This window comes from Eptesicus fuscus, chromosome 13 (genome assembly GCF_027574615.1).
Source record: "Eptesicus fuscus isolate TK198812 chromosome 13, DD_ASM_mEF_20220401, whole genome shotgun sequence".
In the NCBI taxonomy this organism is placed as follows: domain Eukaryota; kingdom Metazoa; phylum Chordata; class Mammalia; order Chiroptera; family Vespertilionidae; genus Eptesicus; species Eptesicus fuscus.
The window spans coordinates 57795831-58084188 of NC_072485.1; the positions used below are offsets into that span (position 1 = coordinate 57795831).

At 38.4% G+C, this 288358-nt stretch overlaps 4 protein-coding genes across 4 annotated transcripts; 1 reads left to right on the forward strand and 3 right to left on the reverse strand.

The window, feature by feature from the left end:
• Positions 1 to 32181: 32181 nt before the first annotated feature.
• On the reverse strand, positions 32182 to 33397 carry FANCF (FA complementation group F). Its single transcript, XM_008149040.3, has one exon. The coding sequence runs from the start codon at positions 33382 to 33384 to the stop codon at positions 32302 to 32304; it is 1083 nt and encodes a 360-aa protein (XP_008147262.2). The 5' UTR covers positions 33385 to 33397; the 3' UTR covers positions 32182 to 32301.
• Positions 33398 to 57123: 23726 nt separating this feature from the next.
• On the forward strand, positions 57124 to 180170 carry GAS2 (growth arrest specific 2). Its single transcript, XM_054725734.1, has 9 exons — positions 57124 to 57228; positions 64931 to 65095; positions 75719 to 75840; positions 104206 to 104347; positions 116137 to 116200; positions 126058 to 126199; positions 134897 to 135004; positions 148618 to 148671; positions 178997 to 180170. The coding sequence occupies exons 2-9, from the start codon at positions 64951 to 64953 to the stop codon at positions 179213 to 179215; spliced, it is 996 nt and encodes a 331-aa protein (XP_054581709.1). The 5' UTR covers positions 57124 to 57228; positions 64931 to 64950; the 3' UTR covers positions 179216 to 180170.
• Positions 180171 to 187083: 6913 nt separating this feature from the next.
• Positions 187084 to 193330, reverse strand: SVIP (small VCP interacting protein). Its single transcript, XM_028156725.2, has 4 exons — positions 193144 to 193330; positions 191080 to 191130; positions 190462 to 190575; positions 187084 to 187246 (listed from the first exon to the last, which is right to left on the reverse strand). Exons 1-4 carry the CDS (start codon positions 193195 to 193197, stop codon positions 187232 to 187234), a joined length of 234 nt encoding a protein of 77 aa, XP_028012526.1. The 5' UTR covers positions 193198 to 193330; the 3' UTR covers positions 187084 to 187231.
• A 5979-nt stretch (positions 193331 to 199309) lies between these two features.
• On the reverse strand, positions 199310 to 203214 carry CCDC179 (coiled-coil domain containing 179). The gene is made up of 4 exons (XM_028156799.2): positions 203111 to 203214; positions 201476 to 201520; positions 200284 to 200388; positions 199310 to 199496 (listed from the first exon to the last, which is right to left on the reverse strand). The coding sequence occupies exons 1-4, from the start codon at positions 203153 to 203155 to the stop codon at positions 199488 to 199490; spliced, it is 204 nt and encodes a 67-aa protein (XP_028012600.1). The 5' UTR covers positions 203156 to 203214; the 3' UTR covers positions 199310 to 199487.
• Between the last annotated feature and the right edge of the window lie 85144 nt (positions 203215 to 288358).

The window sequence follows — 288358 nt, forward strand, 5'->3', positions numbered from 1 at the left end:
GAAACAATTGAAGCAAGTTAAAACATACACTATCTTGGCCATACCAGAATAGTTTGCAGTTGAAAAATGTGGGTCCCAATGATAGAAAAGAAAAATATTCAAGATCCTTCTCTCAGCAGTAACATTTAGCCTTCCTTCCTCCTAGTCTTCTCTTATAAGCAAGGCCATGGTGTCTCCTCCTCACTCCTGCATAACCCAGCACACCCATGGTCATCTTTTTTTTTTTTAAATAATATATTTTTATTTATTTCAGAGAGGAAGAGAGAGGGAGAGAGAGAAACATGAATGATGAGAGAGAATCATTGATCAGCTGCCTCCTGCACACCCCTTATTGGGGATTGAGCCCACAATCTTGGCATGTGTCCTTGACTGGAATCGAACCTGGGACCCTTCAGTCCACAGGCCAATGCTCTATCAACTGAGCTAAACCAGTTAGGGCCCATGGTTCTCTTGATTCCCACCTCATCATGACCACTCCTCTTATTCCGATGCACCAAATACTCATTCTGTTTAGGTCACTCCTTTCTGCTATAAGCACACTGGTGCTTATGTTAACCTTGCTCCTTCTGGTGGAGGCCACACAGTAAATCCTCAGAAAATGAGTAATGAGCAAATGCATGTACTGCTTTTGGAGTCAGAAATGCACATGTTATTTTTAAACAAACATTCATTCAGCTTGTGAATCTTGAAAAAGCAATTGCTAAAGAGTTTGCAACCAAACTGGAATATGCAGTGTGTGTGTGTGTGTGTGTGTGTGTGTGTGTGTGTGTGTGTATGTATATCTGACTGATTTTTCTGTATCTAAAAAAAATATTGCATCATTAACTTGAAACAAGCTGTTCTAGCCTGGCCAGTGTGACTCAGTGGTTGAGTGTCAACCTAGGAACCAGGAGGTCACGGTTCGATTCCTGGTCAGGGCACAAACCAGGTTGTGGCCTCGAACCCCAGTAGGGGGGGTTATGCAGGAGGCAGCCGATCTATAATTCTCTCTCATCATTGATGCTTCTCTCTCTTTCTCCCTCTCCCTTCCTCTCTGAAATCAATAAAAACACATTAAAAACAAAAACAAAACCACCACTACCACCACCAACAATACAGCTGCTCCAGTAAGATACAATGACATCCCATTCCAAGGGCTTGGAGACACATATGGCCTCTCAATGCTAAAAGCCTGGGGGGTTGTCCTCTCAGTATCAAGTTTCTGTGTAAACTGCCCACCATGTAGGAAGGATTACTTTATTTAAAATAGCATACCAAACAATAGGCAGATAAATAAATGTTCTTACCTTGTCTCATTTCTGACATTTAAAATCCTAGTTATTCTCTAGGCTTCATGTCAAAATATGCCTTTCCTTATGGGCTTCCTAATTTCTAAATATATTGCTTATCATGGTTAAACCTGAATTACAGTAATGCTTTCTCTCCCACTAAATTTTAAGTTCACCCAAGGCAGACAAGTCCTACATTTACCTCTCATCTTTGTATCTCTCGGTTTAGCACAACGCCCAGTCATAGTGCCTAATAAAGATGGAAGTATTGAGAGTCAAACAAGAACCAGCCCATTGTTTTTTCCAGTCTATGGAGGAACTCAAGGAGTGGGATATGTCCTTGACAGCAGGTTCCTGCAGTTTCTGCTTAGAATATGTCAGGCTAATAGGTCAATTTCTGTATCCACAATTTCTCCACTGATCATAATATTGCTGCAACTGATAAGTGACTTACATACATTTATCAAATCATCAGAATGTATAATTTAAATATTATAATTTTTTAAATGTATATATTTTTATGGATTTCAGAAAGGAAGGGAAAGGGAGAGAGGGAAACATCATTGATGTGAGAGAATCATCAATTGGCTTCCTCCTGCACACCCCCACTGGGGATCAATGCCACAACCTGGGGATGTACCCTTGACCAGAATAATCAAACCTGGGACCCTTCAGTCCACAGGCCGACGCTCTATCCACTGAGCCAAACTGATTAGGGCTAAGTCTTATAATTTTAGTTGTCAATTGTATCTTAATAAGGCTGGAAAAAAATTAAAGTAAAAAAATGCTAGTTTTCAAAAGAAAAAAATCTTTGGCTTTATTCACGAAAGATAGTATTTATCTTCTGACTCTTGCCTAATGTTCCTCTGGAGAAGCAACATGATCTTATAAGCCTAGAGTAAAGCTAAAGTGATATGTGAATAACAATGCAAAATAATAATTATAATAAAAGGTCAGGTATATATACGTTGTTTTACAATTTCAAATATAATTCATCTCTATTTTTCAGCATAACCCTTTAAACCTCTTTTGTTTATTTAAATAAATATTTGAGGCCTCATTCTGTTAGATGATGTATCAAGTACTGGAAATAATAAGAATGAAGCAGAAAGAAAAATGTCAAACCACACAATTTATGACTCAGTTGAAGGAACATTAATTAACCCTTTGGGTTAATGAACAAATGAGGAAACTCAGAGATAAACAACTTGCCCAAAACCTGACTAGCAGGACTGGTTTGAGACCAGGTTGATCCAAATGCAAAATCTAAGCTCTTAAAAAAATTACTATAATAGCTGAACTCTCAAGACCTAGTATATACCCTTCTCAGTTTCTTACTGCACAAGCAATATGTAATTTTTAGATAGAATACTGAAATATACATTTTATGATTCTCATAATTCTCAGAATATGAGTGGAATGATGGTCTGTTTTATAAATTAACTTTAAGGATATTATGATTACATAGTATGGATAACTTTGAACAAATGTTAAGAATACATTTTTTCTTCAAAATTCAATTCAGATTGTTAAGATAATCTGGCTTTATAAAAATCAGCAATAGTTTAGATTTCAAAGTAACAGCATTTTGATTAATCAGATTTTCTTCCTACTTTCTACTTTTCTAAGAAATTAGCTATTTGACCTGTTAGTTGCCCTTTTTCTGAGGTATGATAAAAAATTACTTTTATGGAAGTCTACAAATCATAAGGTACTTTAAATGGCAGTTGGTGTTTAGATTGATAACATTCAGCACTATAAAATTGCCTTCACCAAAGATTCAATGATACCTTCACACTTACTAAGGTAACCCTCAATCAAAAAGGAAATCCACCCAATGAAAACACCTCATAACCTGAAATGTGCAACTATTCTGTTGGAAATTTAATAAAGGATGAGTAATAATAAGGACAAACTGTGGAGATGGATAGGCAGAGAAAGTTGTGGACATGGAACCCAAGCTCAAACAGTAGAGAATCATTACTGGGTAAGATGGAATGTTCATTGCTTTGGCCAGAAACATTGTGCAGGAAAAATAATCATTGTTATGAGAAAAGTATAACCCTTGGAGAGAATTTTCCAAGGGCTTATGCCAAGGCCTATAATGTTACTATTATTTTCTATGTAAACATATGTTCTGTAAAATGGACCTACTGTGATTTGATACGAAGGCCTGATTCATTAGCAGTATCCAATAAATAGCAGCTGTGACACAAACCCTCACCAAGGATCTAGTCATAAGGCACATTTTACTTGCAACATTGGCTCTAACCAGAAGTGTCAAGTTATTAGGTTTGAGATTTTATAGACTGGCTTTAGTCGATTCAATATAGCCAAGGGATATCAGTTGGTATTAGAACACCCTTATGGAATTTTCCACTGAAGCCTAACTGAGGATAGTCCCGGAAACTACATATTATAATTCATGTGTATGAGGGTGTGTATGAAAAGCTTTTACAGAGAAAATGAGAGCACTTGGCTAAGGATGTGTTAATTCATTCGTTCAAGGAATATGTATTGAGTGACATGTGCCAGACCTTGTTCTAGGCCCCAGCGAGGCAAACGGGGAACAAGAGAGACAAAGCATCTGTCACTATAGAGATAATATTCTACTGGAAGGCATTATGTGATATACAACTAAAACAATAAATGAATAAGGTGATTTCTGACAGTGGTGATATATATGAAAAAAATAAAACAGAATGATGTAATAGAAAGTAACTGGTCAGTGTGTGGGTAGCTAAATTCCGGAAGAACCCACTGAAGTGCTAAGATCTACCTGTCAGGAGCAAGATATGCAAAAAGTTGGGTGCATACATTACGATTACTTCCTTTTGATCCACCTGTAGTTTTGTGTTGACCTTTTACTTTTTTTTTTTTCATGAAACCATGGATGATTCTCTATATCTGAATCTTAAAACCTCACAACACTTGAATATGGTCATCCTTTCTAATTCTCCCTCTTAATACATTGGTGTACCCCCGTAGCAACATTCCATACCTTGTGAACCACCTCAAAGAATCGAGGGCTCCTAGAATCTTCTGGCTAGTGTAGGTCTTACAGTGTGCCTACTTGGTTCTGTGAGTTGATAATGTTTAAATTATATCCTTTTGGGAGTAGGATATTTTTGCCTTAGCACTACACTAAGCTTCTAGTGAATATAAAATTGTGGCAAATACCACATAGGTTCTCCAAAAGGTTGGGGAATGACAGATTGACGTGTAGAGCTAGAAGAGCACTTTAATTTTTCAAATAGTGGGACATTAATGCCAGTTTACCTCAGGGAAACCAAATAGACTGAAAATCCATTGTTTTACATTCTTACTCTGCAGAATCTGCATATGGTACAAAGAAATTTTAATCAAAGGCAAATCAAACCTTAATGGGAAAATTATGACATAAATACTGGTATGAAGGGTTCAATTTAGGTATTCACAGCTACACTGTGTATTTCAGAAATGTGGAGTAGGGGTGTTAGCCAAACAGTCTAATATTGTGTCTTCTTATGTGAGAAAACAGATTCAGGGCTCAGATTTGCATTTTAAAATATTACCCGATTTACCCAACCTTGCCAGTCATTAACATAGTTGAAATTTCTGCTCAAATAGTTATTAGAGAAATCATTAAATCATGAAAAATTAAAAGATGTTCCCACATGCCCAGAACTCATCATGAAAAGTATAATGAATACAATATATTTTCATTAATCATTCATATGCTTTTCTATAATGATGGAAGTAGTAGTATACTTAGAAATTGAAACATTATTTCCTATTTCTGGTTTCTATAATTTCATCACTAGCATTTCCTGTAGCTTTCATTTTGGTAAAGTTCCTATGATATTTATTTTTGCAAGGTATTTGAACTTAAACTTAATGCTTTGACATTTTAATATCCCTTATAGTAAATGAATTAAGAAAGCAATATATGTGTAAATATAATTTTTAATCATCAAAACATTTTTGTTTTGTAGCAGGATTCCCTAAGATGAGAGTGGACCATGTCTTATTCTCTATATTGACTCAACATATTTTCTAGACTTCTTTTATTGTCCTTTCCTATACACAGAATCTGTAAAGGTGAAAATTAAATTTCCCAGGCTTGAAGCTAAGGTTCCAGACATGATATTGGTTCTGTCAAGCAGGTGAATTCTGAGGAAAGAATAAAGACCTGAGGCATACATTTTACAGGTGCACATCAGCAGGTAGAGCGTGGATCTAAACCCACCCTTCCCTGCAGGTTCCTCCTGATCTCCATATCACTGCTAAGAAAGGATTTCCTGGATTGGATTATGGATGAGGTAGTGGTACCAGAGCCAGTAGTTGGAATAATGATTTCCTGTTTCCTCAGTTTCCTTACTGTGGGAGAGAGGCAGTTCCCAGAGAAAGCTAGTCTTGTAGTTTCTTACAGGCGTCTTTCCTAGGGAACCAAGGCTGGCGCTTGCTCCTGTAGCCTTCTAGTGATTTTTATAAGCACCTAACAGGCTGTTTCAACTGTCTTTCTGCTCAGAGACCAGGTAGGGGTAACTTTTATTTGGACTAAGATAAAAGATGGAAGCTCTGTTTAGATCTCAAATCTAAGCTGATTTTCCAACTGAAAGTTATCAGAATGCTACTTTGAATAATACTGGGCCCTTGACATGTTGATAAAAAAGCAACACTTATTCTGCTATTGTTTGAATGTGGAGCTTTCTCTGGAACTTCTTGGGTCATGGGCATGCCATAATCAATTACTTGTGAGTTCTTAGTGATCTGATAATCAAAAACATCATCCTGCGTCCTAGACTGAAGAGTGGTAGAGGTTCTTTTCATTACTCTTCTGTTAATCCTGTAGCTTTATGGACATCTTGCAACCCAAGCCTTGAAATTATAAAATGGAAAGAAATAGTCTAGCTTCATCCAAATTAAATATTCACACTTATGATAATATTTGCATGAATCCTTGACCTACTTAGGTAAAGATAGTTTTAAAACTGTCAGGCATTCTACTTAAACCACAAGGGAGTTAGTAAAAGCAAGTACAGAAATAACTAGGACTCCATCGCTTTTTAAAAAAAATGTTTTATTGAGTTCTTAATGTTATTCTCCTTTTATTTATTTATTTTCAAAAATATATTGTATTGATTTCAGAGAGGAAGAGAAGGAGAGAGATAGAAACATCAATGATGAGAGAGAATCCTTGATCGGCTGCCTCTTGCATGCCCTGCACTGGGGATCAAGCCCTCAACCTGGGCATGTGCCCTGACCGGGAATTGAACCATGACCCCTGGTTCATAGGTGGACACTCAACCACTGAGCCACACCAGCTAGGCAATGTTATTCCCCCTTTAAAGTGATATTGAGTTTCCATTTTAAGAGGGTATAATAAGGTAAAAGCAACATCCCCCTGTTTTAACTATGGTACATACCTGATCAGCCACATATATTTTATTAATTGTAAACAAATGCTAAAATGCTAAAGTCCTTTATAACATGAATAATTTTGGTCTAAGAACCAAGGTCATATATACAATTCATTAGCTATTTTAAAATATGTTATAGATAGGTAGATACGTAGGTAGATAGACAGTCAGAGGCTAAGTAAAGCTAAATCTCAAGCCTAACCTTGGCAAGTTAGATTCCTTCAACCCCCTGCAGAATTGATAACAAATGCAGGAAGCCCAGGATTGTGAGGTAGATTTGAGTAAGAAGGTAAGACTAATGAAATCAGGCTTAAACTTTTCTAGACACACTGACTCCATAGTTTACGGTGATTTGCACACTGACAGTCTCTGGCTGAGAATCTTGATCTATTTCATTGGTTGACTCATTTGAATCCCAACTCAGCTATAAACACCTTAAAAGCAGGAATCCATTTTACCACTTACCAAATACAAAGCTTGCCCACAGTAACATTTCTGTGAAAGTTTGTGGAGTAAATTAACTATTTGTCAGTTGGATTTCCATCGAGGTTGATGACATCAAGAGTTCTAGCCAAGTGCTTCTCAAACAAATGTGAATGTGATTACCTGAGGATTTTGTTAAAATTCAGATTGCTATTAAAGAGATCTAGGGTGGGGCCCAAGATGTTGCACTTCTAATAAGCTCTCAGGTGATTTAGATGCTGCTGTTCCTCAGATCATACTTTCATAAATAAGAGTCTATCTCACTCCTATGAGTCTTATTTCTGTGAGACAATAAAACATAAGTTAGGCCCGGCCATGGTGGCTCAGTGTTTGAGTGTAGACCTGTGAACCAGGAGGTCACAGTTCAATTCCATGGTCAGGGCACATGCCTGGGTTGCAGGCTTAATCCCCAGTGTGGGGCATGCAGGAGGCAGCCAATCAATGATTCTCTCTTATCACTGATGTTTCTCTCTCTCTCTTCCCTCTACCTTCCTCTCTAAAATCATTAAAAATATATGTATATTCTTAAAAGACATAAGTTCAAATTCTATTCCTGTACTTACAAATTTAGTAAATGTAGGACAATTATTAATATATCTGTGCCTTATTTCTTCATATGTAAAACTTTGATAACAGAATTAATATTTTATATGGGTATCATAACATGTAAATGAAATAATATATGAACATATTTAGCAAAATACTTGGCATATGGCAAGCACTCAATAAATGGTAGCTATTCAGTCTCGTGATTTTCCCTACTGACTATGCCTGAGGTTATATTCTCAAAAACACTCTTAGTAGGCTAAGTGAGATTAATATGAAGCCTAATCTTGCCATGTTTGATTTCCCCAATTCACTGCAGGAATTGATAGCAAATGCAAGAGGCCCAGGGTTGTGAGGAAGATACCAGTGAAAAGCCAAGACTGATGAAAAGGAGACTTAGGGGCACTGGGTAGTAATGTGGGGCTAATTACTGAAAAAAGGCAGAGCTTTTATAGTAAATAAGAAAAAGGCTAAATAAGAATAGATAGAGAGCCAATCTGTTTAATGGGGAAAGTGAAACATGCGCAAAATATAAAAATGGCATTCAAAATGCTTCTATTTGTCATATCTTAGGTCAGGTTACCCACAAGAAAGATTTTGAGATGGATTCATGTTAAGTGATGTAGTAAGGAGATGTTCTAGGAAAACCAGTCAGAAGAGTGTGGGAAGCTGACTAAGAAAAGAAGGGAAAGTCCTACAAATATGGGCTGGCTCTCCAGCAAAGCCTCACAGAGGGAAACAGCCTGATCTCCAGGGAATTCCTGGAGTGTAAATTCTCCTTAAAGATGTCCTGATTTGAAGAGAGAGAACTGGAGTTTTATTCATTGCTTTCAAGCTACCCCAGAGAAATGGGAGAGACATAACTTTAAATCCCCACACATTTCTAATTTCCTACAGTGCTGGTAAAGCAGGCCCCAGTGCCTGAAAGCAATCTATAATAATAAAAGGGTAATATGCTAATTAGACTGGACATCTTCCGGACGTCATTCTGGACATCCTTCCTTATGAAGCCAGGGCCAGAGGGAAGCCAGCCCAGGTCCCGGGTGCCTGTGGGTGGCCGGAGGAGGAGGGAAGCAGCCTGGGTCCCGGGTGCCTGCCAGCAGCCAGAGAAGGGAAGCCCAGGTCCCAGGTGCCAGAGGGAAGCTGGTGCTGGCAGCCGGGGGAAGGAAGGCCTACTCTTGCATGAATTTTCATGCATTGGGCCTATAGTCTCTCTATATAAAAGGCTAATATGAAAAGTGTGCCCTTGGGAGTGCAACTAGGAGACTGGGAGTTCGATTGCTCACTATGACTTGTGCTGACCACTAAGGGGTGGAGCGGAACATGGCGGGCAACCAGTGGCAGTGGTGGGGGCACTGAGGGAGCGAGGGAAGGAGGAGGCGGGGGGGTAGGGAACCTGATCGGTCCTGATCACTGGGCAGGCCTAGGGACCCTACCTGTGCATGAATTTCATGAACTGCGCCTCTAGTCCTATATAATAAAAGCCTAATATGCAAATCGACCAAACAGACTGACTGGTCGATGGGTGAGCGGGGCCAGTGAGTGGGAGGCACCAGGCCAGCCAAGGCAGGTGCCAGTGGGCAGAGGAAGGAGATGGCAATTGGGGGGCAGCAGCAACTGGCAGCGGCATTGGGGTGATGGGGGCGGGACCAGCCACTTGCCAGCCAGTGCCATCCCCTAATCAGCCCACTGGTTGCCTCCCACAGAAGGACGACAGACTGTGGCTTAAACTCTCAGTCAGACATCCCCCAAAGGCTCCCAAACTGCAAGAGGGTGCAGGCTGGGCTGAGCGCCTCCGCGCCCTCACCCCCCCCCCCCCCTGCTTGTGCACGAATTTTCATGCACCAGGTCTCTAGTTTTCCAATAAAGAGCCAGAGGTCTTAGAGGTTTGAAACCAAACCATACATAAAGGAGGGAGAGAACACAAAAATGGTAGATGCCAGACTACTAAATATTACATTACAAAGGTAACTTCATTGTTTACACCTTCCCAGGACAACTGCTGACAATGAAAGTAGTTATTTATCTATGAGTTTTTTTCAATGCCTACAGCTTCTTATTGTGTGACATTAAACAGAAATGACAATGTTTTTGAAAGTCAGGGTGACTTTGCAACATGAGTTTTTGTTTTGTTAGACTTTTTGTTTTAATATTTTTAAATTACTCTTCAATATTAGAACCAGTGAAAGTAAGCTGAGGGAAGTGTTAATAAGGATATATATAACTATATATAAATTGAAATGAAAAATATATACAGTGGGTGGGCAAAAGTAGATTTATAGTTCATGTGGAAATAAAATAATCCTATCTAATAAAAGAGTAATATGCAAATTAACATCACTCTGCTACACCCACAAGCCACGCCCACCAGCCAATCAGGTTCAAGTATGCAAATTAACCCAACCAAGATAGCTGTGGCCAATGAGTGAGCAGGAGACTTGGGTTTCCCTGGCAATGGAGGAAGCCAATCTTTCCGCATACCCTGGCAGGCCCAGGCCTCCAATTAAGCCTACAAAGTTTCTATTATAGAAGATAAATAAATCCCAGATACCTGGGCCTCTGGGGGTCACCGGGGTGGGGGGGGGGGTTGGCCAGCCTGCAAACCACCACAGGCCCCTTCACCCAGGCCATCCCATGCCCCAAGGGAACCCCCACCCTGATCCGGGACACCCTTAAGGGCAAACCAGCTGGCCCCCACTCGTGCACCAAGCCTCTATCCTATCTAATGATCCTGTATAATAAAAGAGTAATATGCAAATTGACCATCATTCCAACACACAAGATGACTGTCCCCATGTGGACACAAGATGGCCACCACAAGATAGCCAGCAGGGGAGGGCAGATGGGAGGGACCAGACCTGCAAGGGAGGGCAGTTGTGGGTGATCAGGCCAGCAGGGGACGGCAGTTGGCAGGGACCAGGCCTGCAACAGAGGGCAGTAGGGGCAATCAAGCCTGCAGGGGAGGGCAGTTAGGGGTGACCAGGCCAGCAGAGGAGGGAAGTTGGGGGCAACTGGGCCTGCAGGGAAGGGCAGTGGGGGGAACCCAGGCCTGCACGGAAGGACAGTTAGGGGTGACAAGGCTGGCAGGAGAGGGCAGGTAGGGGTGACCAGGCCTGCAGGGGAGGGCAGTTAGGGGTGACCAGGCCAGCAGAGGAGGGAAGTTGGGGGCAACTGGGCCTGCAGGGAAGGGCAGTGGGGGAAACCCAGGCCTGCACGGAAGGACAGTTAGGGGTGACAAGGCTGGCAGGAGAGGGCAGGTAGGGGTGACCAGGCCTGCAGGGGAGGGCAGTTAGGAGCAATCAGGCTGGCAGGGGAGCAGTTAGGCACCAATCAGGCTGGCAGGGGAGTGATTAGGGGGTGATCAGACTGGCAGGCAGTAGCGGTTAGGGGCAATCAGGAAGGCAGGCAGGTGAGCAGTTGGGAGCCAGCAGTCCTGGATTGTGAGAGGGATGTCCAACTGCCCGTTTAGGCCTGACCCTACAGTTGGACATCCCTCGAGGGGTCCCAGATTGGAGAGGCTGCAGGCTGGGCTGAGGGACATCCCCCCCCCCCAGTGCACAAATTTTGTGCACCGGGCCTCTAGTAAATAGTAATACAAGAATCAACTATCTTGCATACTCACAATTGTCAACTTACTTTTGCCAACTTCCTGTGTATATTACATATAGAAATTTGGGTGAAAATTAGTTATATCCAAGCTGCTTAAAAACTAGTGTGGTCATTCAGAGAGAAGAATATCTGCAAATGACATGCTGCAATTAAACAAAGCATTGTACCAAACATATGGTTAACCTATAGGACTTTATTGCTTGCCACTTTGCATTTCCACTTTTGAAATGAAGATACCATTATGACAAATACAGAGTTGAATTAGTGATATAAAAATTATGTCCAAAATAGCTATGCGAATTTAAATTTCATAACCTGACTGGCAGAAACTTCCAGGCTGAATATAGAAGTATCTAAGGGTAAAAATAAGAAGAAATGGCTTGTTAATTCCAAGACCCATATTTCACACTGCACACAAACTGAATCTGAGGTGAAAAACTAAAAATACTTGAATATATATTTTTGTGCTTAAAAATGCTGAAATTGGAAGAAATGAGAAAATGGCCTTTTCCCAAGGACAAGAAATATAGAATATTTTCCCCTAAAATGTTAAGAGTTCAGTTAGATAGGATAAGCTTTAGATTAACCCTCAAATAGCTGCAGCTTAAACTAGCAAACACAGTATGTGTGTGTAATGTGTGTGCATGTATATAATTTATATATTTTGTGTATGTACATATATAAAATCATAACTCTCAAATAAAATATATACAATAAGATAAAATATAAATTATAATAAATGACTGGCAGAAGTAACTGTCCCTTATTTAGGATCCTTTCAATGCTTCAGAAATGAAAAGTATTTCAAAAGAGCAACAAAATCTATAAAGAACTTAGAAAAAAAACTTAGTGTTCAAGACCTCTGAAGAATAAATTAAATAACATAACATAAATGATTAAAAAACACAAAAGCCAATCAAATTTCTGAGTAAAAAGAGTTACAATTTTCCCAGATGGGAAGACTCAAAAATCATAGACATATGAGCCCCAAATTAAGTTAATTAAATATAAATTCAATATAATCCAATGAGAAAGCCATTATATTTTGGGGTAGAATTTGGTGTAGTAATTCTAAAGTTTACCTGAAGTAGAAAATCTGGTAGAATAACAACTTTTGGGGAAAAATAATACAAAAATAATCCTATCTTACAGAAATTAAAAGAGTGGTTTAGTGGGGGAAAAATAGATCAAGCAAACAGAATAGAGAGTCTAGAAGCATTTTCATGAAAAATTTAGCATAGAAAAGTTAACATTGCAAATCAGTGGGGAAAATATACACTACTTAATAAGTGGTGTTATGATAATGGGATCTCCATTTGTATTCACTAAAGGCAAAAATAAATTTCAGATGGAATACAGATCAACTTTAAATGAATTAAATGTAAACAAAAATATACATATAAAAAACAAAAACCATAAAATTTTAAGAGAAAATGGAGGAAGATAGTTTTGATAATATTAAGGTAGGGGAAGTTGTTTTAAGTAAGCAAATTAGAAACTAAAGAAAAAGCAGAATTAGCTTTTAAACACTTAAAACATCATTGTGACTAATGATGCTGTAAAAACAGTTAAAATATAAAGACCAATTTAGAGAGAAAGTATTTGGAATACTTTTAATACATGAAATAATAAAATATCAAATGCATAGGAGGCTAGAAAAAGGTAAGATAAAAAATAGGGGTAGTCTGGCCAATGTAGCACAGTAGTTTAGCGTTGACCTGTGAACCAAGAGGTCATAATTCTGATTCCGGTCAGGGCACATCCCTGCAATGTGGGCTTGATCCCCAGTGCAGGGTGTGCAGGAGGCAATTGATCAAAGAGTCTCTCTCATCATTGGTATTTCTATCTCTATCTTCCTCTCCCTTCTTCTCTAAGATCAATAAAAATATATTTTTAAAAGTAGGGGTAAAGTGTAAACATTTCACCAAATGAGAAATACCAATAGCCAATTACCATATAAAAATTCTCAATGACACTGATAATCAGGAAAATATATTTTAAATTGAGAAGCTAGCCTGTAAGATAAGAATATATTCATATGTAATTTGGTAGGGCAAATTGCATACTTTTTATTTAATATTTGAATAGATAATATATTCCTATGTGTCAAAATGCACAAGTACAAAATGCTATGTAATAGTCTTCTCACCCAGTTCCCTGCCAATGGTTTACTTCTTACATGCAATTACTTTACTTTATCTTCTATGTAGTTTTACAAAAATGTATTTACAGGCAAATACACAATGCTTTGCACTTTGATTTTACACAAACACACAGATAGCTTTCTCCTTATTTTTTACAGTGTTCCATTGTATAGACATGACATAATTGATGGATATATAGTTTGATGACAATGCTACAATAAAAAAACTATATATATATATATATGTTGCATCACATAGATTTGATATATGCAGGGTAAATTTCTGGAGTAGAATTGCTGAATAAAAGTATATTTGTTCTTTTACAAATGAGTAAAGACTTTTGAGAAGGAATTTTGAAGATTGTATTAAAATTTTAAATAGTTATTTCTTGGAACAAAATAACTCTCCTGCAAAGTACTTTTAACATTTAAAAAATGATGTCTCTAAAAGGATACATATTGCAGTATTTTAATAGCAATAAACTGGAGCTCTAAATGTCTTTTCTTTTGGAATGATTATAGTATATATAATGGTCTATCCATATTACTGAACTAGAGGCCCGGTGCATGAAATTCATGCATGGGGGGGGGTGTCCCTCAGCCTCCTCTGCACCCTCTCCAATCTGGGACCCCTCAAGGGATCTCTGACTGCCATTTTAGGCCTGATCCCGGTAGGATTGGGCCTAAATGGGCAGTCGGACATCCCTCTCACAATCCAGGACTGCTGGCTCCCAACTGCTCACCTGCCTGCCTTCCTGATTGCCCCTAACCGCTTCTGCCTACCAGCCTGATCACCCCCTAACCACTCCCCTGCCAGCCTGATTGATGCCTAACTGCTCCCCTGCCAGCCCAATTGCCCCTAACTGCCCTCCCCTGCTGGCCTGGTCACCCCTAACTGCTCTCCCCTGCCAGCCTTGTCACCCCTAACTGCCAGCCTGGTTACCCCTAACTGCCCTCCCCTGCCAGCCTGGTCACCCCTAACTGCCCTCCCCTGCCAGCCTATTCACCCCTAACTGCTTTCCCCTGCTGGTCTGGTCCCCCCCCCCCCCATCCCTACTGCCCTCCCCTTCAGGCCTGGTCACCTCTAACTGCCCTGTCCTGCAGGCCTGGTCCCCCCTAACTGCCCTCCCCTGCAGGCCTGGTCCCCCTCAACTGCTCTCCCCTGCAGGCCTGGGTTCCCCCCTCCAACTGCCTTTCCCTGCAGGCTTGATCACCCCCAACTGCCCTCCCTTGCAGGCCTGGTCCCTCCCAACTGCCTTCCCCTGCTGGCCTGATCACTCACAACTGCCCTCCCTTGCAGGTCTAGTCCCTCGCAACTGCCCTCCCATGCTGGCCATCTTGTGGCAGCCATCTTGTGTCCACATGGGGGCATCCGTCTTTGACCACATGGGGGCAGCCATCTTGTGTGTTGGAGTGACAGTCAATTTTCATATTACTCTTGTATTAGATAGGATAGAGGCTGGTGCGTCGGTCGGGGCTGGCTGGTTTGCCCTGAAGGGTGTCCCAGATCAGGGTGAGGGTTCCCTTGGGGTGTGGGGTGGCCTGGGTGAGGGGCCTGTGGTGGTTTGCAGGCTGGCCATGCCCCCAGGTGACCCAAGCATAGGCTGGAAGCAGGTATCTGGGATTTATTTATCTTCTATAATTGAATCTTTGTAGGCTTGAGTGGAGGCCAGGGCAGACCAGGGTGGCCGGAAACTTGGCTTCCTCCATTGCCAGGGGCAACCCAAGCCTCTGGCTGGCTCCAGCTCTGTGGCTGTGGCCATCTTTGTTGGGATTTATTCACTTCTATAATTGAAACTTTGTAGCCTTGAGCGGAGGCCAGGGAAGGCCAGGGCGGGGGAAGCTTGGCTTCCTCCATTACTGGGGGCAACCCAAGTCTCCTGCTTGCTCCAGCTCTGTGGCCGCCGCCATCTTGGTTAGGTTAATTTGCATACTTGCTCCTGATTGGCTGGTGGGCGTGGCTTGTGGGTATAGCGGAGGTACGGTCAATTTGCATGTTTCTCTTTTATTAGATAGGATAACATATGGCTATTAAAAGGAATGAATTAGGTCCATATAAACAAAGATGGAAAAATCTCCAAGATATATATAATTAAATGAAAAAAAACAAGTGACTGAACAATATGTGACATAAGATTTATGCTATTTTTAAAAATATCTTTCCAATCTGAAAGGATACACACCAAACTGTTAAAAGTGATCTTTTGTCAAAAATGGAAGGATGGGTGTAGGTGATAGGGGCAATGTGAAGGGGAATTTTACTATTTTTGCTGTATGTCTGGATTTATATTATTTTTTAAATAATAAAATATTAGGAACACCTCACCATGAAAGTCAGCCTCTAAAATTTCTTGTGTGGATGCACTCTAAGATCCAAAGGTAGAGAGTGCAGATTGCAACAGATAAAAGTGTGTGTCAATAAGGATGACAAGCAAGGACAGCATAAGCAGAATCGTAGAGTACCTTTGCTGGTATATATGGTATTTCCATTACAAACGTGCCTTTTCAGTTAAAAGTAATAAATCTAATTTTAAACTAAAAAACAAAGTAAGCATAGCCACAATCTTTGCAATTTCTAAGTGATAAAATGTGATAACTTTGGCAAAATATATAAAATGCATTTTATACAAAAAGGAAAATGTGGAACTAATGTAAATAAATCATGTTTTATAAGTTATTGGAAACTGACTACTTTATATGAATCTACCATATGAGCTATAATTACACCTTATAAACATGAAAAATAACTAAACCAGCAGGAGGGCTTTCTTTCCCTCAATAAAAGAACCATATGTCAGGTAAAAGGAAAATGATCACATCCACCAATGTTGTTTCTGAACCTCTGTTCCTGCTTAGGAACAGTACATAGCTGAACAATACCATCCATCCTATATAATAAAAGCCTAATATGCTAACTGTCTGGTCGTCTGTTCAACCAATCAAAGCATAATATGCTAATGATATGCTAAGGCTGCTCAACTGCTCGCTATGATGTGCACTGACCACCAGGGGGCAGGCAGTCAACCAGTCACTATGACGTACACTGACCACCAGGGGGCAGACGCTCAAACCAGTAGGTTATCTTGCTGCTGAGGTCCAGCCCATCGGGACTGAGTAGGTTGGGCTGGACATGCCCTGGAGCCCTCCTGCAGTCCTTCCCCAGCTGGCCAACCTCCTGCATCCCTCCCAGGCCCCAATCGTGCACTGGTTGGGTCCCTCAGCCTGGCCTGAGCCCTCTCACAATCTGGGACCCCTTAGAGAATGTCGGAGAGCCAGTTTTGGCCTGATCCCACAGGCCAGGCTGAGGGACCCCACTGGTGCAGGAATTCGTGCACCGGGCCTCTAGTTTTACATAATGACTTAGAGTAATCTTTACTTATAATATGAATCAGTAGGGCAGTTAAGTAGGCAGACATTCTGTTACTGATTCAATAATATGACAATCTACAGACAGAAATGTTCTTAGTGAAAAGTTACATGCAGCCCATGATAAATACCTAGTATACATGCCCCTAATCTCTCATCCCTGTGGAATCTGCAGAAGTTAATTAGCAAATACTGAGCTCCAAGGAAGTCTCAGAATCCTCAGTTTAGTACTTCAGGCAGCAGTCATTATCAATCAAAAAGAGTTATGGCCAATCTAGTTAAAAGTCCAACAATTCAGTTTTCCACTTGAATCTTTCCATTAAGATGCTTGTTGTAGGTAGAGATATTTGATTCTGCTGTTGAATTATTTTGATAATTTTGATATTTATGAGAATAAGGGAATCAGATTCAATGGGGAAATTCCATTGTAATTCTCACATAATTTTTTGTTCTTACACCTACTGTACTACAAGTTAAATAGAATAGTAACAATTCAGTAAGTCACCCAATAATGTTTTTAGTACTCTACATTAAAAAAAAAAACTTATTAGTTTTAAGTTAATTGTTTTTTTAAAAAGATATTTTTGTTTTATACTTTCAAAGCCAGAGAGATATAGTTTTCTCATTATATTGAAACTAGTCATTAGTAAATAGTTATCAGGTAAGATCATCTGCTTCCCAAGGCTCTTGACAGTGCAACATCATTTGCAGATAACTCACTACAAAAAGCATAGTTTAACATGAGGTGTCAGCTTATTCTGGCTTTTATTTCACTCAGTTTTTAAGTCCCTTTTCTTTCTCTTTTCATTTACTCTTATCATAGTATTTGTGCTTGCTTTTTCTTTATTATCAATAGTTCTAGTTAGAAAAAAAGTTGACAAATATTTCAATGCATTTAATTACTTACTTATATACTAACAAATATGTTAATAAGTAGAACTTTAAGAAAAGGAATACATTTAAAAAGTAAAGCCCTACTTGATATAAACTAAACACTTAGGTAACGCTATATAACTTAGGATCTTGATTCCATTTCTTTTTTTAAATTTAAATTCTTTATTGTTTTTTCCCCATTGACCTCTCCTCGACCGCTCCCACCCTCTAGAATATGCCCTCACCTTCCTACTGTCTGTGTCCATTGGTTATGCTCATATGCATGCATACAAGTCCTTTGGTTGATCTCTTACCCTACCCCCCACCCCTCGCCTTCCCAATTAGTTGGGATGGTCTGTTCAATGCTTCTGGCTCTATTTTTGTTGATCAGTTTATGTTGTTCATTATATTCTATAAATTAGTGAGATCATGTGATATTTATATTTCTCCAACTAGCTTATTCTGCTTAGCATAGTGCTCTCCAGGTCCATCCATGCTGTTGTAAATGGTAAGAGTTCCTTCTTTTTTAGAGCAGCGTAGTATTCCATTGTGTAGATGTATCACCGTTTTTTAATCCACTCATCTGCTGATAGGCACTTAGGCTGTTTCCAGAGCTTAGCTATTGTAAATTGTGCTGCTATGAACATAGGGGTGCATATATCCTTTCTGAATGATGTTTCTAATTTCCTGAGATATATTCCTAGAAGTGGGATTACTAGATCAAATGGGAGTTCCATTTTTAATTTTTTGAGGAAACTGCATACTGTTCTCCACAGTGGCTGCACCAGTTTGCATTCCCACCAGCAGTGCATGAGAGGGTTCCTTTTTCTCCGAATCCTGGCCAGCACTTGTCCTTTGTCAATTTGTTGATGATAGTCATTCTGACAGGTGTGAGATAGTACCTCATTGTCATTTTGATTTGCATCTCTCAGTGATTAGTGACTTTGAGCATGCTTTCATATGTCTCTTGGCCTTCTGTATGTCCTCTTTTGAAAAGTATCTACTTAGATCCTTTGCCCATTTTTTGATTGGACTGTTTATCTTCCTTTTGTTAAGTTAAATGAGTTCCCTATAAATTTTGGAGATTAAGCCCTTATTGGAGATAATATTGGTATATATGTTCTCCCAGGCAGTGGGCTTTCTTGTTGTTTTGTTGATGGTTTCTTTTGCTGTGCAGAGCTTTTTATTTTGATGTAGTCCCATTTGTTTATTTTCTCCTTAGTTTCCATTGTTCGAGGAGCTGTATTGATAAAGATTGCTAGGACATATGTCTGATATTTTGCTGCCTATGAATTCTTCTAAGATTTTTATGGTTTCCTGTCTTACGTTTAAGTGCTTTATCCATTTCGAGTTTATTTTTGTGTATGGTGTAAGTTAGTGGTCTAGTTTCATTTTTTAGAATTATTTTATTAAATTTTTTAACCATCTTAGTTTTAAGCTTCATAGTTGTGAGTGGATAAAATTGCTTTTTATAACTTTTTGTAACAAGCAACTCTAAATTTCATAATTTTCTATTCCATTATTGGAATTTAGGGTAAGTTAAGTATTAACGTAGCTTTTATAAGTGAGCAAGTGTCAAACTGTACAATGAAAGTGTTTATCTTATACATTTGCTCATTTCTTATTATGACCAGCGCCTTATCTAGTTGGAGTCATGGTAAGGTGCTAAGTGACTGAATGAAGAACTAAATGTATGAATGACAAAATAAATAAAGAATACTTGGTTCTTTACATAAATAGATGCTATGTATTGAAATAGATATCAGCATTTAATTTAAAGAATGATTAAGTATAGATATTATGCACTGGTTTGTAAAATGTATTATGTGTTACTATACGTACTTATAATGAAGTCATACCTCTCATTCTGTGTTGCCAACACAGACACTCGGCATCTTAGAAAATCTCAACTGTTTTAGTAGTGAAATAAATACTACTAATAAACTTAATTATAAAGAAGTCTAAACAGTGCTAACTGTATTTCCTTGATTTAGAGTCACATGTTCGCCATGTTTAATGTGGTGGAAAACCTTTAAATAAATGGCTTCATGTAATACTGGAAATAGAGTAGTTGTAGAACCTGTCTCTCACTTATAATACTTCACATGCTCTTCTTTAGCCACCTCTTTATTCTAGGAACATGATGATGTAGCCAGAGTTATACGTAAACAACACTCACACTCAACATTGAATCATAGTGATGAACGGGCTGCATGTCTTCACCAAAGAGCCGTTTCAGCCCTTAAATTATGAAAAGAGTTGACAGGTGACACATATCTCTGGAAATTTGGTACCAAAAAGTTTTCTCAAATTATACACTCTGTGTTATTCATATAGACTCAGTAGAAATATATCATCTCTCACATAATTGTTGTTTTTTCCTAGAAAAAAATATTAACCAGAGAAATTACTCAAAAGCAAAATAAGTGTAGAATAGAAAAACAAGTTCAAAGATTAGAACATATAGTCCAAATATTATGTTTGATGTATTTTAATATCACACTTGTTTCAACTTAAGTTTTATTTATATTGCTAAAATGACTTGGTAATCTTTTCCAAACTGATGGCTACATTAGGAGCACAATGAAACCAATGCAGTGGAAATTCACTGCCACTAATTTAAATGAAAATGTTATAAAAGGTAAAGCATGAAAGAGAAGAGATAAAGCAAAGAACTTATATGCATAGCCCATGGACAAGGGCAATAGGGTAGTGAAGACCTGGGGGAGGGGGTAGAGACTGAGAGGAAGGGGGTAAAGGGGAGGAAATGGGGGATGTCTGAAATACTATCAACAATAAAAACTATATATTTTAAAGAAGATAATACATCAGTCTACAAAAATGTGTTTCATATAGGATATTTACCATGGTAAAATAAAATCACAGCAGTTTAATTAATAAATGTATATATTCATCAAGGAACTGAAAAATCAGTCATTATGTCTCCTGCAAATAGCCTAGGGGCATGTTATATGATTCAATTACTATTGAGTTAATATATGTATTATATTATGCATATGTTAAAATTACCTTTGTCATTACAAAGCATCTCATCATCACAAAAGTTCTATTGCTCAGCTCTGGTCTAGAGAATTGAAATAAAATCAGCTTTAAGAACTAGAAGGGAAGCCCGGGTGCCATACCCCAACAGGTGGCCGGGGCCGCCGGGAGAGGGGAGGCGAACCCCCGGAGGTGAAGTGAGCCAGGCCGAGCATGTGAGCCGAGTGGCTCCTTGGCGTCGCCTGCCCGTGCCCCCCAGCCAGACGCCCGTCAGTGGCCCTGCCACACCAGCCTCCAGCCCCCGGCCAGGGCTGCTCGGCTGTCATCAGCCAGGGGCGCGGGCAGGCCCGGCAGCGGTGGCGGCATGAAAGTGACCGTGTGTTTCGGAAGGACCCGTGTCGTCGTCAGGCAGTGCGGAGACGGCCACATGCAAGTTCTCAGCCTCATCCAGCCAGCAGTGACCCGCTACCGCAAGGCCATCGCCAAGGATCCAAGCTACTGCATTCAGGTGCGTCGACTGGAACATGGAGATGGAGGAAGAGTGAGTCAGGAACATGGGTGAGTCAGGAACATGGGACTTGCCATACTGAATCAGACCATTGGTCTACCAGTTCCTGTAACCGGTGTCCTGCCTCCAATCCCTGATGCTTCAGAGGAAGGTGAAAAACTAAACTAAAATACAAACCAAACCCCCCCAAAAAAATTCACCTAGTAACCTTTGGAAATGCTGTGTATTTGGGTTGAAGATTCCTTAATTTTCATTATAGTCTGTTGCCCTGATTTTGTTAGCTATGGATTCATTAGTCTGCTTACTTTTGCATTGTTGTTGGCATTGTCTTCCCTTCCCTCTGCTAGAGGACTTTTAAAACTCTAGATGCTTCCCCCAAGGTAGTAACTTCCCTCCCAGCTCTGTGCTTAGTGATATACTGTGCATGGGGTGACAGACTCTCTACGTTGGATGATAGGCCAATTGATGTTGAATGATTAGACATTTTCTTAAGACAATATTTTTACATATTGTACTGGAATCTAAGGATCCCATATAGTTTTACCCTGAGAAATACATGTATTTAATGTTATTTATTTTTATTTTTGAAAATCTGAGAATTCCTCAGTCTTTGTCAGCCCCTATGTCAATATCATTGGCCTTAAAACAGAAATTTGCTTTAAGTTAGTTCGCCTTAAAGTTAGAAATCCTGCAAAAGATGTTACCTTACAACAAAACAACAAAACAGGGTACCAAATCCTATCTAATAAAGAGGGATTATGCTAATTGGCCCTCACCCCATCACAAAGATGGTGGTGCCCACAGCCAATAAGGAGGGAATACGTTAATTGACTGCCCCACCCTCAAAGATGGCAGTGCCCACAGTCAATAAGGAGGGATATGCTAATTGACTGCCCCACCCTCAGAGATGGCAGCGCCCACAGCCACAAGATGGCGACGCCCAGTCCCCTCCACCCTGCCAGGGCAGCAGGCGTACAGCAAGTCTGAGCCCACCCCCAGGTGGGCCCGGCTGCTCTGCGTGCCTGCCTCCAGAGTCCTCCAGTCCCCTCAAGCGCCCCAGCTGTCCAGGGCCAGCCTGAGGTGCAGGCAGGCCTTGGATGGTGGCTTCCCAGTCGCCCAGGGCCGCCCGAGGCTCAGGTAACCAGGGCTGACTGAGGCTTGCGCTGCTGGCAGTGGCAGCAGCAGAGGTGTGATGGGGCATCACCTTCCTCTGATCACCAGGTCACCTCCCACCCCTGAGGGCTCCCGGGCTGTGAGAGGAGGCAGGCCAGGCTGAGGGACCCCCCTCCAGTGCATGAATTTTCATGCACTGGGCCTCTAGTATATTAGAGCACTGAATTTCTATTCATCTCTACCAATACCAATAGAATTTATTGATTTGCATAGTATCTAGGTACATGGAAATTTCTCAGATCTTGCTTAGTAAATGCTTGTCTTCTATGCTTTTAGATTAACTATTAGACACTAGTTGATGTGATGGTATTTACTTCATGATCAATTATGATTCAATTAGAACTTGGTATTGAAATTCCAGCTGACTACATTAAGAAATGATTTATTTTATGCAATCAGGTGAATTTTCATGTAAAATATTTTTCACATAAGCCTGACTCTAGACCAGAATGAGCTTTGAGACTTTCTGACTCATATCTATGGGAACATATCCTAGGAAAGAAGCTACTAAAAAATAGATTTAAAAAGGTAGAATTGTTAGAAATGGAAGGATGTCAGATGTCATCAGCCACACTTTCCAAATAACAACTAAAGGAATGAAATCCCAAGATCCCATGGTGATTTTTATTTTGTTTTTACTTATTTTCTGGGGAATACTGAGATCACACAATTTGTGATATTCATTCTTTATTCCCATAAATTTTAAGTACTCACATCTTTAAGCAAAAAGCATTAGACAGTCTCTAAAATCTATTCCATTTTGGCAACCACTGTGATCTAAAAATCAAAGAAGTTAATATTTTAAAACAATGTTAGAAACCAAGTAGTCCAACCTCCTTATGTTCTGTTCAAGGAATTATGGACCAAAGAAATTAAGTGACAAGTCTGAAGCTGCAAAGTTACTCTGCTTCTGAACCAAAATGACCATGTATATTTTTGTGAGTCATGAGTACCACATTACTCAAACCTGTTCCATCTCCTTAGCTTTTGATGGGGTCAGCCATATTTTCGACCAAAGGAAAGATGTCTCCAAATGTCATTCATATTGGCTGACTTTCCACTATTGTGCATTTTAAAAGAGTCATCCTGGACTTTCATCACAAAGACATCTACAGTGAGCCTGCATAGGATTTCTTTATTTTAAAAGCCTTAAAAATACTTTACACATTGTTAGACCGTCCTAACTAATTAATAATAACAGTACTAGGCATAGCTAATTTAACCAACATATTCATTTCATAAAGTTACAAGCTGACATTTGGGACCATTGAACCTTAAATTTTTTCCAATGTTTTAATCTGAAGAATTTTTCTATCTAAAGTAAAACCGAAATCTGTTGTATCCACTTCAGAATTTAATCTTAGTTAGCTTTTATTTTCACACATTTGTGGTGAGTTTAAAAAAAATAATTATGTTAATATTATTTCATCTTGTTAGAAATTCAATATAGAAAAATGAAACATTAATATTTCATTGTGAGTCAATCACTGGAAAAAATGTTCCTCATTTCATCTGTTTTTAATATCATGTATGGCATTTCCTTCTATGCAAATGTGCCAATGAATAAATGTTTAGTAAACAAAACAAAACAAAACAAAAGAACTAGAAGGTATTTTTTCTGAAGTTCTAGTCTTACATATAAATAATTTAAGAGCTTCCTCTTAATCTCCTAAATATTTCACTGAGAGGCAGCCAATAAGTAATGTCTCCTGTACCTTTCTGACGGATGTGATTATTTTTCTGTTTCTTTAGGGCATGTCATGCTTTCTCTTCACTGTGGTACTATGTCACCAATTCTCAAGGTTTAATCACTCTTTTACACTCAGATATTTTACTGTGATTTAAAATCTGATTTTTCAACTTGGTTAATGTACAGTAATTACTTTTCATCATTACATGCTGCCAAATAACAGAAACCTGATAAGGTTTACTGATACTTGATGGTCCTCCTATGAGAAAATAATATATAGTATATTCAGTGCTAATTTCCCAATAATTAACATGAAGTTTTCCTGCCAAGGCCTGAAAAATCCTTCCGGTTTTATGAGTTCTCTCTTTCCAAAGACTCCCTCCTTCTAACCTTTTAAAATGAAAAACAATTTCTAGCAAAATAAATAATTAATAAATAATGACCAAAAAGTTCAGTTGTCAATTAAGTATAATTGTTTAAAAGAAACATACATGAGGCTAATCTGATCTATTTATTTGTAGCAGATTCACTTTTTCTACCTTGGCATCTGAAAATTCCTCCTTTGATTCTTGAAGCGCAGTAACTTAATCAGTACATACTACTTGATTGTTTCCTGATTTTTCCAGGAAAAAATCAGCCTTTTCATTCTTTAGGTTTATATTTTTCTTATTTCAGAAGTTTTTCTTTTCTATTATATCTGTGAATATTTTTATTCATTCTCTTTTTGGGGATTGTCTCCTCCAAGGACATCAAATACCTGAATGACCTTGGACAAGTGTTTTCACCTGCCAAACTTCCATTTCCTTATTTATAACATGAGGATAATGCTACTTATTTTGCAATGTTGATTATTAAATAAAATAATGTAAGTAAAAAGCTTAACAAAGAATCTGGCAAATAGTAAATGTTTAATAAATGTTAATCTCTCTCCCTCAGGCCCTATCCTTGATATTTGATATTTGATCACCCATGATATTTGATCAGGTTCTTCATCCCCCATTTTTTTTTTTTTTTTTTTTTATGCCTAAATCCTTAGTCTGCCTTTAGCAAGAATCTTGTAAGGCCAGTTTAGCAAGAATCCCCCTGTCTTCTGGCTCCTCTTAGTAATTTTCCAGCTACTTCCCTCTCTGCTAGTTGGCAATAAATCCCCACTGGTCTTTGTTGTACTTAGAGTTTAGCCCAATCTCTCTTTTCTATTATAATTCCCGTATTACAAAAGTCATGAATAAAGTATTCCTTATCATTTAAACAAGTACCAGAATATTGTTTTCAATAACAGTCACAATGGTAAGATAAATAAAACTTAAAAATACATTTTTAAAAAAGCAAATCTATACTTGCTTTCCTATTGTTCCTAAAAGGTACAGTACAAGTCCTCTTTGTTGTTTTTTTCCTAACTCCATCCTACTATGATATTATAATATTTTGATCCCCAATATTCCTTTTGGCCTCATTCACTCCCTCCACCAGTGAATAAGTGCCACATATTTCCCTGGGGAGAGGGAAGATACAACTTAGAACAGTGATATCAAATAGGATCCTAAACACATTTTTCAAAAACTTTTACTGTGGTTGTTTGTTTTTGAATTCTGAAAACCTAGCTCTGCATATTAAGAGTACATGCCTGGAGGACTCAGACCACAGGATTATATAATAATGAGAGAAAGTTATATGATGACATTTTATTACAAGTCTTTCCAAAGAAAAGAGATTAAAATTATTTTCTGGGATAGCATAGAAGTTTGGAGAGGATTTGGAAGACAGAGTAAGAGAGTTTAGATGTGAATGTGAAAGTCTGCTTTCAATTTTGCCTCCTCTCCTAGTCAAAACCCTAGAGAAAGCATAGAAAACTCTTGATGATTTGGCTAAACAAAAGCAAAGGGGACTTGGGAGCTTTGCAACCCTTGGTCTGGAACTCTGGAGACAGAATTGAGACAGAGGGGACCCACACCATCATTAGGCATGGCAGGTCCCCAAAGATTAAGGGCTTCAGGTTAATCCTCTTCCCTTGAGTTTTAGTTACCTTCCACAGGATATTGACAAGGTGTGAAATTACTTACATGCCTGAGAATTAAGAGCATGTATACCTAATGACATGGCTGTGGGGATGTCTGAGAAAGAAGGGGTATCGGCTGGGGAATGGACAGCCTAAACTGCTGTCCGGATGGAGATGTGACTACTAGTACTTCTCATGACATCAGTACTGCCAAGGGGCAGCTGAGGTGTGGACATATTCATCAAGAAGGGATCATGAAGTTTTCTACCCACTATTTATGCCAAAAGAACAGATAATGTCTATCAGTAGAAGAGTATTTACAGATCAGAGATCCTTCTCTGGAGGATGCTAGGATGGCATAAAAAGCCCTCCTGACCTGGTAACACCTACAAAATACAAAAACAGAACGGGGAGTACTTATCCAAAGAAGACTGAGATTTAATCCACAGACATTTTATTATCTTAAACTGGCAAAGTCAAATTTTCTCCCATCAGCCTGAGAGCTAAGTTCAGTAAGAAATGAAAATTGTAGTGCTCAACATGTAATGATATAATGTGAAATTTTAAACTGGCTACACTACCATGACATTTACTCAAGAAATAAAACTTCATAGTTTCCATTAAGACGCTTATTTAATTATGGGAAAATAATAGTAAATCACCTCAGAAAGTTGTTATGAAGAGTGAATGTTTATAGTACATGCAAAAAACCTAAAAAAGTATTAGCTATTTTATTATAATTACTGATTATATCTAGGATCATGTTGATTTTTGATATAGCAAGTTGCTTTATACTATAAGGTACTGCATAGGATAGCATGAGTCAACATAATATTTGGTATCATTTACCCTTTTTGAGAATCTAATGATCATCCCTATAAAAGTGAACAATGAATAAAACATTTTGCATATAATTTCACAGATTCATCTTTTGAGCTCTAAAGGTTGATAGACCCTATGCTGAAAGTACCTGCTCTTCTATACATTTGCAAATATATCTACTGCTAAGGCACTAAACCTTCAAGGAGCTAGATTTTTTTCTCTCACTTTTGATAGAAAATATAAATTCATTCCTTCAAAATATTTTCTTAGAGAATGAGAAAAGACAATAAACAGACATTAACACTGAAATGACACAATGTTGGCATTATCTAGTAAGGATTTTAAAGCAACTGTCATATCAATAATTCATTGAGCAATTACAAGCACTTAAAACCAATAAAAATGAAAGTCTCAATAAAGAAATAAATGATATAAAGAAAAAAATGAACTGTAAACTTTAGAATCAAATAATAACAGATATAAAAATTCAATGGAAAAACTCAATAACAGAATGGAGAGGACAGAGGCAGGAATCAATGAAGTCAAAGATGGAATGATAGAAATTATCCAACATGAACAAAAGAGAAAATATAGTAAGGAAAAAAATATGAACAGAAACTCAGTGACTTCTTGGTATAAAACAGCATAGTTAACTCGTGTCATTGGACTATAGGAAAGAAAGAAGAAAGTGAGTGGGGCTGAAAAATATTCTAAGAAATAATGGCTGAAATATTTCCAAATTTGGCCAAAGACATAGCCTATAGATTCAAGAAGCTGATCAAATCCAAAATGGGATAAACCTAAGGAAATCTACACCAACATAATCAAAGTTCTGAAAACTATAGACAAAGAAATAAAAAACTTAAAGAAGAGAGAAATGAAATTTTACCTATAGGGAAAAGCCTACTCAAATGACATATTTGTCATCATAAACCATCGATGCCAGAAGGAAATGTCACATTTTAAAATGCTGAATAAAAAAACAACAACACATACCAGCCCTAAATTCTTTATCTACCTTTATTCTTCTTCAGGATTTGAAGGGAAAATCAAGACATTCTCAGATGAAGGAAATTTAGGAGAATGTCACACCCTAACGAATGACTAAAAGAAGTTCTTGAATATTCGTGGTATTACTTGTTTTACTAAAGGAAGATATAATTATGATTATCCCAAATGTATAAATGAGAACATGGAAGCTTAAAATAATGATAACAGTTTATCAAAGGTTGTCAGTGAACAAGGTTTTTAATTTATTTCTCCCTTTCTGTCTCTTCAGTTATACTTCAGTACCCCCACCATTTAAAAAAATCAGTTTTTTAAATCTTTAACTCTTAAATGTAGTTATGTCTTTTAATTGTAATATTGTAATAGTAAGTGTAATATCACATTCACAGAACTAGACTATAAAAATGGGTATAATACATTTAACAAATTGCAGAAACCATATTCTCCAAATATCCTGCCTTAGCTAAGGTTTATAATAACAAGCAGTGAAATCATTTTGAATCTACTGGGGCCAATTTACTGGTGCAATGCACAAGGTCCAGTGCTTCCAGCTATAATTAGAAAATGGCGCCTGCTCTCCATTAGTTTTGGTTACTATAATAATTCCATATGCAACCCATGCCTGCTGACTAGTGAACTAGATCGTGTATCTTCTATAAATTGCTCTTGTTAGTCACTTGTAATTTATTTTATGTTTCCAACAACAGTTTCAAACCAGCAGTGTCAGGAACACATGTTTTTATGCTTAATGAAAAAACAGACTAGAGAATGCGCGCCTCCAACCTCATCCTCACTCCTGGCTATTAATGTTTATGTAGAATACTAAATATTTTTGAAAATTATCAAAGATTACACAAGTGGATTTTTAAAAAAACAAGGCAGAAAACATACATCCTTTCTGCCAAGAATATTTATTACAAAATTATGAAATCTCATCTCTAAAAGAGACTATAAAATAATTTGTAACCTGCATTGTTTTGCTATTCTTTATTTTGATAGTCAGTTTGTTAGTGTATATTATTTGAAATTTGGTATAAACATCCATTGTGGATTTTAATTCAGTTAATATTCTTAAGGTGTGTAATATGCCTTAGAATAGCAAAGAATTTTTACCAATTTTGTCCTTGGGCACATCTATCGTCAGTGACCGTTAACAGTATGCTATTTTCTTATTCTATTTTGGCATATTGTCAATCCTCATAAATATATGCATTGCCTCAAACAGAATATCTTACCAAATAAGTATTGATAATGTGTCAGATGCATGGTATAACATGAATATTTCAATAGCTATCTCATAGAGATTTATACAATTATGGAGGGTGAAATATCCAATATTGAGCTACACAAATATCTATGCCTCACATATTGCTTTTCAGATATAGTTTCTTTTAAGAAATAAAAAAATTGGTTCATAACATAAAAATATGTTAAATAACTTGGTTTTTAAACTTTTTAGTGCATTATAGTCTGACATATTAGTAGGTGATCAATGCTTATTAAATAAAGAAATGAGTAAAAATTTGCAACACAAAAACTGAAGAGTTAGATATAAAATGAGCCTTTGTAGTGATTAACATACAATTTTTTAGAAGTTTTAGAATAAAAATATTTTAAATAGCAATGAGTAAAACCAAATTTCATATAAATCCCTAATATTGAGAGTATCAGACTTCATTCACAGCATAATACTATTTGTAGAATATATGTACATATAAAATATAAACTGATTATTCACATTTTATATCCCTATGCTTATACTTCTGAATTTCTACATATACAAATTTTTAAGATTAAATCCTGATCATTCATGAGATAAAACAATAAAATCACAATAGACTTTAAAACACCAAAGTTCTTTTGAACTCAAACATTTATCCCAATATTAAGAGTAATGAAGCTTCAAGAGACAGTTGTATACACATTAATTACTGTAATCATTCAAGCTACTTTCCCTTAGGGCCACCATATTTCTAAGCCAAAAGGGCATTCTTAGCCCACTATGGCAATTAGTATCTGATAAATGATGCTACTGCCACACTTCTAATATAGTGATTGATCATTTCCAATTAATTCCTGAGAGAAATCAATGATTCCTTCCTGAAGCATTTACATTAACTAATCTATGTTAATACGAATATATCCATAATTTGCTAGGGAATATGGACCATTCTATTTATAACTGGTTACTATTTTAGAGTTTTGGTATACTGTTTCAGAGCTCAAAAATATATATAAAAGCTATAAAGATCAAGTAAAATTGGGCAGTTTAACCACAGCAAGTAATCTTTGCATTGGTAAATGTTGATCAAATTCAAATTCAACAAAGAAGTGTTGAAAAATTTGTCAAATTGTTTGTAGCTTAGAAATGTTACCATATATTGGGGACCCTACTTTTGTATGGATTTATCTCCTTGTATCTACTACTAAAATGACTTGCATTTTTAAAGCTATAACTCTAAGGGTGTTGTAATCAAATGTTTCCTCCACTCTTATTCCTTTTGTTTGCTCCATTTCTAGTGTGAGGGCCTTGGATGTTCAAGCAGCACAAACAGTCTTGTCCTCGCTGAGCTTATACTCTAATGAAAAAGACGGACACACATCAACAACACTAAATGAGATACAATTAATAGGAAAATGGGTGGTCTGAAGGAAAACAACAGAGTGTGATGTATTTAGATAGAGGCATTATAGTGAGAAGTGAAATTAAAGTGAGCAGTGAAGGACCTGGGTGATAACATTCTTGGCTGAAGGAATAATGAAAGTAAAGGTTCTGAGAAAAGAGAACTGAAAGAAGTCCTGTATTTTGGAGTCTATAGAAATTGGCTTAGTATGGAATTCCTTATCACTAAAAACAAACAGAAGGTGAATTATGTGGGTATATTAGTGTAGATAGACGTGGTAGTAAACATCTGCTTAAGTTCTCTTCCAATTACTTCAAATTTCTCAGTGAATGTGGGAGTCCACTACTTGAGCTGTTAGGTGGAGACAGATTGTAGAGATGCAGTCAAGAAAGTATAGAAACCAGCTAACTGCAGTGATCTGGCAGAGATATGATGGATGAATGACCATATAAATTATCAGTCAAACCAGGAAACTTTAGAGAATAAAAGGGGACACTTGCATTAATTATGCCAGGAAAACAGGCATAACTCAAATCTGTCCTGAGCAAGCAATAATTTATGGTCATCCTAGCCTATGCTAGGGGGATGAGCAAAAATAGAGATAAGGAAAAATATATTGATTGAAGGAATGTGAGGGTTAGAGAAGAGGAAATATTTGAAGATAATTCCCAGTTTCTGTCTATTTATTGAGAAACACATGGGAATAAGCAGGCTTATACGTGGGGATATAGATTTGTTTTGGGTATGTTATGTTGATTGGCTTGTGAGAGATGTATATAGCGATATTGGTCATGAAGCTCTGATGAGAACTCTGGGCTGGAGATATAAATTGTGCACATAAGTAGTATTTAAATGGATGGGAACCAGACTATTAAATTCTGCAAAATCCCAGGAAAGGTTGATTAGGGGAGAAGTTAGCCAGAAAATCAAATTGAGAAAAAGTAGCTAGAAACATAAGAGGAAACCAGGATAAAGTAGTATCACGTAGGTTTTGAGATTAGAATTTCAAGCCTAGTTTCAATAAAAGGGAGGGGCCAAAATGTCTAAAGTTGCAGAAAAGTCTAGTAGTTTGATACAAGAAAAATGTTCCTTTGCATTTGGCATCATGGAAATAATTGTGACCTTGACAAGAGTTATTTCATAAGAGCATTGAGGACAGAAATTAGATGTGAGTTACCATGTCTGACAACACGTTGGTTAAAGCAAACTCTTCATTACTGGGAGTTCAAAAACTGTTTTTTTCTTTGAAAACTACGTTTTTTTTTATTTTTACTTGAGGATATGTTTTGTTTTTAATGCCTTTTTTTTTAGAGAGAGAGAAAGAGAGAAGAAGGGAGAAACATTGATGTTCCCCATACTGACAGGGAGCAAACCTGCAGCCTAAGTATGTGCCCTGATCTGGAATGGAACCTGCAACCTTTTGGTATACTTGACGGCCTTCAACCAACTGAGCCACAGGCCATGGCGAAGTAGTAGCTTTTCAGCATTCTTAGAAATGGTCCTTCTAAAATACAAACTATTGTTAACTGCATGGCTTTAAATAGGATATTTCCAACGTCATCTCCTCTATCCAGAAAATCCCTGGTACCACAAACTAATCTTCATGTATTATAATTACACCTATTATAAATTAGTACCTAAAATGTATTTTGGACACATGAATGTATAAATTTGGTGGCAACACTGAAATTTTAATTTTGTAAGCCATATATTTAATCAATAGAGAATGTTGCCCACATAGAACTGGGCTTGGGCCGAGACGTAGAACTTGTCTTTTCCCAAATGCAACATCATGCACCACTCCCAAGAGCTAACAGCAGGTCTGTCCAGATGCTAAGGCCAGGGACTTCAAAACCTCCATCCTGTGCCTTGCAAGTCTCCAGGGCACGCAGAACTTCGTCTTTCAGAGGCGAAGGGGCCTGACAAAGGCTTTGCAACCTGCTGAACAACTCCTCCCAGGGCCCATCTCGGGCCTCAGCTCCAACCCAAATGCCCTTCTGAAGATCGTAGTGCAGCTGTCGACCCCAGTCCGTCAGCTGACCCAGGTAGGCCGGGAAAAGCTCTGGATGGCGACCCACCACCGAAGTTAAAAGCCCGGCTGGGAGGCTGTGGCAAAAAGCAGCCATGGTGTCTGACTTCCCCAGAAGCCACTGAACCAGCTCGTGACGCCCCTCCTCTCCCGGGGTTTTGGGGCTATTCAGTTCCAACTCCTTTTGGGGGGGTCGGAGGGGCGACGAAGGCAGCAACAGTGCGGCCGCTATCACCCCCAGGAAGTTGTTCTGGGGCAAGCGCTCCCACAGGCCGCTGAGCAATCTGCGGGGGCCCTCCGCTGCGGCCTCGCCCACCTCCTGCAGACGCCGCAGCAGCAGCTCGGCCTGAGTCTTGATCAGTGGGTCCTCCTGAGCGGCCGAGTTCTCTCCGAAACCGCTGGAGCGCAGCAGGTGGACGGCGGCCCGGCGGCGGGCGAGGAGGGCCAGGCGGTTTTGGAGAGTCTCCTCCTTGGCGTCCCGGTCGCCGGGGCCGGGGCAGAGCTGCTGCAGCAGGCAGCGAAAGGCGGCATCCCCGAGGGCCCGGTTCCCTAGGAGGCGCTGAGACAGCAGGAGGTCGCAGCGCCCCAAGGCCCGGAAGCTCGTCAACCCGGGGAAGGTGGCGGCCCCAGAGCCGTCCTCCCGCCTCCACTGGTCTTGCAGCCGCCGCTCCAGGGCCCGGCGGATGCCGGCATGACGGCCAAAGCGCCTGTAGACGTGGCGCATGTAGCGAGCCCACTGCAGGGCCCTGCGCACGGTCGCGGCGTCCCAGCTGCGGACGTGGGTGGTGCGGGAGACGGCCAGCACCTCTGAGAAGCGCTCCAGCTGCTGCGAGAGGGACTCCATGGCGGCGCGCGAGGGCCCGACTTCCGTTTTCACCCTGGAGACAGCGACTCCCTGCGAGCTGATTGGCGTGTCTGTGGAACTGATACGCCTCCCTACAACGCTATTGGGCCAAGACGCTGTCAATCTGACAACTCCACTTTAATCCGGGTACTTTGAGGCATTTAAACTGGAGAAACTGCGAGGGGGTTTTACTTTGGCCTTTGAACTCTTAGGGGAGGGAGAGCAAGTGCAGGGCATCCTAGCGAGAATTCCAAGAGCCACGTGAGAGATGCTCATTTAATACAAATGTTATTAAGTGAAAATTTTAGATCAATTCACCCTAGTGAAAATGTACTGACTCCCACTAATTAATGCCAGGCATTATGCAAAAGTCTGGACCGTGACATTGTTCTTTCATTATTAAAACAAGACCAGGTTAATTGAAACGAAAAGTAAAATAAGGTATTTTGAGAGTGAGACCACAGTCACATAACTTCTGTTATAGTCTATTGTTATAACTGTTCTGTTTTATTATTAGTTATTGTTAATCTCTTACTGTGCTTAATGTATAAATTAAACTTTTTTATAGGTACTTGTGTATAGGAAAAAACAAAAAAACATATATAGGAATCATACTATTTGTGTTTGCAGCATCCACTGGGGCGTCTTGAACACATCCCACTCAGATAAGGGGGACGAGGACATGAATGTAGTATAGTGTGCACTATGAATACCAGTACCAGCCTCCCACTTCTTGATTATGATTTCTAAATTCCTGGGTTACAATAAATTAGGAGAGAGAATGCAAGAGCAAATGTCAGGAGATTTTGTTAAAATCTGACATTAATCAAACCATGGGAATTAAGCATCATGAATAACTAAGGATTAGATAAAGGTGCTTTCACGAAGTGCCAACCTCATCGGGTTCTGGTGAAGATTAAATTAGATAATAGGTGTAAAATGCCATTCTTGATATCATAGTTTTCTTTTAATATTCATTCTTCCACCACCTCACCCTCTTTGCATAATAACGATGCAATTCTGGATACTGATTCCAGTCAGCTCAAGGGAGTAAGGCCTGATAATTGTGAGTCAATCATTTTAAACTATCCCTCCTCTTAATTCAATAAAATAATTTAGGAAACCAGTCTTAAATCTATCTATGTGTAGCATTTTTTCATAACAAAATTTTTCCAGAAGTGCCCAGGTGAATCAGTTCCAATCGATTAGGGCTTAGTAAGCAATCAGAGGAAGTAAGACATAGGGTTTTTTATTTCTCTGTTCTCTGCTAAGGCATCAGTAGGTATTCCAGCTTCTTCCTCAAAACTTCTAAGAGGCCTGCCTGAGCTTCTGATAGCACGTATTGCTCCCTGCAGCCCTAGAATATTCCTGCTGTTGCTAAGTCCTGGATGCCCTGGCATACCTTGTAGATTCCCTTAATGCTGGCCCATCCCTATGAATACTGCTCTGTTAAATTTTCTAAATCCTTACTGACTGTGCTTGTTTCCCACCATGACCTTGATTGAAACAATTCTCTGAGTTTTCAACCATTCTTATAATCAATATAAGCCTGAAAGTCATAATATTAGCAATCATTATGTATTTTGGGAATGTTGAGTAGTCAAGGGCTGTGATTACCAAATACTAGCATTGTCATACACTTCTGTCAAATGTTACTGATACGTAAAAAAATATATGACAGAACAAAGTAAATTTTTTTTCATAAATGTAATTAAATAAAAGGAAACCACATTTATAAAGTAATGGTGCCCAGCAAGTGTGGCTCAGTGGTTGAGTGTCATACCATGAGCTAAAAGGTCACTGGTTTGATTCCCAGTCAGGGTACATGTCCCAGTTGCTGGTTCAATCACCAGTAGGGGGCGTGTAGGAGGCAGCCAATCAACAATGTTTCTTTCTCATTGATGTATCTCTCTATTTCTCTCCATTCCTCTCTCTCTAAAAATCAATAACATATTTTAAAAAAATAAAGTAATGGTGATATTAAGTGGTCATTTTGTGTTCTTAACTTGGAAAAAAAATTTGAAATTATTTTAAACACCTACTTTAGAATATGTATGTCTGTAGAAATATAGATAGATGATAAGTCAGTGAAATTCATAATTCTGAAAATCTCCTGTTTAGTGTGGGAAATGGTAGAAGTGTTTGTAGATGGACCCAGCTTGTGAAGACTTTGGAATACTGCACTAAGGAATAGGTCTGTGTTGAATTGGCATTCAGATACTATTGATAATTTTGGAGTACAAGAATGACATGATCATATCTGTTATAAAGCAATGTAGAAAATTGGTTGTAGCCAGCTGAGATGGAGGTCCACTAGAAAAATATTGCAATAGTCCAGGTGCACAAAATGACAGTTTTACTAAGAAAGTGGCAGAGAAAATAAGGAGGGATGGGAGAGAGTCATGCTAAGATTTGAAAATTCCTTCTGAAGAAGAATCTATAGACCTTAATGGAGAGGAGATGCAAAATAATTCTGCAAATTGTAATTTAATTAATTGGGAAAAGTCTCTTTCCTTTTGGAATGGAACAAGAGATTGATATTGATTTTGACTAATGCCAGTAATTGGAAAAGAGAATAAAAAACTCATAGCAAAGCATGGCTCAATGGAAATTCTTATAAACTAGTTTTTTGTTTTTTTTTAATCCTCACGCTCTTTAGGATATCCTGGATTAGCATATTATATAATAGAACACATACTTAGTTAATACTATGTATGGTAACTCCAGAAGACATAATGATTACATGAGAGTTGAGTTATTAAAAATGCAATTGAATTATGTAAAAGGAATAATTTAAACAGGAATATCTCCCCTACCTTAAATAATATCCAATTCAACTTCCAGAACCTGAGTATTTAATTTGATATCTCTTAGATTGCTAATATTCAGAAACCACTTAAATACTTGAATTAATCCCACTGGGAGAAGTTCTGCTGACTGAGTTTTATCATTTATATAATTTCCCACTGCATAGATACCTGTTTTGAAAAAGTTATCTATATATATAAAAGGCTAATATGCAAAGTGTCCCCTTGGGAATTTAACCTGGAGACTGGGAGTTCGATCGCTCGCTATGATGTGCACTGACCACCAGGGCACAGTGCGGAATCAAGGAAGGCCCTGGTGGCAGCCAGAAGGCCCCAATTGGCCCTGATTGCCAACCAGGCTTAGTAACCCTACCCGTGCATGAATTTCACGCACTGGGCCTCTAGTCTCTACATAAGAAACAATGATGACAGCTATACTGACATAAATTGAATAAATAATATACACTTTTGAGACTACATGTCAATACACAGATTATACACCCTCCTCCGTAAATATGTGTATATTTGCATAGAAGTAAATGGAATGATATTCCTAAGAAAGTACTTGAACTAAATAATTGAATTACGTTTAAGATTTAGTTTTTCTTTTGCATTTATTTTTTTCTAATGTCCAAACCAGAAAGAAAGAAAAAAATCAGGATCTCTTTTCTTTCAAATTAGAAGTTTGATTTCATGGAGGAGAGCTCTGAGATCTGTAATAACGTCTGGATGCCCTTATTTTTATCCCACAGTTATCAGTATATTGCTATATAAGAACCTGCCAGCAAAGGCTTTTTTTTCTGGTTCAATAACGTTTTAAATGTCTGTTGTTCCCATTTTCAAGTCTCCAAAACTTTTATGTGAATTCTTTCAGCACATTTTTTTCATTATGTCCCGACTTTCTTTTTTTTCTGGATGGCTGAAGTTTCCAGACATATAACCAGAAATGTCCTAAGAGAATTAATATATAAAAAACTAAAGCTAAGGACATGGAAAGCAAAGAAAAATATCATGTAAAATACATATATATACCTGTAAATTCATTTTAAGTTTTCCTTTAAAAGATAATACATGAACCTAATTTTCTTTATTAATATTCTCTCACTGAGTAGCAAATATGGTGGAAAGGTACCAAGAAATTTGTTTTTTAATAACTCCCAGATCCAATATGAGTTCTTAGATTGGGCTAGTCTGTTAATATCATTAATGTCAAGGACTGTTATTGCCAAAGATTTCTAGCATTTCAAAATAAACTGGCTGAAATAAGCCAAACAAGTGATTAAAACAAAATTCACAATATCACAGAGACATTTTATTTGAATGTAAAAAATATTTTTGGTAATGTTTTTTTATTAGTCAGTTACCAAATTTTAAGTATAAAGAAAGGCTCTAAGGGAATAATCCATCAAATTTAAAGGGCACACTTCATTTAAGTGGAGAGGAGTGTTTGAAGCAAAAGTGCCAGAATCTAATATTTCTTTTCCCTTTATTGTTCTGAGTGGATGAATGACTTATAATTTTCTAACAGTTTGCATAACTTTAACAGATCTAAATGGGTAAAAGCTCCTATTTCTTGTTATTTTAGAATAGGGCATGTCTTCACCTTTCCCTTAGTTTATACACTGAGTGGCCAGATTATTATGATCTCTGAACGCATAATAATCTGACCACTCAGTGTATATCCTATATAATAAAAGGCTTATATGCAAATTGTCCCCTTGACCAGGAGTTCGACCAGCAGGCAGGCCGGCCAACTGCCCATGTCCCCTCCCCCTGGACAGGCTGGCCAGACCCCACCCATGCACGAATTCATGCACCGGGCCTCCAAAAAAAAATATATATATATATATCTTGCATTCAGAGATCATAATAATCTGGCCACTCAGTATATAATTTTAGTATGCATCTGCTTTATTGATGCTCTGCAGAGAGGAGGAGATATATACATAGAGCAACATCTCTGTTACCAGGATGTTGGTAGTACCTGGATCCATTTGAAGACTTTTCAGTATTCCATGGCCCATGTTAGAAAATGCCAAGAGTTCAGAACAAGACAAAATTACTGAGGGAGCTGTAGTGATAAAAATAAAGGCAAGAATTAAAAAGAATTATGTAGCTGATTACATTTGACTATATAGTGGAGGAAATATTGAGACATTTTTAAGAGAAATATTTTCCAAAATAATAATGTTATTGAAATATGACAAAATTAAGGATTGCAATCAACAACATAATTTTAAGCAAATAATTGCAAATTTCATAGTAAATATTTTTGTGAAAATTATAATTTTTAAAGTGTAATATTATTAACTTTTTCTAGTTCAAATAAAGTTTCTTTTCTGGGTATCCTTGGTTATAAAAAATATTCATGTTATTTTATTCATTTAGTGGGAAAAAAACAATTTGATGTTCTTATTCTCTGCCCAACCATGAGACTATCACTTAATAACTACAATTCTGTGTAACAAGAAATTATTAAAGTGAACACCATGTTCTTTAGCTCTTCAATGGAATTATGTTAATTAGTTTGTTTACAGGTTTTAGTAAAAAGAAAAAAAATTGCTTAATTTTAACAGGAAGACTGCATATCTCTACAGTGTGGCTTAAGATCAATTTACCTTTTATTGCCTATACCAGCTGCAAAATTTTCCCTTATTCTTCCCTACTTTAGAGAGCCTAGGGGATACTAAATGTAGCTCTCATATCCTAGCAGTCCAAGTATTTTCAACTTTAAATCTATGTGTTTTACATTTTGTAGTCTCATTACGCATATGGTTGAAGAACATAAGCTATGAATATTAATCTGATGTCCAAGTGGTAGGAAATTGGAAGGACTTCCAGCATAGCATTAAAAGGAACCGGCAATTGAAACCGCCAGAAGAAAAATCTATTTTGAGGAAGATGTGTGTTTTGGAAACAGAATTAATAAGACATTTGACTATGTTAAATTGTTTGTGTATGGTATGTCTTTTAGAAGGTAATTCAGAAATAAAAAACCTATTTCATATACCAACCATGGTAGATGGCTTAGTTAGGTAGTATTTGCACACTGCCAGGTTTGCTTCCTAATTCTAAAATGTCTTCCCTCCCTCCCTCCCTCCCTTCCTCCCTCCCTCCCTTCCTCCCTTCCTCCCTCCCTCCTTCCTTCCTTCCTTCCTTCCTTCCTTCCTTCCTTCCTTCCTTCCTTCCTTCCTTCCTTCCTTCCTTCCTTCCTTCCTTCCAGCTTTGAAGAATACAAAGCACTCAGAAAAGGGAGCTAATATTATTTGTGTAGTGTAGGAGCTCAAAAGTAGTCAGAAATATATACAGGCTTTATTTTTATGATGCTTCCCTAAAAGAACGCACCTTACCTTTCATTTGACTAGTCTTATTTTTATCCCAGGAAAAAAATCTGTTGTTTCCTTTCTCATCTATTTTGTGCCTCATGTTTCTTAGGCTTGGAACCATTTTCTTCACTTTCATTTCACATGAAACACTTCCTTCTATGCTACACATCAAATCCTACCTCTTTTATGAGTCTTTTCTGATAACACCAGCAGAAAGTAATCTGTTTCACTTTCAGGTTTCCTGTAACACCTGTGGTTGCATTGTTAATTTGTCACTTACTATTTACTGCCTTTTATGACAAGTTAGTTCCTTTTATGACCCAAATGTCTAATGACATGAGCCTACTGAATTAATCACCATGCCAGGCATATTGCTACCAGGAGAATTCAATACACCAGGTTCACTGTGCAGGGTCCCTTCTCCACAAAAAGGGCAGGAACACACAGCCCAATTACATTTTCAAATGGATATGTTTATCTTGGCTCCACCCTAACCTTTCTTAATGGAAAGACTGTGTCTTAATGGTATTTTTAATGTACACAATGCTTTCTGCAGTACCTTACAGGATGTAGGAATGCAAGGTATTGGAGGAGAAAGAATATGTCCTTTCTTAGATGGTGAGACTTTTTTTCATTAGTCTTTCAGCTCCTAAAGGGGAGAGTCTAACTAAGTCTTTGTATCCTTGGTTCCTAGCATAATCACTGATACATGATTGGTGTTCACCAAATTGGAGCTCAACAAAATTTTTGAATCAATCAATACCAGTGTTTGTTATAAAGTTGTTATGAGGACTCAAGGAAATCATGTTTGCAAGGCACTTAGCACAGTTACTAGCACATCATCTACATACAATTGATACTAGAGGGTTCTTTTCCTCCTATCATTGAAGTGTGTGTGTGTGAGAACTGGTAGACAGAGTAATGAAAAGGGTATTCTAGCTTTGAGGACTGGAAAGATGAAAAATATGAGGTGGGCAAGATGCATTTGGAAAGTATTTATCTCTTCAACTAATACTTTTTTGAACCCATATTATGTGCCATGTTATGTTCTAGGGATATAGGAATGAATAAAGTAGAGTCTGTATTAGCAAGACCCAGTCTAAGAGAAAAGAAAACTCCAAATAGTCCATAGTCAGAGGATTGCGATACTGGGTATGGCCATTTTAAACATGGCCTTAGAAATGTTGAACACTCCTCCCATTGAAAACATGGATTTGTGACCGATTTGACCAATAATACACAGTGAAGGGATGCTGTGTGACTCCTGAGGCTAGATCCTAAAACAGCAGGCAGCTTCCACCCAGTTCTCTTGGACAGCTTGCTGTCAGAACATTCCTCTAACAACACTTCCTCTAGGAATCTGGCCACCAAGCTGTGAGAAGGCCAGTTCACCTGGGGAAACCTTCAGTCATCCAAGCCCAGGCACCAAATATATGAGTGACAAAGCCTGCAGATTATTACAACCCCTGTTTCCGTTTCTCCACTTGAGACCCCAGGCAGAGGGCAACCATTTCTCCAGTGCCCTGTCTGATATTTCTCAGACTTCCTTAGCAAAAGTATGTGGTAGTTGTTTTACATCACTGAATCTGTGGTGGTTTGTAGCATTGCGGTAGTAACTGGAGCTTAAGGTGATAAAAATGAGGTCATTATTACTTAACTAGAGGCCTGATACATGAAATTCGTTCAAAAGTAGGCCTTTCTTCCCTCAGCTGCTGGCACCAGCTTCCCTCTGGCACCTGGGACCCTGGCTTCCCTCGCAGCCCTTGCTTCATCCAGAAGGTCATCTGGAAGGACGTCTGGTCTAATTAGCATATTATGCTTTTATTATTATAGATGGTCTAATAATATTTTAAAACCCCTCTTGTTGAAGTTATTTAATTAATTTTCTTTTAAAGAAAGTATAAAATAACTTGTAAGAACTTGTAGGTCCAAGTAATGAGAAATAATTAATAAATAATATAAAAGTTACCTATTTTTTTCTGATAAAGGGGTATTTCCTTCCAACATGAAGAGTCTCCTTGAACCTTTATTATGATACTAAAATATGGATCATAAAGAGTTATGGTTATCATAGAGCAGTATAACTATTCCTCATGGTTATAAAATGAAAATTATCATTATAGGAAATAATATGCAATTATATAATGCTTATACCTCAATTAATTGAATTGAATCTTGAGTTATGCTATTGAGTCCAAACTTTTTAATATGGTATTTAAGGCCATCCCAAAGCCCCACTACTATCCTCTATCATCTGAACCCTACAACCCCAGACTGCCTCTCATTCCCTGACGACTGAAGATTTTCATACCGCCAGGCCTGCATTCAACTCCCCTACCTTATCTTGTAAGGGACACCCCACCATGCTGCCTACCCTGATTCCCAGAGGCATGCTGTTCTTGAATCTCTTTGCTCTTCTGTAGACTGTGGTTTGTATTTGTATTTACCACTTATTTCATTCTGTGTTAGGCTAATTTTGTTTCCTTCACCAATGAAAAATTATTCAAGGGAAATGGTGTGTCTAACTCACCATTTTTGTATTTCCACATTACCCACTTTAAGTGCTAAATAAAGACTTTCTGTCAAAAACAAAAACAAAAAAAACAAATGGGAACATTCTGAGGTAAGTTTGTGATGTGGCAAGAAGCATTCTAAAAACATTACCAGAGTCTCCATCTACTCTTTAATTCCAAAATTGAAAAATAGGAACAAAAATAAAAATGACTGCATTTTGTTGAACTCATAAACTCCACATGGTAGAAAGCACCATTTTTGTTAGGAAAAAAATTAGCATTTCGGTTCTTAAAGATGTCTATATAATTCCCATACACAATTTGGTTCCAATCCTAAGCTCTGCTGTAATGAAAAAAATTAATGTATGACCTGGCAGGCCTAATACATGCCTCCTCTGCTTGCTCAGCAAAGAAATTAAACCAAACCATAAGATGTAAATCATACACTTTCTTGGTACAGAGCCTAGCTTTTTTTCCTTACCTTCTATGTGTCTACTACAAATATTTAAGGCTATATATTAAAATTTAATTAGCAAAATTAGTGCAATATTTAAGGCCAAGTATATGAGATTTTATAAGTTATTTAATAATTCTGAGAAAGAATGTTATGTAAACATTTTGTGTATAGTATATTTTTGTACTTCCTGTGCCTCTTGGATCTTACTTTCTTCCTGTTATTTCATAAAAATATTCTCATTTACTAAACAATAAAAATATCTCTATGTGATGTTAGATTGCCTGGATAAAACTGCAGACCAAACTTATTTATGAACAAGAAACTAAAAATGTTTTAAAACAAACTGGAAACTTTTTCTTTCAATCATATTATGACTTCTACAAGCTATAAAACAATAGCATACACTAATATTGGATGTGTCTTCTGATTCTTTTCTTACATTTTTGGTTCTTGAACTTGGCTACATTTTCTGAAACTTGAAGCTTTTCATAGTCTCTTTATGAGTTATACCAACATATGTCATTAATGAAGGGAGTTGGGAAACCTCTTTGCTAGTCTTAATACAGCACATGACAGACATCAACAAACCAATTAGGGAGATCTGCCTCAGGCATAGAACATTGAAAATGGCTATCTGTTGAAGCAAAGGGAATGAATGTAAGAAAAAGAAAAAATTGAACAGAGCTGTGTAAAGGAGAAATTGAATGAATGTTAAGATAATGTTCACATGTTGGGGGGCGGGAGAAGAATAAGGTATAATCAAGGTAAACAATAAAAAAATTACAGGAATTGATAAACACTCAAAAAGTATATAGAAGTTAACTTTACGCTTTGAAAAACCCACAACCCCATAACAAAGCAATACCAGCAATTGAAAATCATCATAAGGTATAAGATGTATGAGCTAGAGAAAATTCCTGATGGTGGTAATAGTCAAAGGCAGTTCAAGTATGCTTATTACTCTCCCACTGGAGGTGTCTGTCATGATTGTGTGTGTGTGTGTGTGTGTTTGTTATTACAGCACTTATATGCTTTTATGTATACTGTATGTTGGACATTTTCATTATGACTCTATTAAAGTTTTAATATTGTTTTACTCATCTTTTCTTTTGTGTTTACTTTTACAAAGGATTTTGAGATAACTTACAGAAATTCATGAGCACAGGGAAGGTTGATTATGATATTTCTATAGAGGACAGTGAGATGGCAGGAACATTTTAAGAGAGGAGGACAGTGAAGCAGGACAAATCTGGTAATCCTGTAAGAGGAGAATAATTCTAGAAGCATGAATAGGTGAAGATGGGGAAGTAGGATAAAAACAGAGTTCTCAACCCTTTGTCCCTGTTCTATAAAATAGAAGGATTCTTGCCCAGCTGGTGTGGCTCAGTGGTTGAGTGTCTACCTATGAACCAGGAGGTCATGGTTAGATTCCTGGGTAGGGCACATGACTGGATTGCAGGCTTGATCTTCACTAGCTGTTGTGCAAGAAGCAGCCAATCAATGATTTTCTCTCATCATTGATGTTTCCATTTCTCTCTCACTCTCCTTTCCTCTCTGAAATCAATAATAATATATATCTATCTTATCTAATAATAGACAAATATGCAAATTGACCATACCTCCGACACACCCACAAGCCACGCCCACAAGCCACGCCCACCATCCAATCAGAGCGAGTATGCAAATTAACCCAAACCAATATGGCTACAGCCACAGAGAGTAAGGTTTCCTAGGTAACAGGGAAGCCAAGCTTTCTGCCAGCCATTGCAGGCCTAAGCCTCCACTCAAGCTACAAAGTTTCAATTATAGAAGGTAAACAAATTCAAACAAATGGCGGCAGAATGGAGCTTGAGAGAGCAGGCCAGGGTTGCCGCCAGCAACAGGGGAAGCAAAGCTTTCCACACACCCTGGCTGGGCCTACCCACTTAAGGCAACAAAGTTTCAATTATAACCCCAACACAAATGAATGGCTGCGGGCCTCAGAGGGAGCCCCAGGCTTGGCTCTGCTCCAGGCTACAAAGTTTCAGTTGTAGAAGGAAAATAAATTCCAGATACCAGGGCCTCCGCTTGCATTGCCAGGGGGCGTGGCCAGCCTGCAAACCACCACAGGCCCCTCGCTCAGGCCGCCCCACGCCCCAAGGGAACCCCACCCTGATCAGGGACACCCTTCAAGGCAAACCAGATGGCCCCCACCCCTGTACCAGGCCTCTATCCTATCTAATAAAAGAGTACTATGCAGATTGATCATCACTGCAACACACAACATAGCTGCCCCATGTGGTCAAAGATCCTGCCCCCATGTGGACACAAGATGGCCACCACAAGATGGCCAGCAGGAGAGGGCAGTTGGGAGGCACCCGTCCTGCAAGGGAGGGCAGTTGAGAAGGACCAGGCCTGCAAGGGAGGGCAGTTGGAGGCGATCAACCCTGCAGGAGAGGGTAGTTAGGGGTAACCAGGCCGGCAGAGGAGGGAAGTTGGGGGCAAACAGACTGGCAGCAGAATGGTTAGGGGGTGATCAGGCTGGCAGGAAGAAGCAGTTAGGAGCAATCAGGAAGGCAGGCAGGCAAGCAGTTGGGAGCCAGCAGTCTTGGATTGTGAGAGGGATGTCCGACTGCCCGTTTAGGCCCGATCCCAGGGATCGGGCCTAAACGGGAAGTCGGACATCCCTCGAGGGGTCCCAGATTGGAGAGAGTACAGGCTGGGCTGAGGGACACCCACCCCTCCGTGCACGAATTTCATGCACCGGGCCTCTAGTATATATATAATAGAGGAATATGCAAATTAGCCAGGGTGCCATCATGTCACGACCTCACAGCAGGGACCTGAGGCTGCATGGTGCCTGGCCGGGGCGAGGGACCTCAGGTTGTGCCCCCTGCCCTGTGGGGCTTGATGGGGGACTTCAGGCCATGTCACTGCCCCAGCATGAGCCGGAAGACCTCAGGCCATGCCACCGCCCCAGATTGTGCTGGGGGACCTCAGGCCGCGTCCCCCACCTGGCGGGGCTTTGACAGGGACATCAGGCCACACCCCTTGCCCAGCAGGGCTTGATGGGGTACATAAGATTGCACCCCTCCCACCTGGTGCCAGGCTGGGGACCTGAGGCTGCACCCCCCCACATAGAGGGGCTTGATGGGTTTGGGGCCAGCCGGGTCTGGGTCTCCTGCATTTTTGAAGCAGGTGGGGATGTGACTCTAGGTCCCGTGGCACACCCCATATTCTGACAGGAGGGAGATTTTCTTACATACTTTACTAATTTTCTTTCATCTCTGACAATTCTATTATAGAGAAAGGGCAAATAGCAATATTAAAATATTTCCTCTAATTAATTCCCTTTAATGTGCACAAATTTCATGCACTGGGCCACTGGTGTGTGTGTGTGTGTGTGTGTGTGTGTGTGTGTGTGTGCGCGCGCGCGTTTGTATTTTTTTAATTAAGGATTCTTTTCATGGCAGGACACATCAAAACATGCTGACACTTGGACAGATGGAAATTAAAACTCTGTTATAGATCCAAATGAGAAAAGGCTGCCAGAAAGAGCCACACAAAAGGTTATATCTTGGGACAGGGTAAGGGCAAGATGAATTTCAGTATGGCAGGCTAGGAGGCTTTAATTCATTTTCCAAAGCTCCCTGGGAAGTGACTAATTTTGTGTACCCCCCAGGAAATTGGGGCTCTCCCTAGTTGTCTGATACCTGGCCCCAAAGAAATTAGGGTGAATGTGGGTGCATAGTAGCTTAGAGTGTGAGAGCCCAGTAAGGGAAGTGGTTAGAATATGGATTTAGTTGGCTGCATAAGAGGAGGAACTGAAAAGACTCTACCCAGGGTCTCAAAATTGGGTCAAGACAGTATAAAAACAAACCAAGAAAAAAATAATAAAACCCCACTATATTATACTTTTCCGGACCAGAAGGGAAAATAAAGTGATATATACATAATATATAGAATACATATCCTATCTAATAAAGAGCTAATATGCAAATGGTCATCACGCCCTCACGCTCTCACAGCCTCATGCCCTCACACCCTCACGCCATCACACCATAAAGGCTAAGACACTCAACACTGGGGAGAGAGGGATGGGGACCAGCCAGGCACAAATGAGCTCATGAGAGAGGAATGGGAACCAGCCAGGCTGTGGCCCAGGAGAGGGACAAGCTGCCTGCCTCACAGTCCCGGGCACCAGTGGCTGGGCTGTGGCCCAGGAGAGGGATAAGCCACATGCCCCACGGTCCCTGCAGTCCCAGGCACCAGTGACTGCACCTGCACCTGCAGCCCAGGAGAGGGACAAGCTGCCTGCCCTGCGGTCCTAGGCTATGGCCTGGGCAAAAAACCGGCCCAGGTCCTGGGTGCCTGTGGCTGGCCAGAGGGAGGGAAACTCGGGTCCTGGGTGCAGGGCAAGGCAGAGGCAGTTAGGGGTGATCAGGCTAGCAGGGGAGCAGTTAGGGACGATCAGGCCGGTAGGGGAGCAGTTAGAGATGATCAGGCAGGCAGGCAGAGGTGGTTAGGGGCAATCAGGGAGGCAGGCAGAGGGGTTAAGGGTGATCAGGCAGGCAGGCAGGCAAGTGGTTAGGAGCCAGCGGTCCCGGATTGCGAGAGGCAGTCGGACATCCCCTGAAGGGTCCCGGATTGGAGAGGGTGCAGGCTAGGCTGAGGGAGCCCCCCTCCCATGCACAAATTTCATACACTGGGTCTTTAGTATATTATAAATATATGAAAAAAAAAAGCCTAGTAAACTCTAAATATAAAGAGGCAAAAGGGAAAAGAAAAAATAATAGGGAGGGGAAAACAGTAGGTTATCTCTTGAACAGGAGATTCTTTCTGAGGTTCTTTTCTTTTCTTACTCTGCAAGGTCAGGGCCACTCTATTTCCTCACACTCTTTTTCCCCAGGGCTTTTGTTGTCAACTTGGGCAGCCCAATTATGTGAGCATCATATCTTGGCCCATAATTAAATTTGCTACTAATATATTTTATTAGGGTTTAAATTCACTTCACAATTCAGTAATGAACTAAGTCACTCAGAGTTGTACAACAACTAAGCAATGAGAAATGATAATCAGCATTCCTACTTTTATTCAGCAACTCCCCAACATGTGAGGTGAGAGACTTTAAACAATCTGGATATTTTTGTGAGAAGAGGAGGAATGAAGGCAACTGAATACTTATATATACCTGTAAGATTTGCTTTTAAAAGACTCAATTATTTTTATTTTTTAAAATCTTTATTGTTGAAAGTGTTAAATATGTCCCCTTTCCCCCCATTTACTCCCTCAGCCCGCTCCCACCCTCTACCCCAGCACTACTCTATTGTCTGTGTCCATGAGTTCTGCATATATGCATGCACCTTCCCTCCAAGATTCTACACTCTGTTCCATGCTTCCATGTCTCTGGATCCACGCAGTTCATCAGTTTATTTTATTAGATTCCACATATGAGTGAAATCATGTGATACTTGTCTTTCTCTGACTGGCTTATTTGGCTTAGCATAATACTCTCCAGGTTCCTCCATGCTGTCTTAAAAGACTTAGTTAGTTTTTATTCAACTTCTTACTGGGTTCCACTGACCACATGATAGCTTCCACTGGATATCGAATTGTTATCTCAAACTTAACTTGTCCAAAACTAGAAACACGATTCTTCTCTCAAAGCAGGATATGGTAAAACAAAGCAAAACAACTTCTTCCCAAAGTCTTTTCAATTTCAGTAAATGGCAGCATAGTTTCTGTAACTGTTTACATTAAAAAACCATTGGGGCCCACCTTATTTGTCTCTCATACTGCATATCCGTGATAAAATTTAAAATAAAAATTATAGTGACATATATCATGGGTGAAAGAGTATTCTAGACTAGAATTTGGTGCTTATACAATTCATCTGCCTCATTATAAAATGAATACTAGTATACTGGGGAGAAATAGTGTGAGGAAAGAAGAAAAAAGTATGAAGAAGAGAATAACCATATAAATGATATGCAGACTCTAATTACTTACCATAACGTCCCTGCAATCCCTCTCATCCAAGTCACAATCACCCCTCAGCTGGATTTTTATAATAGCCACCAATCTGTTCTCCTTGCATGTACCATTGTCCTCCTACAGTCCATTCCCTACCCAGAAGTCAGAGTGACAACTTCACACTACAAATCTGATCATGTCACTCCTCTGCTCAAACACTTAAAGCAAAGTCCCTACAAAGACTTACAAGATCCTACAGGATATGAAACCCCTCTTCTGGAACCTCAATCTCTCTGACATTATCTCCTACTCCTTCTTTATTTATCTCTGCCATAGGAGCCTCCTTGATTTCGTGTAACATTTGTTTTGTGAATTCCCCTGAGACATTGCACTAGCAATTTCTTTGTCTGAAATGGTCTTTAGGGATCTTTGTAGTGCACTGACTTCCTTTGGATCTCTGCTCAGATGTCATTTTGCTGGTGAGGCCTTCCATGACCATATATAATATCTGCCACCTCTCAGCACTTTCTAACATCTTTACCCTTATGCTACCTTTCTGTAGGACACACATTATCACTAGCTATATTATGCATTAATTTTTATTGGTTTATTTGCATAATTCTTGTCTCACTTCAGTACAATATAAGTTCTATTAAGTTGGGGACTTTGCTTTCCTTGGAAAGAACACAGTATGCTTCATCTTAGCTAGCAGAATAAATGGTACTTTATTTTATTTTATTTATATTTTATTGATTTTTTTTACCGAGAGGAAGGGAGAGGGATAGAGAGTTAGAAACATCGATGAGAGAGAAACATTGATCAGCTGCCTCCTGCACACCCCCTACTGGGGATGTGCTCGCAACCAAGGAACATGCCCTTGACCGGAATCGAACCTGGGACCCTTTAGTCCGCAGGCCGATGCTCTATCTACCGAGCCAAACTGGCTAGGGCAGTTAAGCAGTTTTTGATCCAGAAATGCTACTCTGTTACAGAAGATGAATGTCAGAACCTCAGTCATTATGCTTTATTTTAAATGGAACACATGCAAACCCTTTCTTTTTTCTTTTTCTCCTTGTTTCCAAGCTATGCATTTGAATGTAAATTCATTTTAGTTTTATCTCAGAGGTAAAACTGTTGATGTATAGACTCTTCCTTCTCCTTAAAAAGAAAAAAAAAAAAGAGCCCTGGCCAGGTAGCTCAGTTGGTTAGAGTGTTGTCCTGATACTCCAAGGTTGTGGGTTTGATCTTCAGTTAGGGCACATACAATAAATACAATAATCAACCAATGAATACATAAATAAGTGAAATAACAAATCCATGTTTCTCTCCCTATCTCTCTCTCTCTCTTCCCCTTTCTCTATCTGTAAGATCAATCAATAAAAATTTATTTAAAAAAGATAGTGAGAAAGGAAGGGCGGGAGGGAGGGAGGGAAGAATGAAGGAATATAGGAAGGGAGAGAAGGATGGAGGGAGGGAAGGAGGGAAAGAAGGAGGGAGGGAGGGAAATGAGCGTAGACTTTCAAATCACTCAGAATCAGACATGAGTCTGATTCCCATCTGAGCTGTTTAAGACCATGTTTTCTTATTAACTTGTAAGCTCCTGGAAAGCCAGGCTTGCAACTTCATCTTCATGTAACAAGTGCACAGAGGAGATTGGAGAATGAATGAATGAATGAATGAACCATGAAGCTATGGATGTCTAATAGTGCATAGAGTGGGATACCATAAATTGGAGAGGAGACAAAGATTCAGAGAAAGGATGCATAAAATTCTCTGATCTCCTGTATTTTTAATGATGTTTTTATCCCAGGGGATTGTTGTAATGAGTCAGAAAATGATTTAGGTGCTCAATCCCATATAATAAAGAGGTAATATGCAAATTGACCATCACTCCAACACACAAGATGGCTGTCCCCATGTGGTCAAAGATGGCCGCCCCCATGTGGACACAAGATGTCCACCACAAGATGGCCAGCACGGGAGAGCAGTTGTGGGCGATCAGGCCAGCAGGGGAGGGTAGTTGGGAGGGACAAGTCCTGCAAGGGAGGGCAGTTGGGGGCGATCAGGCCTGCAGGGGAGGTCAGTTAGGGGTGACCGGGCCGGCAGAAGAGGGCAGTTGGGGGCAACCAGGCCTGCAGGGGAGGACAGTTAGGGGCAATCGGGCCAGCAGGGGAGCAGTTAGGCATCAATCAGGCTTGCAGGGGAGTGGTTAGGGGTGATCAGGCTGGCAGGCAGGCGAGTGGTTGGGAGCCAGCTGTCCTGGATTGTGAGAGGGATGTCCAACTGCCCATTTAGGCCCGATCCCGCCTAAATGGGCAGTCAGACATCCCTTAAGGGGTCCCAGATTGGAAAGGGTGCAGGCTGGGCTGAGGAACACTCCCCCCCCCCCATGCACGAATTTTGTGTACTGGGCCTCTAGTTAATAATATAATACCTAACATCTACTAGTACTTCATACTTGCTATGCATCAGACAATAAACTAAATATTTTACATATGTTATAGAATGCTCAAGACAGGCCAACAAGAGAGGGGCTATTTGTTAATCCCACTTTACAGATGTGGAAATTGATAGTTAGGTTAACTAATTTTCCCATAATTTTTAGCAAGTTAGTGAAGGAGTTAGAACTTGACCCTGAAGGTGTCTGTTTCCAAATCTGGACTCTTAATTATTAAGTGAACTGCAGTGACTATTAGTATCTCAAATTAGGATATCCTATTCCTTGACAGCTTTGGTGGGAATAATGGCTGGTGAAATCTTTTGGCAAAAGACTCTGGAGTCCAAGAAGCTACTGTGACAGCAGCTTGATGGCATTTCCTTCTGCCTAGAGAAGCCCCACTAACTCTGACTCCTTCCCATGCAGTTCTGTCACTGAGGGCTCGGCATGCTACCTCTCCTAGCCTGGTCCAGTATTACATAGTAGAAAACTCTTCTACAGTATAATTTTAAGAGTCATTTCTCAAAATGCTTCATGTAAATCAGCAGTTGTCAAAGATCCCATGTTTGTAAAATATGTGATCGTTTCAATGTTGGAAATTTCAGCACATTTTTTTCATCCTTCAATAAAGTAACCCTAAATTTGTCATTACCAATGTTCTAAAAATATATGGATAATTGAAACAAGGTCAACCTGCAAGAGAGTCCCAAGAAAGGTGACAGTAAAATCTCATTTAAGTGTAAATTGTTCTATCAACAAGGATGCAAAATCAACAACGGGTGCCATCTTCACAGGGAGATTTCCACTCATTTACCCTTTGATGGGTGCAGTCCTTCCTTCTTGTATCTGTCCTATCACACAATGGCATCTGCTTTTTCTCTTCCAGGTATTCAGTGGCATTATGTCTCATTTATTCATTCAATCACTCAACGACCTGAGATTTGGTACTGTGCTAAGGACTTGATATGCAAAGATGGATAACCTAGTCCCTCCTCTCTAGGGGTTCACAGTTTTAGTAGAGAGGTGCAGGTGTAAGAAAATACCTGTGACATACATTATAAATGAGCTATAAAAGAAATAAAATATTCTCAGAGCAAAACAGAGAGACACAGCAATATTTCTGCCAGAGAGATCAAGAGAACCACAGAGAAGATAACTATTAACCTAGTCCTGGAAGAATGAATTTGATTTATTCAGAGAGAGAAGGAAAAAAGTGAAATGTCATTCTAGTCAGCATGAGCAAAACTTGGAGGTGTGAGGGTGTACAATGTTTGGGAAATTGTGATATTACATCATCTCAAGTCTACTGCTGACAATATATGCGCACATCTGTTTTGTACTTCATAATGAAACCATCTGTTCATTGATACCCTGCCTCAATTTTGATTGATTTTCTCCTTAGTTCAGTTTCAAATTCAGATTTTTTTTCAAACTATGGGTTGAAGTAAATTTAGCAGTTCTTCAACAGCATTTCTTTTCAATTGAATGGCATAGAAAAGACTAGAATAAAGCCAAATAGAAACATGTTTTGGTTATGTGTGTCTGAATGTGCTTCTATGTGTCTGTAACATAAGGTATTTCATATTTTGAGTCACAATAAAACAAGTTTGAAAGCCACTGAAGTAGTAATATTTTTCTATTGCTTTTCAATGCACTCCCATTATATTGGTTATGATTAAACTTTGAGTCCAAATCAACCTTGGTTTTTAATGAAGTGACTAGTGACACAGACTGACCTCATTTATAAGCCTGGTACACAGGCAAGCATCTGTTTTACTGAATTCTAGTTACATTTTACTAGAAGAAATGATTCTAGCCTGGAAATTAAACCATTATTTATAATGTTATTTTAACATTATTTTCCTATTCTGAGGTCCAAACTACTAAATTAAAAAACAATATATAAAAATATAACCAATTAGTAGTAAGCTTCCCAAGAGATTGGATTCTTCTATAACTAGAGGCACGTTGCACGAAGATTCATGCAATAGGCCTTCCTTCCCCTGACTGCTGGCACCGGTTTTTCTCCGGCACCCGGGACCCAGGCCTTCGCTCTGGCTGCCGCTTCCATCTTCACTCTGGCCAGAGCCTTCAGTCTTAGCTCCAGCTGGAGCGCCGCTCCTGTAGCTCCTTCCACCCCCCACCCTTCCCCTCATAGCAGGCATCCTGCTCCGCCCAGCCGCTCTGCGCCTGCATGCATGCTGCCCAGAGGCCCAGAGCATCTGGGGCGTGGGGCTGCTGCCATCTTTGTTGGGTTAATTTGCATACTCACTCCTGATTGGCTGGTGGGTGTCACGAAGTGACAGTCAATTTGCATGTTTCTCTTTTATTCGTGTAGATATTCATTCATTCAACAGTTACTTATTGAGTGCTTACTAGATGTCCAATGATATTCTAGATGTTAGAGAAGACAGTGGTTTAAAAGAAATACAGGGTTATTGAAATAAAATATTTTATATTAAACATTCATATTAAATTTGACCTTCTTCTAATTAGAATGGCACATACATTAATAAAAGATTTAGAAACAAACCACACAAATATTTAATGAAAACCTAACTTCACTTAGACAAGGAAAATCACACAACAGTATACGTATATTACAAAGGATATTTAAAACTAGATGAGATAAATGGCATATTTCATGAAATGCTTTTTATCTACCCTCTGTGTAAAAATTAGAAGGCATATGCTCATATACAACACACATTTTGTGAAAAATATGAACTGCACAATAGGGAATGGATATCTATACTATTGTTATGTTGTACTTATAAACTTTAAAGTTTTCCTTTGAGAGTAAAAATCAAGTTTTTAAGTTGCATATCCAAATGAGAGTAAACCTTGAACTCTCCCATGAAATTTCTGTCATTTGATTCATTCTTTGTAGTGTTACATATGAATGGTGATGAGAAATATTAACATTTACTTTTTACTCCTAATGTTATTTGCAATTACTATACTAGGACTTATAAATCCTTTTAGTCTGACATTTTAAAAAGTATTTCAATATATATATCAATTCAAGGCCTATATTATGGTCCAAGATGGTAGATAGGAAAGATAAACATAGTTTTCATTACTGATAAAGTATTTCAATAAAAAGGAAATAAGTGTTTTCATTTATTACATTGCTTCATATATTTCTCTGGCACCATTGCAGGTTTTTATACTGCTTTCCATATCATATTTCTCACTGGGTTCTAACACTTGCTCATTTAATAGCCCGTTTGAAGCTATTTAAGAACGTAAGAATGCCTTGGTCACCTTTGGGAATTTATTTTACTTTAACCCAGTGTCTATTTCCATGTTTTTAAAATTATTTCAGAGTGTCTTCTAATCTTGATCACTTATTGAAAATTTGCTGAACTTTCCAGAAGAGGTGAGGATGTGTATATTATATCATGAAGGAGGGAGAAAAGAAAGAAGGAGAGGAAGAAGGGAGAGAGGGGAGGCTAACCTATAGTTGGGGGTGGGGGATAAAGAACTTCATTGTTCATTTTAAACCTATATAAAGATATATATATATTTTGAGAAAAAAGGCACAGCTCATATCTGAGACAATGTTGAAGGTGTGGAATGCCCCAAAACACAGAGTAACCTAGAAACTTTCAATCTTAAAGTCCTCTTTTAAACTTTAATATTTAGATGATAAAAATAAAAACTAAACTAAATATTTCTTTTAATCTGGCTCGGCTTTTATTTTTTGTGCTGTCAAGGTCAGGAATGTATTTAGACAATTTTCACCTCAATAGGTGAGGCATTTGCTTTCATTACCTTCAAATTAGATCAGGAAAGGTAAGTTGGACCAGGGCTTCTTCCCAAGATGAACATGTTTAGGTTGAGAGAGACCAAAGAAAGACCATTCTTGGACAAAAAGATTATCTGACAAATGTATTAGTGACTGATTGGAGAACATAAATAGAAATTTGATTTTGAAAAATGCAAAATCAAAATCAAATGGGAATTGTTACAAATTCTGAAGAAAATTAAATTAAAACATAATTTTGATGCCTCTTTAGAAATCTTTTGTATTCTCTTTTGCCACCAAAAGAGATTCGGCACAACTCTCAGATGCTAAGGGAGAAAATGCACATTTCTCCTAGTATTTTCCTTCCTGCTCTTGCTCAAAGGACAAGGATCTGATGTGATGCATAATTCAGAAGTAAAAATTCCTGGAAGGAAGGGGCATTGGAGTGAGTAATTTGAATGATGATGTTCTCCCAGTGCTTCTGCAAACCTCTTTATTTTCCCAAACTGGGTTTAGCATTGTTCCTGAATCAGTGCAAACATTGATATACACTTTGACAAGAATTGGAAACAATATGGCAAAAATATTTACACCTGGAAAGGTATAGGATATAAGATTTTCAAAATCCGAGGTGTTAGATTTTTGAACTTTTATTTTATACCCTGAAGATACTAAAATAATGCTTATTGGCTGATGATGTTTAATCATGAAAATTTATCTAGGATGTTTGACCTTTTAACTTAAATCGAGTAAGTTTAGAAACTCAAAATACTTTGTGAGGGCTCTTGAAATATCAGATTTGGTTACTTTGGAAACATTTTTATTATTCAGAATCATTTCCTCAAATTCATCTGTAACCTGTTCTGTATGATTTGTTGAAGTTTATGTACATCCAAGCAGTAATATAGGCCTTTACTTAATGCTGTTTCTCTTTAAAATGAGGTGGCTCTGGGAAGCCAAGGAGGAATATGGAACTGATAGCTGCAACACCACCTTGAACTAAAGTAAAAAGGTTGGGGGGTCAGTCAGTGCCACCAAACTTCAATTTGTTCTGTCCTCTTCTTCGCTATTTGTACTGCTACAAGCCAGTAACCGATGCCGTGTATAGATGTTTCAGAGCAAATAGCCACTTCCAGATGAAAGCAGTAATAAATGCAACATGCATTCTTTTTTTAAAATATACTTTATTGATTTTTTACAGAGAGGATGGGAGAGGGATAGAGAGTTGGAAACATCCACGAGAGAGAAACATCGATGAGCTGCCTCCTGCACACCCCCTACTGGGGTTGTGCCCGCAACCAAGGTACATGCCCTTGACGGGAATCGAACCCAGAACTTTTCAGTCCGCAGGCTGACGCTCTACCCACTGAGCCAAACCGGCTGGGGTGCAACATGCATTCTTTAATGACATCTAAAGTTATCCAGGTCACTTCGCTATTGTGGACGCACAGGTAGTTTGCTATTGTGGACGCACAGGTAGTTTCTATTTGGGGGGTTAGGGGTGCGGATGGGGGTGTGAGTACCTTACCACCTACTTAAAAACTTGTATCCAGGAGAGAATCAGAATACTTGTGCCAATGCCATCATCTCATACAGGGGATGGAAATGCACGTGAAACGGATGAACAAGAACACAAAACAACAACCAAGTGTAATTACTTTTCATTTACTCTCCATGGAAAGTGGTGACCCGAGGCGGGTAGGACACTCAGCCAGAGGTCACCTACATATCAGCGGGGAAGCAGACACTTGAACATCTGTCCAGGTCACAGCAAGGTTTTCCATCTCAGTCTACACGTCCTAATAAACAACAGTTGGGGAACGCTGTCTGTGACATTCCACATCATGCCGAGCTGAGGCGGAGAGAAAGAAGGTGGAATTGTATTTCCCTTCTGTAAAGCGAAAACAGCCCTAAGTGCAGCCTCCTCTACAATCTGCTCTTTAGAGAGACGGTGCAAGAAATCAAATTGTTCAGTTTGGCACGAAGGGTGGCCGAAGTTACTGGAAAGCTCATGCTTCCGAGTCTGCAGAAATCACTGGGCAGGAAAGCACAACTTTTCCAACACCCCATTTTAATATTGTGCTAAAGCCATCGACTCTGTTAAAACCCCGGAGTTAAATATGATCCCCTCCCCACCCCCCAGGCCCTTTCCCTCTTAGGTTAGTGTTTGGGGGGTCAAGGAGGGGGGCTGGAGCTTGGCCCCAACCTCCGAACCGCTGCCAAGGGCTTGTAATCCAATCTCTCCCCGTTTGAAGGGTAAATCGGTGTCGATTGCGTTTGCCGTCCACCAGCAAAAGTAAGCATTTGACTTCCGCTCGGTCTGTGCGGACTGATGAAATGTAGGAAATCGGTTTCTGGCAGGGGGAAGAGATCGTTTTCCCAAACTGCACCAAGAGGAGCCATCAGAGAAGTATGAAGAGGGGCAGTGCGGCGGGAGCTGCTGCCTGTGCCGCCCGGCTGCTGGGGTGCGGACCGCTGCTGCCGCAGGACCTGCTCCGGGAGGGGGCCGGGCCGCAGACGCTGCGGGAGCCGAGCCGGGAGCCCGGGCGCCGCTGAGAGCCGCCGGCGGCCAGCCACCAGCAGCCAGCTCCGGACGCGGGGGTGAGCGGGGCGGGCGGGCGGGCGCAGCCCTCCCAGCCGCCGCAGCGTGCGCGCTCCGCAGCGCGGGGTGGCGGGAGGCCCAGCTTGCGGAGGCTGCGGGGGCGGCGGGGCAGGGGGAGCTCTGGAACAATAAGCCCGGGGACCTGGCCGGGCGGGGGGGAGAGCCGCGGACCGCCGGACGGGGCTCTGGCGCTGAGTGGGTGGTCACTGCAGGGGGCGCCTCTCTGACTCGCGGGACACGACCGTGCGTTCCTCCTGCCTATTGTGGACCAGCCCCAGGGACCGCGGCGCGAAAAGCCCGCTGGGGCGGCTCAGCCAACCAGGGGCCGAAGTGAGGGTTTCTAATGAGCACATCGATTATGAATGCACATTGACCCCCCCCCCCCCCCCCCCCCCGGCACCAGGGTCGCTGTGATGCTCGCTGTTATTGGGGAGGGGGGAGCGGAGCGGGGGGGGGGGGGTGGCCTTTAGGCATTGATCCTGAATGTTTTGGCTTGAGTCAGAAGGCCAGGATGGGAAGAAGAAGGGTGACACGTGTGATTTGGGGTGAATCTCTTGTTTTCCTTGATGAGTTGGACAAGAGTTGAGCTTTTTAAAGTGAACACACAAAGGCTAGCCTGTGAATCAAACCCCCCTTGGGAATAATTCGCCTAAGCATTGTTCTCGTGGAGTCCACAGAGCAGGGTTTTGGAATCTGGAATTGTTTGGGGAGCAGGGGAAGACAACTTTGTTTGGAAGGCATTCATTATTTGGGCAAAATTGCATTGTATCAGCCCAGTGAGGTAAATTGCCAGTCACCTAGCCCCGCCTGGCGAAGTTTCTACTGTTCGAAAGGAGAGGGAGCGAACGCTGGGCTTAACCATTGTTTCCCACACTCCAGCACAGTTGGGGGTGGGGTGGGTCCCAGCTCAGCACTTTCCTCCAGGTAACCTTTTTGGAAATCAAAACCTTGACCCTCCCCGCCTTCTTCCTCTCCCTCCTCTCCCCTCCTTCACCTTCCTGCTCTTATATATAGGTTTGCAAAACTTTTGTGTCCCCCTGGCAAACTCCGCCCTCTCCCCAAGAACCCTCTCCGACAAAGCCAGATCAGTTGTGTATGGGAGTCTTGTGCAGAGGAAAGAAGATCTGCTTGTGCACAGGAACACCCATTTGGCCTCCTCGTGTTAAAATAAAGGCCCGGGCAGGTCGGATGTGCCAGCCGGGCAGGGGAAGTCCACCTTCCCTCTCCACCTGTCCCCTGAGACTCACAGAGGCAAGGCTGAGAACAAGCCCTTGTGCTCATTGCTTCTTTCCCCCACAACCTCTTCGCTGGGTGGACACTGATTAACTACAGCTGGGATCTAGTGTGCCCAGCCTGTCTTTGAAATCCATCAATGAGTTCCTTCTCGAGGAATGCTCCCCCCTAACGGTGGCCGTGGTGGTCCTCTCCAACATGGGCGTCCTGGTTCTGGCTGCCTAAGAGAAGGTAAGGGACAGGTGCTGAGGCAGGGGACCTGGTAGCCTTCACCCAGGGCTCCCTTGAGTGGGCTCTGAATCTGAAAGGTAGCTTGGATTTCAACCTGTATGCTACTAAGCTTGGAGCTTCATTCTTTACTTTGCGGCTAAACACCACACTTTTGTGATGTGGGCTGTGCTTTATTGGGAAACAGATTCACTTGGCAGAACTTATTTCACCTGGTGCAAAAGGTCATGTGGTTGCCACCGAGTTTCCTAGGATCTTGCTAAGGAATCTCAGTTAAAACTTAAACTTGCAGGGGTGAGCTGGCAGGTCTTTCTTATATTAATCCTAAGTAGGGGAGGCAAGATTTTAGAATTCTGTTTCAAGGCTGTGAGTCTGCGTTATAGACTTTTGGAGTCTATAATGGAAGGCCGGAGTTACCTGGGTTGAAACCAGATAAGGAGGCTCGAGTATTTCTTGTGCAGAGGGAGTTTGCTAAAATTGCAGCTGATGTTAAGGCTATTTTGGTATCTTTGTGGTTTTGATATGGAGGCACAAATGGAATCCCACTGTTTCTTTGCATTTCTCCTGAGCAACTATCAAGGTTTTCTACTCCATGTTTTCTGATTAGAGGAAATAACTGGGGTGAAGGTAAAAACATATCTCTTGTTAAAGTGAGTAAGATGCATATAATTTTTGTCTTAAACATTTTCAGGATCAATTCAATTGAGTTTTTGTTAATGTTCTCCCCTTACATGAGAGAGAGAGAGTAGAAAACTGATAGCTCTCAATAACATTATAGTTAAGAAAAACAGAAATCTTTGCATTACAAACAGCATATACAAAACAAAATCTCATGACGTGAGGTTTGCCTAATCAACTTGGATGAAATTTTGCTGGAAGTCTTTAAATAGTCTAATTGACTTACGAATTTCAGGTGGCTTTCTATTCAAATTATGTTCCAAGTTAATCTGGTAGGGGTCCAAAAACTTGCATTAAATTGTTTGGAAAAGTGGTCTAGTAGAATTAAAAAAGAAAAAAGAAAAAGAAAACAATTACTAATGCCTAGAAATCAGTTCCCACTCAGTCTTAATATTTTGGTCATGATTTAAGAAGGAATTATTATTGCAGGCATATCATTAATTGACTCAAGACAAATCATCATGGGGGTCCAGGTAAGAAAGATTCTTGGGAGGAGAGTTAGCATTACTTGAGATTGGGCACTAGAAGGATAGGGTACTTGTAATGGCTACATAGCTTGTTACATTGGGCAAAATATTTTAGGACTCCAATCATTTATTAAGAACCAGGTATTTGACAAAGAGTAAATCTTCTAATGTCCATTTAAAATTTAAAGATGTTATGACATAATTAGAAAAACTACTGAGTGCTGTTTTGACTTTATGCTTGGTGCTTCTTTAATCTGTGGACAAGTTGCTCCCCTTAGCCAGAAGTGGAGGTCCAGTTATTTACAAGATCTAGAATTACTTTTATGATTAAATTTTGAGCTTTGATTTTCTGATTAGACCCTCAGGTTAAGCTTTTGCATTCATGCCATTGGTCGAGAATATGTAGCATTCTGGAGAGATTATTGGTGAGCTAAAATGAATCACATTGGAATGAAGAACTCAGAATGGTGAAAGAGCCATCCTTGGTTGTTAATTCTTTGAGTCTAGCTTGAAAGATACCATTTTCTCCTTCCAGATTTTGGGAGGGTGTTTGGCTTGGGGTATTGTTTGTTTGTTTTAAACTTTCAAAGATAGTGTTACTGGCCTATAAACATGTTTCTTCATTGTTTCACACCCCAAACACACAAAATGGACTAGGTAGAGGTGAAGTCAATGCTGCAGATGAGAACTAGGTGGCCTTTAGGGTGGCCTTCATTAGCATTCTTTGTTTTAAGTGGCCACAGTTAAGGAGTATGTGCAGGGTAGGGAAGGAGTGTGGTGACATCCTCTCACATTTATTTTGGGAGGTCTAGCATTCTCCTATCTTAATAGCTTATCTTTAACTGGTGTCAAAAATGAAGTATAATTTGTTAACAAAATTTGTTTTTAAAAATACATGTAAACTACTCATTTTAGAGCTCAACATTTCATTCATCTTTGAATTTTCCAATATTTATGATTTTATTTCATCAATACTTTGTTTTCATTTCTCTTCATTACCCTTTGTCTTCTCTTAGTGATTTAAAGGCCTACAAAACATTCCTACTTTGTTACAGAATTGCTTTTCTTTTTAAAATAAGTCAATGGAAGTTTCATGTTGGCATACTAGATTTAGCTAGTATTAATTGAATATAAAATATATGCCAACACTGGCATAAATACTTAATCTTGAAGATTATATTTGAGATGTTAGCCTCCATTGTACATACTGAAAAACTCAGGCACAAAAACAAAAAGTCTCATAACTAGAATAGAACAGCTATTAAGTGGATCGTTAATAGAGCTAGTATTTGACCCCAGGACTTCTGATTCCAGTTCTGAAATTCCAATTATCAATTATTATTCATTAATCAGGCTTTTTAGTGGAATCTCATAGCAGACAATAATGATATAATGTTTATCTTATTCTTATTCTTTCCAATCTGTTTTCTATGCAATATTGCAATGCATTTTTTTATAACATGTCAACAAAGTCTAGAGATAGACCAGGAACCATGTTGGTCATAATTAAAGCACAACTCTAGGTGGTGTAAAGGAATACTTTATCTTCAGAGTCAAAACTATGAGGTCTTCAACTGGGATTCTGGAGCCACAGACTAAACAAAGTCTTTAAACATATGATATTTTACTTACGGAGTCATTCATTCTTTCTTCTTCCCCTGGGCTAGTTCACGTCTCATCATATTCATAATGGTTATTCCAGAATCACTTCTATGGAAAGAAAGAAAAAAATACACATTCTTTGAAGAATTCTGTATTAAGTTTCTGCATGTTTTTCGCTTTAAAATTTATTTTTCTGAATTCCAAATCCTGAGAGTTGGGTTATCCATTTTTAGGTAGACCCATAAACCTTGGAGAAGCCATAGTGTAGAGGACTCAAGGCAGCATTTGAGTCTTCACTCCACTCTCCAAAGCTATTGCCTTTGTTTAGTTCTTACTGAAGTCACTTATCAAGCTTTTTACATATTTACATAATATGAATTTTAATGGTACCATCTTTCAGTGTTTTTATATAGTATACCAAAAAAAATGTTTTTTGGTCTCCCAAACTTTAACTTTGTTCTTCAAGTCTAGTGAATCATTAATCATTTCATTTAACATCTTTAAAAGCTACCCCTTGGCATCCCTTGTGATTTTTGAAGACTTTTGAATGCATTCAAAAGATCAGAACTGGTGTCTTTGTTTTGGTTTGTTCTTTGTGATTTAATTCAACTCATCCACACTAATTCAACATTTGTTAAAAATTATAAATTATAAAAAGGTTACAACCTGTAGTGATCTTTTTATGTTGGTGATATGAATTTGTTTGACTTTTGTTCACCCCATTTTAATTATTTCAATGGGAAACTATTCACCATGGAATAATTCTTCCACACTCCTGCGAGCTGGGTTCATTCCCATGTTTCTTATTCATGTCTCGGCCATATCTAAATCAAGACCTCCATGTAGTGGCTGACTTTCAGCTGAACCACAGATGGTGATTTAAATTATGAAAAAAAAAAAACCCTTGAATTTGGATTGAAATCCTCATTTTTTTTTCAAAAGGGACTTAAACAGAGTTCCTATCCATGACAGTGACTTTAAGTGCCAACCTATTTGGCATATGTTTACTTGCTTATCTTCTATTGCATGTTGATGACCCACTAAGCCTTCTTTATCTCATTTTAACCTCCTGGTAAAATAAAACTTTTTAAAAATGGTTTACATATAATTTTGATCATATACAAAGCAGCATGACAAAAATTGCTTAATTACTCCCACTGTTTTTACTTCATGATCATCTATAAATATTAGAAGATAGTTTGAATTACATGTCTGGCAAAATACAGGGCAGACTCCATGAGAAATAAATGTGCCACTGTCAAGAAAATAAAAACTTCACTGTTTAGAAGTATTGAGGGGAAGGATTGTGTCCCTCTGACTCATTGAAACTGTTACATGCCATTAGGCTTACTGTAAACTATCCCTTGATGAATTCTTTGTTGGACAATGAGCTTAAGAATCTGAGGTGTCTTCTTGCTTTTACTGAGCAGAATAGGACTCTGATGTTTAAATGGAAGTTGCAGAGCACATAATAGGATGTAGCTAAAGTTACTGACCTACCACATCTCACTTTCAGGAAAGTAGTGGGAGAGATTGTGTCTTGAGAAGAAAGGCATTTTAGAGGTAACCCTTTTAAGATTTCAATTAGTTATTTAAATATATGAATCATGTGCTTAAATGTAATATTACTTAAATGTCTGTTTCTGAGGCCAGCTAGCCTATAGGAATCCTAACCAGCTACAGGGAGATGTTTTGTTTTCCTGGGACTAGACCTATTTTTTTCAAAGAACTGGGGCAAACATGTTTTGGGTTTCTGATATTTAATGACAGGATTTGGAGAAAATTTTAGGATTTTGTATGAATAATGCGATGATTAACTACAAAAGAATAGGCGATGATAATGTTCTGTTTCCTATAATGATAATTTAGTGACATATGTTTCACATTTGCACTGGTTTACTATGGATAACTAGATATGGAGAGATTTATAAAAACATGTTTTCAAAGAAAAATTATGGTCCTTTCTTTTTGCAAAAATTACTCAAAGGCATAATTGCTTAGAAATGCATTTGTCTGTGCTTTTAAATTACATATTTATGACACCTTTTAGGTGTTTATGCTCCAGCTGTATTTTCTAATACTATAGCAAAATGTTTGGCAGATGTTCACATTTGACATTTTTTTAAACACCAATATCTTATTATGTTTTCAAAAGCAATCTTTAAAAGACAAACATGATCCTATGCTAAGAGAATTAGACTTTGAGATTAACTAGAAGGGAATACTATGTAAAGTTTCAAAGAATAAAACTGACAAGAGTATATATACACTTGTATTGTAACTTTACAATGCCATAATTATTGAAATATAGCTGAAAACCCCATTATATCATAAATCTTACCTCTTTCCTATTGTATTTTCATTTTTGTTCAGTTACCATGCATTTAGTTACTTCATATGCTCTATTTGTGTGCATAATAGAGACCTACACGTTGTTAAATTTATGAGCTTCTTACCTTAGCTGCTTCAATGTTACTTCTATAGTCTTAGGTCCTATAAATAATGCATATGAAAGTGCTACATTCAAGGCCAAGTATATATTCAAACAACTTTTCTACAACCTACCTAGGGGACTGTGATACCCATGAGGTGACCAGGTTAATGAAGTCAACTTTTATTTTGTAGATTTAAGATATTTAATCATTTCTACTCAAAATATGGTTGCAAACAAAACCTAGGGTGCAAAACACATAAAGTGAAAAGACTCAAAGTAAGACAAAAGAAAAATTTGTGGCAGTATTTGTTAGAATGATTGGGTTATATTATGGTTATATTTTGTAAAATGTGTCATTCTGGAAAGAATATGAAGACCCAGGTTTAAGGCTGACAGTGCCATAATCTAGCTGTATGATCTTGGTTAAGTAGCTATATGGTTTTTATTTTCATTAACTGTAAAATGAAAAAAGTATAGTAAGGGACTCTTTGAAAACACCTCTTACCCTGTCTCCCACCCAGTTGCCTGAACTTTAAATCCATGATCGCTCAGGCATCTGCAAAGTACCAAGTACTGTGCTTAATCCCATAGGTAATAGTTTTAAGGGTAGTGACCATATGCTTACAATAAATTGTGCAAACATTGTCACTGCAAACATTGTCACACATTCCTAAAGTTCTGTAGAAAGCTATGCTTTAAAAAAATTAAGCCAAACAACGGGGATTTACAATTTGGATGCTGAAATTTTAATCAACAACTTTGATGGGAATTTCTTGTCTTAGAAACGGACTCTAAATATGATGTTTGACACAAGCTTAGCGCTAGCTGTTTGATATTTCTATTTGACCTTTGATTGCTGCTATTTTCTACCAACTCGCTCGTCAACAGTGATAGGACCAGAAAAGATAAAGCAAATAGTGTTTCCTGGGGGTTAATAATTAATAACCTGACCTTTCATCAAAATCTCTATGGATCTGGTTCTTTACTTTGTCATTGGCGGCAAGATGTTAACAAGAGAAGTCTGTATAAAAAGCAATTGCTCTTTTGTTTCCCAAACAGGTATTACAAGTGGATAAATAATGTGCACTGCTCTGAGCCCAAAGGTACGCAGTGGACCTGGCCTCTCTGATATGCATCAGTATAGCCAGTGGCTGGCCAGCAGACATGAAGCTAATTTGCTACCGATGAAAGAAGATTTGGCCTTGTGGTTAACCAATCTATTAGGTAAGGTTATAAGATATCATTTTTGTGAGCAAAGATAACAGGGTTGTTTTTTTTGTGTGTGTCTCTCCCCCGCCCCCCACCCCCATATAGTATCCTTCACCTAAGCATGTGACAGCACCTTGGAAAGAAAGATTTCATTATTTGGGTTTTGCATCTGGGAAACCTGAAGCATGTGGAAAATTTAAGTGAATTTCCCAATGTCTCTCCCATGAACTGTGCTTAGTACTTCCAGTACCATGCATCGGAATGTGGAAATATGTGCTCAAATTGCGTATTTCATCTATATGCCGATCTGATTTGCGTTTCACTTTTCTTTTATGCAATGGACCAACCTGACCTATTCTTTGGACATCGCACCTAGGCCATAGTCTGTGAAATCTGACTTCTAAAACTAGATTGCTTTGCCCTGCATTTATAGCACATCTTCTGAAACTGCTGAATACCCAAACTCTAGAATGAACACATCTATCCTTCGTCCAAATGAGCTGACTAGAGTCATCTAACCTTGAGCTAAAATTTTTCTGTTCATTTCACTTCTGTTTTTAGCTACTCTTCCAAAAGTACTATGTCTGAGAAAAATGCTACCTCATGCTAAGGCTGTCTCTTTTTAAATTCTTATTGTGCTGGCATAGTCATAGGATAAAATTTCAACCGTGTGCATTTTTTAACCATGTCCATTTAAAGGATCATTATATATAGAAACACTCTTTTTACCAATAGTTTTTCACAGAGAACAAAATTGATTTATGACCCGGGGGAAGGACCCTTATGAACATAAGATATAAGATTTGAATATCGAGTAAAATATTATCTGTGTGATACTTTATCACCTGCAGAAGGGATTTCACCAACATTATTTTATTACTTAAAGAGAAACTAAAGAGCTTAGTGAGAAGCACCCTGTCCACCTGAACTCTTAGTGAAGTTTGGAAAGGTTTTAGCACATTTTAGCCAGATTTTCCTTTCTTGCACCAAGGCTCAGGATTTTTCATGGCTTTTTTTTACTTTTTCTCACTGTGTATACACTAGGTTGACAATTCTCTCTGGTGTAACCAGAGCAACTGCATATGAATATGCCAAGGAGGAACTTTTATCTCCATCACGTAGAGGGAGTCAAGTTAACCTAAGCAGGTGGATTTCCTCTCTTTATGTTTGTCCTTCCAAGGTTCACTAATGATTGTTACACGAGTAACTTATTATTTACTTGGAGCTGTCTTCAGATATGGGCTTTCACAAATACGGCAGTATAGAATGGAGGTTAAGAGAATAAGCGTGATAGGGACTGCCTGTGTTTGAACCCCAGAACTGCCACTTACTACCAAGATCATATTGGGACAGAAAAACTTCCCCTCTCTGTGCTTCAGTGCCCTCATGTGTCATGTGGTGATAATAGTAGTGCCTACTTTGTAAGGTTGCAATGGGATTACATGACTAAAATAGGTATGCTCTTTAGAAAGTGCCTGATATGTTGTAAATACTATGTGCTGTTGTTATTCCAATTATATAGTTTAGAGATACTGTTAATTTTGTGGATACGTTTATTTATTTATTGAACAAATACTTGAGTGTGCCACAGCATATACTATTAGTTTAGAAAATATGAACACCGGCATCAGAAGGCTTGAATTCAAGTCTCAGTTCCACCACCTCCTAGCTCTGTGATGCTGGGCAAGTGTCTAAATGCACCATGCCTCTGTTTTGTCATCTATAACATAAGTATACTACTAGTATCAACCTCGTAGGATTGTTGGCAATTTGAATGAGATGATCACATTTAGAACAAGGTCTGGTGCATAGGAATCAACTAGCTATGGTAAATACATGCTGTTGTGATATTTGTGGTCCAGACACAGTCTGTTAAGTACTGGAGGGTGGAGTGGTGATTAAGAATAGACAGAGTGCCTGTTCTTAGAAAAGGTGTAGCAAAGTGAAAAGGAAACATTAAGTAAGTAATTGAATAATTCATTAATAGGGCTTATTATAAACACTAAAAGATATAGGTTGCAATAAGAGGTGGGAGAGGGGCAAAGGATTGCAGTACTTAGGGAAATCTTCTTTAGGAAGTCTAATATTTAAACTGAGGACCAAAGAATGATTAATAGTGAGCCAGACAAAGCATATGAGAAGAGCCTGGTTAGAGGGAATGGCTTGCAAGTGGTCAGCAAACTCATTAGTCAACAGAGCCAAATATCAACAGTACAACGAATGAAATTTCTTTTGAGAGCCAAACTTTTTAAACTTTAACTGTATATGTAGGTACATTGTTATTAACTTAATTAGGGTACGTGGTATTTTGTGGAAGAGCCACACTCAAGGGGCCAAAGAGCCGCATGTGGCTCGCGAGCCGCGGTTTGCCGACCACTGGCTTGTACTGAGGTAGAAAGGAGTTTGGAACACTGGAAAAATGGAATGAGGACTAGGGTCAACAGTGCAGGTCAAGAGAAGGCGAGTTTCATGACACACGTAGGTGCTAGATTATGTTCAAAAAACATTATAATTTATTGTATGATCAGTGAGGAGCCATTGAGGTTCCAGATAGAGGGAGATGGTGATTAATTAGAATATAGGCTGATTATACAGGTATGGTCCAAGGTCCCATGACTTGTCATCAAAGCCATTCTATTTGGTGAATGTGATCATTTACAAAGCAGCTTGATCAGTGTGAGCAGCCCAAGACAGCCTCAAAGAATAGAGAGTCAGTATGTGTAATGGAAAGATCCTTGGAATAAAAATCAAGAGACCTGGCTCCTAACAGGATGTCAGGAGACCTGGCTCCTACAGGGTGTCAGGAGACCTGGCTTCTGGTTCTGGCTCTGCCACTCAGGAAACTTGCCCAGAGTCACTCAGCTATCTTTTCTGGGCTCCGTGTCCTCAGCCATAAAGTGAAGGGGTTGTAGACGATCTCTGATGTCCTTTCCAGCTCCAAAAGTGTGTGTTTCCAAGAAATCCATCTCTTGAGACCCAGTTTGAGATCAATATGCATAAACAAGGGAACATCATTTACATAAATGAATAATCTTTATTTTAAAGAATCAGATTCTTTTTTTTTTTTTTTTTTTTTTAATGCTAGCAGTTGGTAAATGCAGCTAATGGCTTAGGGGATTTTCTCAGAAAAGGAATCTTAAAAGAATCTCAAGATATAGTAAAGTACCACCTTGTACTGAGTTAAATTAATAAAAGTAGATTGATAGTAGACCTCAAGTGACTAGCCTTATGGTAACTTAAAAAGTAGAACAATAACTTGACATTTTTTAAAAGTGGTAAACCACTTGGAGATATGAAAATATGTACTAAAATGGTGATGATATGAAGGGGAGAAAACCAATATGGCTCAGTTAGAAGATATTTTTATAACATATATTAGGTACATTTAGAATTCACATATTTGAAGTCAGTAAAGTACACTTTAAAATTATATATATTTACTGTCCATTTTATCACTTCAGAAATATTTTCAAACTTATGTTAGTAACTCTCAATTATTGCTTTGTATGTACTTGAAAGTTAGAGATATCTTAAAAGTATTTAGCTCCAAAGTTGATGCTGTCTTTATATAACATATCTGATTTTTTTTTTTTTTTTGGTGAGGTAGAAGTTCACATTCTAGAATAAATCTTTTAACCATATTTTTACCATTGTGATATAGAACTTGTGGAAAGGCTTTCTACTTCTTTTTAGTAATACTTGATTAAAGTGTAACATTTTTTATGCCCTTCAAAAGGAGTATTAATGATGGTCTAAATTCAGATATTTCTGGTCCTTCATATGAAATACCAAGTGAAAGCTGTAGTTTCTTAAAGAACACTCAATTTGGATTTAGATATTTTTGCTAGATAAAAAAATATTGGATAGAGAAGAAAATTATTTCATTGGTCCATAGACCAGTATTAATATTCATATCACATATGGAGGTTTAATACTATAAATTTCAAGTATATGATACTTAATCAGTAACACTAATACATACCACTTTCGTTTCTTAGGCCTGGAATTAAAGGAGCAATAGCAAATGTTTAGATTAAATATTATTTAAGTATAAGAACATAGACTGCCAGCTGTCTTGTATAAAGTTAACTAAAATGAATAAATAGCAGTGGTAGTTGGGATTTGTTTATGGGATAGCACATCAATGTGATTCATAAGATCATCATGGAATATTTACTGACTACTCATATATCTTTGGAAATATCAACTGACCTTATTGAAAATAGTTTGTATAGTCCAAATATGTTTTTCAACAGCTGGCTCCATGGAGCAGTTTTATGGCCATTATTAAGAAAAAGCAGCTAAAGAATCCTGAATATCCCTTCATTCTCCACTTTAAAATGTTTCTTTGGCCATCGTTCCCTATTACACATTAAATACAAACATTTCATCTCTATTTAAGACCTTCTGATTTGTTATTTTTGTTCATGAACTATCTATTTTCCATTTGTTATTGATCTATGTCCTTAGTACACATTTGAACATCAAATAATTATAAAAATACATCTTGGAGAAAAACTTAATTGTCAGTTTGAATAAACAACATGTTATTAAATTAACAGTATCAGATTATAGCACAAACACCATTCAAATAGAAGAGGCACATTCTACAAATGTAATGGTTATTGCTGGACTATTGAAAATTGTTGTTGACTTAGCTTTGAAATGAATGTACTAACATACATGTTCTCAAATTATTTATTTAACTTGTGTTTCTTTGTTTAAAAATGATGATCTACCTTTATCTTTAATTTGTATTTGTTTAATAACACTACATGAAATCACATGGAAATATGTTTTTGAGAAAAGATTATAGTTAAGTAGCAAATAAACAGACACTGTTCTTAAAGATTGTAGCTCTTTAGATGTAGGCATATGTGTTTCAATATATGTAGGGACTTCGAGTAAATCATAAGATATCTTACAAATCAAGTTTTGCTGAATGGATTTTACTTCCATTTAGAAATGCGTTGTGACGTTTGATGTTATGGTGATTTCCCCTTTCTCTCTGACTTTCCACAAAAGAAAATTCAGTTGTTATATGCTTACTTTGATTGATATGTAATTTTACTTTACAAGTTATTTATAAAAATAACCAATTTCTAGCATTAAAATGTTAAGTATCTACTTATTGGTGTTGCTGCTGTCTAATACAACTGCTGTCTAATAAGTTTTGAACAGCTTTCTTTGCTTTTTGTTTTTCTTGAAGCCCTTTTACCAGAACTTTATCCTGCAGAGTTCTTATGTTCTTGATATAGTACATAAAAATTCCTTCGGAAAGGTGCTATCTCTTCCCAGTTCAAAAGTCTAAGGAATCAAGTTCATGTTCACAAGTTGACACCTTTCAGAGAAGTTACTGCCCATGTTTTTTTTTTTACCCAACTTTTCCAACAGAACCAGCTTTGTCTTGTCATGATATAAATGCAGGGTGGGGAGTTGGAATCACTGTGGGGCAAGTGCTGATCTAGGGTTTCAGGATAGAATGAATCATTTTCTACCTCACAACCTTCAGATTTCAGTCTCAAAACACTGACTAATTCGAGTTAAGACAGCAGATGAGTTCCTTTGAGTCCATCAATTAGAAAAACATCCTGGGATTGAGAGGTGCAGTAGAGTTTCAAGTAGAGTTGGATTCTATCCTAATCACCTGTAGAGATAAAACATGCCAGTTTTCTTCTGCAGTAAATCAGGTCACATATCAGAACATGCCTGAATGATATTCTCAACCATCCTCCAATTTACAAGGTGCACTGCTGTTCATTTTTCAGTACTGCTATCACTATCTTCAGCCCTACGCTGGTTTTTTGTTTGTTTGTTTTTTCCTGAAGGGCTTTCTGTGGAGTTTCTATAGTGAAAGAGACAACTGATTAGGGAGAGTGCATTGTAAAAGGAAATAGTCATATATTTAGCAAACATTTACTCAAGTAGAAGGGCATGGTGACTGAACATAGACTCTAAACCTAAAGTTAAAGAGCCAGATTCCTTGTGTGACTTTAGGCAAGTTACTTAATCTAAGTGCCTCCGTTTTATCATCTGTAAAATGGATATAATGGTAGCACCCACATCACAGTTTTGTGAGCATATTTAAAAAAAACATGAATACATGTAATGTGCTCTGGCATACAGTAAGAACTCAAATGTTTAATGTCATTGTTAAATGCTATCATGTCTTTAGGAACCTGAGTTTAGTACTGCTAACGTACTGGAAGGAAAACATTCTTTCTCAGCAAAGTATAAGATAAAAGGGCCCCAGGGTGGCTCCATTTTAGAACACTAAACGTTGACACCTAACCTTTATGGATTTTATGGCAAGCATGTGTGTTGATTTTAGTTACTTGACAGATGTTTATTTCATATAATTGTGCCCTACTATTTTAATAGGAAGTGACCAATGGCATTTTTTTAACCAAACTTCCCAATCTTTGTCTACTGGCAAGCTGTCAATCATGACTGAATTGATGGTGTGAAGATCAAAGTCTACAATATAAATTCAGGAAGCAAAGACATTACCTCTAGATTAGACTATTTTAGATTGATCTTCAGGTCAGTAGTCTGTACAACCCAGTGAGGGTCAGTATGCCAAGAAAATTTAAATAAAATATTCATTGTTCTATCTTTTCTCAAATATATCAACAATGTGGAAGATGGGGATGAGGAAGAAATGATTCTATGGAGCAAGAATCCTACTGCTTCTAGTATTTATAACCTAAAGTCTCAAACCAGCTACACACATTAAATATCTGCTTCTAACAAAGATATTTAGCTTTAATGTATAATGCTTACTTGAGAAATTTTAATTAGTTCATCACAGCGTGTTCTAGTGGATTTGTCATAGTTAAATTCAGCTAATTTTATATTCTGTTTTTTTTAAATACTTTTAATAAGAATGAGAAAATATATCAGGCCTTACAAGAATTATGACTGATTTCTTATAATTATATACTACATTTTAAACATATTTTATGATTCTTAATCTTTGGATGGAAAGTACATTACATGTGATGGTTGTTAAAAATACTTCTCCATCTTGCATTTTTCCTTCATTTGAGGCAGCACATTTCAACTATAAAGTATGTAACAGTGTCTGCTTTAGCCAAAAAAAAAAAAAAAAAGGAAAAAAAATCTCACCTTTTGGAGCTATAAAATATACAGAATTGAAAGCTGACACCTAATATATTTTTCATTAGATACAGATGTTCAATGTAGATTCTTTCTTCAAGTATTCATGGAAGTCAGGATAAAGAAAAATTTTCAGGTATAATGCATACAAGTAAAAATCATACCTTTTGGTAAGTTGATATTAACTTTTTAATAAAAAAATTTTCTTTTTGTAATATATAAATTATTTTAAATATTATAATTATCTTGTCACTTAACATTATGAATAGAATCTCTAAATTGCCATAGAGCTTAATGAAATAAGAATACCTAAAAACCTCATCTAAGTGTAGAAAATCTTAAAACTAATATATATTAACAATTTAAAGTTTACCTTTTTTTTACCTTGGAATTTAATTGGTAATTTTGAAAATATTTCTAATACTAGAGGCCCGGTGCATGACATTCATGCACTGGGGGGCAGGGGCGTTCCTCAGCCTGGCCTGTGCCCTCTTGCAGTCTGGGGAGTGGGCCTAAACTGGCAGACGGACATCCCCCGAGGGGTCCTTAATGTTCCCGCCACCACTGCTGCACTCATCAGCTGTGAGCCCGGCTTCTGGCTGAGCAGTGCTCCCCCTGTGGGAGTGCACTGACCACCAGGGGGCAGCTCCTATGTTGAGCATTTGCCCTCTGGTGGTCAGTGCGTGTCACAGCAACCCATTATTGTGCCATTCGGTCGGTTTGCATATTAGCCTTTTATTATATAGGACTTATTTTTCATACTTGTCTGCAAAATAACTTTCTTGTTGTTAGAAAATGCAGGCCAATATGGTGAATGCATGATACAAATTCAGTTGTGCTGGCTTTTTGTTCTTGAGACTATTACTTTAATTCCTGAATTGAGTTGAGCTGCATACTATCTATCTATCTATCTATCTATCTATCTATCTATCTATCTATCTATATCTATATATATAAAAGGCTACTATGCATTGTGTCCCCTCGGGAGTTCGAACAGGAGACTGGGAGTTTGATCACTCGCTATGCTGTGCACTGACCACCAGGGGCGGCGTGGAACGAGGGAAGGTCCTGACCGGCAGCTGGTAGCTGGGGAAGGAAGGCCCTGGCTAGCAGTCAGAAGGCCTCAATTGGCCCTGATCTCCAGCCAGGCCTAGGGACCCTACCCGTGCAAGAATTTCATGCACCTGGCCTCTAGTTTTGAAATAATAGTCATTTTGAATAGGCTATGTCTGTGGTGAGTAATTAGAGCTACTGATGTTTTGCCACCTGCAGAAGTCATTATTCTAACTGGGGGCTGAAATGTGAACTATCCAGTAGGGGAAAAAAGAATATTTAAAAAAAAAAGTAATTCTTTTTCCCTTTTTAACTGCCCTTCCCCCAAATCTGAAAAAGAAAATCATTTCAAACAGATGTTTCTTGAAATATAAATATGTTAGGTATTGTGAGTTTAACTTTAAGCCAGTGGTTTATCCATTGTTCCATGTGGGTTATAGTTAAGTGTTCATGGATTTGAGCTGCATGCATTTTTCTTAGGATAAAAGTTAGCTCTGAGAGACTCAATATAAAACTTGAAAATACTTCCTTTTATTTTGCCTTAACCACTTTTCACAAAGACAGTACCCAATGTTTTCTCAAAGTTTCCCAATAGTTTATTTCTTCATCTGTTAATTCATGTGCTCACTGAACACATTTACTATGTGCCTACTATGTGAATAACATTATGTTTACCTTTGTAGATGCATGCATGTGCGCATGCACACACACACACACACACAGATTTACCTCAGGAGGTTTACAGTGTATTGAGGAAGACAAAAAATTTATACAAAACATGTTACCAGCCACAGAAGTTTGATAATGCCAATGTGAGTGATACCCATGAGTATAACCATACAGAAAAGTGATCATTGTGAACTGGGAGAACCTTTTTCTGGATTTCTGATTAAAGGACAGCTGGAACTTGGCCAGACAGATAGAAGTAGGGCATTGCAGGCAGGAATCACGCCAGGATCAAAGCCCTGACAGCAGGAACTGGAAGGTGGGCTACTGGAACTGTGAAGGCAGGGTGCAGACCACGGAGCAGAGTGTAAGGACGTTAGATTAGAAAGGTAGATTAGAGGATTTGGGAAGACCTTTAGATATTGGGTTAAAGTGGACATATTTTATATTTTAGGTAGAGACGAAGACTAGGGACTCTTCATAAAGATGAAGAAGGAGCCAGTGAGCGTGGTGTTTAGCAATAATAATTTTAGCAATGAGTGTGATATGTGTCGGACAAAGAAGTTGAGGGTACAAGGAATAGCTCTTGTTGCTGGAGGTTTAAGTATGGATCAGGACATTTTTTATTAAGATGATGGCACAGGAAACAGAAGGAAGCATGAATCTACAGGATTTGTCATTAATAGCTTAAAGGAAATTAAGGAAGGAAGATAAAAATATTCTGAAACAGAATTATAGAACCAGGAATAGGCGAGAGCTTTGGGGGAGATGAGTTTGGGGAGCATATAAGAAAAACTTTAGTGGTTTTATAGGAGCTGGAGGAATAGAGCAATTCGGAGTGACAATTAAATGGTAAAGAGTTTCTTTAGGATGTTACAAAATGTCCTAAAGTTGTTTGTGGTGATGATTGCACAAGTCTGAATACAGTGTTAAGAAACCATTGAATTTTATACTTCAAATGAGTGAATTGTAAAGAATGTGAATTATATCACAATAAAGCTGTTATAAAATAAAAGAAAAAAAGAAGAATGAAAATATGATTTGGGAACATATGAGAAAGGAAAATCAATGGTTAACCAGCTAAATGTCAGGGATGGACAGTGTTGAATCATGTTCAGAAGAGCAGTAGAGGAAGCCGAGAGTGGTGTGAGGAGAGAGAATGGTTAGAGTGTGTGTTTACAGAGAGTTTAGCAATGGCATTGATTTTACCTGTGCATATCATCTCAATTGGGAAAACAAATATAATGGGATTTAGAAATGTGGCTTTATGCATTGGCCATGCTGTTAAAGTAGCCAACGATGGTTGATTATTGATATATGATGGCTCTATTTCATATTAAAGAAGAGAGCAAAGGCATATATGTAACACAAAATACCAGTCTGCTTTATGCCCTTGCCTTGCAGGCCCAAGTAATATTCTGGGCCACTGAGCAAATCTCAGGTGCTAAGCTGTGTAGTCATTGGAAGAAGCTGGTTCTTTGAGTTTCATTGACTGCCTGATTGCTAAATGGTGGGACTCTTTCACCCAGAATATCCTTTTGTCACTTTTAATATGAAATAAAACATGTATGCAGTTGAAACTATATTATTCAAATGTAAAATATTGAGATTCTTGCTACCAAAGGATAACATAAAATTCCAAAGGGATAAGTCTTTCCCATGAGTTCCTAGCCCAGACACATAACTCAGCTGGAATAGAAATGTTGATGATAAGACTATGTCATACATGCTGCCATGAACTGTCACATTTGTGTTTGGGGCATGATTGTGCTTTTGTAATGCTTCTTTTGGTTATTTCAGGGAAGGAGATCACGGCAGAAACGTTTATGGAGAAATTGGACAATGGTGCCTTGCTCTGTCAACTTGCAGAAACTGTCCAGGAGAAATTCAAAGAGAGCATGGATTCTAACAAGCCCACGAAGGTAAAAGAGCCCATGGCAAAATCACTGTTAGGGTGTGTGGATCACACTTGTAGGTGCTTATGAGTTGAATTTATTTTGAGGGTTTCGTTGAGAATGGATGCATTACTGTCTCTACTAACAACATGGTATTTGTTCTCTAGTTACATAAATTGCATCATCCTTTTGGTAAGTCTGATTAAACAAAAGCTTATAGAAACTGATGGTATTAATACACAGCGATCACTGTGGTATATAAACTAGCCCAGTCTGATATACTGACTAAAAATTTAGAGAAATAGTACATGCCATCAGGCAATGAACAAAATCTAGTCAAGAAAGATTTCCTAAATAGGTCTTTGTTTTCAAGTAGATCATTGTGGCAGAATATTGGAAAAAATATTTAGAGTGCGTAACTTTTTGTTTGTTTTAAATAGGTAGCAGCATTGAATTAAGTGACTTTGGACAAATTATTTTCTTTCTGACTCCTCAGATTTATTTTCCACATATTAATTCTAATATTCTTTTCTGTTTATTGTAAACATATAATAAAAGTGTGATGTTTGATATTTTTTGAAGGAAAGAAGGTAAATGATAGTTTTCTTACATTTTAATAGAGAAATAAAAAAGTAAGGTTAAAATAATGTTAAAGTCAGCTTAAAATACAAATAAAAAACAACTATTGAACTTTCTGCACTTCTGGCAAAAAAGATAAAAGTGATTTTTTATGTATAGTTTCTTTATGACTACTGAACTAAAATCCCAACAGAAGATTAATCTTCCTAAAACATTGTACTTAATTTGGAAATAATACCCTATATCACTTTATATAGTGCTATCTATAATAATCAAAGTGGAATATGCTAATTAGACCAGATGTCCTTCCAAACGAAGCCGGGGCTGCGAGGGAAGCCTGGGTCCCAGGTGCCAGAGGCAAGCTGGTGCCAGCAACTGGTGGAAGGAAGGCCTACTCTTGCATGAATTTTGTGCATCGGGCCTGTAGTATAATATGAAAGCCCCTCCATATATTTTTTTTTAATTTTAAAAGTGCCTCCGTGAATGTATTAATTAATTTACTGGCTCCCAAATTTGTTGCACATTGGAATCACCTGAGTATCTTTAAAAATGACTGAAACCTGGCCTGAACAGTCCGATTTAATCCCTATTGGGAGCAACCTGGGGATGTCTCAAAAGCTCCTCAGGTGATTCTAAAGTTCAGCAAAGTTTGGGCCCCCCTGCATTCATTTCTTCTTCCCCTCCCTCCACCCATGGTTTAGATGCAGACTAAGTGATTGGTGCAAGATCAAGAATAGATAATAGATTCACTAAAACCCAGATAGTTAGCTTGACATTGAATATTTCCCATAGAGAAAAAGGAGGCTTTCAAATTGGGTATAAATAACCTGGAGGTCACAATATTAAGTCTGTGTGTGTGTGTGTGTGTGTGTGTGTGTGTGTGTGTGTGTGTGTGTGATTTCCTCCTAGGCATCTTGAAATGAGGGACAGTAGTGGCAGAGATAGATGAGCTGGTCAATACCTTCTCTGAATTAGTGAAACTATGTTGTGTGTAGGGAGATGTTAAAGCAGAATTTAAAAAACTTGATCCCATCTGAATTGATGTCACAGGAAGCACTTAGTAATTTTCTTCTAGCAACTTAAATCTCACATTTTCATACTCATAGCAATATTTTTAGTTTAATGTGGGGATTTTACAGCTGTGTAAACACATTTGAGTGGGTAAGTTATGCTTGGTATGTGTGAAGCATGCCTGTGTTAAGAATTTTTCAAACACTCTAATATTTGAAAGAAAATTTAATAAATATGTGAGACAGTTTACATATTGAATATTTTAGTTATAAATTCATGACTGTTATATTCTATTCTGGCTTGATACAATACCCTGAGTGAAAGTAAATTGTATTCTAACATATTTTTTTCTTTCCAGGCATCAATAGGTCAATAGAAAAACATATAGCCTATGTTTGTTAGCTATAGTATTAATCTTAGCCTTTGCATTTTCTCCCTTTGCATGGAAGTGTTGCAGAGATTCCACATAATTAGGCAGTGTTAGGTGGAAGCATTTAAGAGTAGTGTGCAACAATTTAATTGTAATTAATTTATGTGCCATTCACTATAATTATAAATATTAATATTCTTGGGGCTGAGGATAATTAAAAGCACAAATCTAAACAAAAGTAATCTTTCTAATATCCTGTCAGGATGAGAAAACCAACACAAGGTCAAGTTTTCTGCCCTTTGACTCTTAATTACCTGACTCAAAGTTGGCATGTCCCGTCAGACAGAATAATTGTTATATTGATGTATGAACTTTCACTTCCTGGTCTAGATAGAGTCCAAATGTATATTTCCTCTGTTCTTTTCCTACCAGTCATTACTTGTTGATTTTTTATGCGAGATTCAACCACTCAGGCATCAAGATGGTGCAAGATCCCTAAAGTGTTCATCCTCTCTCTTTTTCTTCTAACATTCTTTTCTGTTTGTCTCATTTATCTTGAGAGACTCTGTCCCAGACATCAGAGTTTCCCTGGGTTCTGAGCTTCCTGTGACTTCAAAGAGTCCAGGGTAGTTAGATCAGGTTTGAAGCGCATGAAGAAGAAAGAAGAGAGCGAGAGCAAAAGCGAGAGCAAGAGCGAGAGCGAGAGCGAGAGCGAGAGAGAGAGAGAGAGAGAGAGAGAAGTTCTGTTACCTGGTAGAATGCTGCATTATGTTCCTAGGAAGGAACTAAACATTCACCATCTAAATGTAGAATCTCGTCCTTGTTTGGCAGAAAGAACATCCTAGTCAGATAGAATGCCCACAGTACTGTTGCCCATCAAGAATACCTAGTTCTCTGAGCTGTAAGATAACAATACCTCAAGCTGTTGTACCATCCAGGAAGTAAATTAAAAACATAAAAAGATTAGAGTTTTGACCTTCAAAAATCAGTAGTATATTTTGTTAGAGAATACCTTGTCAAGATTGAATTCAGAGAAATCTAGAAATTTGTGTTTATTGCTGATATCTCTGACAATAAGAAAGTATGGTAGAAGTGATAAAAAGTTTTTCTTAAAAAGATTTCAGCTGCAGTTAATTTTTATCCATTCCTGGTTATATAACTAAAATAATTGTATATTCCTTAAGAAATTCATGGTTTTGTGATGCAAATATAATGCTAGATTAAACCAACAGAATGAATCAGGATAAGATGGAGGGAAAATAGGTGTAATGATGTGGAAATAAATGATTTTTAAGGGGTTATTTTGCTGTTTGGAACTTAGGGGAAAAGCAAGAAAGAGAGAGAAGTTGGTGATGAAGTTAAATTCCTCAGGATTTAAAATATGTAAATATAAATATCTTCAAGTTTTAAATATATTAAATTACTTTCCAGTATAAAAATAAACCCCCTTGTCACCATTTTTCTCATTCTCTGACCACCTGGAAAATTTTTCATCTCTAGATCCGAGATAATGAAATGTCTTGCTTAATGTTTTTCTTATTGTTTATATTTTATACCATCTTAAAGGATTATGCCTAGCCAGGGCTCCATTGCCATAGTAATAAAGGTTAGTCTGTCATGTAGAATGATATGAAAAGAAGCTTTACTTTTTTTCCCTACCCACTGTTAACTGGTCTAGGGGATTTGGTATGAGCTAAATGATACAGGCTGAGATAAAAAAGAAAAAAGGGAGCAGTGTGAAAAATAGGTATAATAAGGTGTGTATGATGTACTTATTGAATTTACTTGGATCTTCATGCCTATTGAAGTAATCCCCTATGTAACACTTCTGCTCACTGACAAGAGTATTGCTAGGTATAACTAAAAATATCGACAAATTGATTATCTAGCCCAGTGGTTGGCAAACTCATTAGTCAACAGAGCCAAATATCAACAGTACAACGATTGAAATTTCTTTTGAGAATCAAATTTTTAAAACTTCTTCTAACACCACTTCTTCAAAATAGACTCGCCCTGGCCGTGGTATTTTGTGGAAGAGCCACACTCAAGGGGCCAAAGAGCCGCATGTGGCTCACGAGCCGCAGTTTACCGACCATGGATCTAGCCCTAAGCTCGTGATAAAAAGTTCAAGTTTCATGGCCTGGTACCCCAAGGTGGAGATTCAACCTCCATTAAACAACAGTAACAGGCTAGGAAGATTTTCATGATGTCCTTTACAAAGAAGGCAGTGTTCCTTCATAGCTCTTACTACTCAGCCCAGAGACTTCCTTTCACTGGCAAAGCCTCCATCCCGGGTTCCCATGGCATTCATCCTCTACTCTCTGGAATGCATGTATTTTATGAAACTATCTACTTTGTCTACTATTTCTGCTCTTCAATATCAAGTAAGCAATACATTATAATATATAAGAGTTTAATATCTTGTGTGACATTGAAATATCCATTGTTTCTGGGTTATATCATAGAGCAGGATCTGATATGCAAGACGGTAAATTTTGTGATTTTTGTCAAGTACATACAAACTGCTTCTGGAGTTTTCTATCAATCAAGATTAAGAAAATTATATTTTCCAGATGGATAGATACATGCCCAGTACCAGGATATTTACTAATATACTTCAATGAAAAGACCTCACCTGGAATAGCAACTCTGATTGAAGCTGTCACTACATTTTAATTTTTCTGTTGTTCTCTACATCCTATCCATCATTTATATTAGCTTAAACTGAGTGGAGATGTGATAGAAAAAAATTTCCTTACAATGTTTGGATCATTGATAGCAGCATGAATCTACACTTTTTTTTTTTCAAATTCTAGTGTTTTATTTGGTCCTTCTACCAAGTAAAACATTATTCTACTAGAGGCCCGGTGCACGAAATTCGTGCACGGAGGTGGGTTGTCCCTCAGCCCAGCCTGTACCCTCTCCAATCTGGGACCCCTCAAGGGATGTCCGACTGCCTGTTTAGGCCCGATCCCTGGGATTGGGCCTAAACGGGCAGTCGGACATCCCTCTCACAATCCAGGACTGCTGGCTCCCAACTGCTTGCCTGCCTGCCTTCCTGATTGCCCCTAACCGCTTCTGCCTGCCAGCCTGATCACCCCCTAACCACTCTGCTGCCAGCCTGTTTGCCCCCAACTTCCCTCTTCTGCCGACCTGGTCACCCCTAACTGCCCTCTCCTGCAGGGTTGATCACCTCCAACTGCCCTCCTTTGCAGGCTTGGTCCCTCTCAATTGCCCTCCCTTGCAGGCCGGGTGCCTCCCAACTGCCCTCTCCTGCTGGCCATCTTGTGGTGGCCATCCTGTGTCCACATGGGGGCAGGATCTTTGACCACATGGGGGCAGCTATATTGTGTGTTGCAGTGATGATCAATCTGCATAGTACTCTTTTATTAGATAGGATAGAGGCCTGATACAGGGGTGGGGGCCAGCTGGTTTGCCCTGAAGGGTGTCCCTAATCAGGGTGGGGTACCCTGGGGGCGTGGGGCGGCCTGAGCGAGGGGCCTGTGGTGGTTTGCAGGCCGGCCACGCCCCCTGGCAACCCAAGTGGAGGCCCTGGTATCTGGAATTTATTTTCCTTCTACAATTGAAACTTTGTAGCCTGGAGCAGAGCCAAGCCTGGGGCTCCCTCCGAGGCCCGAAGCCATTTGTGTTGGGGTTATAATTGAAACTTTGTTGCCTTAAGCGGGTGGGCCTGGCCAGGGTGTGTGGAAAGCTTTGCTTCCCCTGTTGCCGGTGGCAACCCTGGCCTGCTCTCTCAAGCTCCATTCTGCCGCCATTTGTTTGAATTTGTTTACCTTCTATAATTGAAACTTTGTAGCTTGAGTGGAGGCTTAGGCCTGCAACGGCTGGCAGAAAGCTTGGCTTCCTCTGTTACCTAGGAAACCTTGCTCTCTGTGGCTGTAGCCATCTTGGTTTGGGTTAATTTGCATACTCACTTTGATTGGATGGTGGGCGTGGCTTGTGGGTGTGTCGGAGGTGTGGTCAATTTGCATATTTGTCTATTATTAGATTAGATATGTCAAGCAATAAAAACTCTGACAGTTGCTGTTCTCATATCCATAACAATTACTCCTTCAGGAAAAAATATGGAAATAACCTCTGTTGTGTTCAAAGCCGCAGTCATCAGAGTGTGAGGTGGACTTAGGTCAAAAATCTATCTATTGCCTCATTCCCACAAGGTATTTATCCTTCTCTGATGCATAGTGTATAGTTCAGGTCTCTTTGAAGATTCATAGGAAGCTGTACAGTAAGGACTTGAGATCATGTCTCCTTTCATTAAGCGGGTCCTGTGTCCATAAATTGGCTCTAGTCTGGAAATTGAGTCATCAAAAAGATTCTCTCGCTTTGTCATTGTTGCTGTTTTTGTTATGCAAGTCAAGCACTTAGGGAGTTGCCTTTCCATGTGCACCTAAAGGCCCCATGATTAATAAATCACAGTCAGATCTCCGGTGGGGCAGATCATGCCAGGATATTTGATTAGCCTGCTTTGTGTTCTGCCAGCCCTATCCATCTTGCCTATGGAAGTTAAGTGCCACCATGTGTTCCTGTCACCTACATTCTCAATCTGGAGGGACAAGTCACAAAAAGTTCTAGAACTTTCCTAGCCAATCTGTTCTTTACATCTTAATGAACAATAGAGCCTCTTTGGGTCCCACTGAATGACATAGTAAAAAAAAAAAAATATGCTTAGGTGAGCTATACATTCTAAATTACATACAGTATTTCTTCCCCAGATTTTGAATTCCTTTCTCTATATTATACCAAATGATTTCTGGCCTTTTAGCATCATTTAGTGTGGGTTCACATTGCATGTACGTTGGTATTCGCAAAACTATCAGACTTTGCAGCATCAGATGATGGCCTCACCTTGATTGACATTTGATGAGACTGAAAAAAAAAATGAGAGAGGGATTATTTTCCAAAGAAGGGGAAAAGGGATCCTGTAAGAGGAGAGATATCCTTTATGATCACCTCCATATTTATGATTTCCCCATCTGTCATAGGACCTGCAATATTGTTAACTTAGTTGATTGCTTGTCTTTATCCCTTTACTAGATACTCAAGGACATGGTTTATGCTTTATTCATATATAGGTCTATCATAATATCCAGCATATAGGTGCTTGATAGATATGCTTTCGGATGAATAGATGAATGAATGGTCCAATGTAGATATATACTTTGTAGGTCCAAAATGTTGTTATCAGTGGGTTTTAGCAATCCTTAGTTTTTATCCTGAAGACTTTTATTCTCAGCAAATTTGAAATTCCTCCCTCTGCTGGTTTTGCTTAACTCCCAAGTCCTTGATGTTCAAAATCATAAGGAACAAAGTTGACTTTTAAGTAGTGGAGAAGAAAGAGGACTGGTGAATTTCAGGGTGGTTCTGGGGAAGAAAAAGGATCTGAGGACATCAACAGTGCTGATTGGAGATTGGCTGATGCAACAGACCCTGGAGGTCTAAACTAGTTAGGAAGAGAATTCTAGAGGAGGTTGATCATTTTGTTAATTGTAGATGTTATTATATATTCATATGATGTGTTATTACTTGAGTTCAGAGCATGATCTAAAGATAAAAATAATGGCAAAATGAGCATATTAATATCCAAATGTTTTATTCAACTTAAAGATTATTTTTCAAGGTCTGTTTATTCAACTTAAAGATTATTTTTCAAGTGTTTGCCATGGTCCCAATAAAATAAGAAGTGATAACTGTGAATTTGCTCACCATTGAGAATTAGGAAAAGAATAATTATAGGGCCTTTCATGTGACAGATATTCAAGAGATATTTTCGACCTGAAATGAGCTATTGTTAAAGTAATTAAGAGTTGTATCTTTCAATTACTGAAGAAACCATAAAGATGAATCACTGTGAGTTATTTTTGCATCTTTTTTCTCAATAGCTGCCTTTTTTGTCCAATAAAAATATTTGGTGAGTGAAATGGGAATATAAGAGCCATTGTTTCTTCTCAGAGCCCCTAATTAGCCATCTACCAAAACATTATTTAACAATCAAGGTAAAAATACACTGTAAAAGTGCAGGAGGGAATCAGAGAATTCCAGGGCTTAGGAACAATGAGTAATAAATGCTGCTATTGGCTGTCCAAAAGTGAGTTATTTGATTAACCCAGGGATAATGCAAAAAGGAGATAAAAGTGATCATGGAGTATAGTAAGTTTAACACTTTATCAACCTTAATATAGAATATCATGAACACAAATATTTTATTATAATTGAGCCCTACTTATATATGTTATTTTAAAATTTGACAGATGACTGATGAGTATATTGTTAGGAATAAGAGATAATATTTACTGTAATATTAATGTGCATATGGGTTGGTGGTGAGAAAGGGTGTGACAAAGATATACAGAGTCTACTAAAAAATTTACTCTCTATTATGGAGAAATATGATGTATGTAGTAATACATAGATTTTGAAATCAAGCTTATTAAGGGGTTTCTTAAAAATTAATTTTTGTGTGGCTAACTTTAGAATTTAAAACATATAGTGTACATTGAAATGTTTTTGTACATATAATTTTATTTTTTGTGTGTCTGGTAATTTCTTAAGCAAATGTGTTAATTAAAAATAATAGCTGCTTTATAAAATATACACAGAAGGGCCCAGTATGTTTATATTCTTTATATATGTGCCTATTGCAATGATTTTAAGTGGATTTTGGTACATTAATTTGACCATTCCTACTACTCATACACTAATACATCCTTTAATCTTCTTTTTATTATAAAGTCAAAGCCTCATTTGGTTATCCTCAATGAATCATAGAGAAATTGTTACTCTCCCTCTTACCATATAGCTCTCTTGCTGTGAATATCTAAGAAGGTGGACTGAGATTCTTGGGAAAATTACTTAAAACAGTATGAAGTTTGTTGAATTATCTATCGATGGAATTAGGAGTTGGACTACATTATGGCTTTACATACTATTTGGACAAGTGTAGAGGTCTTGGCCAAATGAAAAATAACCATGTGCAAAGCTTGGAAGTAGCCTTTTTGGCAAGCACTTGTGTCTGAGACAGCTTTCTTTTTATGTACTTGAAGCAAATGAAATGGATCAGAATTATTTTCAGAAATCCCCTCACATTATAGGAGAGAAAAGTATAATTTGTTCTCATGTTTGGCTCCCTTTTTATCTGTTGTCAACAAGTAGTTGCCAACCTTTTTAAATGAGCAAGAGCAAGTCGTTATTTTCCCAAATGCGAATGTTGTCCCATGGGAGTTTGTTTCTGATGAGGTCTTCGAGCTGAGATGTGAGAGAGGGTATTTCTAGCCCTCTTCAGTTCTCTGCTAAGAATCCCCACATTCCAGAGCGAGGTGGAGAGACAGACCAGGTCGCAGCATTTAGGAATTTGCCAAGCTTCAGACTACAAGTTTATGTGAATCTGCTGATAAAGGACCCTCCTTCAAAACTGTCCAGAAGTTCTTTGCTTGCAAAAGTTCAAACTGAAGCCCTGGCCGGTTTGGTTCAGTTGTCAGAGTGTTGGCCCGCATACTGAAGGGTTCAATTCCAGGTCAAGGGCTTACTGTACCTGGGTTGCAGGTTTGATCCCCAATCCTGTCAGGGTGCGTGTGGAAGGCAACAAATGGATGTGTCTCTCTCACGTGGATGTTTCTCTCTCTCCCTCCCTCTTTCCCCCACCCTGCCTCCCTTCCACTCTCTAAAAAGCAATGGGAAAATATCCTCAGGTGAGGATTAAGTAAAACAAAAAAAAGTTCAAACTAAGTTAGTGTTTGGTACAGTAAGTAACATTAAAGGCACACGAGGCATAAGATTACAAATAAAACATGTTGAATTGAAATTTCAGAAAGCATGAAAACAATTAATACAAATTCTGGGTTAGAAGATGGCGGTCCACACACATTTTTCAAATACATGATTTCACAGAACCAGCAGAATGTTCCCCCGAGCACACACGTTAACCTGATCAAATTCTTCCATGACGACATCATCTCTTGCACTTACAGGCTCACATCCTGCACTTAACCGCATGCAGACACATGGGCAAGACAAGATTGTAAGAGGAGTGTAGCTGGGGAATGTTTTCATGATATTTGATAGCCCTAATTGTGGTCACTGCTGTTTCAAAGCACTGAGGATATGGAATACTATGTCATGAAAGTCACTCTCACCATATGGAAAATAGAAAATTAATTATTTTTAAATGAGCTGTTACTAAATGCTTTGGAGAAATTCAGGTCACTTGGACAAATCACTAATGAATATACTAGTACATGCCATTTCTTAAAGGAGAACGTTCCAAGATTTTATAACGAGCCTTTGTAAGGGACTGAAAATGAGGGGGAAAAGAGTTCCTTTTTAATTTAAAAATGTCTGCGATTGCGAGGTGATTTATAATGGAAGTACTCACCATATTTGTGTGTGTGTGTGTGGTCCAAGGTGGTACGGGTACATTACAGAGCACTGGCATAATGTTTTTTAGATGAGGTAATTCAGTTTACAGTCTATAGAACTCCTCAACTGTATCTTAAGCTTTCTGAGCCTGGCTACATGAATACCTTGCATTGTTTCACTTAGCAGTTTGAAAATGCATTACATATCATGCATGAAGCCGCACAGTATGTATTTTGTGTTTATACTACTCGGCTAGTCATGTCTAATTTCACACCAACTTAGGCTGCTTGTCTAATGGATGCCTTGCTGGCATCCCTGCTCCATATAAGAAGTAAACAGTGTAGCAATATGTTTATCTTGAAGCCAAAATATAGAAAAAAAAAGCTTAATCAAAAGTTAAAAATATTTAAACCTTTGAAGTAAAAAGTAAGATAGGAATCTCAAAATGTGAATGAACCCACTACATTCTGAAAAATATCAGAAAATCTCTTCAGAGTTTCTTTTGTTCTAGATGTTATGAAGGGTGGACTCTCCCTTGTAGGTCAGGAATACTTGTTTTTGTACCATGACTTTAGCAGTTGGGTGCAGCCCTTGACTCTCTTCTCATAATGATGTTTTTAAATATATGGAATCAAACATATGCGATTACAAATACAACACAAAGGGAATCAATTATGTTAAATGACAGTTATTACAATATTAAGAATAAATATTCACGCACCAACTAAAAACAAAGAAGCAATATATCTGCTTTTAAAGATTAACCTGGTTTTTAAAAAATACTGTCATTTTTAAATATAGGAGAAAGTAAACCAAATATTCCCAATATCTGCAACATTTATTATGTAAATAAAAATTTCTACAATTTCTGCCCTAACCTGGTGGCTCAGTTGGTTGGAGTATTGTCCCATACTCTAACTTCAGGTTCGATTCCTGGTCAGGGCACATACTCAGGTCACATAACTAAGTTTCAGGTTCAATCCCTGGTTGGGGTGCTTATGGGAGGCAACAGATGTCTCTCTCTCTCTCTCTCTCTCTCTCTCTCTCTCTGTCTGTCTCAAATCGACAAAAACACATCTTTGGGTGAATGTTTAAAAAATCTATAATTTCTATTGAGAGAGCTAATGTATTTGATTATATTCATAATGAAGGAATATGCATATATATATATATATCTAAATATATGTATCAATTATATATTTGTTAATGATAAATGAGGAACCAAAGCGTATTTTGATCCATGTTGTCATATTTGCTATATTTAAATGTTGCTTAAAGATCAAAAAGTAGATATTTGATTTTTTTCTCAGACTTAATGAGTGCCCTGTGATGTGATGATAAAGAAATTTATTAAGTATATTTAAACATTTACTATGTACTTATTCTGTGTCAGTTAGAGTAAGCTTTTAAAATAGATTACATCATCAAGTAATTTAAAACTTAAGTCAGATCATGTCACTTCTTAGCTCAGAATTCTCAATGGCACCTTGACTTACTTTGAGTAAAAGCCAAAATCTTTATGACTGCCTACAAGGCCCTCATGGTCTGTTCTCCAGCTACCTATCTAACCTCACTTCCTGTGACTTTTTCCTCTCCCCACCTTGATGCAGCCACTCAATAAGCAGTTACCACCCACCACAGGACCTTTGCATTGCTTTTCTATTTTCCTTGAACCTTCTTTCCTCAGATATGTGTATGTCTTGTTTCTTCTCTTGAGGCCTCTGTTCAAATGTCATCTTTTGCCTGATACCTTCCCTGACAACCCTATATAAAGTACCTTACAAGGATGCTCTCCTAGAATTTTCAACGGATAGACATTGATGGAATGCTAACTATGTTCAAGAGGCCTTACAGTTTAGTTAAGTAAATAAATAGGAGCATATAAAATACAGAAATAAATGATAAGTGGTCAGTAAATAATATATAGCAGTGGTTCTCAACAAAAATGGAACCAGAGACATAGAAGCATTGAGCAGAATGTCCAACCTATGAGAGAAGGCAGGGGGTAAGAGATCAACCAAAAGACTTGTATACATGCATATGAGCATAAACAATGGACACAGACAGTAGGGGGGTGAGGGCATGTGCTGGGGGGTGGGAGCAGCCAGGGAGAGATCAATGGGGGAAAAAGAAGACTCATATAATATTTTAATCAATAAAGAATTTAAATTAAAAAAAAACAAAAAAACAAAACAAAAAAGTTTGTGTCACCATAACATACATTATATTGATGACATTCACTCAACTAATCAGCACATATTTATTGAACACCTAAAATAGTATGAAATACAAGGTACCTTACCGAGTAGCAAAAAAGGGAGAATAACATCAAACTAACACTTAAGCAAACAGTGAATTACAGCTGTGTTATGTCTAGGCATGGGAGAGTCCAATCTCATGAGTAGCTGACCTAACCTACTCTTTTAGGATTTTTACCTTATATTAAAGCAGGATTGGGACCTAAACAGACAGAGAGGAAATTCACAGTGTTCCAAATACAGAGAATAGCACATGTGAAGGCCCTCAGATGTGGCGGTGCATGGTGACTTTGAGGAACTAAAGGAAAGTGAGTGTCTGGATACTGGTACATAATACCAGAGCATCAGGAGGTGAGACCACAGCTAAGTCTTGCTGGATGTTGGCATTTATTTTAATAACAACATATTGCCATTGAAGTGTTTTAAACAGGAGGATGATAAAATCTTTTAGAAGGCTGCCATTAGCAGTGTGGCCAGGGGGTTGGAGGGGAGAGATGAAAATGGAACTCAGGACCCCACTTAGGAAACTGTTGCCCAGGTCAGGAGAGAGGTAATGACCATCTAGCTAGTGGTGCTGGAAAGAAGTAGATGTTTTGAGATGTATTGACACTTGGCCGTGAAGGGGAGGAAAACTTTTTCCTTCTTCCCTTCAGGGTTCTTTGGCAAAATGACAGAAGGCCCATAACAGGTGAAAAACCAATTTTATACATATGGAAGCCCCATAAAGAGATCAGAGCAGGAAGCTTTTACACATTTTAGACAAAGAAATAATAAATTTGTGAAGATTGGAGAAGACAGAGGGATTTGAGTTTTAGATAGTAAATTGGGGAGGAAGTAACTAGGTTTTTTATACATCATTCTTGGCCCTAAATTCCCTATCTCTGGTGATATAAGAATGCCTTCTCCCCTCCTGGTACAGAAAGGGTATTTTTCACGTGGGAGATTTATCTCCTGCTTTCAGGGAGACAAAGGAGGGTCAGAATGTCCTTCTTGCGCTGATTGTTTCTCAAGTGCTTTTAATTAAAAAATAATCAACATGCCAAAGTGGAATATTATGGGGTGGCATATTCTACTCCCCTTCAGTCGGCTCAGCAGGATTTGGTGATTAATTGTATAGAAAGGGTAAGGGATATTGGTCTCGGGTTTCATATATGAAGAAACGGGTGGATGGGGTGCTTTATTTTGCAAATGGAAAGGCAAGGGAAGAGAAGGTTTAGGGAAAAATCATGCGTTCCTATGCACATGTACCCCTATGGATACCCAAGGGTTATGAGCCCTGTGGGCTCCTTGTCCCACTATTCCTTTCATTTCTGCTCAAGAAAAAAATACAAGTAAATGAGTAAGGGGCCATTCCAGAGATAACTTTGAATATGCCTTAGTTGGCATAGTCTATAAAAGACTTAAATCTTAGCCAATTGAAACACATCCTTGTATATTGACATCTGCTGATATAGACAGTAGATTCCACAGGGGTTCTGAAACAAGTCAGTTTGTTAGAGTGCTTGGAGATGTTTACATGGAGGCAGTGGAATCTGAATCGCCTAGACCTGGTGCAAATAAGTGGGCAGAGAGTAAAGAAAAGTAATATAAACTCATAGTAAATGAGCCAAATATTGACGTTTGAAAAGTACAAACATATTCTAGGGATATTGAATAGACAAACGTGGTCAATGTGGAGAGAATATGTGGAGAATGTTGAGCACATGGACTTGTGAAGTTGATGATCCATATTATTGTAAAGCTTATGTATTGTAGTCTTGAGCTGGAGACTGGAGCATTAAATTAAGAAAGATCAATATGATGATGAATTGGAGAGATTTGAGGAACATTTTGTAAAGTTTTTGCACTGGTTCAGACATAAGATATTAAAGGGTTTAGAGTAAGGGCATCAAAACTATACTGAAAGAGGCAGGATAATAATTGAAGAAATATTTATTAGAAAATAACAGTAAGCTGGATTGGCAACTTGTTGGCCACTGCAGGAAGGGGTGAGGGAAGAATCAAAACTATACTATGATTTTTGAAGTTTGAAAAACTATAATGATGAGAAGACAAAACTAAGAGAAGGAAATTCAGTTTGGAAGAAAAAATAAAATGACATGATAGATATCTGAGATGGCAAGATATATAAGTAGAAATGAGGGATATTTTTGAGTTTGTGCCTATGCGTGTCAGTGATCATTAAAATCCTCAAGAGTTTCATTGAAGCTCCAGGCTAAATTTTATCATTTTAAAAAACTTCCCTTGCCTCAGTTTTCTAACAGAAACATTTTTAAACTTTATTATATGCTAGGCACAATTTCAAGTACTTCCCATATAAACTCATACCTCCCTCACAGTAACCCAATGATGTAGGTACTATTATTATGCCATTTCACAGATGAAGCTAAGTTACTTGCCTGACATTACACAATTAATACCTGAATATCCAGGATTCAACCCAGGCAATTTAGTTCCAAAATTTCTGCTTGTAACTACTCTACTCTGTTGCCCCTCAATGGAGGTAATATATGCCTTAGCTACAGTCAGATTTTTATTTATTCAAAAAATATTCCATAAATACTATTTGATAGATATTATGCTAAGTTCTGGAGATAAAATGGTGAACAAAACCAGACACTGTTTCATTCCTGGGGAACTAAACAGTCTGGAGGGAGAGAGCTGCTCATCAATTAATCACGTGCGAGAACATAGACAGCAGTAGAAGCACTTGAATAATGTGCATTTTAACCAATTACAAGGAAGTGTGTGGTGGGGAGGGAATTTGTGGGTAAGTGATCCTTCATCTGGGATTAGAAGTTAATCAAGCAAAGAGGTATGGGAAGGGCAGAGAGAACAGTTATGTGTAAGGACCCTGTCAGGGGAGGAAGGGGAGAATATGGAGGGGGTAACAGAGCTAGTGTGGGAGAGAATGAGGGCCATGGTGGTAGGTCAGCAGGTTAGCACCATGGAAGCCACAATATAAGGAGCTTTGTCTTTGTCCTAAAAGCACTGGGAAACTACATTTGGCTTTTGAAAAGTCTGCTCTGATTAGAGTGTGGAGAACAGACACAAGTGCATAGCATGGTGAAAAAGATTACAAGATGGGTAAAAACAAATTGTAATTAAATCACCATACAAATGTAAAACATCTGTTTTAACTTCGTTTGCCTACACAAATGTGGGCTTATTGCAGCAATTACAGGCGTGATGATGTAACTGTTTTCCAGGCTCATCAGGGAATTCTTTGTAAATAGAATTTCAAGTAGACATGTATTAGAAAGAAATAACATTAAGCGAAGAGGCTATCATCTAGATTCTAGAAGTAGTATTAAGCATTTCTAAAACATCTTAGTTAATCCTCAAAACATGTTACAAATGATGGACCTTAAGTTCATCCCTTACTTTCAAATTTAGTGGGAGTCTAGGGACCTATTATTAGTCAATCATTAGTTAATTGATGGACACTTATAATGTCAGAGTGCCCAAAAGCTGCAGTGTAGTGAAGTTAGTAAAAAAGGGAGAGGCAACTTTTGCTTAAAAAAAAAAAAGTTTAGAAATCTGTTAGTCACTGAAATAAATTGGGTTTTCTGAAATCCACCTATAAAACAACCTTTAGACTTCTGAAAATGCTTTTCTTTGTTGGATACTTTCCAGATGGGTACCAAAAAAGTAGATTAAACTAAAATATTATATTCATATTTTAAGTGACTCTGTGAACTCAAAATTTGCTGCCACTATTTATAAATTATTACATCTTTGAATATATAAAATGTTTCTTGGAAAGACAAAATTCAAGATACATTTCAAAAGAATTTTCTTGTCTATTTCCTTAAGGTAGTTCCTTGATTGTAGAAGAGACACAGAAAACTTACATATTCTCAAAAATATTTAAAAAACCATCCCCAATCTGTTTTAGCTCCTTTAATTCATTAATTATTAGCAGCTACTATTAATTTTGTTGAGAATATGAGGGACTGTCACTCCTAGTATCCAATACTCCTTTCTCTGAGAAATCTTTCATATTTAGAGAATATGTTTTTCTTCCTCCGTTCAAACCTCACTCTTTCAGTCTTGCTACACTAGCTGTGACTTAGAAGTGTTCCAAGATGGAAGTGATAAAAAGGAAAGAAAGAAATCACTGTTTTTTGCTTCTGTAGAATTATCTGGGGTTTTTTTTTGTTGTTGTTGTTATTCCCTTAATCCATCATTGACAACAAATGACATAGTTATTTTTCCAAAGCACACACATAATTTGGTTACTTCAGAGTTTAAAATTGAGATTGCAGGCCATCAACCACATACATCTGCCTATAGGATCCAGTGGTTCAAATTCAGGGAATATTCACATTAAAATATCTGGATTTCCAAATTCTTCTGGAAATTCGGAAGATCAAACAACATTGGCACTGCATCTCTTTATGGTAACAGTGAGGTAGAACTAAGTGAATAAGGCTGTCCCTCCTGGACATGCCATGAACTCTTCAGTTTTCCACAGTCTCCACCATTCCAGTTAGTCCCCTGGAGCTCGCCATTTCGTTCTGTTATGTAATCTGCCTGGCCTCTTCTGGGCCTTTGGGATTAGAATATTAGTAATTCTTGTTAGGCATAAAATACCCTTTGTGATCCTGGCCCAGCTGACTTTTTTGGACTCATCTTCTCCTCCACATGCGTTCTGTATTCATCCATAGCACACATGCTTGTTCAGGCCCCTGCCAGATGTTTCCCTTAATGCAATACACTGTGCCTGGTGAGCATTTGAGATCCTTCCATTTTGTAAATTGCTTCTCCTTTGTAAGTCCTTCCTATAATGATTCCTAATCAACCTCTCCCAAAAGTTAAATGCACTCTCTTAAATTTCTCAAAGAACTGAATTTAAACTTCCATTTAAATACTTAAACTTCTATTGCAGTTCTTACCATATGAGATCATGATTTTTTAAGTCTGTTTTCAAAGACGCCGAGGGTCTTCAGAAATACTATATCATGGCCTTGTCTTTCTTCTATTTCAGTCCCTGATGCCGAGTGTTACAACTGGCATGGAGCTGTGCTTTAATAATGATTGGTTGAGTGGAATCAGATTAACTTTTTACTAAGCTTTTCTAGAAGGCCCCAACATTTAACTGTATTTTAAAGTGTAGGGCTAGACTTTTGGAATTTTTAAGAAGCCAGTCTCTGTCTAGTCATATGTAAACAATTAGTCAGGAGAACAGAAGCTTTTCATAGTAGCAGAGCATTTAGATAATGATTCCCATGTGGATGTATATGTAAAATTAGGCACAACGTATACACAAGTGGAAAGAATGCATTTGTTGTTGAAGTTCCTGTATTTTCTCCTTAGTGAAGCCTTTGGTGCTTCTTAAACAACTGTCAGTGACATAATTACTTTTTTGTAGACTTTGATTTTTAGAGCAAAATTGATCAGAAAGTACAGGAATGCTACATTTGTTACAATCAATGAACTTACACTGACACATCATTGACACCCAAACTCCAAAGTTCACTCCTGTTGTAAATTCTCTGGGTTTTGACAAATGCATGGTGACATATACCCACCATTATAGTATCATTCAGAATAGGTTCGCTGCCCTAAAAATCCCATGTGATGAATGAATGAATCACATGATGAATCACCTATTTATCCCCTCATCCTCCCAAACCCCTAAATCATTTTTCTGTTTCTATAGTTTTCCCTTTTCCAGAATGCCATAAAGTTGGAATCATACAATATTTAGCCTTTCACGTGGGCTTTTTTCATTTAGTAACACATTTAAGGTTCCACCATATCTTTTTTTTTAAAAAAAATATTTTATTGATATTTTACAGAGAGGAAGAGAGAGGGATAGAGAGTTAGAAACATCGATGAGAGAGAAACATCGATCAGCTGCCTCTTGCACACCCCCTACTGGGGATGTGCCCGCAACCAAGGCACATGCCCTTGACCGGAACCGAACCTGGGACCCTTGAGTCCGCAGGCCGACGCTCTATCCACTGAGCCAAACCGGTTTCGGCTCCACCATATCTTTTATGACTTAATAGCTCATTTTTTTTAACTGCTGAATAATAGTCCATAGACTGGATGTACCACAGTTTATCCATTTATCTCCTGAGGGGCATCCTGTTTGCTTCTACATTTTGGCAATTATGAATAAAGCAGGTTTTTATGTGTACATAAGTTTTCAACTCATTTACATCTTAACGTTTATTGTCCACTTCATCTTTTAAACCTGAAATTTGAGTATTTTTGAGAACTAGGTTTGACTATCATTTTCAACGTCATTTTATATTATGCCAGAGATCATTTCAGATAATTCAAAATACTTAAAATATTATCAATTATTATTATTATCTTTATTGTTTATCATTTTACAGGATAAACCAGAATTCGGCCCTGAGAAATCTCTTTTTTTTCTATATTCATGTGAATATTATTATGATGCTATAGCATAGAGATTGCACCAAATCTTGCTGTAAGACCTGTTCTTTCTCAAGTGAAATCTATTGTGAGGGAGGAAATATTATTTTTCTTCTCTTATAAGTTCTGGTTGGTCCAATAATTCAATTGACGTAGGCAGATTAATAGGAGAAAAGAACTAAGTTTATTATATATTTACGTACAGGGGTTTTATAAAAGTATGGGGCCCTAGGACAAATTGTGCAGTTGAGACTTATGTGCCACTTTGAGCTAAGGAGAAAGTGGGATGTGTGGTTTGGGACTTCAAAGGGCAGGAAGGCAATTCACACAGAGATGGAAAAGTAAATGTTTGGTAAATAAATGTTTGCTGAGCAATTTTTAACAGTGGGACACAGTGGGCTTTTATCCAATGGACCTCACTAAGTTCCTCCCTGTCTATCACACCTCCATCATGTTAAACTATCCTTATCTATGATGATCGCTCTCTTCCTGGAGCAGGTCCTCTATCTAATCCTTTTTTAGGAATTAAGGGGGAAGGTAAAAGATTTTTCCTGAGTCTTTTGTTTCTTGACAATAACTAGCTTAAAATATTCAATATCCCAAAAGGCTTATTTTGGGTTGGCACATTCTGTTTCCTTCCAATATGATGGAGGCAAAAGGAGTGGAAAGGTCCATTTTGAATTCAGTCCTAGTGAGATGAGTGGCTACTGTACTAAAGCATAGCTCAATTTGTCTGAGGCGTGAGGTCCTATTGCATAGCCCCCAGGAGAAATTGATGGTACCAGGAAGGATTTTCCCCTATTTTTAATTTTAACAATTTTTGATCTTGAAGAATATATTTCCATCCTTTCTAAAGTCACTTAGTAGTTATATGTAGACTTCTTTATGCTGTGAATGTTCATTGAAATGATTTCATTGACTTTTCTTTCAATAAAATACATAGCAAAACTAAAAATAGCAAGGGGATGGAAACATTGATTCCATCATGGAAAATGTGACTTTATTGACTGCGTATTTGCACAGCACTTTCTGTATGCCCTTTGGAAAAGGAAATATATTACTTTTTGGCATTTTCCACATCTTTCATATATCTGTTCTGTTTTATATCTGAAATAACTGCAAATCAAGGGGAGTAGTTTGTCTCAAACTTTTGTGAAGAATGGATTATTTTAAACTAGTATTAAATTTTCAGTTTATTGCATATAGAGGAGTAAATATGCATTCTCTAAATTATTTTCTAGTTTTAATAGCTCAAAGAGAATATATAATTTTTTATTTTAATATTACCTGGACAAAAAAATGGGAAATAAATGCTGAAATATATTAAATTAAAGGCATTGGTGAGCTGTCATGGGGCAATTAGAAGTGTATGGGCATAAGAGATGGCATGATTTGATTTTAATTGTGCATGAGTTCATTATTTTCATGAAAAAAATAGAGATACTATTGGAAAATGGAGATACTATATCTACCTAACTCATGGTAGGTGATTCATGGCACCATTTTTTTGAGATTTAAATCGGATAATTTATATGAATGAAAGTTTTGTGTGCCTAGAGCATGGTAGGTCCCCATAATGTTAATTCCCTTTTCCTCCACCCACCATATGATTCAGAAAATAATAAGACAGTACTGCTTGTGTGTAACACACTATATTTGGCACTATGCCAATATAATGATAAATAAGATCCTGGTTCTCTAAGAATAGATTATTATAAGTTTTATAAATTGAATTAGTCATGACTACCCTTTTGAAGCTTTAATACCCATGACACCATAACTAAGACACATGCATGTTGAACTCTGCAGCATCTAAGTAAACTCCTTGTAAATGACCAACATAGTTGTGTTTCTCAGGACTGTATGAAGGGAGACTGTTGGATTTGAGGGGAGTTGAAAGAGCTGGGTATGACATTAGTTAGAGGGAAACTAGTCAATTCGTAAACTATTGGACTCTCTGAACCTTCAAATAATGCCTTTACTCTCCCTATTAAGAATGAATTTGCTATCTGAGAGCCACAAACCACATGTGCCTATAAATCTATATCAAATAAAGTGAAATAAAATTGAAAAATTAGTTTCCAATCACACTCACCACAGTTCAAGTACTCAATCACCATGTCAATATAATGGGTAGTATAGATATAGAACATTTCCATTATTACAGAAAGTTCTATTGGAAAACTATTCTAAAAGTGAGATTGTAGTTTAGTGTGAAGATAGAAATAAATTGTTTGCAATCTTTCTCTCAGTTCTTGTACCCATACCAAAATAAAATAAAATGCTTGCCATATGAAAAAAGGAAATTATAGGCAATTTAGTATATTTTCACTTGCATTGATGATGATAATAAAGAACTTTTATCAAATACTTCGACACTTATTTAATTCACACTCAAATATGCATAGCCAATGAAATGCATTATTTTCTGTGTTCATTGAATACAAGAAGAGACTGAGACACAAAAACAGTAAATAATTTTCCTCAAAGTATCATTGCAAGAAGGTGATATAGCTGAGTTTAAACTCAGGTAATTGGATTCCAAAGCCCTAGCAAGTGCCTAAATGGTAATGGATTGAATTAAAAGCCTTTAGAAGTAAATTTGAATTTTTTTTTTATTGCATCCTAACTTGGTTGTTGCCTGTAGGCATAGGGAGGACATTTTTGATATTCAAACAATTTTCTTATATGTTAATCATCAAATCTGTAAGCATTTTAGTGGTCATGAGTACATATCTTGGGTTATTTCTGTTGAGAGAAAAGGATAAACTTAAGACTCTTGGTATTAGAAAAGTTAATACGCATCTTATCAACTACTTGCACATGATCCCAATGGTTTACTAGTAGTAATTTCTCATTTTGCTAACACAAATATTGAATTCCACACCATGGAGGCTGGAGTACAGTAGCATGACCCTTGCTTGGTAAGTGAGCCTAAATTTCTACCCAGTTTCAGTTCAGCTTGGCAGTTGTTCTCTACTCATCATTCTGTATTTAGTAAATTTCAAAAATAGATGTTACTTAAAATTTTCAGTTATGCATTTCTTAATTTATGGGAAACATTTATGTGTAATTATACTGTGAATTTAGTGAATTTTGAAGGCCCTAGAAATGTATCCCTTGAGAATTTAAATTCTCTAATACAGTCTTTTGCTCTTGTTATCAAATTGATTATGATCTAGTTTGAGGAGTATGGTCTAATCGTTCATTCATGCATTCATCAATCAGGTTTCGAGGAAATCCTATATAATAAAAGAGTAATATGCAAATTAACTGTCACTCCAACACACAAGATGACTGCCCCCATGTGGTCAAAGATGGCTGCCCCCATGTGGAGACAAGATGGCCACCACAAGATGGCCAGCAGGGGAGGGCAATTGTGGGTGATCAGGCCAGCAGGGGAGGGCAGTTGGGAAGGACCAGGCTTGCCAGGGAGGGCAGTTGGGGGCAACCAGGCCTGCAGGGGAGGGCAGTTGGGGGTGACCAGGCTGGCAAGGGAGGGCAGTTAGGGGCAACCAGGCTGGCAGGGGAGCGCAGTTAGGGGTTACCAGGCCAGCAGGGGAGGGAAGTTGGGGGCAACCAAGCCTGCAGGGGAGGACAGTTAGTGGTGACCAGACTGGCAGGAGAGGGCAGTTAGGGACAATCGGGCCAACAGGGGAGCAGTTAGGCATCGATCAGGCCGGCAGGGGAGTGGTTAGGCGCCGATTAGGCAGTGGTTAGGCAGTCGGACATCTCTCGAGGCATCCAAGATTGGAGAGGGTGCAGGCTGGGCTGAGGGAACCCACCCCTCCACCCCCATGCACGAATTTTGTGTGCTGGGCCTCTAGTCTATATATATAAAAGCCTAAGTGACCATTCTACCATTAGACTGTTTGACTGGTAGCTATGATGTGCACTGACCACTGGGGGGCCGATGCGCATCACACAGGCATAGAAACATGGAACAGACTGATGAATCTCAGAGGGAAGGAGAGAGGGGGGAGGGTGGGAAGAGATTAACCAAAGATTTTATATGCATACTAGAGGCCCGGTGCACGAAATTCGTGCACGGAGGGGGGTTGTCCCTTAGCCCAGCCTGTACCCTCTCCAATCTGGGACATCCCTCTCACAATCCAGGACTGCTGGCTCCCAACTGCTTGCCTGCCTGCCTTCCTGATTGCCCCTAACCGCTTCTGCCTGCCAGCCTGATCACCCACTAACCACTCTGCTGCCAGCCTGTTTGCCCCCAACTTCCCTCCTCTGCCGGCCTGGTCACCCCTAACTGCCCTCTCCTGCAGGGTTGATCACCTCCAACTGCCCTCCCTTGCAGGCTTGGTCCCTCTCAACTGCCCTCCCTTGCAGGCTGGGTGCCTCCCAACTGCCCTCTCCTGCTGGCCATCTTGTGGTGGCCATCCTGTGTCCACATGGGGGCAGGATCTTTGACCACATGGGGTCAGCTATATTGTGTGTTGCAGTGATGATCAATCTGCATGTTACTCTTTTATTAGATAGGATAGAGGCCTGGTACAGGGGTGGGGGCCAGCTGGTTTGCCCTGAAGGGTGTCCCAGATCAGGGTGGGGTACCCTGGGGGTGTGGGGCGGCCTGAGCAAGGGGCCTGTGGTGGTTTGCAGGCTGCCACGCCCCCTGGCAACGCAAGCGGAGGCCCTGGTATCTGGAATTTATTTTCCTTCTACAATTGAAACTTTGTAGCCTGGAGCAGAGCCAAGCCTGGGGCTCCCTCCGAGGCCCGAAGCCATTTGTGTTGGGGTTATAATTGAAACTTTGTTGCCTTAAGCGGGTGGGCCCGACCAGGGTGTGTGGAAAGCTTTGCTTCCCCTGTTGCCGCCTGTTGCCGGCAGCAACCCTGGCCTGCTCTCTCAAGCTCCATTCTGCCGCCATTTGTTTGAATTTGTTTACCTTCTATAATTGAAACTTTGTAGCTTGAGTGGAGGCTTAGGCCTGCAACGGCTGGCAGAAAGCTTGGCTTCCTCTGTTACCTAGGAAACCTTGCTCTCTGTGGCTGTAGCCATCTTGGTTTGGGTTAATTTGCATACTCGCTCTGATTGGATGGTGGGCGTAGCTTGTGGGCGTGGCTTGTGGATGTGTCAGAGGTATGGTCAATTTGCATATTTGTCTATTATTAGATTAGACTAGAGGCCTGGTGCATGGATCCATGCACTGGTGGGGTCCCTCGGCCTGGCCTATGGGGATCAGGCCAAAACTGGCTCTCCTACATCCCCTGAAGGGTCCCGGATTGCGGGAGGGCACAGGCCAGGCTGAGGGACTCCATCGGTGCATGAATGCATGCACCGGGCCTCTAGTAATATATAACAGCATTGCCTGGAAAATCTATTATGAGTAAATAATTAAAGATATTATATAATTTAAAGGAGTTCTTTCGAGAGTTGAGTGGTAAAGGGGAGATATATCAGATGAGCTATGTGTAGAGCTTCTCTAGTGAACCCCCAGTTCTGTAGATCTGAAGAATTTCTCTCCCTACCTGTGATCAGTTTTCAGCTATTCAGTATACATATAGTTCCATAATTACTCAGGGCCATTCTCTATTTTAAACTTACTCTTTAAGATTTCCTTGGCAAGGGGAAAGTTGATTTTACTCACTATTTCTGTTTTTCTTTTATTTACTGATATTAAAGAAGAGATTCAGGCAGAGCTGGCTTTTTCCCAGAATTTTCATGTGAACCTAGAAAAATTAACAAATTAAAAAATCATAGAAATGGAAGATATATAATTGCTAAGGTTTTCAGAACTTTATAGCAATTTTTGTGTAAAATGTGTCAAAATATTTTTAAGTCACAAAAGTATTGAGTGCGGGTATTATTGAATCATTTGATCTTTAATTCAAATGAAATCAGACTTCTTCCCTTAGACACTTAATTATAAATGGCACGTCAACCCTGGGAAAACCCTTGACCCTTTGCTTGTTGGTTGACGTGCAGTCAGGAAGAATATTGGGTCTTACAAGCTGTGTGCTACTGCTCTCAGGCAATGTGTAAAGATCCTTTCTCCTAGTGTATGTGATGGCTTTTAAAGGTACTGCATATAAGGGTTCACTAGTCATTTGGACTAATGAAGATGACTTTAAACAATTTTTAGCAATAAAATTTTTTATCTGGGTGAAGATTGGAAGCTTCCTTTCACACTGTTTACAGTTTCTAGTCTTCAGCTGACATGGAAGCACTGACTTGAATTACTCCATAAATCACATAAAGGCCAAGTTGTTAGATCAGTATTAATGATGAATTCTTTTACACTGAAAATTCCCAAGTCATGAAGTATCAATACTAGCTTTAATTTTATCTGCCCTAAAACAATTTCCATGTCTTTCAATATGAATGAATTTTAAAGAAATACTTAGGTTCTGGTATATGACATGTAGATGACTTCGCAAGGTCCACAGGCTTATAGGTAGGAAAAAAATGCTATTTTTATTTATATGCTCAGTGCTTGTCCTTATGAGTTCTTAAAGAGTAGGCTGAACAATTTGGGGGCTTGTTGCTGGTGGGTATTCTCTCAAAATGTGTTCCCCTGTGGATTAAGTGTCAAATCAATCTCTAGCTTCTTCATGCACTATGGATATTGTATGCCTTTATGCCATACAAATCATGCTCCTCATGTTCTTTAGCATGCCCTTAGATATGTCAAATATTTTACAGTTCCTGGGCCTCTAGGAACTGTATTCAAATTCATTTATCCCTTTGAAATTGTTTCACAAGTTATTTTCCCCCACCCAGGGAATGAGATGGTAGATCTTAAAGTGGCTCCGTGTTTGGATCTATTTATGTTCTTAAAGATGATCTTAGCCTTGTTCGCCTTATGAAAGGTTTATAGTCACCTCTTAGAAATTTTGTTTCAGCAGATATAATTTTAATATGTTTTTATTGGTTTCAGAGAGAAAAAGAGAGGGAGAGAGATAGAAACACCAATGATGGAAGAGAATCATTGATCAGCTGCCCCTGCACGCCCCCCACTGGTGATTGAGCCCACAAAGTAGGGATGTGCCCTTGACTGGAATCAAACCTAGGACCCTTCAGTCTGCAGGCCGCTGCTCTATCCACTGAGACAAACCAGCTAGGGCAAATGCAATTTTTAAAAATGTTTTGGCTGACATAATTTTCTTATTTTGACTACTTAATCTGAAAATATTTAAAAAATCACTTAAAATCCTATGACATATTTTGAAATTATGCAAAATATGAAGTAAATGATCCTCTATGCATCAATCACTTCCCTCAAATATAGTTTCTATTGTTTGGATTCATGTCCTTCTTGAGTTTTTCCTAAATTAACATTATATAAGGAAATACAGTATTCACACTTATAATACACTATATTTATATGCAACTTAACTTTTTATATGTCCATTTGCATCATATATATATATATATGTGTATACATATATGTATATGTACACACACACACACATGTATATGTATATATATATATACACATACACCAGTATGTGTATACACAAACATAATAAGATGAAATAGTAATATTATATATATGTGTGTGTATGTACATATATATACATATACATGTATATATATATACATATATAGTATATGTATGTGTGTGTGTGTGTTTGCAAATTGTTGTTTTTGCTTAAGAGTATATAATGAACATCTTATGGTTCAATACATATATGTTTATCTTGATCTTTTTTAATGATACATAGAGTTCCATTGTATTTTTATATTTTATTCCACCAGCCCTCTCTTGACATATTCTTATTTCAAGTTATTTTTTTGTTCAGTCACTGTTGCAACAGATATACATATATCTTTAAGCAGTAATGCTATTATATCTGTAGGCTATATTCATAAAAGTGAATTGTTAGATTTAAGGATATATGTATTTTAATTTTAATAAGTACTGACTAATTGGTGTTTGTGAATATCTTATAAAGAATATATTATGCTATGATATATCTGTTTGTTTTTACAATTCATATAGGAAAGTATTTCTCTGAAAACTATTACTTAACCAAAGTGGTTAAAGGGGTATTGCTGTATAGTAACCCCTTTTTTTATTTATATACATATCTATATCTATCTATCTATATATCTATCTATAGATAGATATATAGATAGATATATTAGGTACTATATGTATGTAATATAGTACCTAATATATATATATATATATATATATATATATGCAAAAATTTTAATTATGTCTACCCTAAGTCAAATTCAATCATCAACAAAGAGATGTATTGACACAGCCTTTAACTGATATAGTTACTGAGTGTTTTAGTTGTCTAGCCATAAAATCCTTGCTCATGAAGAAGTCTAGTAATAGTTTGTTCTTAGTAGGACTTCACCAGTCCACTCATGGGCCATTGTTTTATTTTTTAAAACCATCCTTGTATATGGACTCAACAATCAACCACATTTTGGTTATATTTGCTGGTTGACAGTGCATAGAGGAAACATCCTGTCTATGAATCTAAATCACAAAGTGCTTCTCCCTTATCTTTTTTCTCTTTGAGGTAAAGCTCTATGTAGCTCAGATCATCCAAATTCATGGTTCTGTCTTGTCCTTAGTCTCACCATATGACTTCATGCAATGCCATGGAAACTGGTTATATTCTATTTAAGAAAAAACCCCACACAACTCTTTATAACACTTGGTATGGTACCAAGAGTGATTCCCTGTTTAAAATTATGAGAAACTGTTAATAGAGAAGTTTATAGAGGTTCACACCTCCCTTATCTTAAGCATTTTTTTTTTAATCCCAGAAGAAAAATGGTGTGGGATGTAAATATGTTTCAAGATCAGGTAGCAGAAATCCAACCAGAGTGATATAACAATACCCTCTGGTTTAAAAGGAAACAGTCTAGAAGAAAGATGTTAGAGTGTTATTGTTAAAAGATTTTTCATATTAGTTTTCATGGTAATGGTGATGAAGACTTGTGTGTTAAATAATTCTGCTGCCCTCTTTTTAACTGTATATATGTAGTTCTTGTGTAATTTTTATAGTGTGTGTACATATGTACCTAAGAATGCATGTGTGTGTTATATATATTCATATACTATATTTGTGTTTCATTCTTCTTTCACAAATGAGAAATACATTTATAAATACTTTGTGAGACATACTGATGGAAGAGAAGGCCAAAAATAATATAAGAGAAAGGAAAGAGGTCATTCGAGCCAGGGTAGGGATTTATGTATATTTACCATTAGATACTAAAAAGCTTGTGCACAGGCACAGATTTTTATAGTCTCTTAATGCCAGCTAAGTTTCATATCCATTTCACTTCCTTCCTATAGTTCTTTACTAACCTATTTATTGACATGAGGTCATCCCAAAGCATTTTGTTGAAAACGTAAGTGTGTATTTCATGTGTCACTGTGATGACTTTTCCAGAATTCCTTCAGAGTGAGATTTCTTTGTTTTTCAGAATCTGCCCATGAAGAAGATTCCATGCAAAGCCAGTGCACCCTCAGGCTCCTTTTTCGCCAGAGACAATACAGCAAATTTCTTATCCTGGTGCCGAGATTTAGGGGTAGATGAAACATGTCTATTTGAATCGGAAGGTTTGGGTATGTATTTTCTTCAGAATTTTAACTGATTAAAAGTATTGTAGTTGTCAGTATAACGACCAAAACTGACTTTTTTTGTGTGATGTCATTTCACAGATTAACTTTAAAAAAATTTGTAGTTTGGTATAAATGAGTTGTTGAAGGTAGTAAAATGCATGTCCTCTTACTATTGATTATCTTGGGCGTAAAGGATAGGAACATAAATAGCACAATTATTGTCAACATAAGATCAAGTAAATACAATGCAAAATTGGGGAATATTTGAAAAAGGCGGGTTCAATTTTCTCACCAGGCTCTAACCTGCACTAGAAAGGAAGTTCGTAGCTATGTATGTATGTTCCTGCCATGGGAGCACGATTGTCTTTTGCTTCTCTAAAGGTATAAAAACATCATTTCCCGTAAGTTCTCTTTGTGAAACTGGAGTTTGTTCATTTATTTATTTGATTTGTTGAGATAAAAATCAGCCAAGCAAATAAGAGATTGGATTAAAGATGATGAAATAAAAGACAGATACATTAGTTCCCAGACCTACCCAGATTATTATTATTTTTTTGTCTTATTTTGTTTTATGATTGAATTTTGCCAAATCCACTTCCAGGCCATAGAATGAGCTTTTGCATTTCCTCTGGACAAAACATACAGTTTTTGGTGTTTCAGCATTACTCATGAAATAGAACTGAGTGAGGAAAGGAGACATCTAGATGGGGAAAAGCTTTCGTTCTTTTGCCTGAAGCTTTAAAAAATCAATTCACAAAAATCACATAATACCAACTATCAACATCAAAGTAAGCTGAGCATCCTTCAGAGAGAACAAGTATACAAATTGCCTTCCAAACAGTCAGACTACCCTAGCCCCCAGGGCTCACAAAGCAATATTCTCCTGTTGAACCTAGGAAATTGATGGCAACAGCTACAATGTTCATTTTTTTGTGCTTAAGGAAATTTGTATTTGTACTAAGAGGAATTGATGTGATATAGAAAAGATTATCATCAAATTTCTGAGAATTATCTCAGCAGAGAAGAAAAACACATTAATTTAGACGAGGAGAACATTTTATACCTGAAAAAAAATCAGTAATTGCACAACAGCATACTATGTTGGATAGTATGCTCCTTGAATGTTCATTATATGAATGGGCTTTGACTGTTCTTACCATTTCCTCACATTAAAGTAAAACAAATTTGGTGGGAGATGTGTATGTATGCATATACCTCTTTTTCAGTCCAATGTTAATTTTACAGATAGATTTTAACTTTCAGGTTAATAGGGAAACTGTGAGTAGAGAATTCTAAGAAAGGAGTGTGGAAGAATTATTTGCGAAAAAATATTCTTGAAAGATCTAGTGTGTGGCAAAAGTAGGTCTACAATTGTTCGAATGGAAAATAATGCAATAATGAATAAACAGTAATACAAGAATAAACTCAGTTTCATGTACTCACAACTGTAAACCTACTTTTGCCAAACCCTTTATACAGCTATATAATCAAGTGTGGACAAATAACATCATGATTTAAAATTCTGGAGTGCCCCTAATTACCAACAACTGACACAGAGGGAAACTGCTTTAGTATTAATTTATTCATTGTATAGATTTTCATTAAAGAAGCCTTTTTCAGTGGCAACTATAGGCCAAGTGGATTACTAACTATGAAAGTAAATGTGATCTTGTCTCAATTTTTTCATTGTCCATGAGTTAGTTAAGCTAATAAAACTATTTTGTTAGTTAAACCAATAAAACTTTTTTGTTATTTAAACTAATAAAACTTTTAGTTGGAATCCAAGAAGAGTCAATCTAATAATAAATTTTCTCTGGAATATTTATCACCATAGCCCAAGTTCCTAATGAGAATTGAATGAATATTATTTACCTTGATGGCTTTTTAAAACCCTATTTAGATAATGACTAATACATTTTATCTTGAAACAATCAAGCCTAAAGAAACATATGTAATAATGGTTGTAGTATATAAATAAGTATTCTGCAGCATATACAATTATATCAAGAAGAATTTTGAGATGGCCTAGTTCTTCACCCTGTTTGAAAAAAAAGACCTTATAAGAAAGTCCATGAGAATTGAAATATAATAACTTTCAAGTGTTTTGCTAAAATATCTTTGATTTTTATTACCTTCTATATTATAACTTAGCTTATACCTTGCAATTAAAATGCATTAACATGTCCATGGAAGTTTAATACGACCAAGTTTTCAAGCTATAAAATTTAAAAATAATTTTTAATTGTTTAAGTAGCAAATGAAAGCAAACAGGCATTCTAGTCTGCTGCTTAATGAAAAGGTAAATTTGAACTTTCTGCGGCTCAGAATAGGACATGGGGTGATATATAATAGGCCTGGGGAGCTGAAAGAAGGGAGCCAATAATACAGCATTGACTTTAGGATTACTCAGAGAAAGGAAACAGCTGTGCCCATAGATGTTAAAGATAATCAAGAGGAAGGGCAATGAGAAATTCCATTTTCCCAAGTGGAACCCTTTCTCCTTGGATTTTTATTATTCACTGTAGGTGAGGAAGTGATCGGGCCTCTGCTGATGGCCTTGGACTCTGTGCTTGCAGAATTGACTTTCCTGCGACAATAACACTGTGTACTCTGCTTGATGTCTTTTCACACTTCACTTTTGAAAGAGAATTTAGGGCAAGGATTTTTTTCCTTTTTTCTACCTCAAGATTTCATTTCAGTAGCACACGAGATGAAGAGCATCCTTTGTGTCACAGTGTTTTGAATAGCAAATAAAATGAAAAGATGCCCTGATGAAGGGGAAAATCTGTTTGAATGAATGATAAAGTAGATCACTGTACTGAGTGTGTATCAAGAGGCTTCTGTCTTTAGCTGTTCAAAGGTCTTTGCCTGCATAAAGCATTCTTATCTTCATGGCAACTGATATGCTACCCTCTGTTGCAGTGCTTTTTGTACAATTATTTTGTGAGAGGATCTTGATTCACAACTCACTCAATCTGTTCTATTTCCACAACAGCTAATGACAAGAAATCTCAGTGGGTGGGGAAGATATGCCAGGGGTGAACAGGGGAGTATGGACAGCAACTTATTCCATATGCTCCTCTCATGCTTCTTGTCTTTTGGATTCTTGGCAGATACATTTCTATGCCACATGATACAATCACATACAGAGTATAGCCTGCAATTTATTTTCTATGACATTCTCGATAATTTTTCCTCTGTGAAATGTCAGTTCTTAGATCATAAGTTCATTACTGTACCGAAGTATTTCCAAAACAAGCCAATAGAAAGATGGACAAAGGTCTTGAAAAGCCTACTCAAAAAAGATTTATAAAAATCCAATAAAGGTATAAAAATGTTTGACACATTAGTAATAATGTAAATGCGATTAAAACTATGAAAATTAGCAAGATTAAGAAAATTGTATGTTTAATGTTGAGAATATAGGAAAATAGGATATTCTGTAGATTACTGGAGAAAATTGGAAATTGATATGTCTCCTTTAGAGGGCAATTTAACATTATCTATCAGAGACCTGAGGAGTATTCTTGTCCTCTTATCAGGTTGTTCTACTTCTAAAAGTTTATCCAATGAAAATAAATGGAGAAAGGCATCAGAATGTCCACTGAAACGTTTTTGTAATTGTAAAAAAACATGAAAATGAATTGAATCTATGATATATGGTGATAGCTTAAACAAATTACAGCCATCCAGAGATACCAACAAGAGATAATATCTTTGAGACTTTAAGTATATGGGTAACTTATGACATACTCTGAAACATGAAGTCACACATTTATATCTAGTAAATAACAAGAAAATATATTTAGAATTTGAAAGAAAGATGAACAGTAGTTGGCTTATAAATGATATCATTTTATTCTCCAATTATCTATTAACTAGGCAGTAAAACGATATGGCATATAATCTGAAACATGAACAATTAATTTTATGTTAAGATACAATGTGAACCAATCTGCATAGAGAAGTATTTATGGACATAAAAATTTACACATCAGTGTGTTATAAGGGCTGTTTTGTATCATTGAGGTTTCAAGTGATTATAGAATTTTATACTGCTATGGGAACAGATGACATAAACCTTTGTGAGTTCTGTGGAGCATACTTTAGTCTTAAGATTTTACATATAATGCTCATTGACAACCCCAATTGTTTAAACCATGGTGACATAAAAGTAACGGGAGGAGATTTTATTTTTAATGTGATTTATTAATAAATCGGTTTCATTGGATTCCTTAAAACTAGGATATGCTTTAAGCTAAAAAAGATCAACATGCAATGTTTTTTAAATTTAAAAGTATGTAGTCTATTGGTCTAAAAATAAAATACTCCCCCAATAATTATTTTAAAAGAAATGAACTTTAATGTAGAATAAAGGGAAAAAAATGTTTAGAAGGCTCTAGTTATAAAAGCATTTTCTGTTTTCAGTTTGCAAGAGATGTAAAATTTCTTAAACTGTATTAATAATTATTCTTCCTAACAGTAAGTGTAATAATTTTTCAAAGGTTAAATACTTGAACTACCATTTCTAAAATAATGATGAATATTTTGATCATTTTTATGATTTAAATTAAGACCCAAAAATGTATGACTTATTTTCAGTTGTGTTTTGAGGGGTAAAGGAGGGAATGGGAGACATCTATAATATTGTCAACAATAAAAAAGTAAAAAATTAATAAATAACTTTTTTAAAAGTTGTATTTTAAGTCTAAAATTGATGTTCATATGTGATTTTTTAAAAGATATTTTAAGTAAGAAGCTAGTTAAATTAGTCATATTCTTATGTGGGAGATTTCTTTTTTATAATTTCCCTTAGCATACAAATTAGAAATGTCATGTTAGTTTAATTTTCCCCAGAGACCTGTTTATTTTGTGTTATTTGTATGCATTCCAGTAACCTGGGAGATGGGGGGAGGGGGGGGAGAAAAAGATGGGAGGAAATTCTTTTAAAATGCACAGTTTTTTGCTTTCTGTAATTGTGTCAATATCATTATGTTATTGGATGATTATAGGATTTGGAGGCCAGTGACTATTCTTCATCTATTTCTCTGAGAAAGAATCAACTCAGCGAGAAAAGGGTTTGCTATCTGCTGTGCTAGCATGCCAATGTGTGTGATTTGCTTTTTATTTTTATTTTTATTTTTATTTGCTGTGTTCATGTTTGCTGTGTGGCACTGTCTTCTTTTGATGCATGACTTTGATGTTCAGTTTTACAAAGTCCTTTTGAACATGGGTCAAGCACTGATCTACCTGCAATATTTCTGTGATGTTGCTGTATCAAAATAAAAAGGATTGTGTATGGATTTTTTAAACACTATTTTCCATTTGATACTTAATGTCACCTGTTGCATCAGAAAAAGAATCTATGCTTGCCTTCCAGTGCTTGATGAATCATCTTTTGTTGTCTATATTGAGAACTACAAGAGTATTTCTGTAGAAAAAGCTACCTTATTTTTATTAGTCTTAATGTGGGATAACAATTCCATGCAGCTCTGGGTTATTTAGATTCATATTATTTCTTTCCCAAGAACAATTTATTTTAGACTTTTTTTTAACACCTGTTCTTATAATTCTAATTCACTTTTTACTTTTGAACTGAAAAACTCTCCAAATTTAGCCATTTTCCCTACGCCAGATAAAACATAAGTGAGAACAGTATGGAAGCTGATTGAGGGAACTAAATGTCTCCTTGGAATTGTAGGTGTATCAGGACTTGATGGAGTCAGGGTCAAGTTAGGAAAGTAAACAGCTTTCTAATTTTTCCAGGTTAAATTTTTTACTGTACAATATTTAATAATAAAAGCTACATGCTCAATAATGAGAGCTAAATCGTATGCATGTGCTACCATTTCTACTCTCCCCCAAACCATCATGTTATAAATAAGACTGCTGGAACCTCGAGAACTGAATAACTTGCCCAATGTTACACAGCTTCTCAATGGCCCAGCTGGGAGTTTAACTCGGTGCCATTACCTCCAATGGTCATGTCCTGGGTTATAGAAAGTTATGCTTTGAGTTAATTTTAGAAGTCCATATGATTTTTTTTCAAATAAAAGGAAAAATGAAATATACACAGAATTAGAAAAGATCCTTGCCTCTTACTGCTATTCTGAATGGTAGCGACTGGATCCATTAAATTAACTTAGGTTCTGGGTGCTGGCGACAAAAAAAAAAGGGTGCTACTTGTGCCAGACACTCTCGATTTAATGGCAAAGGCAGTTAACTATGTTTTATTCTAAACATCTTCCAATGCTGATGAGATTTTTGTATGAATTCTACACTATGTGTAATTCTATGAATGTCATATTCTGTTTTCATTGTGAACGATGATTCTGAGAAATTTGGATACACACGCACTCAGCATTAATGAGCTTGCAGGTTTCTTTCTCCGTGGCCTTTTCTTTTGCTCATTAGCCTCCCTCAGGTCAGTCTTTAAGGCACCTAAACTGCTGTGCCTTGCCTAATTGCCTTCTACCTTGAAACTCAAAGATTAGTTATTCTTGTATTATCTATTTCCCATACCAACAACTGTAAACCTACCCTCAGCCAGCATGTGACGGCTGTGTCATCTTACTGGGCATCACATGCTGGCTGAGAGCAGTTTGTTACTATCCCTTCACTTTGTGGGGTGCCATCTTTTGTACCTTATAGATCCTGGCAGGAGAAAAATGCCCATAATACCCATTAGAGGCTAATTGAATGCATGACTTATTTCCTCCTTTATTCATCCTCATCACCTCATCATCACCACTGTTATCCTGAATATTTTTAGAGCATATATCATATGTCAAAACCCTTTCGAATAGTTTTAACAAAATACGGGGGGCGGGGCAGTAGTAGGTTTACAGTTGTTGGTATGGGAAATAGATAATACAAGAATAAGTAATAATACAAAAATCAATTCTTGTGTTTCATGTGCTCACAACTATAAATCTACTTTCAACATATATATATTTATGTTTTCTTCCTAAATATAAATCTTAGAGCCAGTTCCCTTCAAGACCAATCTGAACGTTGTAGCCTTTAATGTATGGAAACTAATGGACAAGACAATTTTTCATGCTTTCATTTCTTTGCTCCTCTGTTAAAACTCAATATATTTAGCTAAACTGTACATTAATGGCCCAACGCATTTTATCCTCGGGATGCTGTGACATTGAAACTCTACCCTTGGTTTTAGTGGAAGGCCTCATTTTCTATTCCTGGAGCTCGCAGCCTTCTATTTGACATTTGATGCCCAGGAGATTTTTATAGAATCTAGGTTATAAGATTGAGTCTCTTGCCACATATTTTTGAATAGAGATCTGTGTTCCTTTTCCCAGAGGTGTTCTGCATTATACCTTTCTGTGAAATGGCTTTTGATTATTTAAAAAGAAGCCTCCGGTGATTGAAACCTCCCCCCCCCCCCAAAAAAAAAAACAACAAAAAAACAGACACAAAAAAAAAAAACCTTTTGCAAAATAATCACCATTGACTGGAGAGCTTTTTATTTGTTTTAAAGAGAATTTGTTCAGAGAAAAGAAAGCAGTAATGATCCCCTCTAATACCTATAACTCAAAGTGAAAAACCATGTTAATGTTACAGTGATAAAGTGAAAGAATGTTTCCTACTGGAAACTTCAGTGAAAGTGGAAAGTTCTTTGTATTTTTGAAATGACTACTCAGTAAATGTGCTTAAAATGAATAGGACATATGACTCAATACGAAGGCTTTAGTTCACAGGCAGTAAAAGTTGCCTTTCTAATCACCCTGATAAAGACATGCATTTAGCTATTTAATCTCCTAAAATTACATAATCAATTATAATAACTTATTGAAAATAGACTCATTCACAGTATTTTAATATACTTTTTATATATATTTCTTTATTGATTTCAGAGAGGAAGGGAGAGATAGAAACATCAGTGATGAGAGAGAATCATTAATTGGCTGCCTCCTGCACCCTCCCCACTGGGGAGCAAGCCTGCAACCTGGGTATGTGCCCTTGACCAGAATCGAACCTGGGACCCTTTAGTCCACAGGTTGACACTCTTTCCACTGAGGCAAACCTGCTCAGGCTCATTTACAGTATTTAGTCCAACAGACAGAGGAAAATTAATAGATGTTTGGTGTCTCACAAAATGACTTGTCCTAATGTAATTGTTACGTAAACTTTATACTTAGCACAAAATCATAATAGCTTCATGAGATCTGCTTTATATCTATCTGTATATACTGGCCAAATTGACTTACTTAACTTGAAATTTGATTAAAATTAGAATTTACTGTCTCTGGTATAATATAAATGATAAGTTATTCAAATATATAGGACCACTCTAAAGTATACAAATCTATCAATAGAAATATGTGTTTTTTTTAAATTATGGTTTCTTCCATTGCTTAGTATAGTAACGAATACATTGCCTGGACTGGTGTGGACATGATTAAGTGCACAAAAAATGATTTTAGGAGAAAAAATAGTGAATTAATTTTGACTAAAGCCAAATGATGATCATCCTCGAGAAAACAATTTATAACAATGAAAATAAAACGAACCTTGGACAAATCTTTCCTCATGTGCCACTCACTGTGTTAAGAATAACAATAAATATTATTCTGTGTAATATTCACAAAAAATATTGTGTGGTACAGAATATTCTTTCCCTCAGAAAACTGAGATTTCATCGAATGACCTCCTCAAATAACACAACTAGTGAGTGTTAAAGCTCACACTCTCCCACAGCCACTGTCCTCTTTACATCTATGAACTTGAGGTTAGAACATGCCTTGGTGCAAAACCAGTCACCTCTTAGGTATAATGTAGATAGTACTTAAATTATTAAATTTAAACTTCATAGCAATAAGGTAAGAGAGTTTGTTTTTATAATGAAATAAATATTTACATAATTTATATCTTGCCTTTTCTAAAAATGCTAGGTAAGATTTTAATCTTTATCAGTTCATTCATTGTCACAATCACTATCACCACCATATAATTTATATCCCCCTAGATATTATGATATATTATATTTACTGTGTAGTTATTCTGATCTAGGCACTGTGCTAATTTATGTACCTCTACAGATTTACCTTATTTATTGCTTACTAACTATCAAATATTGATATTTTTGGCTATTATGGTCCAGGCTTGATATGCCTAATATTTAAAGAGTCACTAACATGTGAGACAACATTTTAGGTGCATTTTGAATCAATTGCATTGCTTTATACAGGACAATATTTCCAAAATTACTGGAAAGTAAAATGTTACCTTTCTATTAGCATTTTCCTAAGAAATGATGCTGAGGAAAATGTTATCTTAAATTATATAACCTGGTTCTGTTAAGAATATAAGTGAAGAATCAAGCTATTTCTTTTTAGTTTGCCAAATTAAATGTTAATGCATCCATGTAGAGTTGACATTTGAGTTTGGACATAAAAAAGATGTTTTAAATTGATAGTTCTGTTGAGAAAGCAAAGAAATACACAATAGTGATGCATCCTACATATCACATTGTTTTTTTGTTTTGTTTTGTTTTAATTTCTTTATTGATTAAGGTATCACATATTTGTCCTCGTCCCCCCATTCCCATCCCACCCCCCTCCCCACACATGCCCCCACCCCCCTGTTGTCCTTAACCGCCGGTTAGGCTCATATGCCTGCACACAAGTCTTTTGGTTGATCTCCCCCTTTACCCCCACCCTTCCCTACCCTCATTATTGTTTTTCTTCAGAATGATTATTTTCCATAAAATTTATTTGTTTACATCCAATTCTTCTATAGCCTTCAGAATACATACAACAAATTGGCTAAGGAATCATTATAGTTGGACAAGTATTAATTTTTATAGTTGGTTATTGACCACACATTGACATAATTTGATCAGTTCACCAAAATTTTTCATTTTGACATTGTTGTCATCAAGAAATGCATGAGATTGTATCTAAAGCTCATCATGCTTTAACCACTTGCTTCACACAGCTTTCCTTCACTGAAGATGAGGGTATTAGACAGGACTTTAAAATCCTTCTCCTCAGTTTTCATGTATTCTTTTTTTCCCCACTCAAAAAAACCTGTTAGTCATTTGGTAGTATGGACAGAATTTTTTAAAAAAGTTTAAATTGAAAGACATTGATTATCTTTAGAAAGGAAGATTGGTTTCCATTTGCTTCTGTTTTGTGGTGGTTGTTATTGGATGCCTATGTGATATGACATTCCACACCTTACATTGTTCTGAAGTTGGTTTAATATAGCACAAGTTGTGAAGTTTGTATCATTCTAGCCAGAGACAGTTAATGGTGCATTTGTCACTGGAGGTGTTAAGTATCTTTATTTTAAGCCCCTTTAATTAAAAGTAATTTTAGGCTTCCCCAATTAGGATTTTGTGACAATTTATTAAGGTTTAGTTGAAACCAAAATTTGTATTACCAAGATTGGAAATGTTTTCTAATTCAGAAATCCCATAGTCAGTTCTGTTTTAATGAACATTGCTGATGGAATTAGAATTTATTTTAAAAGCTTTAAAAGTGACATTTTATAGCAAGATAAAAATTTGTGTCTGTTTAAACCCAAGTGAAATCATATACTTACAATCCAAGTAAGAATATTTTTTTAATCACCACCCATTCCCAACAAGTCCTATAGGTTGTCCATGGACCAAGTAGTGCCACTACCTTAATCTGTGTAAATAAATAATTAAATGTTTAAATTAAAGGAATGGAATATTCGATTATAAAATTGAATGGGATATTCAGTTATAAAAATGGGATATTCAATTATAAAATTCTACGTTTAAGAATTAAAGAAATATTATGATTTTTCTTAAAGTATATTAATAAGCTAATATATTTTTAATCAGAATATTAACTGTGTCTATATAAAGACCATTGTAATGCAATATTTTTTCCAATATCTGTTGTCTTTATTAGGTTGTATAAAATAACACTTAAAATTCTCGAATCATGTTTTGAAAAGAGAATAATATAAGCAGTAGATACTCCTCTGGTAGGCTCAACAAATGCAAGTATGATTTGTCAACATTACTGACTGTGTCCAAGCAATTGGTAAAGATTTATTAAGTAATCAGGTTATATTAGAATAAAAATATCTATGCAAATAGTAGTCTTCTAATTTGTTCATTTTATGAGCAAAGGCGACAGATGGTATATATTGGTGTATATTTCCAAAATCCATCAGTTGAAAGTGTTTCTTTCTAAATTAGCAATCAGATTTTATCAGATTTTATTAGGAGAGGACATTAAGTTTCAGGGTCTCACTTGTCATCTTGGCTTAAAGGATAACAACAAACTGTGATGTGTAATTTTTATTCTTATTCATTGCATTATTTCTGCCAAAATCGCTAGTGAAGGTAAAGCCAGGATTTTAAAAAGGCCAGTCCTTAAAAAAATAAAAATAAAATAAAAAGGCCAGTCCTTGTTCCATAATCTTCTGTGTGCTGCATGTTTTAAAATATCTATCAGCTATTTATGTCATAATTATAGCCACATATTGACTTACTAAAATTAATTGATGAAAATAATTTTAAGGTGAGATTTACACAGGATGAGATTTCCTGAGACTAATGGCTTTGGGGAAGGGGGTTGGACAAAGAATTTTGAAAACTACCTTGAAGATTTAGTAAAGTGAAGTCTTCTGTGAGGTAGGTAGGCTGCTTTTTGTGAATGTTAGAATGAAGACCAGCTAATTTCCTGGGACCAGGAGAGATGAGGGGGTCAATGACAAGCCTGTTCACCATTGAGCTGCTTTACAATCCCTTCTATTGTAAATATGCCCACCTCTGTCTTGTCTTTCAGTTCTCCACAAGCAACCCAGAGAAGTGTGTCTCTGTTTGCTAGAGCTGGGCCGGATTGCAGCCAGGTAGGTCAGACTACTGCTACTATGTCAAGACATGAATCATCTCAGCATCCAAGCATCTAAGAAGCTTAATGGCTTTTTATTGCTGATGTTGAGCCTGTTGAGGAGCTATTTATTCAAATATGTACCAACATCTCAAGAGCAGTCATTCAAACTAAAAGCGTGCCACCAATGTTCTTACCATTGTGATCTTGTTGTCAAAGCCACTCATATAAACTTTATGTGACAATTACTTTTTCCTTATTGGAAAGTCTATTCCATTATTTTCTCTCTAATCCTTCACCCTTCTCTTTCTCTTTACTAACGTTCAGCCTCCTCTTTTGTTCATTTTCCCTCATTTTTCTCCACTCACTATCTCATCTCTTAGCTCTTTTAGTTTCTAATTCTGAGTAGGGGAATAGTTTTAAAATTATTCTCCCTATTTTGATTAGGGAAATATATAGAATATTATTATTCTTAATAGTGATATCTTTAGAATCTTTGTCTTCTAGCAAAAAATAAATAAGAAGCAACTGTAGAAATCATAATTACGGTTAAATAGACAGAGGAGCTGACTTTATGTCATGTTTTCTTTTATATCTTGCAAACCATCAAGCTGGGTTTCAGACAGTTCTATGAAGCCCCAAAAATTAGAAATGAAGATTTAAATCTTCGAAGAAGTCTCAATGAAAAATTAAAATTAATAATAAATTAGGGGTAGGGGTAAGGGGGAGAGATCAACCAAAGGACTTGTATGCATGCATATAAGTCTAACCAATGGACACAGACAACAGGGGGTGAGGGCATGAGTGGAGGGGTTGGGGGGGGTAATGGGGAGATAAGGACATATATGTAATACCTTAATCAATAAAGAAATTTAAAAAAATAATAAATTAGATGTTTTCTCATCCAGATCTGGGTATGAGAGCTGAGATCAGATGAACCAATAAGATCTCAATAAATGACTTGCTGCCATCGAAATGCTAGATAAAAGAAACATGGGTCATCTAGAGTTCTTACTTAGCAGATGAAGGAAACAACTTTTTGTTTAGTTGTTTTGATTATACTGTCAGAATATTCTAAAATATTAGGATATTTTAGAATACTGAGAGAATATATTGTTGCTTTAATATTGTAACTATATGAATCAAATAAGCATCATGAATCTGAAAGTTGAGATATAGAAGTAAAGAGAAGAAGTTGCACTATCTACAGAGTTAGTTGGGGATTGTCATTTTATTCTTGTTTAGGTTCTATTATTTGCCTGTTTTCTGGATTTATTTATTTTTGTAAATATACTTTTTGTTACCTGAACACTTTGATTAGGAGACGTGCTGAAGTGAACATTTTAACTGTGATCAAATAATCAAAGGAGAAGACATAATACCCAATGACAAAATCCCTATAAAAATCACCTTTCCTCCTGCTCTACATCTGACATAAATTGCCCCTTGCCATAGAATATAAAGCAAATTAAAATCTTGGTTATTAAAAAGGAATCATGATGGTCTGTTCAGTTTCAAGTTAAAGCATATATGAAGACTTTTTCATTTTCCTTTTCCCCAAAATATTTTAAAATTGAGATTCTGTATTGCTTTTTAAAAAAACAACAACAAACTACTGTATTGAGATATGATTGGCCTACAAAAAGCTGTATGTATTTAATGTATACAACTTGATGAGTTTGGGGATAACTATACATCTGTGAAACTAGCACCATAATCTATGCTATAAACATATCCATCGGCTCCAAAACTTTCCTCCTGATATCTATGATTATTATTACTATTATTATTTATGATAACAATGGGTGTCTCAATTTCTCTCTATACTTATGCTCATGCAAGCTGACGAAAGCAGTATTTATTCATGCTGCAAAGAAAATATTACTAATCTCATAAAGGAGTTATCTAAGGGGTAAGATTATCCTTACATTATAATACTCGATTTGTAAATTTTGCTTTGTATTTCCTTCGCTTACTTGAGTGGTGTGAAGTATTGCACACTTTCACTGAAAAGGAGGAAATATGCCAAGAGATTGTTCAGGGTGTTACATTTTGTGTGTCACATGAGGTTAAACAGTTGGAAATGAATTGGGTAGATGTAACATTTAAGTGTCAGAGTCTATTGAAGATTCAGTCAGTACACATTTGAAGATTTCTGTTTTTATGGAAGTTCAATTGTGCTCTACAGAGTCCAGGCATCCTCAAACTATGGCCCGCGGGCCACATGCGGGTGTTTTTGCCGTTTTGTTTTTTTACTTCAAAATAAGATATGTGCAGTGTGCATAGGAATTTGTTCATAGTTTTTTTTTTAAACTATAGTCCGGCCCTCCAACGGTCTGAGGGACAGTGAACTGGCCCCCTGTTTAAAAAGTTTGAGGACCCCTGCTATAGACAATGGCAAGCTGATCAACCCAAATCCCATTTCCTTAGCTCTTTGTTGAAGCATATTAGTTAAAGAGAAAAAAGGAAAATATATCTCCCAATCTCATTTTACTCCTACATTAAAAAAAATATATATATATATGAAACCTTTATTTACATCCTTACTTTGTGCTTCTTTCTCGTTCAACTCCTCCATGGAGGATTATATAAATTATTAAGGTAAGCTAGTTTTAGCCAAAACTAAAAGTGATTTTGGGAGAGCTCTCAAGAATCACAACATTCATTTTTATACACAACATATGAGTTTTGAGCATAATAAAGTTCCAAATACATTCTTGTGAGTTTTTATTTTATCCTTGGTAGATGACACTTTTTTATATTTGATTCTAAACATTTCCTTCTCAAATTACATAAATGTCATCTTAAAAGCATCAACATCTCTTCGGATATGATTTGCAAAATGTTTCTGGTTTTCTGCTGTGTTCTCCTGTGTGGGATCATTCAGGGAAGCCCCTTGGAGAGCTGTGGGCTTCTCCGAGCTCTGAGATGGGAGGATGAGACCACTTACTTTGTTCTCATGGGTAAAACTTCCTTTTATTTTCAATCAAATAGAGTTATCATCACTGGAGAGTGAAATCCCTCCATTAACGTTTCAGAAACCATGTCAGTTTCTGGGTGTAAAATATGCATGTTTGCCTTCTGAAAAGTAAAACACTCAGCAAAGGGAGGTCAATAAAACCTCACAGATCTTTTTAATGACAGTGTTTTGATATTTGTTCCTTAAAAAAAAAGTTACTGTGAATTTAACTTTTTTTACAGACTGCAGAATTAAGATTAGCTTTACAATAATAGTAAAACACATGATATTTTGCTTTGGGGCCATAATCAATCATCAACATTATAATGGAGCTTTTTATATTTTTGAGAACTTCCTTTTTTAAAAAAATATATTTTATTGATTTTTTTACAGAGAGGAAGGGAGAGGGATAGAGAGCTAGAAACATCGATGAGAGAGAATCATCGACCAGCTGCCTCCTGCACACCCCCCACCAGGGATGTGCCCGCAGCCAATGTGCATGCCCTTGACCGGAATCGAACCTGGGACCCTTTAGTCCGCAGACCAACGCTCTATCCATTGAGCCAAACCGGTTTCGGCAAGAGAACTTCCTTGATTTTGAACAAAATTTATGACCACTGAAAAGAAATATACCTTATTTATTTTATTTTTTAATCTTTATTGTTGAAAATACTAAATATGTCCCATTTTGTTCCCCATTGACTCTTTATAGCTTGTACCCGCCCCCTGCCCCAGGCCTTCACCACTCTACTGTCTGTGTCCATGGGTTATGCATATATGCATACAAGTTCTTTGGTTGATCTCTTCACACTTGCCCACCCATCTTCAGCTTCCCTCTGAGATTTGACATTCTATTCCATGTTTCTATGGGGAAAAAAACCTTTAAAATAAATTTGTTTGTCTCCTATTTTAATCCATGGCAAAACAAAATGTTTCTTAAAATAAAAATATTCTTTTACAAGACATTAATTAATCCATCCTATTTAAAGCACTTCTCTCTGACTACCAAGAATATCATGTTTTCACATGGGCGGAATTTCCTTTCAAATTTAAATCTACCTTTAAATCACTTTAAGACAGAATAAAAATGGGGCAAAAATTATCTTGCAGGAATCTGTAAACCCTTACAAGCTTTAAAAAGGGGCCCTAGTCAGTTTTGCTCAGTGGTTAGAGTGTCCGTCTGTGAACTGAAGGGTCCCAAGTTCATCTGGTGAAGGGCACATGCTGGGTTGTGGGCTCGATCCCCAGTGGGGGGCAAGCAGGAGGCAGCCAATCAATGATTCTCTCTCATCGTTGATGTTTTTGTCTCTCCCTCTCCCTTTTTCTCTGAAATCAATAAAAATATAAAAAAGGGGGTGGGAGGTTTTAAAATTTGTCCCTCTAACTCTAGTAAAATTGGCCCAGGTGTCTTTTGTTTGAAAACTATAGTCTACTAAATAGTTTGAGTAAATGTTCTCATCCAGGACTCAGTTTGGGGCTCAATTATTTTATCTAGAACAATCTCAAAAGTTGTGCCACATGCTAGAAAAACGAAGTCCATGTATAAAATCTCATCATGAAATCATCAACCATAAGACCCTTCCCTAGCAGTTTGTAATATTTTTTAATGGGGCAAAAAAAAAATGTATTGGCCTTTCAGTATTCACCCTACTTTCTTATCCCTGGGATATACAGATGTGAGGATTTGGTTTTAGGGCAGTGGTTCTCAACCTTTCTAATGCCGCGACCCTTTAATACAGTTCCTCATGTTGTGGTGACCCCCAACCATCAAATTATTTTCGTTGCTACTTCATAACTGTAATTTTGCTACTGTTAATGAATCGATCTGTGTTATGTCACAACCCACAGGTTGAGAACCACTAGCAGGGTCATCTAAGACCATCGGAAAACACAGATATTTACATTACGATTCATAGCAGTAGCAAAATTACAGTTATGAAGTAGCAACAAAAATAATTTTATGGTTGGGGGTCACCACAACATGAGGAACTGTATTAAAGGGTCGTGGCATTAGGAAGGTTGAGAACCACTGTTTTAGGGATTCACCCTTCTTGTTTTAGTTAGACCCTGGGAGCTACAGCAGCCTCTTCTCCCCCAAAGCTCTAAAACCTTGTCCTTGGAAAGGAGTAGAAACCAGTATAAAATTGTGAAGACCTCATAGACAAAAATAGAAATGTGAAGTGGTATAAAGTTAATAATGGAAACCATAACCAAGTGGCCTTTCGGAGCGCAGAAAAAAATGACTTATTTGTTGTCTAAGTTGGCTTGCAGGTGTGGGCCCCCAACCTAAGGGGAATTTCATGATTTACAGCCTGTTGACATCTCCAAGCAGACAGGAAGCCAATGAATCGTATTTAAGTGTGCATTTCTGGACTGGCTGACGGTACTTGAGGCAGCCTGAAGTAGCCAAAAGCCAATATAAGCAGAGATTTGGGGCTTAGTGCTGATTTTCTGTGTTCAGCAGCATAGCTAATTTGCAGCTTTCCCGGATAGACACAGCTCTCCAGGGCAAGGTTCCGTGTGTGACTGTGACCAACTTCATTCAAACTAAGTCCACTTTGTATCAGACGTGGAGTGGGACCTCCTGTCACTCTAATAACATATTATTTTACTTTGTGAAAAAAGAAACAGAAAAAGTTAGGCAACCTGTTCCTGAAAGGTGGCATGAATCCACCTACAATTACAAATGAAATCATATTTTCCAATTGGCCTGCTTTATACTTTCACATATGAGGTTTTTCACTCAGTATTGACTTTTAATTGGCTGTGACTCCTAGTGTTTTAAATTTCTCTACGTTCACTGCCCAGTTTATGTTATTCTCTGAAGAACATTAAACATAACAAATTTTTATACCTTGATGGAACCAAGAATTCAAAGAAGCCTAGGGAGATTAAGAATGGGTTGCCTGCTGAAGTTCATGCAGCCAGCTAGTAGCAAAGCTGAATTTATAACTTGGTCTGCTCCACTCCAGCTCTGAGATATTTCTGCTATTCCACAATTATACAAAATCAATGTAAAGGAAGCCTATAGTAAGGTTTTTTTTTTTTTTTTGTTTTTTGTGTGTGTGTGTGTGTGTGTGTGTGTGTGTGTGTTTTGTAAATAATACATACAATAGTAATATAAACAATCTTTTTTAAAAAATATATTTCTTTATTGATTTTAGAGAGGAAGGGAGAGGGAGAGATAGAAACATCAATGATGAGAGAGAATCATTGATTGGCTGCCTCCTGCATGCCCCCTACGGGGGATCGAGCTCACAACCCAGGCATGTGCCCTTGGCCAGAATCAAACCTGGGACTCTTCAGTCTATATGTCTATGTTCTATCCACCGAGCCAAACATTATTGCCCACTGGCTAGGGCAATATAAACAATCTTGATAATACTACTTCACATCTTAATTATGATGCCGTTATATTATTTAATTTGGTGGTATAATATACTTTAAAAGTAAAAACTGGCAAAAGTATATTAGTGCTGCATTTTTCTGGTTGTGCAACATTTGAAACATCAATTAACAGCAATCTCAGAGGTTGTGATGTGTCAGAAGCTGCACTACCAGTGTAATGGATACTGTTTTAATTCATCCTAATAATATTCAAATACAAGGATTAGAATGTCCATTTTATATTGAAATAAAGCTGAGGCTCAGTGATAATGTATGTGAAGGTGCCCTAATGGGCCAGACACATGCCCGTGTTCAATCGCAGTTGCTTTTCCCCACATTCTCCCTCCCTCCCTGCACTGCTACATCGGACCTCTAGGGCAGGCCATTTTCATCTCTGTTTCCTGATAGAAAGCAGACTCATAGAGGTTAAGTGATCTGCTAAATTTAAAGAGTAGGTTCATGACACAGTTAGCTCAAATCTACCTCAGGGAATAATGATGCACAAATCTCCAATGAGTTTTATTGGTACTTACCAATGGGAATGAAATGCGGGGTTGAGTTCAGTGTAATTAACAATTATTACAAAGTTTAAAAAAAAAGTATTCTCATTTTGGATAGGGTTTAAAGTCACCTAGAACATTTTTTTTTTGGTAAAGCATTTATGTACGTTTAATATTGGCATGTTGTATTAAAGTGATATGCATTTAAAGACCCCAAACAGTGAAACCAAATACATAATTGGAACTCCAAGTTATCATTATATGAAAATACAGGAATTTTTTTTTTTTAATAGTATTAAGTACCTACTGTGTTCCCGGATCCATGCTAACTGCTAGGGATGCTATGAATCAAAGAGTGGTTTCTGCTATTAGAGAGTTTGCAGTCTGGCACATGTTTTAACTCATGTCCCAGTATGTGGCTAATATGATTAAAAGGTTAAAAATATGGTAAGTGGTGGCTAGGTCTTTTAGCCAATGATTTTTTTGTAACTAAAAATTACTCCATTCATAGAGGCAGTTCTCAAAGCAGCATTTGTTCCATTGAGTTATGCTAGCGTAAACTGTTTTGTACTGAATTCTAATGTTTTCCAGCACTCAAAGGGCACCTGACACATACCACCCATCCTTACCATCTAAATTCTGAAAAAATTAGAAAATAAAGGAGTGGCAGATAGAACATCAAACATCATCTTTGTTGCTGATAAGGTCCGAGTTGACAGACATGCTTATTGTCTATAATGGGACTGCAGAATTAGGCCAGTTAGCCACCTAATTACAGGCAAGGATGAATCAGGATGGAGGTTCCTGTAGAGCCCCTCCTGTGGGCAGTTTCTTTTCCAGATGAAGAAGGGGAAAGTGAGTCAAGCATGCTCAGTTTATTCTTAGGCTGTGACCTGCACGGTGGGTTCAGGATAACCTGTAGGAGGGCCAAAGCACAATGAAGACACCATACAAGAAAAATGAATTTTAAAGGCATGGGGGGCCAGATGAGAAGAGGAAACATGAGTTCGGGTTCTGCCTGCTTTTTATTCAGTTTGGTTACACATTTGCCCCTTAGCAATGCATGCTGGCAGAGCAGATAGAATCAAAGGTCAGTAAAATGGCGTAAACAATGTAAAGATGATCAGGTTAGGACAGTGGTCGGCAAACTCATTAGTCAACAGCCAAATATCAACAGTACAACGATTGAGATTTCTTTTGAGAGCCGAAAACCGACTTCTGCGCATGGGCCACAAAGTTTCAGTCGCACTGTACGTGCGCGCCCGCACGTGGTACTTTGTGGAAGAGCCACACTCAAGGGGCCAAAGAGCCGCATGTGGCTCTCGAGCCGCAGTTTGCAGAGCACTGGGTTAGGAAATCACCTCCAGCCATCACAATCACAGTGGGAGCAATCTTGTGCTGAATTACCAGCCCTGCTGAGATCAAGGTCCATTGGCCTTCCAATGTCTCTTTTGCACTTTCATGCTAATGTTATGCACTAGTGTCCGGCATGCTTAGACTTACCAATTTGATAAATCCTTTTATGTTGTTGGAGAGGAGAGAATAATGGAGTAGAGAGACCAGAAATTAAATGAATTGAACACCCTCTACAAGAACAAAACATCAAGAGTGAGGAAATTGCTTCCCCTTGGGAATGTCTACTGAACACAGGCAATGATGTCAGTTAAAATAACAGGCCATTAGGACAGGTTAGTAATTAGTAATCTAAGCTTTTACATTTAATGCTGTTTTAATGTACAACTCACTCTAAGATACTAGACATACCACCAACATAATTATTCTCTATCTATAGATTATTTACGTGGTAGATTATTCATGACCTGTGACTTTTTCCTCCTCTTTCTAACTCACAGTCACCTGCTTAATAGCAAGAGAAAATTGGCTTCAGTCCTGAAGTCAGAGAACCTGGCTTTGCATCTTTGTGCAGCTCCTACTTAGTTCTGTACCTTCTATGGATCTGTGCTCTTAGCTGTACAAGTGAAGTGTGTAATCTAAAATCTTAATTTCTGGAGTTATCTTTGGCCTCCTTCCCCTGGGTACAATGGATGTACATCTAAGAAAGCAAATCAATTTTAAGTTTGGCCTAAGAAAAATATGATTGTGGGAGATAAGAATGCTCATAACAACTACATCTATTTTTTAAAACTTCTATGGCATTTATAATTTACAACGTACAATTTTAACATATTATTCTAAATTGTTTTTCTTTCTTCTCTGTTCATTTTCTTTCCTAGTAACACTAGACATGCTTTCCATTATATTGTTTTTAAGAGAATAACCTGTATAACCCATAGTCCATTGTTCCTGGGCCCCATAGGAGGTATACAATTAATATAGAGAATTTCTTTTCTGTTAAATCATTTTCTGTTAAATCAATTATTTAGGGGGATTATTGTTTTCAAACTTGGCTATGACTGAATTTATTTCCATCTTTAATAAGCTTGTGTCCAAAATAGGAGTTCAATTACATCACTTATATCATTGCCTAGTAAATATGAAAGCTGAATTCTAAATGTTATATGGTTATTTGTATTATTGACTCATTAATATATTACATGTAGTATTTTATTTAATCATAGTATGCTATTATGTGTTGATTCATATATGTGTACACACACACACATACACTTAGCAGATACATTTCCCCCCTGATTAAAAGGATACCATTTAAGAACCATTCCATGCCAGGAAAAGTTGTTTTAAAAATTTATCAGTTTGCTCCTGTAATCTTCATAATCAAATATAACATACTAGAGGCCCAATGCACAAAAATTTGTGCAAGAGTAGGCCTTCCTTCCCCCAGCTGCCGGCACCAGCTTCCCTCCAGCACCCGGGACCCGGGCTGCTTCCCTCCTCTGGCCGCCCACAGTCACCTGGGACCCAGGCTGGCTTCCCTCTGGCCCCGGCTTGGTCAGAAAGGACGTCTGGAATGACGTCCAGTCTAATTAGCATATTACCCTTTTATTATTATAGATGGTAAATGTATCATTGTAAGTTATGCATCTACATTGATCTTGTATCTTCTAAAAGGTATGGTGTGGAGCCTCCTGGTTTGATAAAGTTGGAAAAAGAAATTGAACAAGAAGAAACACTTTCTGCCCCTTCTCCTTCACCTTCTCCTTCATCAAAGTCTTCTGGAAAAAAGAGTACAGGAAACTTACTGGATGATGCAGTAAGTAAAACTGGTCAGACTTCTTACTACTTAGTCTTTTTTGAATTTCAAAACTCATTCTGTTTCATTTTATTTTTTTAATTTAAATTCTTTATTGTTTAAAGTATTACATATGTCTCTGTTTTCCCCCCATTGACCTCTCCCTGACAATTCCCACTCCCAGCACATGCCCTCACCCCCTACTGTCTGTGTCCATGGGTTATGCTTATATGCATGCATACAAGTCCTTCGGTTGATCTCTTCTCCTCCCCCCCGCCCCGCCCCCACCTTCCCTCTGAGGTTAGACAGTCTGTTTGATGCTTCTATGTCTCTGGATCTATTTTTGTTCATCAGTTTATGATGTTCATTATATTCCACAAATGAGTAAGATCATGTGATATTTATCTTTCTCTGACTGGCTTATTTTGCTTAGCATAATGCTCTCCAGGCCCATCCATGCTGTTGCAAATGGTAAGAATTTCTTCTTTTTTACAGCAGTGTAGTATTCCATTGTGTAAATGTACCACCATTTTTTAATCCACTCATCTGCTGATGGGCACTTAGGCTGTTTCCAAATCTTAGCTATTGTAAATTGTGCTGCTCTGAACATAGGGGTGCATATATCCTTTCTGATTGGTGTTTCTGATTTCTTGGGATATATTCCTAGAAGTGGAAATACTGGGTCAAATCATTCTGCACAATCTCTTATCAGTCTAACCTATATCTATTTCAATTTCATTGAAATTCATTTTAAAATCCTGTGAAAAACTCTGTACTTCTACAGTTCATTTTGAGATCAAAACTGAACCAGTCATTTAAAATAAAATGTCACTTAATTCTGCTGAATAGTATCTAACAATTTAGGACAATAGATCAGCTCCTTAAAAGTTGACTTTGAAAACACTTAAGGCTGTTGCTATTGGTTTATGACTCCTCATTTCACAGGTAAGAAGCCTGAGGCATGAGATCTGGAGGATTGTTAAAGAGGGAAAGCAAATACCACAGAGAAGATAACTGCTCTTTACCGACTGCCTGCTGTGGCCCAGGGTCTAGCATTGTTTTCCAAGTGCTCTTGGTATCTGTAATGCAGGTTTCTTACTGAGAAAACACAAACAGAAGTTGGGTCACCTACAGAGGAAAGGAGAGGAACTCAGATTCCAACCCAGTTTTGTCTAACTCTAAGGTCCCCATCCCTCTACTTAGCAGAGTCCTTGAGTCACAGTCTTTGGGAGATTAGCAACTATTATCATTATACCCTCATAATCACAGAAGACATCCTAGGTGTTACAGCAAAAGGAATGAATAAAAACTCTCTGGCAACTTCTGTTGCCTGTTAAGTAGTTCTTGGTGATAAGAAGTGTGTTTGATTATGTGTATTTACCGCCCAGAACATGTGTTTTGGGTACAAATGTAAAAAAAAAAATGCTTATTTGTTTTATAGAAAATAGTAACATCATTCAGAGCTGTTAGAGTGAAGTATGTCTCCAATACATGGGGAGAGTCCTGGGAAACTAGCAGCAGCCACAATGCCCATTCCAAGGAGTAGACAGAACTGACAAGGACTGCTGACCCATGACTGAGGGTTTCCTTCTCCAGGGAATGAGCTGAAAAGGCTGGGACTGTGGCTGACTGGCACTACACAGTGCAGAAACAGTTTCCCATCTTTTGCTTTCCTCCATGTGGCACGCTATCTTACACTGCAGGTTTAGATGAGCAGAAATATAACTTTTTCTGACAGATTGAGAATTCCCATTTCTGCTAAGTGCAGCAGACCAGCAGACTTAAACTTAGCCTGTTACAGTATCTTAGCCAATAACAGTTTAGTTTCTTCTGTTCAGTCCATTCAGGAATTAAAGAATAGGCAAGGACATTTTTTATCCTCACCTGAGGAGATATATATATTTATATATATATATATATATACACACATATACACACACACACACTAATAAAAGGGAAATATGCTAATTAGACCGGATGTCCTTCCGGACAAAGCCATGGTGGCGGTGGCGGGGGCCGAGGCAGAGGTGGTTAGGGGCGATTAAGCCAGCAGGGGAGAGCGGTTAGGAGCTAGCGGTCCTGGATTGGAGAGGGTGCAGGCCGGGCTGAGGGTCCCCCCACACCCCGCCCCACCCCATGCATGAATTTCGTTCACCAGGCCTCTAGTTTATATATATAAATATATGTGTATATATATATATATATATATATATATATATATATATATATATGTATTGTTTTTGTTATTGATTTTTAGAGAGACAAAGGGAGAAGGAGAGAGAAAAACATTGATATGAGAGAAAAACATCCATTGGTTGCTTCCTATATGCACCCCAACCAGGGATCAAACCCGTGATCCTTAGGTGCATGGGACAATGCTTCTACCAACTGAGCCACACCAGCCAGGGCTAGGCAAGGACATTTTAATACCACTTGAAACAATTTTAAGCCCATCCAGCAGGGCTCAGTGGTTGAGCATTGACTTGTGAACCAGAAGGTCATGGTTCAATTCCCGGTCAGGGCATATGCCTTGGTTGTGGGCTCAATCCCCAGTGTGGGGTGTGCAGGAGGCAGCCAATCAATGACTCTCTCTCATCCTTCTCATCCTTGTTGTTTCTATCACTTTCTCCCTCTCCTGTCCTCTCTGAAATCAATAAAATATATTTAAAAAATTTTTAAAATCACAGAACTGTTTTTAAGGGATCAGTGACATGCCTTGCTTATCATAATATTTCATATTTTATAAGTTAATTGAATAAAGTATTGTATTAAAAGTATAGTAGGTAATAGTGCATTATTTATATATTGATGAGAAAAAATTTCCCCGATTTATTTTGAAGTAAGATGTTCCTTTAGTCTTTCGCTTATAAATGTGTATCTCTGGGGCAACTGCACTTGATTTTAATCCTTTTCTCCTCAGCTGTCACCTCTACTCATTTTCTTTAATGCATTATAGTCGGAGCTCTGGCCAGCATCATAACCTCCTAATGAATTAATTTCTGAGTCAAATACATTTTTTTTTTAGTTCTCAAATTATGAGGCTTATTTCTCTTGTATGACACTGTTGAACAATGTGTTCTTGACATTATTATCCATAAACATTATTGTTACCTAAGTGCAACTCAGATTTGATGAAAATTATATAGGGGTTCCTTTTAACATCCAAGGTAAAACCCAAATCATTTATGTCACATAAGTCTCCATGTGCTGGCCTATTTTGTCTTTCCCCTCTAGACTCATCCTAGCATTCAGAGGTACCCATTGTAAAGATGCCTGCTAACCCCAAATTCCTAAGGACATTTTATGCTCTGTGTTTTTCCTCATTTGCTTTCATCACCATATGTATGCCTATACATCTTTAAATCTACTTTTAAACACCTTTTCATCTTTTAAAATTCAGGCTGTGAGTTTTCCTTGGCATCTCCCATTCTAGGTGAAATTGACAAATTAGTCCTTGATGCCCCAAGTATTTTTATATATTTCATGATGTATTTACCTTATTGGGCATAAATACCCATTATTCTCTATGTGTATGTAGTCCTTGTTCTCAAAGACACGGACCATCTTTTATTAATCTACTAGAGGCCCGGTACACGAAATTCATGCACGGGGGTGTGTGTCCCTCAGCCCAGCCTGCATCCTCTCCAATCTGGGACCCCTGGTAGGATCGGGCCTAAACGGGCAGTCAGACATCCCTCTCACAATCCAGGACTGCTGGCTCCCAACTGCTCACCTGCCTGCCTTCCTGATTGCCCCTAACCACTTCTGCCTGCCAGCCTGATCACCCCCTAACCACTCCCCTGCCAGCCTGATTGATGCCTAACTGCTCCCCTGCCAGCCTGTTTGCCCCTAACTGCCCTCCCCTGCAGGCCTGGTCTCCCCTAACTGCTCTCCCCTGCAGGCCTGGGTCCCCCGCAACTGCCCTTCCCTGCAGGCCCGGTTGCCCCCAACTTCCCTCTTCTGCCGGCCTGGTCACCCCTAACTGCCCTCCCCTGCAGGCATGATTGCCCACAACTGCCCTCCTCTGCTGGCCTGATCTCCCACAACTGCCCTCTCCTGCTGGCCATCTTGTGGTGGCCATCTTGTGTCCACATGGGGGCAGGATCTTTGACCACACGGGGGCAGCCATCTTGTGTGTTGGAGTGATGGTCAATTTGCATATTACTCTTTTATTAGATAGGATGCCTATTAGTGCCATTTTTGTTGAATAGATTATCAACGTGAGTAATTAAGGTTTAAAAAAGCTTCTCCCTTGTTCTAATTATCTGGAATGGCCATGTGCTCTGGAAATGGGCACCTTGCAGAGGGAGGAGATGTTGCCCCTTGAAGCCATTTACATGAACCTGGAAGAAGTAGCTAGAATGGTTCCCTTTCTTTACCAGCTTGCTCCATATGTGGTCGTCCCTCATCCTTGAGAAGGGGAGGAAAAGGACAGGAGGGAGGAGGTGGTGAAATAACTATGACAAGGATTTTGGAAAAGTTTCTTTAATATTCCAGTCCAAACAAGACTATCACCCCATGGTGGTTCTCCCTTCTCCAACTTCTAGACCCCCAACTGGAAACAATGAGGGGCTCGCACAAGAGCTTTAAACGTCCTTTAAAGTTTACCAGAATTTGGGAACATAACCATCCATTTAGTTATGGGGTTTTAATTGAATGTAGGAATGTGCAAACTGGATATTTCTGTACTGTTGCCAGCTAGAATACTATGTTCTGAAAGTATTTAAACCAGCATTTCTCCAAGAATGTTTAGTCAAGTACTGACACCCCAGATGCTTCGCAGGGAAAATAATTCCATGGTTAGGTTGATTTGAGAAACACAGCTCACTGTATTCCCTGGGTAGAGTGTGGCAATGCACTGTGGTATATTAAAGGCACTAGTGAGTTCCATAAGGTATTGTTTTACCTGGAATTTTCCAAATTATTTGTCCACGGAAGTTTCTTATAGTCTCTCCTTCATACTTTCTTGCTGAATTTCATTGCAATATTTGCATTCTGTTTAAGTGATAGTTTTTCAGCAAAGCATTTTATTTCAGGGACAGTGGAACAGAGAGAAACATAATTTGAGCCTCACTAATGATGTAAATCAGAGATTTGTATGTCAAATATGAAAATTAAATAGTCCCTATGGCAGTTGCTTCACTGCATGTGAAGCATATATAGCAGTTGGAAATTGAAAATCATGAACCCCAGTTTGTGTTTTAGAATGTGGGTGTAAAATAGAGATTGCTTGCAAAGTTCCTGTGTTCAGTTAAAAATATTGGCTATTTCTGCTCTGACAAAATTACTATTTGTATCAAAAAAGTAAAGAAAAGAAGAAAGTGAATAAAGAGGGGGAATAAAAGAGTAAGGAGGGAAAAAGAGAAAAGAATAAAGAGAAAATAAAAAGAAAGAGAAGAGTAAGAAAAGCAGAGCTGTGTTAAGATATCATATTCCAGTGAGCAATTTCAACAGGAACTGCCAGTTTTGAAACTGTCAATATTTCCTCACATTTATTTGTTTGCTACTTAGTGGAATTGTGGAAAATTGAAAAAAAAAAAAATAGGTGACCTTTTATGTGGATAATACACCCTACCTTCTTTAATCAAGATATCATAAAAGAATACACAGTGGTGTCCATTCAGATTAATTTATTCTCCCGAGGTCCTGATAGAGCGATTCAGCTGCGATAAAGTGGTGGGGTCGGGTTCAGTTCTCTTTGCATTCCCTCATGGTGAGCTGGTTCCCACACAATGAGTTGAATCCAGTTCTAAGAAACCATTCTTACTTTCTTCCTCTTCTCCATCAACTTCCTCAGTCTGGGGATGAGAGATAGTGTAATTCTGAGTAATCAGGGCTCCTCTTGAAATCCCATTTCAGCAGAATACTGGCTGGGTTCCTGGGCCAAAGCGGAACACCTGCCAGCCTGACTTATCCCGAGGTAATGTAAGACGCACAGATGTCATCAGTCACTGTTTACTTAACAATCTATTTCCACTATCCCGCAGTCTGGCCTCGTCTCTTCCATTTCTGCCTCCGCCTCTCACACAACTACAAAAAAGCCCTTGATTTTTAAAAAACAAGTCTGTTTTCAAAGCTTGGAAGACACTGAGAGAAGGGCGGGCCACTTGAGAAAATGCATTTTGTATTTCACTTCATTTGATCCCCACAGTTTCTGTGTTTTGTCTAAGAACACTTCAAGATGGAAACGCTTTTACCCATCCTTGCGATTATCTTTTTTTTTTAGCAGAGGAACAACCTGAACACCAGTTTACCCTTTGCTCAATTACTGTGTGGAGGAAAGCTGGGCCAAGCAGTGTTCTCCTAAAGTTTGGGCCACATGCTTTCATGATGCTGACTTATTGTTCTATCATTACCATCTTGTTTAAGAATATCCATTCAAAAATGTCTCTAGAGACAGAATTCTGTTAATACTGTGGGAGTGGGTGGATGTATCTATGGGCCAAGTGTCATATAATAGAAAAAATTCAGAACTCAAATACATGGACCTAATTACTAACTTAATGACCTTAACAGTTTTTGTTTTTGTTTTTCATTTTTCAATGAAAGCCATTTGTAACATTCTTTGAATCCAATTTTAATCTGTTGCATGATTTCCCCCTGTGTCCCATATAGGCTCATGTTTTTATTTATCCATTCATTTAGTTACTCAATATTCATTTATTGAACACATAGAATATGCCATTAAGGGATTTTGTTTTATTTAAAGGATTTAAAACTATAATGAAATACTATCTTAACCCTTAAATAACTCACAATCCAGCAAAGAGAAATTAAGGTTAACCAATAACTGATATACGATTTGATATGGTAAGAATAAGTATTAAGAATTATAGGTTTATATGTTGGCAGAATTAGGAATTCTAGACAGGACAGATGAAAATATGTATCTCAAAGTTGGTTCCCTCTCCCTTAGCTATAGTGTCAGTTTTTCTTTATAGGTCTTCACTGAGGCATAATTGCACAGCACTTAAGATAAGTTTTCTTCAGGATTTCTCCACTTATTTCTAGCTTTTTCTCTAGTTATTATGCTTTCATACTTTCTGGAATCTCTCAATCTGGGGAAACCAAGCTAACTAAGTTCTGTATACCAACACACAAGTGAATGCCTGTGTCACTCTTTCCACAGGTTTTGTTTAATAGAAGTTTGATTGAAGTCAGACGTTGCTTTATTTGAAGCAATGATTGACTATCTTTGGTGACAAAACTCTAGAAACCATATCTTTGTGGAAAAAAGAACTCAAGTGGGAGAGACCAAGCCAGTTCTTCAGAAACTAAATTTATTCAGTCTAGCTTCTCAATTGCAGGGTGCATATTGTTTAGATCGGTGACTCAAAACACAGGAAATTGTTGCTTTGGGTTGTTTAGTTGGTGAATGGAAGAGAGGGCAGTTATGAGACACAGCATGACAGGTTCCCAATTAAGAAATACATAAATATAAACTTCATCCCTCAAGTTGTGGTCTATATACATTCCCTTCTAATAGTCACAATTACTTATAGGCATTGTGCACATATCATTTAGATTAGGTATTTTTTTCAGAATAGGGAGATAGATAAAATCAAGGTAAATTCTGATATTCAGACGTGGTTTTATAAAATGTATGTAAATTGTAAGATACTGCCACTGGAGTAGGTTTTGGTGGATGGCACTTACTGAGATAGAGTGCATTGCTGGGTGAGCCTGGGTGTATTAGAGATGACTTCTTTTTAAAAAAAAATTATGTTTTTATTAATTTTTAGAGAGGAAAGGAGAGGAATAGAGAGATAGAAACAACAATGAGAGAGAAACATCATTGATTGGCTGCCTCCTGCAACTGCTGGACCACACTGGCCAGGCTAGAGATGACTTATTAAAGAAAACCTTTGAGTTCAAAATAAGATGTAACAATTCTATCTAATAAAGAGCTAATATGCAAATGGTTGTCACACCATCATGCTGGGGCCAGGGGACCTGAGGCTGCTCCCCGCACTCGGCGGGGCTTGACAGGAGTGGGACCAGCCGGGTCTGGGTCTCGCGTAATTTCGAGGCACACAGGGGTGGGCAGGGACTTGACTCTGGGTCCTGCGGCATGCTCCAGACTCTTGACAGGAGGGAGATTTTCATAAATGTTTTACTAATTTTCTTTCATCTCTGACACTTCTATTATAAAGAAAGGGCAAATAACAATATTAAAATATTTCCTCTAATTAATTCCCTTTTGATGTGCACAAATTTTGTGCACCAGGCCACTAGTAGTCTCATAAAAACAACAACAACAACAATGCATTTCATTCTCTTTATTTTGAAGTGGGTAAAATTCATATTGCTAAATTACAATGAGGGAACATACAATTTTGACATATGTTCTATTCTAGTTTTCAACATATTTATCTTGGCAACCCAATGTACATGATTCTCCCCCATTTTTAATTCTCCCACATTGAGAGAACCCAGATTCATTCTTACGCTGCAAATTGATTTGCTCATTGTTATCCTCCAGCATCGTTTCTTTGTCATCACCCGGCTCGTGCCTTAGTGCAGTCATTGGCCTTCAGAAAATGCCTTCCAGGCCTGACCTTCACACGGTTAGGACTCAACTGCTCATATCATGTTCATAGTGTGATATAGAACACATATAAAAGCAGTCCTGGTCCAGGGGCCTTTGAACCTACAGAACAGATTAATCTAAATGGGACTTGATGAAGGAGAATGAACTTGCTTGCTCTTCTGTTTCAGGTGAAAAGGATTTCTGAGGATCCTCCTTGCAAGTGCCCAAACAAATTCTGTGTGGAGAGGCTCTCTCAAGGAAGATACCGAGTGGGAGAAAAGATCCTCTTCATTAGGGTAAAGTTTTACTTCTCACGTGATATCTTGTCCTTTATGAGACTTTCAGGACTTGAGTGGGGTTACAGGAAAGTATGTCCAGTAACTAAGCAGGGACTTCCCCTAGGGTGGTTTCAGTTGGACTTGAAGACATAAGGTATGAACATTTAAATACGTATCATACATAATTACTGCTGAGGGCTAAATAAATAGAACTATCTCTCTCTTTTTACATATACCCAAACATGCATACCAAATACACCATAGAGATCAAATAGAACGAGGAAAAGAAAAAACAACAAATTCATTTCTGTTTATACATTTAGTTTCAAAAGAACGACTCCCCCCATTCCCCCTCACCCCCCCCCCACACACACACACAGAGATATCCTCAATGGGAAACAGAAATCAACATTCTGCCCTGATCTTTCATATCTCCACTTCGGGAATATCATCCTATTGGTCCTGGCAACTTTCAAATTATTTGAACATGATTTTTAAAAGAAGTTCAGATTATGAACCAGGGTGAGGGGAATGAAAGCTCATTGCAATGGCCTGGCTAAATAGTGACTGCCATTTCTTACTTAGTTTTCTGGGTGAATGAAGAAATGTGGACCTATGCCAATGAATGATTTGGTAATCTCCATTTTACAATTGCCCTAATTAGAAATCTGACTAGGTTGTAATTAGGGGCTCAATAAAATCACATTTCAGGCCTTTCACTTGTGATCTGTTTTGGAAATAATCAAGAAAACTTAATCTCTCAAAATAAGACTTTTCATAAGACTAAGAATTCTTCTTCTGAGAAATAAGAAAATGGAAAACGTAGCACTGATACATTCCTAGAATTGATAAGTATAAATATTTTTCCACCATAGTTGTTAGTAATTACCTAAATAACCGCAGTTAGGATTCAAAGGAGTTATAGTCTCTTTTCTTTTGAACAAGTTACGAATTTCTTGCTTGTTACTTTATTTTGTAGAACAGAATATTTGAATGCTACATCTAGTATAATCAGAGAATACTCTAAACAATACTCACAGTGATGGCCCAATAGTAAATTTGCCTGTGCAATATTTTCTTAATTTCAACTTCTGACTGAAATTTATTTGTGTGACAGATTTTTTAAGGTTCTACATCATGTTACTTGAAGAAAAGTTTGATCATAATTAGCCTTCAAAATAATGTCAGTCATTTTTTAAATCTAATTTAGGTCAGTGTTCATTGGTGTGTGTTTTTTAAATAATTTTAGGTAAAAATTGATATTTTGGAATAGCAATGAAAGGGATTGAATAGGTTAGTATTAGAGTTTTGTTACAAATCTGGGAGAGTGGCCTCACTAGGATAAACAGTCACCCCCATCAATGCTTATTGTCCTCTTATATTTTATTATAGGGATAATATATAGTTTATTTTAGCCACGCTGCCTGCTTTCCCTTTAGTACATTAAAAATAGTGATTTAGTCATTCTAAAGATATGTTTAAATTTTACTATGCTGACCTTTCTCAATTGAGAGTCAGGCTCCTTGAGAATATTGGGTCCTTGAACCTGGAAGCAAAACAAGGTTTAATTCATGTAAAACAATTATTCCTTTTATGATGGAAGTGTTGACAAACACATAATTAATAAATTAGATACTTTTCTTCTGTTGTAACCTAATATCTGTAAGCAAAAAATATATATACATATATGTATATAGCTATTACATGTTTATTTGTGTCTGGTCTTTATATTTAGTCAATTGTCAGGAAGTTTGATACCGGTATTTATGAATAACATAAATTTACATAGCATTTAATATTTAAGAAAATTTTTGGTGTGCCATTTTTCTTTTCAGAAAGTGAGTTCCTTTTGGTAAAATCTGTGCATGTGTTGTTTATAGAGGAATTGGGATTTGCTTTACTGAAAAAAAATTGCATCAACTTCCCTAGTGATAACATTTGAATTAAATACCAGTGTGTTACAGCAGAATATACTATGTACATTCAGTTTCATGCTTCCAGTGTTCCTGGTAAGCCTGCAATAAGGGAGTCGACTATGATGTGGTTTTCACTGACTGGCCAGCAAGTCATGGTGTCATGCTGCTATGACAGGTGTTTTAATCAATTTTAGTTATTCACTTTTTCTCATTTTGCACTGTCCACATACAATGTGAGCTATTTTTTTTTACAACAGATTTCCCTTTAAAATTAACCTGTTATTTTTCATATCTTAATTATTAAAAAGGAATATTTATATGACTGCTTAAACCAGAAAGTAAAACTATTTGTCAAAAAAAAAAGTTATCTCTTAATATATATTGAAATTCTTATCCTTTGGCTTGCCAGGGGTCTATTCTCACCCTGACGGAGGAAAGTGATTCCAAAAAGACTCCTCTGTTGTTTCTCGATTATCCCTCATGGCTTTTTACCTCCCAGTCCCTAGAGTTTAGAAATTGAAATTTCACAGGCAAGCCATAGGCACTGTTCATTGCACATGTTCTTCCTGCTTCCTTCTCTTCACTGAATGCAGGAACTAATAGCGTCTTAGTGACGAGTACAGGCTTTGGCTAGTACTTTTGATTTGTGGCAGGTTCTATATTGAATTGATTGCTATTCTGCACTAACGCACTACAAGGAACTGACAGTTATTACTAAAAAACAACACCCCAAACCCTCAGAGGAATTGGTTTTCAAGTGATCATATGGTTGTTGCTGCTCGTTTCTTAACTTATGGCTCTGTGAACACCTGGGTTAAGGAGTAAATGCGTTGTAGTCAAATGCTCACTCACGCTAGGGAATGGCCACATCACAGTGGCTGCACTGCAGTGCTGCATTTCCTAAACTTACGTTTTTCACATTGGCATATTTTAAGTGTTTTCATATCTTTTTTGAGGCTGCTAAACATGGTCATATTTACTACACAAGACATCATAAGTAGATGCACTTATGTATTTTATTATACAAAATATACATACAATGAAATATACATGGTGTCTTAGCTTTTATCCCCTAGTTTTCTGTCAGTCCTGGTCTTCATATGGCCATAATCATCCTGGCCATGCAAAGAACAATTCTGTCTTCTAAGGCTGTTGTTAAGACTACTCACTTAGCTCTTACATAAAGGTAATGCAGTTATCAAAACAGTGACTCAGGAAAAAACTCTCTTAGAATTAGTAGATGCAAAATTATCTTAATAAGTCTGCATGTAACACGTTTACTCTAGATTTAACGATTTCATTCCTAACAAAATTCCAAGGTTTGTTGACAATACCCAATCACTTTACTTAGATACGGTTTTATGATTATTATGTATATGAACACATCTTCTCTTTATTCATTAAAACAGACACACTAACAGCAAATAAGAATGAAAAATATAAGAATGCCAGCAGATTACAGAAATAGAGCCCAGAAGATGTTTTCTGCAGAGGATAACTTTGCTAAACATATGTCTTATCTGTGGGTTTCTAGAAAGAGTGTATGCATGGATCCTTCACCTACATGGCTACCTTGTGTGCACTTGTCTAGATGCAACCATATGCCTATGTAGGCATGTTTGCTTATGTGCATATGTCTCTGTTTCAAGGGGAGGAATTAATCTATATCCAATATAAAGAATCCAGTAGGATAAGGGAAAACCTCTGAGGTTTTTGACTGTACCTTTTAGACAATCATGCTAATAATCCCCTGCCAAAGTGGGAATTCTCTTGTTTCTAGTTTATAAAAAATAATTTTCAAAGCTATATTTTTTCTGTATATCTTCTAACAAGCAACACTGTTTTTGACCAATCTGATAGACAAGCAAGATAAATGCAGCTAATTTGTATCTGTAGTGCAGATACAAATTTACTTTCCTCCGAGATATAAATATTTCAGTTACTTTTCAGTGACTTTTGAATTTGGACAGTGATGCTAAAATCTCCTTCTTGATTACTGAGGTAACAGAGGTTGGGATATTACTCTTTAGCTATGTTATAAATCTTTAAAATGTAAATAGAAGGGTCTCAGGCCTAATGGTATTATTTGAGGAGAAGAGAAGTAAGAATTGTACTTTGTTCATTTGTTCATTCAGTCAGTTGGTATCTACCCAGGCTTTCAAGAAGTCAGTTGGCAATATGAATGTGTATAAGCTTGTGGGAAAGGTTTCCACATGCCATAAAAAGGCCTATGCTATTTTATTTGTCAGCCTCAATTCCATGGTGACAATATTCTGTGTAAATAATCCAACAGTAGTTTTTAAAAGTGATCCCAAGATAAGCAGCGTCAGCATTACCTGGGAACTTGTTGGAAGTGCAGATTCTTGGCCTCACCCTGATTCATTAAATCAGAAGCTCCCTGAGGGTAGGGCCCAGCCACCTGTGTTTTAACAAGCCCTGCAGGTGATTCTGAAGTGTGCTGAAGTTTGACACAAACAATCTAAAAGAAAACAAGAACTATAAGAAAGAAGAAATTTGTCATATAATACCACAACCAGAGATCATTGCATATCTGGTCATGGAAGACTACAACGACTCAGGTACTAGGAAATGACTTCTAGGTATCATAAGTGGGGGGAGAAACAGACTTTGAAATTGTATTTACATATTCAAAATTCCACTTTGTGGAAATGATATATACTTTATGATTAAGACTAGAAGGGAATAGGAATCATTGAAAATAGTTTTTAATTGTTGGAGGCATAAAATTATGAGTGAGCACTTACTTTTGATGATGACATTAATAACATGAACTCTTCAGAAGAAGAGAAGCCAGTGACGTGATACTGTTGCAGATTTGAGAGTAAATAAAAGGACTTTTAGAAGAGGTCATATTAATGAGCTGACTGTTCATTTTTCTGGTCCTCTGGCCAAGGGTAGGGAAGTTCATGGAGTCATGTTGTTGTAGACCAGGGAGGACTTGGCGTTTTTGTTGTGGAACTATAGCATATTTTTCCTTGGCTGATGCTTTTACCTTTTATCTTTCTTTACTATTTTACCTCTCCATTTCAGAAACTCCCTCCAGTTGTTTTGGGTTAGTACTAGAAAACATGCAAACATCTGTAAATTGTCCCTTCTCTCTGCAGGCCCCATAATTGAGACATGTACTCCGTTTTCTCTCTCTTAGGCATGAAAGCTTTAATCATGATATCCCTTTCCTTTAAAGCTAAATTTTTAGGGACCTGCAAATCACCTAATATGATGAACTGATCTTTGCTAATATGATACATTGATTTGTAAAGGGCTCTAAGGAAAAGAATGTTCATGGGGTAAGAGCTTTACACTTACCATTGTTGCTCTAATATTCTGGTAATAAGACTTTCTGGCACAATAGCAAGCAAACGAGTGGGGTCCTATGTTGTGAGATAGCTGACTTTTTGTGCTACTTGCTTTGGGCACTGATATGATGAATACTTTTTACAGTTTATCACTTAATTACAATTTATCACTACCCTAACATTGTACCTTAACTAACGTTGCTCAAAGTGTGTTCCAGGAAATAATAGTTCCAGAAGATGTTCAAAGGTATTATTTATAAAGAAAAGCTATTGCAAAAAAGAGTTTGAACAAGTTTCTTTAATTACTCTTATTACCGATAGTTGACTTCATTAGCCTCTGTCTGAGCACGTGATAGATCTCATTGTACTTCTCATCCTGGTATGTCACCATTCCCATTTTACAGATGAGAAAGCTGAAACATGGAGATTTAATAACTTCTGAAAGACATAAGCTAATAAGTGGTGAAGGTGGGATTCAAAGGCCCAACTCTTGAATTTATGTTCTCTACTAGTAAGCAATATTGATTTGTTTAACTGGTATTATCTGGGATTTCTTGTAGGGTGAATAATGAGAACTATTAATCCCACAGTATACAGTGAAATATACTATGTAGCATTTTCCAAATGTGTCTGACCATAACTAACCATAGAAGTTGTCTTTTCCCATCTTCTTTTAAATAAAAAAACCTCCCAGAGCATCATCCTGAGCTTTGGAGGTTATGAAAACATACTTTGGGAAATGAATTATCAATTGAAGCAAGTTCAATAATTATTTTATAACATAGAATTATACTGAATTGAAAGTTTTCTACATTTGCCAGAGTTAAACCTCATATATATTAAAGTACTTCCAAGAAATGTTGAATTTATACTCATTTTTACCTTAAAGTTCTATTTGGAAATTATGATTCAAGGAAATGACTAGAAACCCTTTAAAGGAAAGACAGCTAAAATTAAAAAGTATCATGTGTGGGGGGCATTTTAACAAGTGCTTTCTATACAGTGAGTCCCCTCTACCACACAACTGGGGAATTATTTTCACCCTTTTGTTACAAGTGAAAATATAAAAGTCGTGTTGTTGTGTGTGTTTTTTTCAGACCTAGAAAGACTAAGTCTGAAGTATGTAGTGTGATAAACAAAATTTAAGTTTTGACTCCCAAACCCAGAATCCACTCCACTCCAAGCTAGTTCCCTGTGGCATGTCAATGAAATGCAAATGTTTTATTCACAAGCTTAGTATTCTGAAAATGAGCTACACCTTTTTACACTATATTTGAGGCTCAACTATATAGTAGTGTTTCCTTATATCATTTTTACTTTAAAAATATTCAGAATTCAAAAGGCGTTACAATTGCATAATCAATAGTGCCTACTATAAATAAAGGGATATAATGTGGATTGTTACAATTATAACAATACTTATTAGGTGTCTATTCATATGCCAGACACTGTTCAAAAGATTTATATGGCCTATCTAGTGTAATACTCAAAACCATTTAGGCATCTATACATCATAAGATGTATTGTTATCTGTCCCGATATTTTTTTAAATGGAACTTAGAAGATAAATCTTCTCTATTTCGAGTTGAGTCTTCTTGCTAATTGCAGATATTTTTAAAGTGGATTAATATTATTTCAGGACATTTTTATAGCAGACTTTCACATTAGGTAAAAGCATATGACACAACGCAATATACAGATGATGTGTCAGGATTGTACACTTGAAACCTATATAATCTTACTAACCAATGTCACCCCATACATTTAATAAAAAAGAAAATAAATTAAAAATAAAATAAAATTTTGCATAAAAAACAACAGCAACACAAAACCATATAAGGTCCCTGTTGACACCCTAATGGTTTAGGATATTTTTTTTTTCTTCTCATTTTAAGAAGTGTGACTTTTAAAGAGCCTGAAGAAAATACGATGAATAATTTAATTGGAAGTCAGCAAAGGGATTTGAAATGTTATGAAGTCGCCTTCTTTCTATTACTTTTAAATGAAATCATCTCAGATCAATGGAAAGGTCACACACATTGTTATTGGTTCATTGTAATTTCTTCTTTACTATAAAAATTCTTCAGGATTATACCAGTGTGGTAAAAATCAACTCACTGTAACAAACCAAGCAAAAGAGGCACCAGAGCTCTGTTGCTATAGCAACCCAACCTGGCAATGTCTTCTGGGACTCACTCTAAGGTCCAATGATAGCGAGTGATATTACTTCCTTTTCTGCTCTTATGACACATATTGATTTACTGTGAGTAAAAAAGCAGCATGGTTCAAATTGCATACCTTCCCTGGTAATGAAAAATGGGCTGTTATGTAAAAATGCAAAAGACTTTTAAAGAAGTAGCAAGCACAGTAATACTTCCATTTATCTTAGTGGAAATATTACACAAACAGACATTACTCAACAGCTAAATGTCGAAAACTCATTTAAAAAAACATTAATATGAACCTTTCCTCTCATTTAGCAATTTATGGGAGCAGTGATTAGGGTTTTAAAGCTGTCTAATGGCTTACATTCATTTCAAGGAAAAAAAAAATATGACCATGTTTGCCTCTGATGTATGTAAAATCTCAGACAACATTTATAGTGTTCTAGTCCATGGTGAGAGAAACATGGCTGTTATTAGCACATTCATATTTTCAAACTGGGTCCCTTTCTTGGCTCAGCTACCTCCAAAGAACACTAATTCATGAAAAGCAAGCAGCAACATTTAAAATGTATTCACTTTATTTTTAGATTTTAAATTTTTTAAATAATATTTTGCTCCATTAAAGACACTCATTTGTTTTTAATTTATTCATGTTAAATGAGGCTGGGCTAATAATATGGTTATAATTTACACTTTGGTAACACATCTCTCAAGGGACTTTGCAAATGTTATTAAGTCCTCTTAAACTTTTTTCTGAGAAAGGCATATGTCCTGCATGAACGAAAAATAAATAATGATTAACCATATCTGTAAAAATAAATCAGCTATTAGGGTGTTGTTTTTCTGAGATTTATCCCTTGAGGTTGAAAACCTTAAGCAGATACAGTTTTAAAGTAGACTTTGTCGAAGATTGTACCCAACACTGCATTTGACACCACTTTCAAAAGCAAGAAAAAAATTCATTCTTTTACAAGAATGGAAAGATTAGCTAATATATATGGGAAGATCTCTATATTGTCATTTAAGTTAGAGAATTCACTTATTTTTCCATGGAGTTGTTAAGAGGTATAGCAACTGTAAAGAACAATAAATAAATGAGAACTCAAAGCCAAAGATTCCTTTTCCCTGAGAATTTGTTATTTGGCCACTTAGCAATGAGTAGTGTTTTTAAAATTATGTCTACCTTTCAGCTGACCTGATAAGCAAGGTTTACAGTGCCTTTAAGTAGTGCAATATATTTGTGACTCTCTTCCACCTTGCATCTAGAGTAAATGGACAATTTCTTGCATTAGCCACACATCAAAATTATTTACATTTACAGAAGCACTCGAAAATTATATAGCTTCAGTGTGAAAGTGCACGGGTCGTATGACCTGCATTTTCATTTCTGCATTGCTATAGCATTCCTGCCATTAAGATATATTTATTGCGCATATATACATACATATACATATGATGTATGTATTGTAGTGTGGTGTGTACATGCGTAGTGAAAAGGCACAATATGGAAAAGTTGAATTAATGTAATCATTTGGCATTTTATTTTAAAAGAAATATTAAGTTGATTTCTCTGTAGTTGAAGTTTAACCTCCTAGTCAAGTATTTTGTAAGAAAAATAAACCTTATGCCCAGTCGGTATAGCCCACTTTTTGAGCATTGACCTGTGAACCAGAAGGTCACGATTTGATTTCCGGTCAGAGCACATACCCAGGTTGCAAGCTCAATCCCCAGTAGAGGATATACAGGAGGCAGCCAATCAGTGATTCTCTCTCATCATTGATGTTTCTATTTCTCTCTCCCTCTCCCTCTCCCTTCCTCTCTGAAATCAATATATATATATATATATATATATATATACCTTTTCTTTTCACTACATTTCATTACATATAGTATTTAATATTCAATGACTGTTTTCTTTGTGTCAGGTGCTTTTCTAACTACTTTCCTTGGATTCTTTTATTTAGCCCTCACAACTCTTTGAGATAGGCACTATTATTTCCATTTTATCTATAAAGAAACCAAGATTAGGGAATTAATTACTAGTACTTGTTCAAGGCCACACAACTTTAAGAGTCAAAGCCTTTTTTTGAATTCAACATACCTAACTTCAGAGCCCAGGGTTTTAACTGCAGTCTAGGCTTTCATTCCCTTTCAGATTGTCTGGTCTTTGGGCAGGTCATCTTGTGAGTATTGCTCCTCTACCTTTCAGCATCCATTAATAATTGACGCGTACTTCATGTGCAGCTCTTAATTTGTTTATCCCTTTGCTTGTGAGCTTTGGAAAATTGTTCAATTTGATAGCCAATCCCTGTTGGAGAGTCAGAAGAAAGTACCCAGGAAACAAAGAGTATTAAAAAAAACAATAACAACCACCCTGTCCTTACCTCCCCCACAAAAAATCAGAAAAACCAACCAGTATAATTTTCAGTGTACAACATATTTATTAACTTTTTCAATATATACTGACCAGACTTGAAAAGCAAAAATTTATTCTGGGAATGAAGAAACTAAGCAATATTCTCAAATAGATTTCCATTTACAGTTTGCTTTATGCAGTTAAGATTAAATTTGATTATGTATAAAAGGAGTTTCTGAGCATCTTATGGTGGGGTAAAGGGTGAAATTGTCTTGTGTATGCTTTTATACTTTTATGAAAGGGGTTAAATTGAACTTAGGACAAAGTTCAAACTGAAAACTTGGCATAGCAACTAAGGCTTTTAAAAGCAAGTTCCCTAAAAATGGATGTCAAGTAATTTTTAAAGAGTAATGTTTCTTAACTGTTTTTATCCTGGTACTTAATGGTGGTACAGCATATCTTACTTTCATATGATTTGTAAAGTACATTCACTTATACATCATCTTATTTTATTTTCATTACTTTACTACTCTTTGAGAAGGATCAGTGTGATTGTTAATTTACATATCTTATTGAATTGAGACAACTGCAAATTAAATAGAGATTTAACAACTTTCCCAAGGTAATCCAACTAGTAAGTGGTTGATACAGGGTTAAATCACATTATAAATTTATATATATATATTAAATTTCATATATTTTCAACTTCACACAATAAAATTTCCCTTTGAAGTTCTGTTGTGTGTTTTTTAATCTTCACAAAAATGGAAACACTTAGCTGTTCATTGTGTTTTTGATTTAAGGGTTATTTGCCCTGCATTACAAAGTAGACATTACATAGTCATGTGAATTTGTAAAGTTTATAAGACTTTTCTCTTCTTTCCTTTTGTAGTCTTCCTAACAAGAACATTTCTTGGTTTATGTGTTCTATGCTGACACAAATGTGAATGATTTTAATGATTAAAATGTGAGTGACTTTTTGCAAAAGGGAAAGAAATGAAACAATTATACATAATGTGTCATGGTCTTAAATTATTGATGAGTCTTCTAGCAGCCAAAGAATAAACCTGTGAAATATCTGTCAGTATAAATTATATTTAATCCTCCCATGGGTTTAAGTTGCATAAACAGGATGACAGGAAGCAGCCAGATTTATTAAGAAATGTACTTTGCAAATGTGGCCATCTTGAGTTAGTATTGAATGTAGTCAAGCGTGGTAGAAATTTTTTCATTACAACAGGGACTAGAATAAAATAGGACTCATTTATTTAGTGGTATCTTTTTTGTAATATCACTGAGCTAAGCTTCTGCGTGACTTGGCCATTTTAGACGTTGCTTTGCATTTCTTCTCTAATACATTTCATTTTGAATTTCAGTTCCTCAGTAAAAACATGGAATCTTGGTCCCGGACTCAGAAGGTGTCCCCTTTTCCTAATGCCCAGCCTTTCATTGCAGGAGCCTTGCCAGTTCACACCAAATTTTAGTTCACTGGGATGGCATGTTTCAATTCTATTAACGTTAACATTTTTATTTGAAGCTTGTTCGTGTGCTGCTTTTAGGATATCTTGTGCCATTTCCTGCCATCTTGTTAGAATCATACTAAGATCCTGAGGAAATTTTTGTGTAGATTTTGGGAGGAACAAAGTATAAGGGATTTGGGTTTAATGTTGACCTTAGGATATACATGTATTCTCAATTTGTTTTATAATGAAAATCCTGATGTTCGTAAAAAAGAAAAAATTCCCCGTGAGTTATTTGGAGAGTTATTTGCTGTTTCCCTAAAAGAACCCCCACAAGAAATCACTGCATTGCATTTCTCTTGGTTGCAGCTTTTTTGTTTTTTGTTTTTTTACATCACCATTTCTTTTACACACTGGCTTCTCTTGCCAACTTTCCATCCTCCTGCATTACCCTCACACCTTGTCCTTCACACACTCTTGGCTATTATGGAGAAATGCTCTCTCTCCAGCTCAGAGCTCTTCTAATCTAGTTTGCGTTATAGACACATTTTAAGGGCCTATAAACTCCGTGGGAAAGTTTATAATGATTTGAGAAATCACCATGTAAAGGGTTTTCTCACACACACACCCTCACCTTTTTTGTTTTTTTAACCAATCAATCCATCCAGTGTTTTACTGTATTTGTTCATTTTCCCAGAAACTGACACCTTGGTTAACAGTCTCTAACTTTCACTCTGAACACAGGCATTTGTCTTATCTTTTTGAAATCCAGCCTCATAGAAGATGTGGAGCAGAGATAATCGGATAGTCTCTGAGGCATCATTTGAAAGCTGGGAAAGGGCAGGTCTGACTTAAAATCTGTCTTCTAACTTTGGCATCAGGCATAAGGTTTCTGAGAACCCCATTTCAAAACTGTAACACATTAATGTGTCATCACCCATCATTGTGTTATCCATAATAATTTTACCCAGTCCAGGACTCATTTTTGCTATTCATGGTCTTTTGACATTATGGGTTAATAGAAAAATTATGGAAACTCCTATGGCCTACAGAACACTAGGAATTTTTTAATGTCACATTGTCCACCCACCTGCTAGGAGTAAGACTAAGGTGGGATTCACCAGGAGGCCCTTGGCAGTACAATGCATATATCACAAAATCTCTCTCCCACAGTGTTGTTTGCCAAACATCTTTCTGCTTCCTTCCATTTCCCTAACAATCTATAGTTAATATGACAAGGAACTAGAAGTGGTCTCAGAAGCAAGGTGAGCACTGTCTCTCATATCCAACCTTGGAGATCTCATCTGTCTCATTTTTTTTTTTTTTTTACTCAACATCTTATAACAAAAAGAAACCTTCCAGTGTGCACAGAAAGAATTCCAGAGAGACCTGAATTTAATTGACATCTTGGCATCAAGGATTGAACAGGATCTTCCTTCATGTGCAGTAGCCATGGATCTGACAGATAGTACGTGTATATATACTAACTAGAGGAAAGAGGAAGTTAGCCTTGACTAATAGATAAAGACATTATAGCCATAATAGTATCTAATCATATAAAGGGTGGAAAATGCCTCCCAAGGATGATTTTACTTGAGAACCATAATGCTTAGTTAGAGAATCTGGGACATGTCCTTCAATTCTGACTGAAGGCCTTTCAACAAATTACCTTTCAGATAACATAGGTGTCTCTTTGTGAGTGTGTGACCATTGTGAGACTAGAATGCTGCTTAAGTACATTTTTAATTACAGCAGAAGGACCTGGTAGAGTGCCTGATGGGTCACAGAGTTTTCACAGAGTAAACAAAATGTGGTAGGGCCTTAAATAAAAGCAGGGGGCCAACATCAGCGAGCTGGATGGGCACCAGGGAAGTCCAAACAAGATGGCAGGATCTCCCCCAATGTAGGAAGTTTCACACGGAAAATAATGGCTTCATTTACTTACCTTTTTTTTCCTAGGACTTCATCAGACATTCTCTAGAGTCTGGTATGTTTCTCTTGTGGAAATGAGGCACGGACTTGACATCTGTTTCCCAGGCAAAATTATTTCCTTACATGTATCTCTCGTTTTTATAGTAAGAGTTCTGAGCAATGAACAGGAAACCACAGGACCCAAGAAAACAGATAATTCTGACATCTGTGTTTTAAAATGCCAGTGGCCAGCACAGTCTACAATCCTCAAATTATGTGTGCTTCAGTGATCACTTAGTGCAGATAATTAGGCAATAATAATCCTTCACTGTAGGATGTGAAAAAAATATACACATAGTCATTCTCATTGTAACTTAAAAAAAAAAAAAGGTTTCTTTAATCTTGTCACAAAAGATCACAGTTTGCATTTTCAGGTAATGTTCGTGTGCTTTCTGCAATGGAGATGGAGAGCATTTGATGAACTTCCTATCTTCTTGTTTCAGTAGGGTCTTCATGGTTGTTACTATGTCTCCACAGCCAAAGCAAAGCAGACATTTAAGGTAATTACTTAGATAATTAAGGGGAAACCTCTCTACTTGGCTTTCACCGTGGAGCTTTGACCTCTAGACAAATGAGGGAAGTTGGGCAACAAAAAGTGAATAATTTACTTTGTTTTTAGCGAGGTATTCAGATGATGGTTCTCCTTTGGTTTTCCCATGATACTTTGTAAAAATGGCAATCTGGGGCAGATTGGGAGTGGGTGGCAGGCAGTATCCTCACATTTTTGTCTTTTCTACATACAGTTCCCATGCAATTCCAGAGTATTCCCTCATTAAGGTTTTATTAAAATTGTTCAAAAGTATAAGCCTTGGTTTAGCTTCTATAGGCAATATCATCTTAGTCTTTGCTTTAAAGTATTGAAGATGATATGCCTGTGGAATAAAAACATAGCAGTGTATAACTGCAGGATATTCCCTTTCTACTCCCATTGCACAAATTGCCCTTTGTGTTCTCTCACACCTGCAGCCTCATGGACCCCTGCCACATCTCTGCTCCTGACACCATACTTACCCGATATATCAGCAGTGCCTTACCTAACACGTGGGATTTTGTACTTTGGTACAATACAGGTTGAAGAGGATAGGAATGATAGGACTTGAGGTTGCCAGGGTGCATAGAAGGGTTGGTTCATTTTTAGTTTTTAAATATTAATCATTCTGATCTAGAAAGGGCAACTTACTAGAATAAGTGTTACCCATTTTGTGTTAATACAAAATAATCATTAGAAAGCCCTGTTTTGTAAATTATTTAAATTGGATAAATATATCTTGAAACTACATTATGAGAATTTAGGTTAGATTTTATTTAAAAAGTATTAAATGCATTTCTTTATGCATAATTTATTCTTTATTTAGTCACCAAATACATGAATATGTGAAATGTACAAAGAACTATTAGAATTATGGAGGATGCTGTTTCTGTATAAACTCTGTTTCTTTGTAAAAATCATGCTAAACAATGTAAATAATTGGTCATACAATACTAATGATTCTGACAGTGACATATTTAATTGGTTATAAACATTAGTGATTGACAAGTATGAGAAAGAGGTTAGTTCTTGAAGAGTCACTTCTAAAGTCCCCTCAAAGGACCTGAAAATATATTTATAAAACATTAGAGTTTCTGATCAAGTTAGGGCAGAAGCAGCAGACATAACTTTCCTTGGACCTGCTGAAGACATTGCATAAAGACTTATGAGGCAAGTTACTATTAAATGAAGGTGAATACTTACCTGGCAGGGAAGATACCATGACATTAAATGAAGGTGAAACCCACATCTCTTGTGCTAACCTGGCTATGACAGCCTTGACCCCCATTTATCACCAAGATTGATTGAACCACTCTTTTTAAAAAAAAAAAAATTATTGATTTTTCACAGAGAGGAAGGGAGAGGGATAGAGAGCTAGAAACATCGATGAGAGAGAGACATCGACCAGCTGCCTCCTGCACACCCCCCACGGGGAGATGTGCCCACAACCAATGTACATGCCCTTGACCAGAATCGAACCTGGGACCTTCCAGTCTGCAGACCGACGCTCTATCCACTGAGCAAAACCGGCTTCGGCTGATTGAACCACTCTTGCTGGCTGGGTGTGAAGTTTGCCTTTCACTTATTCAGATGTCACTTGGTTAAAAGGGAAAATGTTGCCTGACTGGATTTCTTTGTTCAAAGAATATGAGTGTCTATATTCTTTTCACTACTTAAATTGCCATACCGCTCCTTGTTTATCTTAAAAGTTTTGTGGTATTTTTTCGTAAGTGTCTTTTTTGAGGGCACAAATTGAATTAGAAAGTCAGGAATATAGTTATCTGATAACCCAGTCACAATTCTTTGTACTTTAGGGTGAGTCTAAAGAAAATCTTTGCAGTTCATACGATCTCAGTAGACATCATGGACTTTATAGGGAAGGTTTGTAATGGGGCTGGCATGCTAGTTCTTTTTGGGGAGGGGCAGTTCAAGCCCCACTTTGGAGAGGCTGAAAACAGTAGAGTTCTTTCCTCTGCCTTCCTTTTTTTTCCCCCAGCCTTCCTCCTCCCTCTCCCCCCCCCCCCCCCCCCAGAGAAGATGAATTAGAGAAAGAGAGGGTTATTTGCCAAGTTTCTGGAATGGCACCCTCATCCTAGTTCCTTGTTTTTTCTATTTAAGTATAGATGTAGAATGACAACAGTGGCATTGTCCTAATTGAAGTGAAATGCACAAAAATCAAGGTCAAGACATGCTTCCTGGAGACATTTCTCAGAGACCCTGTAAAGCCCAGAGAACAGCTTGGAGCTGAGCTTTATCACTGGGCTCTTTTCTGGTCTTGGAACCATCAGAGGCCCTTCAGCAGGTGCAGCCCCTTCCAGGGTCATTGGTCCTTTCAGCTTTGAACCCAGGAGGTTCTGGGAGAATATGAAGGGCTTCTGAGACCTTGGCAAGCAGGGCTTGGAAGGCTTTATCACATCTTGGATCCAAGGGCTGAAATACCTGGAGATCATCAGAGGCCAACTCCCTAATTCTTCCTCCAGGGGCTGCAGTCTGCTGCTTGTGGTTCCGCTTTGCTGTCATACCACTCCCTGAAGGAAGCTCTGCCTTCTGACCCTGAGACTCTTGCTGAGAGGCTTGCCAAGCTGTCTTCAACCTTGAGTCTCGCTCTAGCTGGCTTGGCTCAGTGGATAGAGCTTCGGCCTGCATACCAAAGGGTCCCAGGTTCCATTTGGGTCAAGGTCACATACCTTGGTTGCAAGCTCCTCCTGGCCTAAGCCTCCCCGACCAAAAAAACACACACACATAAAAAAAACAAAACAAAACAAAAAAAAAACAAACCCTGACTGGTTTGGCTCAGTGGATAGAGCATCGGCCTGTGGACTCAAGGGTCCCAGGTTCGATTTCGGTCAAGGGCATATACCTTGGTTGTGGGCACATCCACAGTAGGAGGTGTTCAGGAGGCAGCTGGTCGATGTTTCTCTTTCATCGATGTTTCTTACTCTCTATCCCTCTCCCTTGCTCTCTGTAAAAAATCAATAAATATATATTAAAAAACAACAACAAAACAAAAAAACCCCGAGTCTCATGATCCTAGTCTGTACCTAGTTTTCAGTTTTCCCTGCCTTGTTTCATACGCCTTTCCACAGAAGGGTCCTATGTTCTAGTCATCTTCACTCCTTATGCCTAGTTCCACCCCTCAGTCTTAGTCCCTCAGATTTAGATCCCTTTGGGTCTTGCCAGGTGGGTACAGGGCTGGAATTGACACTTGTCCTGGGACCTGTTTGGTGTGAACTGTTGCTCTTTTTGTAGCAAGATTACCTTTTCTGCCTGCCCTTGATGGCACATCTTAGATCATTTCACTCCCAAGATGCCATTTGTTGTTGTTGTTGTTGATCCTCGCTTAAGGATATTTTTTTCCATTGATTTTTAGATAGAGTGGAAAAGTGGAGGGGGGGGGCGGAGAGAAACATGGATGTGAGAGACACATCGATTGGTTGCCTTCCGCATGCACCCTGACCAGGACCGGGGATTGAACCTGCAAACTAGGTATGTGCCCTTGACCGGGAGTCGAACCCAAACCCTTCTGTGTATGGGCTGACATTCGGAACACTGGCCAGGACCCAAGATAGCACTTTTGACTCCCTTCCCACAGCAGGCTATAGAAAACGTAGTAAGCATTTTAACCATTTAGATTACAGCAGTTTCCACATAACCAGAGGCGACTGGGGAAAGTGTTGATGTACTTAAAATGCCTCCACCCAGGCTTTGCTGCTCAGATCCTCCCAGTCAAATATGTCTAGGTAGATTAAAATATTTTTATTTTATTTTATATGTAATATCACACTCAGTAATCTCTAAACCTATTTGTTATAAGTATTTCTCCAGAATAAACTAGTGCTTTCTCATATTACTGCATGTTGGATCTACTAAAATTGGCTTATCCTCAACCATGTTCTCTCTCTGATTTCCTTTTAAAGTGAGGGGCTTTCAAAACAAGACATATCTTTGAGCAACATGTATTTAGTGTGCTATATTAAACAGAGACCTTTGGCCATATTTTAAAAGAATAATCCTGGATTTTTTTCCCCCAATAGCAAGACATTTAAAGATTTATCTAAGGGACACATAGTGGAGATGCTTGGGAGAGAACTTAAAGCAGTACATGGTATATTGACTTTAAGGACTTAGATCATGTTGGGAGAGACATCAAAGTTTAATTTAGACATCTACCTTTCATTAATTTTTCATGTGAGACATTCTTCAGATTTGGAGTTGAAATTCCCAATATTATTACCTATCATAGGATTTTTCTGTTAATCTGAACTTGTGGAACCAAGAAAGGCTATTAGGAGAAAGAAGTCTGAGATGAGACTCCAGGATGCTAAGGAGAAAGGAAAGCGTTTCAAGTAGAATCAGAAAGGAAACAGCATGCACAAAGGCTCAGAAGCATATAGAAAAGGGACACCTGCCCTCTAGTGTCCTCTGTGAATTATTTAATCTTTTTTTAAATATATATTTTATTTATTTCTGAGAGGAAGGGAGAGGGGAGAGGAAGATAGAAACATCAATGATCAGAAAGAATCATTGATCGGCGGTCTCCTGCATGCCCCCTACTGGGGATCGAGCCTGCAACCCGGGCATGTGCCCTTGACCGGACTCTAACCCAGGACCTTTCAGTCTGCAGGCTGATGCTCTATCCACTGAGCCAAACCAGCCAGGGCTATTTAATCTTTTTAATGGGCTCTTCCCCACTCTTCTCAGTTCCATGGAGGATGTTAAGAGTGCCATACACACATTTGCTGAGTGAAAGGCATCAATATTTCTGTAGGTAGGAAACAAAGAAAAATAATTCTGAGAAGTCAGCTTCCGCTAGAGGAGAGTTACACTTATTTATTTATTTATTTCTGTAAATGAGAAGCATTGGGAGCAGAGGGGAACAAGAAGTGTTCTGTTGAGAGGAATGACTTGCATATTTTAGCTTGTCTGTTCATTCTTATATAAACTAGGGCAAAACAATGGCCCCATTAAGTGTTATCATTTATCACTTCAGTGTTTTTTTTCCTTTGGAGGGGAAAAACAGCCTAGAATCAGGGAATGCTTTGATTCTGTGGTGTGGGTTTAAATTCTGTGTGCTCACCCACAAGAAGATTCTGAAGCATGGGCCCTAGAATTTTCTTCTTCATGAGTGTTAGGCATCTTTCTCAGTTTTTGTCCATCCCAGTAGTTTGGGAGGTGATGGCGAGACAATAGAGAATAGAGTGAGAGGTTTTGGACCATTGTGCCCACCTCTGTCGTCTTCCTCGCTCAGCTCTGGCCATATTGGACTTCTCTTCTTTCAGCACACCGTGCTGTTTTCTGCTGAAAGGCCTTTGGAAATACTGCTCGTCTTTCTGGAATGCATATCCTTTCTCTGCCCATTTCCTAGCATCTCATTTTTTAATCCTTACGCCTGCTGTCCTTCCTCCAAACAACTGTCCTACCTCCCCACGTGTCTGTCACGGGTTCTGCTCTGCAGCGCCTCACCCTTCACCTACCTTCTGCATCGTTAGGGGCCTTTAGGGTGTGACTGGTATTGGAGTGGCTCACAGATTCCTCTCAGTACAACGTAGTCTCTGGTCCTTGGTCTTGCAAATGAGTGTTGTGTCATAAATACAGGGGGAGGCAAAAGTAGGTCTACCATTGTTCATATGGAAAATAATACAATAATTAAGAAATAATAATATAAGAATGAACTCTGCATTTTGGGTACTCACAACTGTAAACCTACTTCTGCCCCTCCCTGTGTTTGCCAAATGTATTGCATTCGATAAACATATTGTTGAAACAGTGCAGGGTTTTGGAAAGTTGAGGGACTCTGAAAACACAGATGTGGAAAATGGATTTCATTAGTTGGCTGTGAGAAACAAAAACCAACAAGATGTCAGTGACTTAAAGAAGATGGAAGTCTATTTCTCCAGCGTGCAAGTCCAGGGCAGTTGGATGGCTGCTCCTCAGAGTCCTCAGGGACTCAAGGTTTCTCCAGCCCATCACTCTGCCATTGCTGGTGTTGGGTTCCAGACACATGGCCCAGGATCGCCTTGGGTCCCGGGCAGAACCATGGAGGAAGGGACCAAGAAGGGACACAGCATCTGTGCCACTTAAGGGAAGTTCCTGACTCACTTGACTCTTCTGTTTACATCTCCTTGGCTGTAACTTAAACATGTGGCCGATTCCACCTGCAGGGAGACTGGAATGAAAGTAGCCTTTTATTCTAGGCAGCTCTGCGCCCCACTAACATTTCTACTGCCCTGGAGAAAGATAGGAGGCACTAGGAATGGACTGTCCTTCCCCGGAAGTCAGGGTAAACACCACGGAGATCAGATGGAAGCCGAACGGCCACATGGCAGATCACCCAGCGTTAATTGTGGCCTTGAATTTAAGACTTTGATTCTGGAATTTGTAATACAACTTAAAGGCACAAGAGTTACTGATACTAAAATGATACATTCTTTTGAATAGCGGTTTTTGTTTTCGTGGAATTTTATTTTGGTGGAATTCATACAGGAGACAAACCTAGCATGGCTGGTTTTAATAAGGAAGAGCATGCTTTTCTCATGGAATGTATCAACTTGCAAGATTTTTAATTCTAACTGGATGCAAGATTGAATTCAAGCCATATAAGTCTTTAACTTTCAAAAGGAGAGTAAGCATGGTTTAGAAAGAAAGAAAAAAAAATAGGCACAGGCCATGTTTATTTCATGCTTGACTACTTACAAAGCACTTTGAATTAAGGACATTTGGCCCTATAACAGCCCCCAGAGCTAGACAGATTCACAGATGAGGACCTGAGAAGTGAAAATGAGGCCAGAATCAGACAGCTTACAAGTGATGAAGTCAGGACTCAGCCATGTTCATGTCTTATTTTTAAGTGATTCCTCCTGTCTCCAAATGTGTGTCAAAGCCTGATGAGGGAACATGTGGAAACATGGATAAGAAGAGATGCGTCTGCTCAATGTCTTTCTGGGAAAGCAGGCAATAGGAGGACTTAGGAAGTGAAGACGGATACCTGGTACTCTTTAGTCATAATTCGTAGAGACATTTCATATGGAATCCTCTGTGGTGGGGACTTTTCATGACGTGAGTATTGCACCAAAGGTAGCCATGTGGAGTGGCAGGGAATACTGTCTTTGGACAAACCAGGGACAGCACACACACACTGAAGACACGCTATGGTCTACACGCTGGTGTCACTAGGCAACCGAGAGCAGATTGCTTTGTATTCTGAGTTATTTCCTGAGCGAGGGGAGTCCCCTAGCAGGCCCTTCAGAGCTAGGCTTTATGGAGAGCTGGATTAAATGAGATTCGAGGATATTATGGCTGCCCTCACAGGATATCTATTTCCTGACGCCTGTCCCCGCCCCTGCTATTTCAGCAGGTCATGTATGAGTGCAGCTGCCACTTGGCCTGATTCAGAATGTTTCACTCACAGGTTTAATTAAAATTTCTGGCAAGCACCATCTATCATTCCTCTTTTGTAATTTTTCTCTCCCAGAGAGAGAAGCACAGTGTTCATTACCTCTTGCGTGTTTCCAGTGCCTTTGTTTCTACAGGCAAAGATTCGGAGCCCTTTTAACAGCTCACGGGATTTCATTTGGGAACCTTAATGCAAAGCAAGGCACAATTGTGGATCTGTGCTTCTATCTAAAAATGTGTGAGTAAATATGGGGTTTATTATTTAACTCTGTGAAATATAGAGACCCAGAACATAAAATCAGCAGGAATTATTTTGTATAATAATGTAACAAAGTAATCCACCTTGAGATAGCTAGACCCCCAGGTCTCGTGCTTGTAGAAACGAGGATTCATAGGCTAATGTCCTATCTCAGAAAGCAAAATGATACTTGTACCTTCACCAATGGCCAGGGTGTGTGGGCACACCAAAACATCAGGCTTTAGGTCAAATTAGTATAACAATTATTTCTTTTGTTGTTGTTAATCCTTGCCTGAGGATATTTTTCCATTGATTTTTACTGAGAGTGGAAGAGAGAGGGCAAGACAGAGAGAAACATCTATTGGTTGCCTCCTGCACAGGCCTGGTCAGGGTCTGGGCTGGAGAGGAGCCTGCAACCAAGGTATGTGCCCTAGATTGGAATTGAACCCAGGACTCTAGGCAATGCTCTAGCTACTGAGCCAAACTAGCTAGAACAATAATTATTTCTTTATTCTAATCAATTGATGTTTTACATAACATCTATATCTATATCTATATCTATATCTATATCTATATCTATATCTATATCTATATCTATATCTATACCTGTACCTATATCTATATATCTATATATATGTTTTTGATTAATTAAAATGGGGACTAAGTTATTTCTTAATAAATAGATTTTGCAGGCAAATTCTCTCAGCATGATATGTAATAAGAATGGCAAGGTCATTCTCACTGTTGGGAGAATGAAAAGGGGCTGGGGCGGGGGTGAGGGATAGAGAAAATAGAGCCCTGGTACTCTTTTGTCACTCCAAGTCATGCAACAACTGTGAGAATGAATTCTATCATCGATAACAAAGGGGATTAATGATATCTGTGACATATTTGTTAGTGCGAACTAGAAAGTATACCCAATCCAGTAATGAGGACACAGTAGCCTGTAAAGGTTGATTACCTATAAAGGTCATTGTCATTATCATCATCATCACCATCAACTTCATCCTCATTCCATCAAAACATGGGCTTTAAAAGAAAAATGGAAAGGGTTCTTTAATTGTGAACTGATTGGGAAGCACCATTTGAAGTCTCAACAAAGTTAAGACTCAGCTGATCTGGGCAAAGCCAGCTTGAGCAAGTCATATCAATTAAGGGCCCCCTGTCATCATCTGTGAAAAGCAAAGCATTGGATTGCTATCTCAGGTATTTTCTGGCCTAGATAGTTCATATTTCTCACCGCCCCATCAAGACCTCCCCTCCCCAGCTCTGCCATGACTAGTAGTGTTGCCTGGTGAGTCACTGCTCTCCTGGGAGCCTGCATCCTTATCTGTGAAATAGATATAGAAATGCCTGCCTTCCAGATTGTTGTGCAGTAAGAGCATGGCCTGGAACAGAAACTGCTTAAACTATAAGGGGCAGCTGATCACTCTGAGGAGTTCACTGAGCCTGTCCCACGATCCAGGTCTGCTGGGTTCTTCACCGTCATGGTCACACCATCTGGGTGTGCTCCTCTTGCCTGTATCCTTCCTCCGTGGGTCTGAGAAGCAAACCTGTTCCTGCACACGTGTGGAGGAACATAGAGGGCATAGGTGGTCTAGGCCCTCTGCTTATCTTCATCTTCACTCTCACGTAAAAGCATTTAACCTGCATCTGGAAGACATTCCTCTTAGTGTTCTTTCTTCCTGGTGTTCTTTCCTAGGTGTTCCCTCTATAAGGTCTGAGGTTATAGGTTAGACTCATTTGAAGACCACTTTGCAGCTTCTGGCATGAGTACAGAATGCTCCAATAAACCTAATGAAAGTAAAAGCCTTCAATTAAATGACAAAAGCATCCTCACTCTTGGAGACCAAAAAGGGGCTGGGGAGGGGAGAGGGGGTGGAAAAAATTCTAAAGTTCCCCTATCACACTCTCCATGTTCCATCCTCAGGGGTTCTGAAGGTCAAGGACACTTGCTTGATCTGTGTTTGAATTGTACTTGTTTTGTCAACCAAGCCCAACCTACTCTATGTATCACAGACGCACACTTCACAACATTATTGCTGAGAAGGAAAAACAAAAATTAGCCCACAGCACTCAGAAAGGACATCCTTATAGATTGTGTGGACAATAAGGTCTAACTATCCTGAGTGGGTGGTATTGTCCTCTCTCACACTCTCACAGAGCTGCTCTGATTCATTCTGACACATGTCCTCATTAGAAACTGTTTTTCCTTACTCCTGATACATCCTATCTAATAAAGAAGTAATATGCAAATTGACCATCACTCCAATACACAAGATGGCTGCCCCCATGTGGACACAAGATGGCCACCACAAGATGGCCAGCAGGGGAGGGCAGTTGTGGGCGATCAGGCCAGCAAGGGAGGGCAGTTGGGGGGAACCAGGCCTGCAGGGGAGGACACTTGGGGGATACCAGGCCTGCAGGGGAGGGTAGTTGGGGGTGACCAGGCCTGCAGTGGAGGACAGTTAGAGGTGACCAGGCTGGCAGGGGAGGACAGTTAGGGGTGACCAAGCTGACAAGGGAGGGCAGTTGGGGGTGACCAGGCTTGCAGGGGAGGGCAGTTGGGGGTGACCAGGCTGGCAGGGGAGGGCAGTTAGGGGCAATCGGGCCAGCAGGGGAGGGCAGTTAGGGGTGACCATGCCAGCCAGGGAGGGCAGTTGGGGGTGACTAGGCCTGTAGGGGAGGACAGTTAGAGGTGACCAGGCTGGCAGGGGAGGACAGTTAGGGGTGACCAGGCCAGCAGGGGAGGGCAGTTAGGGCCAATCGGGCTGGCAGGGGAGCAGTTAGGCGTCAATCAGGCTGGCAGGCAGAAGCAGTTAGGGGCAATCAGGCAGGCTGGCAGGTGAGCGGTTGGGAGCCAGCAATCCTGGATTGTGAGAGGGATGTCTGACTGCCTGTTTGGGCCCGATTGGGCAGTCGGACATCCCTCGAGGGGTCCCAGATTGGAGAGGGTGCAGGCTGCGCTGAGGGACACACACCCCCCCCCACTTGTGCACAAATTTCGTGCACCAGGCCTCTAGTTCTTACTATATAGTAGCTGTGCTTAACCAGGCAATGCCAGATGGCACTGAATCACCAGCTGCTTAATATTCAAGAACATTTTTTTATACAGAACAGAACAATGCACGTGCTGATTAAAGGACTTTGCTGATGTCTTGGGAATCGGGGAATGTCCCAGTCACCTCCACAGCTGTGCCTGGACAGTTTTTGTGGGTCACAGTCTTCTTGGAGGCTCTTTGCTAAGTGCGTCTCCACCTTTCCCTTTTTTGCTGGGCGTTTTTGCGGCCCTTGGAGTGTTTGCTCTGAGCTTCCTGCCACTCAGAGTACTGGGTGACATGCCCCCATCACTGGAAGGGTTGTTAGAAGGCCTCCGAGTGCCCCTCTGTAGGATGAGGAGTCTACAGGAATATAAATGACAAACAAAACAAAACACAAAACAAAACACCCAGAACTGTTAACATGTATGGTTTTACTTTTATGGGAGAATTGCCATTATAATTCGAGAACATGTCAACATGTTAGCATGTCAGGAATTTCTTTCATGCCATTGCTATGAGTTCCATGTTGTGTACTGAATTGATTCTGAGCGTAAAGGCTGACTTCTTGGGTAAGTCCTGCAAAAGGAGTTCATTTTCTCTGGGGAGCTTTGGTTAAAAACCAAAGCGGGGTCGGGGGTGGGTGGCACAAAACCCACTCTCTTATTACTGCATCTTTCCAAAGGCAAGCAACCTTTGCGGGGGGCCACCTCAGAAGAGCATAAAATGTTCCTAATTACATCTCAGAGTTATGTTAAAACAATCACAAAGCTTGCCAGACCTCCATTATTTGAAAGCAGATCTGCATGTACATCAGTTGAGGGTTTTTTTTAAGTTAGTGAAAAGGAGAACTTTATCTGAGATGTCACCATCGATTTTGACTATTTTGTAAACAATTGGCTGGATAGAAATACTGGCAGAGATTACTTAGGAACACCTTAAAGTGGATTTTTGAAGCTCAACCAATAAGACCAGCCTTAGATCTCATCACTTAACAAGTCACTGTGTGTTGTCCATTTATCCACATACTCATACAATAAAAGGTTATCACTTGTCCATTATGTGCAAAGATCTGTGTTCAATAATAGTCATTTATAGTTAGCATTAATAATAAATTACATCTCAAGATATAGCCTGGACATTTTGCTGAGGTCCTAAAAGATAATCAGTAATATAGGATGGAAATGATTCTGTCTACCACAGACCTCTATGAATGTTGGCCTTGTGGAAATGCTGTTTATTTCAATAGACAAAAATAGATTCCTGCCTGTGTCATTGAAGGCACACAATTGATCACAGAAGGAATAGAACACAAATGGGTGGGACAGTGTTGGTATTGGTGAGCTGCAAACCTGTATCGCCTTCAGTGCCAAGCATCACACCTATAACTTCTTCTTAACTATTTGGTATTTTCAGTTCTGTCTTTGAGGATTTATCAACAAGAAGTGAGGAAAGGCTTCTAAAACTATTAACTTACTCATAGTCACGATCCTATAGATGCTCAGCAATAGCTATATAGTAGAATTACGTGGAGAATTTTAAGAAAACTACCCTCCCTAAGAAAATCGGATTAAATTAGTCTGGGATAAGGTCTGGCAATCCACATTTTAATATGCATCCTAGTAACTGCCTTTATTTTCTCACATGAATTGTTTTTTCCCTAACACTATGAAATGGGAACAAGCTGTTTTTACAGCTGAGATAGCACATTGATTGAGCATTTATCTGCCTTTGGTAAGGGAGAATAGAAATTAAGACAAAATCCCTAGTCTCAAAAATACCACAGACTTCAAGTTCTGTGAAATGTGTAACATAAACCCCACTCTGTGGCTCATTACATTGTGTGTCCCTGGCCAAGTTGTTCAATCTCTGTGTTGCTTGGCAATTAAATTGCAAAGGGAGAAGCTAATACCTTTTACATAAGGTTGTCAACTGTATTAAATGAGATAAATCGTTCAATAGGGAATCACTATTATTTATTATTGTATCATGTTCATCATCATTATATATTTCATGTAAGAATTTATGCAATTAAATGTGATATATGTAATCTATGTACATATAACATGCATAATTATTATGTATATAATTAGTTTGTGTATATATATGTGTATATATACAAACATATAAACTAAATGTTACTCTCATAAATATTCTACAGTGAAATGTAGATTTACTTAGAAAAAAAAAGCAGCTTAGTGCTTTTTAAGCCCAGTAAAATAAATACAAGGCAATGGTGAGAAATGTTGGAGAAAAATATGTTTACTGCTTTTATTCCAGTAGAATTTTAACAATGCAGCACTAATTTTTATTCAAGGATGAGCCCACGCACTTGTGTGCTGCTGCCACCTAGTGCCCAGATGTAAGAACTTCAATTTTGCTACATTTTCGTTGACAGGTATTGAAGGTCAGAAAACAGCTTGCTTGGTACCTTGTCAGTGATTTTGAAACAGACATCAAATAACGTTGAGATGTATCTATGGGAATTTCCTTGTTCCCTTTATCTCTTCAAGTATGTAGTAGTAAGTGGCTTGCTGACCCAAGTGAAATGGTTTACAGGCTTTTTGCTCGTCACATGGCTTGTCTGTCTTAAAGGCACCAGGGTGCCTTTGCAACATGAAATCGTGCACATTTCCTCCTCTAGTCTGCATTTCAGCACTGCACTGCTGCCCTATGTAGCCACTACATGTCACTGTTATTATTCCTACAGCAAAATATTTTATGTCTCACATGTTAACTAATCTCGTGGGAATAAAAACAACACTGAAAGGAGAGCTCAGGTGACAGGAAAAACAAGAAATTATCGCTGAGATGGGGAAAATAATTAAAATGTTTCTTACAGGAATGGTTTCAGTTTAATTTTACTTTGTATGAACAGTCATATGTTATAGAACAGGGTTCCTCAAATCCGGCACTGTTGACATATTGCACTAGATAATTCTCTGTGGAGGCTACTGTCCTGTGATTTGTAGGAGGGTTTATAGCATCTGTGGCCTCTACCCACTAGGTTCCAGTGCAACTACCCCTCCATTTGTGAGAACCAAAAATGTATCCAGAAATTGCCACATGTCTCCTGGGTTGAGAACCACACATGTAAGAGCATGCTGTGGTAATCACACATAAACTAGTGATTTTTGTCATTTTTAATTTGTCTAGGGTTTGTAATAATTGATGACAAAAATGATGTAATACCTAGTGAATTGTAAGCAAATTCAACCAATCTATTCATTCATTTATTCAGTCATTCATATATTTCAGAGGGTAGCTGTCTATAGTCATTATGTGGTGTGGGTTTGTCAGTCGTGCTGTCAGAATGGAGACCTTTCTGTTAGCAAGTTAGGACTGGAGTCTGTATGGAGGTCTTATAGAAACAAGTACACTACTGGAAGTTTAGCTGAATTTGAAACAAAGTGTAAGGAAATATAGGTTAGATATGTGAATGAGGAGTGGGTATTGTTAATCCTTGACATCATTATTTAACTTATAATAAGAGGGACACAGGATGGTGTTTTACTTGAAAAACTATGGTTTCTTAGTGACCTGCAGATATTGCTATGCATCTAAGTCCCCCAAATATGTGAAGATGCTTGTACAAACAGGAACTTATCATGTGCAATGGGCTTTTGAGGAAAGAAAAGGAAGTGGCCAAGGGACCCACATGGCTGAGGATTTGTTCTGTGGATTTTGTCATTTGAGGGAGTTGGACTATACAGATAAACAAATAGAAAATTATTCCAGTGCTCTGGCCAGGCCCTAGTTAGTCAAACAGTATCCCTCTTAACAGTAGGGGAAGGAAGAAAAGACACAGGGATGAGGGTAGATGTATATAGATCAGTATCAGATGGGATAAATTTATGTAAGTTATTTCTCTAATCATGTGTATATAACACACCTACATACACACACACACACACACACACACACACACACACACACAGAACTATAAAATCATGAACACACCAGTATACACACCCATACCTATGAAGAACTTTATAAAATCATGGACAGAAATTAGAGTATAGAGATAGAAAATTATGGAAATACTAGATGCCCGATGCACAAAGATTCATGCAGAATTGGGCCTTCTTTACCCTGGCTGCCGTCACAGCCTTTGCTCTAGCCTGAAGCCACCTTTCTGCCTTCTCTCTGCCTGGAGCCGCCTTTCTACCTTCCCATGCTGCCCAGAGGCCCTGAGCGGCTGGGGTGGCGTGAAATGCCTGCATCGTCGCCCTGGCAACAATGCAAGCATCCTGCCCCATCTGCTGGGTGCCTGTGAATGCAAATTATCCCGCCAGCTTTGTTGGGTTAATTTGCATACTCACTCCTGATTGGCTGGTGGGCATTGCAAAGGTACGGTCAATTTGCATCTTCCTCTTTAATTAGTGTAGATAAAAATAGAAGATGGGCTGGTGAACATTTTAGTGTAATCTTTGACAAGAAAAGAGATACCAGAATTTTTGAAGGTGAATGTAAATTTAAGAGCCAGGAAAATCACCAGGGGAGCTTTGTGAGGTTGTGCCTGAAAAGAGGGTGGATCTGAGGGGCAGCTTTGGGTGATAACTTCCTAGAGCATTAGATATGTGTGGGTTTTACCAAGACAGTGTGTGACTTCCTCCCCTCAGGGACCTCTGAGTGGCCCAGGGAACAAAAGGCTCATTTATAAGTAAGCATATGACCAGTCCCTGAAGCAAGAATGGATAGACACAGTCAGTTATGAATTGTTTAATTCTTCTGGCCTTCCTCTTTATGAAGGCTGAACAGTTTGGAAGCTTCTAAACTTCACCTACTCATATTGGAAAATGAATGATGGACATAGAACATTCAGTAAATTTTTTTTTTAAATTCAGAACAAACCAATCTATTCACAATGTGTAGCAAAGAGAATAGCTGGGTGGGAGATAAAGACAAAATATGTTTTAAAAATCCTTATACAACTAGTAATATTTTTACTCATACATTGTTAGGTGAGATTGGTTTATATTTTTCCTCTGTGCTCTGGATCTGTTCACACAGCATGAGAAACTGAGTTAGGGGAAGAGCAAGCCTTTGGTGCCTCAGAGAAGGTTTGTGGAGCCAGTTAGGGTCACATGGGCCACAGTGATCGAGCTTTGGAGAGGGTGTGGCATTTTATTAGGGTGTAGGGAGAAATAAGAAATAAGGGATCATGGTCTTGGAAAGAAAGTTACTTAGAAGAGAAATGCCAAGACTTATGATTGTTCAAGAGTCAAGAACATGTTATAGAAAAGGGGGAGATAACTAAAGGGAACCAGTACAAAAAAGCAAAGTTAATGTCACAGTCTTATCTGAGGATATCATGGTGGTTTTGCTTGGTGTTGGGAAAAATCCAAAGATGTGTAATATGAAAATAACTTAAAAGTAACATCGGATGATAAAATGAAATAAACCATTAGGTACTGTTAAAATGTTAGAAAACCCATTTGAGATTTGGGTAGTCCAGAAGTATGTACCTAGGGTCTGAATACTCTTCCATTATACACTACTCTTGAAGTATATCAAAGTGGGGGAAAAAGATCATCATTAATTTTGTAGTGATTTCAGATAAAATTACATCCTTATGTCGTGAAGTATATGAGAATTTGCCAGCTAGTTTGCAAAAGAAGAATATGATTTTTATAGCAATAAATTGTTTTATGGATGATGAAATATATATATTTCCTATGTTGATGTTTTAGAAATTCTATTTTCCCTATTTTTATTTTGTTTTCTTAAATTGAAGAACTGAGTATTTTAACTTTAATTTTTATAAAGAAATTCATGTATGTCACTAATAAAATGGTGCTATAAGATGTATGACCCAAAAGAGCAAACTTGCTTCCTCCCTTTCCCCTCCCTTCTCCTGACTTCTCCCTGGAAGCAACTAGTTTCATCTCTTATAGCCGCCTCTTTTGTCTTCAAGTTTTCAAACCACACAATGATGCTGATATATCTTTGTTTTTAAATTTTAGACATTTTCTAAGCTACCTTGGGGCTTATGAGCATACCGTAGAAAATGTCTAAAAATCAATACTCAGCATTTACTTCATTGTGATCATGCAAACATTGTAGTGTGCCACAACCACTTTTCCTTTTATAACCATTTCTATTTTCTTTGAAGTCAATAATGTCTCGTTTTGTTGTCATAAGTCTGACTAAGAAGCCCTTAGTCAGATCCCCTTGGAGAACTGTAAAAGCCATCACAATGATGTCACAGGAAGATACACCAGTTCATCTATCAGTTTCATTTCCAGTCCTTCTGCATCTCCCCCTTCCTCGGGTTGGCCTCACTGTGTCACCTGAGTCTTCTTTAACTTGTTCTTAAACAGGACCCCCTATTTCCTGGATCACACGTCTTTAGCTGTTTATTCCATTGTTTTTGCAAAGGTCATCCTGAGAAAATGTGTAATAATTCATTAATCTAAGACATATTTATTGAACATATATAATGAAAAAAAGCAGTGTTATAGGAGCTAAGATATATCAGAGAACAAAACGGTAGATCCCTGACTCCCTTGAGGACTTTATATTCATGTGTATATGTATTTGTGTGTGTGTAAGGGTTGCCAGATAAAATAAAATAGTTCAGTTACACTTGAATTTTAGATAAACAACAATTCTTTTTAGAATGAGTATGTTCCAAATACAGTAGGGGAAATACTTATTCTATGAAAGTTCTTCATTGTTTACCTGAAATTGAAATTCAACTGGATATCCTATATTTTTATATAATAAATCTGGCAACCCTAGTTAGGAGGGAATATGCTGTATAAACAGTAAACATCAATTGTAACTTGTAGAGCTTGCTAGAAAGCAGCAAATGTCATGGTGGGTGGCGAAGGAAAAGTAAGGCCAGGTATGACAGATTGGGAGTGCCAGGAGCAGAGATTGTGATTTTAAAAGAGTGATCAGGGTAAACCTCATTGAGAAGGTGAGAGATTAGCAAGAGCATGAAGGAGGTAAGGAGCTAGCTGTGCAGTTACCTGGGGGGTAAAATGTCTTCTAGACAGAAGGGACACCAAGTCAGGAGCATGCCTGGAGTGACCCTGGAGTGTTTGAGAAATAGCCAGGAGGCAATGTGGTTTTAACAGAGCATATGGGGGCCCAGTGCTGAGACAGGAAGTCAGAGCGGTCACGGGAGTCCAGACCGCACAGGAACGTGGATGCCGTTGGATGTGGGGTGCCTACAGGGTTTTGAGTAAGTTGTAGCATGAGTTGCCTTCTGTTTTAACAAGATCCCTCTCGTTTCTCTGTTGAGAATATACTGAGGGGCAAGGAAGGGCAGATGCAGGAAGAGCAGTTAGAAGGTCATTGCAGTCATCCAGGTGAGATGAAAGAACCTGGGACTAGGGAGATAGCAGTGCATATGGTGAGGACAGATTGGATTTGGGTGAATTTTTTCTCTTCCATTTTATTGTGACCATTTTCAAAAACACACAGAAGTCAAGTCAATACCCGGAGAGCTACCATTTGAGTTGTGTAATGGACACTTTGCTGTATTTACTTCATCACATATCGATGCATCCTGTGCCTGTGTATCCCCTAGAGCCGTGGTCGGCAAACTGCGGCTCGCGAGCCACATGCGGCTCTTTGGCCCCTTGAGTGTGGCTCGTCCACAAAATACCACAGCCTGGGCAAGTCTATTTTGAAGAAGTGGCGTTAGAAGAAGTTTAAGTTTAAAAAATTTGGCTCTCAAAAGAAATTTCAATCATTGTACTGTTGATATTTGGCTCTGTTGACTAATGAGTTTGCTGACCACTGCCCTAGAGGATCTCTGATTCAACTTCTGCTGAAGTGAACATTAGATCTCCTTCTATGAGGACACCGTCATTTTTCTGTATGGATGACCACAGCACAGCAAATCTGGAGTGGGGCACACCAAATTTAGGGAGCTAACTGATGCTTACACTAACTTTCAATGGATTCTCCTTTTCTCGGCTGCACTCCTCACCTGATGGAAGTACCTGGTGATTCTAACACCTAGATTTCCTCTAATTTCAAGGCATGTTGCCTGGTGATTCTAACACCTAGATTTCCTCTAATTTCAAGGCATCATTGCCTTCTTTTGGGCAGTTATCATTTCAGGCTTTGTGTTTTAGCTCTCCCCACCCTTAGTTGGTTTTGACTCATCTGTTTTCCATATTCTAAAAATGTCTACTTTCTTGTTTACTGTTATATCCTCTCAATTTCCCTTTGTCCTATGGCTTTATAACATTTTTGTTCCTTGCCTTTCATTTGATTGGAGCTTTAAGAGGAAGGAAGCTTATGTTTTCAAATATTTTGTCAATAAAAAAGATCTGAATGTATGTGAGTAATACTTTGTTTTTCATTTTAATGGATTTACCAATATGCTAAAGGTACATGAAAAACGGCAGGGAAGTAATAGTTTTTCCAGTGTCTGGATTACAGACAATGTTGTTACTTTTCAGGACCCAAGACGACACAGGTTGGAAATCGCTGGCATGTGTCTTTATCACAAATAACATGTGGCTCTCTGAGGACTGATTCCTGTCTGTTGGGTTTTGGCATCAGTGTGTAAAAGAAAGAATGGGAGTGCAGACTGAATTAGACAAACGTTTGACGAGAGGAAGGAATGAATTTTCATTGCCCCTTGGATCCCAGCTTTCCTTCCTGAATAGTTATTACGTTTCAGAGGTGGATGAATTCTAGTCTCCATCAGACAAGCTACAAATCCTTCCTCTGAGCAGCTGTTCCTTCCAGCACCAGCCTCTTCCACCTCATTGCTTTCACTATGCTGAGTGTTGTATGAAATATTTATAACTTTGCCTTCCCTGTCTGAAGTGATGCCATTGGTAGTTAGATTGTGGTGAAGGCACCTTAATTTTATTTGGCGCAGAGCTGGGGAAATGGGGGCCTTACACAACAAGTAGGTAAGAACTAACCCGCTATTGGAATTAGGTGCTCCTACATACATTTCCAAGAAGATGCAAGTGGCACTCTTGCCAGTCAATCCTTACATTCTTTTGTTAGCCACTCTTCTCACGTTTGCTTCCAGAAAGAAGCTACTAAGAGTCATTAGTCTACAATGAGACTGGGAAGTGAACTTCCTGGGAAGGAAACAACAAAAGCAGCCCAGACATTTTATTTTATTTTATTTTATTTTTTTTTTTCTGACCAGCTTCAGTAGCCAGAAGATTTCTGACTCAAAGCCCTGTTCCAGTTGGGAGGTTGGGACCTATAGTAGTTCACCCTTCAAATGAGAGTTTGAGGATTACCTTTGCCCTGATGTATGTTTTATTACTAAAGACAACAAATCACAAAACTGGGAATCAGAAGAGTAAATCTGTGTTCTTGCTCTGTGTTCGTGAGCCACTGAAACTCTTTAAGCCTATTTCTCCATTTGTGCAATGGGAATAGTACTGAGCAGGGGTGACAACAAAAGGACATGATACCAGAGAAAGTACTTTGCAGACTGTCAGGGATCTCTCCCCTCTATGATTCCTTCAACATTTTTTTGTTTTGTTTGGGTGAATCAATCAGGTCCAAATTCAGATATATTCTTCCAAGCATATATCAAACATCTTCTTTGATCTGTGGCTGGGATATGTGCAGACTGGGCAATATGATCAGCAATGGAGACATCACAAAAATGTCAAAATGTATTCCCAAGAAAATATGTGTTATCCTTGGGAAGACACCCATAGAACTCAAGACAACCGGGACCCCTGGCAAAGCTCCTTTAGCAGGTATAGTTAAGTAGTAACGAGTATTGTGTTTGAAGTCAGAGAGAGTCATATTCAAATCTAAATATTTTCACTTCCTAGGTGAGTGATCTTGGGCAATTTTCTTAATTTTTCTGAGCTACCGTTTTCTCATCTGTAAATGTAGATAATAATGCAAACCACTTAAAGTTGCTCCAAGAATTAAATGAAATAAACTCTATAAGAAGCCTATCATTATCATCACAACAACAATATCATTGTTTTAATAATAACAACAACAACAATGGCCGGCTACTACTGAGTATCATGTGCCAGGAAGTTTTGCTACATGCTTACAAATATTGATATCTTTGTCCAGACAACTCTAGGAAGAAGGGATTGTTATAATCATTTTACAGATGAGAAACTGAGGCATAGAGAGATTAAATAAATGTCTCAGAGTTGTACATCTAGTCAGTAGGAACCATATTTAGGCAGTCTGGTAAAGGCAAAACAAATGGTTACTGTTAAGCCATCCCTCGGAAGCCTTATCTAAGAAAAAGGCATCATCAATAAAGGACTGTTAGGGAAATAAAAAGGAGACAGTAGATATGAAACATGCTTTATGAACAGTAATGCAATAATTCCAAAATGTTATTTATTTTAGTAATATTTAACCCTTTATCATTTCAAATAGCTAGAGATGATGACAAACAAGTGTGCACATGTCAGCTGTGGTTAACAGAGCCTCAGTTGCCCCGGGAACAGGTAACCAGATCACTTACCTGAAAAATGCAGGTATCAGGCTTTCAACATGGCAAACTAGAGATGGAACACCTGCCATCTTACTCCTCCGTGTGACAGGGTCCCGTAGGCAGACAGCTGAATTCTCAGTTGCCCAATTTTGAACATATGCCATTTTAGCATAATATTAGATGGTGACAGAGTCTGTTGTCCTATAAGATAATTTACCACTCGTTCTCTGGAGAGCAGATGCCTGCATTCTAAAGACAATATTTTCACTGAAGTTATGATGGCTTGTAAAAACACACCGAACAGGGTTGACAAGGAGGTATTAGGAAACATATGATATCCCAGGAGGCTGAACTGATCTAAATTAAGGTAGGGTATCTCTTCTAGGCAATCGGTGTCAGAGATGGTTGTCTCTTAAAAGGATGGCTGGCTGGAGAGTGATTAACAGAGTGGGCAGAAATGTGAGCCGTTGTGGTCAGCTAAGTGGGAAAGGGCTTAATGAGAGCTAGAGTTGTGCTGAGTGTCCCAAACACTTATGAATTAAAAGATAAAAAGGGAGGGGGGTGACATTTTCACTAAGTAATTTGTCACTATAGTGAACGATATTTTAAAAAATGCCAGGTGTAATGAGGACTTGTGAAGAAGATCACCAAGAGAATAGTATCATAAATTAATTCTGGATTCATTCTTCCTCTTTCCTCCCTTCCCTCTTCTCCTTTTTCTCTTTCCTGTCCATTTAAAAAAAAATTTATTGATTGATTAACTTGAGAGAGGGAGAAACATCGTTTTGTTCTTCCACCCATTCATGGATTCATTGGTTAATTCCTGGATGTACCCTGACCAGAATTTAAACCTGCAACCTTGGCATATGGGAATGACACTCTAACCAACTGAGCTACCCAGCCAAGGCTCCTGTCCATTTTTTAAAAAATTGATTCGCAATAGACTCTCCCATTTTCCTTTTTATGTGATTCATTCATTCTTTGACCTAAAAGCTATCTTTAAGCAATTCTCTAAACAATAGTTGATGTGGATTATCTTTCACTTCCCAGTTTTTTCACTCTGTCTTCTAAAGACAAATAATTTCCTCATTTCCCTTTTCTTATCTTTCAAAAAATATGCAATGTCTGCTACTTATCACATATTGTAATTGTTGACAGGTATGCAAACGATGCCACCCTTTCAGGAGGTCACAGGGAGTTAGAGAAAGAGAGGCAAGTAAATAAGGCAACAAAGTATTAAAGGCACTTTGCAGGAAATTCACAAGGTTCAAAGAAGGCAATCTAAAGGTTAGAGAGTACAAAAATCCTGTATAATAAAAGCGTAGTATGCAAATTGTCCCCTTGACCTGGAGTTCATCTGGGAGTTTGACCAGGGGGCGGGGCCAGTGGGGGGAAGGGAGGGAAGCCCAGCAACAGCAGGCAGCTGGAGGAAGCTGGCAGCCCCTAGGGAGCCTACCAGTGCACGAATTTTGTGCACTGGACCTCTAATATTTCATAAAGGCATTGATGCCTGGGTGAAGAGTTAGTAGGTGTTAACTTTGTTCATTCACTCACTTAGCAAATATTTACTGAGTGCCCATTGTATACTTGGCACTGTGCTGGGCCCTCTGGGGATGAAATAGCACAAGGAATAACCTTGCCTGGCACTTAACAAATAAATGTTTGTTGAATGGCCAAAGGAAGGGACTTCATTTGAATTCACCTGGTGAATGAGGAGCATTTTTCTGCATGCAGGGATTCCAAGGAGTTCAGAATATTTATGGGGTAGGTACTTTGGAGGGTGGCATGGACAGAGCCACGGTAGCTGCACAGGTGTGCAATGCACAACCTGCACAGCTGTATGTGATCATTCTGGCATAGAGAGAAATCAGGTGGGGAAGGAATTGTAGCTGGGCCATGAAGTACCTGGTGTTTCAGACAGTTGTTCTCAAGGGGGGTTGGTGGGATAGAGGTATGAGAGAGGTATCAGAATTGCTGGTGGGTTGTTTCTCCAAATTATGTAAGCTTTTGCCCTAACCTGGAGGCGCAGATTCCACCCAGTCCCTACACACAGACACACATACACAGTACTGCTCTCCCAGAATCTTTGCCACAGACTTCTTGTGGGGATAGAGTCCTATTCCTCGGGTGGGTTGGAGATAAAAATAGCCGAGAAACTGCAGAGAACCACTCACGGGTGTTTAAGCAAGGCAGTGGCATGATCAGATTTTCCCTGTAGAAAGACCACTCTGGCCTGGGACTACAGGGTGAATCCGTGGAGTGTGAGAGACCATGAGGGCACCCGCTGGAAAGCTTTACATCCTCAGGGTCTAAGGACATTGGTATTCAGAGCACTCGGCAGATACTCCTGCTTGTCTCTGTTTTCAAGGTCACCGACATAAGATTGGAATCAGAATGAAACAGATTTGTCAGTGTTGTCCTGACACCTGAAGCATTTCACAGGGATTATGATTTAGGACAGATGTGAACATCCAAGCAGGTCTCTGCTGCGGAATTAATGGAGGAAAGCTATCAAATAGGAGCATGAAGCATTTAGCTTGAATAGCATAGAGGTATACAGCTTGATCACTTTAAAAAGCAAATGCATTACCAATAAAGCCACAATACTTTCTGGCTGTTTTATGAGACAAATGTATTCATTTGCTTTTGTTTAGTAAAACCTAGGATAGTCTGTGATCTATATAAATATTGGCTATACCTTGTCAACCAAAAATGAAGTTGAGGTATTTGTTTCTAAAGACTAATTATTTTCCCAAGAGAAGAAAAAGACCTACTTTTTCTTGCTTTAAGCTCTTAATATCTGCTATACATAATGTGATTCTACTCTGTCTCTCCAAGCTCCATAATTATGGGGAAAACATCTCTTTTCTGAAAACCCTGTTGTTATACATGAGAGCCAGAGTACTCAACCCCCTGATACCACAGTGACATCAGACTTATAAGAAGCTATTGATTAACCACCTCTACACCTTTTAAATTTTTTATTATGTTCTAACTTGATATGGGAGAATTAACTTATTTCCCTGCAACCCATTTTTTTTTCCTTTGAATTAAGTATCTGGGTGAGCTATAGCACTTGTTGGTTATGAGACAGTTTTTATCTTATAATGTCAGGAAGATAAGATTGAAAGGTGGTACTAGAAAGCAGGCTTTAGGTCAACACATAGTAGCCTAACAAAATGTGCATTAAATCTAGCTACTTATCTGAGGTTACAAACCACTGCTGGGTCAGTAAGAGATTCACCCACCTTTAACTATTGGATTCATTTTAAAGTAATACTTTTGGATCAGCACAGTTCAATCGTAAATCCAAGTACTTGGTTGGGAATAAAGCAGATGTGATTTCTAGCCTGGCTCTGGGGAACCCCTTCTGTGACCCTTTCTCTGTCTGTTTGTACATCTATGAAAGGAGAGTATTGCCAATGACCTCAATGTTGTGGTGTGTGTCTTTTTTTAATGTTCTTTTTTTTCAAGGCATATTTGTGGGTTACCTGGCACTTAGTATGTCCTCTAATATTACGACTCTATGTCAACTGAGGGAAAAAAGTTCCCTTTTGCTGGCACATAGGAAGAGGCCTTCTTTGAAAACTGCACATAATTAAGCATTAGTATAGGTCAAAGTCATTAAACAAAATGCCTTTGATAAGAATGGGAATGCTTCCTCCCATAACTGAAAGAAATTACTAAAAAACAAGAAACATAACATTGAGGCAGATTGATTCTTTTCTCTGGGGGCAAGAAATGTGACTCAGAGACATCAAAAAAGAAAATGCTTGCAACATTTGTTAACAGCCCAGATCTGCTTAAAGAACACCATTAAGGCCATTGGGAAAAATATTGAGGCAATATTTTTGTTAATGTGTCCCCCGCCCCCTAAGAGATGTTGTCATCTGCAGGAATCTCTTTCTATTTGTTGGGATCAGGGGCATAGTGAGAAATGAGACCTAACATGCAAAACACACTGTTTGCGACATGCACTGGGGAAGATTTGTAGCAACTCTAACTTTATTTTTCTTTATTCAAGAAGAAATGCAACCAACAGCAGCATAGAAAATCAATATTAAATATCCAATTGACATGTGCATTGATGCTACTGGAGTGAAGAGGAGTTATGTTTTGGAAGGAAGAACACAAAATTGTTCAACATTGTGAAGCATCAAAAATAAAATCAAGCCGTAAGATGTACCCTCATCAGAGAATCAAAGCCCAGTCTTGCTTATGCCAACAGATACCTGGCAAAATATATCCTGTCATTACTTGAAACATGCTTATTTCTGAAATAATTAGGGCCACTAGGGGATAATCTTCTGAAATTCAATTCAATGTTTAGTTAGGGTTTATTAGAACATAAACACTATAAATCATTTTATACGAGCATTTAATCTGCTTAAGCTGCTTACGACTATTTCTGACATTGATGTTCCATTCCCTGTCTGTGATGAATTATCACGAGTAAGTAATTAAGCAGACAGAAACGAAAAACCAAATCTAGGACTTTGACAGAATAACTGGGTATGGTAATGACGAGCCAAAGGATCCTCGTTCCGGTTCTGCCCTGACTTGCTGAGTGAACTTGCGCAATCTGTGTAAGAGCATCAGCTAGTCTCTCAAAAGCATCTGTTTTTCACAAAATGGGAGTAATACTGATAATGAAATAGATTAGGCAAAGTGAGTAGAGCCAGCCTGTGGCAGTATACCCGGAAAGGAATACTATATGATCACAGTATTGACACTGTTCTGAGCTCCCATACATGAGATTCCCACAATGAGAAATACATCATCACTCTCTTCAGTGAGCCCACACATTATTAAAGGGGGCATACAGGTAAATTAGCAATTACATTATGGTAGAAGGAGTGAAACAGAAGACAGTCAGGAGTACTTCCCTGGTGAGACGTGTGATCATAGATTTTCAGGTGGAGGTGATGTTTGAATTGGGGAAGGTTTGTGGTCGTGGTAAATAGGGAGAACAAAGCAGGAAGTCCACAGTTAGGGCAGATGTGAGAAATGTGCCAAAAGAAAGAGTTATGTTTTCTGGGCACAGAAAACTGAGAGAATTCATGGGTCCCAGAGCTCAGGGCAGGGCAGTTGAGGTTTTCAGGGCTGGTCATGGAGAATAAAGTATGCAAATAAAGGGAACTGAATCTCAGCCTCCTGGAGAGAGGGAGCCAGTGTGAAGGTATTGAGGCAGGAGACAATCAATTTTGCATTTTAAGGAATTCTTTTTGGTAGTAAATTAATAAATGGATCAAGAGAGGGGAAGGCTCGAGGCGTTTGGGCATTTACAGTAGACCAGGGAAAAGGTGAGGCACTGAATGAAACAGTAGCAATGGTAGCAAATACCCTGAGAAATGTTTAGGAAGGAAATGAATGTGTTTGGTTTCTGACTCATTGCAGAGATGCCCATGCCATCAACCTTATTAGCAAAGGCTCGAGGGACCTTCTGGTGCAAGGTGATGGACAGGGATGTCTTTGCATTTTGATTCTCAGGGAAGAGGCAGGGGCTAGAGTTATAATTTGGAAACAAGGGTAGGTGGTAGTGAAAACCATAAGGTTGCAAATAGAATGAGAAAAGCCATGAAGAATGGATAAAATCCTTCAGGATCCTTTACAACAGCAGAACTTAAAAATAGCAGAAATCGCAACTATGCAAGAGGCAGAGGGAGAACAAGCAGATAGCTAGGTAGCAGGAGATCCAGGGCAGAGAGTCCTGTCAGAGAGAGTAAAGGAGTAGGAAGATTCAAGGAAGGAATGGTCGATATTATCAAAGAGCTTACTTGAGCCCTAACCGGTTTGGCTCAGTGGATAGAGTATCAGCCTTTGGATTGAAGGGTCCCAGGTTCGATTCTGGTCAAGGGCATGTACCTTGGTTGCGGGCACATCCCCAGAAGGGGATGTGCAGGAGGCAGCTGATCGATGTTTCTCTCTCATCAATGTTTCTAACCCTCTCCCTTCCTCTCTGTAAGAAATCAATAAAATAATTTTTTTAAAAAAAGAGCTTACTTGAGTGATCAAGTAAGGATCAAGAACAGTCTATTGGAGTTGGTAATTCTAGAAGCCACCTGGTTCCTTTCCCCAGTGCAGTCAGTTGAGGTAGGGGCAGAAGCAAAGCCTCCTGTGGGTTGGACAGTGAATAGCAAGTTAGAAGCAGTGACACTGAGTGTAAACTGAGCTATCAGGAATATCAGATGTAAGGAGAAAGCATGAGAATAGAGTAGATGGGGTGGAAGAAGAAGAGTTTTGCTTTGGACATGAGTGGGAGCGGCTTGAATATGTTTATTTCCTGAAGGTTATGGACCATTATACAATAAATTGGACAGTGAGAAGAGAGAGGGGATGTTCCATGCAGCAAGGTTCTGCATGAATGGCAATGGGAACTGTGATGTAGAGGGAGGAATTGACCTTGGGCAGAAAGACATTTTTTTCTGTAATTAGAAAGGTGGAGAAAAGGATAAATGTAGATTGAAGTAAAATAGCCAGTGAAAATGCCAAGAGAGAGGAAGCCAGGCCTAATAAAGGTGAAGCCATCAGTAGATGGATGATAATGGAGAGAGGAAGTGTGAGAATAAGAAGAGAGGACTAGGACACGGAGCCAAGTAAAACAGAAAGGAAAAGAATTCATTGCAATTGGCCTTGGAGTTGGAAAGAGTTCTTCGGCAGAGCTCAGCAGCTGGCCCCTGGTTTAGAAGGGCAATTTCTACACTTGATCCAAGATTGGGGTTTCGGAGGCAAGCACGGGTGGGGAGGGAGAAAAGATTGACAGAGATTTGGTGGATAGCATGTTGATTTACTTTTAGGTTAAACAAGAGGGGTTTTGTTTAGGGAGATGAATGAAAGTGGGTGTTAAATTTTTTTCTTGAGACTGATCACATACCAAGAAAAGGCAGGGGACTTCTACAGGGCTATGACCCCCAATGGTCCTTATTCCCAGGCTTGAGATTGTTGCCCACTGGTCCACCGGCTTTCTTAGCAAATTATAGGTTGCTGATTATCTATAGGAAGGATATGGAAGAGGAGGTGGGCAGACATTTAATTCCCGCATTATGCACATTCAATATGACTGTTTCATGTTGGATCCACTTTGCCTGGGTCTGTGGATTCATTAGATTCTGCAAAGAGAGTTCGCACGTAAACATTTCTTTTACTGTTTTTCCAAGTTGTTAACTAATTGTTTAAAAAAGGATTCTTCTGGTTGAAATAGCCTCACACTGAAATGAACTTGGTCATTCTGCCAGAGGCATATCCATACCAAGGATGTTTAGAGGCAATTCTAACTGTAATTTTCAGGGCTAAGAAGTGCCAGCAATTCAGCAACAGGCAAAGCCATTCTCTGAGAACAGTGGGAGGAAGGGTCAAAGTAGGATTTTGACACCAGCCTTTGTTCCAGCGACTCCCAAGTTTTGGAAGCTGGCAGTGCAGGCGCACACAGGGACTGTGGGACTGGGACTGGGACGGCCTAGGTAAGCCCTGAGGAATTTTATAAATGCGGAGGATCTGTTGTGGGAAGAGCACTAGACTGGAAGTCAGGAAACCTGGGTCCTATTCTAAGCAAATCACATAAAAGATCTGGGCCTCAGTGTCTTCATCTGACAAAACAAAACAAAACAAAACAAAAACATGGTGCTGTGGACGGCACCAGGGGAGGCAAAACAGTTAAAAGCCAAATCCTGACTCCTTATACCTGCTTTATATTTCAGGGACTCCCACTGAGATTTTGTTTAACATGTAGAATCTGATGCTAAAATAAGTTTCAAGACTCCTAGCTAGATTGTGTTTGCTAAGACGTGTCTATTCTAAAATTCCAATACTCTAAATGGGAATAACCTGTGGCCCTACTTGATGTAATGCTCATGAGTCTAATAGTTTTAATTCTTGATAACTCAGCACGTTTGTTATTTGACTTTGAAAACAGCTTCGTGCCAACCATGACTTGGGATTTCTCAGCTTGAGTCCGTGCGTGGGTTTCTGGGAGTCTGTGAAACCCCTAAGCACACATGCAGGACTTTGTGGGTATGGGCACACAGAAAGATTTCAAAACGTCCATCAGATCCTCAACAAGTGAATGAAAGCAGTAAATGAACACAAGTTATCCCCAGCTTGATGGGAGTCAAAGACATAGAGCATCAATTTTAGGGATAGTGGGTGCTGAACTGGCATTTTCCACTTTAAAAAAAGTCAGCTAAACATTTCACTTTCATGCTATACAGTCGGTAACATTCACAAGAAAATTGCACAGGTCTTTCAAATAAAGGGAGGAAAAAGGACCAAGACATAATCTGAGAAAAGCTGTTCAGATCGCAAGTTGACACACACATTTAAAGAGAACGTAGAGTTTCTGCAATGAGAACAGCTTCCCAGATCCCCTCACGCAGTTCCGTCCTTCCCCAAGATGACATGGCCAGTAGGGTCTACACAACCTTCTGGGCAGGGGAGAGGGTCAGCAGGGTCTGGTCATGGTGCCGCATTGCCCCGCCATCCCACATTTTCTGATAGATGCCAAGTTCAGATTCTGTGGCTCCCCAGGCCAAACCTCAACTCTCTGACATGTTTTTGCTAGAGAGAAAGAACCACACATTCTCCACCTTCTCAACCTGTAGCCCTGTTAACCTGGAGTTCTAAACGGCTCCCGGGCCCGAAGGTAAGTTTTCTTAAAAAGATGTGTTCTGAAGTAATAAGGAAGAATAAGAGTCAAGGAAACCAACGTGCTTGGCCATTCGATAACATCTTGCCTGGGAAGGCTGAGTGCATTTGCAGTTCCATTTGGTATCAAATATTCGTGTGATTATTGGTGTTGTAGTCAATAGCAGACATCTCCGTCTTCTTATAAAGTCCCTGTTCAAAGACGGATACCCTGGTGGGGAGAAGGAAGCATTGATCGGAGGCAGTAGCAGGAAAGGGGGGCCAGAGATGAGCCTGTGATGGAATACCAGGTGTCAGAGAGAAGCCTCCTGACACGTTAAACCAATCCAGGGACGGGGCACAGACCGATTCACAAAGCGGGGCGAGGCTGGGTTCTGGGACGTGGACCCGGGATCCGCTCGCGTGGCACACACGAAGCTTCTTTGGTAAATGGTTCGCTCAGTCAGACGCTGTGCGGCCCCGAGCAGATAGAAACAAGGCAGACAGAACGCAGTGACAACACTGAGACCTGCAAGTTGGCTCGAGAGACTGTGAGAACGCTCGGAATTGAACCCGTTTGCTCTCCTTTTCATTTCAGATGCTGCACAACAAACACGTCATGGTCCGCGTGGGAGGAGGATGGGAAACGTTCGCGGGGTATTTGTTGAAACACGACCCCTGCCGGATGCTGCAGATCTCCCGTGTGGACGGCAAAACGTCCCCCATCCAGAGCAAATCCCCAACCCTTAAGGACATGAATCCAGATAATTACCTGGTGGTCTCTGCCAACTATAAGGCTAAGAAGGAGATTAAGTGAAACTAAGTTGGTCAGGTCAAGGGGACTCGCATATGGCCTGTATCCACTTCTCCAGGGTAGTCAGTTTAGTTCACAGGCTCTGAAAATTACTTTGGAAAAAGGTGTAACCCACAGGAAAGTGTCATCCTATTGAAAAAGGTTCAAAGAGTAGCACTATTTATTTTAATGCTTCTGTAGAAAATGACCTCTGAAAAGGCATTCTATACTCAGATTTAGGTTAGGCAAACTGGAGGCAAATTATTACTTCTCAACAGGCGAATACAGCATTTAGAAATACAAATCTAGCTAGAGATAAAAAAAACAAAAACCTGTTATTAGAAGAAAAAAAAATTTAGGATTTCTAGATAAAACAGAAAGTGCCTGCTTTATGTCTACAGAGTAAAAAGCACCCCAGACATTTTTTTAACTGCCAGATTTTTAAAAAGTGACAAATAGTGTGATTATGTGCTACTAAAAACATCCAACAGCACTATCAATAAGTACAGAGTATTCACAACAGTAAAACTTTACTGGAAAGGCCACTTTAGAAAAGTTTACATTCACTTGGAAGATTGCCTTAAAGTTTTATCCCTTACCTAGGACCAAGTTTCTGGGGTACGTTTGGACGTTTTCAGAACACCCACTAGAGAACCGCTTATGAATTGCCCCACACATTCCTAAGAAACCTGGCTGTGTCGAGGCTGACAGTGTCACTCACACACATAAGCTGACATACATTTATATTTTGACAGAGTAAATTGTACAGTCAAATGTTCATTGACTTCATGTTATTTGAAAGCATTCTTATTAAAATATATCTTTAGTTAATCCTACTTTGCTATGCTGTCTAGTAAAGTCAATTCACTGTAGCTAATAATGTTACAGACTTATGTATACCCTTGTACACCCAGGACAGAGCTGTTTTGTACCCATCAACAGCAAAATATTGTCCTTGCTGATTCAAGAATTAAAGAGATAAATTGGAAAAAAAAATGATCTGTCTCAATATCAATGATTCATTCGGAAATGAAGATAATCTTCAAATGGCATCCTTCCCTGAGAGTTACAGGAAGAGTCAAATTTTAGGTGGCCAGTACTTCTTTACTGTGGGCAGCTGAATGATGGTGTGTGTTCGTCTAAGCGGAGCTGCTACCTTGCGTATATAAAGTATAGTCAGAGTTAATTTGTCATTTCCTCATTTTTCAACAACAAACGTCCACTTTTTAAATTTTTTCTCCGGAAAGTCAGGGAGGAAGTATCTGTCTGCCAGATGACCGATTTAATCAAAGCAGACACAACCTGTTAATAGGGAAGTTGTTTTGTGTGTTTAAAAAATATTAAATTGTTTGGGGTGATATAGGTTTCAGGTGTGGGTTTCTATGTTACAAGATCTGTATATTGCACTGTGTGCCCACCACCCCAAGGCAAATTTTCCTGTCACCTTATATTAGGACACAATAGGGAAGTTGTTAAACAGGCATAGTGTAATTTGGTGCTGCTGGAAGTGGCAGTAATCCTTCTGGGGGGAAAAATTAGTTTTATAGGAAATGAAATCACCTTGGAACAGTGAACAATTGTACTGTCTCAAAAAACAGATATTGAGTGATAGGATTTTTATGTTACTAAACTAATATTAACACTGAATTTTCCTGTATAGTAATTGGCAACAATATTTCCATCAAAACTTTCTCCCGTGCTTAAATTCTTCCTGTAAACTTATTTTTAGTAATTAAACATAACTTTGTTAATTTAGTTAAAAATATCTAGGTTAACTAAACTATTAATCTCTTCATGAATTTTGTTTTCTCTTCTGATGTAACACCACAAATTTATTGTGATAGTATTGCAGTCAGAAGTATGCGAGGGTCTCCTTGGGCTACCTACGGGTCAGCAGCACTGTGTTCCTTTCTGAAGAGAGAATCCATTTCTTTGCCTTTTCTACCTTCCCAAAAATGCCTGATTTCCTTGGCTCATGTCCCCCTTCCTCTGTCTTCAGAGCAAGCAATAGAATCCCACAATGATGCTTCTTTGTTTACATCTCTTTGACCACAGGTTGGAAAGGTTCTCTGCTTTTAAGGATCCATGTGATCAGATTGGGTCCACTTAGATCAGTGGTCGGCAAACTCATTAGTCAACAGAGCCAAATATCAACAGTACAACCGATTGAAATTTCTTTTGAGAGCCAAATTTTTTAAACTTAAACTTCTTCTAACGCCACTTCTTCAAAATAGACTCGCCCAGGCCGTGGTATTTTGTGGAAAAGCCACACTCAAGGGGCCAAAGAGCTGCATGTGGCTCGCGAGCTGCAGTTTGCTGACCACTGACCTAGATAATCTGATATCATTTCCCCATGTTATGATCATTAACTGAATCACATCTGCAAAATACCTTTCGCCATGTAATGTAACATGCTCCCAGATTCCAGGGATTAGGATGTGAACATGTGTGGGGGGGAGTGGCATTCTTCCTGCCTTTATCACATCATTTAAGTGTCACTAAGAACACAGTGACAAATGACATTGAGGTCTAGCTGCTAGCTGGATGGCACTCTACGCCAGGAATATGGACAACGAGACCACATTCAGAAGGAAATGGCCAAATGCAGATAGCTCTTACTGACTCCTCTAGTGAAAATTACTGTTCTTTTTTTTTCACATTTGTTTTGGCTATTATACATGCTCAATCTCCATATAAATTTTAGGATTATCTTGTCATTTTCCTTGAAAGACCTTGCTGGAATTTTGCATTGAATTCATTGAGCAATTTGAGAATTGCCGTCTTGACAATATTGATTCTCCCAGTGAACATGCAATGTCTCACTGTCTTAAAAAGAATTTCAGCAACGTTTTGTAGTTTTTAGTTCAGATCTTTTACTTTTTGTTTTTCCTAAGTATTTTTATCATATTTGATACTATGATTGGAATAATATTAATGATCAGATTATTATTTTAGCTTTCAAATAGAAATAGCATTGACCTTCATATATTTAGTACTAGAGGCCCAGTGCACGAAATTCGTGCACGGAGGGGGGTTGTCCTTCAGCCCAGCCTGTACCCTCTCCAATCTGGGACCCCTCAAGGGATGTCTGACTGCCCGTTTAGGCCCGATCCCTGGATCGGGCCTAAATGGGCAGTTGGACATCCCTCTCACAATCCAGGACTGCTGGCTCCCAACTGCTCACCTGCCTGCCTTCCTGATTGCTCCTAACTGCTTCTGCCTGCCAGCCTGATCACCCCCTAACCACTCTGCTGCCAGCATGTTTGCCCCCAACTTCCCTCCTCTGCTGGCCTGGTTACCCCTAACTGCCCTCTCCTGCAGGGTTGATCACCTCCAACTGCCCTCCCTTGCAGGCCTGGTCCTTCTCAACTGCCCTCCCTTGCAGGCCGGGTGACTCCCAACTGCCCTCTCCTCCTGGCCATCTTGTGGTGGCCATCTTGTGTCCACATGGGGGCAGGATCTTTGACCACATGGGGGCAGCTATATTGTGTGTTGCAGTGATGATCAATCTGCATAGTACTCTTTTATTAGATAGGATAGAGGCCTGGTACAGGGGTGGGGGCCAGCTGGTTTGCCCTGAAGGGTGTCCCTGATCAGGGTGGGGTTCCCTTGGGGCGTGGGGTGGCCTAAGCGAGGGGCCTGTGGTGGTTTGCAGGCGGGCCACGCCCCTGGCAACCCAAGCGGAGGCCCTGGTATCTGGAATTTATTTTCCTTCTACAATTGAAACTTTGTAGCCTGGAGCGGAGCCAAGCCTGGGGCTCCCTCCGAGGCCCACAGCCATTTGTGTTGGGGTTATAATGGAAACTTTGTAGCCTTAAGCGGGTGGCCCCGGCCAGGGTGTGTGGAAAGCTTTGCTTCCCCTGTTGCAGGCAGCAACCCTGGCCTGCTCTCTCAAGCTCCATTCTGCCGCCATTTGTTTGAATTTGTTTACCTTCTATAATTGAAACTTTGTAGCTTGGGTGGAGGCTTAGGCCTGCAATGGCTGGCAGAAAGCTTGGCTTCCTCTGTTACCTAGGAAACCTTGCTCTCTGTGGCTGTAGCCATCTTGGTTTGGGTTAATTTGCATACTCACGCTGATTGGATGGTGGGCGTGGCTTGTGGGTGTGTCGGAGGTATGGTCAATTTGCATATTTGTCTATTATTAGATAGGATTCTGCAAACTTGCTTAACTCATTTATTTTATTTTGCGTAGATGTATAGGAATTTTCTACACGAGACACTTTATATTCTTTTTAAAATCTATGCTAAATAGTTCTCAACTCCAACTAAAAATATTAGAATGAGAAAATGGTACCTTAGCAGTTATTAGGTAGATTGAGGAATTTAGGATAACTCCTTGACTTCTAACTTATGGGACGAAATAGATTCCAAGCAATAGCCTACAGAGAGCCAGTTTCTGTGTAGAACTAATTAGTTCCATTTGAGATAAGTTTGAAGTACTTATACAGATTGCTCAAACCTGTTTTTATGGCTGGAAGACATTAACTCAAAACTACACAACTGGGGTATGGTGCTACAAGAATAGACAATGCAATTCAGGATATAATAAAAATATCATATCCAGGTCAAGTAATTGATGAACATTCAGTTCTTAAACCACAATGACCATATTTGGAGGCAATATTTGCAAGATGATGTATATCTAGAAGAGGGAGAACAAGACAATAAAAAGCCATGTCATATGAGAAATTTAAAGGGTTTGAGTTGTTGGGACAAAAACGTCTCTGTTTTTGAAATCAGAATTTTTTCAGTCTGCTATATACACAAATGCCTGTCAGTGGCTTTTGAGAAAATTAAGGAAAATGGCCACAGTACCACATTTGAGCCAACTTAAAGCACATACAGTAGTCATGGGAATCTGAGATGCTTGCTTGGAGATGTTGAAGGGAATACACCTCAAACCTCAACACAGATAGGCATGCATATCTATTGACCTCTTACTGATTTAGTTATGCAGAAGTTATTATTCAAATTAAAATTGACAAGTTACTCTTCCTTCTAAGGGCATAGCATGATTCCTCAGCAAATAAACAAGTTGAACTATTGGAAGAGAAAAAGAAAATTCAAGTTTTATGCCAAATGCTCCTGGGGTAGACCAAGGATGACAGCTGGACCCTCTTACAGTAGTATTTCTCTAAGGAAAGAGGAGACTAATAATATTTCTTCTTTGGAGTATTGGAGAAGAAACATGCCTCCTTATAATTCAGGGATTGTATGAACACACCAAACAGCTCTTAGCTCTGTTCTCATTAATCCCAGAGAGATGAAAGCATCGCTGAGGTTTCTCTAACCACTAACCCAAGTTCTAATTATTTAAGATGCAGTGAGATAAAAGTTTGTTAAACAGAGAGAGCCAAAGCCAATTTTTATATAGGAAAAAATGTATATTTATATCCCTATATGGCAATACAGAATTTATAACAGAAAATTGTGTGAGAAAATGCAATTGGCAAAACCAGTGTCCCTCACATATAGATGCTTTAAAAATCATGCACTGTGTCAACAAAGAGGCCATGTAATAATACACAACTTTTTGTTACCAGCCATATTAATATAAACAGTTCAGTGACTAGAATAAGAAAGCAGTGATTTAGGCATTTTATATTTTAACACAATAGTTACAGATGTGCATTTTACTGTTACATGTATACTTTACTAATTTGGTTGGAGTGTTTGGGTACAATATTAAGTGTTATATTTCCCTATTTAAACTATGAATCATGGTAAATTGGCTCCAAAATAAGGTTTTCATTAGGAAGTGATGCATAACTTTATGAGGGAGATGCCTGGCTGCATCTGCACGTGTGTACAAATTTTCTTTAGTAGTAATTTAGTCAGGTTTCCTGTCAGGCATTTAGTGTTCGTCATTCCCTTCCCCTTCGTGACACTATTCCTAACATTTGAGTATCACCCCTTAGCCCATGTAACTTAGGTGGTTTTGGGGAAGCCATGGAGGCAGGTCATGGTTGGCTGGAGCAGGACATCCCACTGTTCCATAAAGCAATATCCCAGCCTATCATGCGTGGTTCAACAGTTAAGCAAGCATGGTATTTGGAAATAGGGCAGTGTCCCCCAGATGTAGACCTTTTGTTTACACTAACCCAAGTGGTAATTCTTTAGGATGTAGTACAAGATAAAACTGTTCTTCCTATATTAAAACAGATGGAAGGATTTGTACAGTCTGGTTCTACAAGGATGATACGTCTGGTTCTACATCCATTCAGCTGTTAATGATCCTTTTTCCTTTTGGCCTTGGAAAAATTAATCATGTTCATAAAGTCAAAATTTTATTTCTAAAATGCAACTCAATGATTTCATTATCCTTTATGAACAAAACTCACTAATCCTATAAGACAGTGGTTCTCAAACTTTCTAATGCCGCGACCCTTTAATACAGTTGCTCATGTTGTGGTGACCCCCAACCATAAAACTATTTTCGTTGCTACTTCATAACTGTAATTTTGCTACTGTTAATGAATCGTAATGTAAATATCTGTGTTTTCCAATGGTCTTAGGCTCTACAGTCGCGACCCACAGGTTGAGAACTGCTAGCAGGGTCGCCTAAAACCATCGGAAAACTAATATACACAATAAAACTAACATACTCATTAAAACTAACATACACAATATATTGCAATATAACGAGACAGTGGCTGTTTCCTTTCTGTAAATCAAATGAGCTGGTCTATTTAGTCCCTATTGACAGTATCCGCAGATTCTAATTTAGGACTCAGGTTATAGTCTTGCCATCCAAAAGAGTTATCAACTACAATAGCTAATTAAAATATACAGTGATCTATTTTAGCTTATTATATATTAAACAGAAATATTAAAAAAGCAAAAATGTGCCTGGCTGGTGTGGCTCAGTGGTTGGGCATCAACCTAAGAACCAGATCCGTTTGATTCTCTGTCAGGGCACATGTCCCGGTTTCGGGGCTCCATCCCCAGTAGGGGGCATATGGGAGGCAGCCAATCAAGGATTCTCTCTCATCATTGATGTTTCTCTCTCCCTTCTTCTCTGAAGTCAATAAAATATTTTTCAAAATGCTATAAAACTCATGTTAGTAATAAAACCCGACAAAGTTTATGACTATGCATTATATAGAATTACCTCATAATATTTTTATGTTTAAAGTAGTCCTTTTAAAATATAGTACTTACATGTTTCTTTTTCATACATTTATATTTGCCTTGGCAAATGCTTATCTGTATAAATCTTATGACCACTTTTTAATAAATACAAAAGAATACAAACATCTATGAAATTTGGACAAATACATTGCCAGTCAGTATAATCATCTAGATTCTTAGTTTAACTCCTTCAGTTACTATAAAGATCTCCATAGAGCTGAATCTGATATAGTACAACAGTACATCACTGCCCTCTGATGGTACCACACTAATATATGACTTTAAATTCAAGCAAAATAATTATTATAATGTAAAATGTATGTTAAAGTTTATAATCTACACAAGTCAAAAATAAATTAGGAGAAATTAAATATTTTCTACAAAAATTCATTATAGTAAGTTATAAAAATTAACAGTGTCCCTTCACATAACCCCTTCAAATGATTTTTCAAAGATTTTCCCTGATGATCAGTTTAAAGGCACTAAGTCCATACAGTTTAAGCAAAAGTCTTCATTATATAATGAAACAAAAGGAAATATAAGGCTAAGCAGCACAACTATAAATAGCTAGGAGGAAAAATGAAATTGTAAATTTTAATATTTGAGATGTATGCAGAATCTTCACATGCAATGTATATATATTCACTATTTAAATTTAACAATTACCCACTTCTTGCAAAAGAAGCAAATGTAGGAAAATAAGTATTCAATTAAAGTTCTGGCCATTTTCTAAGTCTGAAAAATCAAAATCATTTTCAATATTTCAATACTGAAAAAGCACTGCATTTAATGGCACTAAAATTACAAAGTCTAAATCTCCATTTATTAAAAGAGAATAAATTAAATGGAGGATGTCCACTTGATTGCAGATACTAGTTATTGGCAGGAGACTCTCACTCATATTATCCTTTATGAAACTGTCCACTAGAAAATAAAAACATAGAGAAAAGTAGATTTTATTTAGGGTTATATAATAATATGTAATATGTGAACAAACAGGCAAAGAGAGGACTATGGGATATGCCAGCGATTTTCAACCAGTGTGTTGCGGTACAGTAGCGTGCCACAAGAATTTTTAAAACACATGGTACCTGACTATTTAGTCAGGTGCACTGACCTCTTTTCCCGTAGACTGTCAAATAAAAAAATGACAACAGCCAACACAATAGCCATCCGGTGTGAATGAATCAAAATTATACTTTTTTTTTTTTTTGTCTTATTGGAATTTTAGTAATTCGTTTATGTGTCCCATGAGATGAAAAAGCTGAAAGTTGCTGGGATATGCCAAATGCAAACTAATAGCAGAGATTAGTAACATTTCATTTTGCAGTCAGAGTCTGAAAGAAGATAATATCATCATTTAAAAATAGAAAAATATCTGGTCAAATTAATGGGTAGCTAAAGTCGAACTATCCAATGATCAGTGAGGGAAAACACACACACACACACACACACACCACCAATCAAAAACAATAATGAAGTTACAAAATGAAAATAAAGGAATTCTTGTTTGAAGCACAGAACCAAGAAATGGTAGAAACTATTAAATAATGGTTTGGCAGTCTTTTTCCTTGCTTGAGTTGAGAAATTACTCCACTTGTTGTTCTGATTAAATCTGTAATAATAAGTTCTAAGAGAGCCACTGGGATAGGACCAGAGATGTTTTAAGTCTATTGAGTAGTATTTTCCAAGTATATCCAAGGACTATTATGGGGGCTATATATACGTTTAAAAACTTAAGGTTTATTCCAAATAAACTTGCTTTCCTTTGCAAGAACTTCTTAGAGACTTGACTACTGTACCCTTTTTAATCTTCAAGGAAAGGATACTGTATACAATTAGTATTCAGAATTTAAAATTTTTTTTTAGCACGGGACTCTATTTTCCACAATGTATCTCTTAGGACTAGAGTTAAAAACACTAGAGCAGCGATTCTCAATCTGGTTTGACATTAGATTACCTTGGGGAGCTTACACCAGTACTGATGGCTACACCCCACTCCCAGAGATTCTGTCAGCCTTGTTTGCAAGCTCTTCCTAAGACTCGAATGTGCAGCCAGGGCTGAGAGCCACTGCACTCAAGGTCTGCCATTACTCCTGTAGCAGTGTAGCCTGTACTGAGGCTAGTCTGCATCCTGATGCCGTCTTCACCTTGACTTATTAAGACAAGGCTGCCTTCCCAAAGGACAGTGCTTAATATTACCCTGCGACGAGGCAGAGCTAGACAGGAGGTGACTGTGTGGGGGGCATGCAGACAGGAAAAGGACGTTTTCCTCAAACCATGGAGTCAGGTCAGATCAGGAGAACTCTGCCTACATTACAGGACTTTCCAGGCCAGCCTGAACAACAGGCCTGAGAGCAGCCCTTAAAGAACCCTAGGCCAAAGGGATTGTGAATTCAAGTTATTCTCTGCCTTGTAATTTCCCTTCTGTTATCCTTGAGCCCCCTACATTTTATTATGAACTTAATGGAATACTCTGGATGAGCCATGCATGTAGTCAAGGGGAAAGAAGTATGTCCCTTAAAGCCAGGGTGCTGATGGTAGAAGTGGTTAGGGATATTCCATGGAAAAATGACCGTGGCAATGGTAGTTGATTTATGAGAATGAGCCACTCTTACTGGGAAAATCTTCTCACCACTGCCCAGTCTGATGGCCTTGAGGGCCATTTTTATTAAGGAAGCCAGAGAGATTTCCTATAAGAACAACATTCAAAGAAATAAAGGTACTAAATTTACATTGGGATGTTTTTCATTGTGAGCTCCTCTGAGGGGACGGACTAGAAGTGGTAGAAGGCCTAAATTATGTTTAATCTATAGGCTTCAGGGCATTAAAGCTTTAGGGCTAATTAAGAAAGCCTTTTCTTTCGTAGAATTTGTTAGCTGAGGAGTTGTAAAATAAGTACCTTCTAATTCTGATGAAATATAAAGTATCCTTTTCTTATAACATTGTATGTGACTTAAGTCACTTAGTAACTCTTTTTTCTTCTACTATGAAATCAATCTCAGCATCATTACCAGTCCTATAATTTAATTTTCACAAATTGTTTTTGAGAAACCTCTATGAAGTAAACCTGATGACACAGATCTTTATCGCACCAGAATACTGAAAGTAAGCATCTATACTTTTCATGAAGTATTTTACCTTCTATCTCCCGTTTTACCTTGTATTAAATTTATTCTATTCTATTGTTGGGGGTATATTAAAAAACAGGTAATCTTATCTCCATGTGACATTCCTGAGCCAGAATCACATCTGCACAGAATGCTCCTAAATTGCCTGCCCCACAAACATGTATGTATTTATATATAGTTTTGAGAGTAAAAACCAAACTGAATTGAGTGAATTGGCTAAATCAGTGCTCATAAATCATTGAAAAGTTAAATATAATTGACTGTCCTTTTCGCAAATATACTTACTTGAGGAAATTGTTTCCTTTAAAAATGGACCAGAGAGTAAAATCTTAGTATGTAAACCATTATTTTTCTCTGTTTTAACATGTAAAATAAAACCCGCATGCTCCTACTAGGTTGCAAAGATCCCCAAGTTCAAGGGCCTCGTTTAATTTGTCCACCATTATATTTCCAGTGACAAGAGCTGCAATTGTTACACTGGGAGGTGCATGTGCCACACTCACTCGGGTATACCCTACTGTCCAAATTAACACTTCCATAACTATGGTATGAGTGACAATGAAAAGAGCAAAAATATCAAATCATTGAGCAAAAACATTGCAGGTTCCAAAAACAAATTTATAGTGTAACAGAATTTAGTAGGATTGATGTATAAGTGGAAATGAGAAATGATGTTTCAAAATGACACTGAATTTGGGTGATTTTGACTCCTTTACACTTTTCCATAATAGTTGAGTTTTCTATACACTTAAGATTAGTATTAATTATATAAAGTATTAAGATAATCAGGAAAACTCCATTTGAATTTTGGGAAAAAGGAAGTAAACCTATTCCAAGTAAACGTTAGAAAATAAATGGATACGTCTTCCAATCTATATTATTCATGCTCTTAAATTAATTCATAATGTTCTGGCAATCCATTTCAACAGGACATTATTGAATAGATTGCTACTTAAGTTTTTTAAGATTCCAGGTAAAATTAAATCTTAACTAAATTTTAATACTTACTCTAAGTCCACCTTCTGGTGGGGGCCCAGATGTAGTGATTTGTTTTTCCATTTTTTCCTTTCTCTTTCTCTTCTGTTCCACAGACTGAGCATCCAAAATGCCCCGAGATGCAGCCTTTAAGTTAAGGGGTACAAAACAACAATAAAAATTAGTACCAAGCATTTTTGTTTTTTTTTGCTTTGGAAGTGGGGTATTGGTCTATTTTGGTAACAAAGAATTAGACTATTTCTACAACAGCTTTATGTAAAAAATATTATCATTTTTTCATTTGGTATTTTGAAACTATACAAATTTTTCTCCTAAACTTATTTCATATCTGTCAGTGTTTTATAAGGCATGGTCATTTTATCCCAGGGAATACTGCCATTAAAGGGACATCTCACATTATAGAATACATATGGATAATAATTTTCATATATTAGATAACATAAGTATACTGATGTAGCTTATAGAAACACAGAGATCATTTTGAAAAATAATTACCTTTAGGTATAAATTTAATAGATATGGATAATGGATATCAGATACCATTTTTGTTAAATACTACTAGTCATAGACATCTATCAGGAATAAAGTACAAAATTCTCTAAGTAGGTAAAATTTCATTTTTAGTCTCACCTCCTTCTGTCTTCTTTCTGCAGCCTCTGCAAGCTTTGCTCTTTTCTCTTCCTAAGGACAATATGTAACAAATAAGTTTTAAAATAAAACCAAACATTAGCATGGAAAATTTACATACCTATCTATATCTTATAGGTAATATAACAGTTCATAAAAAATACTTAGTACTGCCCCCAAATGTTCTAAGACTGCCAGTACTTACTTTTATAAAATAATCAACTTTCTGAATTTCATTCTCACAATTTATGAACACACATTCAAATAAGAGCATGCTAAGACATACATATGATACATATTGTATATCATATATATACAAATATATATATACACAAATACACACACACACATACACACACAACACAGATTGGTCTATAAAATAATCTATTTCCTTTGGCTAAAAAAAAAAAAGGCTTACAAGCAAGTCAGGACAATAAAACAAATTGCCTTTAATAATACAAGGCTTAGTACTGCCAATTATAAGGGAGTTTGAAGTAGGTTGTTTTTAAGAAAGGTTCATGAGTGAAGAGGGGGAATCTCACTGTGTATGACAGGAAGAACTGTAGGAAATTACGAAAGGTACTGTTCTAGGTTGGGAAACTGAATAATTTTTTATATCATGTATTAATTATACAACCTTTAAATAATAAGACAGTAAGTAGCATTCTCTTGGGAGCTACGCTAGTAATTCCCTTGTTTTCCATACCAATTCATTCATTCACTGTACAAACACAGTATTTACTGACTACCTGTCATGTGTACAGAACTGCCTCGGTGCTAGGGATATAGCAATGAAAAAACTCAGATAAATGTTTCCACCCAAAGGAAACTTAAAATTCCAACGAGGGCACACAGTCAAATATAGTCAAGTAAATATGTACCAGGTAGTAGTAAGGACTTGGGAAACAGGAAGGATAAGAAAGAGAAGGATGGGTGGTATAGTCGGGGATCTATTTTATTTAGTGTGATCAAGAAAAACCTCAACAATAAGGTAGCATTCATCTATGGGGATGGGGGGGAGGGTTTAACAAATACTGACAGATTAGGATTTTATCAACAGCCAGATAAACAAAATTCACAACATTTACAAGCAACTGTAGCAAGAAAGACAAGGTGAACTTCCAGGTCATTTTCAGTAATTATAATCAAATGGCTGAAGAGTTAATGCACTTTCTTAATAACTAATGTCTTCTAACGAATTTTTTAGCTAGGCAGGAATGTAGGTTTTCTGTTACCAATTCCCAGTAAGCAGTATTCATGTAAAGATACTGTTAAAAACAGAAAGCTACGGTAAGTATAAATGCAGTGGACCACAAACCGCTAAGTTACATTTGAATTTCAGATAAACAAGGAATACTTTCTAGTATAAGCATCCCCCACTATTGTGTGCGACAAACCGACTTTTAAAGTGCATTCCTTATCTGAAAATTTAAATTGATTTGGGCGTCCTGTGTTTTTATGTGATAACTATGGCAACTTTACAAATTGTAAGCTCTGTATCACATAAAATAATCGTGGTTTTTTTTTTGTTTTTTTTTTTAAAGGCAGGGCTTAAAAGAGATTACTAATTCAATACCCAATAAAGCTCAGGAGTAAGGGACTCGATTAAGCACCTTCTTTAAACAGTTGATACAGACACAGGAAAATGCACATCTCCCACGAGAAGACGCAACACTTCAGTTCAGAAAAGAAGAATTTCATCGGCACCCCCGTCCACCGCGTCGCCAAGAACGGCCCCCGCCCACCACACCGTCCGCGTCCGCTCCCACCAACTTCCAGTTTTGCCGAAGTCGGCGAGAGAGACCTAGGGGCCGCCTTCGGGCAGTTTTATGTAACCCCAGTGGGGAGACCGCGGAGGCGGCGGCCGGGGCTTCGCCGGCAGGACCGCAAGGTCCCTCGGGGCGCGACCGCACGCCTCCGCCCCCAGGGCGCCCACCCGCGGGCTCGGCGGCGCGCGCGCCCCCGCGTCCAACCGCCCGGCCGGCGGCCCGCGGCGCCAGGCCCCGCGGCGCCCGTCCCGCGAACAGGTGCGCGCGGGCGGCGACGCGCAGCCGCGGCCTTACTCACAGGGTCCGGCGAGGGAGGCTCGGACTCCCCGAGGCAGGGCAGGCACAGCCCCATGGGCACAGCGGCTGCAGGTCCCCCGCGCCCGGCCGGTAAGTGCGCACTGCACGGCGCGGGGATAACGCGCGCCCCACCCAGACGGGCCGAGCTCCCGGGCCCCCGCCGCGGCCGGTGACTTCGCCGCTCGGCTCCGCCCCGTGTTGCAACAATCCTGCTGCTCGCGGCTCCGCCCCAGCGCCGCGGCTCGCTGCCGCCCCCCGCAGGCCACTCCGCACTCCACCTCCGGGGGCCCCGCCCGGCCAGTGCCCGCGGGCGGCCGGGGCCTGGGTGCCTGGAGACGCCTGCCGCCCGCAGCGTGCTGGCCTGGGATGGAGAAAGGGGATTCGCGGCTCCCTCTGCCTGTCCTTTTGTAAATCAGTGACCCCGGCACGGATGGTTTAGGCTGCTTCTGTGAAATGGGACCCCGGCCTCCTAGAAATCGAAGTTTAATGGGACTAAGCTGGCTGAAATTGCAAATTAACTTCAGGGCCGGTTTCTGCCTTCTAAGTGGCTCAGTCTTATTGCCGTCGAGAGAGCGGAGTGTTGCAGTGCGTGGCTGTGGTTTAGAAGCCAGCCTCCTGAATGCGGCATTAGTGGAGGTGCCGGTTGGTTTCTCGTGTTTTGGGAAATGATGGAGGTTGGTCCATTCTGAAACATTTTGGTTCTCAAATTTTAATACTAGGCAATAAAACTCATCTGGGCATCTAGTTAACATGTGGTTTATAATTTAGTAAGTTTAGGGTTAAAACTTGAGATTCATTTCTGGGAAGCTCCTGGGTAATGCTGAAGTTGCTGATATCTTCACACAATTGCTTTTGATTTTCCCCCCATACATTATACTAGCTTTTCTTGCTTGTTGGAACATCTTCAAATCTTAACAACAACAAAAAAATAGGATGTGAAGTGACAGCTCCTCAGAAGGCACCGTTGTGAGGTTTCAGGTCTTATGTTTAAGTCTTTAATCCATTTTAAGTTATTTTTATTTTTTTTGGGGGGGGAGGCATGTAAGATTGGGGGCTAATTTCATTCTGGGGCATGTCATTATCCAGTTTTCCCAACACCATGTATTGAAGAGACTATCCTTTCCCCATTGCATATTCTTAGCTCCCTTATCACCTGGTAGTGGCTTATTTCTGGGCCCTTGATGCTGTTCCATTGGTCTGTGTGTCTATTTTTATGCCACTACTCTACCGTTTGATTACTATAACTTTGCCGTATAGTTTGATATCAGGATTGCTTTGACAATTTGGGATTTTTTTTGGTTCCATTCAAATTTTAGGATTGCTAGTTCTATTTCTGTGAACAGTGCCATTGGAATTTTGATAGGAATTTCATTGAAGCTACAGATTGCTTTGAACAGAATGGACACTTTAACAATATTACTAATAATACTTCTGATCCATAAACAGGACATATCCATTTATTTGTGCCCTAAGAAAACACCGATTTGCTTTTTGTGGCCCTACAGTGACTATATTTTATAGTTTCAGATAATTTGGATCATGTGTACTTCACAAAATTTTAAAATTCATTAATGTTGTGTGTGTGTGTTCAATAATATTCCATTTCTATAGATGTATCACATTTAAAAAATGAATTTACCTATCCATTGACATATGGGCTGTTTGCATTTTGAGGTTAATAAGAACAAAGCTCTCTCAATATTGGTGTACAGTTCTTTGTGTGAACATGTATATTTCTCTTTAGAAACACCTAAGATTGGAATGAGTGGGTCATATTTCACAGTATGGAAAAACTGTTAGGATTTTTTGTTGTTGTTAATCCTCATTGAGGATATTTTTCCCATTGATTTTTAGACAGAGTGGAAGGGAGGGGGAGAGACAGAGAGAGAAACATCAGTGTGGGAGAGACACATAGATTGGTTGCCTCCTGCAAGCGCCCAAATGGGGGACTGGGGTCTGAGATCGAGTCCTCAACCGAGGTACATACCCTTGACGGAAATGAACCTGGGACCCTTCAGGCCGCTGGCCAATAGCCCAACCACTGAGCCAAATCAGCTAAGGCTTTTAGGAATTTTTTTAAGGCAAAGTACTTAAACCATTTTCATTTATATCAGCGATGTAAGACAGTACCAGTTATTTTTCATCCTAGCCAACAGTTGGTATAATCAGTCTTTTTCATTTTACGAATTCAGATGGTCATATAATAGTATTAATTTGCATTTCCCATGTTTTCATGTACTGTACTTTGTTATTTGCATGTTTGTTTAGAAATGTCAGTTCATATATTTTGTCCATTTTATTGGATAGTCGGAGTTCAAATTTTTAAAATATATTTTGTGGTCAAAGGACACATTCGGTATCACTTCAGTCCTATGACATTCACTGAGATTTACCTGCTGGCCCAGCAGAGGGTCTATTTTCGTGTCCAGTGTACACTTGAAAGAATAGGTGTTCTGTTGATGTTGGGAGGCATGTTTTATAAATACCAGTAAAATTCTTGAATGGTAGTGCTATCTTCTACATCTTTAATAATTTTCTACTTGTTGCATCAGTTTTCAAGAGAGAAAAGTTATATTTCAGTTATAATTGTGGATTTACCTATTTTTTTAATTCTAGTTTTTGCTTAATGTCTTTTGATGCTTTATTATTGGGTGTCTGTATTTATGATTATATCTTTGTGATGACTTGAAGCTTTCATTATCATAAAGTGTTCATCTATACACCCGATAATATGATTTATTCTGAAGACTAATTCGTGTTAGTAACATAGCCATTCTGGCTTTAGGATTTGTGTTTTCATGGGACATATTGTTGCATCTTCCTATTTTTATGCCTTTCAATGTTCATATGCAAAGCATGTTTCTGGTAGATATTTTGTAGTTGTTTTTGCCTTTTGTAAAATCCAGCTTGACAATCTCCGCCTGTTGCGAGAAATTTCTTCATTGGTCTTGCATGTTTCTGTATGTTTTCTGAGCAAAGGTTTTAATATTTTTTTCTCTAAACTATCTTTTTAAGGATGTTATATAGTAAGTAAACTTGGAAGATAGTTTACAGCGGATTTGTTTACTGTCCAGTATAGTGGAGATAATATCTTTCTCTGAGCAAAGTTGGGCAGGTTTGCTTAGCAGCCCCATATGTAAGGTTGGGGTTTCCTTAGTTGTAACATGAACACACAGTATCCATCTGGCACACCTCTGCCTCTCCCCATGGGGCTTGGCGAGTCAAGGGGGACCAATGCAAGCATGTGTTTGATGCTGCCTGCTGTGCTAGACATAATAAAGTTATTTTTCTCCACCCAGTAAGTCTGTTTTCTGCCAGCATCTATGAAACTGTGACAGTCTAACTTGTTTCTTCTAAGTAGAATAAAATTTCGAATTCTACACAGTTCTTGATACTGCCTTTTAATTGGGGTGTTTAGACCATCTAGGTTTAATGTAGCTACTGATTCATTTGGGATTTAATCTATTATCTTGCCATTTGTTTTCTTTATTATCAAATCCATTCTTTTCTTTTTCTATCTTCATTTGGATGGATTTTAAGCATTCGATTTTATCACCACTTAGCTATATTTCTCTGTTTGTGTGTATGGTTTCTCTGGTACCTACAATATGTGTTTAACATATCCAAGTCTACCTTCAAATAATATACCTTTTCACCTAAAATATGAGAAACTTTTGATGATTGTACTCTCCCACCCTTTATTGTTGTTGTCATACATTTACCTCTATGTGTTATTAAAGCCATAATAATTAATTTTGCTTAAAAGAGTCAGTTCATTTTAAAATCAAATATTAGAATAAAATGATTTTATATTTACTTGTTTGTGCATTATTTCCAGAGCTTTTTATTGTTCTGTGTAGATCTAAGAATCTATCTGATACTATTTTTCTTCCACCTAAGAGCTTTCTCCTACTGTTGATACTTTTTTGGCACTCCTGAAAAAAAATCTGCATTTTTGCCTTCAGTTTTGAAGGACAGTTTTGTTCCATATAAAACTTTAGTTTCACAGGTTTTTCTTTAATCAATTCTCTAAAGATGTCATTCTGGTTTACATAGTTTTTAATGAGGTTTGTGGATTTTTATGCTTGTTTCTCAATATTTAATGACCATTTTCCCCTGCTGTTTTCCTTTCTCTTTTCAATTATTCAGCAATTCAGTTATGAGGTAATTTGATCTTTATCTTGCTTGTTTATTAAGCTTTTTGTATCCATGGGATTAATTTTAATTAAATTTGAAAAAGTTGTGGGAATTCTTTTTTACTCCCATCCTCCCCTATTTAGACATTCTCAATTATTCAAATGTTAGACCACGTGATACAGTGTGACATGTCAGCGAGGTACTGATAAATTTTCCAGTCTGTTTCTTTTGTCCCAGTTTGGATTATTCCTCTTGCTATATCTGCTATATCCTCAATTTCATGACTTCTTTTTTTACATCTAATATACTGTTAATCTCATGTTGTGACTTTTCAAATTTTGGATACTTTTCAGTTATACAAGTTCTGTTTAGTTCTTTTAAATATCTTTTATTCCTCTCTTTGTTCATGTTTTTAAATTACTGAGCATAGTTAACATATATTTTATTTAAATTAATTCTTTTACTTATGTAACCTCTTTTCATTTCTGTGTTTTTTTTCTATTGACTCGATTTCCCTGATTTTGTGTTATATTTTTTCTGCTTCTTGACATGCCTAGTAATTTTGATTGGATACTAGACATTGGACATTGATAGTGGACTAAGACTAAACAGATCTGACTTTGTTGAGTTTCACACTGTGAACATGCAGTTTAGCATTCAGCAAAGACTCAGTGTAAGCCATATAAGATCTACAAAGTGCTGTGTATAGTTCCTTATGCTCTGGAATTCTGCCTACAACTTCCAGCTGTCCCAGACTTCCTGAATTGTTATCTCTGTTGCTCAACTCATCCTCAACCCAAGAACATTGCTGTGCTCTGCTTATGATCCTTTTCTCTGCATCAAGATCTGGATTGCTCCCTGTGCAGTAAATGGGTAGTGATTGGGTTCACCTATTTCTCCTTGGTTAGGGATCACAGCCCTTTTTTTGACTTTTGTCTTATATCTAAAAAAACCATTGTTTTAAATATTTTGTCCTGTTTTCTAGTTGCTTAGTGTGGAAACATAATTCTGGTACTTCCATCATGCCCAGAAACAGAATCCCTTGTACTTCAAATTATATTTTGGAGGCTGCAAATGATCACTGAATATAATGACCCTGTCAATCTAATAGTTGGCAGTTTAGTTTGAAAATAATAGTGATAATTCCATTTTTGTTAATAATTATGTAACTAAACAAGCATTTTACAGAAGCATATGATTATCATCCATATTATACATAAAAGTAAAATTTAATTCAATATTCAAATTTTACCTTGAATGAAAATTATAATTGCACTATAGCTTATTTGCAATATCAACCCATAATACAGGGTTTAGTTAAACATTTTGTTTAAACACAAGTCATAATTATATACAGCAGAGGAAATCTGTTTTTCCTTATTATTAAAACAATAGAGGCCCGGTGCACAAAATTTGTGCATGGGTAGGGTCCCTAGGCCTGGCCAGCAATCAGGGCTGATCAGGTTCCCTGTCTCTCCTTCTCCCTGCCTCCTCCTTCCCTCACCACCTGTGCACTGCCACCACGTGGTTCCCTGCCTCCTCACCTCCCTGCCTCCTCCTTCCCTCACTACCCACGCACCACCAATGTATGGTTCCCCACCTCCCTGTCTCTCCACCTCCCCCGCTCCTCCTTCCCTCGCATCCCACGTCCGCCACCACCCACCCCCAGTTCCCTATTCCAGCCTGGGGCCGGGGCCCAATCAGGCAATCAGGGCCTGCTGGCTGGAGGGAGGAAATAGGAGGTTGGCCAGCAGGCCCCATTGGCAATCAGGGTCTGCGGGCTGGGGGCAGCTCCTGTGTTGAGCATCTGCCCCCCTGGTGGTCGGTGCACGTCATAGTGACCAGTCATTCTGGTTGTTCCATCGTAACAGTGGCTTAGGCTTTTATATAGATAGATAATTCTAAATCTCTACATAAGTCATAAATCCAACTGCAAAATTTAAGTATCAGTGTATTACTTTCAAAAGCCTGTACACAGTCACTATCACTTGGTGAAAAGCAGCAAGTTTCAAATTTCCAAAAAGTAAGTGTTAGGGAGATATGCTGTTTATTGAAATTCTAGAGCCTGTGTCTTGGATGTGAAATGGTTGCATTATGTTTATTTTGCAGAAAGGGCAGAGTATTGCCTTTATTTTTCAAATGGAGTAAAACCTGGAAATGCCACTTGGTGTCAGAAATCCACAGATTTCTTCCATACAGGCTCCAGCTTTATGGCCACTAGGAGATCAAAATACACAAGAAAAAGAAATTCAGTTTGTTTACATTAAGAAATATTTATGCAACTATAAATCATCTGCAAAAGGTATCAAAGGGAGAAGCCTTTCTTCTGCTAAGAGAATTATGTAAAAACTAGCAATGCTATTCCCAATTAAAGCCGCGTACAGATACAATCCAGATATGAAAATCACTAATATCCAATATCACTAATAATCTGGGGGAAATTTGATATAAACATTTTTTTTTTTCTGTGAGTCAGGCAGCAGATACTAGGAACAGAAAGAATTTGTGGAAGATGAAGATAACAGTTTGGATCAAAGTCATTTCTAAACATAATGGGTGTAACAGAAATGTTAAACATGGGGATTTTCTTTTTGTAGACTTACGCTCTGTTTGGTGCAGAGTTTTCTGATGTGTTCAGGCCTAGTCTGAATAACCATTTGGCAGAAGATTTTGTCATTTATTTTCCAAATAATATAAACCAAAATACTTAAGTGAATAATTTTGTCAGATAATATATGGCAAAGCAAAAAATGGAATCCAGATCATGGTTTCAAAAATCACACTCTTTTCATTAAACCACAGCACCTCCAGGGACGATTACAAAGGAGATTTCAATAATAGATGAGAATTTCATTAGAGGAGCTTTAAGGTAACTTCCCAGAATGCAAGCACACATTTTTCAAAGGAAAGTAGAAAAACAAAATTGGGAGTATTACATTAATTAGAAATGAGGATATCTGGTGCATTAAGGATCCGTTAATTAGATTGAAGTCTTCATACTTACTTGGAGCCCTGGTTCTGGAACAGGAGAAGGCTTTGCAAACCGCTTATTAAGTTTCATCTTCTCTTTCTTTAGGTTTTTCATATTCTGAATACGTTTATTTATGGACTTAAGGAAAATTAAAAAAAATTAAAAAATGTTTTTTATAAAGTAACATGCTGATTATATTTTTGGTTTATGTCAATAAAAAAGATGAACCAGTCAGTGCATATGGCTTACATAGCTACATAAAAGTAGGAAAAAAAATCTTCCTTTTCAAATGTGTGGTTTATAGATGAAAAAACATATGGGACTATTAGTAGAATTTTCAAAAGAGACTACTCTTAATCCCTACTTTACCAACCATGTACTAGTACATTTAGATACATGCATTAAGAGCCCTAAAAGGGCATGGCCAGTGTGGCTCAATGGTCAAATGTCATTCTAGGAACCAATGTTATATTCCTGGTCAGGGTACATGCCCAGGCTGTGGGCTTGATCGATCAACCCAGTAGGGAGCGAGCAGAAGGCAGTTGATCTATGATGTTTCCCTCTCATTTATGTTTCTATCTCTCTAACCCTCTTTCTCCTCTCTCTCTCTCTTAAAAAAAAAAAAATCAATAAAAAATAAACATAAAATAAAAAACCCAAAGGGATTTTTATAGTAATTAGAGAACAAACATCCATGCACATTCTTTTAAATGCTACATATCACACAGAGCTTTTTTAAAAAATTTCCCCGCTGTATGATATCTATAAGTAGCAGGCACCTAAGGGATCACACTAGAATGCATTGACGATAATGAAAGAATATTACGGTGAAGAGGATATGAATAATAGGAACTTTTATATACTGCCAATAGGAGTGCATTTGGTACAATTGCTTTGAAAACAATGAGGCCTTACTTCATAACAATGAAAAACTCTCTTTTCCTATGATCCAATTATCTACTCCTGCCTAATTAATAAAGTGAAACTTTTATTTACTGGGAAAAAAAGACAAACTGGAATGTTCGCAATAGCACTGTTCATTACAGGCAAATGTGCAAACTACCCACTGCCCATCAACAGTAAGTCACAAGATCCCAGAGTCCCAAGAAAGATAACACAGAAGTGTCTATCTAAAAAAGTTCTATCATATCAGGACCACCACACATAAAGGAACAAGATAAAGTCACAATTTTGAAATACCCAGAATGATTCATTTAAACATTACCTGCCTTTCAGTGACATCTGAAGGATGAGGATTTCTTGGTCCTTCCTACAAAATATGTGCAATAATTAAAAAAAAAATCAAGTCATGAGCAGACAGAAAGATTAGTTATTATAACAGGAAACCTATGGTACAGTTTTTTATTAATATACTAGAGACCCGGTGAACAAATTTGTGCACTGGTGGGGTCCCTCGGCCTGGCCAGTGATTGGAGCTGATCAGGGCTGTCTAGCCCAGTCCTGATCGGGCCAATGGGGGCCAGTTGGCTGGGGAGGGACTGCAGGAGGGCTCCAGAGCGTGTCTGGCCAGTCTCGCACAGTCTCCATCGGCCAGACCCCAGGAGCAAGCTAACTTACTGGTTGGAGCATCTGACCCCTGGTGGTCAGTGTGCATCATAGTGACTGGTGCGACGGTCGAATGAACAGTCGAATGAATGGTTGGACACTTAGCATATTATGCTTTTATTATATAGGATGCATATTATGTTGATGGCAAGTGGCAGGAGCAGAAGAATATCAAGGTAAAAACCAGGTTGGAGATTGGTGATAGTACTAGAAGAGAACCAGCTATAAACACCATTATAGGCATGAAAAATGATAAAGGGAAGCTTCATTTAAAATGGAGTTGGAGACCAGAAGGGGGAGACCTCAGGCAGTACCACTTGACATCAATTACAGACCCTATCTGGAAGAACTGTTAGTTATGGGCCTCAACAGGAAGAGACTTACCACTCCAGCAGGAGGAAGAAAGGTTTTCTTCCTTGCAACTCAACCAATGAGAAACCACTTTCACTTTTTTCCTCAATGGGTTTCCTTTCAAAAAAATCTCTACCAACTTCCTCCTTTTTCTCTATAAAATTCCCCTCCTTTGCTTGTTCGATTAACCTATAGTGTTTTGCTATAGCATACTTGTCTAGAATAGCGATTCTCTACTATTCTCAGGTATAGCCATTATGCTGCTAAAATAGTTGTTTTATTTTTTTTGGACAACACAGGGAACATATTGACTACGGAGATTTATTCTGGAAGAATGGATGTAGGATAAATCCAAACATTCATGTTTCTGTTGGTACATGACTTCAATGGTACCATGCTGATCTCTCGATTAAGGAACTGATTTTTAGTTGAGGTTCTAAAGCCTGGTAAAGCTGGGGTGATTAAGAAACTCCACCAGATGGTTTGGTTTTCTGAGGCACAGGGAGTTTGGCTGGTAGTTTATGGGTTTGCAACACCTCCCCCCAATTTCTAAATTATACAATAAATACTTCCCTCTGTCCTCATTTTGATCAGCTGTTTAACTCAAAGACCTAAAAGTAACCTCCTCTCCATCTGAATATTGAGAAGTTCATCCTTTTTCCCACCTCTGTAACTCTCACCCCACCTTCTAGGTCGGCTCACTGTGTCAGTTAACAGACATGATGGAATAATGGCAGCACCTACAAGGCACAGCGTAGGGTTTTTCCTTGTCCTGGGCAGGTCTTGCAGCCCAGGATCAAGTCTGTCTACTTCACCAGGGATTTCCCACCCCCTAGCACCAGACTACATGCCCAATAGCCTGATGCTCTCCTGGCTGTTCTGGCCTACAAGCTCATAGCCTGGGCAAGGGTGACAGAGCTGGGGTTAAGGGCAGGAAACTCACGGAGTTAACTTGGGTACTTTCATCCCCTATACAATGCAGGCACATGCTTCAGAGCCTCAGAGCGCCCCTGGCGCCCACTGCGTGATCTCAACCAAGTAATTGCAGGCAGGCCACCTACTCCTAGGAGCCCCGCCCTGTCTCATCACAATTCTCTTTATCCTCCCCCTGTGAGCCCCGCCCTCTCTTTAGCTGTCTTCCCATCCCAATGAAAGGAAGGTGGAGTCTCCAGCTGTCTAGCTGTCTAGAGAGCACCAGTGGCGTTAGGGATGCCAGGTTACCTCAGTTCCATATCCTTCCAGCTCTTTTGCTCAGACAACCACAGAATACCAACTTTTCATCTTTTCTGACCTTCTCTCTCTACTCTCCACCAAGTCCCCTGCACTTCGATTCCATGGCCCCTCACTTCAGCCGATGGTCAGGGTTCTCAATTCCTTGATCTCACTGTTCTTTCATCATAGCTTCCAGTTGGATATATCCAACTACCGGCCTTGTTCCTGGGCTGAAATGGGAGAATACTTGAAGATTCCTGCAATACATACCCATAATCTCCAACTTAACCTGTGTCCTCATCAGGGCTATCCACTTCTTTTATGTTGCACACCTCTTTCTTTTTTATATTCTGTAGTATTGCCTTCAAACCGCCTCCCTGCTATTAAAATCTCTGAACTCAGCATCTCCCAGGCACCTCCCTGCTTTAAAATCTCTGAACCCAACATCTTCCAGGCGCTTTCAGCTGAAGTTGGACGGCTTTTCCTCCACTCCGTGACAAACACACATAGAATTAATGCTCAGCACTGTTATATGAATTTATACATATTAGCTCCTTACAAAAAACCCCAAAGGGTGAGTATGTGTGGTTATTATCATCTGGGAAACAAGGCACTGGTGTGTTAAATCACTTGTCCAAGGTTATACAATTAGTGGGTGAGCTGGGATTTATCTACAAAGTTGGCCTCAGCGCCTGTGCTCTTAATCACTATGCTTTGCCACCAATAGCTTTTAAAAGCCCGGAGGTGCTAGCTATCTCCACTCCTTGCCACCTGTAAGCCTATATATAACCTTGTTTGTATCCGCATTACTCTTTTCCTGTCATCCTGTTGGGATTGAAAAAGTTGCCCCCCTCCTCCTAACTGAAATAAATCTCTCCACTTCTGTTCTCATGCCATTTCCCTCCTAGAAACCTCTCCAGAGATCTTACTCCACATATTGCTTCCTCTTCTTGTTATCCCCTCTATATTTCCTTTCCTTGAAACATTTAAAATCCATATACTCAAATCTCCTCTTCAGATGAGTAAACCAAAAACCCTTGAACAACAACTGATTATAACTATTGTCCATCGCCTCTGTTTACAGGAAACTTTCACAAGAGTTGTCTGCGATTCCCATGCTCTCTTCTTTACATCCAGTGTAATATCTGGCTCACTGCAACCTTCTTCAACCCTTACTACACCATTGGTATTGTTTCAAAATGGTCACTAATGATCTTCCTGCTGAATTCAATGAACACTTTGTCTCAGGTGACTTTGGCACTGTTAGAAACTGTAGAGATATCTTGAAAGATTATCTTAGGAAATTTACTCTTTCCCCTGTTGGCTCTGCCTTTTTATTTATGTTGGAAGTCTGTGCCAGGCCCAAGATTTATGTGGGGCTCACCACATCTGCTCGCTCATTCCTATGTGCAGCCTCAATTAGAGCCCCAGCTTATCTGCTGGTCCAGAAACAGGAACACATGATTTATATCAGACCAAAGAGGATATATGATTAAAAGTACATAAAGATATTGTCAAAGACAGTTTCTCAAAGGTAATAAGCGCCCCCACCCCCAACATGCTACCTGTTATTTCCAGCATTCTAACTGCAGTAACTGGTTATCTGCTTTCCTTGCAGTGGTTCAGTGGCCTAGAGACACATTAGGTGTGGCCCTAGCTAGTGCTACACCACAGAGGTGAGAAGTTACAGCTCTAGGTGGTGGAAAGAACAAGCAGGTCCTTGTGAAATTAACTTTTATTCAGTGTCAAGTTCAGGTATATAGGAGCCCTAAGGATGAAAGCGTATAATGCCCTTCCTACATTTATTTCAAAATTGAAGGGCTAAATTATCTGTGGTAGGTTAATAACTGTTTTCAAAATACATCCACGTCCTAATGCTTAGAACCTATTGATATTCCCTTATTTGCAAAAGGGTCTTTGCAGATGTGATTAAATTAAGGATTTTGAGATAAGATTATCCTGGATTATCTGGGTGTACCCTATAGCCAGTGGTTGGCAAACTGCGGCTCTCGAGCCACACGTAGCTCTTTGGCCCCTTGAGATTTTAGCAAAGGCCAGCTTAGGAGTACCCTAATTAAGTTAATAACAATGTACCTACCTATATAGTTTAAGTTTTAAAAATTTGGCTCTCAAAAGAAATTTCAATTGTACTGTTGACATTTGGCTCTGTTGATAATGAGTTTGCCGACCACTGCTATAGACCATCACCAGTGTCTTTATAAGAAAGAGGTAAAAAGAGAGATTAGACACTCAGAGAGGAGAAAGATAAGTGAAGGTGGAGACAGACAGTGGAATGTTGTGGCTTCAAGCCAGCGAATGCAGGAAGCAATCCAATGAATGCAGTCAATGAAAGGGTTCTACCCAGCACCCTGGGGAGAGCAAGACGCTGCCTACATCTTCATTGTAGATTTCTAGCCTCCATCACTGTAAAGAATAAACTTCTGTTGTTCTAAGCTACTAAGTTTGTGGTCATTTGTTATAGCAGCAATAGGAACCTAATACACTAACCTACGATATAAATATAAAATGGTCCAACAAAAAGTGCTGGATTTCCCCCCAGTTTAATTCCTTCATTGATTCCTTTGTTCAATATTAACTCTAGAATTTTATCTAAGTTAATTTCTCATTTGGCTAGAGTTTATATGGGGACAACAAAAGAGAAAATAGATAACGAGTTACCAAAGGGATATATAGGATATCCCCAAAAATGTATACACACTTTGAATAATTATAAAGTCAGTGTTTATTAAAATTCATTTCATTTTCAAAATTGATCTATCAGCTGTTGAAGTGTGTATACATTTTTGGGAGAGACCCTACATATAGTCTCTTTCTCAATGAAAAGAAATAGAATACATGATAATTCTTTAGAATATTATATATGAATAATTTATAATTCTTAGAATCAGGAAGTTTATTTGCTTAGCAAATATCATTTTTTCCCCCGTAGAGTGACTAGAAGTTATGCCCAGCAGGTGGCACCACAATCATAATATTTACAGGGTTGTAACAATTCAGTCAGGGTGAAAACAAAAATTATTATATAGCCAGAAGATGGTGCTAGGTGACCAATCTTTAAAAACCAATGTCTGCATTTGAAATAGACAGCTTCATTTTTACTCATTCCAGGATATATATATATATATATATATATATATATATATAGATGTAGATATGGTATTGTTGACATTTTGTTTTGGAAATTCTTCAGTGCCTTCAGTAGCTTCAAATTTAAACTTCAGATTTATTACTTTTACAATAAAATAACTCACACTGACCAGCTCATAAAAACAAGTACTTTCCTACTCTACTTTTTTTTATCACTCCGAATCCTTGAAAAGAAAAATATATTAAAATTTATTTTATTGTTTCTCTACCTTCATATGTTTTAAGATTATAACTTTTAAAAATTAGAAACACTCATCATGCCCACAGAAGTGGAGCTTGGACACTGAGGTGCAGGCGCAGGAGCGTCTCACATCTCTAAATTGCCAGCAAAAGCCATTAGTGGTAGGGAAATGGTCCTGTCCCCCACCTGCCATCCAAATCTCTCCCAAGTACTGACAGTAAAAATTTGCTTCCAGAGCACTAGCTGCAAGAGTATTGGAGGGATTTAGTTTATAGCTTTCCAAACCCTCCAAACTGAAGAAGAGTGGACTGGAGGGTGAGAATTAAATTATTCCCCTCCTATAGAGAAGCTCCAAGTAGGACAAAAATCACTGATATATGATCATCCAGATAAAATAGCTATTAACATTCCGTCCCTTGTCTATTATTAACCATTTTATGCTGTGAAAGTTTTCCCTGTACATTATTACATTATCACTATTGCCATTGTTGTCTGTCTTAGAAAAGCAGTTGCTAGCTACTAGCAGCCCTGTGCCTTTTCTTTTTTTTTTTTTTTTCTCCTACATAAAGCCTTGTAAAATGTACTTATTTGAGATGGAATAATGCTGGTGACTCAGACTCAAGATTGCTTTCTGGAGCAGATAATACCAAGAAAAGGAAAACTTCACAAAGAAGTTCCTGTTGTGTGGGGATTATGTCAGTGCAACCCATTCCATTCACACAGGCCATTGCAAAGTCTGTTCTGTGGGCACGGATATTGATTGGGGACTTTCTGTGCTGAGGTCCATTCTGCTTTGAGGTCTAATCCCAAAGCCTTCGGTTTCAGCAGCTATCCCAACCACTCAGCAGCATTTCTGTGGCACAGTCAGAGTGGTTTTCAGCGGAATCCGTCCTCCTTCTTTAGCATTCATCGCCAGGGGCTCCTCAGGGTTGCGCGGCCCATACAAAACAAGATTTACTCCGGCTTTTGGCTCTTTTCTCCCCACGTGCAGGGCTCACCCCACAGCAGCGCGCTGTGCTGTATCTCAGGAACCCGCGGAGAAAGCACTGGTGTCATTCATCTCCTGCATTTGCACGCCCCAGCTCTGCTGCGTCCGCGATCCCTGCTGCCTCCTAGTGCAGCACAAACAAGATAAAAGTGAACGGGAGCAGAGATGTGGGTTGCAGTCGCTAAAGGTGATTCCTCATGGGAAGGTCCCCAAAGCGGCCCTCCTACCAGCAGACTCTAATTCTCGACTGCATACGACAGTTTACTCAGGGAGTGGTGCTGAATATCCCCTTTGGACTACAACTCAAATTCTGTGTCCACACATCTGCCTTTTCTCTGGTATGTTTTGAGTAAGAGGAGGAAAGATCAAGGACAGCCACCTGCAGTGTCCTGCCTCTCTTTACTCCTGCTCCGAGCTAGGGTGGCAGACATTTTTGGTTGCACATTCAAATGCATCTCTTCTTTCTCGCTAACAGGATTCCAAGTGGGTTTGGGGGATAAGGTGCCCAGCTCCATGATTATTACTCTGGCGTTGGAGGGCAGTGAAGGAGAAGGCAAGTCTGAGGGGGATATCCTAGGAGTAATTTCCCTTCCAGGTAAAAGAGCCAAAAAACCCACCTTGCCCGTGCCCCTTTCCCCTGCTGCAGATGTTGCCAAGCCCCAGCTGTGGCAGCAGCCGCGCAGCCACGTGGGGGTCCACTCCCCACACTGCGCTGGCAGAAGAGGGGGAGGAGTCTGGGTCTTTGATAACAGTGCTGAATTGCTGCTCCCATACCAGCTTCTCTTACCCCTAAATTTGGTAAGATAAGTGCCTGTGTTGTTAAAACTGGTTCAAATTGGAGATTTTGTTCGTTCAGGGGCAGGCCTTCTCCCTGATAGACACGGCATTTTGATACCTTTAAAAAAAAGTTGTTTGGAAGCAGCTGGCGCTTCATTTTGGTGGACTCTGCCAGGATGTCCTGGGCTAGAACTGGGTCAGGAGGGATGAGCACCTGAAGCATCCAGATGAGGAAACAGTCTTCGCATAGGGGCAAGTTAATTGCCAGGAAGCTTAGAGCTTCAAAGCCAGAAAACCCATAACGCCCAAGTACACCTGAGGCTGAGAATGGAAGATAAAACACAACAGATCAAAAGTCCCTGGATAGGTGAGCAGAAGCAAGAGTGTGAGTCAAGTGAGGGAATTACGGGCATTCATGAAAAAGACGGGGAGCCCACGGCTGGTAGTTGTTGGATGCTTTCCTGCCCCCTCAGGAGTGTGTGATCCTGGCTTAAAAGCATGGCTTCAGAGAGATAAATGAGTCCTTTTCCTAACATCCCAGCATCTTTTCTATTCCCCTTTCCCTAAGCTCTGAAGCACGGAGGGCATCTTATGTTAAGAAGAGGATTTGTAGGTATCTGAATGAAAAGTTCTGCTATGTGATTTTCTGCAGGATAGTTCCTATGCTAAAATCACCAGCCAGAGGAACATTCTGTTCAGAGAGTGGTAAAAATGCGATTAGGGGATTTTCATATAGTGTGCTTTGTCAAGTCAAGTTAAGAAGCCTTCACTTAGAGCCTTTTATGAGCTGGGCACCGGACCCGTTGCCATCTTCCAGGAATAACAATGCCACATTGTACAGGAACCTTGGAGAATCCACACAAAATGTAGCAAAGGGCACACTTTCTCTTTCAGTCAAGCTAGTTTTGCTCTTTGAAAGCAATCTTGATCTACCAGAAGTAGAATCTTTTTGTCTAATACAGTGGTCGGCAAACCGTGGCTCGCGAGCCACATGCAGCTCTTTGGCCCCTTGAGTTTGTAGCAAAGGCCAGCTTAGGAGTGCTCTAATTAAGTTAACAACAGTGTACCTACCTATATAGTTTAAGTTTTAAAAATTTGGCTCTCAAAAGAAATTTCAATCGTTGTACTGTTGATATTTGGCTCTGTTGACTAATGAGTTTGCCGACTACTGGTCTAATACGTCACGAAATACCTACCTGTGATGTTTCTTTTTCCAGTATGTAGAGATCAGGAAGGTCAGCCTCCTTAAAGGAGAGGACGGAAATATTCACCTGGGCGCAGACTTTGTATGTTTCATAATCACTTGTCAAAGCTTTCTGCAGCATTTGAATTTATTCATTAGTGACTGTATCAGTCAGAATTAAGTGCAAGCAGTGAGCACAGGATTTATTGAAAGATCATTGAGCCGTTCTCAGAATCTCTGAAAAGGTTAGAAACTGTAGCCAAGAACAACATCCCCAATGGCACTGAAGAACTTGGTCAGGTCTAGACACCACGGTAGACACTGTAGCACCATTAACACTGGCCCATGGCGCTGATACAGTCTCTGCCTAACGGACTCTGTGCAGGCGCTGGTGTTTGCATTACTAACATGCGGTTCAATATTCAGGAAGGCTGCATGTGATTAGAGAAGACTGGGTTACGTCCCGAGCCTCATTGCAGAAAAGGCCAGGAAAAAGAAAATTTGGAAGTTTGTCTTTCTATAGTAGAAAATGAGGTTTGTCGTACGAGGTAGGCATTTCCTAAATGGTTTAGTGAAGCATTTAGCGATGCCTAAATACATACATTTTCAAGTATGTAGGTGTTTTTATTGTCACATCTTGGCTAAGGGAGGGAAGAAGGGGCCATAAGTTGAGAAACCCTTCCCTTAATAGAAAAGGGTTTCAGATACACGTGGCCAAATGATTGACACATATTCATGTAGTGGCCAATTAGTTTTTCATCTTTGTTCAGCTTGTTTTTGCAGGGTTCTTTTTTTTTTAATTTTCTTCAATTCTACTTCTCTTTCTTTTGTGAGAAAATATATATACAAAGAAGATGTAATGGGTTCACTATCAACAAGGAAAGATGTTCAGAGGAAACAGCAATTTGGGCAAAAAGCGAAGATAACAAGTGACAGAGTCTTGATTGTAACAGCAGATTTTAAAGTTCATGATCTTTCCACTCTGCCATGATTGTCTTCTGTGGTCCCCTGAGACCCAGACCGAGTGTTTAGGACATTATTGTTGTGATTTTGTAGGAAGTCTACATATAGCACACAACTAATTAGGGAGGAGTCCATGGTCCCAATTTCATTGACATCATCCTGTAACCGGCTGAGTTGATAGTGTACTCAACCTGCATCCTACTCTTTCAGATCACTCATGGATCATCCAGCTTCTTCCAGAACTCACGCCACATGGAAGTGACAGCGATATACATCAAATTAAATGAGTACTTTCTGACTGCCTATGTAGGCCAGGGCCGGAAGGGGAAGGACGCTAAAGTAGCAGTGGCATCCCTAAACGGGGGTGTAGGGATATTATTCCCTCTCCTCCCATTCCACCCACTATTATGCTGCATCCACTCTGTACAGGGCTCCAAGGCAGCACTATTTTCTGCTGAGCACAGCCCTGGAGTAGGAGTTCGCTCTTGCTCCCGAGAAATCCACTGCAGCCGGAGCAAGCACTTGCATCAGTCACAGTTGCAGGGTCCAGGGCAGGGGATCTAGCCACGTGCTTCAGACATGCCTGCACAGCCAGCAGAAGATCCCTTTGCAATGTCTCGGCGTCATTGTGTCAATCAGGCTTTGGCTTTGGCACTAGCCATGATGTTCACATAGCATAGAGTATTGTGTTGGGGCAACCAAGTTCAGGTGGCACAGGCAGTTTTAGAACCCCCCAGCCTCCAGGGGGCGTATCTGAGCTCTGGCTCCAGAGACAAGGAGAGAGAACATGCTCTTCCGACAAGAGGAAGCACTTGGATTTCTGGTCCTAGCTGGGGAGGGCTTCAGTGGGTAGGAGACTGGAAATATGTGAATATAAAGGCTGTGTTTTAGGAAATTTATTGGAGGCTGTTGTTTACATCCTAAATTATACAGCGGGTTATTTCAGTTCTCATACATGAGTACACTCAATTATAAAAATTTTGTGAAAAATATATTGTGCTATTCTGATCTCTAGTTTACAAAAGATATGGCTGAGGACTGGAGATGCTAAGTAATATGGCATTATTACATAGTAAGTAAGAGATTTGTTCTCAGATTCATACATTTTCAAGTCCTCGACTTTTAAATGCCACGTACATGCCATCAAGCAGCCCTTGTTTTCTTATGGGTGAGAGTATCACCAAGTTGCTTGTTGTCTTTCTACCCTTTGTCATTCCACCTGTGCATTTTGGGAATGATTAATACCCTGGGCCACACAGCTCCTCCATTGGACAACCACAAGGGGGCACCCTTAAAACACTGAGAGAAGACCTGTAAAATTAATAGAGGGAGAAAAAACCAGTTTCCCTATTCCTCACCCTCCTTATCCCCACCCAAACTAGTGTTGTTGTTTTTTTAAGTGAGGATCATGACATTTTAAAGGGTCTTAACGTCAAATGATGTAAACTGTAATTGAAAAATGAAATTAAAAAAGAAAAACGTCAATTTAATGATCCACAATTGACTTTCTTTTTTTAATTTTACAAAGGAACACAAGATGTGAGAGCACATCACATCTAGTAAGGGTGCTATTATGTGGAAATGTATTCCATTTTCGTGATGTGTAATGAGGGCGAGTGTAAATGCAAAATGTATTTCTCACTGTGGACCACATGGTTAAAAGCCACTGGATGGCATGCAACTGCTGTGGGACCCCCTCTGGAGCAGCAGAAACCACCAGGGCATTGCCTGAGTCCAGGAGGGTGGGATGGATAGGAGGGGGTGTCATCTTAGGAAAACAGAGTACAGAGGAGCAACTTGTCGTGGAGTCCAATATTTCAAAAGTACAATGGATGGGGAAAACACACACACACACACACACACACACACACACACACACACACGCACGCACTCCTAGTTCTTCTGGTCCTTTGTCGGCAGCTTCCCTGTACTTGGAGGAAGGACTGTATAAGCTGGGGAACCTGGTATTTATTCAGCATCTGTGGTGTTCCAGTTGCTTTACATATATTACTGACCTTTATCATTCTTATGAGCCAATGGGGAGAATAGAATTGCTTGACTTTTCAGATAAAAGCCTGAGTCCCTGTGGTAACTGTGGTTTCCGTCTACTTGGTAAATTCTCTTTTTTCCATTTTTCTGGTGACAGGCCTCCCCTGTTGGAAACAGGAGGGTCCCTCCGTGGTCACAGGGATTGGGGGAATTGGATAGGAAGGGAAGGGAGGTGGTCCACCTTTGGGCAGCTGAACCAGATTCCACTGGAATTTGTGCTGGAGTTGGCAGTGAAAACTCTCCCTTTTTCTTCGACCATGAATAATGAAAATTATATAAGATGTTTATCTTGATGGGAGCTAAGATGTTTGATCAAGAGACACAGGTTACTTGAAAGCAGACAGCACATGGAATCAATACCATGATCTTACTCTCCTGCTCTTTTGAGCCACTGTTGCGGCTACCCATTGGGTACATCCAAGTGGAAGTCAGAGGGTATTCAAAGTCCATACAAGTCAGCCTCTGAAGCAGAGATCAAGAAGGAGATGGGTGGAGAGCAGACTGGATGAAGAAATGGACGTGACCTAGTGTGGATGTCAGTGCACGCACACACAGACACACAACACACAATGAAAATCCACTCTATGCCAATAATTAGTGCACAATTCACTCCTTGGCTGCAATAAAGGAATGTTTTTTTATTATCAGAGGAGCTGGCCTGAGTGCAAAGTTTCTTTTATTAAGATTTCTGACTCATCGCAATTAGTGATAGCTCTAAACCATCCAGGTAGAAAAATGGAAAAGTAACCTAATTTACTTCTAGAGTTTTGCAAATAATTGCATCAGATGAGGTTGCAGAACAAAAATCCTAGTAGTCTCCCAGGAGACAATTTTCATAATGACATAATTAGAGCTGGCAATCACAGGGGCTGAGGTAATGGAGCAAATGATGAGAAATATAATATTCCTCTTGTCCTTCGGCATAAATGCTTTTCAGAAAAAAACATACCTTTTGCATAATTTGGCCACATTTCTATTCCACATACTAATTTTAGTGATCTACAGTGGTTCTGACTGTACAGTGAACCATTGAGTTCTTATTATGAGGCGTAGTCCAGCTCATTTAAATGCAGTTCAAGGGAATTCAAGCACATAATCCCTAAGGCTAGGATAAATCTGTTCCTCTCTGGATGTCATGCATAGATCGCTGCAGGTTTGCTTTGGAGTAGATTTTGAAGGCTTTTGCTAAAGGGGCCCAAGTTTCAGAAGTTATGTAATTACAGTAAATTGGACTTCACTGTCCCTGAAGCTCTTTAACATATTCAAGTTTGGAAAAAAAGGGTCATTAACAGATGTGCAGGTAACTTGTGAGTGGATTGTGAGAGAAGTGAAATAGCTGACATTGCCCCTGTGTTAGAGGGTGTCAGGGACTGGCAGTTTGCTTGCTTGAGGTGGTTGTAAATTAGTGTATCAGCTTCCCTGAAACCGTGCCCTGGGCAGCTCGTGGAGGGAGGCAGCATTAAGGCGAAAAAGACTTTCAGGCTGAATCCCCGCTCCCGTATGGCCATGTCTTCTGATGCCAGTTCCTGAAAGACAGAACCCTGCTCCTTAAAATCAGCAGCACAATACCTGGTCAGACAGAGAAAAGGAACTGATGGACCCCAGGGGTTCTGATCTATCAGGGAAGTTCAAACAGGAGGAAGCTGGTATTTGTTTCAATAGCATCCCAGCTTCTCAGTACCAACTTTCTTAGTCCATTTGGGCTGTTCTAACAAAATGCCACAGACTGGGTAGCTTATAAAAAACAGGAATTTGTTCCTCACAGTTCTGGAGTCTGGAAGTCCAAGATCAAACACATGTTACGTTAAAGTCATTATTTGTTGGAGTTTCAGTTGTTTATAGCTAAACAAGTTCTTAAGTTTGCTTCTGTCTCTTAAGAGAATTAAGATCATTCCCCAAGTGGGTATGTGATTTAAGAAAATCACATAAGTGTGAGCATGCACCCGAAATGGTTACTTCTACTAACTAAGAAATATTTAATTGATAAATATCAATGTAATTGACAATTCCTATTAAAGATTGTGTGTGTGTGTGTGTGTGTGTGTGTATGTGTGTGTGTGTTTTAAAGGCTGCTTCAGCCTCTCCCAATTAATAAAAGATGACTATAATAAAGTCTTTGTGCAGGCATATTTTGGAAATTCGATTGATAAGTATGTACCCTTTTATGAATTGGGATGGTAATATATTTATTACTATAAAATTTACCAAAACATAGTTGGAAATATATAAAAACCAATTGGATCCTTGATGAGGAAGTGAGTAGAAAAAAATTGCTAAATTTATGGGGATTAAGAGAGGATCTCTAAAAATAAACACCTACACCTAATATTAGTCATACATTTGGGGGTTGCTCTTTTGAGTACCCATATATCACATACGTGGTCATTGTGGTACAGAATAAAGTGGGGTGCCTTAAACTGGTTAGGTTATAGTCATTTGAATGCTCTAATTTTCAATAATCAGATGTAAAAGTGCGTAATTTAATTATGCCATGTCATTGAACTGCGCCAATAACAACAGCACCATTTCCCAAACAACATGAATAAAATAAATTATTAGAATGTTTTGATTATAAGTGTATGTCAAATTATTTCTCCCACCTTTGTTGACGTTTTTGTTTAGTAATTAGTAAAGGACTAGCAAACCTGTGCTGCACTGCCAAGGATGTCTCCGTTGTGTGCTGTTCACTCAGCAGCTCCCTGAAGCTGCCAAGAATAACAGGATTACGGGGGAGAGAAATGATTCTCTTTGACTTTAAGTATAGTTTATGCCTTTCATTTTGCTTTCTATTTCCCAACATGAGTATGTTCCACAGCTGGATGTGCTTTTTCTCCAGAGTGAACATGTTGCCACCTCCATCCCATGGTTCATGCCATCTTTACTCCACCACAGTTACCAGAGCGACAATGTGCACCTGCCTTGTTATTTTTTCCCAGTAGAAATTCAGCTATAGCATTCTGTTATTTTTTGGTATTCTAGTAACAAGTGCCTAATGGAAAGTGAATGCTTAAATGATAGTATTACTCTAGCCCTTTAAATAAGTTTAGTTGTTCACATCTTCAGTGTTTTAATGTGAAGCAGGAGAAAAACAACAACCGAAAGATAATTAGAGAAAGAGCGAGGGAAGATAATCAGGAGGGAGAGAGCCAGTTTTATTCCCTTATGAGTAAGGAAACGTGGTAAATGGAAAATGTAAGAAATTTAGCCTCAATCTCCTCATTTGATAAATGGAAAATAAAATACCTTTGCTCAGAGGATAGCTGTTTAGAAAATAGCCTAGGCCAGTGGTCGGCAAACTCATTAGTCAACAGAGCCAAATATCAACAGTACAACGACTGAAATTCCTTTTAAGAGCCACATTTTTTAAACTTAAGCTTCTTCTAACGCCACTTCTTCAAAATAAGACTCGCCCAGGCTGTGGTATTTTGTGGAAGAGCCACACTCAAGGGGCCAAAGAGCCGCATGTGGCTCGCGAGCCGCAGTTTGCCGACCATGGTCCTAGGCGACCTAAAGTGACCCAGTGCTCCGAGTCTCCCCCAAGCAGTGTGTGAAAGGGGCTCACGACACTAGAGGATGAGGAAAAGAAAAAACCAAACAGACAAACAAGGGATTCTCTTCCCTTCCCCTGAGCGTCAAGAACCCCACTCCAGCACCCAGAGTCAGAACCAGAGGGTTTCTTGTGGTGCTCTCACTATGCACATCATTACCCACGTCCATGTTTAGGGTTATGTTGAGCCCAGGTTGGACTCAAAAACAAAGCAAAAAAAAAAAAAAATCAGATGAAGTGAAGCTCACTCGTGGTTCAGTGGTGCTTCAGATACTGGTCTTCATCCCCCACCTGCCTGCTGCTGTTTACTTTCAGAGGCCTCCGTCATCCTGAGCATATTTTCTCCTTGCAGTCAGTGTGAGCGACAGGGTGGCGTGTGTTTATGCCATCTTACCTGGGGCAGGCGCATATGTTTCTCAGGAATTTTGATGTAAGTGAGCTTTCTGAAAGAGGTTTCTGGAGTCAACAGCTAAACTGAATGCATACCTGTAAGACCAATGGCAGTCTGCTTCTGCCAGAGAGCAAAGCCCTTGGCGCTGTTGTACTTTATTCACATTATAGAGATCCCAGAATGCCTAGACCTGTAGTAGCATTTCACGTAGAGATGTTTAAGACTTAAAAATCGGACTTAACAATACTCTTTATTGTAGGGAGAGGTTATAGGGTTAAGCCTCGGACTGACCTGCTGGCAAAGCCGCAAACAAGTCCCAGCTTAGAGGGCACAGCCCTCTAAGCATAATTAAGCTTGATCTTGTGACTGCTCCCTAGATCTTTCCTGGGTAGCTAATGGGCTGTGGGAGGTGCAGCAAATGCTGCCAAAACAAGTGAAACTTACAAGAACATTGTAAATTACCTTGTTTACCTCTGACTATAAAATAAAGCATCAGCTTGCAGTCTGGATCTGTTCTGTGGTCGCAGTCACGCACAGAAGATCCACCTAGACCCAGCATATTCTCTTTGTCTGTCTTTTTCTTCATCCTTCGCTGGCCCTCCCTCAGGCTCGCCGAACCCTTGGCTGTGCTGGCACGGCACACTTTATGTTAGTGCCTCATTAATAGTTCATTAATAGCTCATCCACATGAAGGATGGCAAACAAATGTTATCTCAAGTCCTACTTATCTCATCTAGTTGTGGCTACTTGGCATATGGGTCTGAGAAGAACAGAGAGAACCCATAATGCTTGTTTGCAGAAAGGTGTGCTGGGATTGAAGAGTATGTCATGGGCAGAGACATGGCCTTTGCATGTCACCTTCCTGCCTTCCTGGATCTACCTGAGATCATGGGAGGAAATATATATATATAAGCTGATGAAGCAATAATAATAATGGTTTAATATCAATAGTGAATCATTGGCATTTTGTAGTCCCACTGAAGATGAAGTTCTGTTTGGTCAAAGGGAAGCATGCCACAGCCATGATCACCAATAGCCCCTTTGTTGTTCCAAAGTATTAATAACTATCTTCGCCATTCTTAGAACTGTAGATCAAATGTTTTGTTTCACAGCTGAATTTTAAATGAAGCCACATTAGCATTAATGTTTATTAAAAAAATGATTTCAGAGAGGAAAAGAGAGAGAGAGGGAGAGAGAGATAGAAATATCAATGATGAGAATCATCATCAATCAGTTGCCTCCTGCATGCCCCCTACTGGGGAACAAACCCACAACCTGGGCATGTGCCCTGCCTGACCAGGAATTAAACCGTGACCTCCTGGTTCACAGGTTGACCCTCAACCACCGAGCCACCACCGCCCGGCAATATCTGAATTTTAATAGTCCTTAGCTCTGAGTTGATTCACTCCAGTGATTTTAAATGGGGACTATAAAATGAAGTGGGAGTATTAGGAAACCTGTGGGAGGTACTACTAGCATTGGGTGGTGGGTACAGTATAGGAATTCTAGAAGGCCTGCAATGTGAAGGGGAAGCCCTAGAAGAAGAAAAAAAGGAATAGTCTTCATCTAGCAGGACTCCAGTATCCAGTGAAAGAAAATTCATAGATGCCTTTAGACTAGCTAAGAGGTGTTCATGTGCAAGACATTTGTGAATAACCCTGTCCAGGCAGTGTTTGTCTATATCATTTGCCTCTTGTCCTTGGAATAAGATGATAGCATTCAAGCTGTGAAGATACATAGCTTGTGCCACCGCTGGCATTAAAGACACATTGTTTTGAAGGGCAAGGATGATTGGAGAGGCAGAAATGCTTGCCTAGGAGAAAAGGCAAATTAATTAGTCTGTCAAATTATGTCTCTAAGAGCCTGAATGCAGACGATTCTTGCATACCAAGTGTGCTCTCACAGTAGTGCTGAATGCCCATTTCTTGCGTCTCTGTGTTCTAATTTATGATTATGTACAATCTAGCACAGTATTTACAACCACAGTTCATAGAAGCTAAGGGATCTTTTACAATATTAAATAACACACATCCCTCTTAAATTTGCATACATATAGATATAAAAACAATGCAAGTGCAGTGACATATGTACGCGCAACAAGACAATGAGTGAATTGTTTTATTTTTAAAACGATCTTTAATAAGACTTTAAGTTTAAAAAAATTAAAATTCACTTTTACTCAGATAATTTTTGTTTAACAGTTTGATATTAAGTATAATTGGTGTATTATTTTAATTTTAAAAGTTTAAGTATTTTAGAAAAAAAATTATTCTATTTAAGCTTCCTTTATAATGATTTTCTTTAAAGTTACTGTCTTTTAAAGTAAATTCTTATTTAAAAAATTCTTTATTATTATTATATACCAAAGTACTAAAATTTTATTTTCCAAAGAAACAGAACAGAACAATGTGCTTGCTGATAATGCACCTTCAATATTTTTCTCCTGTCCTAGCTGGTTTGGCTCAGTGGATAGAGTGTCAGCTTGCAGACTGAAGGGTCCCGGGTTCAATTCTGGTTAAGGGCACATGCCCAGGTTGTAGGCTCGATCCCCAGTGGGGGGCATGCAGTAGGCAACTGATCAATGATTCTCTCTCATCATTGATGCTTCTCTCTCTCTCTCCCTCTCCCTTCCTCTATGAAATAAATAAAAAATATTTTTTAAAAATTAAAAAAATATATTTCTCCTAGTTCTTCTTCTCTCAGGGTTAACCAGTTTGCCACCCTAAAGCCTCTCTGACAAGGAAATTCTGGGGTCACCAATAGACCCTAAGCCAAGCATGTCAAACTCGTGGCCCACCGGCTGCATACGGCCCACACGAATATTTTTGCAGACGAGCCAATATAACGGTATGTAAAATATGTAAGAAACGTTTTAATAAACATTTTGTAACTTAATTTTTACAATATCCTGTTATATATAATTATTAATAACGAACTACAATGTTTGCTAATGACTGATTACTATAATTGTGTTGCATTCATTTCCCTTATGTGCCATATGCACAGGCACACCATTTCTCTCCACTAATACTAGCAGCGAATATTTTAGCAGCCAATTGTCACGTCATTAGTCTTGTACTGACTTGTTTGGTGTGTGCAACAGGAAATATTTCACTTTCAGAGAACAAGAAAAATAGGTTTATTTGCGTTATGCTTATTAATTTGTGCAGTTATTCAGTGTCTGGTAAGTTAATGTTTAAGAAATTTATTAATTTTTATTAAAATGTTCTATTATTTTATGTTAACAATTACTCATTTATTTTAGGCTTTTGTATTCAGCATGTCTCTATCAAAATAAACCTACGTTTCTATGAAAATTGAAGCTTTTGTTTTTTGTGGCCCACATAAACTTAAACCTTGTTTATTCGGCCCATGTTAGCCTTTGAGTTTGACATGCTTGCCCTAAACTATTTCAGGCCATTGTAGCTGCATCTCAAAGTGGTGTAGTGTCAAAAACATCCTGATTTGAAAAGGCCAGTAAGAAAGAAAATGATTTAAATTCAAGATCTCTGTGTGAGCTCTTGTTTTGTGAAAAGTTTGAAAATGGATTAATATATTTTGGGGGTTTGGGTATTTAAATGGAGAGAAGTGAATAACAGTTCACTCGACTAAACATTCAATTGGGCTCAGACATTATGTTGGTCCTGAGAACACAGAGAAATAAAATAGATTCCTTGTCCTTGAAGATCATATATAGTTGAGAGTTGTGCATTTAAAGTTTTCCTGCCTAATTTTTTCCCCCTGAAGATAAAAATAAATGTGTGGCCCTAGCTGGTGTTGCCCATTGGATAGAGCATTAGCTCACACACTGAAGGGTTGTGGGTTCGATTCCAGGTCAAGGACACCATACCTGGGTCACAGGTTCCATCCCTGGCCTAGGTCAGGTGCGTGTGGGAGGTAATCAATCCATGTGTCTCCCTCACCTGGATTTTTTTTCTCTCTCCCCCCTCACTCCCTTCAGCTCTCTCTAAAAATCAATGAAAAAAATATCCTTGGGTGAGAATAAAAAAAATAAAAATGAAAAACAAAATAAATTGCGATCCCAGGAATTCTGAGAGCAGGAGCTTCTCCATAATGTCCGTATATGAGGAGCTTAGAGAAACAATGTAGTTGAAAAAATGGGCTCCAAGGCATTTCTTGCTTTTACTTTGATTGTATGTTAAACACAATAAAAGCAGTTTTTCATTTATCCTTAATCTGCAATTTTTATTTTTTTAAAATATATTTTTATTGATTTTAGAGAGGAAGGGAGAGAGAGAAACAGAAACATCAACGATGAGAAAGAATCACGGATCGGCTGCCTCTTGCACACCCACCACTGGGGATCGAGCCCAGAACCCAGGCATGTGCCCTTGACTGGAATTGAACCTGCTACCCTTCAGTCCACAGGCCGACGCTCTATCCACTGAGCCAAACCAGCCAGGGTTTAATCTGCAATTTTTAATAAAATGTAACATTAATTATTTTTATTTCCTCTTGCTGGGGGTGGAGGAAAGGACATTATGCCAGTATGGAAAGATCTCGAGTTCTCTGAGTCATTCCTCAAGGCAGTCACCTTGAAGGGATGTGACCTGGGTTCCCACTCAAGGGTACAGCCAGCCTTTAAGTCTAGAATTTTACTTTAAAAGATCATGCAGATTTTTCATTCTACTTTGAAATATATCTTGTTTTCATGTGAAATGAACTGTTCTGAAATCTTACAGAAAAATGTATAACCCAGGTATATTCTGTGGTTATATTGTTGCTTCTCATATCATGTATCTTGTGGGAGTTTTGTGCACTCAGCTGAGAAACTCAGGCAGTGGAGCATGGACATATGAAGGCGATTCCATGATATAAGTCAGTATGAAATTATAGTTTTTTCATTAAACATATTGAAAAAATACTTTTATTGAAGTTATTTTGAGGTGATAGAACCACAGAAGGTATTTTTTTCAGTGCTCTCTATTATTTATATTATAAAAAATGTTATAGCCGAAACCGGTTTGGCTCAGTGGATAGAGCATCAGCCTGCGGACTCAAAAGTCCCGGGTTCGATTCCGGTCAAGGGCATGTACCTTGGTTGCGGGCACATCCCCAGTAGGGGGTGTGCAAGAGGCAGCTGATCGATGTTTCTCTCTCATCAATGTTTCTAACTCTCTATCCCTCTCTCTTCCTCTCTGTAAAAAATCAATAAAAAAAAAATGTTATAACCACTAATAAAACGCTTTACCGGAGGAGTATGCCTTTGTCTTACAGAATTTCCTGTACTGCAGTAAAACGTTAACCAATGAGCCGTATTTGCTATCTAGACTAGTGATCTTAACTCTCTGCATCTCAGATTTATTTTTTTTTTAAATCTTACTTCCAAAATTTTTTGGCAAAATAAAAACAGGATAGAAATTCTTAAGATCTACATGGACCTCATGGACCTTTCTAAACTTATTATATCTGTATGTAGTGCATATAGGTATTTCAAAGGATAGAGGCAAAATTCTTCTGCCCAAATTCATAACATTGGTTATGAAATAAGTGAAATTTCAAAATTCTATCAATGGATCTGGCCTTATTTCACTGACAGCAAGTACCTATTTTCATCATTTTTGTTGTGATTACTTGGAAGCTTATGGTTAAATTTTTACTTTATATATCCTTGGAGAAAATTTAATATTGTTGTTCTCCACATTTTCCGCATATTTTTAAATGTCCATCATTTAGATCTGTCTAACTGTGCTTTTGTTTTGAACATAAATCTCCTTTGGAATTGTGCAGGATAAAAATTAACCTATTGTTGCCTGGCCGTTGTGGCTAAGTGGTTGAGCATCAACCCATGAACTAGGAGGTCATGGTTGGATTTCAGGTCAGGGCACAAATCTAGGTTGCAAGCTTGATCCCCAGTAGGGGGCATACAGGAGGCAGCCAATTGGTTTTGATCAATGTTTTAATCTTTCTCTCTTTCTCTCCCTTCCCCTCTCTCTAAAAATCAATAAAACCATATATATATATATGCATGATTGAATCATGCATATGTAGGGTCCCCTACACGCTTTCGCTTTTTGCGGTGGAGCTGGGTGCCTGTCCACTGGTGCACCAGGCCTTTCAGAAGCCTCTGGCTCGGCGGAGGCTTCTGAAAGGCCTGGTGCCGGGAGCAGACAGGCACCCAGCTCCCCCACGTTTGATGGTCTGCGGCCGCTGAGGGGGACTACCCTGCTGTTGAGAGGCGCAGGGGGCAGGAGTCCCACCCCCTGCGCCTCTCAATGGCCGCTGAGGGGGGCTGCCGCGGACACCTGGCTACCCTGCCGTTGAGAGGCGCAGCTGGGTGTCCGCGGCAGGCCCCCTCAGTGGCCGCGCAGGGGCGGGACTCAACAGCAGGGTAGCCCCCCTCAGTGGCAGTGGATCCGTGCCTCTCAATGGCCGGATAGGCCACCCCGAGTCCTGCCAGAATCATACTCACCAAATATACACTGAGTGGCCAGATTATTATGATCTCTGAACACATAATAATCTGGCTACTGAGTGTGTGTGTGTGTGTGTATAAGTATTAGAGGCCCGGTGCATGAATTTATGCATGGGTGGGGTCCAGCCATGGCCAGGGGGAGGGGACATGGGCGGTTGGCCGGCCTGCCTGCTGGTCGAACTCCTGGTCGAGGGGACAATTTGCATATTAGCCTTTTATTATATAGGATATACACTGAGTGGCCAGATTATTATGCATTCAGAGATCATAATAATCTGGCCACTCAGTGTATATAGTATGGTATTAGAGGTTTAGCTGCAGAATTGAGACAAATTCTGCATGATCCAAATAAATAACGATTCTTCAACTTGGGCTTTAGTAAAGATTGGCTCAACTCCCACTAAAGATTGAGGACACTGTGCTGGTTACTAGAGTTAACGTTAACATTCTTATGCACTTAAAACTATAACATGTAGAACAGGTTAATGATTTTAATTTCCATTCTTTTTTCTTCCATGAAAAATTGAACAAATCCATTTACCAAAGCAGTTAAGCAAATTGTTTTCCAGATTTGGTTTATTGCTTGGTGTGTGTCCCTTGCTATTTTATTCCTAGGAGTTTCTATGTATTGGTCTAAGATTCCCTTTAGGAGAAAGAGTCTATTTCAACTTTATTGACAACGAAGTTTGAATTCTTTCCAATGTGCAAGTTATTACAGAGAATTACTTTGTTTTCTGTTGACATGGCTCTGAGATTTGCTGTAGCTCTTAAGTGTTCTGTGTTTTACAGTCAGTTGGGTAAGTATTCTATATCAAGGTGGTATGAGCTCCCAACTCTATACCTGTAGTTTTATAATCTAGTCTCATATAATAAAAGATTTCATGACATTCCATTGCAAAACCAGAAATGACCCAATCTGAATCTATTAATGGCCTTTATTTCTCCCATTTATTGTGAATAGTCACACATTTCATTGCAGTAATATGAATGTGTTTGATTAGAGGATACTGACTGCCTCACACTCCTCCAGGGGATAATATAAGAACCAGATTATACACTTTCCTACTTTTCTAAAATCATCAAATTTCTGAACTTTAAAACAATCTGCCCTCAAGAAATTCACTTAGGGGATTATGAATCTGAAAAGCAAGAACCTCTATTTTTCATTCAGATTATACTTCCTTTATAGAAGTGGTAAAACAAACTTCTTAATGGCTATCGTTTTACTGTTTAACTATTTCAGTGTCCCTGCTAGGAGACTTATTATTACTTTAAATAGCATAGACTTCACCAGAAGCTATTATGGTAGTCTTAGCCAAATTTTAATAAGAGGAGAGAGATGACTACTCAAATCTTACCCTGATCTCTCATCCTCTTATGCATAAGCTTTTGCTTTATACATCTTTCATTCAATTATTTTCAGATAATTTATTTGGATATTTTAAAATCCTAATTGGTACAAAAAAAAGTGTCTAAAACCCAGTGCTAATATTTAAGGATGCCTTCTGAAAAAATATTTTTCTCTTTTTAAAATTGCTTGAGTAATCCAACAATTTCAGAGACTTCTGAAAGAATGTTTATGTTCATATTGTTTGGATTTAATGTCAGATTCTTATGAAACCATGTTAGAAAGGAATTCTTTTTGGCTCAGTTTTAGATAATTGAGGAGACAAAAGTGAATGTGAGACTACATACATCTCCTGCACCCACAGATACTTTACAAACTGTTGCACAACAGGTGAACCCCTTAATTCAGTTCTCAGATTGAAAAAAAAAATAAAATCAAGAGAGGAGAGCTTATTGGTGAAGAGTTTTTCTCTGGAGAACTATGCAAGTTTCCATATGGTAATGGGTAGGGTGGGCTGTTTTCTGACCCCACACTTGAAGTTTCTCTGGCAGAACTTTACAATGTGTTTCCTACAGTGGGAGTCTCAGAGGATGGGTGCCTGACTCACACTGGAGAACGCCAGGCTGATCTGACTCCAGTCCTGCAAAAGTGAGAGTGAGATAAGGGTTCCCGAGAGCTCTGCGGGGGCTCATGGAAAGGACTGCTGTGCTGAGCTCAGCCTGAACTGCTTGAGTGAGTGGGGCAAGGTCTCTCTGATTGCAAAACTCCCAATAGTACTTTTCTTGCAGGAAAAAATAGTGGTCATAGATGGATTATGTAAAAATTAATGTGAATTGTTATGCAAAGTAGTATGTTTTGTCTGCGTAAAATGAGGGCATATCTATATCTACTGTTGGTGACAAGAGGTAATTAGGGAAAGAATATATTTATTCAAACTAGAGTCAAGTAGATGTTAGAAGCTAGCAGGTTGAAGAGAATTGACTCACAATAAGAGTCTCCAAAATGAGTGCTTTGGAAAGCCTTTATGTAGCCCCCAATTCAGAAATAATTGCAAAGCTTTGTATGTTTTTCCAGAATCTATTTCTATCCCTCTTCCCATCTCTCTCTATCATTCTCTCTCTTTAAGAGTTATATTTCCAGGGTGTATACTCACTTAATCAATAATCTTAACCTTTGTTATGCTTTTTATAAACTCATAAAATGTATTTTTATCTACAGTGAAATTTATGATCAACTTAATTAGTATGGTAAAAAATCAGGTCTTTGAGCCTGGCCAGTGTTGCTCAGTGGTTGAGCATCAACCTATGAATCAGAAGGTCATGATTTGATTTCTGATCAGGGCACATGCTGGTTGCAGGCTTGATCCTCAGTGTGGGGCATGCAGGAGTCAGTCAATCAATGATTCTCTTTCATCATTGATGTTTCTATCTCCCTCTCCCACTCCCTCTCCCTGCCTCTCTAAAATCAGTAAAATATATATATTTTAAAAAAGGGTCTTTGAGCCCTAGCCAGTGTGACTCAGTGGATAGAGGGTTAGCCCAAGGACTGAAGGGTCATGGTTCGATTCTGGTCAAGCACATGTACCTTGATTGCAAGCTCAATTCCCTCCTGGTTTGGGGTGCATGAGGGAGGCAACCAATGGATGTGTCTTTTTCACATCACTGTTTTTCTCTGTCTTTCCTCCTCTCTTCCACTCTCTCTAAAAAAAATCAATAGAAAAAAATATCCTTGGGTGAGGATTAACAAGATATGGCTGCTGGGCAGTAAGTGGGGCTCTGCTACTACCTAAGTAATCCCACCTCCAAATCCTCACCTCACTTCCCATCCCTCATCCCTCTCCCCTAACCTCCACTCCTGCCACCACTCATTTGTTGATTAAAAGTTCCATCTCATCAAAATTACATTTTGCCACAGGTCACAAATATGCTTACAAATAATCAAAATCTTTGTTACACATATTATTTCCTCTGCCTGGAATGTCATCTGTAACACACACACACACACACACACACACACACACACACACTCACACTCACACTCTGTCCCTCACAAAACATTTTTTTCCCAACTCATACTTGGTCCTTCAAAATTCACCTTAAGTGTTTTTTATATAAATGTCTTCCAAGAACTTGCTGGCCCAAAACCATGGTCCTCTTTATGACCCTAAGGTATTTTCTACATGCATTTATTGGGACTCATCCTGTGGCTATTGGTTTATGTGCCTGTCTCCCCACCTAAATTATATTGGTGAAGGAAGAAAATATGTATATTTGTTGTTGTTCCATCAGAGTCCAGCTCTGTGCCATACACAGAGCAAGGGCTTAATGAGTATTTGCTGAATGAATATGTACCAGTAATTGAATTAAATGTGAGAGAACTGCCCTAGCTGGTTTGGCTCAGTGGAAAGAGTGTCCGCCTGTGGACTGAAGGGTCCCAGGTTCGATTCTGGTCAAGGGCACATGCCTGGGTTGTGGGCTTGATCCCCTGTAGGGGACGTGCAGGAGGCAGCCAGTCAGTGATTCTCTCTCATCATTGATGTTTCTATCTCTCTTTCCTCTCCCTTCCTCTCTGAAATCAATAAAAATACATTAAGAAAATAAATGTGGGAGAACTGATAACTGGATAACACAACATAAAAAAGTGCATGTATAAAAATTAATAATACCAATGGGGAGAAAAAGAGACATACATAATACTTTAAACAATAAAGATTTTTAAAAAATTAGTAATGCTACCCACTTCATGGGGTTCTTATAATGTTTAAATGAGTTAAGATGCTTAAGTAGTGCCTGGCACATAATAAGCTTTATGTTAAGTGTTAGCTTTTGCTATTAACAGTAAATTTAGTGATTTGGGATATTAAGAAACAATATGGCACCCAACTTTGGATGCAATAACCAGAGAATTAGAGTTGAAGATGCTGTTGGTGCCAGAACTGAATTGAGAAAATAGAGGAATGACCATAATCTGCTTTCTACTTCTCTGATCTTTGTGTCAAGCTTAGTCCAAGGTGGCTTTGGAATACATCAATGGAGCTCTAATATTGGATATCACGAGAAAGCTGTTCACTTTAATAAATGTGATTATAAATGCAAAATTGAAATCAGCGGGCGCAGGTCCAGGGATCACTCTCAAACTCAATAACCTCAACTTTCCCCATGGAATAGGTATGCCTGAGATTTAGGAAGATAGGTGTTCAGTATCAGTGCAACTCTCAGTGTCTTTAACTAGGCAGTTGAACTGGACCATGAAATAACTCAATGCCCAGAAAGTAGCCTGGAAGGATGGAAAAAGCTGAAATCTAGTTTAACATTCTCATTTGCTCTCCTATACAGTCTGGAACCATTTTTGAAGAAGATATGACCAGCACTTCTACTTCACATTCAAAAAATAAAAATCTTCCAATAGAAAAGCTATTAAAAATGATCAGGCAGAAAGCTTTTAAACAAATACTAAACATTTCTGAAATTTTTCAGTAATTCCTCTTTCTTTTCCCAAAGTATATATGGTTTTAGTCTACTGGGTTGGCTATGAGCATCATTTTTACTCATGTGAGACTAGGCCTTTCAAAGCCCATTTTTCAAAATGGAGGTATTAATGTGTAAAGAAAAGATTATTTTCTTATTGGGAATTCTGTCTCTAATAAGAAAGTTTAACCTTGTATACTTGTCCTTTCTTTGGTATTCTTTGTGGCTAGACTTGGTATGTTTGACTCCTTCATATAGTCTTGCTAAACTGTGAGCTAATGTAATATTGATTTTTCTCTGAAGTTAAATTTAGTTGCAAATGGTAGCATTTTTCAGATCAAATGATATTCTATTTCCTTACTATTACTAAAAACTTTTTGGAAAAGATAGATTTTTAACACAATGGAACATCTAGGAAAAGTCCACGATATATAGTATCACATAAATTTGTAGGTACAGCATTCATTGTCAAATAATTCACAAATAATATTTTGTGAAACAGTGTGGAAAAGAAGCAGAATAGCATAAGTTTATAAATGAATGTTTATTGAAGTTAGATAGAAAGTCTACTCCTAACACTTGTGGGGCCCAATGAAGAATTTAAATGGAGGCCACATAACTAAATAGATGAATGTTAACAAAATTAGGAAACTGAAAATATATGCTGCATTTCCTTGCCTTCATAAATATTCTTCATAATGACGTGGAAGGCCATATTCAAATTGAAATGCTCAAAATCTTTGGAGCTTTCCTTGAAACATGGCAGCACAGAGAGAGGAGGCTGCTGGCCTCTGGACTGTGGATCACTCTTTTTTCTCTCACCCCTGGATGTGTCCTGAATCATGAGATGTCTCTTGTACACATGCGTGGAAGTCCCTGAGGTTGCATGTCCCAGCTCTGTCCAGGTTCCTTTCAGACCTGCGCACAGAGGGGGCGGGGGGTGTCACATCTAATAATGTAGTAAGCTCTTAGGAGACCCTAACACAGTAGAAGCAGGAACAGCCACAGTTGGCCTGGAAATAACAGTTTTTGGTGCTAACTAGCTCTGAAAGGTGGTAGGGTTCAAGTACAGGGAATGGGGCTGGGTGAGAGGAGGACCAGAGAGGGTCCCTCTAAAGTACAGGACCCAGAACATAGGGTCCTCTTACTTGAGCCTATAATAATAGTGATATTGCAGTGGGCCTTTGGATTAAATCTTGTTCATCAGTTATTAATTGTGCATGCTTAGACAAGTTACTGAACCATTGTTAAGTGTTGGTCTGGGGCCAGAATGTCTTGGTTTAAATCCTTGCTCCACCAGTAACTAGCCTTATCACCTAAGGGAGGTAGATAATCCCCTGTCCCTCAGTGTCCTCATCTGAAAATTATGGATAATCATAGCCCCTATCTCAGAGGGTTGTTATGAGGGATAAATTAATATTTCTAAAGTGCTTACTTAGTATGCTTTCTAGCACTAATTAGCACCGTGTGTTTATTTAAAAAGTAAAATAAATACCTTCCTCATTTGTAAAAATAGGGATAATAATAGTGTCTACCACTTAGAATTATTGCCATAATTAAATAGGATAATGATTACAAAGCACTTATTTAATGTATGGTACCTGGTAATAGTAAGTACCAAAGTATTAAATAATAATAAAAAAGTAATGAGAATGAAACAACTGGACATCCATATGCAAAAAAATGAATCTAGACATAGACCTTACACTCTTCACAAATACTAACTCGAAATGGATTGCAAAACTATAAAACTTGAAGGTAACATGGGAGAAAACCTAGATGACCTTGGGTCTACAATAACTTTTTAGACACAACACAAGAGTCATGGTAAATAGAAGCAAGACTTGATAAGCTTGACTTTATTAAAATTAAACACTTCTGCTTTATGAAAGACAATGTTAAGAGAAGACAATGAAGAAAACAGACAAGGATCTCTTCCCTTTGGAGATTAAAGGTGGTGTGGCAACATTTCTTGATTGCTCAATAGGAGCCATGTTGATACAAATTTAAGTATCTGAAGGTCATCAGAGTGGGTGATTCCAGCTTCACGGTCTTGCTGGGTAATGCCTTGATGCCCAATCAGTATTTCACAAAATAATCCAATAAAGTATGTCATAGTAGCATTATTTGCTTTGTATCAGAGTAGAAACTGTACTCAGAGAGATTAGCCCAAATTCATTTTGCCTCTTCCATTGTATTGGGCATTTAGTCCTAGCTCTTCTAACTCAGCATTTCCTATCCTTTGTTCTCAGAGTCCTTTGCAAACAACTATGTCTTGAACTATTCATTTTTTTAAATTTAGCTATCTAGTTTTATCTTTCTAAATGTATCATAAACCTGGCAACATTAGGGATCATGTTTTATGTTTCTACATTATTCATAGACAGTTTCCTGAGGAAAGAGAATGTAGTAGCTGCTCATGAATACATATTATTATTCTTTCTCAATTTTTAAAATAGAATGCTTTTAGGGCATAGAAATTTTGCTTAGATGGCAGTGAAAACGAGTGTATTATATATTTAATAGCAAAGGCAAATCTTCAAAAGATATCCTATTCTTTCTGGACTATATATTCCTTTCCATTAACCAGTGCATTGTTATAGCTAGGAAAATTCCAGGACAAGTGCAATAGGGAAACTGAGACAGAGTCAAACAGCAGTTTGCAGCCACCTAGCAAATCCTATCTTCCCAAACCGAGGGTACTTAAGAGTAAATGGTTTGCATTTTTCTTCCCCAACCAGAGGGTAAGTAGCCTAAATCACCCTACTCACGGAGACAGATAACAGAAATCCTATTAACTGCCATTTGCCAATGACACCCAAGGACGGACACATTAAGAGAATAAGTCTCATTTTGGTCCATCAGCATGAAGCTGATGAATATTCTACTGAGCTTCCCTGAAGACCTCCCCAAATGCTTCAACACCTCTGAAAATGAAGGTCCTGTGCACTCTCCCTCCAGGGAGCATGCCTGTGCCAATCTAACCTCAGCAGCCCAGCCTAAGCTCTCTTGCTACGTCTTCTATGCCCTCCCTTAGTTCATTGTCCTAAATATATTTTTGCTGCTGTCAATAAATTATTGCTTTCTTTTCTACACTTGTCTCTTGATTGAAATCTTTCCCTCAAGAAGACAAGCAGCGAGGTCTCCTCATCTTGTCAGTAACACTTGGATCTGCAAACAGATGTTCACAGAACAAAATAGCTACTTATCAGTACAGTTACTAATTCTGTAGGCACCAGTGAATGCTCCAACTTTAGAAAGAGTTGGCTAAATATTCCTGATTTCACTGGAATGTATTTTCTCTGAGGGACTTGGAGTCTTGATCTTGCTAGCATGTATTACATTGACAAAGAGCTTCTACTTGGTTTCTTGGATTGGCCTGCAACTGTAACCTACTTGCTGAAATGAGGGATAGATTCACTCTTAAACTATACAGTTCTGTGGGTTTTGGTAAGTGCTTAGTGTCATTTAACTATCATACAGAATAGTTTCACACTCTTAAAAAAAAACCCTGTGCATCACCGGACAGTCCCTGACAGTCACTATACTGTTCAGTGGGGGTGCCAGGACGAGTCACCTCAAGATGTGCCTCTGTGGGAAGCAGATTGTTTTGAGCTAAAGATAACTTTGACCCACATATATGGCAGGGACAACTTGTATTTACTCAACATTTACTCTTCTTATCATCCTGCAATGACTCTTAGAAACCCCAAGGTGCATTACCTCACCCCCCCTGTAGCATTAGCTCAGGATGTCTTACATACCTCAATCCCCCTTTCTATCGCTGAACCTCCCCTGCATGTGGGCTCTCTGAACCTGTCATGTATGGGGGTTCCCACAGATATGTCTCTATTAAATTTGATTATTTTCTCTTTCTTATCTGTTTCATGTCTATTTGATCATAAGACTAGCAAGAAAAACCTTGAGTTTGTTCCTCCCACATATTACCAAATCTATAGTTTTGGTGTTTTTTTTTTTTTTTTTTGCATAAAAATGAATATAAATGTGATTATACAATATGTGACTTTTCAAACTGGCTTTTTTTTTCACTTATAAATACTCAGTGAAGGATACTCCATGGCTTTTTGTGGTTTAATAGCTCATTTGCTGTTATTGGAAATATTCTAAATTATGAATGTTAACACATTGTGTTTACTTATTCATATATTAGAGGTCACTTTTTATTCCAGTTTTGGGTGATTATATAAATTTGGTGATTTGTTGTAAATATTCATGTGCTGGTTTTTGTGTGAATATAAATTTTCTTACCAATTGAATAAGTATCTAGGAATGTAGTTGCTGGGTCATATTGTAAAACTGTGTTTAGCATTGAAAAACTGCAAAACTGCCTTCCAAGGTGACTTTTTGAATTTCCACCAACAACAAGTCATGGTCCTTGTTGCTCTTTTTATATCTAGGGAATGTTGTGGTACTTCATTGTTTTAATTTGAATTTTCCTAATGACAAATTATGTTGAACTTAATATTGATTTTTATATACTTATTTAACATTTGCGTATCTTTTTTGTCTGCTCATATCTTTTGCCCATTTTTTATTTGGGTTGTTTGATTTTTTTTATGTTGGGTTTTAGGTGGTCTTTTTTATTTGTTTTGCATACAAGTCCTTTATATTATACTAGTGGCCCTGCGCACAAATCCGTGCATGAGTAGCTCACTGCTGCTTGCCTCAGCTGGCCACCCTGCCCACCGCTGCTCTTAGCTCACTGCCCCGCCCTCCTGCTAATCGGTCATTACGCATCATGGCATAACGACCATTTGCATATTACCTCTTTATTATATAGGATATTTTGTAATTATTTCCCCTCAGTCCATTAAGAGTCTTAATTCTCCTAATAGTTTTTTATTCACAAAGCAGAACTCTTAAATTTTAATGATTATAATTTATAATTTTTTTCTTTCATGGATTATACTTTAAGTGTTGTATATAAAAACTCATTGCTAAACCTAAGTTTATATAGATATTCTCCTGAATTTTCTTCTAGAAGTTTTATAATTTTCCATTTTATATTTAGGTCTATAATCCAGTTTGAATTCATTATTTTTGTCAGTGGTGTAAGGTGTGTGCATAGGTTCATATTTTTGGAAGTCTGCAGTTATAGCACAATTTCTTAAAAAGGACTATATTTTCTCCATTAAATTAACTGTAAACTTTGTCAAAAATCAGTTGACTACATTCATGTCAGTGTACTTCTGGGGTCTATTCTGTTCCATTTATCTATGTGTCTGTTTTTCTTTTTGTTGCCAGTACCACTCTATCTTGATTACTGAAACGTTACATAAGTCTAGAAATGTGACTTCTCTAAATTTGTTGTTGTTCTTCAATATTGTGTTGGAGTAAAAGAGAACTTTTACTTTTCCATGAACATTTTAGAGTTTGTTGATACCTACAAAATAGCTTCCCGGGATTATTATTATTATTACTAGAGGCCCAATACACGAAATTCATGCAAGGGACTCGGCCCTCGCAGCCACAGCTTCGTCCGGAAGGTCGTTTGGCTGTCCAGTCTAATTAACATATTATGCTTTTATTATTATAGATTATTATTATTAGAGTTTGTTGAATGTATAGATTAGGTTAGGAAAAATTGACATCTTAATATTGATACCAAACCACAAACATGGTATAAGTCGCCATTTATTTATATTTTCATTGATTTATTAATCAGTTTTTTAAATTTCTGTATATGGAACCTATACTGTATATAATTTGTTAATTTATATCTAAGTATTTCTGGTATTTTGTATTATTCCCATGATGTAATTTGAAAATTTTAAATTTCAATTGCTCATTGCTATTTTATAGGAAAGCAACTGACTTTTGTATATTGACCTTGTATTTTGAGACCTTAATATATTCATTTATTATTTCCAAAAGCATTTATTCATTTTTTTATTTTCTACATTGATATTATCTATCATCGCAAATAAAGACAGTTTTATTACCTCCTTTGTAATCTTTATACCTTTCTATTGATTTTCTTTGCTCTGTGAGACTAAATTGAACAGGGATGAGTGTAGGAGAGGTCATGCTTTCCTTATTCTGATCTTAGAGGAAAAGTGTTCAGTCTCTCACCATGAAGCATGATGTTAGCTGTGGGGTTTTTATAGGTGTCTTTTATCCAGCTGAGGAAGTGCCTTTCTTTCCTAGTTTGCTAAGAATTTTTGTTTTGAACAAATTTTGAATTTTGTCAAATATTTTTCTGCATCAATTGATATGATCACATGCCATTTCACCAGGGCTTAAGACTTTGGCAAAGTTTTGTGTGTCCCCTCCCTTGCCCCCTCCACTCCTCCCCTCCCCCCATCTTGGAACATAGTTCCTTTCTCATGAAGCATGCTCTGGTCGTATTTTACAAATGTTAATCTTCCCCTCCTCTTCCAGAACCCAAAGATATTCTTTTTCATGGATCTTCACGTGAGAACTTGTTGTGGTTCCTGGAGGTAAAGTCCACAAAATGTGTGGATCCCCCTAATACTGTGGTCCCCAGGAGATACTTACTCTCATGCCAGTTACCCTTAGCCTCTGGCATTTTATCAAAATTACCATGTAAGTGTTCTTACCAGTTTATGCCTCTAGTACCTTCTGATTCATTTGAGTAAATTTTGGTTAGGTCCCTGTGGATGTACTTGTTTCTCCATATTTTGGGTAATTTTCCCCCATAACTCAGTTTTCTGATGTATCTAAGAAAAATTTTCAGTTTTTTCTGGTTGCAAAAGACAACTGATAACTTTCAAACTCTTTATATGTTGGAAATGAAACTGAATGTACACAGACTATTTCTTCCCTTTGTGAACCTTTCAGGTATTTTATAGCCACAGAATAATAAATTAGTTTTCATATTAGCTGATTCTTTGGGAAGCTACATTGTTTGCAGAAATGAAGTAGAAAAATTCTTTTCAAATGCAAATACAAAAGTTGTTGCATTTGTAAAATAGATATCTATGCCTGAAGTGGAAAGTAAAAAATATTATTGAATGTCTTTGTTAATACATCATCTCAATAAAAATTAACAGCAACAAAAAACTTCAAGAATATAAATCCCATAATCAGATAGAACAAAACAAATAAAAATGCTCTGTGTTTGTGTTATTATCAGACAAAACAAATCTTAAGGCAAAACACACAAAACAAAAAACCAACTCCAATATTAAGAATAAAGAGGGATGCTACATAATTGTAAAATGGAAAAGTAATGATTTTGAACCTGCATTTCCATAAGTATATATGAAATCATGTGGGGGAGGGACAAATGAGACTACAATGTCAGGATCAGGGCCTGCGTTCAATCTGTGTAATTGCACAGGGCCCCACGTATAGAAGGGCATGTGCTTGATTTAATGCTCTACTGTCACCATTTTAGAATTCCTTGCAATTTTTGAAAAAAGGATCTAATATATTTATTTAGCCTGAGCCCCATAGATTGTGCAGCCAGTGTTCTGCTTAGAATGCCTAGGCTAGGATCAAGGATCTTTGATGGGAAAGCCTGTGCTGAACTTAATTTTTCACAAGTTCAGAGAATCATATTTTCCCAACACCTCAAGTTCATTTTCTTTCAAAGTTGCCAGCTGCTGCTACTGTTATTCTTGTACAATTCTCTATTTTGTTGTCTTTTAGACTCATTCAACTTGGAAACTTAGTTCTCTTTTTGTATCTCACATGGAAGGCTGTTTCCCACTTACACTGTAAAAAGGTAGAGTAGGGGAGGTGCAGGGTCCCTTCTCTAGAGCACGTTCCCCCGTGGGTCCCGCAGCACACTGGCCCCCACATCCTTCTCCAGGGAAGATGAGAAATCTGGGCACGGCTTGCTTCCTCATGCTGACCCTTGGCTTTCACAATTCCTCAATAAAACCTGTTTCTACAACTGTTTCATGGAATGTCATGATGTTTGCTGTCAGCTACCTCCCAACAGTCTTGGAAGTGTATAAATGTAGACTCATGCTCTTTCCAAGATTGCCTTCTGTGACCAAGGACACACACTTAAGACTTTTGGTTGTGATTATGAATAGAGTCTAGATAGAACATACAACAAATGGGCAATGAATAGACTGTACTGACAAAATTACAAGAAAAAATTTAGAAACCTGCATCAAATTAGGAGATTTGTATATATATATATATATATATCTCAATGATTGATGGATGTAGCAGATCAAACATTTTTTTAATTGAACAATCTAATTAACAAAATTTATCACAAACTCACACAGTGTGTCCCTCAAACACAAAATCAATTTATCTGCTCCACAAATAACTTTTTCTAAAGATTTGTGTATTTATACTTTCTCCCTCACCCCATTTTCATTTTCTCTTCAACTCTATATGACTTCCCTAAAGTCCACTTAAAAACTCTTCTCACTGTCAAAAATGAACATCTATGTTATCGAATCTAATAGGTACTTTTTCTGTCCTTATTAGTCTGGACTTCAGAGGCTGACAGTACTTTCCTTTTTGATGTATCCTCTGCTCATGGATTCAGTGGCAGAACTGGACCCATAGTCCTCCTTCCTTCTTTATCCATGCTCTCTACCAAAGAGAGCTTATTAATTCTTATGGCTTTTAAAAACTGTGCCAGATGGTGTCTATATAATAGTTAGGTGTAGAAGTAAAAAAGAAAATGTATAGAGCTGGATTGCCTAGATTGAAATCCCAGTTCTGTCTCTTAAAGCTCAGTTGAGCTTGGACAAGTTATTTAACCTCTCTGTGTCTCAGTTTCATTGCCTATAAATGGGAAGTATATTAGCCATCTCATTGTATTGTTAAAATGATTAAATCTGTTAATACTCAATGAAAAGGGTTTAAAATAGGGCCCAACACATAGTGAGGACTTTTGTTAAAAGGTATCTTTAAGTTATAAAACTTTTAACACTAATACAAATGTAAAACAAATGTGTTAAACATTTTATTCAACTTAATCAATGAGGGAACTAGTAAGTTGTTACAGTGATTCAAAGGAGAATTGAAAGAGAAAAACAATATATAAGCCAACTATTTAGTTGGTCAGGAAAAATACCTCTGAAACCTAAACACTGAGAAGGATTAACCTTTTAAAAATCCAGGAAAATGATTTTTGCCAGGCCCAGGGAACAGTAATTGTAAATAAAGGACCTGAGTGGGAAATGAGCTCAGAGGGTTTGATAATTAGAAAAACAAAAACAAACGTAATATAGTTTGAATGTAGGAAGTTATGAGAGAATAGGAGGGAAATAATATTGGATTTAGTCAGGCAATAGACCACACAGAGCCTTGGATACCACAGTGTGGGAGTCTTGATTTTATTCAGAAAGTAAGGGCAGAAATCAAGAATTGTAAGCAGGGGAATGACAGTTTTGAGAAAATAGACATTGTTATTTTAACTGCCTAGTGATAGGACTTAAAAATCAAGTGGTCATCAGTTTTGCTCACTGTTAATTATTAAGATGATTTAAAGGCATTTTAAAAAATATAGATTAATAAAATGCGAAGAGATAGTTACCAGAAGCATATGGTATACATTAGTATCTAAGACCAGTGGTGCAATGAAAAAATGTCTTATTATGGATTAGAAGATCCTGGATTTAACTTACCTGCTGTACTTTTTTGTACTAGGGAGGCAGTATATACAGTGATTAGGAGTTGCTTCTTTATTTTATTTAAAAAAAATCTTTATTGTTGTGAGTATTACATATGTCCCCCTTTTCCCACAATGACTACTTTGAACTCACCAGGAGTACCTGCTTTAATGTTAAAAGACCTGGGTTCAAGTTTCTGCTCCATCCTTTTGGGACAAGTTATTTAACCTCTTTAAGTTTAATTTTCTTACACTTTAAAATGGAGATAATAACATCTATCCGAGAATGTTTTGTGAGCATTAAATTGAAGGATAAATGACAAGTATTCTATGCTTAACACCATTGTTACAGAATTTACCAGGCAAATGAAGAACACACAGGCATACTTGGAGACACAGGAAAAACCCATTTATTTTCAGATGTTTCACATGTACCGGGTACAGTGACTCAGGGGAGACTGTTTCTCTCCAAATCCTGAGCAAACCAATATGGAGAAAGCTTTCCCTTTGTACCCTCTGGTTTCTTTGTCCCCCAAATATGGGATGGGACTTCCGGACCTTTCCTGGGCTTTGCAGAAAGCCCCGTGTGTTGGGGCGGGGGCCGTGAGATCACACCTAAAGGCCTGGCCTGGCACCAGCGCTGATAACCCTGTCTGGGGGTTGTTCATGGTTTATGGCCTCTATAAAATGGGAGTAGTACTTAGGTAAATAGGTCTTGTAAGACCAGATTGTGGAGAAAGGGGCAGAGACTTAATTATAGGCTATCAAGACTGTGCATTAGGTTACTGGCACAGATTCAGATTGCTAGCCCCACAAAAATGTCTCATTTTCCCCATCATCATAACCATTATGTTAAAATACCACAGTGAATGTAGGTTATTATTCTTAAAACCCAGTCACTGAGGTCACTCATAAACACAACCCATATCGTGTAGGGGAGCCAGTGTCTGCCTATGTCATTCTACAGATGGTTACAATGGCTTGCATTTCTCCTTGTCACCTTGGATGCCAAGGTACCACGTTCACTTAATTCAGTTTATGTATGATTTTGCTATCTCAGGGATATTTTGGTTATTCTTCTTGCATTATCTTCACTAGGTAAGACCTTACTACCACCATTCCCCAATATATTTATAGCATTAATTAAGGAGGGCAGGTTATGCTGTATTAACAAATTAATCCTGAAACCACAGTGGTTTAACTCAAATGAAACCTTAAGTTTTTTTGCTCAAGCTCTTCTCTTTCCCGCAGTAGCACTGTCTGGAGCATGTGGCTTCCAGTGTTACTGTATCATTGGAAAAGGTAACTGGGGGATTGTATGACCTGTTTGAAAGAGTCAATCCTTAAAGTTATAGCATACCTATACAGTGTACAATTGGATATGGGACATCCAAGTTCGTAAAATGGCCATCCTTGTTCCATATTGAGATTCCCTGTATCTGTCTCGTCCTTAGCTTCTGCCAGGATCTATGTCTCCTTTCTTGTCTCTCCATGTAGGATTTCTAATATCTCCAGACATTCAGAATCCATACATCTTTTTTTTTTTAATTCACCCCTCTACCTGACTTGCTGTGCCTTGAGATCTGTGCTGTGTTTTGCTAAAATAAACAAGCTATCTGTTCTTTCAATACTATACAGCATTGATTTTAGAGGTTGCTTTTTTCAGATAACTTGTTTTTTCCTTTCTCCAAATGCATTAATATTTTAGAAACTTCATTTTACTGATGTAGGAATAGAAAACTAAAATCAGTTATTACTTTGATAAATCAGATTTCAACTGTAATATTTTTTTCTGGGACATTATGCAATTCAAGATATGCTAAATGGGGATTTTAAAAGCAAAACCTAATAAATGTTACAGTTGAGGTTACTTCTGGTTTGTTCAGTAGCAAAAATATTTAAATATTCATATATTTCATCCATTATACAGACTACTCACAGATTTAACTAAGATTAGTTTGAATATGTTAAGATAAGTACAACCGAATGGAAATGAAGTAATTAAAATGTAAAGTAAAATGAATGAAATGATTCTGAAATCTAATTATGTTAATGTTTAAATGTTTTACTTTGGTATCTAAAATCTACATATATTTGATGCTTCCCCTTCTTTTACACTCAAACTACTTTATCAGAAAAATCCTAAATAACATTAGAAAAAAAGACTTTATTTTATAGAGCAGTTTTAGATCACAGCAAAATTGCCAGATATGGAACAGAGATTTCCCATATACTCCCTACCCCAATATATGCATAGCTTACTCCATTACCAACCTCCCTCACCAGAGTGATTAGTTACATTAAATTGATAAACCTACATTGACTCCTCACAATCACCCAAAATTCATACTTTACACTACATTGTGGTCTTCACTGCCTTAAAAGTCCCCTGTGCCATGTCTGTTTATCCCTGCCCTTCACCCTCTGCCCCAACCCACACCATGGCAACAACTGATTTCTTACTGTCTCCACAGTTTTGTGTTTGCCAGAATGTCATATAGTTGGAATCATACAGTATGTACCTGTTGGCTTCTTTCAAATAGTAATAAGTATTTAAGATTCTTGCATGTATTTTTTTGGCCTGATAATCATTTCCTTTTAGTGCTGAATAAATAAAATTGTCTGGATGTACCACTGTTTATTTATCCATTAATCTACTTAGGACATCTTGGTTGCTTTCATGTTTTGGCAACTATGAATAAAGCTGTTATAAACATGTGTGAAGGTTTTTGGTGTGAACATAGTTTTCTACTCCTTTGAGTTGGTAGTTCCAAGGAACAAGGTTGCTAGATATTTAGTAAGAGTATATTTAGTTTTGTAAGAAACCACCAAACTGTTTTCCAATTTAGCTGAGACTTTTTGCATTACCTTTAGCAAGGAATGAGCATTTCTGTTGCTCCACATCACTGTCAGCATTTCCCATTGTCATTGTTCAGATATTGGTCATTCTCATAGGCTTGTGGTGATATCTCATTGTTGTTTTAAATTGCATTTTTTAATGACATTTGATGTGAGTTTTAAGACTGCTTTATATATTTTGAATAATAGTTCTTTATCAAATGTGTCTTTTGCAAATATTTTCTTCCTGTCTGTGGTTTATCTTCTCATTCTTTTGACATTGCCTGTCACAGACCAAGCAAACAAACAAACAAAAAACAGAAAAAAAAAGATAACAAATGTTAATGAACTTGTAGAGAAATTGAAACCCTATACACTGTTAATAGGAATGTAAAATGGTGCAGCTACTATAGAAAACAATCAAAAATTAAAAATAGTTCTACTATATGATCCATCAACCCCCCTTCTGGGTATATATTCAAAATAACTGAAATAAGGTTGTCGAAGAGCGATCTGTGCTCCCATGTTCACTGCAGCACTATTCACAATAACCAGGAGTTCAGGTGTGCAGTATTGCTCATCAGGAATTCTCCTTCTCTGAGGTCATAGCTCTTATTATCTAAAATATTCATTTTATTTTACAGTTACAGATGTTTTCTTCTGTATTCTTGATTGATATTTAAATTTTAATTAATTTATATCTTAGGTTTTCTAAAATAAATATGTTCTTTAAATATAGGTACCTGGACTTTTATGTATTCTTATTATGATGAGTAAAAATAAATACTTGATATTTAAAGAGGTTTTTTTAAAAAATTGGATTTAACTGTTATCCAATGTGTTCACAATTTATTCATTTTTTTGAAGCTCATATTTAGGTACAACATTTGTTTTACAATGAAAATCATTAGTTTGTTTTATAGTAACTAGGTGTTAATGAGCTCTGTCTCTTGTTATAGAACAAATCCGAAACAGTAAATCAGAGATCTTTAACTCTTTCATATAATCAAGATTAGAGAATAATTTCCTGAAGTAAACATTCCAATAGAAAGCAACATTGCTAATGACATTCTACAATTCTTTTTTTATATAGAGATATTATCTTTCTAATACATTTTGAAATAAATAATAAATATTTATGATTTATTATGTTTATTTTAAATTATTTATTGAAGCATTGCAAATATAACCTCTAATCTATCCATATTTATTTTGATACTTAAAGTATATGAATTTATTTGTTTAATGTAAGTAGAGATCTATTGATTTGCAAAGCAGGATTTTATATTAATCTCTAAGGCTAATTTAAAATTTTTTTAGCAGTAGCTCTGGCTCTGTCTAGAAAATATTTAATTCTATAAGAAATTCATCAAAATCCCTAAAGAGTCTGATATGAAAGATGAAATAGAAAACTGTACACAGATAGGTGGTGAGTAAATGTCCATGCTATATTACACCTAATATTGTTTCCTTAGAAGGAAAGAATGAGGAGACTCGTGATATTTACAGTTGCTGTTATTTTGGACTGGAGACATCTGAAAATACCAAGGTAAACACAACAGAACGAAGGAGGAATCTCCTTGCTCATAAACCAAGGAGGATAGATCTGGCTCACACCTGGAGAATGTATTTTAAATCCACACTGTCAGTGGGAAAAGAAATAAAGGGATTAGATGAGTTGGGTTAAGGACTGGAGGAAGAGAGGCCAAGCCTGTCATTGCCCTCAAGGCACACACATAGTGACAAATATGTGTTGATGAAACAAATGCTTATTGCCTCTTCATAAACATGTTTTTCATAAACTCATCTGAATTCATGCATTCAAATATCGGTTACCTCAGGAAGGCCATAAATAGCATCTGGAGAATGTGATGCTCATTTCAGTAGCTGAACCTGAAACAGGAGTGGATCGTGAATAATATAATACATACAATTATTGGGTTGGGAGGGCAGACAGAGGCAATGTTAAATTCTCAAGTGGAGTTGTAAGTCTTCCTTTACTGTGCTTCTGCATCAACAGGGAGCCTCAAAAATTTCCTTTATATCCATTATCAAAAAGAGGCTGCACAATGTGCAATGCAATATAGAAATCATTTCCCCAAAAGAGAATGTACTATTAACAAAATGACACACACATTCGTCCTATGAAAACATAGAGAGAATGATTCCTCTGGAAAATTTGGACTGTTTGGTTAGTGATTTGGTATAGAATACAGGTTTATCAAAATGCAATGATTAGCAATAATATCTAGGAAATGAAGGCCTTAAATAGATGGAGGGTTCCAGATTATCTATACATATAAAAGGCTAATATGCAAAGTGTTCCCTCAGGAGTTCAACCGGGAGACTGGGAGTTCGATCGCTCACTATGATGTGCGCTGACCACGAGGAGGTGGTGCGGAACAAAGGAAGGCCCTGGACAGCAGCCGGCAGCCAGGGAAGGAAGGCCCTGGCTGGCACCTGGAAGGCCCCAATCGGCCCTGATCGCTGGCCAGGCCTAGGGACCCTACCTGTGCACGAATTTCAAGCATTGGGCCTCTAGTGTAATAATAAATAGCTACATTGTCTATAAATAAAATGCATAGAAATCAAAGAAGAGAGAGAGAGGGAGAGAGAGATCAATAAAGGTGCTGACTTATAATGGAAGAAATAGATGATTCAACTTTCTTGTCCTGGGAGTCCTAGGAAACTTAAAATAACACATGAAACTCAGGATTCTGGAGTTTAGCCACTTAACTAGTCTTTTTTTTTTTTTTTTTTTTTAAGAGTCTTTTTTGTCCAGAGGCCTGGGTTTAATATATATAGTAGAGGCCCTGTGCATGAAATTCATGCACTGGGGATGTCCCTCAGCCCAGCCTGCACCCTCTCCAATCTGGGACCCCTCGGGGTATGTCCGACTGCCAGTTTCGGCCCGATCCTGGGATCGGGCCGAAACTGGCAGTCGGACATCCGTCTCACAATCCAGGACTGCTGACTTCCAACTGCTCACCTGCCTGCCAGCCTGATCACTCCCTGCCAACCTGATCAATGCCTAACTGCTCCCCTGCCAGCCTGATCGCCCCCAACTGCCCTCCCCTGCCGATCTGGTTACCCCCAACTGCCCTCCCCTGCTGGCCTGGTCACCCCCAACTGCCCTCCCCTGCCGGCCTGGTTGCCCCTAACTGCCCTCCCCTGCTGGCCTGGTCACCCCTAACTGCCCTCCTCTGCTGGCCATCTTGTAGCGGCCATCTTTGACCATACGGGGGCGGCCTTCTTGTGCGAGGGCGTGAGGGTCAATCTGCATATTACCTCTTTATTATATAGGATATATATTGATTTTAGAGAGGAAGGGAGAGGGAGAGATAGAAACATCAGTGATGAGAGAGAATCATTGATCAGCTGCCTCCTGCATGCCCCACACTGGCGATGGAGCCCATAACCTAGGCATTAGGGTAAATATTACTATCATCTTAAGTACTACAGTACAAGTGTCCATATCTTTGTTTGATGTGTTATATTGGATGATGTAAATAAGGACAAATGGGTAGACATATCACGATGAAGCCATCTTCACTGGGGGAAACTCACATCCACAGCATCATAGTGTTTGTATGGGGCCTGCATTACCTTTTCATTTTAGGGCAGCGCACAGATGTCTGACAGATATTATGGTCTAGGAAGTGACTTTGAGCTATGACTTCTAAACTGTATCATTAAGTAAGTCCAGACTCTTTCCTGCTAGAATCAGAACCAGGATTAAGGAGCCATATTAACTGGTAGAACATTGACTCCAGCTCTACTTTCCCAGCTCACATTCATGGTTATCAGGACTAGCCCCTCCATTTGAGTGAAAGCAGGAAGGGTGAGGTTCAACTTTTATATTTCCATGGAGCTCTGAGGGAGGTAATTTCTGTTTCTGGGAGGCCAACCTTCAGGGCATTAATCATGATAACTAAACATACTTCTTGTCCTGCAAAAATTTATAAATATAAATCAGGTAAATCTCTTTACCCATTCATTCTTTATAGTTTGAGGCACATGACACAGATTTGAGATTTTATTCATATAAAACACAATGTTTAGCAGCATTGATTCAATTGTTTCTAGATAAAACCGGCAAGACCTATTATAGGCTACCAAATTACCATCTTGCTTGAAGATAACTCTCCATTTTTACTTTGTTGACTTTGGGTACAAGCCTCCCTTTATACTAATGTACCAACCACCCATAGAGTCAAATTGTATTTTATATATATTACATATTTACTTACAGGGAAAATTAGAGGCATTATTTCTTTTCTCTCCTTGTGACTGTTTTCTTTGTTCTTTCTCAAGTGTCCTGTCCTCTGTTGCTTGTAGAAAGACATAGTGTAGCTTCCTACCTCCGTACAGTTTGGCTCTCTCTGAACACCCTGACACTTCCCAGAATGACCCAGTTCACTCATGGATATGCGAGGCCATGTCAGCACCGAAATACAGTAAATACGATGGGGCAGGGCTAGATAGAAACTCTGAAATCCATTAGTTATGTGAACCTGAAAAATCCCTCCACTGATTTGTAACCTTTCATATAATATAGAGATAATAATATGTATTTCTTGGGATTGCTGTGAGAGTTATATGAGATACATAACACAGGGACTATTCCTACTATAGTGCCTGGCCTGTAGTTAATATTGAGAAAACATGAATTCCTTTTTTATGGTCACATTATAAAATTACCATAATAATTTTCATTAAATTTTCTGCAAAGTACACAGCAAAGAGATAGAAAATGAAAAAGTATTAAGATAACTCTAGGAATATGGGGTGCTACATTTGGCTTTCAACAAAATAATGGAAAATTTTAAAATCTCATGCTTATCAGAACTTCTCAGCAAATCTTCAACAAATAATAGTCTACATTCAAGATATCCATTAAACCACAGTGCTAGGAATTTATTTATGCCCTGGCCAGTGTGGCTCAGTTGGTTGAGAGTTATCCCATGCACTGAGAGGTTGCCAGTTTGATTCCCAGTCAGGGCCCATGCCTGGGTTATAGGCTCCATCTCCAGTGGGGGGCATGCAGGAGGCAGCCAATCCATGTTTTTTTCTCATTGTTGTTTCTCTCTCTCCCTTCCTCTCTCTCTAAAATAAAAAGAAACCACACATATTAAAAATATAAATTTATTTAAAAGAATTCATCTGTAATATGAATTTTTAATATATAAAAATAAAAGAGAAATTTATTCTGATTTTTCCTAAAGAGATTTACCTACACATACCAAGGTTTGAACTCCTCAGGAGCAGGGGCTCTGTCATTCTCACCTTTGTTCCCTACTACCTATTTCTGGACGAATACATGACGCCCTGCTGATGTCTTTTATGTTCAGATCCTACTAGATTCAGAAAGTAAATGGTCTCAGTATCTATTCCTGTCATACTTGCGAATCATTATAACATATCTGTTCTTCAGTTTAAATTAAGCTGAGCTTCTGAAAACTGAGGTGTATTTTGAAATTATTTGATCTCTTTTGAATCTTTTTTAGACTGTTCATGCTCTCAATAAACTAAAGAGCACATCATTGGGAAAAAGTCTAGATTTAAATGACAAATTATCATTTTTTTGATCTGTGGATTTTAATGAACAATAATATTTTATTGAGAAATAGTAGTTGCTATTTAGAAATATTACTCTACGTTTATTGTGATCATTCATTCATCATTCGTAATGCTTGCATAACTAATGTACACTGAGTTGAGTTAAAATTTCATTTTATAACTAGCTTCTCCTGCTAGTATCTTAAAGTGGAGAAACAGAACTTTCAGGGGAGAGAGTGTATATTCCTAAGGTATGGGATGTCCTGATAGTATTATGCAGAAAATTAGTCATTTTTCCATTTATGGCAAAAGGCTTCATTTGAAAAATATTTAGGTCAGTCCAACTGTGATAAAACCACATATGAAAATAACTGCCCACAGAGATGGCACTGAGGTGAGATCAGTGAGATCTGTCTCAGACACAAGATTTAAGGGGTGATAAGAACAGTAATTGAGATATTTTAATGCCCCCTTTTCTGAACTAACTAATGCATGCAGCACTCCATGGTGAACATTAGTATTTCTGATTTTTCCTTTTGTCTCAAACTCAAGTAGGACAGTAATTATGTCTTCATTTAAACTTTTTATATTTTTGTTTCTCATTCATCTTTATCTTTTACAATTGGTGCATTAAAATACAATTTGTCTTGACTGAGTTTTTTTGATACCCCTTTTGAAGGTGTTGGCAACAGAATAAAAATTGAGTGAAGCCCAAAAGAAAAAAAGTTGCATGCCTAGAGCATCAAAAACCTGTAAAGTAACAGGAATTTGCTAGAATTTATATAGCTAAAAATATAAAGTAAAATAATTTAATTTGAAGTAATACATGTAAACACACAGCACAATACCAGGTGCATTATAAGCTCTTTGTACATTGCAAGCTCTTGTTGGCTATTATTTTATCAACATTATTAGTGGTTATACATTAGTGATTGATATATTTTTGTGTTTTATTACTCAAGCTTTACTCTTTCTAACATGTTCAATAATCTTGAGCTAGGCCAAAATAGAATACTTCAGTGTTCTTAATATTTGTTTTATAAAATTGCTTACATAATTTTATCAGTTACTGAATGAGGTTATTTAAAGTGAATTTGGTCAAAATTTTCTCTTGTGCAGTGTTCAGATCATTCTTTCGAGAATGCTGGTATCTGTATTTCAGTAAATCCTATAAAAATAAAGAATTTTCAAAACTACCAGAAATAATATCTTAAAGGCATATAATTTTGTTTTTCTTCTGAAATTTAAAAAAACAAAACATGAAGGAAGTATTTTGGAAAAGGAAATGTGCATTTTCAGGCCTTTGACAAAGTTGTGTTTTTTTATTAAACGAGTTAAATTTGAATCTAAACACTAAAAATAATAAGAATTAATATTTAGTAGTAAAATCATACATTTTTTACTTCCAGAACTTTTCTTGTATTGTGCAGAATAATAGTCCTTCTAGTACTTTCACACTTTCTGAAATTCACCTTTAACTTGTGTTATCTACAAAATTGGGGTCTGGTGCAAAGAAAGGTGCCTGTGACAGAAAATCTGTAAGAGAATACAATTCATCCAACCTTGCCAACCTTTGAGCATGCTTTTTCTTAGATGATTAAATATCAGCCAGAAAAAAAGTAGAAACTAAATTATTTGTTAATTTAAATTCAGATTGTAAATCTAGACAGGTTCTCTCTCTTTTTTCTTTTTTTAATTGTTTAAAGTATTACATATATAGGTACATATATCTCCTTTTTTCCCCCATTGACCTTCCCCCAGCTTCCCCTACCCCCTGTTGCATGCCCTCATCTCACCCCTCTAGTCTTTTGTGTCCATTGGTGTGCTTATATGAATGTATACAAGTCCTTTGGTTGATCTATTTCCCTCCCTCCCCAACACTCCCCAGCCTTCCCGCTGTAATTTGACAGTCTCTTCAGTGCTTTACTGCCTCTGTATCTATCTTTTTATTCATCAGGTTATAATGTTCTTTATTTTCCATAAATGAGTGAGATCATGTGGTATTTTTCTTTCATTGCCTGGCTTATTTCACTTAACATAATGCTCTCCAGGTCCAACCATGCTGCTGCAAATGGTAAGAATTCCTTCTTTTTTATAGCAGCATAGTATTCCATTGTGTAGGTGTACCATAGTTTTCTAATCCACTCATCTGCTGATGGGCATTTAGGTTGTTTCCAAATCTTAGCTATGGTAAATAGTGCTGCTATGAACATAGGGGTGCATATATCCTTTCTGATTAGTGTTTCTAGTTTCTTGGGATATATTTCTAGAAGTGGGATCACTGGGTCAAATGGGAGCTCCATTTTTAGTTTTTTGAGGAAACTCCATACTGTTCTCCACAGTTGCTGCACCAGTCTGTGTTCCCACCAGCAGTGCACGAGGGTTCCCTTTTCTCCGCATTCTCACCAACACTTGTCATTTGTTGATTTGTTGACAATTGCCATTCTGACAGGTGTGAGATGGTACCGCATTGTCGTTTTGATTTGCATCTCTTGGATAATTAGTGACTTTGAGCATGTTCTCATGTGTCTCTTGGCCTTCCTTCTGTCTTCTTTCGAAAAGATTCTATTTAGGTCCATTGCCCCTTTTTTTATTGGATCATTTATCTTCCTTTTATTAAGTTGTATAAGTTGCCTGTAGAAGTTGGAGATTAAACCTTTATCAGTGATAACATTTGCAAATATGTTCTCCCATTCAGTGGGCTTTCTTGTTGTTTTGTTGATAGTTTCTTTTGCTGTGAAAAAACTTTTTATTTTGATGTAGTCCCATTTGTTTATTTTCTCTTTAGCTTCCATTGCCCTAGGAGCAGTATCGGTGAAGAAATTGCTTCGGCATATGTCTGAGATTTCTCTGCCTGTGGATCCCTCTAGTATTTTTATGGTTTCCCATCTTATGTTTAAGTCCTGTATCCATTTTGAGTTTATTTCTGTGTATGGTGTAAGTTGGTGGTCTAGTTTCATTTTTTTGCATGTATCTGTCCCAACACCATTTATTGAAGAGAATGTCTTGACTCCATCGTATGTTCATGCCTCCTTTGTCAAATATTAATTGAGCATAGTGGTTTGGGTCGATTTCTGGATTCTCTATTCTATTCCATTGATTTATATGTCTGTTCTTGTGCCAGTACCAGGCTGTTTTGAGAACAGCGGCTTTGTAGTATAGCTTGAAATCTGGTATTGAGATCCCCCCTACTTTGTTCTTCTTTCTCAGGATTGCTGTGGCTACTCGGGGTCTTTTTTCATTCCAGATGAATTTTTGGAGTGTTCTTTCTAGGTCTGTGAAATATGCCATTGGTATTTTAATGGGGAGTGCATTGAATCTATAGATTGCTTTGGATAGTGTGGACATTTTAATGATGTTGATTCTCCCAATCCATGAACATGGTATGTTCTTCCATCTGTTTACATCTTCCTCTGTCTCTTTTTTCAGTGTCCTGTAGTTTTCTGCGTATAGGTCTTTTACCTCCTTAGTTAAGTTTATTCCTTGGTATCTTAATTTTTTTTGGTGTGATGGTAAATGGGATTGCTTTTTTAGTGTCTCTTTCTGTAAGTTTACTATTGGTGTATAGAAATGCCATAGATTTCTTGGCATTAATTTTGTATCCTGCTACATTGCCGAATTCATTTATTAAGTTTATTAGTTTTTTGATGGAGTCTTTTGTTTTTTTTTATGTACAATATCATGTCATCTGCAAATAAGGACAGCTTTATTTCTTCTTTTCCAATTTGGATGCCTTTTATTTCTTCTTCTTGTCTAAATGCAATGGCTAATACTTCCAGTACTATGTCAAATGGGAGTGGTGAGAGTGGGCATCCCTGTCTTGTTCCTGTTCTTAGGGGAAATGGTTTTAGTTTTTCCCCATTAAGTATGATGTTAGTTGTTTATCATATATAGCTTTTATTATGTTGAGGTATGATCCTTCTATTCCCACCTTGTTGAGAGTTTTTATCAAGAAAGGGTGTTGGATTTTGTCAAATGCTTTTTCTGCATCTATTGATATGACTATGTAATTTTTATCTCTCAATTTGTTATGTGATGTATCACATTTATTGATTTGCTGATATTGTACCATCCTTGCATTCCTGGGATAAATCCTACTTGGTCATGGTGTATGATCTTTCTGATGTACTGCTGGAGCCGATTTGCTAGAATTTTGTTGAGGATTTTGGCATCTATATTCATGAGGGATATTGGTCTGTAGTTCTCTTTCATTGTGTTGTCTTTATCTGGTTTTGGTATTAGGGTGATGCTGGCTTCATAGAAGTAGCTTGGAAGTGTTCCTTCCTCTTGAATTTTTTGGAATAGTCTGAGGAGGATAGGTTTTAGTTCTTCCTTGAATGTTTGGTAAAACTCCCCTGTGAAGCCGTCTGGTCCCAGGCTTTTGTTTGCTAGAAGCTTTTTGATGACTGCTTCAATTTCTTCCATATTTATTGGCCTATTGAGATGTTTAGATTCTTCCTGATTGAGTTTTGGAAGGTTATCTTTTTCTAGGAATATGTCCATTTCCTCCAGGTTGTCCAGTTTGTTGGAATAGAGTTGTTCATAATATTTTTTAACAACCCTTTGTATTTTGGTCGGGTTTGTTGTTATTTCACCTCTTTCATTTCTGATTTTGTTTATTTGGGTCCTCTCTCTTTGCTTCATGGTGAGCCTGGCTAAAGGTTCGTCAATCTTGTTTATCCTTTCAAAGAACCAGCTCTTGGTTTTGTTGATCTTTCGTATCGTTGTTTTTTTTGTGTGTCTCAATGTCGTTTATCTCTGCTCTGATCTTTATTATATTCTTCCTTCTGCTTACACTGGGCTTTTCTTGTTGCTCTCTTTCTAACTCTTTGAGTTGTAGGGTTAGGTAATTTATTACCATTGTTTCTTATTTCTTGCAGTAGGCTTGTAGAGCTATGAACTTCCCTCTCAAGATTGCTTTCACTGTGTCCCATAGATTTTGGATTGTTGTGTTTTCATTGTCATTTGTTGCCATGATGTTTTTTATTTCTTCCTTGATCTCTCTGGTAACCCAGTCATGGTTTAATAGCATGCTGTTTAGTCTCCATGTGTTTAATTTTTTTGGATTGTTTTTATTGTAGTTGATTTCCAGTTTTATGCCACTGTGATCTGAGAAGATGCTTGATGTGATTTCTATCTTCTTGAATTTGAAGAGACTTTGCCTATGACCCAACATATGGTCTATCTTTGAAAATGAACCATGGGGACTTGAGAAGAATGTATATTCTGTTGCTTTGGGGTGAAATGTTCTGAAGAAGTCAATTAATTCCATCTGGTCTAATGAGTCATTTAGGATTGATGTTTCATTGCTGATTTTTTTGTTTAGAGGATTTGTCCGATGGTGATAGTGGGGTATTAAAGTCTGCTACTATGATTGTACTGCTATCAATCTCTCCCTTGATATCCTCCAGGAGTTTTTTTTTTTATGTATTTGGGTGCTCCTGTATTGGGTGCGTATATGTTTACCAGAGTTATTTCTTCTTGTTGGATTGCTCCCTTTAGTATTATGAAGTGGCCTTCCTTATCTCTTGTTATGTCCTTCACTTTGAGATCTAATTTGTCAGATATAAGTATTGCTACCCCAGCTTTTTTTTTCATTTCCATTCACCTGAAAAACCTTTTTCCATCCCTTCACCCTCAGTCTGTGTGTGTCTTTTTTTCTGAGGTGGGTTTCTTGTAGACAGCAGATATATGGGCCTTGTTTTCTTATCCAATCTGATACCCTATATCTTTTGATTCGGGCATTTAATCCATTTACATTTAAAGTTATTATTGATAGGTACTTATTTGTCTCCATTTTCATTCTTTACCCCTGTGTTCCTTCTTTGATTCCAATTTCTTATTTTTACAGCAGACCCTTGAGAATTTCTTTCATTGCTGGTTTGGTGGTAATAAATTCCCTTAATCCTTTTTTGTCTGTGAAGCTCCTGATTTCACCTTCAATTTTGATTGATAGCCTTGCTGGGTACAGTATTCTTGGATTCAGACCCTTCCTTTGCATGACTTTGTATATTTCATTCCATTCCCTTCTGGCCTGATGAGTTTCTGTTGAGAAATCAGTTGCTAGTCTGATGGGGATTCCTTTGTATGTAACTTTCTGTCTCTCTCTGGCTGCTTTTTTTTTTTTTTTTAATATATTTTATTGATTTTTTACAGAGAGGAAGAGAGAGGGATAGAGAGTTAGAAACATCGATGAGAGAGAAACATCGATCAGCTGCCTCCTGCACACCCCCTACTGGGGATGTGCCGGCAACCAAGGTACATGCCCTTGACCGGAATCGAACCTGGGACCCCCGAGTCCGCAGGCCGACGCTCTATCCACTGAGCCAAACCGGTTTCGGCTCTCTGGCTGCTTTTAAGATTCTTACTTTGTCGGTGTTTGCCAATTTAATTATAATGTGCCTTGGCGTTGGTCTTTTGGGGTTCATTTTGCTTGGGACTCTGTGAGCTTCTTGGATTTGTGTGGGTTTTTTCTTCCCTATATCAGGGAAGTTTTCTGTCATTATTTCTTCAGACAGGTTTTCTATTCCTTGCTCAGTTTCCTCTCCTTCTGGAACCCCTATTATGCAGATGTTGTTTTGTTTCGTCGGTTCCTGAGGCTCTCCTCCTGCTTTTTAATTTTTTTTTTTCTAGAAGCTGCTCTACTTGGGTATTTTTGTCTTCTAGCTCACTGATGCAGTCCTCTGCTTCTTCTAGTCTACACTTGACGCTTTCTATTGAGTTCTTTAGAGCAGCAATGTCATTTTTCATTTCTTCTTGGTTCTTCTTCATTTCCTCTTGGTTCTTACTCATATTGTCGAATTTGTCTTCCATTCTTTTCAGCTACCTTATGACCATTTCTCTGAATTCTTTCTCTGACAGGTTGCTTGCCTCCATTTCGTTTACTTCCTTTTCTGGTGATGCCTGCTTTTCTTTCATATGTGGGCTGTTTCTTTGTCTCCTCATGGTCTCTCTTCTCCAGGTGTCTGGTTATGTAGTTCTCTCTCTCCTGCACAGCACGCTCCTCTCCCAGGCGATGCCCAGAGAATGTGCCGAGTCGGAGGAGCTAGGAGTGGCGCCTGGGGCAGGATGGTCTAGACAGGTTCTATAAATCAACTTTTCTTCCTTTTTCAATATCATCTACTTTCAATATTATATCCATTATTGAAGGCCAAAAACAATATTCAATGTAAATGAAGGAAGGAAACAAATATTAAGATTTTGTTGATACTGGACAATGTGCTAGGCAAAGGGCTGAGTATTTTCACATCAGAACACTGAAGTTTGTGGTATATCCCCAGATAGGCTTTTATCAAAATTCTGTAGATCAAAAATATCATATCTTATGTAAGTTAGTAAGTAATAGATAAGAAATTCAAAACTACGTATGTGAAACTTATGCTTTTGTCCCATGGGTTCATGAGCCAACTGAACCTAATTCATTCTAATTATTTGTTATCAAAATACTTCTTTATTAAAACTTGCTTTCTGAGAAAGTTAATAATTTGCATGTAATTTTACTTGACATAGGGCAGTGACTATCCCCTGGTAATATGTATCTCTACCATGTATTTTACAGTGTCCAGTGTCTGCTAAGTTCATAATTAATACACAAATTTGAATAAATCCTTGAGGAGAGAATTTTATTGCATAGGTACCTTTAGAAATTTTTCTGTTGGTAATCAGCATTTTCATAGGGAATGAATTTTTTTTCTTTACATCTTGAAAAATAAACCTTTATTAAATCAAAACAGAAAAATAGAATCTAACCCACAAACTTTTGGTGTACAGGACGATGCTCCAATCAACTGAGCCACCTGGTCAGGGCAAGGCACTCTTTTATTGATTGATTGATTGATTGATTGATTAAGGTATTACATATGTGTCCACATCCCCCCATAGGGAATGGATTTGTTTTTGGATACAAAGTTGGTCTCAACCTCTCTCCCCACTAGACAAAATTGCATAAACTCAACCCAGGGTGACTTCATTGTTGAACCTCTTTGTCATCACTTCCTCTTATATAAATATCAATCCTTCCCTCATATAGTCCTTCCCTCACTCAGTGCATAATTACTATCTTGAACTTATATTGACTTTCTGGGGGCAAATTTAAAAAATACACACTCCTGCTATGTCATTCTTTCCCTTCTTTTCTTTCCAAACTCAAATTTTCTCTCTTCTAACTGTCAGCTCATCTCCAGCTCACATAGTAAAACTTAAGTTCGAAGGGAAGGAGTGAAGTTTATTAAATAGTCCATTAAGTTGAAAGCTTAATCTGAGGTACAAAGAAAAAAAGCCCTCACTAAACACTTTTAAAATTCACCTTACTTTCTGATAAAACTAATATATGAAGAGATCTGCTTTTGTTCCAAACATTAAGATAAATAAATTTTAATATATAGGGGATGATCTGTGCTGTTCTTTAAAGAAAATCAAATTTTTTCCAGATTTATTCTTCAATGAGAATAGACTTTGGATAGTACTTAATGATATCCTCAGGTTTTAAGCATTATATCAAAAGAAGGAAATGTGACTCATATTATTAGAATCTTCTAATAATCACAATTATAAAGGACCTGCATTATTAATCTTTTACTTATAAGAGTTATGGATAATTTTTAAGTTAAAAAACTTTTTGGTTTAATATATTTTATATTATGATCATGAAAATCTAATTAAGGAGGTCATGACTGTCTTTTAATTAATTAATTTAAATTCATTTTTATAATGTGGAACTTTGTTCCTTCACTTTCTCTTTTTAAAAAAAGGAAGGTTGAAATTACAAAGACTAGAATCACCTCTGTATACAATACTTCAAAGTAAAAAATCCCTTTGCTTCTAAAGGAATTGATCAAAGTTGTTCTCCGGATCTAAAATATCTCTTTGAGTGGTTAGATAAGGAAAATTATATTACTGACACTAAGGTGAAGATCTAAAATTACTCTCAAACTGAATAAATTTCTTACAAGGAAATGTCATTAAAAATACCACTTCTCTTAAGGCTAACAATTTTTCACTACAAGCATAGAGATATATGCTAAATTTAAAATAATGTCCTTGAAATCCCTTTTTATATCAAAGTATTTAGATACTATGGTTCATTTTATCTCATAAACCTAACTAAAAAATACCCATTTAAGCAAAAGAAAAGCAATGCCTTATTTAATACTACATTCATCTATCAAATACTTTATTTGTTTAAAATCTCTTTATCATGTGATTAGAAAAGATAAGTATTTTTAAGTGACTGAAAAACTTTAATCACCAGAGTATTATGAGTTGCCATTGTCAATAAGAACATATGAATTAAACTAGAAGTTCTTTCCTTTCTTTATATTTCTACATTGTGCACAAAAATGGACATTTATACAGTTCTGGTCAGTATGGCTTAGTTGGTTGGAGCATCATCCTGAATACCAAAAGGTAATGTGTTGCATCTGTCAAGGCACATAACCGGGTTGCAGGTTTGATCCCCAGTAGGGTCAGGTGTGGGAGGCAACTGATCAATGTTTCTCTCTCACATAGATGTTCCTCCACCCCTCCCCTCTTCCTTCCTCTCTCTAAGCATGTTCTCAGGTGAGGATTAAAAAAACAGTTCTCATGACTCAAAACTATTTTATGTGACAATAAAAAATGTGGGTGAGGAGGACAATCTACACACAGTATGAACTCTGCCCCTCTGGACACATACCTGAGCTTGACATGTGGCCTGAGCCCTGCCTGGGTCACTGCCTAGCAGACAGGAAATAGATACAGTAGGCTCTCTCAGCCCTGCCTCAATTTGGCATCTATCTTTCTTTAATGTATCTGTGAAAATGATTTCCGGATACTTTACTGTTCAGGATATCTGTGAGGGAAATTCAGAATCTGTGTGCCAAACACACAGGGATGCTAAATGGAGTGGAAAGCATTGCCAATGGCTTGGTACAGCTTCTGAGAGTGAGAGGGAAAAAAAGTGAAGATGTATGTAATGTAAAATAACAGATGCTGCACTGAAAATCTAGTAAGCAATGTATCATTTAGCCATCTGTGTCCCAATGTGGTCCGTAGGAAACTGGCATTTGCAAAAGAATTTACTTTTTCTTTAGGACTTTTCTAAGGACTGGCCTCAAGATGCTTGCATTTATGCTGACATAAGTCTCAGGGTTCTGGCTGTTACTCACTCACTAGCTTGGTCAAGATTGCTTGGTTTGAAATCCATTCCTTCAATAAGATCAGATAGAGGCTCTATTCCCCAACTTTCAGAATGTTTTTGAGGATAACATGCTTTTTTTTTTTTTTTTTTTGTATATTAGTTGCAGGAGTTGATGCTGTATACATAACACACAGCAGGTATTAGGGCCTTCTTAAAATATTTTTTTATTGATGTCAGAGAGGAAGGGGAAGGGAGAGAAAAAAACATCAATGATGAGAGAGAATCATTGATTGCCTCCTACATGCCCCCTACTGGGGATCAAACCTGAAAACTGGGTAAGTGCCCTGACCAGGAATCAAACCCCCGACCTCCTGGTTTGTAAGTTGATGCTCAACCACTGAACACCACCACCAGGCAAGGGACAATTTTTTTTTTAATTTAATCTTTATTGTTCAGATTATTACAATTGTTCCTTTTTTTCCCCCCAAAGCTCCCCTCTACCCGGTTCCCACCCCACCCTCTGCCCTTATCCTCCCCCCCCCTACACACACTGTCCTCATCCATAGGTGTATGATTTTTGTCCTGTCTCTTCCCGCACCCCCCACACCTCTTTGCCCCCGAAGAATTGTCACTCCACTCCCTTCCTGTGCCCCTGATTCTATTATATTCACCAGTTTATTCTGTTCATCAGATTTTTTTATTCACTTGATTTTTAGATTCACTTGTTGATAGATATGTATTTGTTGTTCATAATTTTTATCTTTACCTTTTTCTTCTTCTTCCTCTTCTTAAAGAATACCTTTCAGCATTTCATATAATACTGGTTTGGTGGTGATGAACTCCTTTAGTTTTTTCTTATCTGTGAAACTCTTTATTTGCCCTTCAATTCTGAATGATAGCTTTGCTGGGTAGAGTAATCTTGGTTGTAGGTTCTTGTATTCATCACTTTGAGTATTCCTTGCCACTCCCGTCTGGCCTGCATAATTTCTGTTGAGAAATCAGCTGACAGTCGTATGGGTGCTCCCTTGTAGGTAACTAACTGTTTTTCTCTTGCTGCATTTAATATTCTCTCTTTGTCTTTTGCTCTTGGCATTTTAATTATGATGTGTCTTGGTGTGGTCCTCTCTGGATTCCTTTTGTTTGGGGTTCTCTGCACTTCCTAGACTTGTAAGTCTATTTCTTTCACCAGGTGGGGGAAGTTTTCGGTCATTACTTCTTCAAATAGTATTTTGATCTCTCTCTTCTTTTGGCACCCCCATAATTCTGATGTTGGTACGCTTGAAGTTGTCCAGAGGCTCCTTACACTATCTTCATATTTTTGGATTCTTTTTTCTTTTTGCTTTTCAGGTTGAGTGTTTTTTGCTTCTTTGTAATTCAAATCTTTGACCTGATTCTTGCAAGCCTTTAGTCTGCTGTTAGATCTCTGTGTAATATTTTTTATTTCAGTCAATGTATGCTTAATTTCTAGTTGGTCCTTTTTCATATCCTCGAGGGTCTCGCTAAATTTATCAGCCTTTTCTAGAAAATTCTTGAAAAACCTTATAACCATGGTTTTGAACTCTATATCCATAGTTTGCTTTCCTCCATTTCTTTCATTTGCAATCTGTTTCTTAGTCTCTGCATTTTGGCTGCTTCCCTGAGTTGATAGAGTGGCTTTGTGTGGTAGGTGTCCTATAGGGCACAGTGGCTCAGCCTCCCGAGTTACCTGAGGTGGACACTCTTGGTGCACCCCTTTGTGGGCTGTGTGCACAGTCTTGTTGTAGTTAAGCCTTGATTGTTGTTGGTATCACTGGGAGGAATTGACCTCCAGGCCAATTGGCTGTGAGGATCAACTGTGTCTATGCTGGGAGAACTTCTGTGCTGGAGACACCCTTATGAAACAAGACCTGCAATAGCCTCTGTGTTCACCTTGGATGGGGCGGAGTCTCAGGGCAGAGCATACAGCATTGGTTTCCCGTCAGCCCTGCCCTATGATACCCCTGTGTCTCAGTGTCCCATGGTAATCGCTGCAAGCACCTCTGAGAGAATGCCACCCTCGAGTTCCGCCCGCTGCCAGACTGTCCAGTTTCTCCTCGAATGAGTCTGGGTCCCCAGAATCTCGCTCGGAACTGGAGTTCAGAGCAGTCGGGAGCTTTTGTCTCCCGCCCGCTTGAGAAAGCCAGCCGCGTACTCAGTTGCCCGCCCTCTCCGCGCGTGTGCCTCGGTACCTCTGCCTTCCGCAGTTGCTCTGAGCCTCAGTGTGCTTTTCTCTTTCCTGACAGTCCAGTTTCACCCCATATGAGTCTGGGTCCCATATGAACTGGAGTTCAGCACAGTCGGGAGCTTTTGTCTCCCTCCTGCTTGAGAAATTCAGCCGCGCACTCAGTTACCAGTCCTCTCCATGTGCGTGTCTCAGTTCCTCTGCCTCTTGCAGCTCCTCTGAGTCTCAGTGTGCTTTTCTCTTTCATTCTAGTTGTAGAATTTCCACTCAGCCAGCTTTCCTGTGGTTCTGGATGATGTCCGTTTTGTTTTTTAGTTGTAGTTTTGAAATTGTTGTGCGAGGCAGCAGTTTAGGTGTTTACCTATGCTGCCATCTTGGTTTCTCCTGACTTTTTTTTTTTTTTTTTTTTAAGTTGAGGTAAGATAGAGAAAGACTGAGGAAATTCAGGAAACATTTATTTTGCACCTACTGTTTCCCAGGAACTGGGTACACATTAATTTAACTTTCTGAATACCATTGAAGGGATAGTCAATTTTATCAGAAAAGAAACTGCTTTGCATACATGCCTTGGAATCACACAATTACAAAGTGACAGAGTAGTGATACAAACTCATCTCTCTACAAATTTGGTAGTCTCCCATTAAATATTGCCTAAGGTATTTCAAAAGTTTTTTTGAAAAAATGGGGAGACATTAAAGAGTTTTGAGTCTGGAGAAACGTGATTAACAGTTGTATTTAAGAAGCTTAATATGACAACTGTGTACATAATTTTGAATGGAGATATTGAATTCAGGTGCTAGAAGAAAAATGCAAGGACCAAGGAGATTGTAAAAAGTATCTGGATTAAGTTAAGACCAGTGGAAACTGAAGGAGTAACTTTAGCCATAGAGTATATTGCAGCTTATGGTACTTTTCTGAGAAACTGCTGAATTTTTTTTCACTGCAGAGTAATAGAAATTTTTTTTAAAGAAAATAATCACCTTCTGTAAAGCATAGGTCAAGTGCAAAATTGAGGGTATTCCAGAAAATTCATGGTGCTATTTTTCTAGCTCAGGAAATTTTTTGGGATGCCAAGCTGATTTCTGACAGTGCTGCAGCTTTTCTTCTACATCCTAGAGTAACTCTCTTAAGTAACTGTAGGCAAAGGAACTTGAAGGCTTGGTGTTTCCAATTTCATTAGTTGACAACAAGCCCCACAGAAAACTGTAAAGAAATGCAAGTAAAAAACTTAAAAGGTATGGCTCCTTGACAGATGCTTGGTAGGTATTCATGAAGAACTACTGAACAAAACACAGCTAGGAGGCAGGTGTTGCCAGGCTTAAAAAACATCAAAGAAAAGGTTCATAAAACCTGACCTAATTCATTATTCCACACATCTTATTATTATTATTTTTTTTTACATCAGAGAAGGGAAAGGGAGAGAGAGAGAGAGAAATGTAAATGATGAGAATCATTGATTGGCTGTCTCCTGCACGCCCCACACAGGGGATCAAGCCTACAACCTGGGCATGTGCCCTGACCTGGGATCAAACCATGACCTCCTGGTTCATAGGTTGATGCTCAGCCACTGAGCAACACTGGCTGGGCTATTCTATACATCTTAAGAGCTGTTTGTAAGCCAGTCATCTTCTCTGGAGTTCAAGTACCTTTTAAAAAGGAGATTGTGCATTGCTCAGCTGCAGATGGTCTTAATAAGATTGGGAGACAATAAACAAATAATTAGGTGATACAGTCTGACCACTGTCATGATAAAATAGGGACCAGAAATTGCAGAAAGAGTTTATATAGTCATCAGTATAATAAAGACTACTATGTAAATAATGGAAGAAAACCCTTTTGTAATGTTGACTGGCCAGAGTAAAGGGAATGCTATAATTTACCATTTGTGGTATCCAGGAATTATTAAAATTAATGAAATGATGCCCCTATTTTACATTACTAGAAACTCTTTTAATTTAAAAGCATAACTGTAAATATGCTAAAAACCATAGAAATGTTTATTTTAAATGCATGGACTTTATGGTATATAACATATATCATTTCTAAAACCAGTTTAGTAATTATTTTATCTTAATTACCAGTCACTGGGAAGACACTACATTCATACTAGCTTTGTAATGGTATACCCTGGAAGCTTATTTCCTGGTTTTTGAACTCCCAGTTGCAAACTGTCTTTTTGGTGTGTGCACAATAAACTTATAAACCAATTACTACTTCAGTGATTCACTGTTTTTACTTTGGCTGTTTCTGAACCTTTGACTTATTCTTGCATATAAAGATAGAAATATGCATACAACATCCTTAAAATGCACAAAAATACTCCTATAACAAAGAAACAATTATTCTGAGTCAATGCAGTGATCGAGGTTTCCCTCATGCCGGCTCATTGCATTGGTTCATTATTTTGTTTTTGATTCACATACTGACCTTAAATAAATGCTAAATCAACTCCATGCATGTATAACCAAGCATTGGTGAGCATTTTATATGTACAAAACAATTCAATACAGCACCAGGCACTATGCTAGATGCTACAGATAGAAATGTGATTAAGATATAGTCACAATTTCACGGTGCAAATTAGATTAGTAATGGAACTGGCCATATCACAAATATAGTTTAATCACAAAAGTATGCCATAGCTAGAGTGACGGTAAAAGGGTAACAGTATCATTCTGGGCTTGCCCACCTCTGCAACCACATCCCTTTAATTCTATTCCATGTTCTCCACATATCACTCATACTGTTATTGAACATAATGGGGTTCACCGGTTGGGGTGTTCTATTCAATAATTAGACATTGGTTGTCATTAGGCAATTGTATTTATTTGCAGCAAGTAAAGAAGACAGGGGATTCATATCCAAAGCTCTGTCTTTCCGAAGGGGAGACTTAGTTATTGCTTATATACACTGAGTGGCCAGATTATTATGATCTCTGAATGCATAATAATCTGGCCACTCAGTATATATCCTATATAATAAAAGGCTAATATGCAAATTGTCCCCTCGACCAGGAGTTCAACCAGCAGGCAGGCCGGCCAACCACCTATGTCCCCTCCCCCTGGCCAGGCTGGCCGGACCCCACCCATGCACGAATTCATGCAACAGGCCTCATATATATATATATATATACTGAGTGGCCAGATTATTATGCATTCAGAGATCATAATAATCTGGCCACTCCATGTATATTGTTTGATGCATTATATGTTGATTTCTTCTTTGCAGTTGACAAAACTTAACCTGTTGGATTGTGTAAAAGCTCATCCAGTTACAGTTGCATCTGCAAAATACTGTGCTACACTTTAACATTTATCAAGAACAGCATTTAGTCAGAATTTCTCAGACCTTGAGACCCTTGTCCTATCATAGACGAATCACAGTCACATTAGCAAGGCATGCTGTCATATCTCAGTCCCTTTGCACAAGCTGCACCTTCTTCCTGGAGGGTCTCTCTTGTTCCGTATTCTTTATTCACCTGACTTAACCCTTATTCATTTATCCAGGCTTGGTTTTGGTCTCCTTTCTTAAAGAAGCATTCTCTGATAATCCCAGAGTGCTCTAGCTGCAACTCTGAAAGGCTTGTAGCATCTTTTATGCTTTCCTCTACCCAGGTAATATCAAACTTCTTTGTAATTGTCGATTTATGTTTCTTTTACCTGAAGTTGAAAGACACTTGAAAGCGGGTTCTGATTCTTAGTCAACAGCGTGCACTCAGCAACTAGCAGAGGGCCTGGTGCCTTGAAAGTTATCAAAGTTTATTTATTTCGTACATGTACCAATGAATGGATGAAATGAGGAATAAACCTTTGCAGGAAGCTCGGGAACGATTTCCTTCTGGAGCATAGAAAATGATGTACTAGTTTTCTGTGGCATGCACACACAGTGTTAAGTCCTGGTTCTGTCTGGGAAGAGTTGACAATCTCGTTTGGAAAACCCAGCATATCCACTTGTACATCAAAGAGCCAGTTGTGAGTTTGCCCAGGCAGCAATTCATAGCCATTAGATACATATGACAACCAATGCTGTAGAGAGGAAAGAGATATAATTTCAAATTTGAGTGGACCCAGAAGATTTTGTGGGAGAGATGGAACTTTAAAAAAGTCTACACCCAGAAATAGAATCTATATAGATTTACACAGAGAAAAATAATTATAAATATGGGAAATAATGTGAGCAAAGAAGTTAAAGTAGAAAATCAGGGTAATTTGCAGCTAATTTGAAGGTAATTTCTGGAAATCCTAAAGGCAACAACATAGAATAGTGGCTTTGTGGATATTGCTAATATTTATGAGAAAGTAGTCTACTGTCCTACAGCTATACATGAAATAGAGATAATTAAACTTTTATCTCAGGTCAAATAAAATCACAAAGAGAATGTCTCTCTAGATAGTCAACCTAAAAGAAGCAGAAGAAAGAAGTACAAAATCAAGCTCCCCTGTAATAAATCCACCTTGGCTATGCTATTTCGCCTGTGAAAAGTTAGCACTGTTAGTGATGGGCAGGATTTGTAGGTTTGATCCCGTAGGACATTCTGCAAAAGAAAAGCAATTTAACACATCCCTCCCTTTTGGTGCCTGCAATGGTAATGAAGTAGAAAAAATGTTTTTGCTTTCTGGCTGTCTAGCTAAATTGCAAAATAGACACCTGGAACTGCACTAACTCATATGTGCATTTTTAAGCAGCTCACAAATGGTGGCCTGAATGATACAGATTTTCACTTTCAGTACTAAAAGAGGAATAATAACTATTCAAATTTGTTGTGATTATTTTTTATTTTTCAATTACAGTTTGCATTCGATATTATTTTGTATTGGTGTCAGGTGTGCAGAATAGTGGTTAGACAATCATGCACTTTACAAAGTGTTCCCTCTGATATTTCCAGTACCCACCTGAAACCATACATTGTTATCACAATATTATTGACTGTATTTCCTATGCTGTACTTTACCTTCCTTTGACTATTTTGTAACTACCAATTATACTTCTTAATCCTTTCACTTCTTTCACCCAGCACCCCAACCCCTCTGCCCTCTGACAACAATCAGTCCGTTCTCTGTATCTATGAGTCTATTTCTGTTGTTTATTTATTCTGGTCTTTAGCTTTCACATATAAGTGAAATCAATGGTATATGTCTTTCTCTGACTGACTTATTTAAATTTATAGTGATTATATTTTCTCAAAGCACAATTTTTCATTAAGAAAACCAAAAAAAATCTAAATATGATTTTTTGAGGGGTAGTAGAGGAGGAAGAAAGGGTAGAGAGTAAGTGTCAATATGAACTGTGTTCTCCAATCACTCCCAAATTATATTATTTGAATTCTCGCATCAGTCACAACTTCAGCATTAAGACTCACTTTTCTTTCTCCATTCATCAAATTTAAGCCTGTGAACACTTAAGTAGAAAATGTGATCTATCTCCAAGGGAAAGAACCTGTGTGTCACCTAGTAAAGTTTTTAAAATTTCTCTCCTTGTGCTAAAACTTCAAGTGTTGGATTATTCCTCAGCCCTTATTATCTTTCTCCCATCTATGTGAATCCAGTTATCACTACTCTCCGTTCTCTTCTCCTCTACTCCACCCATTCTAATTGCCTAGCCTGAAAGAGATCCGTGCACATTTCTAATATTTTTTATTTAAACATTTATTTTTCAAGTCCCAGTATACAGATCAGTACTTGTTAACTTTTCCTACAGTTTTGTGCCAGATGAATCCTTCAATAGCATCATTTAAATATAAACTTTATTCTTATACTAATTGTAGCTAGCATTTATTGACTAAATATAGTATATGACTTACCTTGTTTAATTGTCACAAAAAGCAAATGAGATGCCGTTATTAGGTTTTTAAAAAAATAAGGAAGTGAGGCAAGAGGTTTATTTGAAACCCAGGCAAATTGACTCAGAGTTTACGTTTTTAATCAACTTATTATCCCACCCTTAAGCATAGTGGTGTATACAGAGAGGGTTCTTGCTAGAAGCACTGTGAAGTTAAATTGAAATTCAAGGATAGCCAAGGACACTTTTCTTTTGAAAACTCAGTTCCTCAGAGGAAAACAAGAAAAAAACATACCTAGTCATTTTAATCACAGGCACCATTCATTTCTGCAAGGAAGATTGGGATTTATCCAGCCAATATTTACTGAGTATCTACCTGGTGAAAACCATGCAGTGTTAGGGAATTTTTAATTCTCATGAGTACTAGAGAAAAGAGGCCCAGGAGTTTCAGAACTTCCCTAAATTTGCATGCAAAAATTTGAGTTTAATAAAATACATACTTTTTTTTTTTGAGCAGGATGTTCAAACCTGTCATCAGAGTTTCTAAGAATGAATGATATTTATAACCACCATCCTGGGGACAACAGACCAAGAAAGATTGGTTGGGACCAGGACACTTATTTGTGCCTAGGCCAGGCGTGCCTCAAGTCAGTTCATAAATACTCAGGGTCCACATAGGGATAGGAGTTTCAGACTCTGTAGTGTTGTATGATTTTTGCTCAGAGCCTTTTTGCACAAATGAGGATCCCAGAGACTGAGTCCGGCCGTCTGTCTAACTCTTTCCACGTGAATGATCAAGCGACAGGAAAACCACTGGCATCAGCACAGTTAGCACTGTGACGGAAGCTGGTGCGGCATGTAGAGGAAAAATTAGAAATAAAATATCTCAACCTGAACAATCCTTTTCTCAAAGACAGAAAAGAAAAAGAAAAGCATTTTACTACTGAATGAACATTACATCTGACTGGGATGTGCATCCGCAGTAATCTGCTAATGATATTTACAAAGACAGCGAGGAGTCCCATCCTTTGTATACCACCAAACAGATATAATCCATTACATACCTTTTCTCAAGATTAAAAATCATTTGTCTTCTTGGAAAAAGACTTGACCGAACCTTTTTGCTCTACATTCTTTCAGCTAATCCCAAATTCCGCTGGCTAATTGGGGTAGCCATCTGGGCAGGCCAATTGCTTTTATCTGTAGAAATATTAAAACTTTTGAACCTCTTTGAAAAACTGCTAGTTACAGCTGTAGGCAATGCCTGCAGCTAAAATTCTGATGACTAGGAGGTAGGGACCCCAGTTTCATTAATGTTTACATTTCAAAGAGATGGCTGTCCAGCTTTAAAGAAAACTTTCCTGGGTTATAACACTATTTATCCTTTAAAAAGATTTACAGTAGTCCCTCCTTATCCAAAGTGTATATGTTCCAAAACCCTCAGCGGATGCCTGAAATCAAGGATAGTAGCCAATCCTACATGTACTATATTTTTTCCTATACTGTACACACATAACTATGATAACATTTAATTTGTAAACTAGGCACAGTAAGAGATTATTAACAATAATTAATAATAAAATAGAACCTTTATAACAATATGCCATAATGAAAGCTATGTGAATGGCTTTGGGACAGTGATTTAGAAAAATAAGGGTTAGTTGAACACTAGCACTGGGATACCCTGGCAATCTGTAAAACAACCCAGAAGACAAGGCTAAGAACAATAAGGGTTAGTTGAGAATCAGCACTGGGATACTGTGACAATCTGTAAGATAATCGAGAAGGCTAAGTGGCTAAGGGGAGGGTAGCTTATACAGAGTCCATACTCTATGCAAGGATGATTCATGCCCTGGGCAGGATGGGGCAGGACTGCTCAAGAGTTCATCATGTTACTCAGAATGACGTGCAATTTGAAATTTAGCGATTGTTTAATTCTGTAATTTTCCATTTAATATTCCCAGACCACAGTTGACTGCAGGTAAGTGAAGTGGTGGAAAGTGAAATTGTGGATAAGGTAGGACTACTTTATACCATAAGGTGCATACATATCAAAGGGTTTATAACCACTAGGCATTGGAAATGGTCTAAGAATGGGAGTGGAGAAAAAGTCTTTTTGACTTTTGGTATCAGGAAAAATTCTAAACAAGTTAATTTGCCCTTAGAAGGGTAAAATGGCTCCTTTCCAGAATCACCATGTTAAGGAAAAGATGGGGCATTGACTTCACGTGTAATCTTTAAAGTGGTATCCCCCCCCACCCCACATCTCTCCAGATAACAGTTTTAAGTGCTACTGGGTTCAATATGTGTTTCTGGTCCTGTTCTCTAGAAAGCAGACTCTGAGATGGAACGCAGTGTTCAGGGCATTTAATGGGAGAATTCTTGGGATCAACACCTGCCGAGGAGAGATGGCAGCAGGGTTGGCAGGGAAAGGATAAACTATGAGGTCACCAGCTCTGTTGCTGAGAAGACCCTTCATGCATTGAGGCAAGGGCATGGGAGCTTTGTTAGGGAACCTGCATTGACTGATTGCACGCTGACTCTCCCTGGGAAGGAGGTATCACCCTGGGAGAGGCAGTTCTCTTCTGAAAAGGGCACTTTCCAGAGGGCTGACTTAGCCATCAGCCCTCTGGGGAAAGGAGTGCCTCTGTTCCAATGGGGGCGGATATCTGGGCAACAAGCCCCAATATCCACTGCAGCCTGTTTGACATTTTCCTTTTGGAGATCTAAATTCTGCTGTATTTCAACACCATTGTTACATTTATATATTGTATGACTCATTGTGTGGGTGAACAATTTTAAAGCAAAAAATTTGACTTTGCTAGAGGATTTGTGGATAGCTTCTGTGTACTTAAAGAACAAATGCAGAAGACTAGGGTTAGGCTATTTGAAAACCAGGCTGCCTGGATTCAATTCCCAAGTCCCCATCTTTTTTCTCTCTCCCGTCCCTCCTAAGGCGTCTAGGAGATGCAACCTAGACATTCACAGACCTCCTTTGTGGGAAGTCTATTACTCTTAGTGCTTGGAATAAACATTATCAGGATTAAATCCACGGTTTGGCATGGTTATTGAGAGTTTTTTTTTTAATTTTAAATAATAAAGCATTACCTGTGACAAATAGCAATGTATACTTTAATTAGGAAGTTTGCCAATTTTAATGATCTATTGTGGAACACCTTAATAAATGCGTCTTTTCAAAGAAAGTTATAATATGTATATCGCATTACTTTACCTCGAAAAGAAAATTTTCTACCTGTGTTCTTCATAATTTGTAGTTATGCAGACAATAAAAATGTTATCTAAGACATTTACTAAACAGCCTCAGTGTCTCTCTTTAGGCTGCACACAGGTCCAAACTCTTACGGATAGCTTACAAGGCTGTCCGTCTTAGACCCAAGCAAGGAGCACCCCTACCTTCACTGTTTAAGGGACACCACAGGGTCCTCCCCGAGCTGTTCCCTTTTCCACAGGAAGGCAGTCTCTGGGGCCCCGGAGATAGGCTCATTTGCAGTTCTGGTTCCTGCACCCGCCACCTTTCAGGTCTTACTTTCAAATTTCTTGCTCAATGGCTACCTGTTTCCAGTGTGTACCTAGCCCCGGCCTGGGTCAGTTCTTGACAGTAGACATCCTCACAGGTATCTGAAGAGAGGCCTGGTGGACTGCAGGCCAGAGGCCAGCTTGCTCTCACTGTTACATTTTGGCACGAATTCCCAAGAAATCCTAGAAACTGGCCTTCCAAATCATTTTGAGCTATTATAAGTCGCAGTAAAAATAATATAATTTATTGTATTTCAGCTTGACTTGTAACGTACTCTTCCCTCATGATTCACAAAAGTTGAAGGAAGGACTGCCCCAAGATCGAACCCCTAATTTTATCATCTTTTTTCAACCATATCTTTTTCTTTTTTTAAAATATATTTTCATTGATTTCAGAAAAGAAGGGAGAGAGAGATGGAAACATCAATGATGAGAGAGAATCATTGATCGGCTGCCTCCTGCACACCCCTTACTGGGGATTGAGCACACAACCCTGGCATATGCCCTGACCAGGAATCGAACTGGTGACCTCTTGTTCCTGGGCCAATGCTCAACTGCTGAGCTATACCCGACCAGGCTCAACCATGTCTTTTCCCTTGTAATGTGCACCTGGAACATACCCAACTTTCTTAACTATTGACAGTTTCTTAAATCATTTCGTTTCTTGTCTCTTATGTTTGTATTTGCCTCGAGTGATTTCCCTCCATAGACTGTATCCCAGGCTCCAAAATCTATTCTGCTTTGCCCACCAGGCCAACTTTCATTGAACAGACAGCTTAAGTGTTGCTGGTGAGCCTTTCCCTGGTGTCCCTGTCCTCCCACTTTCCCCTACCTGGGTTCATTTGCATACTTGTTTTCTCTATTCTTAATGAAAAATGTTAGCACCAATGAAATTATATTCTAGTTGTTAGTTACTTGAGGAGAGGTACTATTTCTTAAACATCTTTGTAACAATAGAGTCTTACACAGTATCTCATGAAGACTGAGTGCCTCAAAATTATATGCTCATTGCACAAATCTATAAACTATTCAGTAATGATGTTAGCATTTTTAGAATTAGAAAAAATATCCATATAGATATTACCATGTGGATTTAAGTGTTATATATGATCTCTCTCTTATTTCAGTTGTCCTATGTTGATGAATATTTGGATTTTATGTATATAACTCATACGCTTGAAAGCTTTTGAGGCATACAGATTTAAATTACTATATCCAGAGAAAGAAAATACATAGCAATGAATCAAGGAAAGCTTTAGTGTTTATTCTGTTCTGGCAACAGAGTCCACTGAGTACTTTCTTTTTCTAAATTTACTTCAACGTTATTGATGAAGTTAAAATACATGTTCTTCATTATCTTTACAATTGCAAGAGGGATAAACTACTAAGAGAATGTTGCAGATGGTGGTTGGACAATATATAATCCAAGTGGAATTGGATTATATTTATTCCATTGGCTGCTAAAGATAATGCTTAAAACTTCATAAATTTAGAGAGTGTTGTCTACATTTATTCTACAAACTTGTATAATTTCCTTAGAGAAATTGCAAGTTTATTGCCTCATACTTGGCTCTTATAAAGTAAGTACACAGAGCTCTATCAATATGCACAGTTCACATGCTTAGATATTTTATATACCTGAACAAAAATGCTACAGTAAAAATGGTATCAATCTGTTTCTTAAATTAAAAAAATAAGAAAAGGTTATAATGCCAAAGGTTTTATAGACACATAATTTAATTTACTCTAAATCATAATTTGTGTCAATATCTTCTTAATTATATTTAAATTTAACAAACATGACAACACAATAACATAAATCATATACCATTTCTATTTATTGATATTAATATAACAATGGTATTCTCTTCATTCTTTTTATTTTCATTTCACAATACATAATATAAATAATAAAAATCTATTAAAATCATTAATTTCAGAAAGGTTTTATTTGTTATATTTTTACTGGCACCTTTGATAAGTTAAAACTTTGGTGAAAGTTTATGATACATGGCAATTTTTGAAATAAGAAAAAGCCTGGCCCTGACCGGTTTTGCTCACTGGATAGAGCGTTGGCCTGCGGACTCAAGGGTCCCAGGTTCGATTCCAGTCAAGGGCATGTACCTTGGTTGCGGGCACATCCCCAGTAGCGGGTGTGTAGGAGGCAGCTGATCGACGTTTCTCTCTCATCAATGTTTCTAACTCTCTATCCCTCTCCCTTCCTCTCTGTAAAAAAATGAATAAAATATATTTAAAAAAAGAAAAAGCCTGCTTTGCTGCCTTTCTTTACCTTCTATCATTTTATATTTTATAGTTGGAAATAAAAACACAAACCTATGACTTGAATAGATTAGTAACTTCTCCAAATTCACAGGTAGGAAGTTTAGATCCAGGAATTGAACTTAGGCTACTAAAAACTGCATACGATTTTATGATATCTATTTGATTGGTAAACTTGACATTTTATTTTTCTTCATCTCACTTTTTAAAAAATAGACTCTATTTTTTAAAGAAGTTTTAGGTTCACAGCAAAATGGAATAGTAAGTACAGGTTCCCCATTAGCCCTCCCCCATACACATACAACCTGCCCCACTATCACAATCTCACACCAGAGTAAAATCAATGAACTTACATTTGTGCATCATTATCAGCAAAAGTCCACCGGTTACATTAGGGTTCACCCTTGGTATTTTACCCTTGGTATGAGTTTGTATAATGCTATGTATCCACATATTATGGTATCATACTGAGCATTTTCACCACACTAAACATCCTCTGTGCTTTACATATTAATTTTCTACAACATACATTCATCCATTTTATTCTTGTTATAGTATCATACATAGGTATCATACTTAAAGTTACACTTACATGAGACAAGCTACAAATAAGAAAAAAATAATTTCAGTTTGCTGTAACCTGTGTAATGATATCCTAATTCCCTTTCTATATCATACAACAGCATACTAAGTAATTTCAAGCTCTTTGCTGCCAACATCCATGCTATTTTCCCTCTGAAATCAGCCTGTACCTTTCACAGAGCCATGGCACACAGTTGGTGCTCAGTAAATATTTTCAAAGTGGTTGTAGTTTGCCACTAAGCACAGAATCCAGGAACCATGTGATTTCCTGCTTTGTGGCCTTATAGTGCCACACACACACAAAGAGTCTTTAAATTAAATGTGGAAACATATCAATATCACATGCATTTGTTTCATTGTATATGTTTATTTTCATTGATCAATAAGTTAAGGATATCAGTATTTAAAGCATCCTGTTATGTACTGCAATCACATTTGCCAATTCATGTCTAACTTGAATTATAATTTCTATAACTCCTAAACTCTAGAGATAATAACTACAAATGCATTCTGCATTAATTTTTACAGTTAGTGGATTTCTGCTTTTACTAGAGTTTGTAAACAGACTATAGGCTGTCAAAAACACATCTGTCTAAACATTTTAATAACCTTACACAATTACTGCTTATCTGAAAGACTGTCAAGGATTCATTACATATTTTCAAAAGGTTCTTAAAAAGTGGAGGTGATAATGATGCTTTTTGTGATTAAAAAAATGTCTTTGAACCTTCAAAACTGCTTTTTTTTTCTCTTCCCTAGAATCCAAGGATTTTTAATTTCCTTTCTAAATTTTACTTCCTTTTTTAATGGATAAAGGCAAGACATGCTAACTATAAATTATCAGCCTCCTGACATGCTTTAATTCTGTTTACAAAGTTTGAAATCTCATTAAGATCTGATAGCAAAAACTCAAGCAAACCTACCTGGTAAATGCAAAAATCTATATTAAAATAAGCTCTTTAAAAAGCTTTGGGACTGCTACATTTTAAAACCATAAATTAATAAACTTGTTAATGGAAAATATTTTTGTGTAAAAGAGTAAGAATATATCATTGATTACATCATTACAGAGAAATTGAGGAGAAAATGCACTTATATATCCATAACTATGTATTTACATTCACTTGTAACTGAATTATAAATAACTAGAGGCCCAATGCACGAAATTCATGAATGGGTAGAATCCATAGTCCTGGCTGGCAATCAGGGCCAATTGGGGCCTTCCGGCTGCTGACCAGGGCCTCCCTTCCCCCTTCCCTGACTGCTGGCTGCTGGCCGGGGCCTTCCTTTATTCTGCACTGCCCCTTGGTGGTCAGCACACATCATAGCGAGTGATCGAACTCCCAGTCTCCCGGTCGAACTCCCGAGGGGATAATTTGCATATTAGGCTTTTATATATATAGATAATGGACAGTCTTTTACATAAAAATGAAATTACTTAATACAGTGCTGTATGATAATCACATTCACTGGACCTTTTGAACATCCCCTCTGTAGAAGTGCCTGCATTGATCCCATGTCTAAATTTAGTGCCCCCATTGCATGTTTTCATAGTCACCTGCAGTGTTCTTTTTCATAGCAATCATATCTGGAATTATGGGCTTATTTGCTCAATTACTGTTATTAATATCTGTCTTCCTCACAAATTCCAAGAGAGGCAAAGGTTTGTTTTTGTTTTTCCCTGCTGAATCCAAGTATCTGGGAGGAGGTGTCCAGTAAATGTTTGTAAAATTAATCCATTACTTAGTAACTGATCCACATGATGCATCTACAAATACCTGGAAAATTTAGGCATAGTCACTCAGACATTTCTTCCTCTTAACTTTTCCAGGAAAGGCCTCATCAATATATGTTTGTACAGCACTTGAAATTTAATGAATTAAGTCAGATTAAAAAAAAATCTTCCATCAATCCATTATAGATGGGCAAATCAGGGGACAAAGGATTTATCAGTTCTTTCCTTAGAGTTCAAAGACCCATCAATAAACCAAGGATGATAGGTTACTTTACATCAAGCATAAAAAAAAAAATTATATGCCTTGTCCATGTAATATCTTTTTAAAGGTACTGCAATGAAATAATATAGTTCACCCTTGAACAATATAGGGATTAAAGGTGCTGACCCTTGTACATTCACAAATTCATGTATAACTTTTTTTTTTAATTTCTTTATTGATTAAGGTGTCACATATTTGTCCTCATCCCCCCATTCCCATCCCACCCCTCTCCCCACGCATGCCCCAATCCCCTGTTGAACTTAACCGTTGGATAGGCATATATGCATGCATACAGGTCCTTTGGTTGAACTCTCCCCCTCCCCCCACCCTCCCCCTACCCTCCCCTATCCTCCCTCTGAGGCGCGATAGTCCGATCGATGCCTCCTTGCTTCTGGTTCTGTTCTTGTTCCTCAGTCTATGTTGTTCATCATTTTCCCTAGATGAGCGAGATCATATGTCACTAGATATATACTAATAAGAACTGAATGTGAGACGAGCAATAATAGTTATGCTGACAGGCAAATGAATCAATCTGTAGCGAGCTTCCCCCTGGACAAACAGTTCTTTTGAGACCCAATTTCAATGTCCAGTAGTTCCTTACGTGTACATGTCAGCACTGACCCCTCAGCTCTGGATGGTGGACAAACGGTGGTAATGGAGGTCCGACTCCCTCTGGTTTGGTCTCGGCCGAACCCAGGGGCACAGCGTCACCCGGACTAAGGGGCACGTGGCCTCACCCATACCCAAGGGGCGCGTGGTCTCACCCGGGCCTGGGACCCAGCCTCACCCGGATGGATCCAGGGGCGCACGGCCTCACCCGGACCCAGGATCTGGCTTCACCCGTACCCAGGGACGCTTGGCCTCTCCCAGACCCAGGGGCACGTGGCCTCACCCGGGCTTAGTTGCACAAGGCCTCACCTGGTTCCAGGGACACATGGTCTCTCCCGGACCCAGGGACGCTTGGCCTCTCCCAGACCCAGGGCCACTTGGGCTCACCCGGGCCTAGGTGTACGAGGCCTCACCCGGATCCAGGGACGCATGGTCTCACCCGGACCCAGGGACGCTTGGCCTCTCCCAGACCCAGGGGCACGTGGCCTCACCCGGGCCTAGGTGCACGAGGCCTCACCCGGATCCAGGGACACATGTATAACTTTTAACTTCTCAAAAACCTAGCTATAATTGTCCCTCTGTATCCGTGGGGGATTGGTTCCAGGACTTTTGCAGATATAAAAATTCGCAGATGTTCACGTCCCTTATATAAAACTGCATAGAATATTGCATACAGTCGGCCCTCTGTATCTGCAGATTCCCATTTACAGTTCGTTGAATCCATGTATACAATACCTGTAGACACAGAGTGCTGACTGTATATTTATTCTTTAAGAACCTGTGCAATTCAAACGTGTGTTGATCAATGGTCAATACATTATTGCAAAGGGGGTTTTCATCCAATATATGTGCCAGGTTAAGAATAACTTACAAGCTTTGAATCCATATATAATTTAAACAGACTTAGAAGATGCTCTATAGAGTTAACAAATTTGAGAATCTATAGCCTTATAAATCATATTTCACCATTGGCTAATTTTATTTTCTCATTTAATCTGTTTAAAGAGAAAACAATTCTGTAAAACACTTTTTATTTTAAAATTGATTATTAAATTTTAATTTAATGCTTGTATTAGTATTTTTAAAAGTCAGAAAACACTAAAAATTTATAAATAATTAAGAATTAGTCACAAAAACATGGTAAAATAACTAAATTGAATAGACAAGAAATTTCAACCTGAGTTTCCCATATATATTCTTCCATTTTAAATGAAGCCAAATAAATATGTACATATACATATGCACAAACATTACCATATTGTAGAGTTAAGCATTATCACTTTAAATGTGTCTTTAATCCAAAATAACAAGAAAGAACAAGAAATCAATATACTATGTCTCTGTTAGAAATTCACAATGTACATTAGTATGTCAAATCTACTAAGGGAAAAAAACCCTATAAAACTGTATAAGTATTTTCTAAGCATTTACTAATTTTAGTGATGTTAATGAAATCATTTTGTGTCATTCATTGACATTCTGTTACTTCATGAACTATGTTTTGGGAAATGTTTACCTAAGCGACTTTTTAAAACAGTCAACACATGTTTATTGAGCATCAATATGGGAAAGAATAAGAAAATCAGAACTTCTTCCCTCCTAGATTTTTCTTTTTAAGGAGACAGAAAATAAATAATCAAGTAAAATAATTAAGTTTGCTGTAAGGTGCTTTGAAGAAATTTAGCAGGGTGATCTAATTAAAAATAATGAGAAGGGGTGACCTGTTTCTGATAGGGAGGTCGGCCGAAAAGACATTTCTGAAGGGAGGCTATTACAGCTGAAATCGGAAGCTAATAAAGGATCCAGTTTGGGAAGAGCCAGGAAAGACCAAGACAAACACAGAAAATCGAAAGCGCCAAGTTATTGAGGTAGGAACTGTGTGATATTTGAGGAACTGGAAATTCCGTGGGCCTGTAGTGTATATATACATGAAGTGCCATTAGAGAACCAGGTACCATGAAGAGTTAGACAGACATTCATGCAGAGCCTTACAGGCCCATAGTGAGTGATTTTTGTTCATGTTAATCCTCACCTGAGGATATTTTTTCCCCATTGATTTTTAGAGAGAATGGAAGGGAGGAGGAGAGACATAGGGAGAGAAACATCGATGTGAGAGAATTGTTTGCCTCCGGGATGGCCCCGACCAGGGCCGTGCAACTGAGGTACACGCTCTTGACAGGAATCAAACCAGGGCCCTTCAGTCCACAGGCTGATGCTCTATCCACTGAGCCAAACCAGCTAGGACTTGAGTGATTTGTTCTTCAGTCTGTGGAAATGCACCAAAGGGTTTTAAGTCTATCATAGTATGATCTGGTGTACATTTTTGAAGAGTGTCCTGGCTGCTTGCTCTCAGGAAAATGGAAGGAAGAGGGACAAACCAGAAAAAGGGAGATGGCTTTCAAGGTTATAGAAGTTGTCAAAATTGAGAGAAATATGGTTTGAACAAGGGTGGTGACAATGGAGAGGGAACAAGGTGAATAAATCACAATGCAATTTAGAGGTAAAGCTGATAGGATTTGCTAATGGATTTCATGAAGAGACTGATGAAATGATGTGATTGCCATTTACTGTCATTAACTGTGCTTACAAAAAGTAGAAAAGGAACAGGCCCAATGGAAAAAAAATCAATAATTTTTTATATGATAGGTTAGAAATGCTTTTTAGACATTCAAGTGAAGATGCCAAGTAGGTAGTAGATAGTCAGGTTACAGAGAAAATGTTGACTTGAGGTACAAATTTCTGTCATTCGAGTGTAACTTATATAACACCAACAATCTTGGCTGATGGAGTGTCAGGAAAAAATGGTGAAAGATTTTGAAACTGAACAGACCAAGAGCATTACTGGGTGTAATAAATGAAAAGCTATGTCTTGTCTATAGCACATTCTTCTGGGATATTTGATTTCATAGGAATTTTGCCTTTTATTGTCTTTGAGCTATTATACAACTTGTAGATAACTAATGGCAATGAAAATGAAACTTGTCTTGAGACATGAAAATAAATTTTGGACATTTGAGTCTCCCATTCCCAAAACCAGTTTTTCATATATTTGTAAATTTTTGTCTACCTCCAGTTATTCCCATAAAATAACTGTTATGTTCATAGTTCTCTTTGATGTAATCTTGCTTATTTAATTATGTATCCTATGCCTTGTCTAAAAAGAAAGTGAGCTCCAGTTATTAATAGCTAATAACCTAGCTTTAGCTATTACCTAGCATTTCATGTAGCTGGCAGGTGCCTGCTATTAAAATAAAAACTAATAATTTTGTTTTCAAATTCATGTTAATAATGACATTTTTGCTACCACTATGAAAATAATCTGCAAATGAAGAGGACATAGTCTAGTATTTATGCACATGGAACCTAGCTCACTCCCTAATAATACATGTGACTTTCTGCAAGATACTTAAGGTACCTTTGTTTCCTCATTTGTAAAATAGTGATAATAACCATACCCACCTCTTAAGATTGTTAGAAGAATTAGATGAGTTGCAACTTGTTAAAAGCCTAGAAAAGTGCCTGTATATCTAGTAAGCAATGTGCTTGTAGAACAGATAACAACAGAGTAGATGATCAAATTATATTTGAAAACTTTAAGTTTTCTTTTTAGTTTCAGTTCTTCCCTACTCACTGACAATAAGTCAATAAGTAAACAAATGGGTCAAAGCATTTAGCCAATTCTTTTCTCTTTTAATTTTCTCTTTGTTTATCAGGTGCTTACAGCTGCCATTTTCGGGTTATTTTGAAGTGTGGTGTTGGATGCCAGGCAGGGAGGCAGGAGTGCATCCTTCATTTTGCTGTAAATTATTTAGAATGTTTTCTACTCAACCAACATTTGTTCGGCAGCTGACACCTGCATTTTTTTTTTGCTTTTTTGCTTGGTGAAGTGTTGTATTTATTTACTTTGAACTGGAAGAAGGATTCTTTTCAGGATTTCTTTGTGCCTTGCCATTCTCTGATGTGTGTTTTAAATCCTTTCTGTGCACATGGCATTTTCCTAAAGAATTTTGCATTGGAATAATTTAGATATTGCTGTATTGTGAACATGCTTGTTCAATGTCTTCGTTATGATATTTTAAATCTTAGAACATTGTGTTCAAAAACATAACCAACATTTGAGAAGATGTGGACATTTTAAAATGAATCGGTAACTTCTTCCTATTTTTTCTATACTTACGTTGTCTTTTCTGAGTTAAGAAAAAAATAAAGTTAGCCTAGGGAAGGCTCTGGGAAAAAAAGTTTAAGTTCAAAACCTCAGCCTGCTTTAAAAACTTAGTAATTTGTCCCTTCTGTAACTTTCCAACCTCATCTGTGATTACATTCCCCATGCACCTATTTTTTTTTAGTCTTACTGACTTATAAGCTATCTTGCACACACTGATATTTTTCTTGCCTCTGGCTCTTTGCTCAAGCTGTTCCCTTTGCCTAAAATATTCTTTGCCACCATATACACCTAATAAAGAAATTTCACACTCTCCAAGATACATCCCCAGATACCGCCAGGGGTTTTATGCGCCTTTCTTTCTCTTCTAGTATATTTGCAACTCCTATGGAACACTTGCTATGATCTGCCTTGAGCCAAAATTTCTCTATTAATTTCCCTGTGATTATTTATTTAATTGTAAGCTCCTGAGGTTCAATTGAATTTTTAGTCATGATGGACTAAGGTCCCTGTAGAATGTATTATCAGGATCAGTTTCAAATAAATGTGTGCTGAAAGGAATCATTCTGCACCAGCATGGGATATAAAGTTGAAGCTGACTTCAGATCTTGTGCTTATGCCTATGCCAGGCAAACCAACCTGTATTGTTCATTTCCTTCATCTGTAAAATGGGAATAAAACCAGTTTCTTCATACATATCTTGTGGAGATTAAATGAAATAATATTGTGACAATCCTAACTAATAAAAAGAGAATATGCTAATTGACCCTCACACCATCGCAAAGATGGTGGCCTCCACAGCTAATAAGGAGGGAATATGCTAATTGGTTGCCATGCCCTCAAAGATGGTGGCACCCACTGCCACAAGATGGCGGCACCCAGTCCCCTTAGACCTGCCTGCCTCTGGAGTCCCCCATTCCTCTCAGCCCCCCAGCTACCCAGAGCCACCCAAGGCTCAGGTAACCAGGGCCGTCCGAGGCTTGCACTGCTGGCAGTGGCAGCAGCAGAGGTGTGATGGGGCGTCACCTTCCCCTGATCACCGGGTAACCTCCCACCCCTGGGGGCTCCCGGTTTGTGAGAGGGGTCAGGCTGGGCTGAGGGACCCCCACTCCAGTGCATGAATTTTCATGCACTAGGCCTCTAGTGGTATATAAAACATAAAGAGCACTGTAAGCATCAATTTCTGTGATCTAGTTTCTTCTTTTAGGCATTTTCTCTCTTTCCTGTGCCTTTTGGGCAGAATTCCACATGCCTACATTTTTTTTTCCCTTGTGTACTTCTAAATTTGGTACTGCATGTCTTCATTTGTAATTTATATATCTAATTTAACTCTTAGAAATCCAATGATACTACTGTCCATACTTCCTTTTTTTCATTCATATGTAATACCAATGTAATGATCAGGAGAGTTGTGTAATGGTTGCACATGACAGTGATCAGGACAGTGGAAAGGTGTGTGAAGTGCAGCAGGTGTGTGCTGGCGGTAACTACAGAAAGTTGAATTGTTCTGGTCTGGGTCATGAAGACGTAGGCTATGATTGTAAGAAGATTATTAAGAATGCAAAAATATTGATGCAATTAGAATACATAAAGATTAGTGCATTTTCCACTTTACTGTTTTTAACACTGATTCAAAACGAAATAGGAAGATGAAGAAAAATAAGAGAAAATGGTAAAATGTAGACTAGTCTCTTCAGTAGTTTATTATATAATTTCATAACCAATATATTTGGGCAAGAGGAGATTGGAAATAGATTGTTAAGAGGGATCATAATTAAAAGTAGATAATCATTTTGCAGGTTAGGCCTGTTTCCTTTGTGACCAAAAGCATTTTGCTCTTCTGAATATCACTGAGTTGCTGTGGTACCTCACCGGCCATAGCTCTGTGTGGTTCCCAGTACTCCATTTTTTCATGGAAAGCTGGAATGTCATTTTGTCGTGGTCAGAACTCTTTTGCAGGGAAGTTTGTCAGGACCCTCAGTTGTTGGAAATACAGGCGTGGGCAAAAGTAAATTTACAGTTTTAAGTACATGAAACACAGTTTATTCTTGTATTATTTATTTATTTATTACTAAAGGTCCGATGCACAAAGATTCGTGCAACTATGGGCTTTCCCTCCCCTGGCTGCCAGCACCTCCTTCGCTCTGGCCAGAGCCACCTTTTTGCTCTGGCCCAGAGCCGCCTTTCTGCCTTCCCATGCTGCCCAGAGGCCTGGAGCAGCCAGGGTGGTGTGGAATGCCTGCGTCATCGCCATGGCCGCTCAGCGCCTGCATATGCAAATTAACACACCATCTTTGTTGGGTTCATTTGCATACTCACTCCTGATTGGCTGGTGGGCATCGTGAAGGTACAGTCGATTTGCATCTTACTCTTTTATTAGTGTAGATTGTATTGTCTATTTGTATTATTTGTCTTATTATCATTTCATATCCTTACTTATGATTCATCTTTTAGATAACAGTGGCTGGGAATGACCAATGAAAGTGGATACTTAAACAAAACCCACTTTTGCCCACCTCTGTATGCTGCCAGGCTTTTGCTCAGTCCTGCCTCCAAGCCCTACCTCCTCCTTCATGTCCTAGGTGCTAGCTCTCTTGCTTTCTTTCTGTCTCAGGATCCTCAAAAAAACATTCTGCTTAACACCTAGATGCTACAATATTTTCATGTACATTGTCGTATTATTCAAAGACCTTCCTGTAGTCATTGCTGAAATCTCAATTGTACATATGCAAATATCCAGGAGGAATGTGAGTGCTTATAATTCAACAGAATCTTTGATTCAGCTGCTTTCACCAGCTGTGGAAGAAATGCATTGGGATTTAGGGGCTGCATTTTTAGCATATTTTGAAAATTAAATGAGTTCCCCTTTTTAAATTTCCCCAACCATACTTTTATTGCTATAACCTAGTCCTTCAGTGGGTTATAAATATTCAATGTATTGTCTCAGTATATAAGCTCTTAGCAAAGTGAAATTAAGATTACTTTGCTGATGTAATAAGATAGAGCAATAAAGGAGCCCCAGGAGTTTACGTTAGTGCCCACAAAGTGCTGTTAAAGCAGTGGCCTCTCACTGCATTTATATATTTTTGTAAAGTAAAACTCACTGAATCGTCTAAGAATTTGCTAACTTGAAGATCTGCAACAACTTTGGTACCAAACTGTTTATTTCTGCATATATATTCTTCTCACTGACCCCAAGATATCACTGAGGAGGGGGATCAAAGCTTTTCAATTTTTTTCTTTTAGAATTATTAATAAGTGAATAAAAATCACATATTGAGGCAGTTACCAAGTGTTCGGTGCTCTCTGGGGTATATGTCCTCAGAGATTGATTAAATTCAAGGGGTACTTGATAAGAGAAAAGTCTAAGTTTGTGAAATCTAAACTATTGAGCAGAGAGAGAGAACTAGAACTATCACTTAGCATGGAGTGGTAATGCTGCTTCAAAGGCCTTGTTTAGAGAATAACAAAAATAAATCAAGAAATAAGTTCTCCCAAATAAGAAAATATAGTATTTATTGTCAGGCAATCTTAAATGATCCTGGTCTATATTGTCTGAAAATACATTGTCTTGAATCTTTGTCTATTATACTAGTTTGAGAGGCCAGGTGCATGAAATTTGTGCATGGGGGCGGGTCACTCAGCCTGACCTGCACCCTCTCCAATCTGGGACCCCTCGGGTGATGTCCGACGGCCTCTTGCAATCCGGGACCGCTGGCTCCTAACCACTCGCCTGCCTGCCTGATCACCCCTAACCACCTTTGCCTGCCTGCTTGATTGCCCCTAACTGCTCCCCTACAGGCCTAATCGCCCCTAACTGCTCCCCTGCTGGCCTGATCGCCTCTAACCGCCTCTACCTCACCCCACACCGGGACCCAGGATCCCTTCCTCTGGCCGGTCGCAGGCACCCGGGACCCGGGCTTCCCTCCCTCTGGCCAGCCGCAGGCACCCAGGACGCCGGCCGGCTTCGCCCGGGCTGGCCACAGCTGCAGGGGACCATGGGTGGGCGGCTTTGCCTGGGCCGCAGCTGCAGGCACCTGGGACCATGGGACGTGTGGCTTGTCCCTCTCCTGGGCCACAGGCACAGGTGCAGCCGCTGGCCCCTGGGCCCCCGCGGTGGGTGGCTTGTCCCTCTCCCGGACCGCAGCCTGGCTGGTCCCCATTCCTCTCTCATGAGCTCATTTGTGCCTGGCTGGTCCCCATTCCTCTCTTGTGAGCTCATTTGTGCCTGGCTGATCCCCATTCCTCTCTCCCCAGTGTTGAGTATCTGAACCGTTAAGGGTGTGAGGGTGTGGCGACCATTTGTATATTAGCTCTTTATTATATAGGATTATTCAGGATATTGCTTCTACACTAAACAATGTGTGAGCCATAATTGTGAGTAATTTTCAATGGGGTGAATTTTTTTCAAAACCATTGTCTGTTCTGTGACAGCATGAAAAAACTTGGACTTTTGTGAATTTCACAAGAGATGATTGGATATCAGAGAGATACTACAGAATTAATTCAGAGGAGAAAAATGTAGAGAAAGGCAATCTTGTACAAGCAGTCTTTCCACCCCATTGGCCACATAAGAATGGCTTGGAGCATTTCCTTACCTAGAGATGAAGAGCTCACACAGCTCTGCCAAGTTTATCAGCTAATCTTTCCTTGAAGCATGTGGGTCATATGACACCTGGCCAACCCCACTGCTGGGCAGGGGTGAGGAATTTTACTTTGGCACAAGAGCGGTGCATGTAGACCTTTGGAAGAAAATCGTTGACCACCCGAGAACAGCACCCACTATTGAAGCTGGTCTTGCTCTGCCTCTTCTGTATGTGAGTAAAGCATTATTGTCTCCAGTGCTTGACTGTGTTCTGTTCTACTTGGTGACTACAATACCAAGAGGCAATGGGTAGAACTGTTTGGACTTCTGTTCCTAGTGGCTGACATTGTGGTGGTCTTTCCTCTTGTCCACATGGATGGAGTCCTCCCCTGGGATTGGAATCAGTGGTAATCTGCTCTGACAAAAGTCACCATGGTTTTTCAAGTACTTATGTTTCGTGAAGGAGAAAGAAGAACTGGACTCTGTTTACCGTATGAATGATGCGTGCTGTTGAGATGAAAATGAAATGTCCCCTGAAAATTAAAGGTAGAAAAAGAAAAAAAGGGGACTGTTTCTTTTAATAAAATTTCATATTGATTTTATTACCCCAAATTTTGCTTTTATCCTTATGTCTAAGAGTGGACTTGATAGACCATAAAAATGAAACATGAAAATGTTTTCTTATTCTATAGCTATGAGTAACTGATAAAATATATTCTCTGATACAGAAGTATTTATTCAAAGTTTATTTAATGGCAAATTATGTATCATGCATCTCACTTTGGCCTAAAGTGTTTCTTTGTGCAAAGAAATTACATAACTATTTATCTTTTTAAAAATACTGTGTTTAAAAAATTATTTATTGATTTTTAGAGAGAATAAGAGAGAGGGACAGAGAGGTAGAAACATCAATGATGAGAGAGAATTATTGATCTTCTGCCTCCTGCACACCCTCTACCTGCAACCTGGGCATGTGCCCTGACTGGGAAGCCAACCATGACCTCCTGATTTATGGTGGATGCTCAACCACTGAGCCATGCAACATTGTGGTTTTTATATAGCTAAATTTGCCACCTACTAGAGTTTTCAATGAAAAACATTTATTTATTTTAACTTTTACAGTATTTGGGAAGTAAGCTGTTCTTCTCTGTTCCAATTTCATAATTCAAGTCCTTTTATATCTTCTGCTTGAAATATTTTTCCTTATTAAATTTTGAAGGCATTATAACAATTATCAATAGTTTAAACTCTGAAATTAGGTTTTAATTTTGATTCTGTCACTTGCTACAGAGGTTATAAGAACCTGACATATAAAATAAGAGATTATTGTTTCTCCTTTCCCTTTTATTGGATTTCCGGGTAGTTAGAGTCAATGTTCTATGTTCCATGTTAGTTAGATTATTCTTTCTTTCATTAACTATAACATACATATTTTACATCTGTAGTGTTATTAATAGAACCTACCACATCCTTCTCTCTGTAAGTTAAATAAGTAGATGAAAGTAAAATGCTGAAAACAATTAATGATATATATGAGTAAACATTATTTATTACTATTATGTGCCTTTTTCTGTTCCTGGTTCTTGATGTGCAGTTTAATATGCCTCAGTGCTAATCTTATCTGCAAGGGAAAGAGAGCTTTTGAATGTTGCCAAATTTTGCCTTATTGAAACAAGCATTCAAGGATTGCTCTGTAGAAGAATTTTAAGTAAAATACAATTCTTACCAAATTTATTTATTACCACTAGATTACCCTGCATTGCATTATTCATTATTATTTCTACTAGAGGCCTGATGCATGAAATACGTGCATGGGTAAGGTCACTAGGCCTGGCCAGAGATCAGAGCTGATCTGCAGGGTGACCAGCAGGATGATTGGGGGCCCCCCTCTGGCACCTGCCTTGGCTGGCCTGGGGCCTTTGAGGTGGGGGCAGCTCCTGCATTGAGCATCTTCCCCCTTGTGGTCAGTGTGCCTCATAGTGACCGGTCGTTCCACCGGTCATTTGGCCGTTCAGTTGATTTGCATTTTAGACTTTTATTATATAGGACTAGTGGCCCAGCACACATGAAATCATGTGTGGTTAGGGTCCCTAGGCTATCTTCTGCCCACTTGCCAGTCCCCACCACAACCCTTTGGTTGTCTGTAGTTCCCAATCGCAGCATGGCTCCAGTTCCCCAGAGCCTGTGGGCTTGGGGGAGGGACCAAGAGGTTGCTGTTCCACTCTCTCCCTGCCCCGTTGCCACTCACCTGGATTCGCTGTGGTTCCCCATTCGACAAGCTGTGATTGGAGCCTGAGGGCCAGGGGAGAGACCAAGAGGTCAACTGTTCCACCCAGCTTGCCAGTCCCACCCCGCTGCCACTCACCTCAGTTCCCTGATCACAGCATGGCTTTGGTTCCCTGGAGCCTGCAGCTGGGAAGAGGGACTAAAAGGTCACCGTTCCGCCTGCTTGCCAGTCCTGCCCCACTGCTCCATTTGCTGTGGTTCCCCTTTCGCCATGCTGCGATTAGAGACTGCAGGGTGGGGGGGGAAGGGACCAAGAGGTGCTCAATGCACCTCAGGGTGACCAGTCAAATGGTCGTTTTGGTTATCATGGTCACTGCCTTTTTATATATAGGATTATTGTCAAACTAGAAAAATATCTATTTTGACATTTGATCTTTCAACTATTAAACCAAGAGATTACTTAACATATTAATGTCAAGTTGTAAGTTCTTGACTTCTTCTTTACTTACATGTGTATTTTAAAATTAATTTATCTCACCTAAATAGCAGAATTGTAGTTACTATTGTTTTCTTTTTAGCAAGCTATCCATTATAGGATCATAATTTCTGAAGAAGAAATGGCAGAAAATAATTTTTATTATTTTAAATATTACCACATCTGTTTCAGAATTAAATAATCCAATTTTATGGCTATGATTGTTAGGTAAGTATTGATCATTTTCCAGCAATGGGGAGAGGATGAAAATTTGCCATTAAGTTATAGAGTTATTAGGGTAATAGTTTATAATCTTGATTAATAGTTAAATCTCTGCCTTCTGTTCTTTCCATCAAAAATATTTTCTTTGGAGAATCTGAGAATGTTGTCAACACCTTACTATGCATGGGGAAAGAAATAGATCAGAAACATGGAAAGTTTTGTTAAATGTGGTCTGCACTCAAGGGCAGTCAGGATGTTGTTGTAGTAATTCTGTTCATCAGCTGTGTGTTCCTGGAATCTGAAAAGATAATGAAAAGCAGATGCATCCAAAATAGAAAAATAGCCAGAAACTATTGTCTAATACTATGCTTTGAGGAATTTTTGCAAAGCCATTTGTAGCAAATAATTTTAGAAATCTTAGGGTACATGTTTTATTGGGCTGTCATACATTTTCATCCCCTGTTAATCAGTTTTTTTCTTAGGTATTTATGACTGTACACAAATGCCAGACTCTTTGACCATTATGGAATGACAGTGTGAAGACTTTAGACTGAATAATTGCCACGGAGAAATGCCAAACTAGTTGGGAAAATAACCTAAGAATATGCCAGAATAAGAGTCTTCTCTTTGACAAAAGAGATCTAATTAGTGAATGAGTAGTGTGTAACTAAGGCCTATGGAAAGGATGTGGTATTCGTTACCCATTTGAGACCAAACTTTCTTTCTAATCTTATGTTGCTAAGAGACTATCTGAAGAAGATCAATGATAACTATGAGGGACAAAAGTTCTACTTTGGCAGGCTGAAGTTCTCTGGGTAATAAATATTGTGAATACTACAGATAACCTTTAATAAGTTATAGTACTAGTATATCTGAGACACTCCTGACATTTATTGGGTTGCTGAAAGACAATTCACTACAGAGCAATTTTCCTAGCTCCTTAAGTGCTTTAACAGTTATTGTCTTGGAGAGAAGACCCACCCTTTATATTGTTTATTTGTTGTGGTCCTGACTTTTGTATCAGGAGTGGTTAGGTGTTTATAGGTTTGACTTCCCATGCAGGCCCTATTTCTTCAAATCCTATATAATAGTAGGCTAATATGGAAATCGACCAAATAGTGGGACAACTGGTCACTATGATGCACACTGATCACCAGGGGGGAGATGCTCAACACAGGAGCTGCCCCCTGGTGGTCAGTGCACTCCCACAGGGGTAGCGCTGCTCAGCCACAAGCCAGGCTCATGGGTGGCGAGCGCAGCGACGGTGGCGGGAGCCTCTTCAGCCTTAGTGGCAGTACTAAGGATGTAAAAGCCCATTACATGTTTACAATTTAAATACAGCATTTACACCTAAATATGAACTACTCTAAAAAATATTGCATCATTGTGGTTATAACTTAAGGCCTGTTGATAAAAAAAGGAAAGTTCTGTCAAAGGCTGGCATTGGTTTGAGAGGATCAGTTCTTACACAATAAAGATTTGACTGGGGATCCTACCAATGCACATGAGAAGGTAACAAGCAAGATTGCAGAACCATAGCATTCTATCACACCAACTTCTCTATTCTGTTACATATCACCTTTCTTTACTCATTGAGTGTACTGCTTGGTTCTTCTCTTCTTAGATAAATCAAACCCACTTCCCACAAGATAATTACGACCCTGCAAGCAGCTATTATCTACAGCGGCGTTCTCAAGTCTCTGCTGTTCTCTGGTAACCCTTCAGTTTAAACATAGCTTTACATCTATAATAATAAAAGCGTAATATGATAATTAGACCAGATAGTCAAACGACCTTCCAGACATCATTCTGGACGTCCTTCCAGACGAAGCTGCAGTGGCGAGGGCTGAGGCAGAGGTGGTTAGGAGTGATCAGGCAGGCAGGCGAGCAGTTAGGGGGCAATCAGGCAGGTAGGCAAGTAGTTAGGGGCGATTTCAGGAAGGCAGGCAAAGGTGGTTAGGGGCAATGAGGCAGGCAGGCAGAGGTGGCTAGGGGTGATCAGAAAGGCAGGCTAGCAGTTAGGGGCAATCAGGTAGGCAGGCAAGTGGTTAGGGAAGACCAGGCAGGCATGCAAGTGGTTAGGGGCGATGAGGCAGGCAGGCAGAGGGGTTAGGGATGATGAATCAGGCAGGCAGAGTGGTTAGGGGCATTGAGGCAGGCAGGCAAGTGGTTAGGGGTGATCAGGCAGGCAGGCAGGCGAGTCAGCAGTCCCCGATTGCGAGAGGGATGTCTGACTGCCAGTTTAGGCCCGAATCCACAGGAATCCCTGTGGGATTGGGCCTAAACTGGTAGTCGGACATCCTCTGAGGGGTCCTGGATTGGAGAGGTTACAGGCTGGGCTGAGGGACCCCCACCCCTGTGCACAAATTTCGTGCACTGGGCCTCTAGTGTTATATAATAGAAAATCAAAAACATTCACTCACATTTAGACTGTTGTTACTTATTTCTATTTATTAATGCTTGGTTATTAGGAGTATATATTTGTGTTTATACAATAGTTCAAATAGAAGAATAATGTTTTTAATAAATTTATAAATGTAACTGGAATCAATGGCATCTTTACATTTAAATTGGTTTTCTCATTGTCTCTCATGGCTCTTTGAACAGCAGATGGGGCCAGGGTATCAGAGTAGCTAGTTGCTTACTGTTGTTTACAATTGTTGTGTTTTAAGTAATGTCAAAGGACTTTTCCATAAGTATCTTTCTAGTAGGTTGAAATATATCCATAGTGTCATTTTTTTGTGTGTGCTTTTTTTTTTTTAAAAGATCTTGATGGTCTTGGGGACTGATGTGTGTCAGTACGCTGGTGTGACACACACAGCCTAGAGGTATGCTGAGGTATACCTCTAGAGGTATGTATCAGCATTGAACACTTCAGCCTTTGGAGCAGACAAGCAGGGCCTGGGGTTGCTGAAGTCCTTGTCACTTGTTGCTGGTTGGATTCCCCAGGACAGAGATTCTGAAATGGAGATTGGATAGCAGATCCTTACTAGAAAGTACTTTGGATGTCAATGCCTTTGGATGAGTCAGAAAGGAAGCAGGACTGAGAAGATGGAAAGTTTTCAGCTGACTCCAACAGGAGTTTTAGAGTTGGAAGGTCCTTTTAGATTTCTCCAAAATTGGATAGATTGGATTAAGCCTTTATACAGCTGGGACACTAAATATCAAATGGGTAATAGCTAGACCATTGATAAAAATAGAACAATGACCTGCCACATGCAGCCATCAGTCTAAGAAGCCAACCCACTGTCTGTAGTAACCAATTCAGAAAGCCAAATAACAACTTCTGTCAACCTCTGTAGCAATGGATCTTCATAGCAATTGACAAGACATTGATTTTTGCAAAGAAAAAAAAAAAGGAACACATTGTTAACATTTATTGTTCAATTTATGAGGTGAATTTTGAATTGGACTGAAGTAGGAAACCTAGAAGTTAAATAAAGATGAAAGGAGCCATCCCCCATGCTAAATATTTTATCTTTGATACATTCATTAGCTCCCCCTCTTCCCCCGCTTCTTGCTATTTTCTGAATAGCCTAGTTCCCAAATGCATTCTAGTTTAGTTCTCTTCCAGTTAAGCACCTACTTTTCTCTTGGGTGATTTGCATAGGTAAGCTTAGGTTTGAGGATAAGCAGTATACAGATGTCGTGGGCCCAGGAATACTATATATGTATTTTACTTCACATTTTATCTGATTTTTAAAACTAAGTCTGTGTAGAAGTGCTTTTGGGAAATAACTTACTGA

Bases quoted from the DNA above. Each gene is read 5' to 3' on its own strand.
- SVIP (XM_028156725.2), bottom strand. From the start codon at position 193,197: ATGGGGCTGTGCCTGCCCTGCCTCGGGGAGTCCGAGCCTCCCTCGCCG. The intron at 191,131-193,143 runs GTGAGTAAGGCC...TATTGTCCTTAG, and splicing joins AGCCTCCCTCGCCGGACCCT to GAAGAGAAAAGAGCAAAGCT. The intron at 190,576-191,079 runs GTGAGACTAAAA...CTTAACTTAAAG, and splicing joins CAGAAAGAAGACAGAAGGAG to GCTGCATCTCGGGGCATTTT.
- FANCF (XM_008149040.3), bottom strand. From the start codon at position 33,384: ATGGAGTCCCTCTCGCAGCAGCTGGAGCGCTTCTCAGAGGTGCTGGCC.
- CCDC179 (XM_028156799.2), bottom strand. From the start codon at position 203,155: ATGTGCCTGCATTGTATAGGGGATGAAAGTACCCAAGTTAACTCC. The intron at 201,521-203,110 runs GTGAGTTTCCTG...CATATTTTGTAG, and splicing joins AAAGTACCCAAGTTAACTCC to GAAGGACCAAGAAATCCTCA. The intron at 200,389-201,475 runs GTAATGTTTAAA...ATTTTCCTTAAG, and splicing joins CAGATGTCACTGAAAGGCAG to TCCATAAATAAACGTATTCA.
- GAS2 (XM_054725734.1), top strand. From the start codon at position 64,951: ATGTGCACTGCTCTGAGCCCAAAGGTACGCAGTGGACCTGGCCTCTCT. The intron at 75,841-104,205 runs GTAAAAGAGCCC...TTTGTTTTTCAG, and splicing joins ATTCTAACAAGCCCACGAAG to AATCTGCCCATGAAGAAGAT. The intron at 116,201-126,057 runs GTAGGTCAGACT...ATCTTCTAAAAG, and splicing joins CTGGGCCGGATTGCAGCCAG to GTATGGTGTGGAGCCTCCTG.